Source organism: Melospiza georgiana, chromosome 1 (genome assembly GCF_028018845.1).
Source record: "Melospiza georgiana isolate bMelGeo1 chromosome 1, bMelGeo1.pri, whole genome shotgun sequence".
In the NCBI taxonomy this organism is placed as follows: domain Eukaryota; kingdom Metazoa; phylum Chordata; class Aves; order Passeriformes; family Passerellidae; genus Melospiza; species Melospiza georgiana.
The window spans coordinates 27,567,321-27,811,113 of record NC_080430.1 but is presented as its reverse complement, the minus strand read 5'-3'; the positions used below and the strand labels follow the sequence as shown (position 1 = coordinate 27,811,113).

The 243,793-nt window shown below is 36.5% G+C and overlaps 2 protein-coding genes across 5 annotated transcripts; one reads left to right on the top strand and one right to left on the bottom strand.

The window, feature by feature from the left end:
- Window positions 1–14,525: 14,525 nt before the first annotated feature.
- Window positions 14,526–175,570, bottom strand: PHF14 (PHD finger protein 14). Of its 4 annotated transcripts, XM_058023704.1 has the most exons (19): window positions 175,485–175,570; window positions 174,887–174,997; window positions 162,296–162,942; window positions 157,929–158,073; window positions 148,452–148,611; window positions 142,854–142,965; window positions 140,523–140,660; window positions 138,524–138,670; window positions 135,653–135,923; window positions 134,987–135,093; window positions 133,533–133,628; window positions 131,892–131,995; window positions 130,340–130,471; window positions 121,858–122,026; window positions 106,911–106,961; window positions 106,632–106,753; window positions 67,622–67,739; window positions 45,974–46,087; window positions 14,526–15,350 (listed from the first exon to the last, which is right to left on the bottom strand). In XM_058023704.1, coding segments are annotated over exons 1-19 (2,820 nt in total). In that variant the 5' UTR covers window positions 175,486–175,570; the 3' UTR covers window positions 14,526–15,275. The 4 variants fall into 4 exon arrangements, with proteins under 4 accessions (XP_057879687.1, XP_057879698.1, XP_057879678.1 ...); XM_058023715.1 differs by lacking the exon at window positions 45,974–46,087; XM_058023695.1 differs by lacking the exon at window positions 175,485–175,570 and having other exon boundaries at window positions 174,887–175,034.
- Window positions 175,571–195,342: 19,772 nt separating this feature from the next.
- Window positions 195,343–199,281, top strand: NDUFA4 (NDUFA4 mitochondrial complex associated). The gene is made up of 4 exons (XM_058027434.1): window positions 195,343–195,512; window positions 196,118–196,206; window positions 196,530–196,590; window positions 199,062–199,281. The coding sequence occupies exons 1-4, from the start codon at window positions 195,468–195,470 to the stop codon at window positions 199,116–199,118; spliced, it is 252 nt and encodes an 83-aa protein (XP_057883417.1). The 5' UTR covers window positions 195,343–195,467; the 3' UTR covers window positions 199,119–199,281.
- Window positions 199,282–243,793: the final 44,512 nt, after the last annotated feature.

Sequence of the window (243,793 nt, the reverse complement as noted above, 5' to 3'; positions counted from 1 at the left end):
GACATTGTGTAAGGAGTCTCTTCCCATTGATTCATTCCCTCTTTTCAGGCTCTGGTGCTGCTGAAACAGATTGGCTCTCCAGCACAAGCCCCAGTGACATCTGATTCACACGCTGGCAGCCAGTCAAGCCTATCTGGTCGAGCAGGCTTCCGTGAACTGGGGACTTCAGGTTTGCTCCACAGCCTTTATCAGCAGTTTTCATGCTGCTGAAATGATCTTGGCAGGGCTGCTCACAGTAATCCCTCACCCCTTCGTGCCACTGCTCTTTGCAAATGCTGCTCTCCTGCTTCTAGGTGTGTTATCCCAAAAGACTTCAGCCTAGCAAGGCCGTGCAAATGATCAGTTAAGTTGGGAGTCCTCAGACAATTTGGATGATGTGCAAAATCAATGCCCTGTAAAAACTAATGTAATTTTTTAAAATGCAATTAACTACCTGCCTATTTAACCCTAGCATTTAAATCCATCACCACTTTGGAGCCTGAAAATGGTCAAGCACTTCAAGCATCACCTAAATATATTTCCTCTGGGTGTTAGACATCTCCTAAGGTGCCAGGAGCCTCTTTTGAGGGTTCAGCTGTCAAAGAAAACCCAATATGTTAAATGCTTGGTAAGAAAGATGACCCACATGCTTAAACACCTGTTTGGGGTGATGGTCTGTAGAATAATGGAGCATTTTGTTGAATGGACAATTATAATCGTGTCCAGAAGCTGGATAAGAAAAAAAAAAGATGCCAAATGAAACAAATTGTGGTAACAGCATGCCTCAAAATATCAATGGATTAATGTCTTGCAACTTATTCCCTGAGGGAAGAAAAGGAACCAATCCATATCTATATATAACCATCAGCACATGGTACAGTGTTTTGCATGATTAATTAGATGCTGTCCAATAAGACTCAAAAGAATAAAGTAAATTAAGAGCAAAACCAGAAACTCTGGGGAGTCCTGGAAATAACTGAGGATGAAAGCATAGCCCATTCTAGGCATTTATTAAAGCATTTATCTATTTGATACATAAGCATCAGTTCTACAAAGCCAGTCTGAATCACTGCTACAACCAAGATGTAAGCAACCTTAAACAGGACCAGACAAACTCATTCAAAATTACAAAGGCTGGATGAAAAAAATCCCCATGGGTCAGTGCAATGTCAGAAGAAGAGGAAGGATTTGATGTGACTATGCTGAAAGATGCACATGCTCAACACACATCAAAGAACTTCACAACTCAGCATTTTGTATCAAAATGGCCAGAGCTAAAGAATGAGACCTGCTTGAAAAAGATTTCTACAGCTGTTCCTTGAAATTGCACATTGACAATTTTATGATCTCTTTAATAGCAAAAGAGCTGAAAAAGAGGTAGAATAAGTCCAGCCTTCAAAGTAGAAAATGCTTCCTTGTTAAACAAAAGATAGGCAGTACATACAAAAAGTTTCTTTGAAAAACATCCTTAAAGTCATTAATATTGTGTGTGTCATTTAAAGATCAGTGAAACATGAAAAAGGTGATGGCAATGTTCTACCAGTAAGAGGAATTAGGTAATAAAATTATATTTATTTTTCAATAAGGAATAGTTTATTGCTAAGACTGAAAAGTGAACAGAAAATATCTTTTTTTACCTACCAGTACAATTTTTATAATCTTTCAAACATGATATACTGTTATTGAATGTGGTGTTATTCCAGATATAAGATTCGTCGAACTTGTGCTATTATCAGTCATTAGGGGCAGACCAATTGGTCTTTCCAAACTTTGAGAAAATACAGGAAAAAAAAGCCCAAATATGTATCTTTATGCATAAGATATGCATGATAATGAAGAGAACATTTTGGGAATGAGTTTGAGATCTGATTCAGTAACACTTCGTATCATCTAGTAAATGTAAAAAAATGAGCACCTCTGGGTTACATAAATAGGGGTGTGACTGTGTGATAAGGTGCAGTTCCTTGCCGTGTCAAGAGAACTCTTCAGCAGTTGCAACTACTTGGATTCAGCATTTCTGCACTGAAAAGAGATTCTTTAGATGATGGAGAGATTATGAAAGAAAGTTCACAAAGTCCTTTCATTTTATCTACTGATTTACCAGATTTTTGGCATGGAATTCAACATTTCTTTGCTTTAATAGAAACCTGCACCCTCTTGTCTTTGTAAAAAATTATCTTCTTAATCAAAGTCTTCTTTTACTTGTTGTAGTAGTCATTTAACCAATCACATCTTGTATGAACTCCAGATAGGCTGACTTAAAGACTGCCTCCAGTCTGAAAACAGAACACACTGCTATCCTTCATTTGCATAAATAGTATTAGTTTGACATTTCTGGTTTCTTCTTGCTTCACATAATGTCCTGGTATACTCACCATAGGAAAAAAAAAATCAACATTATGTGATTTTGATGCTATTCAGTATAAAAGGGCTATAAGGCACTATCACAGTCTGAATATGATCTAATTTATTACAACATCCCCATTATGCAAATAGTTTTTTATTTTGTACTAAATGCATGATCCCATGTAAAAGCCCTCAGAAATTAATAATTAATCAATGTGGGGAAATTGCTTGGATTTTTTATATGTTATTCATTTAAAAACATAGCCCTGGAAGGGGTTAAAATACAAGCATACATTTTCACCATTTAATAATCAAAACCTGACTGCAGACCTTGTATATGACCAATGTGGCTCCTCATGCCATGCTCCTAAACAAACACCCAAGTGGCAAATCAGAAGGCACCACTGGACTGACATTCCTATTGCAGTTCCAGGGGTAATTACATTCTGTGTACATGTGAACATATTTACAGGATAACAGGCATTATGAGAAGGTGGACTATAATTTACTAGTTTTTAATGGAAAATATCCTTTATTTGAGAGTTTGTTTCCAGTCAAATTCTCTGTGAGAAACTTAGACCTCAGTGATGATAAGCTTCAGGGAAGTGGTACAGCAATTAGCAAGTACAAGAGCTAGTTCCATGGGGAATTCAGAAATAAGAGCTTTCCTGCTGGGATAAATAGAGGCAGTATTGAAATAAAAATGTTTTGTTATAATACTTGATGCTATTAAAATCAGTCTCTGCTGAATTCTCTCACATGGGAATGAAAATTCTTTTGTGTGTAGTGACTCGCAAAATTAAGAAACATCTAATGTCAAAATAGAAGCCTGAAGTAATTTTATAGAATAAAACTTTAAAAAAAATCAGAATCACATCAAGAAAGAGACACTGCAAATGTTTCACCAACATTGCAAGCAAGCAAATTTCACATCTTTGTGAAATGTATGTGAAATTTAAATGGACATTTGCTATATGCAACAAACAATTTTCTCATTACAGCAGTCCTATTATTGTATGGAGATCTATGGACAGACATAGTAAAAATATGTAAATTTACTATTTACATACCAAAGACAGTATGTTCTCCCTTTAACCATTATGCACCTCTTTGCTTACAGTGTATAATAGCATAAAAAATTGTTGTCAGGTTTATTTACTTGCTTTGATATAAATTTAAATTGAATCAACAGGTTAAATTAGGTTTTAGACAAGAAATGGAAGCAGCAGTTTTTAAATATAGAAGAATTATTCTGTAGCCATTGAACAGCTACTACTATGCAGCAATCTTGAAAAGGCTGATTTGGCAATACAAATGTGCTTTACAGATCCTCTAAGGGACATAAAAACCATTTCCTTCAATTTGCAAAGTTAAGTTGATAAACAGCAGGAATTAGTAATGTCTTTTTATGCCAAATGAAAATAATTTTAGTCTGATTAGAGTTCTGTCATAGTAGAACTTCATTTTATGACATAAATGTCTAAACTGTTTTTAATGGGAATTTTATATAGGTTGGATAGGTTGTCATGAAATATCTACTTTTTCTTACTATTAGAAGTCTACATTATCATCTCTGCAGGAGCAGAACACTAAAATGTTTCCCAAGTTCTATATCCCCCAAAAGACAATTGTATTAATAAACTAAGAACTTTCCTAGGTAAAGCTACGAAAAGACATAAGACCCACACCCTTCTGCCATGGTGAGGTACTTACAAAGACACAGAAAATCAGCTTTTTGCAAAGGACATGGGCATAGAACAATTTAGAAAGGCAAAACGGGACAGCTGGTACAATAATTTGTCATATGAATGGCTTTGTTGCTTGCCATACCAACATAGGTTAACTCACTGGAGTTCTTGGTTTGATCATTCCCCTCTCTTTTTTTTATCACAGCACCTTTCTTGACATCAGCATGTCCATTGTTCTTTACTTCAGTGATTTTTTTTTTACTTACAGTGAATTTTCCCAAATTCACTGCTTCTATTACCTGTGCCCACATAACTTACTTCACTCTGGCAGAAGGGAAAGAATATACAGCCTCTTCCTCATGAGGTAATCAATAGTGCTTCAAAGATAAGCCAGCCAGCAAAGGCTTGTAAATGCATGTCACTTCTGTCTTCAAGAGCCCTCAGTATGTGACATTTGCAATGCTTTTAGTTTCAATTGACCTGGCCCAAGGGAAAGATGTCAAAAAGATTCTGATGAATTGGAGCTCCTGAAGTTACTGCTTCACTGGAGGATTACCACACTTTCCTTGCATAAATACTACACCCTTAGTCTTTATTAACATGTTATATACATCATGGATGAAATCTCTAATAAATGATCTTCTAAAGGTGAAATATTATTTTTTGCTACAAATTTATCCATTTTTGTTAGTTTGTTTTACTTGGCAATAATCAGTTGTTTCATCTATGGTGAGAGATAAAATGAATAGATGAAAAAATAATTACCTTGATGGAAGTAAAACAAGAAAAGAACAATAGAAGAAAAATAAAACTTTAACCCTGTTTTCTTGCACACTAGTCATAAACTCAGAAATATTAATCCCTTCCAAGGTTTATCTTGGAGACTGCCATGTATGTGTATCACCTTCCAAGTTTAAGCTGGTATGGTTTGTGATAAAGTCCAGAGGTCAGTGACTTTTCAAAAATACAGAACTGGTGGTCAGTAGAGCAGGACTCAAGCTCAAAAGCATTGGAAAAAGTTCTTGAAGTCCTTATCACTGTCAGAGCTTAGTGACATTTAACTGTGCCAGCTTGAGCTCCACAAGCTCCACCTAAGTCTGTGTGTGTTTGAGTTGAAAATTTAAGGAGAGGGGGGAAAAAGTTAAAAAACAACCAAATCCAAACCCTCAAATCTATCTCCATTGTCATGTATTTATGAAGGCATAAAAAATGAATCAATAAACTCAAATACTCAAATTGCCAGCACACTCTGAAACAGAGTAATAAAATATGCTATTAATGTTTAGAAGCAGGAAAGTTGCACTCTAAGTCACATTTTAGAAGGCAGTATCTGTCTGAGCCCCAAGAGCTCACCTGGACACAGAGCCCAGGGCAGTGCCTGGATTCTGCCCAAAGCTGGGCAGCTGAATGCACTGTGAAGCTCAGGGAAAGCACTGGAAAGTGACATCTTCTCTCACATTCCCAGAGGGAAAACAAATACACTTGGACTTAAGAATGGAAGTCTTTTATTACCTTCTCTATTTGCACATTCAAGCTGCTAAGTATATAAACATGAAGTACTTATCACAGGATAATTCAGATGGGAAAGCAGATCAGGAGGTCTCTAGTTGAGCCTCCTGCTCAAAGATGGGTCAGCTTGAGATCAGACCAGTTTGTTTAGGGAATTTTCTACTAAGGATGGAGACTGCACAAACTATAAAACTGAAGGAAACAAATACAGATTTTTATATATATAACTAATACTATATTTACTTGATACCTAAAGTTGGAAAAGCAGCTGATCATTTTCAGAAAAGGTTTGAATATCAGGTGTTAGGGCACACATGTGCTAAACAGGTGATGCAAAATTAGAATTCATTGTAAAAGAGGCAAACAAAAGTGATGTTTGTCTCCTTGTGCCATCGATGAAACAGTGCACCTAAAAGAAAAGGAAAAACAATTTCTAAGTGAAATATAATTCACAAATGTTATAATAACTTGACTTCTAATGGCACTTTGCTCCTACTAAGAAAATACCTTTACTTAAAAAAATCAAGATCTTTAAAATGTAGTGGTACAAGTTCAAAGGCACTGATTCCAAAACTGTTGCTTAATTGCTGCAACTCTCTAGCTCTTCCCGACACCTTGGGCAAACAGCAAATTGACTGTTCCATTTTTAGAGAGCATGATCATGAGGTGCTGTGGTATTTGTAGTGGTATATTTGAAGTTTGTTCCTTCTGATTTGCTCCTGTGAGATTTCAAAACAGCACAGCTGCAGTTGTTTTCCTTGTTAAGAGGGTTATATCTTCAGCCTTCTCTCATGCCTGAAAGAAGGAGAGTTTTGTCCTTCTGCAAAACTCTGCTAATCTCTGATAGCTAACAAGCACTGGACAGCAAGAAGGTAGGAAATTATTTCAGCCTCAGTGTCCTTTCAGAAAACACATGGAACTGTCGTCTTTTGCAGTAAGGGAACCTAAATCAAGTGAGCCTGAATGACTCCAGCAATGGCAGCATGCCCAGTCGAGGAAATCTTTGCAAAAAGGACAGTCCCAGGCTACAGTGCAGAAGCAGTGTGGCTGTTCAAAAAACTGCATTTAAATTGATACTGGACACCAACAAGAATGAGAGCTTCGTATGTTTGTCCTTCTTTAGTGAGACTCTACCTTTACTTGGGCTTCAACCAGTTTTGAGGTCTTATGTTACACAGAGTTCTATCCCTGATTAAAAGTGGAAAGATAACAGGTCTGTTTCCATTTCAACAAAATATAACTTCCTAATCAAGTGTGGGCAGCAAAGTCTGACCAGATTGAGAATGGAATGATGAGATGACCAAATTTGGGTCTAAAGACATAGTTGCCAGTTATTAATGGAAAAACTGATAGTTCAGTTTAAAGGACTACTATTACTGCTGCCAAATTCTCTGCTGATGATGCCAGACTTTCACCAGTCTGACATCAGTTCTGCCCTGCTATAGGTAATTCACAGTTATTGATGCTCCAACCACTGCTGGACTCTGGCTGAGGCACTGAGTTACCAGACAGGTCAGCAGGCTGCATTTCATCCTCTACACTCCCTGGCTCAGGATAACAAAGCAGCAGCCACAACAGGGCCACAGCACAGCTCACTGCTCCAGCAGATCCAAGAGGAGTTACTGCCCACAACCACCCAGGAGATGCTCCCAGGGCTGTGAGGAGAAAAGCGGCTGAATTCCAGCCTAGTCCACTCCTCAGAAAACACCTGCAAGGCAGCAGTACCTGCACATGGGTGGTACTGCTGTTACTGAACAGATTTGGTCTGTCTCTGAAGGTTTATTCATTATGAATTACTGTGTGGTGATGACCTACAAAAAACCACAAAAAGATTATTCTAAGAATCTTTCTGCACATCTGCAAGGCTGCAATAAAAGTGTGTTCAATTACTGTATGTAGCCACAAGCAAAACAGTATTTGCAAGCTTCCTCCTGGGAAATAAGCTGGTCAGAAGAAATTTTGTAACTGCTTGGACCCAAGGCCAGTATTGACTGAGAGGAGGTCTGTCTTTTTTTCTCCAGAGTGGCTGTAGCAGGTTGACTCTTGCTGGATGTCAGGCACCCACCAAAGTCTCTCTGTCACTGCCCTCCACAGCTGGACAGGGGAGAGAAAATATAACAGAGAGTTCATGAGCTGAGATAAGGACTGGGAGAGATCACTCACCAAATAGCATAATTGGCAAAACGGGCTAGAATTAGAGATAATCTGTTACTAGCAAAATCAGAACTGGATAATGAGAAGTAAAATAAAACATTAAAAACACCTTTTCCCCACCCCTCCCTCCTTCCCAGCTCTACCTCCTACCCCAGTGGCACAAGGAGACAGGGAATGAGGGTTATGGTCAGTTCATCACTCATGGCTTTGTCCTGATGCTCAGGGAGAAGAGTCATTCCCTTGCTGCACTGTGGGGTCCCTCCCATGGAAGTTCTCCATGAACCTCTCCAACATGAGTTCATCTCACAAGCAGCAGCTCCCTGTGACCTGCTCTAGCATGGGTCACTCTTCCGTGGCATGCAGTCCTTCCAGGTCAGGCTCCTCTCTCAGCAGGTCTCCCACAAGGTCACAGCCTCCTGTCAAGCCTCCACCTGCTCTGGTGGGGGGCTCTTCCATGGGCTGTGGGTGGATCTCTGCATCCCTGTGGACTTCCATGGGCTGCAGGGGCACAGCTGTCTCACCATGGGCTGCACCATAGGCTGCAGGGGAATCCAGCTCTGGTGCCTGGAGCAGCACCTGCCTCTCCTTCTCCACTGATCTTCATGTCAGCCGAGTTGTTCTTCTCACATATTCTCACCCTGCTCTTCTCTGGCTGCAATTACAACTGTACTATATATATTTTTTTTCTTCCTTCTTAAATCTCTTATCACAGAGGCTTTGCCACCATTTCTAATTGGCACAGCCTTGACCAGCAGCACATCCATCTTCAGAGTTGCCAGGGACTGGCTGTGTTTTACATGGAAGAAGCTTCTGGCAGTTTCTCACAGAAGCCACCCCTGTAGCCCCACCACCACCACCAAAGCCTGGCCCTGCAAACCCAGTACAGTGGCCTTCTTAACAACTTAAGCACTCAGCAATGCAGTCCTGTATTCCTTTCTCTCTTAACAAAGGCCAAAATAATACAGTTGAATATGTAGGGATGTGCTACAAGAACATGAGCCAAGCTATATCACTTCTTCAGCCTGGCTTTTCAGGCTGTTGTCTTCTGTGATGAAAACAAAGCTTTGGGGAACAGGAGTCTTTTCTCTGTGCTGCTGTCCCATACTGCTGGCAGGTGCCTCGCCCTGCTTCTCTGAAAGGTGACAATTCCCCTGGCTGGTCTCAAAAAGGTTTTATCTACAAGGAAGAAAAGGTACAAACAAACAGTTTTGTTTTGACTCCAAAGCCTAAAAGTGGGAATCAATGGTGTGATTTCACACAGATTTACATAGGCAAGCTACTTGGCAATTAAAGATAATTCCGTAACATGAACAATGCAGCTTAAAGGGTCGGTTCAGCAATGCCATGTATTTTCTACACTGTGCTTGGATTAAAAAAAGAGTCAAGGTACTTTTATGGAACAAATGTGGGCTGAAAAAGGCATTTTTCACCTAACCACTTGGCATTAAGTTAGTAACTAGAAATGAATATTGTATTCCTTTTCAGGGACAAAACATTTCATAATACTGCAGTCGATTCAATATTTGAAAGGGTTTGATGTATGAAGATATAAAGACATTAAAAATTCAACTGGTCCCTAAAATATTTAAGAAAAAAAGGTTATTTCATAATACATCTTTCACAGCAAGATGTTAAAACAGAAGTTTGGAGTTTGAGTAAAAAATATTCAGATATTGGTGACTGAAACAGTGATCCTTAAAATAAATACTAAAAAACTGTATTTTAACATCTAAAATGAAAACATCCTGAAGTCTTTCTTCTGGGAAACATTATTGCTATACTCTATCTTTTACAAATCCCATCTCCTTAGCTGCTAATTAGTATTTCTTCTTCCACAAGGGTTTTAAGCTCTTGCAGAATATTGTCTCATGTAGCCTTCCCAACTTCTGATGATTCAAATTGTCTTTGTATTTCCAAGCCACTGCTTGGAATTGGCTGCTTTTAACTCAATGCTACAGCCTCAATCTGCAGACTCTCTCTTGCCAGAACTCCCGCAGGCTTCCCTCCCATGTACAGAAATGAAAGCTCTGACACTGATCTGGGGAAAACTTTTCAGATCAAAGTAGTAAGTAATTTGCCACAAGTTATTGGACTTGCTACATTGGTGCTTCTGCAGACTCCTTTTCTCCATTATGAGAATAAAGATGTTTCTCCCAAACTCTTTCCAATTGTTCAGTCACAGGGCGAACAAAGATGATTTCTCTTGGTATCTCTCTCTGCAAATTTCATTTGATACAAATGGTATGATATTCGCTGTAAAACCAGCACTACTTTATGCTGTAAAGAGATATACTATATTTTTCCAACAGAAACTCACGGAATATGTAGCAGGGCAGTGAAACACATTTTTATTTCAGTTGTATTTCCTTTTTTGTGTGACTTCCAACTGCTGGTGCCTTGCTAGAACATGACAGTCTGCCCTGCTTTACCTGAAAGAATACAAGAAATGAGGTGCTAACAGCTTGTTCTGACACACTTCTCTTCTACCATAAGATGGCAGACATAGTACATAAATTTTCAGTAACATACTGAAAATTACAATTATTAGGCCAATATGTATATGATGTTCCCTACTGTCCTTACTGGCATGAGCCAGAAAAAATGTGGTGTCACTGTACCATTATCTGCTACTGCATTCATGGCATGCAATTAGTTCATCACTGCAGCTCTTTCAAAACAATGTGACTTGGCAAGGAATACAAAAAAAATAAAAATTTGATCAGGCATAAAATTACTGTATTTTTGGTTAAAGTGCATAACAGTAGCACAATATAGGTAAGATGCAGCTTTTGCTTTTATTCAGCTGCTTTGTATGCTGTAGGTATAAATGAGACTTAAACCAAGCATCAAAACTGAACCTTTCAGACGTTAATGTGATGATAGCTGTGTTATTATGAGCCTAATGATATCTTCTGCACACAAGAATACATAGGTGTCATGCTGGGAAACCAATGATCTAGCTCTCATTCTGACTGCAGGCAAAGAATATCTCATCAAAGCTATAAATTTCATGACTCTGTTCCCAAATTTAAAACCCTTAAGGAAATGGCTTTCATGGTTCAACAGTTTTAAAGGGTTGCTCTTACTTGGCTTTGTAACAAGGAAATTAATAGTTCTTCCAAACAAATCAGAATTATGCCATAGCTGCGTAGCTGCGTGCATTTTCATGCTGTTGCCTTCAGCATTTCACTTCCTTCCCCAGATAGCATCACTGCAGAATCCACACTGAATTCACCATGGGGAAACATTTATTACCTGCCCTGATTTCACTCTGTAGCCTTAGATAGGTGATAGAAATGGTTTGCTCATTGTAAAAATTGTTTTCATTAGGTCATGTGAAAAAGAGTCAGTTTCTAATCAATCTTCACTTTTCAGAGTAAAACCAGGGTAAAACCCATCCAGACTAATGTCAGGGAGAGTTAGTTTCTGTAGAGTGATGCAGAGCAACCAGCCAAGAGATAGCCTGCTTATGGGACTGCAATAAGAAGCACTGAAGTGAGATACTTCTCTGTCAGCATGGTTTTCTCCCTTCAAAAATTCCTACTGTGCAAATATTGAAGCTTCTCAGAGAGAATAATCATGTTAAATAGTTTTCTTAATTTACAGGTATAGAAATGCTTTCTAATGAGCAGAAAATGGATATTGTATTAGGGTTAGCCACTGTATATGACACTTTGTGCACACAGAGAACACAGTTTGTGCTGTTCAGGAGATAGATCCTAAATGAGCACCAAATGTTCAGTGTAGCAATACATTTCAATGTATCATTAAGACAAAATCAAAATACTGTAGATTCTCATTAAGTCATAAGAAGTTACACATACACTGGGATTAAAATACCAAGATATATTTGCTTTTGTCCAGAATCCTTACGACTACACAACATTTTAGATCCAAGTATTTCAATCCCAGTGAAGCAACAAACAGGGAAGTAAAAGCATCTGCTTTGAAAGTAGCTTTGATTTTTTTAGCTCATGCCAATCATTTGGAGTCCTATGTTTGATGTAGGAATACAGCATTCAGAGTAAGAATCCTTGCATGACAACAATTAGGTAATATACTAAAGAGATTAATTTAGTAACAAACTATTGCACATATATCTACAACACAACACAACCTACACTCTCATAAATCAGAAATATTATCCTAAGTGAAGAACTTCCACACCTTGAAGTTTTGATACTCGCATGAGGGAGTGGAAAGGTTAGACATTAGTTTTTAAGAACAAAAATTATAGTAATAGAGAAATTTGCTCTTCTTTGGGGATGAAGTAATTGTCTGTAATAGAAAACAGGGTTGGAGTCCAAAAAATTCTCCACAGCCCACTGTTCCACAGGAGAGAAAAGAGCAAACATGGAGGATTGAACAAAAACTAACAGCAATCCATCATTAACTGCACAAAAGCAGTGAATTTGCTTTAATATGAGGAAAATGACAGTTTTTCCTCAAGCACAGAAAACATAATTATCCCCTAAGCCACCCTAAAATAGCTATCACTAATGCAATCCAGAAAACTGCAATTCCCAACTGGGGAGCATCATTACTGTCATGCATGAGAGGGATGCAGTGGGAAATAAGTAGTTCTCCATCTAGACTTTCAGAACAGCATGTAACTCTTAGTATTAAATAACAGAATTGAGGGGAAGAGAAATAAAAAGGACATTATAACTGAGTGCTTGGGCACATGTGCAGAGGGGTGTCTGTGTGTATTTGCATACAAAGAACATATCGCTCCACAAAAGTGACTGCAGTCAGCTGAATTAAAGCTGTCTCAATTTTCCTCTTCCCATCTCTAAGCTGAGAGCTTTTTCATCTGAGCTTTTTCAGATAAGCTTTGAACTTCATTCTGCAGGGGCTAAGGTGTTTACAGTATCCAAGCTGGCTTGTGTTTCACTGCAGCCTGGACACACCTTTAATAAAAGTCACAATATTCTGCATCAGGTTTAGACCTTAGTTCTGCTGAAGAGTAACACTCAGAAGCACCATGTCAGAACCATGTAGCAGTGCTGCAGCCATCTGCTTTACCCAGTGTGTTGTATCAAAAAATCCTCTGGACACTGAGGAGAAAAAAAATATAATGAAAATGTAATTCATACTGGTAGCTTGAAAACTCAAGAATACACAAAAAAAATCAATTCAGCTGCAAATTTTAACTAGAACAGAATCAAAATAAACAAAGCTACCCATCTGATATAGCCTTTATCTGATCCATTTGATCTTTATCAGTTAAACACCTCTCCCCTTTTGTTAAGTAAACATGTCTACAAACAAGTTATTAAAATCAGTTTCCAACATTTTTCTGGCAGGGATGAAGGTAGGACTGCATTTCAATTCAGCCAATTTGTCTCAATTTCCACCCCAGGTTTACTTATGGTAAAAGTACTGGTTATTATTTTTCAGTGAAATTTTTCAAAATTCCCATGTTTCCATTTTGAAGTAAATAACTTGACCAAGACACAGATTATCAACACTGACTGTAAACTTCTGCTGATGTACTTTGGAGCTAGCTAAAAGTATGTCTTATGTATTTATACTTTCACATTAAATTTTTGAAGAGCTTAGGAAAGATACGGAAATAGTCCTTTAAAGTTCATCAGAGTTATGCATCAAATGGAAGCAAATAGTATCTTTCAATGTCTGACCTGTTTTTCTCACTTGGGTGTTTGAGAGCCAAGTAATGCATTTTCACACAAAACCTGAACAGCAAATAACCACCCTTGTCTTCTCCCACACCTGTACAGTCCTGGGCTGCCAGAGAGCTTAGACTCACAGCAAATGGACAAATGTGCTACCATGGACTGAAAGAAAATGTGATTATATAAAGATTCAAATATTTTGCACAACTGAGGCCCTATCTCTTAATTTCAGGCCGGATAAATCCAAACATCAAGTGCATCAAGTGCAGGCTGAAAGGCCAAGGCATGTCCAGCCCAATCCATCTCAGTCAGTATCTCCCCCTGTCATTACTGCCCTTTGTGTAACCCCTATGTAAAACTTCATTCTCTTACCTTTTTTTGTAAGTTACTAGTTCTGGCTTTTGAAGTTCAGAGGCCTTTCAGCCTGTTCCACTGGACACCCTGCCCCTTCTTCAGATCCTGATGAGGACTAAGCTCTGAGAACTGTGGTTTTCTGGGTTAGCCTGAAGAAATGATAAACATTCCCTTTGCCTTCACCTACCCTGTGATCCTTCACGCCGCTGCACAGAGAACAGGTCCTGCATGGCAAAACTCTGCTTCTGGCTTCCCTAAATCTGTCTCTTCCACTGCAGTGAAGACAAAATCATATGCCCTCCTCCTCTCTGAGATGGCTACAGTGTTTGATCTGCACCAAATTTATTTAATGCTTATTTACATGATAGCTGCATTCGTTAAAATGAGATCTAGTGTTATTAAACTCTTGTAGAGTAATTGTGATTGAAATCTGTCCATGAGCTACACACATTTGAACCTCATAAACCAGGAAAGAATTCATAAAATATTTGCTTAAGCACAGGCATGCTGTTTTTAAAATATCTGAAAATATAATTTACACAGAGAGGATAAAATTTGGGATGGACACTATTTACAATCTGATTTAGCACTCAATGCAAAAAGTAAAAGTATAGCAGAGTAGGAAAAGAAGTTCATTTTTTCAGCTGAAGATAATTTATTTCTCCCAAGTATGATAAACTTCACTGAAGGGACTTCAGTCAATGTTGTTTTAAACCCAAAAGTGAGATTTTTTTTTTCATTGCAATCTGTGAAGCTATCAGGCTATAAATATACCTCTGAGTTTCTTGTACATTCCCATTCAGTGACCTGCACAGGCTGAAAAGCAAAGGTAAATTGGAAAACAAAATTAGGACTATAGGAAGAAAAGTTATTTTACATGTTTATTACTCACTTAAAGGTCTAATGACACAGAAAGAAGTTATTTTATTTTGTTAGAATGAAAAGAATGGCATGAGGGAATTAGACCTGGGTAAGATGGCCTAATCAAGACAAAAAGTTGACATTCATTAAAAGACAATGATCACATGAGGATGGAAAAGGTTTACATAAGGAAAAGTATAATGCAGCAAGAAACCGATTAAAAATCACAATACAAATGCAAAAGTAATTACTTCTGAAAATGTACCATACATATCAAAAAATTCTTGCCTCTACCTACTCCTCAGAAACATTTAATCACTGATAGGAGAAATTTCAGAACTCCTTTAGTAGAACATATTTATCTAACTTTTAAGAATCAAAGCTCTTGCTCAGAAATACCAAAATATGTCTGAGTTATAACTATCCTTTAAGGATAACACTGTTTTGCAGAGTAAAACATAAAATTGCCCTATTTGCTTAGTAAATGCTACATGTGATGAATAACCCATCAGCTTTCTATAACGTGTTCAAAAAGCTTTCAGAATTTTATTGGTAAAGTACTCAGTTCTAATAATTCAGCTTTTAATGTAATCAAGAATATCACCAGGAGCTACTTAATTAATTCCCCAGTGCACCATGAATTTAATTTTCAATGACTTTATTGAGAACTTTTTTTCTTAATTTTACAATGAGAAACTATAACCACTGTTACACAACTTGCAAATATTTCAAACAAGACAGCAATCTCCTATTTTTTTGATTTCTTCTGCTCCAAATTCAGCTCCTGAGATGGATTTTCTGCTTCAGCTTCATTTTCTTCTTCCTGTAAAAGAAAATGAAAGCCTGAACATTAATCAATTTATTGAAAAAGTGTACTTTTTTTGCTTATGCAGATGTATGGAATTTGGTACAGTCTTTTGCCTGACTAATGAGCACAAAAATAAGCAGAAAGTCCTTTATTCAAGTGATTGATTTTGCTCAAGTGTTGAAATAAAAATGATACAAAATTTAAACAAATCTAATTGCCTACATTTATAGCAGAAAAAAAATTTAGTAATTTAATGAGTAAATATTCTGCTGCCCATTTTACTGTACAGTTACATAAAGAAATTATTAAATCACACACGGGTGACAATATATTCAAACACCTACAGCAGGAAGTATTACACACCTTTCCTTTGTTCTTGACCAGAGGTTCCCACTAAATAAGTTTTGAATGCAAGAACTTTCATCATTGTACTAAAAATTACTTTTGAAAAGCATCTGCCATTGAAAAATGTTTCATTTTTTTGCGACCAGATATGTTTACTTCACCATTTGATAAAAGACAATAAATTTAACTTCAGAGACACTTTATGTGCTGCAGCATCGTATTTTTGTCCCATCTAGCATATTTTCTTGACAGGTCTGCCAATTTTCCAATTACTTGTACCACCATATGTTATCTGAAGATCAGTCAGGTCTAAAATAGGAAACATGAGCATGTCAGGCAGCAGCATGCTTACAATATTCTACAGCTTCAGCCCCAAGAGTAAGGCTCATAATTCACTATGGGTTCCTCTGGATCTCACTGAAAAAATGAAGTGACATCATAATGCCTGTTTCCATAGGAATGGATCCTATTTTGTGTCCAGTACAAAATCATGACCTCCAAAGTATAAATTATGGAAGAGTGAGAAAACTGTTTTGTAAGACAACTTGCAATTCATCACATCATGAACAGTCCTTATCACAATTTCAGAGTATGACCAGTTTTCTAGTCTGCATTTTAATTCCACTTACAGAGAATCTTCCACATTCCAAAAACACCAAAAAGAAATGAACAGACATTTTGGAATGAAGAAGCATCCTGGCTGCTGTAACAGTACTCATCACAAGCCAACAGCAGAGAAAAAGGAAACACCAGGGACATTTAGGTGGGACCCTGTAACCTGAGGTGTATTTTCCTGATTTAAAAGAACATTTTCATTCTTGTAGGAAAATAACTTTATCCTTTTGCATCCTAGCCCTTCTTTCACCATCAAAGCATGCTTTGTAACAATAAGTATAATATTTAGAGGTAGAAAATATATAGGAAGACTACATCGGAAGCACAAAATAGAATGGCAGTAGAAAATCTCATTTAAAAATGTGATCTGTTATGTAATAAAATGGGAAAGCTAGTTGTTCTGTTCAAGTAGCAGATACTCCAAGCCATCCCACCTCTGAATTCTCCCCCTTTAGGAGTCTGCCTAGGCACTGAGAAATCTTTACATAACTGACCTCTAAAAGCTTTTTTTCTTCTCTTTCTGGACTGTCATCTCTTCAGTTACCTTTAAAACAAGTAGTGCTCCCTGTGGCTCTTCTCATTTAGCTGAGAAAACAAGTCTGTGCATGTGTGTGAAAACAAACACTGAAGATTTTTGAAATTAGAAGTGTAGAATATATTAAAGAGAGTGCAATGTATAGTATCCATACAGAGGTCAAACTTCAAATGAAAACACGCAGGGCAGAAACAGAAACAGAAACAGCAAAGGAGTAGAAGGTACCAAGCTTACTGCTTACAGGTTTCAAAGGAGTACTGTGGAATGAAAAAACACTCACAGAAGATTTTGCCTGCTATGGAAAACCAGCCAGGTTATTTAATGAAGAACATGTTACTAAAAGAACAGCAAATCTGCATGTTTCTGAAGGTCCCTAGCTACAGCAGTTGTATTCCAGCTGACCTCAGAGCCAACAAATCCACCTTCCTAGCACTCAACTTGACATTATTCTGATGCCCTGACTTGTGCTCCCTCATACAGGAATATAAACTCTACAATATCATTTTTTCCCAGAACACTCCACATACTGCTTAAGGCTTCCCCTCCTCATGGATGGAGCATGCAGCAATTTCAGAGACAACAGGGCCATACCTTCACTGAGGACTACAAGAGGGTTAAGGCACATTAGGCTCAATACTGAATATTGGCTTCCTGACTTTTTTGATGGCAAAAAAGTTTTTTATCCAATGAATGAGGTTTTTTTTAGAGAATCTTCTGCCTTTGTGTAAATTTGAAATGTTTAATTCTGTGCTCAAAAGGTCAGGCTTGCACTCTGGCAGAATTCCCAGGTTACAGAGCAGCTGCAGTGATCAGTGTATTCTGAGATGCAGAAATGATGGCTCTTGGTGATGGCAGCTCCAGGATTTGCTTAGGTTGAATACTCCAGATGGAAGCATCAACTTTGGAATATTTTGCAGAACTAATACTTTTCCTTTGTTGATTTCCTGTTACTTCAAACAAGTAAAACATATTCAAACAGGTAAAATCTACCAGTAGAACATAAATTTGACTTATGTGGGCAGGTTCCAATGCACATGTCATCCATGCCTGGCTGATTTTTTTAATTTATTGGGTTTTTTTGCATTTTTATGCCTGAAAACTGTCTGACTAGCATTGCACTGAACCAGGCTCCATATAAAACATCATAATTTTGTACAAGGTTTTTCACTCCATCTTGTTTTCCAAGAACAGAAACACACCTCATTTGGAGACAAAAGTTTGGTATCTCTGAACACAGGTGATTGCTGTGCAAAGCTCAGAGTAGTGATGTTTGATCTTTCTCATAACATGAGCTAGTAAGGGGAGAAAACATTTTCTTTGTTAGACATGCCCTGAGCCAGATCAGTTCCCAGGCTGTGCACTGGCACGTGAACAACAGTGCCAGCACAAACAAGATGGCAGAAAGGACTTTTGGGGAACACTGGAAAGTATGAACCACCAGCTTTGGCATTCATGCAGCTTTCTGCCAGAAAAGAAGTGACAGCAGAGGCCTCAGAATGGCAATGTCAGAATAATTTGGGACACGAACCTCTACAAATTATAAGAAGTGTTCTATTACTGCCAGTATGCTTGAGGAAGATCTGAACTGACAATTTAGAGCACATATTAACCATACCACAAGATGTGAAAACCCACTATTATTTCAGTTTGCTGACAATGCAAGATTTCTATGAAATGCTTTATCTATTTTATAGTAGCCCAAGAGGCAGCCTGATGATTGCACAAAGAATAATGAAATGGTTGGAGTTTCCAATGTCATTAATAATGTTTGAATTTTCATCTACATAGCCTATATAGCTTAATTATCAAGAAATTATGCAAAACAGACTGCAGATTAAATATATTTAATATATTTGTTTTAGTAATTACCACCTATCATTATCATTATAATGCTTTTAATTCTGATGAATAGCAAAGGAAAACCTTTTATTTTTATGTTATCTGTTAAAAACCAGTCCATGATGGCAGTGTGCAAAGTTTCTATTACTAGCAGCTACACAGCAGACAAAATACTGAATTCTGGTTTCTGCCCACAGAAATTCAGTTCACATTATTTTTATTAATACCTCTCATCTCTTTTTATATTATTATTTATTTTTCTTCCAGCCACCTATGACTCTTACAGCTAGTGCTTTCTGCTCTAAAAATCCTAAAATCAAAGCAGCTTTTCCTGGCAGATGTCACAAGTCAAACTTTTAAAGTCGTTCTTACCGTCGGATGCCAAAAATCAAACTTATCTCAGTATCCTGTGACTACAGAAAACCATAGACTCAAATATTATATAGTGAATACACTCACCAAAAAGATGCCTCTGCACAGATCTGATGACTGGAATAGCCAAGGGATGTGAATCCCTCAAGACTGTACCACTACTCCTAATGAAAAAGCCCAAAGATTATTTTAATATTGAAATGAACGAAGTTTACTAGTCTGGAATTGATGTTATTACAGACCTATAAAAGCAACAGGGATAAGGAAAAGTACAAAGTGCTGCTAAACCCAACACTTTGCACTGAAATGCCAGCTCAGGAGCTCCTCAAGCCACTGGACACCTCATCTGCATCCTGATGACATTGGTAGAGAGAGGGACGTTCCACATTAGTTTTCTTACATCCTTTGCCCTGGAATCCCATCCTTGTTTTCTCTGATGGAAACAAGGTACTGGATTAAAGAGTCCTTTGGGTGCTCTGTAGGTGTTTTCAAATGTCCTAGGAACATCTCTTCTTTTTTAGTCCATACTTGGTAGCTGAGCATTTAAGAGTCACAGGAACAGAATGGGACCAGGAATTTAGAAACGAGACCCTAAAATCTGCCTCATAATTAAATGTTTGATCTATTGAAGTATTAATCACTCAATAGCTTTGCTGAAGTTAATGAGAGCACTTCGATATTTAGGTATCTTTAGGTGACAAAAACCAAAGGTAAGAGTCTGATTTTTAAATTCTATTTCTAAAGTTTTGAGCTGACAGTTGAGAAAGACTGTGATACAATTGCATCTCCTTTGAAAGCATTTTTAAGGTCAATCACATTATTCTCTGACCAAAGAATAGTGGATCTGAGACAGAAAGTTAATTTTGTAGTAATTATTCCAGAATATTCCCCTGTAGACAAATTCTGGAATGAAAAAAGAAAAGAAAGAAAAAAACCCTAGAAATAGGGGTTTGAGTATCCCTTTTGCTTTTTACCCCCTCCAACCAATTTTCTTCAAAATGTCTGAGAATTTATTTTTCCTCCATTAGTTAACAAAATGAAATCTGGAAAATGACAGTGAATTAGACAATTCTGAACTCTACAGGAAATCTGACACTCTTCTGCAAATAGAACAGATCACACCTTAATTAACTGTGCTTGCATCAATTCCCAGTTCTGTTCATTGCACCACAACTGTAATATCTGGAGTTGCATTACAATATTGACCATTTTTCCAACTGTAATCGATATTCTAAACTTAACAAACACCTATACATTAAGGATTATGTAAAGAATCATCTGAATAATAAGAAAGTATGCAAAACACAAAAATGCCTTGCTATAAGGAGGAATGACTAAAGAGTTGTCTCTGCTAGTACATAATCTAGAAATAGCATCTCAAAAGCACTCAGGGCCAAATTCTGATACCAGTACTTTCTAAAATATCTTAACCCAAAAGACTGTAATATAACTAACAGACTAAATTATTAAGGATCCCCAGCTGGCATTTCATCTCCTGCCTCACAGAATCTAGCTAGGAAAAAACCACTTGGAAGTAGGTAAAAATACTTTAATACTCTTAAAAATAGATCAGGACAGAAAGAAATTTATTAAATACTAGAGCTTTTGTTTGTGTTGTGCTTTGAAAGTCTAGCTTCCAAAGTCACAGGCCAAATTTGGAAGAAAATGAGTGTCAGGGAAAAACTGGGAGCTAAGATAGTGTGTCTGTTAAATCTCCAAAAGGAAAGTATCCAGCAGTAAAATTCAAAAGTTATTTTAATTCCAAAGCCTATGTTATCTTCTTCAATAATATTACTGACAACCCTTGTAATGAACAATGGTGCAAAAAAAGAGTACAAATGGAACAGTTCTTTACTAATGGATATTAGTAGCAAATATAAATTTCTTGTGATAAATGACAGTTTTCTGTAACCACAGCTCTGCAGTGATAAGGCAGCTGTTTGCTTCCCAAGAAAAGGAGACCCTTGCTACATGGATCATTTTCATAGTGACAGCCTTGACAAGTTTGACATTTGCTTCATGAAGAATTCTAAAGCAGCCATCAAGAAAATGCCCCCTTTGGGACCACTGGATATCTGACAGTTGTACCTTTAAATGCGCACTGCCATTAATTCTTACTGTCAGAGCCCACCAAAGTCCTACAGCACAATCTCTGCTGATCAGTACACTATAAAACGGAGGCTATGAAGGGACTAGCCATTACAATGTAAGCAAACACGACATCAATTAACTGGAAGCAGCTCTCCACCCCACTTTGTTGAGTGAAAAGAGCAATGCTGCAGTTTCCTTACCAAGCAGTGCCAGCTGCTGAGCTCTAGGTGGCAATGCAAGACCAGCAGAACTACTTTTACACTAAAGCTCCTCTTTAAGAAGCTACAAGCAGCTGCATGTTTATCACAAACTCTTTCCTTTAACTCACACTGCTAGAAGAACTTTTAAAGTCTTTTGGAAATGTTTGTCAGTGTTTTGTATTTTCTACTTCCTTGTTGCTAATTCTGATTATACAGATAAATGTACCATCGCAAGAGCCCTTACAGTCAAATTTCATTTAACGCTTAGTACAGAAGTGGAATTTCATGCCAGATTTCAAATCTTCCATCTGTTCCTCTCCTTTTTAGAAGGCAACCATTCCACTGAGTGGTCCCTTTGGCTGACTGCCACTACAGTTGGGATCCTCTTCAGGGCAGGTGGTGCTTGAAACCCAACCATTGTTTTACAAGTTCAGCTGGTTCTCCTTGAAGAAAGTACAGGAAAATGTTTCCTCTTTAAGAATTTGAGTCTCTGAAGGTTCAGGTTTATGAACATTCGACTGAACCTATAAATGCTTAGATATCACAAACCTGCAACATCAACTAAGAAAGAGATGAAAAGCAGCTTTAACAGGATTGTACCATGCCCATGTGGGACCAGTCTTCTTAATTTCCACTCCAGAGTGAGAGGGCACTCTAGTTTTTAAATCTGACGCTGTCATGAATAGGATAATTTCTAAGGGAAATTTGTCCTTCAATTATAACAATGGCATCTATGCATATATAAACACATCCACGGACAGCAAAATAGCACTACTTACGTAGCAACATAATAATTATTTTTATATATTGTAAATTTAAAAGAGAAAGATCTACTTTATATATATATATACACTCTCTATATATATGTATAGTAGTATAATATATATTATATAATTTATATAGTATATATAATTATATATACTATATATATAGTGCATATAATATAGACACTATATATACTATATTCTGCAATACTACTACAGAATAATATTTCATAGCCTAGAAATGCATATTATAATGAAGATAATTTTAAATATTTATGGTTATACTCTCACCATATTTACACTATATATTTACTAAATTATAAGAAAAAACCTTATTCATGTTTGTATTCTTTATACTAAGAAATAAAATGGCTTCCTCTTACAATAGTTACATGAGAACAAAAGGTGTTCTAGCCAACAATAAGGAATTAATAGCTCTATTTCTTAGTAGTATTTAATGGAAAAAAAAACAACTAAGAAGCACAAGTTTAATTTGTAAGAGCTCAATTGTTAGGCTATACATGTATACCTTGGTAGGTACTAAATGGCAGCTGAAGATTTTTTCATGCTTTAACTGTTTGCTCAAATAAGTTTGTGAAATATAATCTGCATATTATATATATAAAACTATAGCCCTTTATCAGAAGGTCTGAATGTTCTTTGTTCCAAAAATGATTAACAACATTAAATGGAAAAGTATTAACATACTTCAATATAAAAACTGAATTATACAAAAATGCTTCTGGAAGGTACTGCCAAGCCAGGCTGCCCAAAGTTGAAGGCAGGTGAAAGACATCACTGTAAACATCACTGAAGGACACATTTATAACACAAAAAGACAGCACTACCATATGAAAGGAATAAATTTATCTCAGTAACAGAGAAAATACAGACCCTAATGAAAATGTTTTAGGAAAAATGAGTGCATTGCATGCTTCTGACCAAAATTAATTAGAGTTTTAATGTTTTACATTGCCTCCATAATTCTTTAAATGGTGCATTTATTTCATAGTAATAAACATTCGGTTCATTAAGTAAAGTTCAAAATCTGTGTTACTCGCTACATTTAACAACCTTTGGCCCTCTTCTTCTGTATTTCTTGATTCAGGTTTCCAAAGCATTGAATAAGCAATTGAGGAACACAATTAAATTTCATGACTCTGCATATTTAGGATTCTTATTTCATTGAAGACAAAGGGCAATTAATCTACCATTCTGTACTGAATTTCAACTTTAGTGAGCCATGATAGATATTGAAATGAACTTACAGGAAATGCTTAATTAAATTACTGTAAAAAGCATAACTAAAGTTTTTTCCTTCTTTATGACAAAAAAAAATGCACATTTAACTGGAAAAACATACTTCAGTATTATAAATTTAATAACTTGGGAATTCATGAAAATATTGCTATAATGTGACAGATAAGAATTCAGAAAGCTTTTTTCTTCTTATTTCATCGGAACATTTCACCTGAATTCAGCCATGAAATTCTGTTCAGGTTCAAGGCATAAAAGCTGGAACTTTGAATGGAGTTAATATGATGACATTGCCTTCACTTTGTCATTTATTTTGTAAAATGTGATATAAATAAATGTTGTAGAAATGACTTTATATTTGCTGTAATACTTAACTCCTATATTTAGTCACAATTCATGAAGTTGTCAACAAGACAGATAGAAATGAATACAGCTGTAGAAGTAGATGAAGACTAGACTGTGAGAGCACACAGAATCTGTGCTACTGCTGAAGCATTTAAAAAGACTTTTGCTTAAAAAAAAACAAGCAACAAAAACCCTCAAAATTTCTTTCAGCAGGTCCCCCAAACACATACTGCTATTTAAATTTGGAATTCAACAACTATAACCAAACAAATGTTTCATTTATTTCAACAACTTCAATTAATTAAAATCCCCAAAAGAGCATTTCAGGACCAGATCTATAATACGATCTAGCATCGTATTATCAGTCCCTTCCATCTCTCATGGAAGATCTACTCTTTTCCTACTGTCCTCATTCACTTAATCTGAATTAACACAAGCATTACAGAAGGCAAAATCATTACTTTCCAAGATGTACAAACACAGTTTAATTTGACTATATAGAATCATAGAATGATTCCCTTCATCCATTTGGCCACAGACTTGAAACCTAACAAGACAATAAATCTATGGTTTTAAAGGTTGGACTTCAGTTGGTTTGATGACAAAGGAAGTGTTGTAGGTTTGTTTTTATATTTTGACTTTATTGCTCTATTTGAAGGATCCTGTTCAGAGCCTGTAATCATGCCTAAACAGTCCTGTTTCACACAATAGTTCAGATCAGTTGCCTTAGAAGCATCAAGAGTATATTGGTAAAAAACACATAGTCAACTTGGAAACAAAGTTGTAACATTTCATATACCAAGGTTTTAACAGTTTCAGACGGATGAGTATAAATAAATAAATAATAAACAATAAAATACAATATGAAAATAATTTTATTATAAAATTATATAATCTATATATAATTTAATATATAATAAATTATAAATATTATATATGAATATTAGAATAAATAATATAATATTTAATTATATTATTTATATATAATATATAAATAATAAAAAATAAAAAAAGAAAAGAAAGAAAGAAAAAGTATGAGATTTAACAGCAGATCTCCTTAAACTCCTTTCCTCTTTGCATTTCCAAGTGAGGACTGAAAGCCAAATGATACTTAATTCAGTGGGTATACTGAGGAATGTTTTGGTAATTTGTCATGATAGTGATGTTGCTTCACTGTAATTTTTTGAAGTCAGAATCAAATGAAATTCTTTCAACTACAAATAAGGTGATGTCCAACCACTTAAGGTTTCAAACATCATCAAAAGGAACTTTACCAAAAAAATGCCCTGTAAAAGCAGCATCTGCCTTCAAACATACTCTGAAATCCCTCCAAAACCTTACAACACATGGTTATACCTTAATATCTAACAATATTTATACACTTCATGGAAAAAAACATAACTGCCTTTCAGAAAATTAGAATCAAATTGACAGACCTCATCGTGGTGCTGGTAGTCACTGCAAACAGGGCTTCTTATGTGTTCATTGTGCATTGCTTTCTGATAAATTTGTAAGTCACTGTTTCACTAAACCACATCAAAGTCATCTTTTGGTTTGTCAACAGCTTGCTTTCCATCTCTGCCTACCCTCCAACAAATCACACAAAACACTCTTAGAAGAGGGGGAGAAAAAATACTTTGATGTGATTCAATTACTGAAAAGCTATATTCCAAAAGATTCCCAAAGCTAGGGAAATTTGGCTATAACTAATTAGTGTTTTGCATATTTATGAGAAAAGAGCTCATTACAGAGCTTACATTATAAATTGTTGTTTATGTACTTTTTCCTTGACAGTCTGAAGTCACTTAATATCATTCACTGAAACTCCTTTTGAAGTTCACTAAACTCTATGCCTCAGAAGGCTTTTTGTCTCCCATTACATGATATCACAGTGTTTCCAAGACATAATATTCTTCACCATATATTCTTAAACATTAGGGGCACACCTTGCAATCATACATGCATTGTTACATTTAACCCATCTGATTACTGAGTGGAACACTACCACTGACTGGGGCTACGTATGAGCTACGCTGTAGAAAAATGCTTCTCTGGAGTGGATACCAAGTTTAAACAGCCCCTGAATTAAGCAGAGTAATTTAATTATGGGCATTTAAGAGGAAGTTGAGCTATTTTCAGACGTCTTATGTTTTCCTGATATCCTAGTGTAGCCACTCAACTGTCTCTACAGAGTTTCTGTCACCTTGCAGAGGGTCAGCTACGGCCCCATGGTGATGTTTGGTACTTGCTGCTCTCTACTCTTGCTCAACAGCTGCTCCTGTACCTGTCAGTGTTACCTAACAACATCAAGCAAAAACTTCCATCTGCATTCATTTTACTTAGTTGCAATCTATTTGGTTTCCTTCACTGGTTTTTCTCTTTCTGCATATACAGGAGCTCCAGCAATTGGATATCATTATATCAGTAGCTATTTCCCTATTTTCTGCTTACTCATGATTTAAGATAAACTTACTATGTCTCCTTTACTCACAAAATTTAACAGGTAGTATATTAAAAAAAGGTTATGTAGAAAAACAGACTCATGTTCTTCTTTGGCAAATACCACTTACTATTCAAGACAGCCCATTCTGCTACTTCCTCTCCTCTACGTGTAACTTAGATGACCAACAAATCAAGAACCACAGAAGCCTGTAGCACTGCCATTTAAATCAGCATTTAAATTTAGAAAAAAAAGAGATAACTTTACTACTTATTCTGCCAATGTAACTTTTAAATATGATTATTAACTATATATAAGATGGTGAAGAAAATAGAGCAAATACCATCTGTTTTGGCAGACAACAAATCAGAGGATCTTAGTTTTCCTTCATTAACTCAGGTTTTTCTTTGTCAGTATTCTCCTTAACATCAGTGAAAGTAGCATTAATTACTTGTTACTTGAATTGGACTGATATTTTCAATTCATTTGCACTCAAGGAAATCTTTCAGGACGTATGTTCTCAAAAGTGCAAATAATTAAAAATTTTGTTAGCTGTTGCTTCCCCTATCCACTGAAAATTCCACCAAATGATGCTTTTTAAGACCTAGATATAGGAAGGTCTCTAGGTCTCCTTCGATGGTTTTGCTGTTCAAAATGATAATGCATAGATATGATGGTAATAATATATATAATATTTATTTTGCTATAATATTAATAAACAATCAAAATCTGGCCAAGTCATATCATACTACATGCTATATTAACACATCTGGGGAGTTTGACCATGTAGAGTCTAAAATCAGTTATGAAAACAAAAGGAAAGAAAAACAAGAAGTAAAATATCAGGGAAGCTCAGTAGGTTAGGGTAATGGCCATGTACATTAATCCCATTTTGGTTCCAAGTATGGCTAATAAATGAAAAATGATTAAAAAGTGGCTAGCATCAAAATATATATAAAACTATTTCAAATAGAAATATTTTATAAAACAAATTGATTGTACAGGACAGACAAAAAAACCCCAAACAGTTATTGTAGCTTTTTTATCAAAACAATACTGAGGCTTGAGTCAGTCTGTAGAGAGTCCTTCTGAGTTGAGGTCATGGGGAAAACTCCCTCTGTAGGAAAAGCTGCGGAAACTCCTGGATTTCTGGAAAATGTCAGTGAAGAAGAAGTAGAAATGGAGAAGTGGTACTTAACAGGTCTTCTAATCTAAAGGAGAGTCACTTACAGAAACCAGCATAAAACTAAAGCAAGGTCTGAGACTCAGATGAGGAATTTCTCAGCTGATATCTCTGACATTTGAACCCCTACTATAATACTTGCTGGGCCTGGAGGGTGTGGAAATTGAACTCACTACTAGAATGTTAAAGAACTTATCCATAAAATGTGAATAATAATACTTTCAATGTCAAGACGGAGCTCTATGCATGAAAAGATTTATATAAGTGCTAAGTGCTGTCATTGTTATTACATTCAGTGAGTACAGAAGACTTTAAAAGCATTAACTTTTCTAGCACAGAACATCACCCATTCTTTCTGAAGCCAGAAAAGAAGACATAAAATGTGTAGTTATTGCAAGAAATTGTCTGGTTTTAAGTTCTGATGCTTATTTTTTGTGTCTAGAAAAAGTAAACAACCATCAACAGCAGGAATTTTATGATACATGCCATTTTATAATATGCAGCAACCTATAAAGTATATGAAAAACAGTTTTACTTCATAGAAACTTGTTTTTTGCCAGGAAATTATTTAATTGGAAAGATGCTTTGAGAGCAATCAGAAAGCAATACATAAAAAAGGTGTCTGGTTTGGAACAATGAATAGAGAATGGAGTCAATTTTTAAAATATAATGTAATAAGGAAGTAACTATCAAGTCTGTGCTAGTACATCAGCCAGTAGGATCAAGTGAAACAGATGTGTCTCATTTTCCTTCCCAGAAGGAGAACCACCTGCTCTCCAAGGAGGACCACATTCTAATGGAATTTAACTTGTGGTCTGTCATCTCACTGTGAAAACTGGCCATCTGAAGTTGGGTAAGTATTTTTACAGGAATGTACTTTCATTTTAAGGCCATCTTGCATAATTTGATGCAACATGGCCTAAAAATTGTTAAGACTGATCAAGAATTACATCCTTGGGAATAGAAACTTTTGGATATGCACCTTCTGATTTTTGATTTTTAAAAAGTATCATTTATGTCCTGTCTTGCACCTAGAAGTCAAACTTTACCCAATGGACAGGGGACGTTTCACACACAATATTCCTTTCATCCAAGAACAGCAATCATTCATTTGACCTAACAACATCACATTTTCAGACATGGTCAGCATTATCTCTATATATAACCCATATTTTCTCTTGAAAATCTTTATTTCACTGAGAGAAATAAAAAGCAGAATTTTCTTTCATATATTTAAAACTTTAATTACAGAAGGATCACTACTGATACTGCCCAACACATTAAAGAACTTTCACTGAACAGAACTGTCACTACTACAGTATTTAAATTTACAAAGTGATTTCCACATGAATGGGATTGTTCCAGGCCAAAAACATTTTTAATACCATAAGCAAACAAGAGATGAATGCACAAAATGAACTGTTTAACAGAGGTTTATGTACCCCCTTGTGCATTGTATTTGGAAATGAAGTCCTTAAACTCAGGCAGAGGATTCTCTGTGGATTAGAAGAGAGACACGCAGTCCTTTCAGCAGCATCCTTTTATACAAAATTTGGCACTAACACCCTGTTTGCTTCAGCAAATGACTTCATGCTTTGTCCTTTTAATCCAATTTCCACCATAATATAGACTGAAGTGTTGTGAAAATACTAGAAGAGGATGCCTGGAAATTTATTGCATTAGAAATCTAATCCAGGTGGTAATCCAATCCCACACAGCACATTTCTCATTAACTGAGATGTCTGACCCACAGATGGCTTTATACAAACCAGCATTCTGCACTAGCTGTGACTGGAAATAATTCTCACACATCAAGACATGACTCAACAAGGCAGGTAAGAGGCTAAGTCTGACAAGAAAAGGAACAGTGACTCTACTGAAAGCTACAATAATTGATTGTAACACTCATCCCAAGTTGAATAGCTCAGATTTGCAGGTTATTACAGCATTAGGTACTTTGCTAGTGCAGTCCATGAGAGTATAAGCTCTCCTATTCAGCAAGCGCTTTGTCATTAGGTAATGTCACCTCTCAAGTGAAAGCACCACATGTACCTTAAACAGCCACCCCAGAGCAGGCAGGAGACCACTCAGAAAAAGCTTATTAACAGTTTACCATCACAGAAAACAGTTATCTCCTAGACAATGAACATTGCTACTTTTGTCTTTTATTTCTTGAACCGATTCTTTCCTGAAAATGACAGATGCTTGCAGATGCCAGTAGCTTGCCATGTATGTGTCCTGGCCAGAAAACCAGCATTCCCATGTTCTCCTTGTAGAAAGTCTGGGTCCATTCATGTCTCAAAGGCAGCACAAGGCTGCTGCTCATTGCTTCTGAATATGATGACAGACTTTGATTAACCAGGGATTTAAATAAAAAAATAGAAACCCAACAGTCTTTAAGAAACTTGAACATGATGGAAGCATGTCACTAAGATATTCCTATCACAACAGTGCCACATACCTTTTTATCATAGCCAAGCAAGGATCTGTTCATAGAAGTGTTTGTCTTTAACATGTCTTGGGCAGAAAAAGGAAAAAGAAAATGGTGTATACCCATATTAAAAATTTCTATCATTTGTGAAGCAAACATTTTCTTAATGTAGTTTCTTTCAAATTTGCCAGTGTTACACTCTTCACAGAAAGGTAAATTTGTTCCTTAATAATTTCTGTAACTCTTCACAAAGTATAAGGTTTTGTCTATAAAGGACATTTCAAAGTTATGCTGGTAAAAGGAAAAAAATGTGCAGGGAGGAGGAAGAATACCCAAAACCCACATTCCCAGTAATATTATTTCCAACATGATTCGAACTACATTTGTCCTGCACTGTGTCTCAGTAATAAGCCAGCCTTACTGCTTAATGAAAAGGATTTGCATCCCTGGCCTAAGTAAAAATACAAGCTGTGTCTGTGATTCTCTTTTTCCTGTTGTTTCTCTGAGTAACTAAGGGCGACAGATAAGATTTTTATTTCGTCTGAATAATGCATTAAATGCAACACAGCCCTTCTCTACTCCTTGGGTCGAGTCCCAAACACATTTTTTCATTTCCAAGGTCTTATCCACTGATACAGAAAATAAAAGGGAATTTTCTCCATGCTCAATTGGTTGCTTTCAGCGGACAACTAAACAAAAGCTGATGAAAATAACATGTCTCAATGTTGCTCCACTTTCCACCCACAAACTGCTTTCTTAATAAGTGTAGAACTTCATACTTAGGCTACTTTCACCACCTTCAGGCTTGTTTCCTTCTAGCTTTCACAGCCTACTTCACAAAACTATCATCTTTTAACCAGGAAAGTTCTTGGAGATCCTTAGGATGACACTTAAAATCTTAGTATCATTTCCTTTAGATACAAGCTCTTCTTTCTTTCTTTGTTGCTTTCTTCATCTACTTTCTTGAAAGAACATCTCTGGGTGCAAGAATAAGGTAGACGTAACAGCTTTCCACTTATAGGTATATTCAAGGTAGAGGACTGAATAGATTTCCCTAGAAAGGAAATTTCTGGCAGTTGTTTTGCTTTTTTAAGATTCAGAGTCATAATGTTTCCTCTAATCTTACATTTAAGAGTACTAAAATGAAGAAACTGAAACAGGCACCCGTTTCCCTCTCTCTCTCTATAAACAACTAAAATGTATTCTGTGACTGTGTTCCGCCCACACAACCACCACCCATGTTAACACAGTGACATATTTTTGTTATCACTTTCAGAAGCCAGATATTAAAATATTTTAGAACTCTCATCATATTAATGTTTCATCACTCAGAAAAATTTCTTAGATTCCACAGGAATGAGGCCTAAGCCATGACACATGTCATGAGATATGCAGCAAAGGGATTTCATGAGATGTGCCACACCCAGCCCCTCTGATCGCTGAGGACGAGCTGGAAAGCAAGGGTGTTTATTTGCTGCCAAATTTCTATACTCTTAATGCAACAGATTCTAATAGTAATAACAGCAGCTTTTGTCTCAAGTGGTACACATTTTCTCAGGAGTGCAGCAGGTTGTGATCATATTTATATCAACTGAGATAATTTTTCTAACTAATTTCTATACATAAAATACATCTTGCTTTTACCATGCCAGATGCATGCGCCCCGCTAATCCAAAATATATTAAATGCATAATTGAATTTCATTTCCTTAGGGCATATGATTTCATAACCCATGGCAGGAAAGGATGAGAAGAGTCAATTAACAACAAAATGCCTGTCCAAACAAATGAAAGGCCAGACCTCCTCAAAAGCTTGCCTTGTGCCTTCTACATGAATGTTTATGAAGCAGTGATCTATCAAGCCCTTCAAAATCAAGCAGTAGATACTCTGCAGTTAACAATTTTTTTCATACTCTCTGAGAGGCACTGTCAAGGATATGTTGCTTAAAAAACTTTCACTTCAGAAAGCTGTAGGTGTATCTCTCCTGAAAGTGTCACTGAAATACCATTTTCAAATGCAAGGCTGGCTGACTCGCTGAAATTTCTAAGCCATGCACTTGCAGCTAACTGGAATGCTGGTCATGAGAAGACCAATATGATCTCACTTCTGAAACGTGACAGCCTTCCTTAATGAAGTTATTTGTGCCAGAAGATGTGAAGTGAGCTCCTCTGAAAACATTCTGAAGATGCTGGAAAACAGAAGCCACCATCAAATCAAAGTTTAACAGATTTTATGATTCTGGAGTTTGCTTGCCTCAGAAGGACTGATGTATGTTTGAAAAGAGTGAGGTACCAGGAGTCAGCATGCCTGCTCCATCTGCTATGAAGACATCACAATTGTTCTGCAAAGTAGACAGGACCTCATGGCTCTGCAAGGGATGAAGACAACCAAGGTCTTTCAGGACTTTCATTTCAAAGCACAAAAAGCTGACAAGTAATGAAATAAATGCATCTGATGTCTGAAGATACTGAGTTTACCACAACAAGAAAAGCCTCTGATATGTGCAGCTATACATATTAATAGCCTAATTCAGTTTTTGTCTGATACACTCTTCCTACACTATCTAGAAGGCAATATTTTGAAAGATGCACTGTGAATGTAAATTTGTCAGTAAGGTTCTTCATAGCCAAAAGCCAAATGGATGTGCTGGCCTAAATAAGTGCCTGATTTCCAAGGATAGGATCCCACAATTTAATATCCTCATACAGCACCTCCTTTATTCTGAACCAGAAAGCAGTGGAACCTACCAGTTAAAGCAAGTTCTTATCCTGCATGTAGGCAGCTCTTTGGATTGAAGTACTGTGTTATTTTGAGCCCTCTGACATGGCTGACCAGTGAACATAAAAAATATAATGTTAAAAAAGCTTCCTAAAGACAAAGCATAACCAAAGGTAATCAATTAATTTCAATATACTCAGATAAAGAACCACTGTTAATTTCAATGATTGTGACTCAAATTCTTCTTTGCTTTGACCTCTTGGAAAATTTGGAAATTTGCTTTCACAAGATGCATTTGATGGACAATAGAAGGAATGCGTAGAACATAACTCATCATCCTTATGTTCCATATTGATTTTAGGATGCAACAATGCAAAAATTCCCTAATACATATGCTACAAACATTCTGGCAAGAACAGTTGGCAAGCTGTTCTACAGAGTACCCATCCAAGAGTAAATTGCACTCTGTCTGCAAATAATCACAAAAGGTAAAGATTCAGAGTCTGTAGGAACTGGAAATGTTTACCGAAAGAATTAAAATTGAAATTGCAAGTTGCTTTCAAGCTACTGATCATGAAGTATTAAACAAACTTTACTGCCTTATCATAGCAATTAATTTTTGTTTCACATTAATGACATTCTTATCATGCCTTAGATATTAATGCAAATTGACAGCAGCAAATACCATAAGATCACTTATCCATGTCACATGTGGGGACAAATTCACAGCTTTACATTAATGACCTTTCAAACGTACTAACTTGCTTCTAAAATGGACTGCTTCTGTGATCTTGTCATAGAAAGATTCATTCTCACATTTTCCTTTAATATCTGATTTCTGAAGAAAACAATTATCACATTTCTAGGCAGCAGTTCTAAACCAAAACACTGGGTATACCCTACAAAATTATATTTTGATGCTTCTTATTAAATCCATGACCTTACTAAATCTCCCAGCTTATTTCATCATCAACATGATCTGATACTAATTAGTGATTAAATTTATTGCTGGAAGACAACACTTGGAGTTCAAAGTAAAATTCTCACATACATCAGAAACAATAAGACTTCATTTCAGCTTTCTGCTTGTTTGCAAAAAAGATGGGATAGATGCCTTGGGTCTTTTGTGATGGAACTGGCTCTAAAAGAAGCAATGTCACTTCTGACCAGGTACCTTGGAGAGTGCCTCTCTCAGAAGACTCCAAAGCCACAGCTGGAATTAGGGATATAGTAGCCAAAAGCACAAAACTTAATCACTCACCCTTCAACAGACTAGAAAAACATTGGATATGACATTTTAAAGTACTACAAATCAAATGGGTTTAAAACAATAACAAAGGGACAGCTGCAAATTCCACAAAACAGACGCAGGGTTTCATCACATACAACTTTTCTCTTCTGTTGTTACTTCTTTACAAATAGTACCAACACTTCCCTGCATTTTCATGCTAAAGAAGCTGGAAGCAGAACTGAAAATGTGGTGAGATACCATAGTACTTAAAAGAACTGTAGGATTTGTATATAAAATGCTTCATTACAAGTGTATTTTGGATTCCAATTATTATATTATATTCTTATTAACCAAATTACTTTTCTATGTATTTATTTAAAGATAATTATATACTGTGATATGTACCTCTCCACTACTACATTTACTGCTAAGGCTAATTTCAACTAAAGTAAAAGGTCATTCAAATACACTCAGTATACACATATTTTGTATTTTTTCCCCACACCACAATACTATTGTACAAAAGCAAAGTGCTAGATATATTTTAAGTTTTCTGTAAGAATAAAATGGGCACCTTTAAATTGACACTAAACGTGTATCATAGTTTTCTAATGTCTTCTAAACAAAATATTTGCAGGATTAGTAGGAAGTTTACTGCAAGCTTGGTTTAACTTTGACTTGACCTTCATTTTCTTTTTAAAAAAGGTTTTCGTATTCATACATATATGCCCATTGAAGACGGGGTTAAACTTGTCTGAAGCATTTTAATAAAATACTGAAGACCTCCTTTAATTTATGGCATATATATTTTCAAGAAGGAAAATGCTGATATTATCTTGGTTATAAGCTTGCTGCTGAAATGATTTAGATATTCTTTTCCTTTTGCACAGTATCAGTATAAAGCTTTTCTTTGCATGCAATGAATTATAGTTGACAGTTCAAACCTATTCCATCAGTATCTTCTAGTTCAAAAAAATGAGAAAACATAAATATTTATTCTATGTATACAGAAAAGACACAAGACTCTGATAAAAATGATCCATTATGGAGTGATGAATAATTGTTACATGTGTCACACTTAGAACAGTAAAGGGCAAAAAAATTTGCCACTTTCTAATATGAGGATTTGACGTTATTGTGCAAATAAAAATGCAGTCATTTCATCATAGTGAACTGATAAGTGTTTAGGCCCAGTGATTTTTGATGACATTCACTTCATGACTCTATGGATGATGAAGCTTCTTGATACAGATCCTTGGTCTGATTTGATAAAGCCTATTAATGACGTGCTTTAACAGTGGAAAAATATTTATACAAACAACCTTCCATTTTCCTGGTTCATATGTGCAATATCTCTCCAGTTTAAGCTTAAGTTTACCAATTAATAAGACTAGGAATTAATTTGTTCCATTCTGTGATCACCGTCTTTAATCTTGATTCTATTACTAAATTAAGTTTCTACATTATGTAGAGAAGTAGAGGTTATTACAACCTGCTCAGTAATAAACACTGTAGGAAAAGAATTCCATGTGAAATTTCCAAATGTTTAAAAAAATATTATCAATTTTATGATTGGTCTTTCATTAAAAAAAAAATTAGATTTCTCCTATTAAGTCCAAACTCTAGCCAAAATGGAGTAAAAATAACGAAACAAATTTTATTTTTTGGATCCATAACGTCAGGTTTCACACTAGAAATGAAAGCTCCTTGAGGTAATTATTTTCTTTTTTTTTTCTTCTTTTTGATTCAGTGATTTTAACCATATAGCCCTGACTGCAACACTGAAATGCATTCATGACACAAATTATGGAGCTAAAAACAAATACCCAAAATTACAAGTTATTGGGGTAAGATTGCCACAACGAAAGTATAACATTTAATTGCACAGAATTATTTGCTAATCTGTGTTATGGGAGCTTCACAGACCATAACTCTGAAACCCTGTGCTTATTAAATTCAATACATATTGATCTAAATGAAAAGAAAGTAACATTAATTCAGTAAATAAAAAATAAGGAAGCTGTAAAGTTATAATACTCTGGAGAATTGGCCAAGACATTTTCTCGAAGTGCTACGCTTGTATTAAACAAGAAATCACAATCATAGATGCTAACTAAGCTGAAAAAAAACCAGCCTGGAATCAGCACAGCACATCTGCAATACTGCCTCTGAAAAGTTTTAATTTTTGGCACAATTTCTTGGCTTCATCACTGCACATGAGCATTGGCAGGTTAACTTGTGAGGTAAAGAAATAAGAAGCTACAATGTATAGCAGCAAATATTTCTCTACTCCAGTTTGTTGCCACATACAATGGCCCCACAGAAGACTGCATGAGGAAGGGATAAATAAATCAAATTTACCCATATTTGTTTCCAAAATTAAATATTATATACAAGTACTTCAGAGATAAAGAAATTCCACCTGAAACACTTAGTATCTTATGAAGAATTCAGAAAACATTGGCTTTAGGAACAGTATTTTAAAGAACACACCAAGCTCTTCCACCTTTTGATTTGAGATAAAATAATTGAAATAAATGTCAATTTCAGATTTTCTCTGAGTTCTTAGTGCTTTTGCATGAGATCTTAAGGCAGGGATGGGGGGATCAAATGTATTTCACTCCATGGCATAAGAGAGATCTTGCAGTCATGCATGTTGTGGAGAAGGAAGTTTCCTCTACTTCATCTTTCCTACAGTAACAGGGTAATTGGATTTATTTTTTGGTAAGGTTTTAATGTGCTTCCCCTTTTTGAATATCTTGATGCCTCTGCAGACACTAAAAGCTTTCTCCAGTAATACCATGACTTCAAAATTGGGTTATTTTTACTCTCCGGCTTATCAGGCTACAATATGAAAAATGGTGACTTTAGGATTATCTACACACTGAACAAAACTATCATCTTTGCCTCAATTCCCAATTCAAATATCACCCTTGAAACCACAAAGAGACTGTTAAAACAGGCAACATTTTGCAGAAAAAACATCTAGAAGTTTGCACAGCATGCACACATGCACACAAATTATAGTCTGTGGGTGAGTCTGTTTTTAAATGCTGACTGAGATTTTTTTTTTTCCCAGAGCTAAATATATAAATAAAGACAGTTAGAAAATGAGAATAAAAATAACCATCTAAAATGCCTTCAAAGTCTCTTCTCCTTCCCTTACGTTGTCTTTCTTCATCACTTAGTACCTTGACTCCTATTTTGAGCATTATATCTCCCAGATTCAGAGATATATTAGAACAACTACACCTTTATTTTAACTGATGTTTTACATTTCTGTAATGGGTATTTCCTAAAGGCCTGTCTTTATGCTCCTAAACTCTAGACATTTATTTTCATAATACTCATGTGACAATATTGGATTAACAGAGTTTAGCTATAGCTAGTGCCTATAGGCAGTGGACAAAAAGTCTACTGAAAATTTGGGGGCAACTCTAGGCAAGTATAATCAAAGGATTGGAAAATATACGGGGAATGGTTCTATTGTCAGCTGTACAGATTTAAGGCAACTTTCTCCACTGGCAGCTCACTTTGGAATTTTGATTATAAGTCTCCCAAAGATTAGAAGCTAGTACTAGATTTTTTTTTCTGCTTTCAGATAGAATTCTCAGGTCATAATCCTAGATTTGAACTGTGAACTCATGGAATTATGGAATCATTTAAGTGGAATAAATCCCTTAAGATGCCTAAGCCCAACCATTGCCCTGCCAATGCCAAGTTCACCAGTAAACCATGTCCCTCAATTCAAGAACTACAAGTCTTTTAAATATCTCCAGGGATGGTGACTCAGTTATTTCCCTGAGGAATCTTTCTTTCAGGACATTTTTTTCCTAACATCTTATCTAAACCCCCTCTGGCACAACTTGAGGCCACTTCTGGTTGTGTCTCTTGTCACCTGGGAGAAGAGACCAACCCTGCCTCAGGGCAGTCTCCTTTCAGGTGGTTGTAGAGAGTGTTAGGGTCCCCCCAAGGTTCCTTTTCTCCAGTCTAAATTCCCCCAACTCCTTTGCTGCTCCTCCCAAGACTTGGGCTCCAGACCCTTCCCAATTCCATTGCCTTCTCTGGACACCCTCCAGCACCTCCATGTCTTTCTTGCAGTGAAAGGCCCAAAACTGGACACAGGACCTGAGGTGTGGCCTCAGCAGTGTCAAATACAGGGGGACAGTCATTCTCCTGTCCTGCTGACCACAGTAACCCTGTTAAATCCAGGAGGTCACTGGCCTTCTGGGCCACTCTGTTGGCTCATATTCAACTGCTGTCACCAGCACCCTGAGACTTTTTTTTGCTGGGCAGTTTTCCAGCCTCTCTGCAGACAGCCCGTACCATTGCATTGGGCTGCTGTGACCAAGAGCAGGACACACATGGTTCCCTGTACCTTGATGAATCCAGATCAACATTGGTAGTTTTTCAACAAGCAAAGTGTGGATATGCCTCTGCCCACTAATAGTCTGACAAGATTTCTCCTGATAACTATCACAAAAAACTTCAAAAGGATGCAAGCAGGTACGTCACCGCTTTGCATGAACTCCAGTCCTTGTCGTTCTTGATACCAAATAGGAGTCTAAATTTTGTGTAACTAATCATCTTTGGCAAAAATTGATCCTAATTTGCAGAAAAAAATCAGGATTTCCATTAGTTACATTAGCTCTTAATTTCCGTCAATCTCCTGAGAAACCCAAATATGACAAACCTACTCTTGAGGGGTAATCTGGAATACGGCTGTTAAATGGGAAAAAAGTGTTCCTTTTGAAGGGATAAGTACAGGACAACTGGCTAATAGAATAAATCCAGAAACACTAGTGAGTATTTTGAAGATTATTCTAATTTATTTTTTCCAGAGCACCCAAATGACAACACAATCTCAGTGTCAGCCCTGGACCATGAACTGCAGATGCTGATACTGAAGAGGGAGCTCATGGTCCACAGCTATGCATGTCCTTCACCCCCATGGATATCCCTCCAAGGTCTGCCAGAGCAGCCCACTGACCCAGCTCACTCATCTGCTGCTCCAACAAGAGCAGCAGGGCAGGCAGTCTGTGAACACATCCTGCCCTTTCAGCAGCACCGTGGGCTCAGTCTGGTGGCCACTGAATTGCAGAAACCATCTCAGCCATACCTCTAGGTTAAAGCCTCTTCCAGGTACCCTGGGAATTCCTCTGCAAGTATCTGCCCTGGAAGCACTGGCAGAATCTATGGAGTTTTAGGCAAACAGCTTTAGCCAGCTAAGTCATGCAGTAGGCATATCTCCATCTTTATTGTGCATATGCAGAACTACAGAATAATACAAATCAGTCATTATGAGAGGACACAGAAGTGTCTTTATTGACAGCAGGTATGTGCTATTTTCCTGGGATGATTCCAATCACTTAAACAAGAATCTTACCAGAGTAAAACACCCTAGGACTGGCTAATGGGAAACCAGCTTTCCAAAGACAACACTCCTCATCACAGTCTAAGTCTCTCTGAATTTAACTGAATTTTCAGGAACACCTTCAGTTTCTAAGTAAAACAAAGACCATAGCTACAGCATAGAATATAGAATATGTAGCTCTGAATATTCCAGGTGATCTAGAGATTATGGGAGACTATGATAACTATGCAGACTTACTTAAAAATTAAATATAGGAAACTGTTCACTTAAAAAGGATTTAGCAGGTCAATGACAGCTATTAAAGATAATAGTGCATGTTAACCTACTTGATAGTCTTTAGAAAATAACATAAATTTAGTTTTAAAAGATTTTATATTCTGGTAGATTAATGTATATATGTCTATCACAAAAATACACATTAACAGCAAAAAGATGTACTCTAACAAATAATAAATCACTGATCCTACTGTGCTGAAATATTTAGGCAATATGAACTCTTCAGTGTGTAAATATTCTGTTTAACAGTGAGAGGGATGTAAAGTAACAATAGTTTGGCAAAGCAGCATTGGGACACTATTGGGATTGCACTGCAGTTTGGAGATAACCCCAAAGCAACTGGGTAGAGAAAATCTATATAAGCTACGTTATTAATGACTACTGACTGACCTCTGCTTATCTTCACTACCTTAAGGACATTGGAATCTTTGACTCTGTTCAAGCTTCATTATCTCAAATCTAGCCTGTAATAACTTAAAAGGGTTCTGATGATATTTTCAACCTATCATATTAAATTAGGAAATTTCTGATATTATTTATCATCTACAAAAAGGATCACTGTCTTGTTCATGTAGTGCAGTGTGAGCCCTAATATTTACACTGCATGCAATGACCAAAGAATATATTAGCCTAATTTAAATATTATATTTAAATATTATATTTAAATATTATAATATTTAAATATTATATTTAAATATTACAGGTAAGAGAGAACACAACAAATCCCTCAGGAAGTAAAAAAAAAAAAAAATAGAACATTAAGAGTGTGCACTTCAATATATTGAAGAGAGAAGCTACACTTACTTTCCTCCAGGAAAGAACTCCCATTGTGCAGTACATGGGACACACAGGAAATAACAACAGTGGCTTACGTGACATTGCACCGTGCCATATCATGGATATCTCAAAGCAGCACAGTCAAAGCTGACCAGACAGTGCACACAGGTCATCTGAAGCTCACTGACATCAGTACAACCATCAAAATCCTCAGCAGGTGGGATGCCCTAAACTTGAACTTCTTCCTATTTTCCCACCTAAAGCTCACTTAATTCTCATTTTCCAATCAATTTTCCACTCTCTTCCTCTATAAAAAAAATATATCATGATTTAAAGCATGTTTTGAAGCTGAAAACAAAGCTTTCTTTACTTTTAGAATATAGCAAGTTGTTTAAAGCTCCAATAACATTTTGAAGGGACTAAATGTAACAACATGCTAATTTCAAATTGAATTTTCAAAAAACTAAATTTGAATTTAGTTCAAATTTAAATGTTTCATTGCAGAAGCTGTTAAAGAAAAACAATGTGCCTCATAAAATATACAGTAGCTATCCTATCTTCCTATCCTATCAATTTTTAAATTGTTTCAGATTTTTTTAAATAAGAAAAGAATTAAGCATTATTTAAGGAAAGACTTTTTTTGCTCTTTGTAAGAATGCATATCAAACTTATCTGTCTTTAGAATACGAATACAAATTTGTACACAAGTGATTCTAAATGCCACTGCCTTCCTGCTTTCAATGCTGCTATTTTTCCAGAGAATATATCCACAGATCAATGACCCTTTCATATGATCTGGAAATGCCAAAGAATAATACCTCAGGGAAAATACTGTTTTCACTTGAGTTAAAATATTAATTTTTACAATAGAAAGAAAGCAGAAATCCTAAAATCTTTGAGAATGCCATCTAGAAAATGTATAGACCTGGCAAATAAAAAAATAAAAAGAAGGAATAGAGTAATTGTTCACAGAAAATAATTTCAAAATAAAGCCACTGTAATATTAATGAATCTCACAGATTAATAAACTGCTCATTTGGCAGCAATCACTGCAGCACATTTTTGCATGTTTGGCCATTTTTTCTTACTGTTTATTAATTGCACCTACTTGGAATTGATGATCTCCAGGGTACTTATCAGTGCTTATCAAGACTGATGAATGCATCCCAGATGTTGGAGTCATGTGGAGGGTCTATCCATGCACAGATCTGTGCTGAAACCCTGAATGTTTTCCTGCAGTGAACTTGCAGGCACTCCTGACAACAGAAATGCAGCTGACAGAGTAAATTCCAGGAGTGTCTCTCCTTTCCCCTCCATCACTGCATGAGAAAGACATTCTTATGCTGATGTGTGAGAATGTACAGATGATGGAGTATTGCTTACTGCTCTAGGGGTCTTTAAATTCTTTTCTCTACCCCAAAGGAGGCTTCAGTATCACATTATAACACTTAATGAACTTCGATGTTGTGCTTTTCTCTGGGGTCCATGTGTAGACAGGATTTCTGAATTCAATTTTTTGGGTATTGGGGAAAAAACTCACAACAGTTATTTTCTAAATTTTTAGCACGCTTTTAAAATCTCTTTTAGAAATATGGATGTATGTCAGGCAATAAAGGAGAAAACTGCAGGGATTTCAATGGCATCTGCTTTGCTTATTATACAATAGATATTTTAGTCATCTATATATAAAGCATCTTTGTGAAACCCTTTAAAACATGATTTCAAACCAATGAATGCCATTTTCTATTTGCCTTTAATTTCCTCTCAATAGTAAGTTCATCAGAGTGTAACAATTAACTAACTTAATTAAGCTAACTTAATTATGTTCTTTCATAGGTCAATATGTAGAGCTACTCAGATTAATAGCAGAGCTTGTAAAGTTAATCTTCTTGTATAATGCAAATGATGCCCACTCATGTATTAAATACCTTCCTGAGTAACAGATGATATAGGACTGAATGTACTTTAAAGAAGGGCAGAGACTGTGAAAAGGTTAAATAAAAAAATGTCTTGGATTTGTGGAAATTTTGAACAGATCTAATTCATTTTTTAAATTAATAATGTTCTTCTAAGAAGAACCCTCATTTCATAAGGCCATTTAACACTTAAATATACATAAATAAATTTTTACTTCAAAAGCAGAACTGCATGACAGCATTTTCCAGCCATCTTGCGACCTTTATACTTAGTTATTAAGAAGATTACATAAAACAGTCATGTGAAGAGATTAGCAGGAAAATATGAATTCCTAACTCCAGAGCATTTACATGCTTAACTGTATTTCCCAGTTTATTTTATGGAAGAACCACTTCAGTAGTCAAAGGTATTATGTTCCTTTTCTCAATTCATTATTAATTCACTTTTAATACAGTTAGACTCTAAGGCTCTTTAAGCAAGTGGCTTACAACTTCTGTTCTGAAATATTAATGGGAACTACAGTAACAATAATAATTACTTGTAGAAGCATGAAAAGTAAAATCAAACAAATCTCTTGAGTGCCAAATGATCTGCAAATGTGACTCAACTCCCCTGTTTTGATAAATGAGTCTGATGACTGGGAGACACACACACTATGACAAGAAGAGTTGGATTATGGGCCAAATCACCCATAAGTAATTCTACAAGGAACCAAATATCAGCCTTTTCTACAATGAATCTGACTTAGATCCAAAAAATATTCAAAATGCATTCCAATCCCAGGTCTGTAATCTGCTGCAACTCTTCTGTCACTCAGAGAAAACAAAGAGGAGGAGTGCAATAAACATTATGTAATAAACACCTTCAGAATGTTTACTGTGAAGGAGCATAAAGGAAAAGAACCCAGAAGTATGAAAACCACCACTGCTCAGAAGCTTTAAAACCAGAAAGAAGTACTAAGAAATGCACTGGAAGGATCCATCCTATGTCTACCATGATATGGATGGTGCAGATGATCCAATATGTTTCCTTCTCTTTGTTAAAATATGCCATGTTTTTTTTGGATTTTTCTTTGTGGTGTTTTGTCTGTTTGCAGATCTCAGTATAGTAGCAGGTTCAGAGTACAAAATCACATTCCAGTATCACTACTGATATAAATGGGAATTATTTACTTATGATACAAAATAAGGAGTAAGTTATCACTTATGATTTTTCATGAGGAAACAGACTTTTAGGTGCACACAGCATGGACATTTACAATTATTTTTCTTAGTGGGGAAGCTCCTCAGAAGTTAAACAAAAAAAAAATAGTGGTCAAGATTAAATATGAGTCCAACTCACCCTATGTCTGTCACTAGTTTTTTTTATTTTTTAATTAGCAATGGGTCAGAAAGAATGCATTTATAGCAACAACTGTCTGACACAAATTTTGTATTAAATGCATTCAAGCCAGCAGCTACACAGAATAGAGGGAATATATGGTTAGGCCTATGAAATCTAGAAAAGAATGCACAGGCTTTTCACAAGTGCAAGCATAACAGCTGTGCATTTATACATACAGATAGAAACACAAATATATTTTATCTAATACATTCTTGTGTTCTTTAATAGTGCAAATAATCTCTCTACTTCTTGATGGTGCTTATTCTTCATGATGATTATTTTTTGAAATTAATTATGCCAGTGATGGAAATTCAGTTATTCAATAGTCTAATAATACCAGATGGAAAAAATTATCACATGATGATTATTACAAACTTTCCCATGGAATTACTTTCAATTCAGTCATTTCAGAACATGTTAGATCATACTTTGTTTAAAAAGTAAAAACCTCAGTGTAACAAAATACTGTAAGGATGGACTGGACACACTGCTGATGAAATTCATAGCTTTGGGTTAAAAAAAAATTCTTTTTGTACTAACTTGAAATGCAAAAGGGAATGTTTGGGAAAGGTTTCAGCCCAAGATCAAGGAAGGAGGATAAATCAGGAAACAAAAGACAATATCAGCAGTCAATTGTATTAACAGAAATCATGCAATATTTCCTTCTCTCGTATAGGAAATAATGCAGTTAAAACTGAATTATACAATCCTTTTAGGATGCTTGTACCATACTTACAACTAATGGCAGATGACTTTAGTGTGTGACACGTCTTTTTCTATCAAACAAATCACTATACCTTAGCTGTACATTACTTATGGAAAAGTGTCTGTGCTCTATCCAGATAAACTGGAAGCACTGAATGTCTAATAGTTCAGAACCAGGTTAGAGGGTACCTATCTTAATCCTTCCTTAGCTAAGAACCACAACAATTTGCACAGCTTTTATAGTTTGAATCCAGCATCCAAAAAGCACCACAGACGCATCAACTATTCCGGTTCATATGCTATGAAAATATAATTTATATTTTACTCTAAAGTGCTCCATGCTTTATATGTGCCTTTTAAATTTTTTTTTGGTAGGGGCTTGTTGGTTGTTGAATTCACTTTTCTATACAAGAGAAAGCATAGGACAGCTTTTCCTCTGTATCTGTACTGTTCTGCAATGCAGACATGCAGATTCAGAAAGATCAGCTGTTAGCCTCTAGGCTTACACTATTAAAACATGATTAATTAATTTGCCACAGGACTGGCAAAGGAAATTAATACACATAACTCATGTACTTCTATTTTACTTCTAATTAAACAAGAGAATATGCCTCTTATGAGACTCACATTTAAGGGAACTGTCAAAATCAGTATTTTCTTACTTAGATAACAAACCACTGACACCATCATCCCCCATGGACTAAAGGGCTGCTTATGAGAAATGGTATCAAGAAGACAAAGCCCACCCATCTTGCTCTTTAGACACATGAAAAAGGCAAAATAAAACTACTTCAGCAACAAATCTCCACTTTCGTCAGCATCTCTGTATATCCATCAGAAACCAATATAAATATATGTACCAATACAACTGCCAGATGCAAAGTGAAGCTGACCACAGAAAACAGAATAAGGGTTTCCTATGACTAGCACTTCATACTCTCCTTTCCTGCAAAAATTACAGTCAAAAGAAATCTCAGAAAAAAAACCAGCAAAGACTAGTCCTTATATACCTGGTACTTGATGTATTTTGAAGAGTTATAATACCAACTAAACTGTTTGAATAAGCCAAGATTAAGTGTTAAGGCTACTACAAAGGAAGGACTTACATCTCACAGGAAAGGTTAATTTAGGGATAATGGTTCTCTGGGAAGATGATTGCCATCATGAAATGAAGTTATGAGTCTGAATTCCACAGACAACATCTCCTGCAGCTATAGTGTACTATGAGTGGGATGCACAGCAGGGTCAGAAAACACCCTGAGTCATTGGCTGCCCTACCTTACAAGCACCTTTGCTTACAAAACCAGGAAGTATGAACTTATGACTACATTACTACTACTACTATGACATCACTTTTTGAAACCAAGAGAACAAAGAAAGGCCCAATCTCAGGAAGAGTCTTTCCTTTGCACAAACCAGAAGTAAGACATACTGAAATTTTGTGAAGGATGATAAAGGTTTATATCTACCTACATACCAATGCACAGATTCTATTTCTGACTCTCCAATGCAATGAAGTTCATTTTGCCAGAATCTAACAGGGCTCCTGTTACTGTCATGGTGTGACAGATAGGAAGGATTTAAAAAAATCCTAATTACTGACAGTAAGAAACAGTATTTAAAAAGTAGTACATATTATGGAATATACTTGTAGGTACCATTAATAATAGTTCTGAGTTTTACCTTGGTCTTGCATGCTGTTTATATGGGAGTATAAGGCAGAGCTGCAGCTTTAAAAAGTCTCTGTTATTAGTAGTACAACACTAGGCATGAAAAACAGAGGCAAATGTGTATTCCCCACCAGTTAATCTTGGAAAAAAACAGACACAGAATGTCCTACCTCTTCTGGACGTTTCTGTGCCACCGATATCAGCTCTTCAGAGCTACTTCTTGAGGTAGAGGGTACCACGTTACCTGGGGCCTCTGAGACCACCTCATTTGACGGCTCGGAGTCCTGAGGGCAACAGACACAAACAGACCCCTCAGCAGCGTGTTGATGTGGCACGCCAAAAAAATGAGACTTCCCAGAGGAACTGTGCTTTAAGCACAGCGAGAGAAATAAAAAATACTTGAGGTCTGAAATTCTATTCTTTTTATTCTGGGCAACTTCTTACGCCCGAATCAAAAGCACCTGTCATATAATTCCTTTTGAGATAATATTTTCTTCATTAGAGAATTTTAAGACTATTAATTAGTTACAGCATTTCAGAATTGCAAAGTTCTGAATAAACATGTTTTTTTACCCATACCTACCCCTGCTCCTGAACTGCAAGGAAGGGAATATTACATTTTGTCCACTTATGGCAGATGGATGCTTCTGCAAAACAGCTGGAGCCATGCTAGAAATGCCCCCAACAAATGTATTTTACCAGTCACTGCAAACCACAACCTGGTAAAGCTGAAGATGTTAGTAGAGTTTGCTATCTTTTAGTAAATTTAACGTTACAGTAAAATAAATAAAATTCTTAAGTAATTTACATTCTGTTTTCCAAATTGCCTCGATTTTGCCACACAACATGACTGAATCATTCAAAATAAAAAATTCAAAAAACCCCCACTTTAATACCTTCACTGCTTCACAAAGAGGTTTTGATAACAGCATAGTTTGAGATATTTTAATGCAGAGAAAAAAATACATTAGTCAGTACAATCTCTACTGTGCTTGTAATGCTCATTACAGAAAGTATTTCAGATGTCATCGCTTAGCAAGCAGAGTATCTGCTTTTGATATATCACCTTCTTTCTACATTCACTAATTGCAAGAAAATCAAGATTATACTTTTGGAAACTGCAAGCTGCAGAGCTCATTATTAAGTTTTCAAACATAACAACCTGTAAGAAGTAAATTAAAATTTCATAATGATAATATTCAGCAATTGCAGTTTTGCCCATTGCATAGAAAGGGAAAAAGTGAGCACTGGTCCAACAACCATTACTGAATCACACAGAGAATCACATCTGGTGAGACTAGACACTGTAAAAGAATTAACACATGGAGGGAGTTCCCAAAGACTATAATGTGGAAAAACTACTTCTGTGCTTAAATATTTCTAATAAAGATTTTTTTTACACCTTTCTCATTGTATCACCTGAGACTTAGAAAAAGGATGCTCTGGACCATTTTGTGCCATGACATTTTAAAATTCAGGTTTGGTATGAGGAAGATATTTTAGGAAAAAAATAGCTTTTAGTGAAGACTAAAGAATGCCATCAATTAAAATGTTAACAGTGAAGTCCAATTGCCATTGCACTGAACTGTTTTATGGGCATAATGCTGGATCTGTGGAACAAAAGAAAAGAGGAGGTATCTTGGAAGAATATCTGCCAAACAGAGTGAGCTGCAAGAAGAAACATCTCTAGCATTCAGATAATAAAAGTCTGATTTTCCCCATGCTATATATGCAATCAAAAGGAAATTTACAGCATGTTTATCTTGACAGCTCACTGGTTTCCCTGGACTTGTACAGGCAAGCATCTTCTCTCTCAAAGGCCACCTCAGTTTGGTCCCAGTGAACTATGATGTTGAGGATATTTTTTCTTGTTTACCCAATTAGCCATGAGCTCACTCTGAGTATAGAACAGTACTGTTTTCTCCTTGAGAAAGTTAAATCAATGCCACTTATCAGCTCAATATGTTTCCAGAAGCTCTTCTGTGCTTCTTACAAAAACAAAAGTAACAAACACATCTGCAGGAAGAAAATTATACACTTGTCTGAATCCGTTGGTTCAGTGATTTTTCTCCTTGAATTCTGCTTGTATTTTGTGCCTGAACAAGCTTTTGTTATGCTGCTATTACCTGTGGCCAGATAATGGTGGCAACCATTTTCAGTTACTTGCTTTTTTAAAGTTATAAACAGTACTTTTCAAAAATTATCTGAGCAACTGCAATTCGGTAAGCTTACATTCCTGTTACATTTCTTTGTCTCAAGAAGTCCATGGATTCTTTTTTACATCAAATCTTGAACATCTTCCTCTCCAGCAGCTTGGCTATCCTTCTCCTAAGAACCAGCTGGCTAATTTAATACTTCTATTTTTAGAAAGATGGATGGAAACCTAATTTGCTTTATTATTCAGAAACCATTCCAAGCAAATATGCCTCCCTTCCCAATTGCTCTGGTTTTATTCTCTCTTTTCACATTGTTTGTTGGTCAGAGTATGGTGCTAATGATGCCAAGGTCCTGGGCTTGATCCCAGTATGGGCCATTCACTTAAAGAGCTGAACTTGATGATCCTTGTGGATCCCTTCCAATCCAGACTATTCTGCAATCTAAATATGCAACACAGGCAATCTGTGTTGCTGTGAACTAGTCTGACAACATGTGAAAAGCAGCTTTCAGAAAGAGACATAATCAGTAAGTGGAATGAGATCCTTTCTCGGATCCATGATACCAATGGTACCAATAAAAATGCTGCAAGGTGCAAATGAGAACTTTTACAGAGCTGCTCCCAGGTGTGTTATGAATATGTGGCCAAGTGAGCAACAGTTTTGGTTAGAAATCCTGGTACTTGTATTCTGGCAAGAATACTGCTCTGAAAGAGTATTAGGATCATTTACACTTGGAAAGTTGAGAAACCACTACCACTGACCTGAATCAATATTTTTACCACAGAAGTGTTAAAAGGAAAAATATACTTCAAAAATAATTAAAATTTACTCTCCTGAAATCACTTTATTATTTTTTCAAGGTCCTGCATGATGAAAACAATGACAATGACACTATCATTGATCTATCAGCCTCCGCTGTAGTAGTGATGGACGTGGTGGTTTATGGACATTTAATCACAGTAACTATTTTGGTACATGTCTTTTCTGGTGCTTAAGCTCTTCCCACTTCATTAACTCATTATTATATGTTCTAAACTACACAGGAAAAATCACAAATCTGTATTTTCATGTCAGACAGATCAATACATAGCTTTATAATGGATCAGAGTATTTAGTTACATTAATTAATAAACTATGGGGGAAAGCCATTAAATGGTACTTTCAGCTTCCTTAAAACGTAGAAACACTTTGTGAAAATACAAGTGCATTATAAAAAAAATAAATTCCAAATTCTCAGTAATAAGTTTTTTCCTGAAAAATGCAGATTTTGATCAAAGCTTCTCAGAATAAGAACCTTCTTGGACTTACAAAACCTTGAAGAGGAAATGAAATGTGTAGACATTTTGCTATGTTTATGCAAGAAAGATATCCCTGCTTTTAACAATGACTCTTTTTCCTGTGACCTAAATGCTCACGCAGTCTAAGATAACACAACTGCATAGGCTTGATCAATCTCTTTTCTGCAAAAAATCATATTTTAATTACATGTTGACAGAAATACATAACAAATCAGATAGTCTAGTCCTGGGATGGAATCTGCTTACTAGTTTTTTCAGTATTCAGTTCTCTTCTTCCCTTCAGTCCAATTGGTGTATTTACTCTTTGCCTCTACCATACAGGAGCACACATTGTGCCTTCAGTTTTGTGCTTCTCTGTGCAGAAGGAACACTGACACAGTATGCTGAAAAATCAATAATGCATACAGAACAGATGTGGATTTCATCTGCAAGCCACATGAAAGTGATAGATTTCAAAGGGAGATGTTTATGTTTTATGCTATGCTGATGTTGTGGCTTAATTTAACAATTTCACTATTCTCACATTTTGCTTTTCAAAAACCAGACCTTTAATTCCAGATTGAGACACATATACAGGTATGCATGGTATATGAAAATAGGATACAGATATGTATATACAAACGTGTAGTCTGTATATACATATACAGTCAAAACACACAGTGAACATCATGGTAGCAAAATGCTGTATTTACCAATCCATGTTACTGTCAGCACAGATACTGACTTAACAAAATAGAAACCAACATTGCTTCTTATTGTAAAGAAAATGAAAAGCCAGTGTATATTTTTATATTTTTAAACTATGCATAAAATACTTTCCTAAAAAGCTCAAGAATTTCCATTTAAAATACGATGATGGAAAAATAGTGTCTTAAACAGTGATCACACCAGCCTAACAGCCACTACCTTTTCTGCTAATGCTTCTTTAGAACAAAACTAAAATAGGATTGAAACAAATCCCTTATAGATGATTTCAAGCTGACAGGTTTGAATACATTATGTTAACTCTGCATCGTTTTTCATCTATCATCCTTTACCTTGGTCCAGTTGAGAATTACACAAGTCATAAATTAGCTTTAAACAAGTTTTGAATCAGCCTGGAACTAGTTTTCAAATTAAAGAGCCGTCAGTATATTACATCGTACTGTCATTTTATTACCCCAATCAATTCTGTGTGGCCTGAGGTAGAAAGAAAATGGATGCTGTCTTCATTTGCAGAGGGTTTATCTCTCACACCAGGCTGTGAAAACATGACTGCAGTAATGAATTGGACGCCAAAGTTACTAACAAAGACTTCCAACAGCAACAAAGCAGAAATACTTGTCCCCCTTTCGACTTACAGAAGTGAGGGGGGAAAAAAGGCCTTTCTGAAACATGAAGACAGCTTCTTACAGTTGAAGCACTATGGGATGAAATTAGCACGTTTTTTATTGAAGTGCTAAAGTGCTCACAGAGTGTCATTTCCAGCACTGCACAGAAAAAGCCTTCCTGGGTCAGACTCACAGCATCTCTCCAGCCCAGACCATGGAACATCATTCCAGCAGCAGAGCAACCACTCCTCCTGTTCTTATTCTCACACCCCGGGGGCATACTTTGAAAGTATTTGCAACATCTTAGCCAGAATTTCAGAAGATCTGCTGCAGACAAGATATCTGCTCCAGAGTTCACAGGTGGCCAAAGCAAATCCCCAGGGAGAAACACAGAGTTTATCTCAATCTCCTCACATGCAAGATCAATCACTTTGCTGTTCCTCAGATTTTACCCTGTGTTAGTTAATGAAGCAAGAATATGGGCTTTAAACTTTTAAGTCAAGCTCCACAGTTGTAAAATTTCCCTTTGTCTTTTATTATGCCTTTGTCATTCTCTTCATGCTGCTTTTATTCAACATCTGACAATATCCTCTCTTCTTCTGCCCTCTCCAAAGATAGGAAATTACAAATGCAACCTCTAACATTCGTGTGCTAACCTCCTACGCTGCCCAGTCACAGAGACAACACTGTTGTTATGTCCTTGGCTATTTTCTCTCTCTGGAGAAGGGGATGATGACTTCTATGTTTATACACTGTTAACACAACAAGGTCTCTTTCTCAGCTCACTGTGAAACCACCTCAGTTCAAGCAATAAACCTTAAGCTGTCTCTAAAACTTCTGCCTTCTTTTAGAAACAGAAACAAAAGAAAAACCTTTTATAATTATCTGTTTTCCAAATATAGAAATTAAATTACATTCTTTAGCCTCACACTAGTTTTGTTTTTTTCTTCAAACTCCTTTTGCAATATGAAGGACTTAATAAAGGTAAAGGTTTCCATTAAATACCCACCTGTTCCAATTTATTATCCCTTTATCTTCCAATAAACTACAGCACTGACAAAGTATACTTACATCTTTGAAATCTACCCAGCTTTCCAAGTGCAAAAGGTGAATTCCCACTTTAACTTTTGTTTTAAAATAAGCATGCTACTACTGTTAGTATTTTACTAGAAGTGTTTGATTAAACTATCAAAGGAAACAGGGTCTTCTGTTTTCTCTGGATGCCTTCTTCAAATAGAAAAAAATTACATATATTTAAAGCTAAAAAGAGCACTCTCAAAAAGTTTTTTTTATCTATTCTTCTAACTTTATCACATGCAAATAGAAACAGAAAACAGAAGAACATTTTACTGTTTGAAGGTATTATCATTCACTGACCTCTGGAACCTGAATTAGTTTCCCCTTTCTAGCTCACATATTTTCTACATTTCCATTACTCAGTGTACTAATCCTACCTCTCGTGGGACTGAATTCTCCACCTTCTCAATCAAAGTCTCCTGGATTATTGTATTTCCTTTTTACTTTCTCACCATTCACTATTTCCCAACATTCAAAAGTTATTCTTTTCAATAGTTGCCTTTTCTGATCCCTGAAGTCTTTGAACTGTATTAAAAATTATCTCTTAAAATGCTGTAATTAATAAAACCACATTAGAACACAAAAAAGGGAATTAAACTTCTAATTATAGCCACTCAAAACACTAAACTCATCCTGTGTGTATAAAATAAGGAATACAACTTCTCTGTTATTGCCATGGATTAAAACTACTGACCACAGATATAGCACAGCTTAAACTATTGCCAGAAATTTCTGTATGAACATGTATGTCATCATCAGGAATTTTTAGAATTTCTGTTCTAAAGGAAAAAACTAAATATCTATCTTTTTGTGTGTATGTGTGTTAAATGTCCTATATCCTGCATAGTTTGGTAATTATCTGGTGCACCAGAGTAACAGATTTTATACTAATATCTTTTGCAGGATATTAATATATGGCAAGACTGCTGTACTATGCTATTATCAGTGCATGTAAGAGTAATTCAGTACTTTCTCCCTTTCTTTGTCCACACCTCTTCCTTCTTATGCATTGTTCTGCTATATTATTTGTATTGTGAATTAGGTTACAGGCAGATGCTATAGCCTAAAAAGTTATTTTTGTCCTCATTTTATACTTGACGGAGTTTATAGATATTATTTTATTTAGTTCAAAAAGCTTTTAATGACAGTGCACACTTAATTTATTACAGCTGGATCAGGATATTTCATTTTACCTGTGCCTGTTTGGTACACCTCTGACCTCTGCAATCTTTTTTTCCCCCATCCAAAAAAAAAAACCTCCCAAACCCAAACCTCAGGAGCTGCAAAATTAATTCTCAAGCACAGCCCAAGCATCTAGAGCCACAGTAAACGTGGACTCTTGATTTTTCTACTGCTCTCACACAGGTGATGTGCAGTTCACACACTATAAGTGTATGTAATATTCATCTGGTACATGTTTACTGGGGTATAACTCTGGGTACATGTTTACTGTGTGGTTGTATGTATGTTAGACAGCATTGCAATTACTGACTTGGACATATTTACAAAATTACATGGGCATTTTACACCCAACATTTTAAACAAGACTTTCTAAACAGCAGATGTACAAGATCATCTGGTCACTCCCAGTGAGCAGTGCTGCAGCTACAATAACTCCATTAGTAAGGCTACATTTGGGGTTGCAATTGTCTCCTTCCTTAAAATAGGGAATTTTATTTTATTTATTTATTTATTTATTTATTTAATTTTATTCCTTCAGAAATGGTCAGGGGCAGATCATACCTTCCATGCATATAGTCTCTCTAGAAGAAAGTTTTACCCAGCTGTATTTCTTTTCAAGCCATTTTTAAAATGCTCCAAACTTTCTGTGCTTTTGTATTACTTGAGGCAGTGACAACTTGGGAGTAAGGTACAGAAGAAAACTTACTTTCATCTCTTTGGGTCAAGCTGCACATTTGCACTATTTATGGTCGGAATAGTTTGCTTTAGTCTACTTCAGCAGCTTGGAAGAAAGCATACACAAAATTTGCTCACAATATTTGGCTAATTCTTAACTTGAATGAGAAGATTGAACACTTGAGAAGATCTCTGCTCCAAAAAGCAGCTGCTTTATTCTAACAAAAATAGAATGTAGCTCAAAAAAGGCTTTCTTTCAAGCACACAATCTTCAGATATTATGCATCAGCATGCAGAGTGTGTCTGTCAGATGTTGGAACAAAGCTTTAAATTGTACCATCTAACTTAATTCTCAAGACAGGGTCAGCACATTCATAGGGTTGTGGGTTTTTTTTTCATCTTAGAGAAGTCTTTTAAGTAATATTTATTTAGCTCCTTACATCTTCATCAGCACTGATTCTTGCTTTTCGACTCCTTGAAGTCCAGATTTTCCCAACATAATGCAAAACAGGGTTATATTAAAATGTGTGATCACCAAAAGAATCACAAAATTGACAAAGGCTACTTTTTAAATCAAGACTCATTTTCATCTCTCCCCACTTCCAGAATTTTCTTCCTGTAGCAAGATGAAATAGAAAAATAAAGGGAACAGAATAAAAACTAATAGAAAAGAAAGAGATTGCTCAGTATTGCTCAGATTGATCCTTTTTTGCAGTTTAAGTTTATTACATAAGTTTTATAGCTCTCTAAATTAACTCTACATGGGACCCACCTGTTTTTTCAGAGGTTTTCTATAAGCACTCTACACTTCTCCAGGGGAAAGTTCTCAGTGTGTCCTCAAAATCCTCCTTTCCCCTTTGCTGCAATCCTATTTCTTAATTCATCCCATTCTCCCCTGTAAGGGTTTCTGTGCATTTTCCAAGTGGAATTTTCTCATTCTTGAATGTGTGTGTGCTTACAGCTCTCCTTTTATGCCAAGGGCACTTCTTGTAGTCCCATTGTTTTTGCCTTCATGCTTTTCTCACTCCTGCTCTTTCTGTCCCTCTCTCTTAAAAACTACCATCATTTATTGTCAACTGATAAAGCAGAAAAGCATAACATTAATTCAAAGCTATATTAACATCTTTAAAAGGATGAATTAAGTATAAAAAGCTTTCTATAAAAATATTTCCTACACAATATTAGAGATCTCTCTAATATCTGAATGTTATGTTATGTCATATATATATCATATATAATATATATGATAATGAAAATATATGATATATATAATATAATAATATAATATCCTTTACATCCTTTGAGAAGCTTCAAACATATGTCAGCAACACCATTTTGTGGGTGCCCTTGATTTTTTCATTCATGCTAGTCACTAGAATAATGAAAGAAAATTTCCATTTAACTTTATACTAGTAAACAGAGATACATACACTTATTAATTAAAGTAGCCAGCTAAAACACTAGGATATTTTATGCTGGCACACTGAGCTGCCCTGACAACAGGGTGTTTATTAAAAAAGGGAATGAACAGCCCAGTTGACACAGTTTAAGATGTGACATTAATCAGGCATCTTTTGCTGAGCTCATAGGAATTGAAAGGTTACAACTATTGCTGCAGCTTTAAAGTACCCTCATAAAGGCCTGGAAACTCCTCATTCCTCCCTAATTAAGAACACTGCAAATGATACATGGAATGATGAGGCTAAATTCACACAAAATGTCAACTTTACTGCCTCATTCCTAGAAGCATATTTATATTTTCCCAGTGGTGTTTTTTTCCTAGAGATAACTCCTACCAGACAAAACCTCTTTTTTTTTCTCATCTGTACTAGAAAACATACAGCAAGTCCCTTACTCCTAAATATGGTTTCCTTATCACTGTAGATCAGATGCTTTCAGTTAAAAGCATACAGTGCTTATACAAATGGACAAATGATGAAATTTGATATTCTAGCAATATAGATCTGTGCGTTAATTTTTAGGCTTTTGATCTTGAGACTACTAATACAGATTTCCACAAAATTATCTTATCAAAATAGGAATAAAACCACAATTTTAATAGATGAAACTGAAACACAAATATACCTTTAATACTAGGAAACTGTGGTGTGACAGGAACAGCTCTTTAGAGCAAAGCAGTTGGTGTTGAGGACCAGCCAGATGCAGAACACATTTCAAAGATACAGCTGGTTTGGTCATGAAGACAGCATGCCCATTAGCAGTCAGAATAGATCCTAGGCTTTAGTGCCCCTTGACAGAAACTCACTTTGCACACTCCTAAAACTACTCCATAATATGAAACAAAGCAGAATCACTGGTGGCAACTTGGTAATTCTTTTCAAAAATGCATTTCTGACCTTAACCAAAATAAAATCCATCAAAATCAGCATACCAGAATGTAGGACCATTTAAGCCAGTAATAGGATTTTCCAAAATAACAGGGTATTTTAAATACTAGCTTTATTCAGAGTACAGCAGTGTAACCCTGGATCATCAACAGTCCCTCTTCCTCCTCCTCAGATTCACTGGAAACTCTCTGTCCCCACTTTTGACCATTTTAATTTTTCCCAAATTAAAAGAGAAAACAAAAGAGAGACAGATATATTTTATGCCTTATTTTCAGACAATGGTTTGACTACTGCCCTGAATTAACTGGTGAACACATCCCATATCACAGGGAATATTTCAGCTCACTTCCCTCTTCCTCTTCTTAAAAGGGTTCAAAATAATATCCCCAAGGGAGTGCCTAAACCATTTTACTGTTCTTTAGCTGAAGCAGGTTGTTTTGCATGGAGGGATGACTCAGTGGGTAAAATGATTCATTGTCTATTAGCCAGCATATCTATTGTCTTCTGACTATTTTACTATTTTTATTTACAGAAGCTTTTCAATTGCTGTCTATGCTATACCCAGAAAGCACATGAACAATCACAGGTCAATAGCTCATTCAGTGAGAGAACTATTAACAGATTAATAGACTACAGCTCCCAAATCTCAATCTTTTTGTATTTTCTCATAATTACCTTTAAATGTTAAGATTCTTGAAGTTATCATTACATGAAAACAAAGATTTTAAAGACATTCAAGAAGTTTCTTACCACCAGCAAGTTACAAAACAAAGTATTTAGAACATCACTGTGTTCTGCAATTCCTGTCTTGTGCAATACATTTAACTAAACAAGCAGTGGAAATATCATGCAGTAGGAAAATGTGGTAGGGCAAATGCATATTCATGTGATACAAAATGTGCTTGTAAATATTAGTACCTCGTATGTATCCTTATTTATTGCATTGGACTGGTTAAAGATTTAATATTCATTATGCCAATGACTGTATCACTCTGCTGACACCCTTCTATTTCCAAAAATAAGTATGTGATGTGATTACCTCACTCGAAGTACACTTGTGGGTACCTTCCATAGATATGGAGTTATCCTGCTATTTTATCTTCTTTTTGACACTTTTCTTTGGCTATTTATATCACATCTGAAAGGATACTATCTGCCCTTCCCTCTTCATGAAATTAGTAGCTAGAAAAAATTTTTATATCTACAGATTCCAAGGTTTTCCACATATAAAATCTTTTGGTAATGTTTGTCACAGCTGAAATATACTTAAGACTTTTCAAACACGCACAAAGATGTTTCAAATCACTGAACCAGATAATAATTTTCAACAGTTACCAAAGCCACATTTACTAAAATATCTAAGATAAACTTAATTGCTACTAGAATTTAACAATGCTCTATACATTTTAAATGTTTTGTGAAAATCTTTTCAAAAGCCATCTTAAAATTCCATATAATTATTGTGCATTTTCTTGGTAGAACTGATTGTAATGCTCTTGCAGTTATATTCCCACACAAGCTATCTGCTGAGCCAATTTTAAGAGGATGGAACTTTTCTGCTACAGAATGCTAAAATCCAAGTGATGAGACACTCCTTTGCAGAGAAAGTGGCTGACACAGCACGAATTGGCAATATCCAGCTGTCTTCTGGGAAATGTGATTAAATGTGGCTACCACTAAGAGAATTTCTGTTTGAGAATGGCAACTGAACCTCACTTCCACTATCTAACACAATGACAAAAAGCAAATCTTGGCTGTACTAAAATCCACTACTTACCTAGCACTTAATAAAATGGCACTGTTTTTGGTTTTTCCCTCTCACTTTTCTCTTTCCTTGTTCAATATGATTAGATTTGGCCCAGGCAGCTTTAGCAATTTATACTGATGAGTGACACATTACTTAAAGTGACATATATGGCTACATTTCTTTGAAAGACTTGAAAATAAAATCAACCTTGAGAGTAAACATGAGCACTTAATTGGGTAACTATGATAATGTGTTCAAATCTTATACATAGACCAACAATTAAAGATCTAATTCTTCTTCTGTCATACAGAATATGATTACAGGTGATGTGCTAAAATAATTTGCAAGGTAATAAAGCTGGACTAATGAGGAATTAAAATATATAATTCTTCTTTAATTACATACCTTCTAGTTCTGTGTAAAACATAAGACAAGAAATATATTCCTAGGTTAAGAAATTTATCTCAGAAATCTGTAAGAAACAGAACAGCACTTTGCAACATTAGGGTGCAACAGGATGCCACCAGCCTCCAGACATACCTTTGCACATCAGGAGTCCCTGTTTATGTCATTGCAAAGCACACACCTTGCAATCTCCTGTTGACTGCTTGATTCTTGATGAATATTCAAGAATTACTCACAATGGAAATGTAGGATTTTTTAATGCTGCTGTCGTGGAAGCCTATCTCATCTAACTCAAGAATTTAATCAGGATCCAAAAGGTTTAAAAATTCAAGTCAGTTACAAGCTTTTTATTCATACCTTTTTTCCAGACATTACCAAATTCAACACATTCTACTAACTAAGTATAACAATTAAATTTCCAAACTGAGTATTAACTGGAAGTAGAGATGATCAATTACAATTTATTGCTAAATTTGTTTATGGCTCCACTGTCAGCATGAAGTCCCTAATTATCAATACCCAAAGAGCTCCTTATTTTAGGAACTCTAGAGGTAGGAAGAGAACTGGATTGACAAAGTAAATCTGAATGTACATCAGTGCTGTAAGCTATGATTCTTGGGAAGCTACCATGAAGCAATTGTGACACATATATATCTTCCTTTTGTGACTTCACTTGAAAAGGAATGTAAAATGGAGAAAATTTGCATTAAAACCCATATTTCCTGTCTTTTACATTTCAATATAGCACCTTCAATATGAAAAATTCATTGTCACAATACTTCCCAATATTGTACGTATCTAGAAATCAAATTTCAAAAGCAAGAAAGAGAAAGCCTACAGTTCTGTAAGGTGCAAGTAACCTTGTTTATTTTGCCCTTCCTATACACTACTCCTCTTTCAGCCTTCTCACATTCTTTGAGAATATGCATAGGTGCACACCAAAGAGGATGTATAAAATCTTCCTGTTGTGCTGTGCTGCTCAGAGCTCAAAAACTGCTTTTGTTTTTTATTCTCTCACGCTGTGTTAGCATAAAACCACATTTGGTGGCTTTATTTCAATCATGACACTAGGTGATTTCTGGATTTTTGTCAACTGCAGCTAGCTCCCAGCAGAAATTTCTCACAACTCTGTACTACAGCAACAGGCCACGTAGGCTGTAATTTCATTTTGTCATGGCTTAGGAAGAGTAAGTCACGATTCAGCAGCAGAGCTATTACCCAGATAAACCATAACTGTAAGCAGATTTTCTTAGAAGCATAACTTAAAGAAGGTACAGAGTAGCAGCAGCATTTTGAACAGCTGCCCATGAAGAGATTTTGCTTCCTTATTCACTGCCTTAGAGTAAGTAATATTTGTTATACATAAACTAGAGCTTTAGTAAATTAAATATTAGATTGTGTATGTTTAGATTACATGCATTAAAAATGTACAACCTCTATACTGTTTATGATTTGTTTCCAGTATTATATTAATCATGTACCTCTTAAATGTTCCACTGGCAATTGGACTTGGGTGTGTATTTACCCAAAGCAATAATTAATAAATGAGTTTGTTTCTAATTTAAGCCATCCAGCTTTTTACTTCAGTAACGTATTTTTCATCACAACAAAGCAAAATGATCAAGACAACTTTTGAAAGGTAGGATTACTTCAGTCATAATTTGATTTATGTAATACAAAGCCTCATAAAAATAATAAATCTGCTTCATTTTTGTATTGTGTTTGTGTGACAAGGTTTTGGCAGCAGGGCAGGGGGCTGCAGGAGTGGCTTCTGTGAGAAGCTGCCAGAAGCTTCTCCTTCATCTGATGGAGCCAACGCCACCTGGTTCCAAGAGGGACCCACTGCTGGGCAAGGCTGGGCCCATCAGCAACATGGATAATGTACTCAAGGATAATGTACTTCAGAAGCAGGAAAAACCTGCACAACAGCACCTGGAGAAAGGAGTGAGAAGAACAGCTCTGCAGACACCAAAGTCAGAGTAGAACGAGGGGCAGGATGTGCTCCAGGTGCCAGAGCTGGATTCTCCTGCAGTCCATGGTGCAGCCCATGGTGAGGCAGCTGTGTCCCTGCAGCCCAGGGAGGGTCACGGGGATGCAGAGATCCGCCCACAGCTCATGGAGGGTCACAGGGATGCAGAGATCCACCCACAGCCCAGGGAGGGTCACAGGGATGCAGAGATCCACCCACAGCCCATGGAGGGTCACAGGGATGCAGAGATCCACCCACAGCCCATGGAGGGTCACAGGGATGCAGAGATCCACCCACAGCCCATGGAGGGTCACAGGGATGCAGAGATCCACCCACAGCCCATGGAGGGTCATGGGGATGCAGAGATCCACCCACAGCCCATGGAGGATCACGGGGATGCAGAGATCCACCCACAGCTCATGGAGGGTCACAGGGATGCAGAGATCCACCCACAGCCCATGGAGGGTCACAGGGATGCAGAGATCCACCCACAGCCCATGGAGGGTCACAGGGATGCAGAGATCCACCCACAGCCCATGGAGGGTCACAGGGATGCAGAGATCCACCCACAGCCCAGGGAGGGTCACAGGGATGCAGAGATCCACCCACAGCCCATGGAGGATCATGGGGATGCAGAGATCCACCCACAGCCCATGGAGGATCACGGGGATGCAGAGATCCACCCACAGCCCATGGAGGATCATGGGGATGCAGAGATCCGCCCACAGCCCATGGAGGGTCACGGGGATGCAGAGATCCACCCACAGCCCAGGGAGGGTCACAGGGATGCAGAGATCCACCCACAGCCCATGGAGGATCACGGGGATGCAGAGATCCACCCACAGCCCAGAGAGGAGCCCCACACCAGAGCAGGTGGATGCCCAAGGAAGGCTGTGATCCTGTGGGAAGCCTGGGCTGGATCAGGCTCCTGGCAGGAGCTGTGTCCCCATGGAGAGAGGAGCCCACTCTGGAGCAGGTGTGCTGGTGCTGGCAGGACTTAGGAACCCACTGGAACAGTCTGATCCTGAAGGACTGCATCCTTGGAGAGGGACACAAGCTGGATGGAGCAGCTTGTGAAGAACTACTGCTCTCACACTAAGACGAAGAACACTGTGCAAATGTTCAGCTTTGGAGAAAACTCTGTATTGCTGGGTTGTTTATGAAAAAGAGCAAATAAAGGTAAGCAGCAAGGGATTTGTTCCTTCTTCTGCATAACAAAAAATAGAGGGAAGAAAACAAACTTGTAAACGAAAAAAAAATTTTGGAGCAAGTCCCATTAAAATGGCTCTTTTCTTTTTCTTTTTTTTGTTGTTGTTTTTTACAAAAAAGTGTAATTTAAAACTGCAGTGCATATTTAAATCTCAATTTTCTACAAACATACCACAGGGAAAAGAGACTCTTAGCAGGTTTATTTTAACTGCTGTTTTTTTGTCAAAGTTTAATGCAAAAAAAAATTATGTATTCTACTTTGCACTCCTAATTGGCAATTTATTTTTAGATTACTTTTTTGATCTATCCCAGTGTTATCTTTCAGAATCAGAAATTTGGTATTGCATTTGAAACAACAATAATACATTTTTAAAAATAGCCCTATATTACAATTTCTTCATTCTTTAAACATCAGGCTGGTATTAGCTGCACTATCATCTTTCAAAGAGAGACTTTTTCAGACAATGTTTTTTCATGTGAAAGACAATGCTATATTGTGTTTTTCATTTTCTGGCCATCTTTTTAATACAGTTAAGCTGCACCCAAAAAGTACAAGCACTAGAAGTCCATTATGGGCTGGCAGTCAGCACCAGGAAATATTTGAACTGGTAAAATTGATTTTGATGCAGAGAAGAATTAAAATACTAACCATCTGTTCCACAAATTCTTTCCAGTGCTTAACCTTTTTTTTTTTTTTTTAATTATTATTATTATTAAAACCTAAGCCTCCCACCTAGACTATGGGAATCTTCTGCCAACTCAGTGCATCTGAGTTTTTGGATTAATTTGGGGATTTACTACCAATGAACTTATTCACTATTCATAAATCAAGTTCCAACTTAAGTTAATTTCAAGGCTGATTATTTTTGGAACATTTTTTTGGAACATTTTATGGTATAAATTATTCATTACATAGATGCATGGTACCTGTGTGCCAGAAAATAACAGAGGCTGTGCCAACTCATTTTTTTAAAATATGATACCTGGGAAGCAAATATTATAACACATTTGGCAATACTTCAGCCAGGTGATATTGCAATACACTAAAAGTCCACCTTTTTTTTTTTTTTTTTACCATCTTGGTAGTGAAACCCATTTCTGTCCTGTTCTTAAAACAGGGCATGAGTGGTGTAAGGACTTGTTAAATTTTCATATGGCCTTACAGATTTGATTTATTTTCTCTTGCTCAATTTTAAGGAAATCACTCCAGTGACAATGTTTTACTGCTCCTCACAAACCTAGGAAGACAACAATGACTTCAAAATAATCAAATATTATCCAGTTGTTGTATTAAAAAACATCTTTCTTTCTACGTCACAGAGGAAACCAAAGTGCTAATTAAACTCTCGTCAAGAAAACTCAAAATACATAAATAAACACAAAAATGTCTGACTCTATCATTCTTTATGCCCATATCATAACATAGATCATAATAGTCACATCTGTAGAAGACAAATACAGCTAGTGAATTCCACTATGTAATTTTTTCTGTAAACTACCTTAAAATACTCCTAAGTTCTGGCTGAAAAATGTTGCATAGAAACTGAACATTTTTTCCCATTATATTATGTTCTGCTTGAAGCAGCAAGCAGATTTATTAGGAGTATTCTTTTATCATTTCTCAGCTGCAATGCTGGGTTCCATGATGACAGTACATTTGCTTCTATGTTCTGTCCTCAAAAGAAGGTGCAACAATCTCTGTGATTTAAGGTGAAAAAATGAGGGCCATCCTTTGTCACAATACGTAACTGAAGCAAGTCTGAATTAATTCAAAAGACCTGTACAGATTTCTTTTCATAGTTTTAAAATGTATTTTAGATACAACTGTGTAAAATTGCATTGTATTGAATGATAAAATAAGCACATGTAAAACATATTTAGGGCAAGATTAAGCACTATATTACTACTGCATGCCAACCTCATCTGTTACATTCAAATAGGGCTTTCATGTGTATATATACACACTGCCTCCCACTTCAGCTCAGAAAATTCAGCTTTTTTACACACTGGGCTAAGGGATACAAGTTGGGCAAGAGAAAACAAGGAGAAGAAATTACCAAACATTTGAAAATGTTAATTTTGCCTAGCACTCCTGCAGCTCTGAGGTGAGATGAAGATAAAATTCAATTTGTTTGTAACAACTCAACTACTTCAAACGTAAGGTCAAACTCCTTTTTTTCCCAAGTTCTGAAATGACTGCTTTAGTTCTCTTGCCTTGCAAACTTTAAAGACAGACTTTCTCCTAATTCTCAACCCAAATTAATCCCTTTTAGTGACCCCCAACAGCTAAATCAGAAAAGGCAGGGGTCTTATGAAAGAAAATTAAAAAATCATAGCATGAAGTGATTAAAGGCTGCAAAGTCACACATAGCCAAAAAAGCACTTAAAGCACTGCATGCCACCTCAAACTTTGGTATTTCCTACATTTTGGGAGGTTAACATTACGTCTTTGGGTTCATTGTTTAATTTTCAACACACTTGAGTGAAACTACATATGTGAAGAAATGCTTCTCATGTTTGGAGAAAAGTCATAGTGAAAAAGATAAAATTCCATAAACCATAATGAGATTGTCACCTGCACAATGCAGGAGTAGATCAGACACTTCTGCACTCCTCACAGACTTTCTTAATCACCAACCTTGATTCTGATAAGAATAAAATTCCATGGGCTACAGGAATTGAATTGTGCACTTTTTCTTTTCATCTGATCAAATTTAAAGGTTTGAAATACATTTTGCATATTAAAAATTTTTTAAACTTTAATAATGTAATATTACAGTGTCCAAATACATTTGCATATTCACTGTGTGAAAGTAAAATATACCCAAAGAAATACTTCTACCTGGCTAAAAAGCAAAATCATCCATGATTTCTTTTGAACACAAAATGTGTACAAAAATATATTACTTGCCAGGGTTAGTGTGTTGTGTATTTGCAGTTCCAGAAAATATTTCCTGAGGGGTTTAGATGAGAATTCCTTGCTGACATGTATACTGACAATTTATTTCCACTGAAAAAATGCAGTACAGTAAAGAAATGAAATAAAAGGAAGCTAAACAGAAGTCTAGAGATGAGGCAGCTGATCCTGCAGCACTCAAATAATGACCTGACACAAAACACTCTGCAGTGTTTTGCAAAACAGATTACATGCAAAGGTGAGCAGATAGAAACTTAGCTAGGATGGTCAGTGTAACCACCATGATAACATGTTTAAACTGCTTACTGTTTTGCTCCTTCCTAAAGATTAAAATTGGAGGACATATGTCAAACAGTATTTTTTCACTGGAAGGCAATAGAAAGAAGCCCACATCTAATAATAATGACACCTCATAGTAAGATCTTATTGTACATAATTGAAAAAATGGTCACACCACATTTATTCTTACCAAATATTACCATGTCATGATACTGAATTATTTGGTTTACATTCTATTTATCTTAAATTCAACTAAAACAAGTTGAAACAAGTGTCTATATTAAGCCTGAATACCACTAATAAAAACTACCAGGAAAATAATGATTTACAGTGCTGAAAGTGCACTGTAATCCCTTCACAGGGTGAATGGACAGTGTTATAGAAATGGAGACCCTATAAGTTTATTTCAGCTTTCATGTGATATAACAAAATCTACAATGTTTTTGAGATGAGAGAGCTTGTCAGACCTTAGTAGTGAGCATCACCCATTCCAAAGAAGTGACAGCAAGTATTACCAGCAGAGAAGCTGCTGCCCTCATGCCCTACAGCAAAGTCACTGTCTGTCTATTATTTGACAGGCAGGGTAATATGGGAATATGCTATGCTGGTGGAAAAACTGACACAATTGCAGGAGAGTCCTGCAACTAGGATGAGCAAAATGGAAGTAAGCAGGTCCAATGTCTGTGCTAGATAACAATTTAAATCACATGTTTGTTACTGCTAAATTACATGCCTTGTACTGCTGACACCTGCAAGTGCTTGGCAAAATCTGAAAATAAAATAGCATTATTTGCTGTCAGCAGAATGCAACTTTTCCTAAACATCTAAAATTGAATTTCATAATTAGAAGTAAAAACTAACAGCCATTATAAGCTCAGCACTATGACCTCTCTTGTCATTGAAACAGTGTCATTTACCTACCAATTCTTTTCAAGGCCCTATAGTGCTAATGAAGGGATTATTATTATTATAAGGGATTTAAACTGAACCAAAATAGATGAACAAAGTCAAAAGAATGAAAACTAAACAATAGTCTCCTTGGCCAAAGCAGGAAATTCAATCCCATTTTGCCGCTATAATCTATACTAGTAACCTCCCTGTGACACATCAAAAATTGGATGCAGTGAGTGACTGAGAGACTGAAATCATCAGTAGCTCAGGCTTGCAATTCATCCACAGGTCAGGCAGAGTGCAGGAAATGACCCAACTTTCTCTACACTTCTTCACTTCTGAGCTCCAAGCAGACATTTGAGGGAATACTCCCTCTGAGGAGGGGTAGAAAAAGCCTTATCACATCAGCTCCTCCTGGCTGTGAAAAATCACAGATATACAAAACACAATCCTAAAACCATGCAGAACAAAGAATTTGAAAATTAAGAAGTGCTGACAAGACAAAGCCCTAATCCTTTAAAAATAGGCTCACATTATGGCTGAAAGGAGTTTAATTTGCTATCATATTTTTTGAATTTATTACACTGCATAATATAAAACAGAAAAAAGCTAGCAAAAAAGGCTTTGGGGAACATATAGGGCAATACAGCTTTATCAGAGTAATTTCCCTGCACAGCTTTCTAGAAAAGCTACATGAAAGTGACTAAACAAAACCACAAGGAGTCCCCATAAGACAATTTTTTCAGTATCTTTCATATTCATCACATATTCCCTCAAATGCAATTCCACTTGCCTGTACTTGAAAGTGCAAGAGACTTTATTTAGATTTACTCATTAAAAATCTTTATGAATGAAAATCAGACACAAGAACATTTTTGAAATTTGTAATAATCACTGATTAACACAAAATGTATAACCATTCTACTGAAAAAAATTAGTTTACTCTTTAAAACATTCTATTTTTCAACACACCTTAGAATTAACACACATCCTGCAGGAAGTGAAGTCCAGCATAATTAATTTAACTCATAAAGTAGCTAAAAAATCGTACCTGATACACAATGTACTAATCTCCAGAAAAACACAACTAGAAACTACAAACCTTTGGATTTTTCTGTTTACTTGTAAGTCAAGAACACAAGAGACACAAGATTTTAACTCATGTTATCAGGACCCCATTTTACTTAAAGCAGGTGACAGAAATTCAATAACAGTTTTAATTCACTCTTGGAATGTCTCTTGCATGTAAGTGGTACTCAAGAAAGATTGCTTGATGTCCAAACTGTGGTGGACAGCTAATTTCCTGTCTCTGTCTCCCTACCTCCTTACAAAAGAACAATTTGATTAATCCCCCAGGGGGAAACTGAATAACATATTTTTGCAATTGGAAAGGGACACTAGCAAGCCAAAAAATGATACCACTCCCTGAACATTCTGTATGTGCCAATCTTAAAAGTAAATGCATGACAGAGTTTAGGTATCCAAGAATGCTGACAAGTAACATATGAGAATATCTCATCACAGCTGTGTCCCTGTGTATCCAAATACTGAGGCACTTACTAGGCAAAAGATTCTGTGAAATACAAACAAAGTGGCAGCAACATAAAAATCTTGAAGACATTTAGAATACTCTTGTTTTTACATTGAGGTATCAGATACATTTATACGCTTAGGAGATGCATAAATACACTTATGAAATAAATTGGAAAGTGTCTCTTCAGAGATTATGGTGATGACAGAAAAGAATGCCAGTGCTAAAGAAGCTTCTGTGCAGACAAAGAAAGAATCAAAATCTTGATTCTTTGAAAAGTCAGTACCATAAAAGAATACTATTACTTTCAGTATTATTAAAGAGCTAATCCATGTCAAAAATCTAGTTTGACAATGTTATATTTGAACAAGGCATGCCAATCAATATAAGGTATTGATAACCTTCATATGAATTTTCAGTGAAAGAAAAAGATTTAGTAATTCAAATCACCTTCCTTTGTTTAGAGAACACATGCATTTTCTCTGTCCCTAGAGGTTTGTACTCTGTAGTACTCCTGAAACACTTTTTCTTGTCAATATTACCAATGCTGATACAGTATCTGTACTCACACATTTCTCACAGAGAGCACATCAAAAACAAGCATTTAACTAGCATAGTAAAATTTTCTTTACTGATTAAGAAGATTTCCATTTTGCACACACTCTGGGTTTCTTAATACTGATTTTGAAGACAATCAGAAATCTTTGTTTTATGACCTTCTACAAGAACAAACCTATGCACATCATTTCATAAAAAACTCCATACACTACGTAAAACTTTGAAAACCAGGATACTTCAACAATTTTTAGGGTGCATTAACTTACTTTGGAGGATGTAGAGTCACATTCCTGACAAATCCATCCATAGCCAGTCTGTTTAGGGGACTTTTTCAAGGGAGGGTCGAGACAGCCAAAATGGTAGCAAAGCCTGCATTCATCACACCTGCAAGAGAAAAACAAAATACATATTTATATTAAATGGTACTTCTGTACTATTTTAGACTGAGCTTCCCTGCAATCCTCAGCAGAAGATTTCCTGATCCATTACCATAATAAAGAAAATCTCTTTTCTATCAGGGGCAATTTTAAACAGCCACTTCAAGTAGATTCTGCTTAATCTGGAATATCCTGATGCAGACATTCACATATCACCTTTATCATCATCTTATATAAATGACAACATTTCAAAGACTTGCAAATCAATTTAAAAAAATTGCTTACATTTTTAGATAATTCAGTGTCATTCACTGCCTTTTTCCCCCAGAGATTTTAACTTTTTTTAGACAGTGACAATATTTATTTTTCATAGTTTTAAGACACTGTTCTGCACATGTTGTTTTTCAAGAAAAGCTTTGTGAAAAATTCACCAACATATTAACTAACTCAAGTATAATTTACAGTGATGAATTACATTTTTTTACACCAGGATTATGTGGTTGATAAACAAATGTACAAAATATTTTCTCATTCACACTGAATTTTCTGGGAAGGGCATTAACTTAAATGGATTTCACTGTAATCTCTCACTTATGAATAAAAGTGCTTTGTGTACACACAACAAATTTATATTCTTTTTTAATAAACTCTTCCTTAGTGTTTTGTACTATGCATACTAGTCCACACAAAAAGCTCAAAACATACAGCATAGCTATTGTTAACCTACTTTTAATGTACCATAAATAGAAAAAATACTACAGTAGAACAAGTGTTTCATGAAGGGATTTTTAAATCAGAATAATAGGCTCAAAATGAGAAAGAGATTTTTTTAAAGCAAATTATAGAGTTTTTCATACACCCTACTGAATTTCTCTTTATTTGCATATCCCCCTGTATTCCTTTGTATGAAAAGGAAAGCTTTTTTCAAATTTACTTTGCAACAGTCTCTTCATTACACAGCCTCAGTCTGAATTAAAGCCAATATAAATGATTGAAAAATAGGAAAGAGTATATGTTTAAAAATCAAAATTTTAAAAGAAATTCCCCCCCCCCCCCCCCCTCTTTCTCTGCTTTCCTGGCCACTCAATTTTTCCTCTATGGTATGTGCAAACACAAAAATGTCCAAAAATTGCAGTAATAGCATGGCACAGGCATCATCAGATCAAAGACAGAGGGACATAACACTCTGTTTATCAACACCACAGGAAGAGGATTCAACTAACAGCACATACTGCTGCATTAATAGAACAAAATGTTCATGTGGCTGCTCCAAGGATTAGTCTCCCAATAAAAACAAATAACTGTTTTCAATAAAAACAAGTAACTGTTTTTCAATGATGATTGCTTAACTTCAGTAAATACTTTGTCCTTGCTGCCAAGGCTGGGCTTGCTAGCAGTCACAGGTAACACACGAGCACTGGTAAGGGTATGGCATGTAACAGAAATTAAAAGCAATAATCTGACTAGCCACAGGATTCAACACTGGACTGACAAGGTTTTGATCATTTTTTAAAAAGGAGATATACCATATTGCAATATATATCCTTAGGATTGCTTAGCAGTGACTCAATCTAACTCCAGCACAAAGCAAACACTTAAAATAGAAAACCATCCTCAGTTTTTAAAGACAGAGGAGTTTTAATGTTGAAATATATTACATAAAATCAGGAATATGTGTAGCTTTATTTCATGTGAAAGGTCTATTAAAATAATAAAAAGGTTGAGAATGGGAGATGAGATAGGTCACACTCCTAAATCCCAACAGTGTATGTGACCTTCAGCAAAAGATTAAGCCTCCTCTGGGCCTCAATGTTCTCATCTGTAAAGGAGTATATTTTTACTAACCTATTTCTATATCTGGAATCTTATGCATGTAAGGGCTTGCACTTGAGCAGTGCTTATCAGAACTCCCTTCATATAAACTTAAGGATTCTCTTAAATATCTGAAAATAAAGAAACATACTATTTCTGACTGACTTAGGGTATTTTCAGAGTTTAATCCTCAAATCTACATAATTTAAACAGTGTCAATTTAGATTTTTTTTAATGAAGTAATTGCTTTCTATGTTTCTATGTTCAAAAGAAAACGTTTCCTCTTTAAAATTACACTTTGGCATCTCTTACATTTTTACCATTTTTAATGTAGAATGTGGTACTTCCTGACTGCACTTTCATCCATGTTTCCTCAGAGTATGCTGAGGGAGTTTGCAAAGCGGGGTTGAAATAACCATGACATTGTGAAATTAAATATCATTCTAAAATGCAATGTTTTTAATATTTATTGTCATCAATTTTTATCACTTCAGAGTGTTTAGTTCGGTAAAAGAAAAATTGCATTTTCCTAGAATGAGTTAAAAATATCCATTTGAAGGTTTTCAGATACTAGTAACTTCTATCCTCATCTGCACAGCTGAAGAAATGCAAATGAGTATTTTCAGATACCAAAACATAAAAAGCTGCATGGTGATAAAAGACTAAGTATACCAAATATTTTTAAATGCTTGCTTCCTACTGCTTTTTACTGGAATATGAATTCTGTACTGGAAAACAGAAATGCACTGATTCTGAAGTTCCCAGAGCATGATGGTGGGAAAATGGATGAATACCACTGTACCTTGGTTAAAGATGATGCTCTAGCTGTCTGGCAATCATTGTCTGCTGAGACTGACTGGGGACAAAATGTGAAGCTTACACACATCACAGTAAAAAAAAAAAATTCTAAATTCCTAATTCCAAAAGCAAACATTGAATCTAAGTTAAAATGGCACTAATAAAACAAGATTAATCCCTCAAGTGTATACTATTAGCTGTGTTCTTTTGTCTAGCAACATAAAAATGACAGAAACGCCACTGTCACATTCAGAAAATGAGAAAGTGACACAAAATACAGTGTATTTTTGACTTAGTTATGAGTGAGAGAATGAAATTGCTGGGTCACAAAAGATGTCATGCTGCCAGTCTCACAGCCTGTCAGTAAATGCACTCACAGACCCATCACATTCCAGGCACCTACAGATCAAAGAAGTCATGTGGCACCATCATTTACAAGAATCATCCTCCCATCCTGAACTTGGCTTAATAGGGCAAACAAAACTGTTGGGATGGACAGGGGGGAAAGGGAAAGAAGCCAATTCCTCCATATTACAGGCTGTTGAAATTTTTATCCTTGTGCATTCAAGGTCACACATTCAAATTTAAACTAGCAAATATTTTATCTTGCTGCTATTTGTGGATAACTATTTCTGTGGTGAAGCACATGATTTACAAAAGGCATTAAGTGGTGAACCATCTTCAGCAGCCTGGTTAGCAGCTGTACTGAAAACTTTGTGGAAATAAAAGCAGAGCTCCACACAAAGACAACCTAACCTAACCTCCTAAATTACCTCTAGCTGACAGGTAATTGCTTACTATCACTGTTATAACAAGCCTGAAATTACTTTATGCATCAAAATTAAAAATCACTGTGTTCCTCATTCCAGCAATTAATGAGGATAGATACATGCCCACTAAATAAGGAGAAAATGGAGTGTGAAGAAGAAAGGTGAATTCTGAAGTAGTTATGATAAGAAAAAAGTTTAAAAAAACTCAAACAAACATGCTTTGCTTAAAGAAGTATGGAATGGTCAGCTGCATCTTCAGAGCAAGAAAGCTTGATTAGGGATTTCCATACCTGAAATACTTTTGCTTTGTTCTTTAATAGAGTGATCTCCATCTGCTCTTGCCCTTGGATTGTTTTTATAGTTTTTTTCAGTACAGCTAGCTGTGCTCAAGCCCTATCGTGTTCATAATTAACTAATTATGCTCTAATCAATAGTGCAGATACTGATTTTGCAATGTAAATGAGATAAATGAGATAATGGCTGGGGTCAATCTCATTTTATTTACAAAGCTCAGCACACACATCCAATTTCATTACATTGCATCTACCTGCACAGGAGGGAGTCTTATCAGTTGGCCTGCAGAAATCTTCCTGCAAGCACTGGGGAAAAAGACCTGTGCTTTTACAGAGGAGCAGTGAATGCAAAACCCGCCCGTCACTGGCACATTTGTAAGCCACTGGTTAATAGCATCCAAAACCACAAAGAGCTGATTCAGCCAGAGCGAGGAAACCTATTTTGCATTCACGAGACAGCATCACCCATCTATAGCTGTAAAAGTAATTACCTACATGTCCCTGAAACACAACATTAATAAGCTAATCTTTAAATACAACTTTCCAAATATGCTTCAGAGACTACAGAAAAATCTCACTTATGTACGCATCATTGCACACCGCCTGCAGTGTCGTGCCAAGAGGTACCGTGGTGAACAAAATACAAAATTGCAAGATATATATATGTTCTGTTCCCCATTTGTCACAACAGCTTGGAAAGATTTACTTTAATGGAAAAAAAAAAAGAAAACATTGATACATATCTCACCATTAGAAGCAGAGAATTTGTCATATAAGCCTTACTCGATAAACTCAGAATTAGTCAGAAAAAAATTAGAAGGAAGCCAATCCAGAATTTTAAACTCCAACGGAACTGCAGTGGGATGCATGTGCACATACCCACTTGCTGAAGGTATATCACATAATGGCTACTCCAGCACCCGTGTAGATTTAACTACTGATAAGCATCATCCTTTGCTGGAATGTTTTGGACCCCATTTCTGACTAAAGGCTCTTAGCACCTTAGGAAGAGACATCTGAGGAACAGAGGTTTCTTCTCAGACACTGATCTCTCTCCCCTTTAATCCCTCAATGTCCAAGTGCTGAGTCACTCTGGAACTGCAAACAGACATAGACATGATTTGGGGTTCATTTTAAATTGCAGGACATTCTTGATTTCAGATGAGCAACTTAAAACCAGTCATGACAGTGTAAGTCACTGTCAACACTTGGTTTCGCATTAGCAACTGTACAATACACAACAGAAAGAAGCACATAAGCATTCCCAAAAACCCAGAGTAAATCAACGTAGCTCAAGTGAATCCAAACTCTAGAAATAAAATTAATTACTTCAGCCTGTAGCAGCTGAGGAGTGCTCTCTGTAACACCTCACTGCAACCAGACCACAGGAGTGATAAATTCTGGATGGCAAGAATGAACACTGTGTGGTGGGTTGCAGCAGCAAACTCTTACATGCTACATCAATGAAGTCACTTTCCTGTGCCCTTATTTAAACAGTAAAATTCAAGATCTAATAGTGAAATAAATGTATAGTCCTCTATTTAGTGCACTGTTATTAATGCTGTCCAAAAAGTACATTTATTCTAGTTACTGAGGGAGGAGCCCAAAAATGTAGCATGTTTTCATTATAGAATATAAGGATAACACTCATCTTTTACCTGACATTTCTTTAAACAAAGTGAAAATAAGCAAAGGTATGACTTTGTGTCTTACTTTACCATTCTACACCAAAACTCTTCAATTCTGCCCAATTAATTCCAAAACATATTACTTTCATTTTGCTGTGATATGTCCCAGTCAAACACAAACCAGAAGTGATACAGTTTTATATTTAGACTCTGGATTATAAGACCTAGATTCTTATCTACTCCTTTGTTTTTAGACAAAAAAAAAAAGACAAAATAATAATATTCTATTAGGTATAAAACAGAAAAAGTTTGTTCTCCTTTTCCTGATTGCTACACTTTTCCCCTTGCCTATAAATGGCCTAACAACTAAAAATCAGTGGTCATTTTGCAGGTTCTGTTCTACAGAACAGTTTTAAGAAGCCTTCTCACATAGGCCAGTCAAGCTTTAGGTGACTTTACTACCAGGAGTGTGACACATTTCTGCACTAAAATTCTTATGTGACTGTATACGCATAAATGGTTGATTAGCAGACCAGGATATAGCCCAAGTATGTCACTTCACCCAGGTACACAGGTACTTGTAATCTTGAAGGGTACTCAAGTACACAGGTATCTGTTATTCTGAAAGGCTCGCTATCTTCATGGATGCTAAAAGTTCACCCACATTAAACTGTAAGAAACCTCACCCAATTTCAAAGTTAGATCTAACTTTGCAGTCAGGCATGCACTGAGTGGCTGTAACAAATGTCCTTCAGAGACTTCTGTATTCTAATATTTTCACAATTTTCATAATTTTGATTCAGGTAAATGAAATACTCTTTTCTGGGAAGGATAATGCTATGGTTTTACACTAAGTAATCGAGTCACTTTCTAATTTTTATTATGCCAGGTACAATGCAAGTATACAAAAGGAGATCTCTTATTTACATAGTTTATAATGGGAGATGACAGAGTAGACTATCACTCTCTTCTGTTATGCCTGGAAGAGGGAGGCCATGGCTATTGCTGAAAGGTGAGAGATTATACCAGATGAGGAGTGACTATTGCATTTTGTTTTTTATATCTACCTACTGCTGATGAAGGCCATGTATGGCAAGATGGACACAAAGCCTGTCAAAGCATGATGAGGTCACTGATCTTCAACGAGGAGTAGTTTCATGATAAGGTATCTAAGTGCTTTTGGACATAGGAAATTGTCTGATCTCCTGTTTACTTAAACTTCTGTCCAATCTCAAGGGCATTAATAAAAACAAATAATAATTTAAAAAAAGTCAATTATACCACAAAACAGCAAAAGAAAGCAAGCATTAATCTGGGCAGACATATGTGTAGCTTAATTTATTATGCTAAACCCAAAATTGCCACTTAACTAATTTAACTGATTAAAATTATTATTTTAATACTAAATCAAATCCCCCCCCCTTATATCCAAAAACCTAACACTGATTATTCATGGGTGAGGAAGAATCTGCAAGGGCTATCATTGTATGTCATTCTTATGTAACCAAGATTTTTTCTGAACTGTCTGCAAAAAATTTGGTTTATGAAACTTAAGTTTCCATGAACAAAATGAATTCTAAGAATGTTGAAAAAAATGTGTATTTACTATACCTGTATGAGAACAGCTTTCTTTCAGAAAGAAATTAATTTTCTCTCTCTCAGTACTGCAAAACCACACAACACATGGCTTTGTGAAATTAGTTTGCAAAATTCATTAATAGCCCACTTATACAAGTGGAATAGAATGTTATGAATACTACTTCAGATGTGTTTGCTTTTGTTAATATACAGCTACAGTACAGAACTCCTATTTACAGAATTTTAATGTTTAAACTAAGAATTTCTGTGAAGACAATGACTCAAAGATAAATAACAATGCATTAAAGGAATGCTACACCAATTACAGACACTGAAACAGTCCTTTGACAAACTGAAAAGTGTAAAATTTAAGAAGCTATAACCAAATGCTGCATTTGTTATATTCTAGTAATACATGATTGCATCTATAGTGCCACTCTCAGGTGTTCAGACTATTTACTCTACTGAATGTGTACTGTTTATGAACTACTAGAAAAGTCCATTATAGTTTTGAATATTGCCATGAAACATCTTCCAAAAGGTGAAACATCAAGTGTTAGCATCTGGCTTTCGACCTAATGATATGGAGGAGAGAGAGAGAGAGAGAGAGAGAAAGGGAGAGAGAGAGAGACAGAACAAAACTCTACAAGGAATCTGTACTGGGGAAAAACATAAAAAATACATCAGGAATTCAACTAAGGTTTTCAAACATGCCCAGGAAAATATCAACCACCCCTGAAATAGTATTTAACATGCATTAATCTGTCCTTAAAATCCTCCAATAGCAGAGATTACAGAAGTTCCCTAACAAGAATCTCTAGTACAAGTATTCTTATTATTAGAAAAAACCTTTCTATTGGTTAAATCCTCTTGCTACAATGTAGTTTATTTTTGGTCTATTCAACTCTGAAGAATATTTTTTTCCTTCTTTGTACCAACTTCCTTTTTTAAAATTTTTGTATTAATTTAGGCTTTTTTAACAGATTTCCTACCTTCACTAAATTAAAGAAATATTACTATTTTAAGCTATTTTTGTTCTTGTCTCCTGTGGTCTTCTTATCATCCACTTCAGTTTGCTTTGGACCTTCCCTGTTTTTTACCAAAGTGGAAAGGATGCTAGCTGAGACTTTTCAAAGGGTGAGATACTGGTCTTCTGAATATTCAGGAGTACCTCAATGTGTTAAATGCAACATCCCTCTCTGTATGTATCAGGTCTGATCAGTTTGATCAATGTTCTGTGATCTGTGATCCAGAATCCCCCATGATTTTTTTTTTAAGTCACTCCTGATACCATAATCACAGTGATCTGCCTTTTCCTTTCTGCACTGCATGCTTTTCTGAATACTTTCTTAAAATTTTCTTTTAAATTCTAACACTGTACTTCCTCACATCTTACTGTCATCACCTGCAAATGTAACCAAACACTTTATTTCATGCCTAATATTTTAAAGTAAAAATTAACAAAAATATTGTAATACTGAATCCAGGAGAGCTTGACTGGAACCCAGAGAGCTGAGTATCATCTGACAGTGAGTCCATGGTAGCTGGTTTACTTTCCTAATCAGATACATATTTTATTGCAGCTTAATTAACAGAGTCTCTAACTTATTTAAAGGACTGTCACACAAAGAATTATTTTGAAAGTCCTACTAATGCCAAGATAAGCCACATTTATCATTCTCTCCTATCCACAATACCTAGACTGTTTTTGTTTAATAAATGATCATTAATCCAAGTGAACATTACTTTTTCTTTTTTTTTTCCATAAACTCAGCATGATGTATGGGCAAACATTTTTTCCCCCTTTGCTTACACAGCATTTGGACACAACCTTTTACTTTCAGAATACTGCACAAATGGTCAATAAATCTGGGTCTTTTCTTCCTAGAAAGGATTCACAAATCCTCAAAGGTCAAATTCCTGCATTAGCATCTACTTCCTAGTGCAAATTTCTTTATTTTTAAGCCTAGTGCAAATCTCTTTATTTTTAAGGTGTCTTTGTATTTTTTGCCAAAACAGAATGATAAGCATTTCCGATAGTTCCAACAAAAATCTTAACTCTGAGATTCTCCCATCCCCTTTTTAAAATGAAACGACGTGTTAGACATCAGGGTACTTTTATTTAATATAATATTCAAACATGAAATGCCCTGGTAAGATAAGACTTGTAGATAAGTACACATAAATTTGGATATTCTCCTATTACTTATTACAGCATTTAATTTTTAATTTTTAAAAAATACTTTCAAATGGAAACGTGCCTCAATAGATGACAAATCCCACCATATCTCAAGAAATTCAAAGATTATAGGTCATAAAGTTACAAGTGTGATTGCATTTGAGCAGAGTTTTTCCGAGCAAGTTCAAGATGAAAACGATGAAGATGTCAACACTCTGAGACTGCAGATTAAAGAACTGGATCTGTACCACTTGAAGATCAAAATACTATGTGTGCATCTACCAGGATATATACGGACGGAGACGAAGATCTCAGCTGTCACGCTGTGTGAGCAATTCTTCATTCCTTCCCCAACTTACAAAACAATTTCATGTTTGTATTGGGAGGACATAAGCTTGTACTGAACACTGCCAGAGAAGTAAGCCAAATGAAACAAATGCCTGCACATACTCAATTTTTCCTTATTTTTAAAAAATTTTTCAGCAGGAAGTATAGGTATAGTTCTCTTCACTCAAATGTCTGGAGTCAGAAACAATTAGTTCATACTAATAAGCATAAAATCAATTTTTCCATGGCAAATCTATTCTTCAGAATAGTAAGTCTCAAGTGTTTTACAGGTCTCATTATCACTGAACATTTATTTTTTTTTAGGAAACAATCCTTTTTACAGTAAGGTCTATGTACAACACAGTGTTCTATATAGAAATGTTCTTATTAAACTGAAAATAAGTAGAGTGGCAGGCAGACGGCAAACCATTGCTTATTTCTTTCAGTATCACCATAGAGGAACACACAATATTTAAGTCCCACAGGCTTCTGTCACTCTTCAATGAATCCAAGCATTGTATAACATCATTTGCCAACGAAGCACAGGGGAAAGAGACATTACTTAATAGGACAATCCTGACAAGACATTTATCCGGGATTTTTCAACGATGCACATACAAAATGTTCCTGAATAGTGCAAAAAATGCAGGCAAATTAACTACCTTGTCAGTCCAAATAACAAACCAATCAATTACATTCTATCCAAGCCTGACAAGCAAACTCAATGTTTTGTCATAATAAGCTTATAGTTGAGACAAGGTAGCTGTTCTCCTTTACTTTAGGTATTCTATTGAGAGCTTTATCCACATTTAAAAATCCTATTATAAAAGGTTTCCACGATTGCCTCCGAGGATGAGTTGTGGCAGAGTTGTGTCTCATGAAGGGTATCTACACAGTAAAGTGATAAGAAAAAAATATTAACATTGAAAGATCATAGCAGCTCTCCTCTGTCTTATGAAACATTTTAACATCACACTAAATTTAAGCAATGTTTATGCTCAAATACTTAGACACCCACACCAAATTTTCAAGTCTCCGAGTGTCAAAACATTAAACTGAGTTTAGTATAGCATCCTTATAACTCTTATAACTTTTTCTCAATACAGCTCAAAGAACAAAGGCAGTCCACCACAAGACAGAGAATTTTCTTTTTTTTTTATCACGAAAGCAACAATTTAATAGAAGTAGGCTTGATTGTGAAGCTAGCATTTTACTCAGAGTTGCAACCCACAGAAATGCAGCTATGAGAATGACTGCAAGCACAAACATGGGTACTATGTTACAATCTTAAAAAATGCTTGCTTCATAGAATAGCATTTGAAAGAAAACAAGTCTTAGGATTTAGGAAGGACTAAGTAAGGGACGGTTTCTTTCAAAATGCATTGTAATAATTCAGCACATAAAAGGCTTTAGTCACTTCTGAAAAAATGTCTTTGAGCCAATAATTCCAAATCCTTCACAACTTTTTCTTTTCCTACTCGTACTTCCTGTCTTTTGACACTCATGACATACATACTTGTCAAGAACACTTTTTAAAAAATCAAGACAATTTAAAGTGCTGGTTCTATAAATTTAAACTCTTTAAAGTACTTGCCATACAGCAAATGAATGTCTCTTAGAGCATTGTGAGATTTTAATTAGGAAAACATCTATGTTGTCTTTAAGCTGAGCAGATACATTTTGAACGAAAGATCAATAAAAAGTCTCCATCACTACATTTGGTGGTTTATTGTTTGGTTGTTTTTTTAAAATTTGAAATGTATTTAATTATAATTGTAAATAAAAAAGAAACTGCTGTTATATTTTGATAAAATATAACAGTCTGATGAACAGGAGACATCTTGTTGCCCCATGTTCAAACAAAAAATCTTTTGCAACTTAATTTTAGTTTGAGTATAAGGATTTTGAGTCTAAGAATTAGAGAGTACTTTTTCTAAGAAGAAGTACCATATGAAAATCCACTCCCGATTCTCACTTCATTTCTTATTTGAGACATGATTGAAATTTTAAATTGGGTGTCTTGAACTGCAATCTACAGTGCAATTTTAAACTTTTTAAGAAAACTGAAGAAAAGCTTAGCTGCAAGACAGAAATACTCTTCATATTCATCTCATTACAATCACCTTCCCTTACTGAGTGCAACTAGTGCAACAGTGGGTGAGGCTGACATGGGTGCACACTGAAATGCAGAAGCTTAAAGGGTAGCAGAAAAAATCAAGATAAACTGAAGGTCTCTGTGCCACCTCCAGCCCCTCACAGCAATGTCAGTAGCGACAACTGCACCATTTCAGTCAGGTCATCAGACTGTGACAGGCTGCCCCAACTGGGCTAGTAGGGTTTGGGCAGGAGTACAGCAACCCATACTTCAAATACTAGGGGTTTTATTTTGGTTTCTCAAAATGAGTCAGTGAGCATGTAAATATGTGTATACACACACATATACATATATGTATGACTACATATAAATGTACTTACATACAAATTTATATTTATTAATTATTTTTATATAAAAATTTTATCCACTTAAACATGTTTTTATATAAAAAACAGCTTCACAGTTGGACCAATAAAATAATCAGTTACATTTTAATAAGCTCACAAATAAAAGTAATTAAGTACAAACAAGGATCTCAGAGGAAACCTGTAACTACTGAGAAAAGATCCTAATATTTTGTAGCACTTCAGGTAAGGCTGTAAGAACACAGACATCAAGTAGGAAGTGTAAGTAACCTACACCTGCACTAGTTATTCCTATTACATTTTTATTGGTAAAAACATATCAAGAAATTTAAAAGGATATTAGAATATTTACTCATATATTATAGGAAAATTAATTTTTTAATAGTTGGACAATTTTTCCATTTCTACACTATTGAAAATTTAACTTGACATAATTTATTTCACATGTTCTAGGGTTATCTTCACCCCTCTCATGTTTGAAGCATTATTAATTAAGAAATCACTACTGGCTTTATTTAAAGATTTTTTTTGTTTTGTTCTAGCAAGTGAAATATTGATAAAAGACAAAGGAATATGAATGTATAAATACAATAGCTTGCAACTATTGTAGTTATTTGTATTACTGTAATACAACGGCAAATTCATCTGATAACTGACTACTGCCCTGAGACCACTCACACTGATGACATTTCTCCTGCTCTAGTCTCTCCTTCTGCTCTTCTCCCATCCCTAAGCACCATCTGCCAGCCCTTCCTCAACAAAGAACTGCTCCCATTCCTGTACATCCATTCAAATTTCTACTGACTGAAGTACCCAGAGTTGTCTGCAATAGCTGAACTTGTATTTACAGCCTCACTTAGGAAAAGGATTTAGTGGGCACAAAAATCTGAAATAAGGATGGTGAGCAAAACTGAACAGCCTTCTTCTCTTACCAGCAGATGCAACAAATATTAAGAAAGAAAAAAGCATCACAGATAATGCCATAATAGATGCTTTGAACAGGAAGGTTCTCAATTGCATATCTGGTCCTTTAGAAGAGTTGTTCTCTCCCAGCTCTCCTTCAATCCAAGACAAAAAGTAATTATAAAAGCACTTTCCTTCAAATTTTGGTACAAGGAGGAAGAAACATACCAACCTCTCTCCTCCCTAACCACACGTCATCTGTTTCCTCACTTAAGTAAATATTATGTAAAGGGCAGGTGTCTAAGATCTATGTGCAGATTTCCTTTTCAAAAGACTATAGGACAAGAAACCCCACAGGTTATTTCAATACTTCGTAGTCTTCATTTATGTAACAGACACAGAAAATTGCAAATCATAGACAAACTTCATGCTTATGTCAGCAGTTTTGATCCTGATTCTTTTTTAGCCATTTTAATACTTGCCTTCATCAGGCTCAATGGCTATTGCAAGGGCAATGTTTCTGGCTGCTAACAGGGCACAAGTAAAAATACATTTTCAACTACAATGTAAAATCAGTATATCTTCAAGGGTCTGAAGGCAAGAAGCTGCATTAGTGTACCTTAGCAACTCTGAAAAATTAGGAATCTCCCACCAGGTTAAGTCTGCTAAGACTAAAGAGGAATTTGGGGTATTTGCGAATGGCTTTCACAAGGTAAAGATGCTAAGTAATATGCATTTTTAAAATTCAGTCTATCTCATCTCAGAAATTAATCTGTACCCAGCAGCTCTATTAAGCGAATGACTGAGCTCTTTAGAGGGGAAAAAAACCCCAAATCAGACCCCGAAAACAATGATGAGCAATGATTCTAGACATTGCTAATCACTTCCGTTTTCTCAGTATTGATCATGTTATAAATACTAATAAATGCTTCCTGAACAGTTACAGATTTATATCTGTTAATATACACACTGATTAGCTTGTAAAAAAGTTATCTCCAGGGCAAAAGACCACAGTATCTGAGGTACCAATGGAACAGAAGAGCCCTGCTTTGTCTTAGTAACTTAGTATTTATGGTAACGTAAATAACAACATTTAGTGCTGCTCACTGTATATACATGTTGACTGTCATGACTGACAGAATTCTGTTCTCCAAGTACTTCCATGCCCACTTCAAAACAAGAAAAGATTTTCAAACTACTTCAGAGGAAAGCTGAAACCATTTCACATATATGATACCAATATTTTATTTAATCTTTTGTACAGGATATGTCATTTTCCTTCATTCTGTACTTTCTTTGTAAATACAAGCTTCTGAGAACGCATGAAAAATACACAATCAATACGCTCAATACCCTACATGAAACCCAGCTTTCTCTTTTAAATGACTGCATTTACAGACCTTGTCACAACAAGGTCCCTGATGTTATCGAAGCAATTTCAAGATACTTTAATCATTGGCAAAACTCAGTGACTTGACAAGAGAAATGTGGGCCAGAAGACTTCAATGGCTTGAAAGGAAGGTTATTGAGTGATGTAATTTCGTTTGGATGAGACTGATTCCAATTGATCTGTTTTTGCAATGCATATCTTGCCTCTGCAGCTGTCTCTATCTGATTCAGTGCTTAAACTGCAAGGAGTGACTATCCCTTTCCACTTAAAGCGAAACCCTTCCTTCCTCCTGCTATTATTTTGAATGAGCATGAGGAGCCCATTTTCGAGTTTAATCTCTGTACTCACTGCAAAAAAAAAAATACATTCAACTGAATGCCAACCCATGAATTCAACTGAGTCTTTTGATTGCCAGCATATGTGTTATGTAAGTAGAAAAACAGATCACAGAGCATTATGTTTATCATCATTATTATGAACTGAAAATATTGAGTTAGGGTCTGTATAACACAATCCCAACTGCACACTATCATGTAATCTACACTGCATTAGACTGTACTTATTTTCAGTTGAGCACTTACATTTAAAAGAAAAAACACCTGCTTGGTATGCAATAAGTATAATAATTAATAACTGGTTACGTTATATATTAAATCAAGTACACTTTTCCACAGTTTTAACAGAAAATAAGTGTACCATTAGGAACCTCACAATTTAAGTTAATTTTAAACTGCATAAAACCTGGGGGAGGGGGGCGGGGGGAAGCCATATATAGGGAGCTACAAAGCTTTGAGAGGAGTATTGAAAAATAATGTAATCATCATTATATGCTAATGAAACTGAATCAGGATGTGGCCCTAGATGTTGCCAGCAATATGTAGCTGACAGGTGAGCTAAGCTGCCCTTTATTCACCCAGCTTTAGTTTTATATTGTCTGCGCACACAAAATATGCTTGGCTAACAAAATGTGATTTGCTGGATTAGACATAAATGCGAGCTTTCTTCTGATAATTTAATGAGCAACGAAAATGGAGTTAAAGATCAGCTGCCAGTCCTGCACGGCCTTCCCAACATCTCGTATCACAGGAGATGATAGTTCTGCTCAGCTTCACTTTTTATGTCTAGTCTATATAATTCCAGAGTTTAAGTCTATATAATTCCAGAGTTTAAGAGCTTTCGGGTGTCTATAGCAGCAGCAACATTCAGGCCACCCTGAATGCACACCAGACATGCCTGCAGAAACATTTTCAGAGAAAACAAACTGACCCTCAGTACCAGTCACTTTCAGTTCTGTTGACAGTAACTGATACAGAGTATCTTCTCTGTAAAATTACATGTTCCAAAAATGGTAAGTAATTATGACTTCATCTATCAGTAAACTCAAAAGCATAAGCTCAATAAAGATATGTACATTTTATATATTACACAGCTTTGTATTATGAGTACTGTCACTCAGTGTAACTGTTTCTGTTAATATGAAGACCCTGTACCCCTTCTTAAGTATTGTATAAATATATACTAGCATACCATTATTCTTACAGATCAAATATTTTATTGGAAATAAAAATCTAAACTTCCTTTGAATGCAGAACTTGCTTATTATTTACAGACCATACTTTGAGAAACATTTTAACTAGCAGAGCCGTATAAATAAATTAGATTATAATATTCATTTGAAATAAAAAACCTGAATAGATTCTTTTAAAATAAAAGAAATGGTGGAAATGATATTTTCCCCATTTCAGTATCTAAATCAAAGTCTTAAGTTGTTATTATTATATAATAATATTATAATTGTTTTCTTTATTTTTACAGAGAAGTAGATTAAGTAATTTATTGGGTTGCCTCTTTATCAGTGGGTAGGGATGACTTTTGTCAGATAAATCTAAACTTTACTTAACTTCACTGTTTCAGTTTCAAGACTGGACAGTCAACACCGAAGTCACTGGACTGTACAGTTTTCATACTGTTTTCTGTGAAAATACAGGCCTATGCCTTTAAGTTAGCCATCAGTTATCAGATAGTTTATTGATATCTGTGAACCATTTAGAAACTTCTGTATGACTTCAATATGCTAAAATCTAAGCATGACTATCACAAATGCTACAAAGCAAGTCAAGGTAGAAATTCCGGTTTCTTGCTCTGCTCCTCTACCAAGCACAAATATAAAACACAGATTCAGGGCTAGGAGATGGGCATTTTTTTCCTCCTTTCAAAGTAAATCATTCTTCAACATATTTATAAGGGTTTTTTCCTCTCAAAACTCCCACTCCCAGAAGCCTTAGAACTGTAACAGTTCTATTGTGAGACATTCAAAAGTCTCTACAGGATCACAGGGAATCTCTTCATCAAGTTCTGCATATCATAGTCCACGTCAAAACCTGTGCTTCTATGCTTAAGAAATCAATTATGATCCACTTTTATTTATAAATTTGATTGAAAATATTAATGACACTAATGATACTTTATGGCTTATTGGAACATTGAGTCTAGAAACAAAATGAGGTGTAAGTACAATCTCTTACCACTGCTATGGGTTAAAATTACAGAAGAATTCACCACTTCTGCATAAGGAAGACCACAGAAAGCTGTATCATGGTTTTGGAAGAGGAAGTATTGGCTTATCAAAGGCACTGCTAGGCTGAATCTTGCAGGAAGTTGTCATGAAAGGGAAGGCTGCCCAGTGAAAGGGGCATTTTTAGAAGAAAATTTACTCAGAGCTCAGAGAAATAAAGCAGAAGGGGCTATATGTATGTGATGCCTTTGAGCTCAATCCACCAACAAGCACAGTGAAAATTTGGCCTGAGACCTCCATGCCTACCAGTGTGACATGGGACAGAGAAGGACAGCCCACAGCAGGAAAGCAAGGGTCTAGATCATTTGGATATATTCCAGTCCACAGGAATTATTCAGTGTTTCTGAAATGGATGTTTGTTATGTCTGTCAGATTCCAGTGTAAGATCTAAGAAACACCATTGCAGCCAAGGCAGGACTCTGAAAACCCCTAAGATGAGCCCATCTTAAAGAGGTGAGATATGCACAATAAAAAATTATAGTAAGCAGTACCTAGGAAATCATGGGTTGGTCAGCCCTGTCCCTGTACTGGGAAAGATCAAGGGATCCATTGCCAAATACATGAAAGTAACTGAGAGCACTCAGCAAAAATTTAAGAAGGGCAGAGGGGTTGCTCATATTTGAAATGACGAATGACATGCTCTGTGAAAGAGGGAAGAGCAATGGTTGCAACACACCCAAAGGTGTCCAGTATAAGGCTTTTCTATCAGTCTGGTACAGCACTTTCCTGTACCAGAAAACAAGGCAGGCTGAATATGTTGAAAGCCAGCTGGAGTCAACAGAAGGCAATGGCTGGAGCTGTAGATGCTGTCCAGTAACTAAGTACCCCAGGGAGCCAAGGGGAGAGAACTGGTGCATCAGACACAGCATTGCCAGCCAGGCAAGGCGGGAATGGTCCCGCTCTGTCCTGCACTCACCTTGAGTGCTGGGGGCAGTTTTGGGTGCCACAATTCATAAGAAAGACATTAAGTTATTAGACAGTGCCCAAAGGAAGTCAATGAAGATGGTGAAGAGCCCTCAGGGGAAGGTGTATGTGGAGGAGCTGAGGTCACTTGGTCTGTTCAGCCTGGAGAAGAGGAGACTGACGTGAGACCTCACTGCAGCTACAACTTCCTTGTCAGGGGAAGACGAGGGGCAGGCACCGATCTCCCCCCTGGTGACCAGTAACAGAACCAAGGAAACGGCCTGGAGTTCTGTCAGGGGACGTTTAAGTTACATATTAGAAAAACATTCTTCACCCAGAGGGTGGTTGGGCACAGGGACAGGCTCCCCAGGGAAGTGGTCACAGCACCAAACCTGGCAGAGTTCAAGAAGTGTGGACAATATGATCAGGCCCCTGGTGTGATTCTTGGGAATGGTCATGTGCAGGGCTGGGATTGGACTTGATGATCCTTAAGAGTCCCTTCCAACTCAGCATACTCTGTGATTCTGTGATTTTGTGGCTCACAGTGCTACCAAACTCTCATTAGTTGAGAGAGGGAGGGCTCTCACCACAAGGGCTCACAGCCACAACCTGCAGCTTAGGAAGTTTAGAGGGGACATCAGCAGATGCCTTTTCAGCACAAAGAATTGTGCAGTGAGGTTGGGGTACTTATGTCTCAGCTCTGTGGGAACAAACACATAAGAAGCTATGATAATTTGTCCTTGATATTCTAAAAGCCTTCATTTCCAGTACTAGAAAGCATTTCCAGTTCCTGTAGTCAGGATGGGAAGCCACGATGCTGGATAAAATCCTGTGATGCCCAGTGCATGGGTAAGCAGTGGATTTCTGTCAGTTATAAGCGATAAGAAATTTCCTTTCCAACCCTCTTACAGATAGTATCTGGCTCTATGTAAGACAATAGTGCACTATAAGAGGCACTGGAAACTGATTTATAATCAGTTCTGTTGTGCACAAATAGTAAAATATTGTGTCCTTGATGCCATCTTAAAATTCAATGGCACTAGTCATATTAAAGGCCCTTAAGACTGACAGATGATTTCATATTCTACTGAAACCTAGACACTATAAACATTTCACCAAATAAAAGCCAGAAGAGGTTATACGCATAAGTTTAACTGGAAGCATATCTAAAGCATTTTGATAGCCATCCAAAAAAACCCAACCAAACAAGGAAAACAAAAAAAAAAAAAAGCAAAAAACCCAATCAAACAAAAAGCCAAAAACCCCACAGAAAACTATTATTATTAATTTATATTTACAAGTCCACAATAAAACCTTTACACATAAAGTGGCCTAAGGAAAAATTTCACAGATGTGTTTACAAACAAAATAAAGAGTAAGAAAACAAAAGCAGGGGAAATTTAGTGCATTCACTAGAAAAGTTCATACAAATACCTGTATTTTAAAATAAGCACCTTAACACTGGACCTTTTCTAATGGCCATAAAATTTCTCAAGTTGACTGACAGATGTAGAAAAGCTTAACTTACAAAGCAAACATTTCATATATTCCATCATAATTTCATAGTTAATTTTCAGTCTTCAGTATTAAAACTTTCTATAAAGATAACAGTCTCTAAGTGGAAATGAACTATTTCTGAAAATGCACAAAAAATGAATTATGATTTTCTTTCACACTAGTCCTTAAGCATGCAAAATTTAGTAATAGGTTTTTTTCCAAAAGAAGCCAGAAGTTAACCAATAGGTATAAAGAATGGATGCATTTGTGTTATATCATAATCAAGCTAAAAGCTTGATTAAAAATCCCTAAAAGCATTCCTGAAAAGGACTATTTCAACAATATACTTAGAACAACATTTGTTTTAACACAGTTTGTCTATACCGTGGCTGAATGCATGCAAATAAATTTCAGACATAATACATACATATTAAAAACAATGACAAAGATAAATTGTATTATATACAAAAACCTATTAATTAATAGCATTTAACACCATGCCAGAAGTTTGGGAACAGTGTACCAATAAGATGTTCTGTTTGTGAAACTCAGTGCTAAGTATTAACGAAATCACTTTCAAAAGAACTAAAAAAGTTCAGTGAAATCAAATACCACGATGTCCCTAGTGACAAGCTTACTTAAAATTTTTCTTAAATAATACAATAAAGGACCCTTAAGAAAATTATTTCATCATGACAAAAAATGAAAGTCAAGTAAAATATTATGCAGATTTTTTGCAATGTCATTACAACATACACAACTGTATTCATGAATATTACTTTCAGCACGTCCACCAATAACCTAGTCTAGATAAAGCATGAAGTTTGTTTCAACTGAATCAAAAGAGAAAACTACCTTTGTAGATAGGAAAATAATAATTTGTTTGGATATACATATTCTTATTATATTATGTCTTGGAAGTAAAATCTATATGTAACAAACCTAAACCAAATGAAACCAGTAGGAAGAAGGAATGTCTCACCCTGTAACATGCTGGGCATAAGGTGAATCAAATTATTCCATTTGCTATTTAATTTCACCATTTTCCTAAACTTTTGTTAGTGCTGTTGTAGGGCACTTTCAGTCAGATCAGTAACACTGGTTCCCTCTAAAAAATGTCAGATCTTTAATCCAGGCAGAAATTAAACAACATTTAAAAGCAATCAAAAGGAGGCTTAGGCTTAAATGAATTTCAAACAATGCATCTATAAAAATTTCTATCTTTAAAACTTTAATTTGTGAGAAAAAAATGAAATAAAAATAATATTATCTATCATCCTCCATGACTTTGGAACTACAGGGTAGATTTAGCATTTTGTCTTATTAGTGGTCATAGTCACTGTGAAATGTCCTTGCTCCTCCATATTCCTTTTCAGTATTTTTTCCTCTCTAGAAGAAAATAACACAGAATGTGACTCTATCAACCCATTAGAATGACGGGCAGACAAAAGGTAAAAATGATGGAAACAAAGAAGTTGAAGAACTCAATTTCAAAAACTACATTAGTTTTAAAGTGCTTGAATCTGTGACTAGACTTTACTAATTTCTGAAATATCTCCTTTCGTACTCATTTTTGGAGAACAGAGGATAATGGAAAAAATGAAAATATCCCAAACTACTCAGCTACTTTATTTTTTAATTATTAGGTCAAGATAGATGAACAACAGCATGCAGCATCAAGGAAAATGTCTAACAAAACATGGAACTTCAGAAAAAAACCCCTTTTTAATGAGGGGTGGGGATTAATTAATTAATGAATGAAGTTGTATATCAACATTGGTCTGCATTTAGAATAAAGAGCTTTAAAGTATACAAAATAAATACATTGGAACTGTAACTATATAAGTAATGTTAATTATGCTTTAGCACAGTTTTTTTCATTAAGGCTTGCTATTCATACTTTTTTCTTTTTGATAAATATTTCTTTGCTACTTTTGTAAATGTTTTATTATAATTTTGCAATCATAATAAATATCTTCGGCTACCTGTAACAGTGAAGTAGTGAAAAAAAATTTACTAAGATATCATTTTCCAGTCACCCATTCCCCATTTCAGTGTCACTGACTTGTATTTACCATAGCAAACTTCTTATTTTCACAGAGGATGCCTCTCCACAACTATCCCTCACTGGTTCTTTAAACAGTTTCAGTATCCTCCCTCCTTTGACTATGTGGTTTTCTTGTTTCAGTGTCTTTCTCTAATCAGTCCAACTCTGCACAAGTACTGAAGCTTGAATAGCCTGGATTTTGCTGCCTCTGCACACTATTTAAATTCTATTTTTTTACATTTACCATCCACATTCAGGTCCTTCTCTAGTCCTAGTCCCACCATGATCTCCATACTGGGCTGTACCAGACAAACACAGCTCTAAGGTTTGTCTGTCTGCAACCCAAGGCCCTGTTTCATGCAGCACATCTGCAAGAGTTTGGCTTAGCTTTACTGAAGAAACAAGTATAGTGCAAATGCTAAACTCTGGTAGGTGAGTAAAAAATTTCACCATGCCTGTTGATATGAAATGATACAGAGTAGTGACTCAAGAGGAAAAATAAACAAAACAAAAAAAACCCATGAACATTAAACCCTGTAAGAATACAGTGGAGAATCTGAGGATGGCAATTCAGCTAGATAAGGATCAGCCTGGTCCAAGGAGCAGCAGGGGCTGAAATATCTTCACCTTACCAAACACTGCCTGACCAGCAAAGCTACATCACACATCAGCACTGGGTGAGATATTCATACTGATGCTTAGCCTAGCAAAATGCTACTCCTCACCACAAACGACTGCTGTGGATTCTTGAGTTCTGCACATCCTGCTCACATCTCTCATCAATGACAAAAGATGACCCAAAAGAAGGGAAGTGACACACGTCTCAACATTCACTGCCCCACTTTACTCTTATCACCTAGTGCAGCATTACCAGTCATTGATACTGTCCTTAACATCTTTCTTCTCAATCTACATTTCTGTTCTCTGCAAGTCTTGTAGCAACTCCAACTGTAGGGATAAGTACACTCAAACATCCCACAGCACACCAAGCACAACGACAAATGATCTAAAACCTGCCATACCAGGACTCTGAAACTATTTCTATCACAACATCCTTCAAAGCTTCCTTTTTCTCAGATTTCATGAATAAATTTCTCCTCTGTCCTTGGGAAAGAAAGGGAGGTCTTCACCAAAATTCAATTTACTGATCAAAGACTTCAATTCACTTTTCTTCTTAAAGGTATGGGGAGAGGGACACCTGGGCAGACAAGACATTTACTCAAATCTCACCTTAAAAATTTTGCCTGAAAACATCCAGCCTAAAAGATACATAAGAGACATGAAGAATTCTTAGTCCAAATGATTTAAGTTTTACAAGTTTTTCCAAGTTTTAAAATAAGAAACTGAAAATGGGGTCTGGTACCACAATTATTACCACTGCCCAGTGTAGCTAACTTTCATCTGTATCAAGACTAGTTAAAAAATTCCAGAGAGTGGAACTTTGCTAAGTTCCAGTCATGGACATTTTGCTTGATCATTTCCCCATTTCTACTTTTGCTGGCTGTGAGTCAGTATTTCCTAACATTGTCATTGTATAGAATACTGTCTAGAATACACATAATCCATCATTCTTGATGGAACTGAGTGGTTAGATTTCCCTAATTCAGAAACAGAAATCAAAGCATGAATTTGAAACAAATGAATTGAAGCTAACATTCTAAAAGAAGAACCAAACTTTCATTAAAATGTCCTCCTGAAAAAAACCCAAACCTTTTTTAGCTCATTCAACAATGACTTCTCTAATTAATTCCAGATTTTTTCCCTTGTTGACAAAGACACAAAGTCTCAAATACAAAGGCCAACATAACCTGAAGCACTGCCTTCCCCAAAGGTCTGGTGGCCAAGACTGAAGGAATTCTTTTGCCTGTTTTGCCATTTGTATAAACAATGACAATGGTGCTATGTCTCACAAAATAGCGAAATTAAAAATAACACATAAGACTGTATTAACATTCACAATTCTGGGGCTGGCAGAAAACATAAATACACTCAAGCTACTGAAAAAGACAACTACAGCAATATTAAATATTTTTCATTTTCTTCAACTTACTCATTAAAGGTATGTATTAAGCTCATTGTCAACTCATTAATTTTGTTTATGGCGACTAAAATTATGTTTTGAACCTTAGCAATTTAACTTATAAAACCTACCGGGCTTCACATGAACTTTTCTACATGTAACTGTCAAAGGAAACCTACTTCAAAAATCTGGAACATGGATTAATCTACACTGAAAATACTGCGCTGCTTAATTTCAGAGTTATATCAATCTTTACAACAAAAAAATTAACCACCCATAGATACGCTTTATACAAACTGAAATACAAAAATGGAGGAAGCATGGCAATTTTTTGAGGCATCTTGTCAAACAGTGAAACTAGATTTGAATGAAATATTAAAGTATTTTTAAAATGGGGATGAGACAATAAGAACTTAATAGTTCTTATTCAATTTAAATAGAATTAAGTACATATAATATTACATGAAGTTTCAAAATAAAAGTCTTTTAAAGTTTTCAACATAAAAGTATTTCAAGCTAAAACTTTTTGTTTTCTATAGTAAGCAGACCAACAGCTTAAATAATAATTATGATATACTACATAAAAAAGCTTATACAGAGATATAAGCTTCTACCTACAATGTGAAAAAGAGGCCATAATAGTTTTGGGGTACTTTAGGAATTCACGGCACAAACTGTTCAGATCAGGTCTCCGAGGAACTAGAAGAAAAAACCTTGCTGTTAGTACTCTTCCATCACTCCACAGAAAGCCAGCTGCTGTATTCCCAGCTTTGCTTGGAATTAAGAGAGTAGAAAGTTTAATGCTTAGCGTGTGTAAAAACTGCACCTACTACCCTACTTTGTGGGCTACTCCAGAACCCACAACAAGGGCTGCAAAGGATATTAAAGGCTGACAATCCTCCTGCCCTCATGTTCTCCATGCCCCATGAGGGACCTTATCCTTCTAGTGCACCACCACCAGATCTTCCCTCCTCGTACTTCACGCTTCTTTTTTAGCTAAGTGTGGAATTTTAGCTGCGACATTATTTATGATTTTCCGGGGTTGGCAGAATTGGCAAAGAGCCCGTTGAGTTTTTTGAGTTTGGTGTCTCAGCGTGCTGCCAGGTTAGGTGATACAGCTTTTTTTAATACAATTTGACAGGTGACCCCTCAAAGCTGTTGCTAGGGTGATATTCTAATATAATGAATTTAGAAGTGCATTTAAAAAATTGACTTTTCAAAGAGAGCAGAGGAAGGGAGTGAAACTGTGGATGTCTTACCTGAACCTACATAGTGGAACCTCAAAATAAAATGCAACTTCCAGTGGAAAACCATAAACATTAGCATTGATAATTCTCCAGAATATTGCTCAATGAATTCAGTTTTTAAACTACAACTAAAAACTACAGCTGTGACATGACTTTCCCAAGACATGCATTTAATAAGCAAAATTACTTTCTCGTTCTTCAGTAGTGTTCTGAATGCTTCCTATATTGACTACAGGAAGATGTTTCTTTCATAACGAACTAAATTTTACCTTTTATATATAACAGATTTTTTTAAAATGGTTTACTTTTAAGGACAATAAATATACTTTTTCTTTTGACTTAGCACTGGTGGAATCACACCAAGCAACACTGCATCCAATTTCAGGGTCCCCAGTACAAAAAACATAATGGAGTTACTGGAGTAAGTCCAGCAAAGGGACTATGAAGATGACTGGCTGGAGTAAATGTCACACAAGAATAGGCTAAGACTGGAAATTATTTAGTCTGGAGAAGGGAAGGCTCAGCAAGAATCTCCTCAGTGTTTAAAATACCTGTCAGGGGAAGGAAAGACAGCCACACTTCTTAGGGGTGCCCAGTGATAGGACAAGAGACACAGGCAAAAAACTGAAATAAAGGAGATTATTAAATATAAGAATGCTTTGGGGTTTTTTTTTTCACTCTGAGGAGGAACAAGCAACAGAACAAGTTGTCTAGAGAGGTTGCAGAGACTCCATCCTTGGAGATATTCAAAATCCCACCAGATCCTGCCCTGAGGAACCTGCTATCTGACTTGTTTTGATCTGGGGGGCTCAGACAAGACCAGCTCCAGAGGTCTTTTCCAATCTCAAGCATTCTGTGACTCTGTTCTTAATAAAAGTAAAAATTACTTAGAAAACCTTTCAAATTTAAAGAAAATTGAAGTCCTGCAGTTTACTTATTGTTCTTTAATGTGAAAAACTAAGATTACCACTAGAGTTTTAAAAGCCCACTGGTTTTCTTATCTCTTTTTCACAGCAAGTGTTATTAAAAGAACTGTCAGTAGATACTAGCAGACAGGCTGTTTTTATGTAAATTTAAACAATTTTTACTATGACAAAATAGCACTTTTATTTTTCCTCTTTTCATCTGCTCTGCTTTTTTAGACATTAAACTGCTGCTTTTGCAGTTTTTACATACCCATAGTTGCACATTCTCTCCAAAATGCAGAGACACTTCAAATAAATATTACTGTTCTCATCACTCAATAAAACTACTAAAGCTACCAGTACTGATTTTACTCAAGCAACCTTAATTTCTTAACAGATATTACATTTTTCTTTCAAAAGAGGACATTTAAGTACTTTTTCCCCAAGTGATTTTTTTAAACATCCCTCTACAAACTCACATACACTATGGCAGTTAAAAGCTTCATCAAGGGGAAAAAATCTAAAACTTCCTTTCTCCTCCTGTCATTTATTAAAAAATGGTCTTCAATCCTGAAGCAAACAGCTAAACAACTAAGGTTATCCTTGTCACTATTTCTTATGCTGTTACTGAATCCTGTTTGTTGCTCTTTCTGAACATGTACAAAAATCAACTGTTCTTTTTCAAGGCTGATCTTTTTTGTCCCATTTTGTACCATTCTCAAATAACTTAACTTTTCCTTTTCTCAATTCCTGCGTTGTGCAGTGTTAACACAGAATATGCACTGCCAGGAAGCTGTCCTCAGCAGGGTCTAGACTGGATCTCTTCTAGCTTTCATGTGAAATTTTTGCATTTTCAGATCTTTGTTCATGATTTCAAGGTTTACAGGATTTGAAAACTCGTTTCTCCTCCATTCAATAATCATTTACTCTCTGCCCTTCTTTTGTCTTATTTGCTTTTCTCAGTTTCCCAGAAGCTCTGTCTTGGGCAGCATTTCTATATTTTCCCATTTTTCTAAAAATACTTCAAGAAATACAAATAATTTAAATAGAAATATAATTTAAATATCCTAAATGTCTCAAAACCAGTTGAGGTTCTAAGTAAAAATTTCCATGGACTTGCACAGACTCCTGCCAATTAAGTCAGCAGATGGAATATTCTATTCCATCAACTTAGTGCCAAGTTCAATAAGCACTTATAAAGCACATTTTACTTCCAGAAAATTCTTCCACAAATCTCCTCATGTAGTCAGAGTTTCTATACAAGTTCCAAGACAGACAATTCAGAAATGCATATAGATTCTGTTCCCTCAGAAATAGCCCTAAAAAGGAAATGAGAATCAAATTCACAATTACAATGGACCTCACAATTTCATAAAGACAGAGTTAAGAGATGAATTTTTTTGTTTCTTTAATTTGCCTTTCTCCAGGCACAAGCCACAAGTCTGGGTCAAGTCTGAGACAAGTCTCAGACTTGGTTGTGCTAATGAGCATGTTTTCAGTGGGATGCAAAAATGCAGGCATGAGTCCCATCCATTAGCTGTTATGTTTTATTCACCTGGAACACTGAACAGAGATGGGAATGCCTAACTAAGAAGTCCATATAAAAAGGTCCAAAGAGACTTCCATTTTGATTCCTGGGAAGGCTTAATACAGGCATACTTATAGAATAAAAGATTTAACTCCTCTCCTCTATTTCCCTAGGCAGCAACATCAGCACAAGGCATAATTTGTCTCTGACTTTTACTAACAAGAACACTTTAAAAAGCTATTCAAATTTATGAGATTTTTAAACCCAAGGATAAACTCTGGCCACAGTTTACACTGAAGTGAGCATTTAAATCCATACAATATTTTCCTACCAAATTATAATCAAGTTTCTGCTATGCAATTTTGGTGCTGCTATGCTAGCTTTTATTGCTGTATTAAATTGTTAGCAAACAGCTAGAGGCTGCCAGAACAATTTCATAACATCTATTTCATTTTTAATAGTCCTTTGCACGAAACAGCTCTGAAATTATTGTTTACATATTATGGTCAAATAAATGCCAACAAATTCTATTGTGTAGCTTACTGCCATTGGGATTTTTGCAATTATTTTAGTCTTTATTACAACAATACTTTTTAGAATTTAATAATTTAACTATCAGTCCACTAATATCACTGAATTATATTTGTTTTTACTTCTCATGCTAAAACTGAGTGATTCTTCAACTTTTAAGTATTGGTACCACTTTCACCTTTGGCTATCACTACCATTTCAGCTTCCTCTCAAAAACAAAAACAAACTCCTCAAAACTGGTTTAGCATATGTAGGATGCTGAAGCTTTTAGAAAGTCCTGAAGTCTTACCAGATGCCATGCAGTTTTTCCAAGACACATTCTACTTTTAAAATCCAAATGTATACATTAGTTTTCAGGAAAAGGAGAGAGCTAGTTGCTTGTGTTTCACTTCTAGTTACAAATATTTAAATTACAATGAACTGAGGTTCTCTTCCCAGAAGTTAGGACTATTTTGAATTTGTCAAAGTCAGCATGCTTTTTTGGTCAACGATTAAATAATGTGACAAATATATTCCAACATACACATTTTCTTTCAAGTAAGTTAACTGTATATACAAAATTCTGTTTATTTTCAATGACTTTGCAGTCACTGAAAATAAACACAGATGCCCCCTCATGGAAACCGATTAACTTTCAATGACAAGAACCATCATCCAACACACTGAAATTGGATGGGAGAAGGACAAAATAAATGAGGTGCCAAGAAAACTTCACACATCCTTAAGAAAACAAAAGCAAAAGCTGTGTTTTTCAAAGATAAAATTGTATACTGTGCTAGAAACAAGCAAGGCTTTTCATCAGCTCTGAAACATGAAACAGAAAGCTGCCAAAGGATGCATGAACCACACTTTAGACAAGTAATTCTTTTGTCCGAGTATTCTTACATGTATTACTTTAGATGCAGACAAGCTCCTGTACAGCATGAATGGAGAGCAGCTCTCTGCTTCCTCAGTCAATAAAATTTTATCCTTTTCCAAATGACAAGTGTTGACCCTTCATTGTATCATGTCTGCCCATGGTTTGCTCCCTTCTACAATCACTTCTAGCAATATACATCAAAAATGACAGGCAGAAATAACAGTGCTGCATGTGCTGTGTTATATAGCTGATGTGTAAGATTTCTGTGACTGTTAATTAGAAAGGATACTTTACTGAATTAGCATACTTGGTGTGTAATAACTGCAAAGCAGTAACATAAATTAATCTTACAGATCAAGGTGTTCAATATTGATGCCAGAGATAAGTGTATTTCTTTTCCCCCCACAATTTGTACAATCCAACGTCAGAAACAATGTATATTTAGAGGGCTTTGGTTTTGACTTTAAAGCAGAGATTTCTGTATTAGAATTCAAATGCTTGGCCACCCTCCCACTACTTTCCTAACCCAACTTTTGTTTCGTTTTAATAAGAAAGGAAAAAGTCAGCAAAACAAAATGTCAACATTAAATCATTTCACAGCATTTTGTGTCAGAAATGTAATGGAAAATGTGCACATCATGGGAAAGGTTACTGTTCTTCCAGAATATCTTTTCATTTGGTTCAGGGCTCATCCTTCTACATAACTGTGCAGGCACTACCGATGGTTGTTCTCCCTGGGCTTAATTTGGCAGTTGAAGGATTGTGGCATTTTCAGGAAACCACAGTGCAGTGATTTTAGTGGTTATCCATCTGAAAGTGATGCTATGATTTAGAATAATTACTCTGTTTATGTGCAATGGTAAAAGTCAGTTACTACACCATATTCCAATGTCAGCTTACACTTTACCTACTGTTTCCCTAATACAACATCACATCATATGTCCAAGGGATCTGTCCAAGTCAGAATTAGAGGGATTCAATGCTCCTGTTCCTCAGCAGTAAGTGCAGGTACAGTGCAGTAACACTGATGTACTTTAACTGACAATTGGGTAAGGAAAGGAGCAGGAAGGAATGGGATGAACTCAGCTAGTTAATCAAAGCACTGCACATTAATTTACACTTGACCTTTGCATTGTTACAACCACTGATATGAAAAACAGAAACATATTAGTCTTCGCTAAGAGCTTTTTCATATTCTTGAAGAAAATGTGAGCCTTACTTCTTTTTTCTTGCATATCCTTTCCATATCCTTTCTTCTCAGAATTAAATGAATTTTTAGGCCTTTTTCAAGATGAAATCTGTGATAGGCTTAAATATTTATCTGTAACTTTGTAACTTTACGCAAGACAGCGTGGCAAAATTCTTAAACTGCATGTTTCTCATTTCCACAAGACAATATTCAAAAAACACTTATTCAAATGACAACATATGAAAAAATCTATTCAAGGGTAGATATTTAGGAAAAAAAATCTCAAGAAGACTGAGATTGTTACGAGGTAATGAAGTACTACTTGGAATATTCAGTGATACTGAATTCCTATCTTAATACAGAATCTTGTCTTTGGCATTTTAAATGGTTTGAAGCAAATCAGATGCAAAAATTTAATTTCATTGAGACAAGAATGTTAAGGAATGCCACAGTGTAAGTAATAGTAATAGTCTCAGCTGTTGTAAACGAGATTCAGTTTTACTAATTGAAAGCAAAGCAAAATCTGAATCCAACCTTGTATATGGCACAGATGAAAGAAATTAAAATCAATTTTTTAAAATCCACAAAAATTACAAATTATGCAAAAGAAAGGAACAAAACTAATAATGAGGCAGAAAAAGAAATGAAAAATATATAACTCTATTTTACCAAATCCTAAATTTTGCGTACAGAAAAAGTATTACTTTAGTAATAGCCATTAGTCTAGATTATTCCATCTGTAACTTCAATGACCACACTAGCAGGGAACTATGGTAAGACAAGTAGACCAAATCTAGTGGACATCAAATTCATGCTGAAGTACAGGAAATAAACCCTACAATTCTATTCCTTTTCCCAAAAAACCAGACATTTTATAAGAACATTGATATTAATGTCACATTTCTCAAATTATCTATTTAGATGCTTTTATAGGTAAATTATTTCAGCTATTTCAAAAAGTTCAATATTAAAACCAGATTTTTTTCTTGTTATTTACACTGCCAAAAAACCAATGTTTACCAAATATATTCTAACACTGAAGAAGCTTTACAGCTAAATGGGGTTTTTATTGTTCTTTTTAGTTTTTTTAACTGTTTAAAACTATTTTCTCCAGTAAGAAGCTTTGCAATACCTCAGCCTATAGCACACTTAAGCGAAAAACAACAATAATATCCCAAATACATGCAGATTATCTACAGCCTCTCAGGGAATAGTACTATATGTAAGATTCTTAATTTACGCCCAAATTAGCAAAAAATTGTATGCAACTGTGCTGCATTGATTTATTAATGAAATTATTGCCTCTAATGAAATTAAAACCATATAATGGTATTATATGCCATATTAATTATGTGAAGAATAGCTCTGGTCAATGCTGAGAAAAGTGACTCAATACCCTTAAGCTCACTGTACTCTAGCTGCTTTTCACATATGGGCTTCTTGGGTAAAGCAAAAAACCCCAAAACACACAAACCCCCCACCCTCACACTGTTCCAAGACAAAATTAATTTTGAATACTGTAGATGAAGTTTTGCACCCAAACTGCAGGTCACCTACTATCAAAACCCCACACAGAGTAACTAACCACAGATCAAACACTTGGAGAAGTACTGGGTAGCAGTAACAAAAATGGTAAAAAACACAAGTGGAACAGAAAACATTATTCTTTTGCATATTAAGATTTCCTTCTCAGATAGCCCATAATTTACACTACAGTTCTGTGAAGAGATATTTAATTCAGAGAACTGACTGCACAGATGCTCACTTGACACTAATTGTGACAAGTCAAAACTGATGCTGCAACACAGCATTTAAATGGTTATTGTCTCCTGCCACAGTCTTCTACCACATCATTTTATTACCTGGACATGAAAATTCTCATGTCATAAATTTCCTAACTATAAATTTCAGTCTTGTGGCTTATGAAGCAATGGCTCAGTTTAACAATGCAAAACAACTGAATTGGTAATGAATTTGACATTTGCTTTCTGAGCATGCTGTACTATGAAATTTCTGATGTGGATAAGCTCGCTGCACTGAAAGTGACTGAAACAGGTTGGCCAGAACAAAAAAGTAAGTGACACATTCAAATCCCAACAGAACTGAATTATTTGATGCAATGTGATGTAACAAAAAAAATCATAAGAATACCCACAAAAATAAGAAGCTACTGACCCCATCCAGGGAGGTATTTGTGCAGTCATAACCTACTACTGGTAACCAGACTGGGAAACAATTTGATAAGTCATCAGTCTGTCCTCTTCCATCACAAACTGCAATTTCAAAATTTGCATCCTTCTTCATTAAATTATTTTAATTTTCTGAAAAAACAGCTCATTCAGTGACTGCTTCATCTAAAGCATTCACTCATTACTTATAGCCAGGAACTTCTATATTGTATTTTTTAATTTTATAAATTATTATAAATCCTAGTAGTTATAGAATACAAGAAAAGGAGCAAAGGTCTCTGATACGTGCATTTCCTAGGGCAAGCAGAAAAATAATAAATTTAATCTTGAGATATATAGCTGTCTGGGGAACAGATTACAACTGCGAAATAGAGTTTCAAGCTGTAATTTACAAACCCATGATTGCAGTAAAGACTTGGTCAAGCAGCTGTAACTGAAGGGAAAAAAAGGATAATCATATATTAAAAGTTCAATAATGAAAAAATGGTAAAATATTATTTACTAATGGAAAACAAAGTAAACTTGTAGAAAGATTCTCTTATTTACAAGTGGTTATCTTGTTGCATATTTCTGAAGCTCATGACACTGGTACAGAAGCTTTCTGTATCAACATACTTCCAGTATCAATACTAAGAACTACAATTACAATTACACTAATACCTGAGGAGAATAAACCTCTACTGGTCACTAAGTTTCAACTGACTAAAGCCCAGTATTAACTGCAAGAAGGTCTGACTGACAGATCAGTAAACAGCCCAGAAAAAAATAGGGAGAAAAACCATTGGGAATGCTCACATTGCTCTCTCCTACTCACTTCTAAGAGGAACACCAACAAATCTCATCAAATATCACAATAATGCCCCAACAGGGTTTTAGAACTTTCCTAACACTGAAGAAAGACAAATATTCATTTTTCCTCTGTTCTTCCCAGCATATTAATAGGGAATGTCACTAAATAACCCCCCCAAAAATAAATTTAAAAACCTCTTTTGTGGAGCGTGCAGGGGAATCACTTTCTAATTTTACAGCAGCCTTTGCTGTACCTGCATTTGATCAGAAAGCATGGCAGGCCAGTATCAAGAAACAAACCAGAGATGGAATATATATCAAACACCAAAAGATAATCAATAACAAAAGACCTGAACTTCTATTCTTTAGATTGTTTAAATTTCCCTAAGAGTTAAGCAGCAAAACAATCAAGGGAAAATAGTAACCTGGGCTTCAATTCAGATTTTGCTGTCTCATTTCAGGAAAACAACATACAAGCATAGTGAAGAAATCCAGCAGGTACCAGGTAAATGGACTGATGCCTAATCAACAGAAAACCCAAGGGTCTGCCATGCACTTTTTGCAAATGTTCCAGGCATGAGCAGCTTCAGGCAGCTGCACAGCCCAAATCCAAATGCACCCAGCAGTCTGCTTCTAGAGAAGCCCTGAATGACAGCAGTACAAGTTTTATTTCCAGACCTATGACTGACTTGTAGGCACTGGGCAAGAGAGTTTCAGAATGCCTACAGGGTTTTTTTTAATGTCTGCCCTAGCATATGAATTTATGGAAAGTGCAATGCAATGCAAATTTGGTTTGAATGAAGTCCTCTGTGAAGAAAATGCACATTTGTCATTGTATGTACTACCCTGTTATCTAGAATAAAAAAGAAACACTTTTCAGAAGGCAATACAATGACAAATTACGCAAAAAATGATCTAACAGGTAAGTCAAGCAATTAGAAAAGTTAACTCACAGAATTAATCCCAGTAAATGATATAGCAGAAATAAACTATACAACTGAATGTTACATTTTCTTTCATTCCCTTAGATTATTCCAATAAAATAATGCATTTCTAATCCTCTGTAACACATAAGATTGCTGCAAACTGTGCCTTAACTAACCTTTGCCTTGTGATTAATCCCTACATTAGTGGTCCTGAACTTCTGCTGTAAATAATAGGCTTTCAATCACTATGATGGACTGTGAATTGCGTTGCAATGCATTTAAAGTCATGAATAATTAATGTACTTGTTCTGGAATAAACTTTGGCGCACGAAGAGATTCAAAACTAACAGCTGAACAAATAAGGAAGAAATCCCTAACTTGAAGTTTGGCATGCTCCTTTGCATGGAAATGTAAGAAATAAAAATGGGAAGACAAACCTATACAAGACAAATACAATTAAGGAAATCTGGTGAGAGACATTTTTGGACAGAATACCTCCAGAGGATTCAAAACTGACTGTCTAGAACAGACTTTCTGTCAAAGCAGAATTAAAGCTGACCACTGTGTGCAGCTAAGCATGCAATCCTTTGCACAGTATAAATTATCATCCTAAACTTGTGATACATACATTTGTAGCACCAGAATTACAGAGGTCACACACCTTTACAAGATTTTTCAGTTATAGTATGATTGGATAACTCATACTGCAGTCAACCTTAATTTTCCTCCGTAATTTTTTATTTAGTAAATATGAAACTGCATATATTTTCTTTTTTCCTTTCCTTCTTCTCACTTTCTCTGTCTGCCTTGATACAGTGACTATATGTGCAGCACATTAGACTGCTTGAAAAGTAAGAGTATATTGCAAAAAATAAGTACTTTTACATTTAGCTTATTTCCTAGTAAATATATGCATTAAAAATAAGTACTACATACATTCTTGATAATTTCCTTTGCAGATTTATGTTTTTTGAATACTTTATAACCAGCATTCAAATCTATGTTTTCAACAAATTCTATTTTCTATTCTTTCAAATACATGACCTTCATCTTTTGTACTCTCCCTATAATGCTGAAGTCAATTCTGCCTCAGTTACTGCAAATCAAATGAAATAGAAAATTCTAACTTAATTGACAATACCGCAGAAAAACTCAATACAAAAACGACAAAAGAATGTACTACAATATGCTTGCTCTAAATTTTTGGATGAAGAAATTGAATATTTCTCAGAGATTTCCTTAACCTGATTTTGGCCCATACAAGAATCATTCTGCTTCTCTCACATCTACTATTGAGATGTCAATTTTATCTAATGCACTACATTCCAAAATATCACTCAAGCATATCTTAAAGCAAACAACAGATACTGTATGTAATTTTTTTTAATAGGAGCAATTGAAAACTGGATTATTTTTTGAGAAGAGGCCACTTCTTTAGAAGTGAAATCATTCAGAAGTCCTCCCTTGAAAATTTTTTAACTGGATTAGCTTGTGGATTCTTCTTTACAAAACTATTCTACACATTAAAATTAGAGAAGTTCATCTTAATTTTTCATTTTACCAAAGCAGATTATACAGTAATACTGTGCTAGAAGCACTTTGTCTGTACAATGCAACCATATGGAGGGCAGGTTTTCCCTATCACATACTGAGCCACCTGAAAGACACTTATTTATCCATGTTGCTACTAAATATGGTGACATTCTAAAGAGAACTATTGGAGAGCTATTTTTAAAGTTTTGCATCAGTGAATTACAGCCTCATTAAGAAAAAGAAAAAAAAAAACCCACAAAAAAACCCCCAAAAAAAACTAAACGGGAGGTACTTACAAATAAAGCAATTCCTCTGCAAGATCTATCATTCTAAGCAATTCAAGCAAGACTGTAATTAAGCACTCAGGAAACCTTTTAAATGTCTAAATCATATATATGACTTCAAATAGTCACAAAATGAAAATAGGAGCATCATATCTAAATGCCTTCTGAAACAAACAGCAAAGGTCAGCTCTAAAAACAAACAATCTTTAAAATTATTTTCTGAGTTTCTCAGAAAATTTACTTCTTTTCTCTTTTTATTAAGTGCTGCATCTTCATGCCTGCCCCATATCAAACCTATGTGTGTCAAATATAAAGTATTTTAAAACCTCCATCTTTTACTACTCTTTCTCTCAAAACTCAGTGACAGGTCATTTGAGTAAAAAGATAGTCAAAATCCACGCTTTCCTCTAATTACAGCTATAGCTTTCTCACTTATTTATAATGACAGTTACAGATTCAACTTTGCCTCATTTAAGTATGTGGTTTCAATTAACTTTTCACTGTTAGATCTGTAAATCTTGACACTAATTATTCTTGTAAAAGATAAAAATTGCAGGTTTACTTAGTTCAACGGAATTTACACAGACACATATAGAAGAATTTATAAAATAAATTCACTGTAATTTCTTAAAAAAAAAAAAGCCATCACCTAAGTATCACAAGACTGATCCTTTCTAGTGGACAAAACCACAAAATCTAATCTTTCAGTTCTAGTGCATGCTACTATACTGAAAGAGCCTATCTATACTATCTGATACCCTTGATTAAATAGGCACTATCTTGACATGTCTATAATACATATATATGCTAAACTATTAGCATAAATAAAAGCAACATGTCAATCAATAAGTTTTAGACAAAAGCTTATAATTAAAGATATCCTAATTTTTATCACTATAATCACTAAGGCATAATTTAGTCAGTTAATAAAGCATGATGCATCAGAATGAAATGCACTTTTTAAGGATAAATCCTTTCATATTTATTGGTTTTAAACCATATGAACAACAGGTTAAATAAAGCCACTGAACATATAGCAAATAATCCCTTAACCACCCAATGCTACTCAGAAGCACTTGAAATTGTGACTAAAAAACAATTCCAACAGTCATACAGTAAGAACTAGTTAGATTATATTTTTTACCCCAAATTCATTGGTAAATAAATTATTATTATAAATTATAAATTTCTGCTGCATTATTTGAAATATGAAAAAAATCCCTTATCTTCCTCTAATTGTTACTCAGCAAATCTGGAGTGAGGGTCAAATAAACTTTAGAAGAACCTACAATTTTTAAAAGCAGACTGCCCGAGTGTCAAGTAACCAGCCCTGTTTGTGGTAACAGACAGCAGAAAAAGACAGGAGGCTCTTCAAGACTATTCCCTAAATGTGCAGTTTCACCAGTTGCATACTTGTGCTTAAGTTAGTGAGGAACTTTTATATTCAGAAAAATCTCTTGTAAAATATAACCACAACCCCCCTTTTCTTAGTTATAGATGGGTTAGAAAGAGGGAAAATTAAATCCAGTAATTTAAGTGAAGACCAAAGATAATAATAAAGATCTATGAAATTTTGGGCTTTACTAACAGATAGTGCCAAACAAACAGATATTGAAAAAATACTTTGTTTTCCCTCCTCAACATTTCTTGCTTGCAAGGAGTCCTAAAACCTTGCATTTAAAACACTATTTCTACCACCACAAAGGAGTCCTGCATGATGGAACAGGGAAGAAAAAGCACCAGTGCAGGCACAGCGTCACTCAGATCACTTTGTGATGATGCAATAGAAAAGAAGCTTCTGAAAACTTTCTCTGACATAGCAACACTGTGGGTCACTCCCCTACATCTTAGACTGCAGAGTTAACATAATTTAGAAATTATCAAAAGTAAGTCTCCAGAGTTCTTTAGAAGCAGTGGTAACCTAAACTGGACAAAGTTCAAGCTATTTATAGATATTATCTGAAGAAAAGGAAGTTTTAATTTAAATATTTTTAAAAATTAATAGAGAAAATAGTAAGACTTAAGGAAATATTTTTCAGAGAATTATGAACAAAGGATTAGAACATGAACTCCTTCTCCTATGCAGGAGTACTGTTCAGTACTTAGTAATTACTTGGCCTAATTATGAGGGTGATTTTTAAGAGAACCTGTTGAGTTTTGGTATGTAATATGTTCATTTCTGGCCCATCTAAATGACTCCTAAAATCTTTTCCTGTAGTAAGGAAAACACAGCAGTTCTTTCTACCATTATTTTTTAATCACAACTTAAACATACAGCTCCTCATGCCATTTTGTCGTCTTATCATTTATGTCCTGCAGTGTGGTATTTTTAACATTTCTTTAAAAAGCTTGAAAAAAAAAAAAACTAATTCACTGCCTTTTTCACAGTAAAACACAGCACATGCTTTACCAAGATTCCTTCCCACAACAAAACAGTCTTCCTGTCTCTTTTATTTCTTGTAAACCATAGGGCTTAAGAAAGCCCTTTATCTTGTCATGGGCAGATAAAAACCTGCTGCCACCAGTCCTCATCAGTGGAACTGCATGAGCAATCCCTGTAACACCCCCCTCTCTTTCACAGTCTGGTTCTGAGCAGGATCTAAGATTACCCAGCAGCAGTGGCTTGTCTGTATATGAGAGTCACAGTTACTGATGAGCTTGTACACAGGCACTCTGCCTCCAATTTGGAAATACAAATACACTCTGGCACACAACCTTGGAATTTTATCAACTGCTATGGTAAATCATATGTTGTGGTTGATACTAAAACCAGCTATTCTGAGTATGTACAAGGCATCTGTACCTGTGACACATCCTGATTATAAAGCTGTGTCTTGCTTGCTTATGTCATTAGTGACTCTGACCTTTCTCATAACTGTGACTCCCAGAAATAAACTAAAGTGCTTATTTTGGAGTACTCCTTCCAGTTAAAAGCAACAATTATATCTGACCTAAAGAGAAGAACTTGTCCAGAAAAATCTCATTGAAGCATACAGTACCTAAGTACAATACACTTCTTTAAATTTGAACTTATAAGATCATCCTAATGAAATCTCTGTAGATGCATTTTAAACCCACTTTCTCATTGATAAGGTCCACGATTCTTCTTTCAAGAATTGTGAACAGTTTTTATAGCTTTCCAAAGATACTACAATGTGAGCTATAAAAAATCTGCAGAAGTTGTGGTCAATGGTAGCTATTTAACAGCAGCTATTCTATACTTTAATTAGATTTCTGCACCTACTAAAACATCATTCAATGGACTTTTTTCATTTCTTTTTCAGATAAGAAACATGATTATCAAACCCTTTCATGATCTGCATTAATGGAGGTAGCATTAATACCTTTTTAAAAATATAAATTCTTCACAATCCACATTTCAGCTCATAAAATTGTTGATTATTTTAATTTAATTACTTTTAAGATGCTCATGTAGCTTTAGTATCATTAAAATGTTGGTTTATCTTTCTGACCTGCTCTAAAACATTGACAATTCACCCTGACGAGAGCAAATTCATTCTCCTGTGTTAGAAAACCAGATTATCTTAGTTATTTAAAATATAAATGTTTTTGGCAGATCAATAAGTGAATCAAGTCAGTATTTGTAATGTAACGTTACTCCTAAATAAGGGGAGGAAATGTATCGTGTTTTCAAAAAGTACATTTTCTTCATCTTAATCATGACAAAGTGTTAAAGATGGGACTTTAACTCCCCATAAGGTCAGAGTATCAAACCTACCTGACTAGATTTTCATTGTCTCCAGTGCCTTTGCAGGTAGCACACTCAGTCCTTAAATCCTCTGACTTGGGCTTCTTTTGCATCACAGACTGTCGTTGCCGTCTTTCTCTGGGAATACGTTCCTGTCACAGCAGAAGGCAAAAAGAAAGGAATAGAGGGGAAAGGAGGGAAGGAAAGCAAATATTTTCAATTATGGCATGGAAAGTAACACTTCAGCCCCAAGTTTAATTTTTTGTGAAATTGTTAAAAAAACAAAGAAACAAAGCACTATATTCCAACCTCAGCTTTTTCTTCTTCAGGCACAAAGCTTCGTTTTCGTCCTCTAGTTCTCTAGAAGAGAATATATTTAAAATGCAATGTTAGGTAACAGAATGTTTTTGTTATTTATCTATTATTCCTAACAACAAAAACGTATCACAGGAAATAATTTAAAGCATTAGCTACAGAACCACTGCCAGACAACTACACTAATCAGTTTTAGGACAATAGTTTCACATTTTGAATATAAATCTATAGAATGAGCCAAAAAGTAAATATAAACACTTGAGTATGGTTAAGTCTTATTTTTAAAAAGACTGTCACTAGAATTACAAATCTCTTACAGACTTTGCACAAACTTCCCAAAACTAGTAATTTGAATATTGATACGAACAGTGTATTAAAATCACTCACTGAGCACTAAAATGTGCTCTATTTAGAAGCCAAGTGATAAAACTAAAAAAAAAAATAAAGAACTTTACCAAAACAGGAAGGCAAAATACCTTACAGATTCTGAGGAGCAACAAGAATTAAAACTTCAAGCTTAGTATAATGGGTATATGGCAAACGCTCATAAAGCTGTAGCATATACCAACATATGACTGGTACACAACAGATCTTTCTTGTGATTCTACACAAGAACCAGAATTTTTTTCAGTATTGCAGTTGGCAAAAAAAGTATTAATACCACCAACGTGGAGGACAAGGGACACCCATGGACTGTACCAGTAAGCACCAAAGGTTTACAAGCACCTTTGAAGTTACTACATACAATGTGCATGAGTTCAGGTTCAGTCACTACATTTTATCTTTGAAACAGCAGCATTACTAACCTGCCAGTGTTATATAACTGCCACAAGCTGACAATATCACTCTTTCCTTCTTGTACAAAAAGGGAAGTAAATTAGAAGGAATGTGGAAGGAAATCAGAGACTCTTCCAGTAACCCAAAATTTGTGTCTGACACACAGACACAAATAACATAAATACATAAAAAACCATGAAAATTCTTGTTTTTATGTGAAAAAATCACCACATTAGGAAGTAATTTATCATATGATAAAGAAAAGCACTGTCTACTTTATGGTTTCTTAAAACTTTTTCTGAAGCAGCTGGTGTTCACTTCCGAAGAAGTAAAAAAGAACTCATCAAAAAAATCTTAGACCAGTTTAGAAGCACAAGCAATCATAAATTCAATTCCAAAGAAGCTAACAGTATAATGCTTCTCCTGTTGGGTCCTCCTTAAAGGTGATTTGTACTAGCTTCAAATTGAAGACAGTTCTCTATTTTTAACTGTTTTACAGATTTAAATACTGCTACACTGCAAATAAAGCTGCCACTTCAACACATCTATACCTTTATACTCCTGCAGATTTTGATCTGTGTATGTTAGTAACATTCTATTTGTGAAGATTTTTAGACAAGATTTAACACTGTAGTAGCAATAAATGTAGTGGAATGGAAAATTCTAGTCTATTTCATGGCTCTTTAGAATACTTTAATTGCCATTAGGATTCTCTTTGACATTTCCCTAAGGGTGATTTATAAAAAAATGTAAACCCTTATCTATTTAATACATATATTTACTATGCATCTAGTAATTGAGGTGTTCTACATTCCACAAGCCATAAGCAGCGCCAAAATTTGGAAAAAAACATTTGCTACAGAAAACTGAATTTATCAATGTAATATTAGAGATATTAATGTAACATGGGCTATGTGTCAGCTACATGTTACACAATTCAAGGTCACTGCAAGTTAAAACTAGCCAAAAAAGGAGTTTGATCAGACAGCAGCACACTAACTGCCAATTTTACTCCTTTCAGCCTCTGGAATTAGTCCTAAGAACATTTACAAACTTGGATAATTTTAAGCTATGGATGCCCTCCTGAATGCAGCTGTGTAAAGATTATAAAGAAGTCGGTATAACGGTGCATGCCAATGAAGGCAGTATTAAGGTCCTCACTCTTCATGTTTAAGCAGCAAGAGACAAGGAGTGCATGCCCTGCACCATCAGAGTAATGCTGTCTTGAAAACTTACACAAAATTTGGAAATCTAGGTAATAAGCACATTACTTTTGTCTCTAAATAGAAAGTATTACAAGTTAATAAGTCAATTTTAAGGAATAATGAAACACATTTAAACTTCAGTAAAATGGAAACATAAGGTTTATAATCAATTTAGTCACATTTGCCAAGACAATGTTGGTTTTCACCTGTTTACCCTATAATGCATGATGCACATGACACGGAATGTCACATTAAATTATATTTTCATTGTGCTTTCATCAGCTTTCTAAACCTTCAAACATACTTGAGTTTGTTCAGTAATCACTAGGAAACAAACATTAAAATCAACACCTTAGTACACATATTTGCAGGATATTTTACATGCTTTTAAAATAGCAATTTTATGCTTTTTTTCCAAATGGGCCTCCATAGTTAAAAATATTTTCAATGCTTCTACTCAGATAATTACTACGTTTTTTTACTATTTTACTATAGCCAGCATTCAAGATGAAAAATAAGATCAAATTAACAACTGAAAATTTAATATTCTTTGATTTTCAGCAACAGCCCTCCAGTAACTTGATGTTTGTAATTTTAAATATGTTGTCATTAAAGTTAACTTACAGGTCAGCAGGAAAGAAAAATTTAAATCTGGATTACTTTATTCAGAATTATTCAGTGCTGTTTGCCTCAAGTATTGTGTTTTAACTTGCTCTTAATAATTTCTGTCATTAGCAGACTCAGAACAAAAGCATTAGAGATTACAAATATAAAATATTAGTGCTGCATGTACTTGCCATAAACAATTTAAGTTTTGTTATTTAAAAGCAGCTAAGGGAACTTTGCTATTAAATGGCATATATTACAACTGAGATAAACTTGTTCATATTCAAAACTTGTGATGTTAATCCAGAAAAAGATGCCCATAAAGACAGTGATTTTTTAAAAATCACAATACCTGGCAATTCAATACCACAGAGATACCTTCAATTGAGGATTTCCCTATACCATAAAATGGAGCAAGACAGTTTTGTGAAATTTGTCCTGGCATTTCCAAAGTGTTCAAACAGTAAGTTGGGGAAGCAAAGTCATGTTATCAGCACTCAAGCAAAATCTCAATTAATGCCAGTGCTATCCCAGCAGCTTTTTTATTTTACTGTAGAAGGTAGAAAAGCTGTAAAACTTCCACCATTTGGGACAGACAACTCAGTCCAGATCAAAACAGAGCAAGGTGTGGATTAGAGAGATACAACCCACACAAGGCAACTGTGACAAGATGACACTTCAAAACAAGAATACTAATTTCAAAAAAAGTACCAAACAATGTAAAGTGGCTCAAAATATGTACCTATAATGTTTGCTTCATGTAGAAATAAAAGATTTCTGTGAAAAATTCTTTCAAATGTTGATATTTAATGACTGCTGACTGGCAAGTCTTTGGTTGTGTCTCATCCAAAATTCTGTACTGACACAGCTTTGGAATTCATTCAGTGGGCACTCCAGTAAGGGCAAAGTGTGTGATGTGCTCAGACACTTCCCTTACTGTAGAAGTCCATCCGAAAATCCTTCATTTTTTGCCTCACAACTGTCATGAGAAAAGACTACTGAAGAGTTAAAAGTGCTGAGCCGGTTGGGAAAGAAAGTCTCCTGCTTATCTAGTGTGTTCACAAGTGATGCTTGCAGAACACGCCATGCTGTACTCGAAGGGGGCATGCTGCCCTTTACTGGACAATTGAACTGGACTTTCTTCCAAACTCCTGAGCTGGCTGGACTGAGCTCTGGGGTGGCTCCCCCCCGCTCCATGAGAAGACCCCTCTTGCCTGTCTTCAACCACCGTGACAGACCAACAGAGATGCGAATCTCCTCATCAAGGAACCAAGAACCCCTCTGGCACCCTACTGACACCCCCATGGCACCCCCATGGCACCCCCCTGGCAACCTCCTTCCAGAGACTGGGACTGTACTCCCTCCCAACTCAGGGAGGGGGAAAACTTAATGTACCTGTGAGCATTCAGCCATGAAAACAATGGACTTCTCCCCTCCATGGAAACCTAATTTCAGTTACCTTCCCCCAACCAAGAACAGTATATATATTGGGGTTCGGCCCGACTGTCCTTGGAGTACTCCCCAAGACGTGCACCAGCGAGTTTCGGCGGCGGGACCCCGAAGACATCACGTTTTGGTAGCTATACCCCATTCCCTGACCTTCTTTCCTCCCTTTTTCCTTGTCTTACCTTTCTCTTCCCCAGATCCCTTAACCAAATGCATATTTAGCTGTGGTTATAATCAATAAACTATACCTTGTTGATTTGTTACTGCAAAACCCCTGTGCGTCTTGTGTTGGTTATTTTGCACCCAAAAATCATTCGTCACCCGTTTATTTCGGGCGGACCTTCACACTTACCAGTAACACTGAGACTCCAGCCACTGAGATCTGGAGTCCACAGCATCAGAATGCAATCACCATCCAGTTCTGCTTACCACACAGGCAACTGAGGATTTAAAATTAGATGCCTATAGCTAAGGGCTGATTCTATATAATCTTAACTGCCCCAAAAACTCAGAAAAACATGCCAAAGTCATAACAAGTGCAGACTAAATTTTTCATTTAATTTCTTTCACAATTATGGTAGTGAAATAATTCAAATAAAGGAATGAATTGACACTAAAACCAGTTGAATTAATAAAATTTGACCTCCTGAAACAATATTTCTATTCCTCCCCTTCTCTAGTGGCTTGACTTCTTCTCTAGTGCATCCAAACTGTACCTCCCAATGTATCCCAAAGTTCTCCATGTGTTCCACAACTAAAGTGAGAACCTTTTCCACACTCAGACCTCATCCTTCCCATTCAGCTGCTCCAAAAAACACTCCAACACTTAATAACCTTAGCATACACAACTCTCAATCAAATATTGCAATAATGGGTCTATCAATTAATAAAGGCAATGCTACTATAGTAGTAGACAAATGACTAACTTATTTTCCTTAGGAAATCAAGTTAAAACTTGCAATTATTTTAAATAAACAGATTTAGCTGTTGCATCACAAAGAACATATCTTACAGTGAATTGAAAGGGAAAAATTGTACCTTATTTCATTAGCAATACAACCCAAAGTAATCTGAGCAGACCAAGAAAGGTCAAGGAATTAAAATTAAGATGCCAGTAAAAAACAGAATTATTTTTAAACAAGAACAAAAGAAACACTTTGATAAAAAAAGTTTAAAATTGCTAAAGATAAAGTAGATTAAATTCTTCTTATTAGTCTCTTTTAGCATAACATTTTGAGGGGAAAAACACACCTGATCAAATAAACTGCTAATTAAACTCTTTAAAATCCTGTAAGATTATTTTCCTTGGGTAAAGAAATTGAACTGTTTGATTCAATGAAATCATCAAGATGAAAGCAAGCCATCTTTTCCAAGAATATCTTACCAAAGGTTTACCCTTCATAGCAATTTTAATGCTTGTCCTCTGAAAAGAGCAATGTTCTGAATAAATGAAACTTAAAAATTGGCAATGTCCTTTTTTGTCTTTTAGTTCAAGGCTTACAATCTGTGGAAGCTAGAGAACAATCCCACAGTATTAAGGCATTCCCCATTTCACTTATTTCAGTTATTTCATTAACTCCTGATTTTTCATTTAATAGTTGGAGCAGATAAAATCCTACCTCTCTTGCTTATTGTTTTAAAAATTCACACAAACGTTACAAGAGTCCCTAGAGAGAAGCAGTGGTGGGCATCACATGCAAACAGCTATCAAATCTGGAAAGAAAGAACAGTAGGAAAAGATCCAACATTGGATCATTCTGTCTAATCTAATTTGTAATGATCTAAGTTGACAGTTTCTACAATACTCCATAAAATATGTATCTTTCTACAATATAGAATGCAAGAAACAAAACACAATTAAGAAAGAAGGTTAGAGAAAGCCTTGGAAAAACAAAGACAAAATAGGAGAATTAGAGCATACACTTCCACAGCCAAGGGAAAGATAAATAAAAAATTGGTTTCTTTCAGCCATTGTGTTTTGTGTCACAAAAGTATCCATATAAGCTGTGCAGCATTCTGCTGTTACAGAGTGGAAACTTGCATGTTGGCATAGGGAATTAAAAGAATCATGACTTAAATGGCTAAAAAGCAGAATACAATACCAACACAATAAATTAATAATGAATTATGAAGTCATAAACGATACAATGTGACAAAAATCAAATGAATGACGGACACGGGGTAATGCATGGGAGGAAATGGTGAACTCAAGACACTTCAAAAATAACAACATTAAAGAACACGGTCCAAAATGGAATGAAAATATGCTGAGGGAAAGTGTGATCAACAATGGGTTCAAACCTAAAAGTAGGAGAAGAAGAAAGACTGAAGTGACAGTCTCCATTTTGAACTTGGAAAAGCTGGAAGTGAGGGCTTACATTTTGTATTTTTGTTTATAAGCAACAATATGAAACGCATAAAATGAAGAAGATTAGATAATGCATTGACTAAAAGATTTTGAATATTCTCAGAAAAATAAATTCTATACAGGAGACAAATGAAAGACATCTGTAAACAAAAATAAAGCCTAAGATGAACCCTACAGTTGTTGAAAGTAAACAGAATGTTTGTAAAAGGAAACAAAGCAGCAAAGCAAAGCTGCAAAGGAAACAGTCTGTTTGGCATCACTAAGAGATGCCACAAGCTGACATGTTAGCTTCCAGGTGGGAAAGCACAGTGGTGAACAGGACAGAATAGGTGCCCACATGACCCAAGACCACTATGGCTGTCACCAAACCTCATTGTTATGTTTCACTGTTTGTGCCTTAAACCAGTTAATCCAAAGACAGCAATAGAAGGCAGGATGTTCCCCTGGAGCACTTTTGCTTTGCCATTTGGAAGGAAAAGCCCAACATGATTGATCCAGAACTTGTAAACCAACCAAAATAGGAGAGGTGACTCCCGAAAGTCAGAAGTATTTGCTCCTCATGAGCTTTTTTTTGAAGTGATCCTAGAGGATAAAAGTTCATACCGTCACCTATTTAATTTCTTGTTTTTCACAAGACGATATAGAGGAGTTAACAATGTTAACAATACATGGAAAAGAATATGAAATACTGAAAACAACTGTGGTCAGTGGCAAAGGTTCAAGTCCACATAAATTGAACTAGTATGGTTCTGTATTTGATCTCATGTGTCACAGTTTTTCAGAAGATCAATGGTGATTTCTGAGTTTTTTCAAAACATTCCTTGAGAAAGAAAATATAAATGTAGCAGGTATTGGACTACAATGATATTTAAGATACATCTGACTTTCAAAACTATTACTACAGTATTTCCTTATTCTGCAGAAAGTCTGCAGGAGTTGTTTTGTGTTTTAAGAGGGCAAAATGTGAAGCACTTTAGGTGCTTTGATTTTTGGAGATCTATAAACGTCACATTTCTTGTCAGAAACAACAGCACATATTGACTTATATTTCCCTGCCAGACCTGTGGCTACAGTGACTACTTGAAAAAGACACACAGCTGTCTTTTACACATGCTGACAAGCACAGCAAAGAGGATCAGTACAAGATTACAGCCATGGTTTAACTCTGGATCCTATCTGAATTCTTCAGACATTTGCATTTCTATCTTATGTCAAGTTGTAGCTGACACACTAACATTAATGATGTACTTCCACAGTTTGTTTTTTTACCTTTTATCAAACTATGGTTCATAGATAGATATAACACATATCAAAAGCCTCCAAAACTCAACCTTCTCACTTATGCAGCCTTTATCATGTACTGCTAAGGATAATCCAAAAACAAACAAACAAAAAAAAAATCAGTAAACATTAGAATGCTATATAATCATTCCAAACAAAGAGGTCAACGCAGGGGAATTACACCACTACTGAACAGAAGATAACTCTGATATGAAACACAAGCCAAACAGAACACTCTCAGAAAATGGAAGTGGGGAAACTTTCACTCTACTAAAAAAGTGACTTAATGAAATCAGTGCACTATCAATAGCGTGCACAAAACAAATCACAAAAGCCTGTGAAAAAAGTCACACAGGTAGAAACTGCACAGATAATGTATTCTCTATCCTGTTACACATTGACCACGATCATTTTGCCAAGATAGCAATTATTAATTCATGATGTCATCTATTCCTTATGAAAAATTAGAAATTGCAAATTTCCTTTGCCAATGAAAAGGTTATGATGAATCCAGTTGCAGAAAAAATCCTTTTGACTACCCTTGCTTTGTTAGAAGGCAGAAGAAATGTTCAACTGATGGCAGCCCATAGGCATAAAACAATTTCAAAGAGAGGTAAGGACTGCCATGTAGACACCAGATGGCACACTTGTTCAGTACAGATCAGTGAGTATCTTAAATGGTATATATCGCTCCTATTCAAAAAATATCTTTGAAATAATTATTAAATTTTCCAGGAAAATGACAGTAATAAAAAGGAACTGTCAGATGAAAAGAAACAACAGTTAATCAAAATATGATTATAAAAAGAAACAAGTCAACCATGAAGCTTAATTACATAGAATTACAATTTTTCTGTATTTTTTTTAAGTTTCCATTGTCTTCAGAACTTTTTTCCTAGAAAATCAAAAATTTTGCAACATTCCTGCTTTCAAGCAAAACTATCACTGAGTCTATCAAATAATTTGTAACTACTGTTTCTCAGGCTGAAATAAGTGACAGAACTTGAGAAAGAGCAGGATTGACTTCTATCCTTTTTAACACTAATTTTCTCCAAAGTACATGTTTAGAGAACTGAAACACAAGCAGAAAGACAAGGAGGCCAGAAAAGCTCAGTTTTCAGGCGTTGATAAAACAAGTGATTCTTTCCTGGAAAACTCAACTTACGAGAACTTATTTGCAGAATTGACAGATACACTGGTTACCTTTACTTAGAGAGATACCAGTATTGACACCACTGGAATACCATTTGGAATACATTTATTTCTCCATGCCTTTGCTGCATGAAAAGCAAGTGATTTTTCATCTGCAGGTCTTTTTTATCTTTCTTGCTTTCTTAAAAATCAAACCAACCAACTAAAACAATCCCCAAACTCCAAACAAAGCAAAACAAAACAAAGAAGGGGGAAAAAAAAGTCAAACTGATACACTCCATTTGCTTCAAGCATCGTGGAAGAGCTAGATCTTACTTCACTCTATTCTGAATTTGACCTGAAGCCAAAAGAGAGTCCTATATTTTCATGTGTCCATGTATTCGGCAAGCTGAAATAATTAGTTTATATATTTGTGACGTTTATGATGTTATGGTGTCATAGCCTCAGTTGAGCTTTTCTATTAATTGATAAAGAAAACAAAGTTATTTTACAACTTTCATTGTAATGAAAACTTTAAGTTTCAGAAAGTTGACTGAATATCGATTTTTTTCTAGAGTACTTATGTTCAGTTGACAGCAATTAATCTTTACATTCTGTATGTCACAATCATAACTAACATAGATTTTTTACTGTTAAACAGAAAAATTACTGTGTGTTTCTCTGGATTATATATAATGCAATTACAGAAAAGAGATTTTCAGGTTTCAAACAGCAAAAATAAGTTTGGTATCAGAGCATCAGAATACTTCATTTACAGGCTTCAACAATTAAGTTCCCAAAATTCTTTTATTTCACCTTTGTAACACTAGGTGGATAGATGCTTCTCAATAAAAAGGAATTCAAAATGGAATTTCCACAAAAACAAGCCACACAAAAAACCCCTCTAATATCCTCATTAAGAGTACCAGGATCTGACAGCATTTATTGGAAGATGGAATATTCAACAACACAAACACTACTTCCAAGGACACACCAAGTGTCCCTTCCACTCTTAGAGCACACAGCCAGCCCCAGCAGCACAAAATTTCTACAGAAGATGTTGTATGTGTATGACATACAGGAACTGAATCATACTTCCAGACAACTGCATACATTGTAGGGAAAGCATGGGTGATGAAACCTTAAAAATATACTTAAGTTCATTTTTTCAAAAGGACAGAGGGAAAACTCTTATTTCACAAAAGCAAGACCTCAGACTAACAAAACTATTTTAGCAATGACATGTTTGATAAAAAAATAATCTGTGTATTCTTTTTTATTCTAGGATAGCAAATGAAGTCAAGATATTTTTAAAAGCTGTGTTTTTATAATATAGATCACCTCAAATAGACTCTGAAAATCTGTACATACACAGCTGAGTAAAACCATAGAGTAAAAGCATAGAGTAAAACCATTAACCTCTCAATTTACTCCTGAGAATGCTATTTGCATCTCTTTAGAGTATTTTCCAAAGAAACAATCTATTCTATAATCTTTATGAGGAAAAAAAAGTGAAAGAAATGGTACAGCTTAGAAAAGCAAATGTTAAAAAACATATTCAGATATATAAGAAATATAGAAATATAAGGAAGGTGTTAATAGATATCTGGTTTATGCAATTAGCTATTGATTTCTATTAGCTATATGGTAATCATTAGCTATTAATTTCTGTGAAATTATTTAGCAGCAGAAATAATGATTTGTGATGCTTATAAGAGTGTGAAATTGGAATGATAAAGATAAAATTATAACGATTTTAAATAAACCTGGCTTTAAAAGCTATGCACTGAAATGCAAAAAATCTTTAAAAGGTCTCTACATATGGCTTGAAATGTATAAAGCATAAACAATTCATTAAATTCTGTCTGCAAATGCAGCCATTACAAAAAAGAATTAAGTATAAAGCTTAACGTCTTGTTTATTTACATTCATTTGTCATTTGTAGAGAGTAAAAGTATGGTTTGTTTAAATTTACCCTTGTATATTCACTTATATGGTCAAGGGAAGTTCAAAATCAGAATAACAATGGAGTGCAAATGGCTGGGCTTTCTCTCTGTCTTCCCACAAAGAGAAACACAGACAAGGCAGAGAAGTTTAATGCTTTTTTTGCCTCTGTCTTCATCAGCAACAACAGGCTAAGGGAGTCCCAGTGCCCTCAGCTGAAGACCATGGTTGTGAGAATGCTGAATTCCCAGTCAACCCAGAATTTGTGTGGGATTCACTGCTCCAGCTGGATCCCTGTAAGTCTGTGGGGCCTGATGGGGCCTTATTAGAGAATACTTAACTGTCTGATGTCATTACAAAACTTCTTTTGATGATTTTTGAGTAGTCCTGGGAATCCAAGGGGTCCCAGTTGAATGGAAGCTGGCAAATATCCCAGTCTTCAAGGGCAAGGAGGACCCTGGAAACTACAGGCCTGTCAGTCTCACTTCAATGACTGGTAAAATTATGGAGATTTTTCTGGGAGATACTGAAAAACCCTCGAAGGACAAGAAAATCATCACTCAGAACCATCATAGCTTAATGAGGGGAAAGTTCATCTTGTCCAACTTGATTTCCTTAGGTTATAGTGAAGGGGGTGACATCAGACTGGTGACCTGTCACTAGTGAGGCTCCAGAGCACTTCATATTAGGCCCAATTCTTCTCTGCATCTTCAAAAACCACTCGGACACAGGACTTGAAGATATACTAAGTAGGCTTGCCAATTATACTAAATTGGGAGGAGCTGCTGACTCCCTCAAAATCAGAGACCCTGCAGAGGGTCCTAAATGAGAGATCTGGGCAATTGCCAACTGTATCAAGCTTAACAAGGGCCAGAATCTGCACCTGGGACAAGGCAACCCTCAATGTATGGACAGACTGGGGAAGGAGAGGCTGGAGAGCAGTGCCACAGAAAGGGCCCTGGGAGTTCTGGTCAATGGCAAGCGGAACATGATTCAGCAGTGCCCTGGCAGCCAGGAGGGCCTCCCGTGTCCTGGGGGGCATCAGGCACAGCACAGCCAGGCAATGGAGGGCATTGTCCCACCCTGGTCAGCACTGGGGCAGCCCCACCTCAAGTGCTGTGTGCAGTTTTGAGCACTGTGATATAAAAAAGATAAAGCTATTACAGCTATCAGAAAAAGTTCAAAGGAGGACTACAAAGATGGCAAAAGCCTAGAGGGGAAGACATTAAAGGAGTGGCATGTTTAGCCTGGGGAGGGGGAGACCTCATTGAAGTCTCCAGCTTCCTCACATGGGGAAGAGAAGAGGCAGGCAGTGATCTCTTCTCTCTGGTGACCAGGGACAAGATTCAAGGGAATGGCCTAAAATTGGGTCAGGGGAAGTTTAGTTTGGATATTAGGAAAAGGTTTTTTCACCCAGAGGGTGGTTGGGCTCCTCAGGGAAGTGGTCACAGCACCAAGCCTGACAGAGCTCAGGAAGTGTTTGGACTGTGCTGTCAGGCACACGGTATGGTTCTTGGAGGTGACCCATGCAGGGCCTGGACTTCAGTGATCCTTGTGAGCCCCTTCCAACTCAGAACATTCTGTGAATCTATGAGTCTATATAAATATGCTGTGAAATATTTGAAAGGTAAGAGATAGAAATACATAGAGCACTCACGGGGTTCTTTAGAAAGCTTATCTAGCATTAGGATACAAAACACTGTTCTGGCACACAATTAATGTAGAGAACTGTACAAGGGAGAAGCACTGTCCTGACTCTGAATAACTCTGCTTCAGTATTAGTCCTCTCACACTTCCAAATTACAGAAGGAAACTAAGTCTCTAATGTCATGCAGAAGCTGTGAACGCTAGTGTGCTCCAATTGTCACAGGTCTCTGGCCAGATGGTCTGGTTTTGGCTGGGATAGAGTTAATTTTCTTATGAGTAGCTGGTATAGTGCTCTGGGGTTTGGATTTAGCATGAGAATCCCAGAATATTCTATGTTGGAAGGGATCCATGAGGATCATACAAGCCCAGCTGTTAAGTGAATTGCCCATACAGGGATCAAACCCACAACTTTGGCATTATTAGCACCATGCTCTGACCAGCTGAGCTAACCTGGTATCAGCAATGCTGACAAAATAATGCTGATAACACATGGATGTTCTGGCTGTTGCTAAATTATGTATACCTCAAATCAAGGACTTTTCTGTGTTTCATGCTCTGCCAGGGAGGAGCTGCACAAACAGCTGGAAGGGAGAACAGCCATGACAGCCTGACTGAACTGACCAAAGGGATATTCTACACCACAGAACATCATGCTCAGTATATAAACTGGGGGAGTTACCCAGAAGGAGGCCAATCATTGGAGGGGGGAACAGTCAGTGGTCACTGTTTCTCTTTTACAGAGAAACCCTGCTGACAGGGCAGCAAAGATGTTATCTTGCAAACTGTGTGTTGAAGAGAAGCAAAGAACTGGAGAGAACTGAAACAAAGACCAAAAATTCAAGCAGAGTAACAAAATCTTTCTTAGACTGATAGCAGTGTTTTTCCACAGTGCAACACCATACAGTGACAACACAGTATGCCACTGAAAGTCAATTAATCTCTTTATTACATACTACAATGTGTGTAGATATATTATGTAACACACCACAGCATGAGGGAAACACTTCAGAGCAATCAGACTTGTCTCCATTTTGCACAGAAGAACTTTGGCAGTTATTACATAGGCTTTAGAACAAACAATCTTGTATTTCTATGGATTTCTGAACAATGCCTTATATTACTCCTTTTTTTATTACATGAATGAACTATGAATGTCTTTCCTGCAATAATTTTAGTTCTCTTTAGTCCCAGAATCATGATTCTCCACACCCTAAGAGCACTACATCAGGTATAAAAAGAGAGAAGAGAAAGAAAGAAGAAAAATGGGATATGAGATACAAAGGGTTCAGTAAGCAGAACAGCAGACAAGTCTTCTTTCTGTGTGAACATAAGCATAACAACACTAAGTTCAACCTACCCAGGCAGCTGTAAGATTCTATGAGATCTTATGCTTTAGGAGAAAGGGTACTTTGCCTCAATGAGGAAAATAAAGAAGTTTCTCAAAATTTAATTTTGGATTACTCACACTCCTAACAGTCTGAGTTAAATTAATCAAGCTTGGCTTGAGTCATTCCTAAAGTTCTGAGTCACAGACAAGGAAAGAGAAGCCATTAGGTAAATCAAAGCTGTGGCCCAAAATTAAAACAAACATTTAAGACTGGGTCAGGAAAATACTTGCTTAATCCTATCAGTGTACATTAAGTAAGGTATCTGCTAGTATAATCATAAAATGCCTAGAAAACTTTATGAAGAAAATAAAGTTGTGCTGCATGAAAGATGAAGTTTATCTAACTCTAATGTGAGAGGTTGCAATATTTCCTGATATTAAGAAATATACTGGAAGATGAACCACTTATGTCTGAAGGGATGTGGGAACACTACTCATCCCATAACCTGGACCTAAATGCCCTTTGATATTTTTATGTTCTTTTTATAGGTGGTATGACACATCACACATGAAAAGCCTTGTTTTCTGAACAAGTAGGAGAGAAAAACTTAAGGAAAAATGTACAGTGATCAATAATAAAGCACTGCTTTCAAAGGAAGGAAAGATGCTAAATATTTCATCAGTACAGGAAGCAAGAGGTTTTGCTTGTCTTCTCAAAATTCTATCCACCATGAAAGTTTAACAAAATATACAGTGACTAGTAAGACTAGGAAGCCAAACAAACTGAAATAACAGGGTCTTGTGACAGTCATAAAATGTGCAGTCAATCAGCAGGCTGCCTGTAGATAAGGAAATTACCAATTATTTAATTATTTTACAGCTATAATTCAATATATTTAAATCTACCCTAACAAGTGTCCTTACTACTACAGTGAAGAACAGCTATTAAAGCTAAGTTTAAGGGCAAACTGGATTTTTTTCTTAAGCCTGTACAGCTCTTCAGTTAAGTACCGTTTATCCCAGCTTCCTATTTTAGCAAAACAATATTTACCATAACTAAAAAAGAACTAAAATGAGAAAATGGAATACATAACAAAAAGAGAACATCAATCTAATTGAAATCCCTCAATTCAAAATGTCCACAATGTAGGTCATGTGAAACAATATTATGAATATGAGCCTCAACACATCACCTCCACCATCATTTACCGTGTTTCTGATTGGAATTTTCTTCGGTTCTGTTGGCACATCCTGAGGAACAAATTTCACCGGTTCCTTAATTTGCCTCCTTGATCTTTTGGTCCCATCTGGTAAGGTTTCCATGGCAATATCAGCCTCCATATCGCTGCTACCTGCCTGGTCACACTCTGAGCATTGCCTGCAAAGCGGAAGATTTTCTTTTTAAGACTGCAGTCACAAGAGCAGAAAAAGAAACATGATGAAGTTTTGTGTTTAAGATAAATTCAAAAGTCAAAGTCAAGACATCAAATGGACATCTAAAATGTACATTTTAAGCAATCAAGCAAAACACAAGTAAGATGTTCTTATTTTCCTGACAGTACTTAACTTTGAAAACCAAGATTCTGAAAGTAGAAATTAATCTTCAGGAAAAATGCCCCCTATTTCATTATTTTCATTCTACCACATCTTCATTTTTAAAGCTGCCCACTGATCTCTACTCTATTAATTACTGCAGCTGCTGCTGCAGTTTAATTATAGAATCATACAGAGGTTTGGATTGGAAGAGATCTTAAAGATCATCTAGTTCCCACCCCCCTGCCATGGGCAGGGGCACCCTCCACCAGACCAGGTTGTTAACCTTTACAATGACACGGTGCTCAATTCATTCCAATGAGAGTATGCTTTAGTGGCAGAGATTTGGGGTGCTCAATTCATTCCAATGAGAGTATGCTTTAGTGGCAGAGATTTGGAGGACATGTTTCTTATGAAAATAAACTTTAATATGCATTCCCTAAGGGAGTGTGTTTTAAATCTGAAAAAAAATTGTTAGGAGAAAATTACAAATAAAGAAGCTAAACACATATATTAACAAACTTGGAACGCTAAATTGAAAAAAATAAAGTCTACTGAGTTTCTGAAAAAAATACAAAATCACCATCAGAACTTCAAAAATTAAGGGATTCTAAAGTAATTCTATTAACAAGACAGGAATTCATCAGGATTTGGTTTTATTTGCAAAAAATCATTTTATGCAAGTCATAAATGTGGATGTTCAGTAAAAGCATTATACTCACTGGAATAGCCAGTTTTAATTACTTCTCACACTACACTTCCAATTCAAAAAATTACAAGTCCATTCAAATAAAGTCCAATTCATCCCTGTTCTTCTATTAAACATTTTTTTTAATAATACCAACCAAAAAAAAAATCAACATAATCTTGTGCTATTATTTGGCATTAACAGGGATTAGCACATTAAAATTATCTAAATGATAGAGCAAATTTGCTTTGGAAGAAGACAGAACAAAAACCCCATGTATTTAATTATTTGAAGTTAAATTTTAATACACACTTCCAACAAGAAGGCATATCCATCCTATATACACAAAAGCACAAAGTCAGATACACATGTTGTATTTGAGTCTATTTGTTGCAATTTACACATTCAACAGGAACAGTTCTCCTGTGAGCTTCAAGTGAGGGCTAACACAATATCACGTCCATCAACTTTCTATGTTTTTTAGTTCTTTCAAAGTAATCCAAGCAGTACAGTCTCAGATCTCTCCTAACTATACCAAAGGACACCAGGAATCATCATGGTTTGCTACACAGACCAGTGGCTACCAAGTCAGAACAGAGGGAATCTAGTCATGGACTGGGTAACAGATCAGTGCAACCCTGACTAACTCAAGAACTTTCTCCTTTAACTTTTCCATATGTAAATTTTATATAATTGTGGCTACATTGCAATGTTAAAAACATTTATTACCTCTTATCTCAAAAGAACTTAAGACAGGGTGAATAAGACCAATGAAAGTACTTGAAATATTTGCTGGTCTAGAAAAGCAGAACAGGGTAGATTGCAGGAAAGATAACCGTTTCTCCCCTCTCTCATGTAAGTATGGAGTCTTTATGAAAAGCCAAAGCACAAGGAAGACAGTTTATATCCTTTTCAAACAGTCTGGGGCCAGCATACGAGAATATGGTCCTGTATTCTTCCTCCTTGCTCTGGTTACAGAGCAAAGGGGGATGGAGTTTTCAGCACTGTTTAATTCCCCACCATGCACATCATCACTGGGGGCGTGGGTTTGGCAGCAAGAGTCGAGCACCAAAAAGAGAAAATTTGCCATCTTGCTTGGATCTCTCCGGAGAGAAGGTGCTGGCATGAGCAGGCCCCAGCCCTCTCTCCATCGTTGCTGGTCCCCTTTTGCATCCCAAACCCCCCCGAGCTGGTGCTGCAGCAACAGCCGGACAGAAACCACGGCCAGAGCTGGCAGTGCCAGTGGTGCCAGTGCCGGGCGCGCGGCACCGAGTCAAGCTGGGCAAACGCTGCTGAACACAGCCCAGCACAGCGCTCTGGGAAAACCAGTGGGAAGCACAATACCTGGGATCTGGCTTCTGAGTTTCAGCCTGGCTCTTTGCTACTTTCTTCACACTGGGGAAGGGGAAGGCTAAGCTGCAAGGGCTTTGTCCAGCTTAAAGCCTTTGTCCAGCAGCACTGTTTTTGGGAAACATTGTTTTTGCACCCAGAGGTGAATACCCTTTTGTGTGAAAAACCCTCTCTCTCTCATATACCTTTTGCATTTAATATTGCTGTGGTTATTATTTGCTTTAGTAAAACTCTCCCTATTGCTCCTACATTATCAGAAGGGGTGGGACAAAAGGGAGTAGTTTACTTGGAGTTTTGTTCTCTGTGCTTGATAAAATGAGCACACTCCTCTTTACAAGTCTCAGTTTGCTACACACACAGTACTTGTAAACTCCTCCAGGCCTTAAGACACTAGAATATAGAAAAATATAAGGTACAACAGCTTTCACAATGCCACTTTTTACAGTTATATGTTTGCATAAATTTGTGTGAATATACACACACAAATATGCATCCACATACACTAAAGTCAATAAGGGCACATATAGACCAAACTCCTATTATTTAAAGATTTTATGGAGAAAGGCACTCCAATGATGAAGGAGAGAGAAGCTTTAAGTAACAATATTCTCTCCAAATATTTCATGTCTGCTTACCTATAAGTTACTTTGAATTTCTTTATTTTCATAAGATGGATGCATTGTTCTTAAAGCTGTCCAACCCACAGCTTTAAGGTGAATTTATATTTAGCAAGCATCAGAGAGCACGGCCCTCCATAACACTGCAGAATCAGTCACGTCATTAATTTATGTACTGGAAAGCACAACTGAAAGCAATTACTATGATCTGCTTATGCAGATGTAAGCAATTTCTATGAAAATGCTCAAAAATTCTATGAGCTGTTCTTAAAAAGCATTTATTTTGGTAAAAATATGTGCCATGTATAAATTAAAGAAAAAGCCTCCATAACTTAAGAGCTGCACTAAAAATGACCCTGTTAAAAGAGAAACAAATAGTCATAGGGTTTTACAACAGTATTTGGAGTGGAGAATCCAGTTTCTTGGATCTACCACTCTGCCTGTATGATTTAAATAACTCCTCTTCTTTATCTCTGTTATTACAAGGGAAAGACACCATTTTTCTGCTACCTGGGTTCAGACAGTTCTATAGAAAATACCCATGCAGATCACTAAAATCCTGAAGCTGCACTATTATCCTATTTAAATATGTTTGTGAAGCATTGTAACTTTTATGTTACTGAGGAAGACATAAAACATCTTGACCAAAAGATGAGGTACTGCATTCAAGTTACTTAAATTCTGTTTTTATGAACAAGCTTGCTCTGAAACAGGTTGTGCAAGTGTGAAAGCAGTCAAAAATGAAAAGCAATCAAAATTACAAAAAGCCTTGATCTAGAAAAGAAAAGCAAAATCATACTATGATGGAAGTGAGAGTGTTGTGTGAATCACATAACAAAACTTTATATAACAAATATATCAAAGGTAAAGGGGGAAAGGAGTTATAAACATCAACTTACAAGCAACCTCCTGATTTACCAGAATAGGCTCTACTGTTACAGTCAACTATGTCCCACCATCCCTCTTACAAAACAGACAAAGGAGTTTGTCTGTTAGCTCCCACAGAGCCACAGAAATGCTACTACAGATACACACTCCTCTGACTTGGAAACAATCTCTTTTCAGCTCTTCTTATAGTTTATTCCAAAACGGTTCTTGAATTTGAAGTACTCTTCCCATTCTGCTGTTTAATCCCAATATAGTAATAGGAAACAGCCACATGACTTCTTTTTGGCTGTGCCACAGTCATGCTTACTTAATTTCAGCTCTTCAATGACAAGCAGTGAACAGAGAACCTGTCACAGCAGGTCACCTTTAGAGCTACTGCAACAATCTTTGCCTACCTCTAAATTAGCAAGCATTGCTATGCAGCATAAACAAAACAGCAGGAGAAATGGTGCCAAAGACTCAACTTTCAGTACACAGGTTTTGTTTTGCTTTTAGTCTGGACTTGCCTAATCTAGACCCACAGGGAAAATCAGTAGCAGGCAACAATATGCCTACTTCTAAAATGTGCCCGCTGCTAAATTACTGGAAGTTTGTTCCATCAAGAACTCTCAGTACTGATTTGAAATCTCTTAATCATACAGAATGTCTGATTAAGCACTAACAACCTACAGAAGAAAAAAGAAATTGGGTGATTTTATTGTTTCTTCAATCTAACTTGGTATAAGAATGAGAGATAACTTCCCACTTCACACACATCTTAAGTCAGTAGCAGTGAGCTGGGAAAGAGTATATTCAAATTGCTTAGCAAATACCACTACAGTGCTTCCAGAAAACAGTACTGGACCTGGTGTTTGGTGTTTAAAAAGGAAAATAAGCAGAGCTTGTTTTCAAAAGGAAGACACAGGTCTCCCAGACACACACTGACAAATCACTTCTCACAGTGTTTACAAAGAATTAAGTCACTTTGAACACAAGAAACACAGACCACAGCTTCAAGATGACACCTATAAATTACACATGTAAATGACAGTGGTGGAGGTGGAAAAAAGATAGGGCTGCTTTTATTCTGGAGATAAAAGCAGTTTACATGAACCTAATACAGCTGTCAAAAAGCTTCAAAGAGCACCTTACAGAGTGTAAAGTTACAAAGTTTTTAAAACAAAAGAAAATCTGCCATTTGCAACAACCTAAACATCCCTCAATTCAGACAAGTGACAATACATAAATATGTAAATTACATTAAATGCATGTAAAAATGTATATTATATTAAATGTATGTTAAAATGCAAAAAAATTATGATATAAAATTATTAACTTTATACAAGTTAATAATTTTATATCATTATCCAGTGACTCAGGATGAAGAGGTGCTGGATCAGTACTGAATGAACAAGGTCAGGAATATGAATGAATGTCCAGATAACACTGAGTGCTCATGGAACTACTGGCCAGGAACTCTACAGCTCATTCTGTCCTGTGGCCAATATTCCCCACAGCAGTCACCACTAAAATAACTTGGCCTTCTAGAGCAAAAATAAAACCAACCAGCCTTAATACAACCATTAGTCCTTGTTTTGTCCATCTCAGTCCCCAATATTGCATATGCTACCAGAAGTTATCACCTTTTTTCAGCAATCTCATTCCAATAGAAGAAGCTAATCCTTGTTAGTAGCTGCCAAGTATTTTCTTAATGAAAATGCCAATATTTTACAATTAGATTTTGATTCATTATATTGTCTGCCAACACTTGTGCATTGCATTAGTACCAGTTAAGAACATTCTCTACCAGGAAAATAGATCCAGAATGGTCAGGAGTATAAAAACACACAAGTTGTCAGCAAGAATGATAAGACTTCGCATTATGATAACATGCTAATCAAAAAAATATTTAATTGTTTAAGGAACAGAATTTCTAAGAAACTGAAAATCACAAATTTTTAAATGGAAGGAAACTACACCCTTTCATTGTATGGTTAAAAAATCTGATCTAGGAACTGGACTCAATCCTTCCAACTCAGGATATTCTATGATTCTACTTTAAAAGCACAGCATCAAAACAGGCATAAATTAATGCTTTAATGTACTATTATATAAAATAGTTTCTGTGTTCCTCATCTCAAATCTATCTGAAATGAGGACAGGCTTTGAACTTACTATGGTACAAACTAGTGCAGGGTGTTCTGTTACCCTGAATAAAACTGTTACACTTCCAAACATGGAAAATTCTTAGTGTGAAGTGTTTTAAACCAGTTAAACCAGTAAGCCATGAAACACTGGTGCTCACCAGGTCGAAATTCTTACTATGATTTCACTAAGACTAAAACCATTAACTCATTTTAAATTTAACACTGAGGTAACAAAATATAATTTGTGCTTTCTTCAACAAATTAGCTTTTAAATACATAATATGCTCAAAGTTTTTTCTCTTATATACTATTGGGTTTAATTTAACAATTTCAAAACCCTTTTTGGTAAACTGTAATTTAAACTATTAAATGCTGAGCCTGAAGTGGATAAAAATTATAACTACAAATTACTCTATGTAACATCACACACATAACCTGTATCGCCTGGCATCCTCAAACAAAATATAAAAGGTGAAGCTGATGGAATAAACTCATGTTAAAGTACTCATTGTTTAAATAAACATAAATTAGTAAAGTACATGACTGTAATCATAAAAACTTTTACAAGGGCTCAAGTTAGGTATTCTCAGTAAATTATCATCAGTGATAATGGAATAGAAAGAAAAATACAAAGAAACAATTGATTCTTGATTACTATTTTAAAAAAGAACTAAACTCAATGTTTTTAACCACTCTTAAAGTCTTTCAACCTGCCTAGTGTTTCACGGAATTTCCCATACACCAATTTTATTTTTCTGCTATGTTCCTATTACATCCTATATAAATATCTGAAAATACATGGCCCTCATCTAAAAAATATATGTCCTTTTCTTCGTATTTTAATCAAAAAGATAAAAATTGTATTCAAAACAGCAGGGGAGGAAAAACCTGCTGAACTCAAACTTGGATTAAGGGTTTGTTCTATGTGCTCTCCACTGATCCTGAAAAGAATACATAAAGGAATGTTCAATGATGAAAAGAATGCAATCAATGCAGCTCAATTTGTCTGCTATCATCTCACACTCCAGAATATGCCTGAGCTAATTAGAAGTAAAAGCCAAGTTTGTGATCTGAGATATAACTGAAGCATGAAATTTACAACAAAGCTAAGTTATAGCTTTGAAATGAAAGAGCTTTACTACCTAACCTGACCTATCCTTCCTTTAACACCTACTGAGAATTAGTCTTATATCTTTTGTACTGATAGCTTTTAGTGAGCTTTTTCAACTTTGTTAAAAAGCAGAATAAAAATCAAATCTCCTGTGTAAATGAAGAAGCTATCTAAAAATTTAAAATATAAAAAAAGCTTCCACATAAAATAACTACTGGGCAAATTTGACTAAAGAGATCAAAAGTCTAACAATACAATACATTAAATAATTAAAAGAAAATTAGGTTCAGGAAAGTATTGGTGATGGTGAAAACCTTTTTGAGATTTTCATCTTTTAAATTTACTGAGGCAAATTTACTGAGGTAAATCCAGGTTTTGTAACAATAAGATACAAAAAAGAGAGGCCTCCCATGTCATATACTGGCCATCTTGTTCTCCACACAATCTTCAAAACTAGCCAAAAAGATGGCTGAAGTAAATATTTTATGCAAGTTCTTTAATAGAAAATTCAGAGACACATGAAGAAAAACAGAAACTACTCTTTTTCTGTTAAAATAGTTTTACTGTTTTAGAAGAAATTCTTATACTTTTCTGACTTTGTACCTTAACATTCAGACAAGGTGGTGAATGACTCCTCGAGATGCTGTACTCTAACTTCTTGCCAGCTACAAACTGTTTCTGAGTTTGCTGTATGTAACACATTTCAGAGCAGTTAAAACATGCAGACTGCTAACACTATAGAGCAGAGCAATCTAATTTTATGACAGTTTGGAAATCAGATTCTCCTCCACCTTATCATTTCTCCACTGCACAACTTAGCTTTTGTTCTGCTCCACAAGCATGAAAGAAAGAACTTTAATTTGTGGAACTGTAACTGCAGTAAGTACAGTTATGAACATCTGTCATTGTACATTTGAGTCCTAAGACAGCAGTAAACCCAATACTTCCCATAGTGCAATAAACAGAGCTACTTACAAGTTTATTTAAAAATATTACAAGTATTTGCCTGAAGATCTCAACAGAGAGTTGCTTATCTCAGTCCTACCATAAACAGAAAACCAAGTCTTTCATTTCCCAAAAGTATTAGCCTATAATTTCCTACTGCTATTATACTGCAGTAATAACAATCACAGATGAATTCAAAACCCAAGAAAATTACAGCTATAACCTATTTTTACACTGTGGCTAATAATGAGAAAATCTTTATAACTTCTTTTTTTTAACCTTGAAACATCACTGCTAATAACCTGAAAATAAAAAACTCCTCAAACTGCATTAAAACAATGTGTAATCCACTCAGAATTTGCAAGTGTGTTCACATTTACATCCTACTTTAAGTACAGAGACAGCACAGGACAGCACATTAATGTGTTCTTACCAGTAACTGTTCTTGGTCTTCCTTGGCATCCTTGTAAGAGGTGGATCCAGGCAACCAAGATGATAATGAAGTTTGCAAGTGTCACACAGTAGCAGCAGGTGTTGATCATGGTTCTTCTTGCAAATTCCACAACTTTTCATGCACGCAGCAGAAAAACGTTATAATTACATACTCATAAAGAACAAACTATACACCCCAGCACATTCCCCAGTTTTAATACAAACACTTGGCAACTTCAATTTGAATTTATCATGCATTTAATTGCATAATTATATTTTGGATTAATTTTGGAGGAGTTTTTTTAAGGAGCTTCTACCTATGTACAGTAAAAGCATAAAAGGCTACTAGTCAGTGTTAGCAAAAAATGGCTTTCAATTAAATTTTGGAGGACTTCTAATAAGTTAGTAATCACTCAATACTTCAGCAAAATATACCAGTGGCAAGTGAAAAAAAAAATACAACAAATGCTTAAACAGAAAATTATGCTGCTAGTACCAGTCTTGATAATCAATCACACACTTACTTATTCAGGTAACCACCTTGAAACAGGTCTGCGCTGCTGGTATGCTGGGCAATGTTATTCATTAGAAATTACGCTTCCTTTTTGTTATTATTTTAGTGTAACTGAAACTTTAGTTATTCTGAAAAGACAGGTGTTCACTGATTGCACTACAACATGGGAGGAACTGAGTGCATTCGAATGAAACAGAATTGGTGAAGCAAGACTCCAATTATTTGTGTACATCAAAACTGCCAAATCCTCAGCCCACTGCCACATTTTCAAGATTTCTATCTCTGGCAGCACTAAAATTAACTTTTGCTTGTGTAAAAATCATCCTCTTCCCCTTAGCCTTCTAGCTGGGCAAGACACTACTTGCTGTGGCTGGATGTCTTGCTGCTGCTCTCTAGATAAGCAATAGGCCATGTCACTCCCCAGCTGTGGTGAGAAAAGAACAACCTAGATGACATGTGTGTATTTTGCACAGTCACAGTCTGGGATCCTATTACATTTAATAAAAACCCAGTCAGTAGCTTCACCGCTTATGGAAGAGGAAAAAAGCTACAGCAGAGTAAGTCAATACATTTCATAACCTTGGGAATTAATAAAAAAATAGAAGTAGCGAAATTTAGCACAAGCAAAAAGTGAGAATTCTTATATGGACAAGTGTTTTATCCACCCAGGAATCGTGACTGAACAGTATCGTCACTGTTCTCAAAATCATCCACTCAGATGACTGCATTCAAAGAACAAAGTGCAGGTAGTTTTCACATCAAAAAAAGCAAAGGACTCTTCTACTTCAGATGCAAGGAGACAGTTTTGTCCTTAAAGCACTGCTATCAAATTAGCAAAAACATCCAAACTTTACTCATGTGTGATAGGGTGAAGAATCGACTACTATCCAACTTAGCCTTCAAAAATAAGTAAAAATGTGTCAACAACTTTAAAGCATTTTTTAATTAAAACCTGAAATAAACAATTTCCTCAGAACACTTTTCTGAAACTATAAATTACTAGATATTGTATCTATGCCGTTAAAATCTAATTACTTGCCTATAAAGTACTGCCGGAAGTGTAGATGCCTTTTGTGCTCCTCCTTCCTTTTTACTCGGTTTCCTTTCCTTAGGAGCCCGTAAAATTGCTGGTATGTTCAATTTCTATTGGATTTGAAGAAATGCAATACACATGAGTCTTGACACTTTTAAAGAATATTCTTCTCATCTCAATGTATGAAGAACAAGACACATAACAAGTGGGAGATTGCTTAGCTAACTATTTTACAGGCTACACATTTATCCCACTATGATTCTGTAAAATAAAGCAAAGTAGTCTTACAGTAATTTTTTCAAGTCAGTAAGAAACACACAGAAGACTAGCTTTTAAAATTTTTCTTCAAGCTTCCAATATAGGAATGGACAAGGATGCATTTCTCTAGGAAGCTGAAACAAGCAATGGCAGATTCATGAAAGTGGCAGAACACTGAGGCAGTTTATTTTCCCCAGCATTGCAGCTACACTGGTGCTCGACAGGTTAATTAGAAAAATTATCTTATTGGACCAAGCTCTTCACAAAGCAGACGAGACCCTCGTTGGGTTTCTACTATCTGCAGTGTGCTGGCTTCTCAGACAGTAACCATCTATCAAAGTCATTTCTCAGCAGCCCCATGGGTCTGCATCTGTTCAACCAACTGGAAAAAAATGTCATGCAAGCTGTGTAAATGAATTCTGCTCAGCTTTTCTTTCCTTTTTTTTCAAATTGAGTAACATTTGCATCAGGAACTGTATTTGCGAATACTTACTCAAAGGAAGGAAAAATAATCTTGGTTTAAAAGATATGTTATACAAGAATTCTTCTTTGCAAGCAGGAGAGGTAGGCAGACAAATGGAACTAGGAAAAGGCTGCATATCTTAGGAACTATTACTGCATAAAGGAAGTGTAAGGTTCATTTTTGGAACAGCAGCACAAACTCAACAGCAATAAAGGGTGTACCAAAATTGTGAGTAATTCTATGTCTGCATTTCCACAGTGAACAGTTTCTTCAATCTTAAATCATAACTGGAAACCATTGCAATCTCCCTCTCAAATCCAAAATGTCCATTGACATTTAATATCTCTGACATAAACATGTATGAAAATACTGCAAAAATCTTCACTTCTCTTTTTTCCCGTATCAATGGGAACAAAGATAATTGCTGTCAAAAGGAAGTAACCCACACCTTCTGTTGTCCTAGATATTTATATTCATTTGATCAAAACATTCTCCTCTGCCTAGTTACACATCATTACATATTGCACTTAAAAGGATTTTTATCTCATAAAAGCCATAAAGAGTTAACTTATCATTTGAAGCCGACAGTAAATAAAGACAACTGGAGATAAAAATCAGTAGGATTAACTCATGCTTCATGCTAAGGTTCATCACAAATGACAGGTCAATCACTTGCACCAAAATGAAAGAAATTTTGCAAACAAGCACACTATTACAACAACAAAATCAGGTTACATGTTCCTAGTAGGTGGTTTGCAGAAGTCTAAGTACTTCAATCGGGAAGCATTATCCACTGAGTAAAACCTGGGTCTGATCAAATCAAATAAATTTATTTGGCCGTAGAAGTGGCAGAAACTAAAAGGTCTATTCTTGGAAAACCTGTTCTACTGTTTTTTTCTGTAAAGTGGGGCAAAAAACTAACCAACCTGTCCAATGATTCTACCCAGCAGAGCCCAAATTCCTTGCCCTTCATTTCGCAGTTTTCCATTCATATTTTGTAGCTCTTCCAAGGACTCACATAGCTGAAAAATTAAAAGAAAAAAAATAGGCAACAGGAAGGAAAATCCATTAAGAGTTATTAAATAAAATTTACTCAGCCTCTTACTTACCAAGGGTGCATTAATTTATTGTGGGATTAGAAAAACAATGAAACTCATATCAATATAGCTGAGATTAGTAGAACCATTCATTAATTTAACAGAAATGAAACAAGAATCCAGAGCAACCACTTGCTTTGTAAAGTATTGAGGTATTTCAGCATGGAAATAAGGTTTCATGAAGTCAAATGGAAAGCAAAACAAAAATCAGGAACATCTTATATGTGAAGTCCACACTACTTAGGCAGCAAGATTGTAACAAGTGAACATATAAATAAATCAAAACTTTCTTTTGCCACACTCACAGAAAAAGAAAATTTAAAAGTAAAGGCTGTAAGCAAAAAAAAAAAGTTTCTTTGTCTTCTGGAAGTAACTGTTAGGTTGTATATTTTGGGAGGTAACTGTTAATTTGTTTAATATCCCCAGACACAATTTTGTTTCCCTTTATCATCCCTGGGCAGTTCACAAGGATCTCCTGCTCCATTTTCCATATGTTCTCACTTAAAACACACACCAAACAGCTTAAGAATTAATAGGAACACCATAGTAACATTATTAACTATCACTTAATAGGCTGTTGAATTCAGCAAGAACTGCAGCATGTCATCTGTCACAAAAGGCACAGTAAATCTATGTTTCAAAATAACTTTATAATAAAATATTTGGTAAAAATGCAAAAAGTTATTTTTTAATCATAAGGATGAGTTCATAAAAAAATTACATTAGCAACACTATGGGAGAGCATAGCCGTAATTTATGGGCTTCAAATTTGTTATAACCTAAAAAGCATGCAGAGGACACTGTGGAGGTGTGAATACTGATTATTTCTGTCTGAAAAATTAGTCAAGTCATTAAACCTAAGCCCAACTGGAGTTGTAGTTGACATAAATAAATAAATAAATAAATAAATAAATAAATAAATAAATAACACTTTTGAGTATCACAGATTACCGGTGATCAAGTGGAGCTACAAACAGAGAATCATGCAGGTTCAAACAGGTCCATGTGCAATTTGTTAGTGGAGCTCTCAGTAGGGTCATTTAAAGAACTTGGGTCCAGTCAACATATCACATTTCAGAAACTGGTATTATTTGCATGGGAGAAGACAGACTACTGAATATTTTTAAAAGAAAAAATAAGTTTTTAAATATTACTTTGAAAATATCAATAGTTTGCATCTTATGTTTTTCTCCGAATTTTTTTCCATGGAAAGAAAAATTCTATCTAAGTTAATAGCAGCAATACTAAAATGGCACAAGGGTTTATCAGCTCTTTTTCTTTACCTTATTATACTCCACATGAAGCTTTTCTTGCTCATTTTCTAACTTATCTTTGATGTTCTTTTGTTCAGCCATATTCTCCTGGATTTGAATCATGCGCATATTTCTCTCTATTTAAAAGAAAAAGGCATTATTTCCTACTCTTGAATATACATTTTCAAGTCTTATGCACTAAAAAAAAGTGATGCAATCTAAAGTAAAAAACTATAGCAATACCAAGACACAAAGCTATGGCCTAGAGGTTTAATACAAGACTGAGTAGAATGAACAGTATTTTGCTGCATGAATACTGTAGCTCTTTAAATTATGAACTTTGATCAGCATCTAGCAAAGAGTCAAAAAGTCATGCTATTCCACATAAAAATGGAGAAGAATTTAAGGAAAAAATATTATAACAGAAGTTACCTACTTCCTTCTTAAGATAGTTTGGTCTTCTGTTTATATTTGAAAGATTTTACTCTTTTCTAAAATGTCTTTAAAAAAAAAGGTTTCTGTGTAAACAGACACCACAAGCAATAATATACCTGACCTAAAATGAAGTCATAATTCACATTTATCTGCTATAAACAATTAAGTACAGGGAAAATAAAAAAGCCAATGAAATAGCATAGCACAATGTAGCAAAGTGGTACCTTTTTACTGAGAACAATAAGCTATTTTCACCCTTACCAAGGTAATAATTCACAAAGTCAGCAGTGAGAGCTGGTTGTTTATGTTTTCTTCTTCCATCAACGCTGGAACTTGTATCTGAAGTGTCCACTGGGAAAATGTCTGTGCTGATTCCCATCAGCTCGGCCTTGCGCATGAGTTTCCGTATGGCCGAAGCGCTGCTGGTCAGCGGCCGCGGCAGCTTCTCCCGGGGCACCCAGGCCTGGGGCCGCGTGGTGCGCGCCAGCTCCGCCTTGGCACGGTACTGCTGCAGCCTGGCATTGATTCGAGCCTGCAAGGAAGAATTCCACCCATTAAAAACATCAAGGAACGATTCAAAATTAGTTTTGAGCTATAATTTGGAACACATCTGCATTTTATTTTCATTTTAAGTGTTGTGCAATCTAATCAATGCCATTTTCACTCCGGAGCTCTAGAACTCAAGAAACAGACGTCGATACAGACATTCCATTTTACTTCAATGTGCGCACACAAACAACATTCTACTTTCACTAGAGTTTTGGAGCTATGTACACACTTCTGGACGAGATTTCCCCATTGATGAGAGCAACAGATGACTGCTGGCTATGAGACAACCCCTTCAAATAATGATAATTTGATAGGACTGTGAAAACTCATAACTGGTAGAAGCTTTGGTTGACCTACCACATATGCATATAGATACACATTAAATTGATGTTTATGTGAGCAACAAAAGTTGATGACGAGCATTTGTACCATATTTGACATACTTTTGTAGGAATTCCTTTCTCAATGCCACTTCTCTTTATAAATGTTAAACGTACTGATTATAATTTGTCAAGAACACAACCCAACAGAAGTGAAGCAGACAAGAGAAGCTCACAATATATATTGTCGATGACATCTGTATATTTGTGACCATCTGGGAGATCTACCCCAGAAGATCAAGCTGTTACTGACAGTTGGAAAATGCTGTCTTGAGGGAACTCTATGAAGTGGCAATTCTGGCAGAAACTGACATCAACATACAAACCTTCAGAGGCAAGACTCCAGCTGACTATCAGTTAGAAGCTGTTTACTTTCCTGCACAAAGAAGAAACTAAACTAATGTGACTGCCCCACCATATGGTGTAAGATACTCCTGAGACAAAAGCAAAGGTGCACATATACATACACACTATTGTTAAGGAACATCTCTTGATTTCAAAAAGAATCAATGAAGGTAGCACTGCAGACAGTTGAACATATTACCTTAACTAGGTCTTGAACATTAATGACCAAGAAACAAACCAAATACAGCTTACAGGCCAGCTCTGACACCAGTGGCTTTTTTCTTGGATCCACACGTGCAGATCCACCTACAGCCACTGCTGTACAACACCAAAGCCACCAAGAGTGAAAACATGTGGTTGTACAAAACATATGCAAGTGGTCATACTTGTATGCCTATGACACCATGTGCCTATGACACCATGTCAAGTAACTGCACCTGCAGTTTTCAGCAGTCATTCTTCAGTTTCAAAAAATTTAATCTAAATAATTAATCTTTAAAAATTGCAAAGTTTTGGTGTGGGGAAAAGAGGAGAGAGAAAGGGAAATGCCGGGAACTTATCAGCATTATCAGCACTGCTTAATACATGCCTGAAAACAGAGCTAATATGCCCTGCTGGATCCAAACAGATATTGCACAACCAGCACTTACCATTATACTGGGCAGTGTTCATATTATTGCAATGTCTCTACTACACAAGTGCATTTCACATAACTGAGAGCTGAGTATATTCAGCAAGCATTATGAAACCAGTTTTAAAACAAGCTACATGAAGTTCAATATTCCAAAAAATATTTTATTCACAATTCTTCTACAGTACGAATATGCTCATGCTCATTTTCAACAGCACAGATAATTTTAAATTAATATTCTGCTATTCAAAGATCTCTGAAGAACTGGAAAGGCAAGATTTTTTTATATAAAAAGTTTGATACTATGAAACAATATTTTCTTATCATTACGCTAAAATTCTCACTTCAGAAAAAAAGCAGACAGCCCTCTCCCATAAATTATTTCCATTATTTACAGCATCTGCTACTTTCTACAAATAAATCAGGCAGGTTTTGTTTAGGTAACAAGCTGCTTTTCTACACAGGTGTGATTTTTCCACAGAATGGAGTTCAGTCTAAGCAGTGAAGCAAACTATGCTAGAAATTCCTCAGAATCAGAAAAAATAAATAAAAGACACACATTGAAACATGAAAGTATGCAGATTCCCTCAGAGGAATTGAAACCTTTGTATCAACAGGACTTTTATCAGTTGAGCTTCTGCAGTAACTAAACAGTTTTAAATGGATCTGTCACTAGACAGGGATATAGACTTGCCTAAGGCTTTCAGACAACTCCAACGCAGTGGCACAGACTCACTTCTTTGCATACATTATTTCTTTTCCTAGGGAAGTCATTACTATGAAAACACCTGGCACACAGAATTCCATTTAGACCTACAAAATTGGAAATTTAGATAGAAATAGAAATGCCTAATTTTTTCTGGCCTTTTTTCTTCAGAATCTTGAAGAAAATATTAAACAAAATCTATGAATTACAATGAAAAAGTAATTACCAACTTTTTACCTCAAAAGCAAAGTAATATTTTTAAATTCAGACAAGCACAGATATTTGATATTTATTGAAACAGATATATAATATATATGATATATAACTATATCAAATATAGAGATAATTGTTCTTAGAGACCAAACCCTACAAACAGTTCAGTGTGCTGTTAAATGACCATGCATTATCAATATATTCCACATTTAATTTTCTACTATAATAACACTTTTACCTTCTCTTAATTTCTGTCTTGTTTAACATGGATGATTAATACAGAGGCATTTTTGCCACAAATACAATACCTGAGCTTCTGGTGAAAGCTGCTTTTCTCTTTCCTGCAAGGACATTTTACAGTAAGACTGTAAAGCCAAGTAGTTCTTCCGCTTCCATTTTCTGTCTAACCTGTCCGCATGCTGTTTACAATAAGCAAAAAAAGGGTCAGCTATATCCTGTTTCAGAAAAAACAAAGGGGAAGGAATGAAAATAGAGTGAGACAAAGTAAGGCCAAAGGGCTCTGAACAGCAAAAACATTCTGGCAATCAGTTCACTTGTTCAAATGGGCATGTTTTTAAAAACAACTAAAAAATATGTTTCTAAATCAATTTTGTCATGTATATGTAATTTACAATATAAGGTGTTTTTCCACTGTTTTCATTGCATGATCCTAAACGTTTCTAAATGCATTAATGATTTAACTCTCTCCTAGTCAATCTCTGTACTACAATTGCATTGCCAGGAAAAAAATCCCAGCAAAATAAATTCTTAAATACAAATTCCTTCAACATATAACATGTATTAATTTCCTGTTGATTCACTGTGCCTTTTAAATGAAATCCTACAAGTGCTTAATAATTCTGAATAACATCAAAGGCAATATATTTGGTTTCTCTAATGTTTTTCCAACCATTTTGGTGGCTATACCCTCCGATTTTTCATTCCATCATATCTGCACACTGTCATGGCTAGGTTTATAGCAACTTCAGCATCTGCAAACCCTGCAAGCAGACTACAAATATCTGAGCCATGAGGAGACATGGTCTGAGAAACCCATTTAATTGCCTTAGTAATTTCAATAGTGTACAAACAACATCATAAATCTACAGACTAACAAAAACTCAAAGCAGTTTTCCTTCATAAAGTAATACAAATATTAATAAATTACCTATCAAATTTTCCTTTATTCCACTTATAAAACATAGAGTAATAAAATTTACTCTGACTTTCCTTACAAGCACATTTTATTTTAATTTAAGATTTTCACAGTATGAGACAGCTTACTTCAAAAATTAGCTGTGTCCCAAAATGAGATTGTGTGAGACCTTGATTAAAAATTTGACTGCAGACAACATGTAGCAAAATTTTAAGGTGGAAAGGCAAGCAGATACATATATCCAGAAGGAATTCACATAAGGAATTTAAAGACTCAACCTTACACATAATCTAATAAGGACAACAACAATGAGGCTATCTTCCTATTTAGCAGTCCAACAGAAGAATGTATTTTGTGATTCCTTCATGAATTCCTTAGTGGTCCACTGTTTTCAGAAACAAAAGTGTCAATATTAACAGTGAAAGTAATGCTTGTTTTTGTGTTACCTGTGCCACTTCCTAAGGTAAAAAAGGAAATTGTGATGCTATGAACATGACAGGCTTAATCCAAATGATACATATCAGGATGAAACTGGACAACCTAAAAGTACTTATACCATAAAAATGAATGAGGAAGTAGGAACTTCTAATCTGAATTGCTTTAGATCATATTACAGGGAAAAAACCGTTAAGAAAAGACATTAGGAAGTTATCAGGAGGTTATAAATACTTGCTTTTTATTCTGATTCCAAAGATTAATGTTACAACAAGGAAAGTCATATCTATGTACTAAAATTGAAGTAAATACTAAAAAACATGCATGAAAAAGTGGCATCAGAAATGTTTTTAATTTCTTAAGTTTCCTATTTGGTATGAAACAGAGATTACTATAGTACACAAACAGCTAGGTAAGTATGTCACCTGATGTGAAGTCCAGGAAATAGAATGCCTGTCTGTATTGACTGACAGTCTCTTAAGCCAACCTCTGTGTTAACTTTCTCTGTCCTTTTTTTCCAGTCTGTTTCAAAAAATGCTCAGAGTGGACAAGTTGGTGGAGGGCTCTCCCTGAGCAGTTCCCTTACTCCCTCACTTGTTACCTACTTAAAAACTTTGTTCAAAGTTTTTAAGACCTGTGAACAAAACAGTTACCATTTCAGGTCATCTCCATAAGCTTTCAATAGAGATCTTTTATTCTATCTTTTCCATACCTACCTCTTCTGCTGCTGCTTCTGAGAGGAGGCCTTCCTTCTGAGCACAGGTCACATGGAAATAAGCTCTGCACATCCCAGCATCACAACTAATGCAAACACCAGTTCTGGCAAAACGAGGATCTTCACAAAAGCTGCACTCCTTCATAAAGAAGAATGGAAAAGGCCACAGTAAAATTTTCAGGTGCACTTTGCCTAATATTTGATCATTTACATCATATATAGAAAAAAACTAAACTGGTAGGCGACTCCTGTGTGGTACAAAAACCAAGACTGCTCCCAACAGCTGACACTACTTAAAGCTTTCTGCTTTCTCAACTCCCACTATTAATTTCATTCTCAACAATGCTTAAATAATCTAAACAGCATGTTGGATGAATTTTTATATTAACCTGCATGTATTGCATGCCCCTTCAACAAACCAACAAAATACCATCAAAGCAATTCAAGCACAATTAGTTGTATAACCACGGTATAAAAAAACCACCACTCCTCAGCAAATGTTCAACGAGTTCTGAGGACAAACAAAAATAAAAGAGCAGTGCTCTGAATGACTGGAAACCACAGATAATTATGTACATGTCCCTTGATAAGCAATGACAGAGACGTAAACAAGTGACAGTGCAGAAACAAACACTCAAAAATCATAAATATCAGTACGGATGGATGTGATTCACTTAATTAAGAAACCGTGGCTTCAGATATGTGCATTCTAGGCACAGTCACTTGAAAAACAACCAACTGACGTCCCCAAATGCAACGCGGAAAAAAAACAATTAACTTGTTTTTCAGTCAGATCAATTCCTCGGTGTCTTTCTCCACAATTTCAGACCAAATCCCTGTGCCAGCAATCTAGAGAAATGAGCAGATAAGCAGGAAATGGGAACATGCCCTGCTTAAGCACGGCTGCTATCCAGTGCATAAAGATGATCTAAAATTATACAGGCATGCATTTCCTAGACTTCTACTTGCTGAATAGAGAGCAAAGCTGTCTATCACCTAGAGAAAATATCTCCATGCAGAAAGTTAAACAATAGAACGGAATGGTAAGGAAAACTCAGTGATTGAAGAATCTCAAAACATCACATATGCTACACTAGAAAGGCACCCTTTAGCTGTGTAGCTGCAACACTTAACAGATAAGAAATTAAATGAAAAAACCTCATATATTAAGCTGGTTTTGAAGGGGGAATGTAACAAAATAAGCTGTAACTTCCACACTTAATATAGCAAACAAGATTTACAGCTTTCCAACAGCAATGAGTCTTCTTCACCTGTACAGGTCACTCTCACCTTATTCACAGCAAGAAAAGATGCCCAAATTCTTTTCCCTGATCCTATACATCACTTATTAAAAAAAAAAAAGTATCATTCATTTCAACAACAATTGGCAGAGTCTGACATGCTTGCCCCAACCTTTTACAAACATTTCTAAACAAGGCTAAATGCCTCAGCAGGCCCAGGCTCCTGATACAGATGTATTGTACACGGGCTATCCAAAGTGTTTTAGTCTATTTTATATATTGTATCCATTTTTAAAACTGCACTACATATTTTCATTTAGTATTCTATTTAACAAGTAGAAAAAAATCAAGAAAACAAAAGTGACTTGGCAGAAATGAAGCTTTAGAGCTGCAGACTCAGAACCAACCACATTTCCTCACGTTGGCCTGATAGACATGGCTTCTCCACACTGTCTCCATTAGCCAAACAGTATTTAGCAAACTAATGAGTGATATCCTCTGCCCACCACAATGATTTTCTGTATGGTTGGTTCATTACTTCTTTTGATCTGGACTGAAAACATTTACATGTAAAACAATTTTAACTTTAGAAACATGTATCAGTTCAAGTTGAGGGCCCTGTGCTGCTGTGGATTTTGGTAAACACTGCTTTGGAACAGCCTGTTGTACGCATACTGGCTTACATATAAACTCTAAAGTCATTCTTACTGAAGTACATCTGCCCTTTTCTTAACCAACTTAACCTCCCACTTCTCATCTTATGAATCCTCCTCGCTTTCCATTCACACTTTGTCAATCTGCCACTGACTTCAAAAGAAATTAGTACCTCTGTAAAAAATCAGGGAATCTGAGCAAAAACAGTGACAGAAATTATGGAGAATGGAACAGATAGAAAGATGGGAGGGAAGAGCAGGTGGGCTGTAGGTATAACAACCATTTAATAAACTTTATCTCATTTTTAGTCCTTAACCACACTACAAAATTGCTACAAAAAAAAAGAAAAATAAAGTTGGGAAGATGCATTTTATTCTATTACATGCAAAAACATAAAATATAGCTACTTGTTGCCACTACATCTCTTCTAAACTTACCTTTGCACCATACTTGGAATAATTCATTTCTGTTAGTGTTACTGGCCTCAGCTTGTCAATATCTCCAAATGCCACTCCTGGAACATAGAGGGCACAAACAATGTGGACCCACCTAAAACAGCAGACAAAATTAGGTTACTGTTACCAACATTTTGATCCTATATTATACTCACCATTTTCAGATTTCAAAGTGCCTTGTAAATGTTGCAGATGCTAGCTGAAACACTTGAAGGAAAGTAGATTAAAAGCAGGGATGGAGGGCCTATTTGGAATTCAGGAGCTCAGACACTGAACCATGGAGTAAGGCCTTTCAAAGGCACTGGGATTGCTCTGCCTGTCTGGATCAAGGGCTGGGCTACCACCACCTTTACATTCTGATGGTTCTCCCAAGGGCTCCACACACTTTTCAAGGAACATGAAAGGTGTATTAAGATTTTGATATTACTTATAAAGCTAAGGCAGACAGATATTTTCATAATGTGGCAGGGGGTAGAAAGGGAACAAACAAAATTATACAGGTAGTCACAGCAACACTGAGCTATGAGCATACAGCCAGGAAGCACTTAGAATACAGACTTTCCACTGTTTGTTGCACTTGTTAGTTTCACCAAAACAAGCTAGTTTTAAGCAACATCAAGAAGACTTGCATTCAGGAATAAACACATCTGAGATATACAGAATAACAGAAATATAACAGAATAACAGAATAACAGTATAACAGAAAGGCCTATCTGAAACTCAGATAAACAGACTTAGTTTACTTAGTTGTTCCCTTCTTCACTGGCCATAAAAAACTAGGGAGTAGGAGGTCTAAATCTTCAGCCCTGAGTGGCAGAAAATGAATCTGGACCTCAGAGTATAGTAATCAAATGCCACACAATGGTAAAGACTTAGCCTCAAGACTGCTCTTGACAGGCATCTTCTTTACCTCCTGAAGCTCTCAGCTACTCAAAAATAGCCTTGCAGCAGAAGACACATTTTCCTCTTAGTCTTCTTCTTCCATTGTTTTTGTAATGAACACTTTCTAAAAGATGCAGTTCTCACTGTCACAAACCATCAGTTAGCAACAAACTCAAAATCTGTTCTGCACAGCATGCATGACTCAAATTAACTGAGACAAACTACTGCAAATAATCTTACTGTTTTATCAAAATTCAGGAAGCATTTGCTACTCATTGCATCAGGTGGGAAAAAACTAATACACAGAGGGTCAAGATTGCTATTTTTTTGTTATTTTAAGATATGCAAGAAAATGGCCTTTCAATTGCAGACATTGTAGCTAACACTCTGAACCTATAAAGTCTCACATGATATATAATACAACTAGAGACTTCAGACATAACTGAGCTGAAATAGCCTCAGCAAGTGTGTTAATTCAGCACTTTACAATCTTCCCAGTCATTACTGTTTAACAGTAAATGTAACACTAGTGAAGACTAAAACTCTCTTTTGTTCTAATCAAATAATAGAATCTACTCCCTGTATTCAAGAAGACTCATGATGATGTGAGAAACACTTCTTCCCTTGTCTCTCTTACAGGGATTCAGTACAGACCTGTTACTACCTGCTAAAATCTGCGCCCATGCTGCTGTGCTCTTTTTCCCAATCTTCTACTACTGTTTAGCCTATGTCTTCTCCCTCCTCCTTCCTCTGTATGTCAATTTAAAAAATTCAGTTATACTGAATTATTCAGCAATAACATCCTGGGTTCAAGTGCATGTAAAACAGCTGCTGTTATTAACTAGATGCTTACAGAGGAGAGAAATACTGAAGTTTATGGTTATACAATTCAGGAGCTCCATGCAGCTCTAAGCAGCACACTTCTCATCAATGATCCTTAGACCTACAATGCTGGTCTTTATCACACTCAGATTTATTCATTTTCATGTTATTTATGAATCACATATCCCGTCAGAAATTCCAAAAAAAGCAAAATGTGAAAGGTTCTGTAGCAAGCTCAAAAATACATTTATATTTCAGTCTTTACAAAAGAAAACTGTGATCTTTCAATGTACAAAACTGGTGAATAGACTTTACTTACCATTTTCCCCCAAAACAGTCCAAGATATTAACTGGATAACAGAAAAATCCCAGTAACAGTAAGAAACTACTTAAAAGCCATTAAATTGCTTCACTCTGTAAGAAATTCCCCAGTAAATCTAACAAGCCTCAACATTGACTCATCCCTTGTGTCATATCTGACAAGATTCTTCTCACTTGAGTATTTAAAAACAAGTATTTATCCTGTGGTTAAATCACTCACATTTGGGATGCTAAGTAGTAAACTGCCTTAAAACATATAAACTTAAAACAATTAGAATGATGTATATCCCAAATACACATTTATATGCAAGAACTGCATTGTTTTGCCTCCACGAATTTTACCAGTGTTCTTCACATCCACAAAATTATTTGGTCACAGCACTGTTACCATAGGAAGAAGCAAAGAAAACTTAAAGATGAGTTACAACCTTGTGTTTAAACAATCTAGTACAACTATGGCAGCCTGCTAGCTGCCAGAGAACAAGCTGAGACACTCAAGTGTTCTGCCAAACTTCTTGCTGCTCAGAAAGGGAGAAAACCTCATCAGTGGTTTTATTACAGAAGAAAGACTCCAGCATGCCCCCACAAATCTCTAACTTAATACAATGTTACATGTAAAATATCAGATTCTTCTCATTAGGATATAAAAAGTACATCTTCTGTCTGACTCCCCAGAAAACCAGTGGAGACACAACCTATCCCTGCAGGGGAGCAATGGAGCACCAGGTACCACCTCTGTCCTTCCATGCTGTATCCAGGAGTGGCAGCAGCTTGGCCTAAATCACCGCCATACTTTTATGAAATGTTCCTCTACTAAAAAATGCATATGTCCGTGCTTAAATGCACATTTTGGTAAACATTATGATTTACTAAAATAAGTAATTCATTGGCATGAGCATATTGTACTTGCTTTTAAAAGGAAATTTTTAAAAAAAGCAAAATATAACACACAAACTGAGACATGCAACCTTGAGATAAATAGACTTCTTGTTTGTAAATAAAAACATCTGAATTCTGTACAGCTTCTTTTCTATACTCTTCCTTTAAATTAAGGTGTGTAATACAGAACAAATCTTTATAAACAGAAGTTCTGTATCTCCCACAATTATTATTCTTAACAAAAATCCAAGGTTCTGGTTGGAGATTTTTGATAGTAAGTTTTAATACAGTCTACTAAACATACTCTCTGAAGTTCAATATAAAGATACACATCTACAAGCAGCTGCTTTCTCAATTTAATTTGCACAGTTTTTTCATGCTCCACTGGTGTATTTAATGCTGCTGCACTCTGTAGGAGTTTATCTATGATAAACCCAACAGCTGGCTGCTTGCTTCATACTGACCTTCTCAAAATGTTTTAGTACATGTCACCCAAGTATTGCAGCACTACAGATTTAAACTGCCATTTCTGTGTGATTGGCACACAAGTGCCTCATTTCTTTAACCACCTATATGTGAACTCAGACCTGAATCTTTATTAAAAAACATACACAAGTCAGTCAAGTTCACAGCTGAGGCAGCTTCAGCTGCTTTTAATACCAGTTCTAAATATTTTCCTGCTCATTTATTTAGCTGCACATGTTTTAGAAGCTTGTAATTAAGACAAATTGGGTAATCAAAGAAGAATAATCTTCCTTGTTACTTTACCATCCATTTAGCTTGGAGCAATGATGACAGATGTTGATTAGGAAGGAAGAAAAACTCCACACTGAAACAAGGACAGAATTTATATTTTTGGATAATAGCATTTTGAGAAGTAAAATTTCATAAATTCACATTTATACTTGTGAAACTGAGAGATTAATGTGAAAAGACTTCCGCTGAGAAATTAAGCACCTCATTATTCTAATTATTCACCTTTCATGTAAAAAGACAGAAATTATTCCAATTCAATTATGAAGAGAAACTGACTAGGTTTGGTTTGTGTTATTTTGAGCACTGATGCTTATGGAGAATTTATTTTTAAAAGGTGGTAAGGGGATGAAGAGCAATGGTGAGGTAAAGGAATCTGTTACTCAGCAGTGCCTTCCTAGCACATCAAGAATAGCACTGAATTGGATTACAGTTAACTGAATATAATGGAAGCATAATAGACACTGCCCCAAGACTCTACCCCTAGTCTATGGTGCTCCCCTACCCTTGAGAATCCAAATTTATAAATAAATAATAAAAAGAGAGCACAGGAATTTTCACATTTCAACTAGTAAATAGCAAATTATATTTGTTTTTTTCTAATATATAACCTTTTCATCTGGGAGAATAAACTTATCCAGGATAGCAATACCATTATTATCCAGCAAATAAAGATACAATAACAATAATAAAATACTGTGATAATGTCCACTGTCACCAAGGCAGGCATGTGCTTCTGTACAGACAACCAATGTAACAAAGAAAATACTTCCAGGTTAACTAAAAGAATACTACCCCTTCACAAGAAAAAAATTTAAGTAATTGTTAAAACGCTGACTTATAATTTCTACTAGGATAGCATGGAAAGCTATATTTATAGGGCTTAAACTGTTTGTAGAACACAGGAATAAAAAGGTTGAAATAAAATTTGCCAGTTGATATCAAGTCTCACATTTCCTGTTACACAATTGACTTATAGGCTTTAAGAGTAATGTTCTTGCCTATAGAAGCATTATTATCAAAACAGAAAACAACTGGAAAAGCACAACTTGCTTAGTTGTGTAAAGGCTTTATAAGGAAGATGCACATACATTCTTAAACCTACTACAGACCAGAAACAAGGATCTGAACCCTAAAAGCTTTTTTATTGCTTTTTTAAAAGCATTAAAAAAGCACTAATACCTCCAAGGTTCAAAATTTTTCTCTACAAACCTTGACTCATTCGTGTAACTTTTTTTTTTAAGCTTATGAAAAGCTCAGCACCTGAAAACTTTGCTTTTTACCACACACAAGCAATTTACACAACCATAAAGTGTATGGAAAAAAAACTTAATTTTCATGGTCTATTGAAAAAAACCAACCAAAGCAAACCAAAAACAAAAAAGAAAAAACAACAAAAAAAAACCCCTTAAAAAAACCACACCCATGAAACCATGCAGCAAAACCTAGCAACACTAAGCATAAATCAGCCAGCACTGATAATGCAGCTTTTGCCTTTAGTACAGATAATTAGTTATCATTAATATGTATATCTTATTTTCAAATGTGACAGCAACTGAAGATATCATGAGAATTAATCTGCTTATTCTCAAATTAGACATGGATTCAATCCTAAAAAGAAGTAAAGAATATTCTCAAAAATCAAGAATAAAATCTTCATAATTCTAAATAATCATAATATACAAGATCTGTCTGAATACCTGTAGCACATTCTCAATATAATTTTGTTATGCTACTTTTTCTCATTGCCTGGCATTACTCATCCAGTCCTTTGCTCTACTAAAATAAAAACATGCAGTTTTTCTCCCACTTAGAACCTCCTTGAAAGTAGGATGAGCAGAGTCTCTACAAGGTATAGGAAAAAACCCAATCTTTTAAGGGTTAGATGACACCAAATTCAAAACATTATTTATTCAGTCTTACCTGCCTGCATCAGTCTCCTTGAAGATGCCATCCTGGTTGGGACACAATTCACAGCTAGGTGTGACACCACATTTGCACGCATCACAAAACCAAGGCTCTGTGGAATTTTCTGAAGCTGAACTCATGATAGAGTCACTCTCTCCATCAACCCCATAGCAACCTACACACAGGACAAATGGAAGATCAATACAAGAAGAGACAATTGCAGAAGAGTTATAACTTCAGAGGGAAACATACACATACACAGATTTGGGGGAACAATTCAAGAGAAATGCTGAGATACTCAAGAAAGTTTACAATTACTTTTGAAATTATTATGGTTAGAGCAAAATTTACATTTTAAAGTGATTTTCCATTTTACTTTACATTAAAAATTTTACATTTTCCTTTACATTAAAAAGACACCTGTTTTATATGATTTTATTAGATTACAACTAAAAATCAAGAAGAAAGAAGACTGTTTCCCTTTATTCTTCTAGCTACACTTTGTGTTCTTACAGAATATCCATTAGGAAGAAAAGTAAGAAAACAAGCCTTCAAGCAACTAAATATTTTTTAAAAACTCAATGCATTTCTTGAGTAAAGAAATATATTTCAAGAAAAAAGCAACAAGCTCTTCTCCCTGAAAATGAACATTTTTTGGAGGGAAGGAAGAGTGCTTGGATTTTCTTCTAGAGGTTCATTATGTCAGTAGAATCCAGTCAAAAATATGCATTCCACTTTTCCACTTTGCATTCAGCGCACAAATCAACTACAAAAGAATATACACATGAAATAAAGACTATTTACCTACTTTATGAATTGTAGAACTGACCTTAAGAACACTTGTGCAATTTCAAAACCAGAGTACAGTTTGTGGAGTACAAACTTACAATTCTGAGACACCACAATGGTGATTGATGAAATATATATATTTTTTTAAGCACTCTCATTTATACCTGGTTTTAAATTATAGCTAGGCTCAATCATTCACTTCCTCCATTCCTCTTCAGTACAACTAGGGTATTCTTTATGACTGCTTAGGCACCTCTGCATGCTCAATTACCACAAATTTAGGAAAACAGATTGTTTAAAGTGATTTGTTACTTAAATTTTGCACAAGTGCAAAAGTTGTATTAGTACTACTACAAATGACAAAAAGATACTAAAGCTAATCACCACAAAACTGTTTTTTCATATCCCACATTTTGAACATTTAGCTGCTATTCAATAAGAGAAAAAATACCTAATTGTCAACACTTAAAACACAGTGAAGACTTTACTAAAAAATTACATTCAGCTATTTATCAAATGCAGCAATCAAGACAAAATTTGTGCTTTCAAAGCAGTAAAATTACTCAATTGTGCAATTAAATAGCAACATGATTTTTTACTTTGTTTCATTACCCACTGGCTGTAATAAAATAGCAACAGTGCTCCAGCTCCCCTTGGGACAGAAACAGAGGTCTGCATAATATACTGCAACCACACTCAGAAATAAGCAACACTGCAGGAACCACTTAAGAAACATAGTCCTCCATTACAGGATGAGCCTCATCAATAAGAATTAAAATAAGATGACAGAATGTTTCTTTTCATGATAAAAAGTGTCCTAGAATGAAAGGACAAGTCATGTGCAGAAGTGCATTCACAGACAAATTTCATTAGGGATATACAACATCATATAGCTCATGCATAGAGTCACTCCATCTTCCTTATAATGTGGTATCAGCTTAAAGCAACATTCCACAAAGTATTTATTTAATTCTAATAACACAATTTGGAATAGATGCCAGCAAATTTCCTTTTCAGCAATAACACTAATGTACAAACACATGGTCCATTGATATCATAGAGCTAATGAACCTACTAGTAATTCCTTTAGACTTCAAAACATGTTAACATTTTCTTAAAAGTACTCACTAAAAATTTCTTAACATTACCAATGAAGCAATTCTGTCCTCAATCCACATGGCAAAATAAAATCAGTTTCTTTCAAATGCTGATGCTTCTTCACCAATTGAAAGTAGTTAGATTTGCTTTTCTAGCCTAAGCGCCATCAGTCTACTAAAATTAGAATGATGACCTCCCCAAACTGTCTTACCTTCATTCTGAAATGGTTGCTTTATAATACTTATCAGTCATTTATACCTGATCGCTTTTATCCTTCCTCCTAGAAAATGACACAAATGTGCTGCAATTATTTAGATCCTTATCACATGTGCTGGCATTAAACATTATTTCTATAACAATATAAACATATTTCATTTCTTAAAGTGGGGGGGAAAAAAAGTCCATCTTTTTAACCCATTTTTTTTGCCCCAATTTGTATATAAATCTTAGTGTCAGCTTTAAAGAGTTTAAGATCTCTGACAGATAAGGAGACATTTACTCTTTTACCTACCTGGCATTTAGTAAAAGCTAAACACCACATTCTTACAACTAAAAGGAGTGGTCTTTAGCTGGAGAAAACAAACTAAATTGCCATTAACCATTGCTGATAAAAACGTCAAAACAATCTGGTCCAACCACAAAGCTGAAGGAAAGGAAATCTAGCATGTAAGACTGTTGCTGACCTGGTGTATGCTGCCATATAAAGCTGCTGAATCAAACAATATAAAACCTTGTTGGCTCTGAAGCTAGGTTTCACAGAAGATACTATGTAATTGTTCTTGAGTGACTTCTGGTAAGAGCCAATTTCAGTATACTCTAAAGTCTAAATAAATCATTAATATAAATATAAATTAAATTTAGCATTTTAGAACCCTTAAAATGCTGAGTACAACAAAGGTTCAACTTACTACTACCTGCCTTATTTTGCCATGCTGGAAAAATTATTTTGTTCCTAGTAACAAAAATTTTAAAAAGTATTATTTTCATGACTTCAAAATGCATAGATATGCAAATACAAAGCTGCTACTTGGTAAATCATTCCATCCTATACTGAAGATCAATTTAAAGTTGATCATTCCAATGATTCTGAATGAATTATTGGGAATTGCTGGTGTTGGAACAGAAAGCAACCTAAGGGCTTGCTTAGTAAAAGCATCAGGAGGTAATCTTTAGGCTCCCTCTAAAAGTAACCCAATTGTACAGACAGTGTGACTACTTCAGGCCTGAAAGGACAACAGGGGGAAGGATACAGAACCTGTAAAGGACATTTTTGGTTTCAAGTATTATCACTGCACCTCTGACCTATTTGGCATTAAGTCAACCAGCTGCCCCTTTGACTGGAAAATATGCTGAAGAAAATGAAGTAGCTTTTAAAAACTTTGCTTAAAATGCATGCTGCCTTTCCTTAACATTCACAAATTTCTGAAGTCTGGATCTGCAGAACACCCCTAGAGGCTCCTTTTGAACTTAAGTTCGTTAAATCCTCATGCCTGCATACTCTTAGATTTCTGTATCATAAATCCATTTCTGACACGTCTTTGAACACCATTAACACTAAACAATAAAACCAGTTCAGCGTAATACAAACCTATGAATTCAAATACATGAAATTCAAGAAGGTAAAATTTTCACACCACTTACTACAGTTCCATTAATGCCATCTATATATTACAATTACAGCCAAGTTGTCTGTTGAATGTATGTCATTAGATACAGAAAACAGACCTTTCTATTCCCTAATTTTGATGTCATTTTACTCTGCCAATAGCTTATATTTTCATGTGATTGTCAATAAAAAGAAATTGCACACACTCCAAAATAATACCATTAAATAAAACAATTGTTCTGAAATTTATACCACTGAGAGAAACAGAAATAGAGACCTAGTTCTTTTTGTGGCTGCAGCTGGTCCTCTGTTTCTCTGGGAAGGTAATTTTTTTGCCAAGGAGGATATGCACCAACTACATCCAGATATACTCTGAAACACAAACTCTATGGTAAACCCTACGTTTGCAGAATTAAATGTTGTGAGATCACAGTATTCAAAATATGTTTCATTCAAATTTTAACTGGACCAACAGTACAAAATAAATACATTAATAATTTCACACATCATAAATTCAGAACAATATTTTTATTTAGTAAATGGAGAGTACTAAAGTATGTGATTTTGAAAAATGGATTTTTATACCAGACAGCAGCAGACCACAGTAAGGGGCAAAATTAAAATGCAAAAACGTTTTACTACACTGTAGAGCATATGGCAACTACACTCACTTTTAGCAAGAGAATTTTTAGTCTCTGACATACACATCAAAGTACAGTAAGAAACAAAGATAGGAGATGGAAAAGAAAGTGCTCAAAAAATGTAGAACTTTTCTCATTTAACTCACAGCAACTAACCCAAGGACAACAACTGGCAGGCATGCTACCTACACTTGTGGCACATGCTACGATGTGTGCCAGACATCTTCAGACACACTGCAATCAAGATGTCAAAAAAACTGACAACACAGTTGGAGGTGTCCTGTTATTACAAGATCTTCGCATAAATGCGTTTATCCAAAATGACAGACTGGTGTCTAAAGAAGACTTTTATAAAAAGAAATGACAATTATCTTCATACAGAAGTAAAAATTCTGAAAAGCAACTATACAAATTCAGTAAGAATGATTTTTTTTCTTGTTTTTGTGTGGGGGGAGAGGGAAGATGTGACAGCAATAGGCTGATATGTGAAATGAGAACACATTTTTAATTGATGGACTTATTAATTAATTACAGGCTTTTAAAACTAACAGATGAATGCATTGTGTAAGAGTGGGTATGAAATTCGTATTACACATATGCTACTTATGTAGTTTTAAAGGCAGTTACAATTCAAACCAGTTATTTACTCCACTAACCACAGATTTTTGGACACATGTCTGCAGTGCAAAGACAGCTTTTGGACAAGTGATGGAGGCCATGCAAGTGATATGAAGCTCACAGAGTAAACAGTTGTACTAGAAAGTAAACTGAATTTCTCACAATCTCAGAACTATTCAATCAGCAAGTCAAGTAAAGGTTTATTAAAGGTCCATGACTTTAGGTCTGAATGAAAACTCCCCTCTAACTCTTGGCCATGTTGCTCCCTCCATGTAAGCTCTGACACATGCTCCCAGAGGAGCTATCATCCCTCTTTTTCCATGGAAGACCTTATGTAACAGCTCATTAATGCAAGCAAGCAATCCAACAGGAATACAAGTCACAACTCAACAGGGAGCTGCTGCACCAGGCCCTCAAAAGGAAAAGGTGGTAGCATCAAATACCCAGAAGGGAGCCCTGGTGTCCAGAAGAAGTAGGTTTGACTCAGAGGAGTATTTTCTCAGCTAATGAATAACTTCACTTTAAAACTGAGGTGGCTCTCTCAGACACCAGAAAGGTTATGTGGACAGAAATTTTCACTTGAACAGAGCACCAAGGCATAAGTCAAGCGTGTAGGACCCCCCTCCCAGTGAAGAAAACAGTAGTCAACAAGGAGAAGGAGAAAATAAGGTTTTCAGGGGAAGAACAACAAATTGTCAATATCATCATTATGTGGGACCCTGGGGGGGACAGCAGTAGGGTGTGAAAGGACATAATTATTTACCATGCTATAGAGAAGAAGAGAAAACAGGCTCATTCATACCACAACTTGAAATTGCACATAAAAACTATGAAGAAAACCCCGGTGGTATTCCATCAGCTTACTTTGGGCATTTTGGAATAAATCAGATTGCAGGAAATTGGCATATTTCTCTTCCTAAACACAGGTAAACATCACTACATTGATTTCTATCCAACTCATAAATAGGAGGTTCTTCCTTCAATACTGTGCCCTGAAAAATTCAAAAGCTCAAATATTTTAACAAATTTCTGGACACAGCATGATACCTGCAGCCACAGCAATACATCTACCAAAGGAAAAAATAAAACCAAATTCTTGGATTTCAATGTGTTTACAAAACACACTCGCTCATTTCTGGAACTTATTTTTCAAACTACCAAGCAGCTGCACATGAGAATACAAAGGACTATAAATACAGTCTATGTCTGTGATCTGGGTATGCATTTCCAAAGTACAGATCAAAGCCAATGCTATTAAGAGTAAACCTTGCTTCTATTAACATTAAAAAAAAATAATTCTCAAAGTTGCAAGCCATGTTTATAGGATTAGATAGTAATTACCTTTTCCACTACTTTTCAGTTTATTTTGGAAATCAGCAGAATTGAATGATTAGGCAAACAGGACCAAAAAGTAACTGTTGCACTGCATTTTAATTTTGACCCCAACTTCTTAATGACAGGCTGCCTTCATGTATTACTCGTGCACTCAGAAGTAAATAGTCAGTCAGTGACCACTGGGCAGGAGTGCAGAAATCTCCAAGTCATTGAACGTATGTGTATATATAAGGTCACTGGATCAAACTAAAGCTTCAAAGGTTCCATTTTTTTAAATAACTGTTCTGCTTTTGGCTGGAGTGAAATTAATCTTCTTCACAGCGGCAAACATGCAGCTATGTTTTGGATTTGTGCTGAACACAGTGATGATAATGCAGAGATGCTTTTGTTATTGCTGAGCAGGATGTGCACAGAGCCAAAGCCTCTTCTGTTTCCCCTACTGCCACACCAGCAAAGACGTTGGGGGTCCATGACAGGATGGGAGGAACCACAGCCAGGTCAGGTAACCCCAAGTGACCACAGTGATACCCCAGACCATGTGACATCATGCTCAGTACATACAAAGTGAGGGGAAAAAGGAGGAAAGGAGGAATGTTTAGGGTGATGGAGTTCGTCTTCCCAGGTAATCGTTACATGTGATGGAGCCCTGCTCTCCTGGAGATGGCTGAACACCTGCCTGCCCATGGGATGCAGTGAATTAATTCCCTGTTTTGCATTGCTTGTGTGCATGGTTTTTGCTTCCTCTATTAAACGGTCTTTAACTCAACTCACAAATTTTCCACCTTTTACCCTTCACATTATCTTCTGATCTGCCAGCAGGGAAATGAGGAAGTGGCTGTATTGGGCTTGGTGGTTGAGAGGGGTTTAAACACAACAGGAATATTTTTATTTGCTGCAAGCAAATATTTTTAAAAATTACTGAAAAAAAGCTCAGATTTAAAATAGCACTTGCCCTTACTTATCATTATAAAATATTCAAGTACAGAAAAACACAGCAAAATAACTGTCCATTTCTATTGACACTACAGTCATACATATGTAGCAATGAAACACACACAAAGTGTCAAGTAAAACTCCAAATTGCTCAGCTTCAAATTGTTGCTGTGGAAATTTACATTTATATCACAGTCATCATTTACTTTCACATATACAGCTCGCTTATTTTTCTCTAAGACTTCACCTATTCAAACAGAACTTCACAACTGCTTCATATACACTTTCAAGTATTCATTGTTAAAATTAATTGCAAAGAGCTAACTAAACATTTGACCACAAATGTGAAAAATTAACCAACATGTATAGCCAATTACCTGGTACACACTGTAGAACTTATCAGAACAAACTAAAATTAAATATTTTTAATTAATCGATTTTACTTTGTTGCAATGACAACAAAAGAAACACACACATTGCACTCTCTGTATCAGTGGGACTACAGGGAATCTTTGCCTGGAACACTGGAAAAAGAAGAGCAGCAATTACTTTTAATCAGATTTTGAACTACTAAAATTCTAATGACTTTTGAACTATGGGACTATTTTCCTCTAGAGGAAAGCCAGCTATAATCTTACTTTTGTAGGGACAGAAGTTTAGTAAACTAAGTAAAATGAGGACGTGATCTTTTGGAGATTTTTAAAGTACTCCTCTTGAATAAAAACAAAAAAATGCCATCATTTCATTCTAAAGTGGCAAAGGATCATTTTTCTATCACAATCATTCTTTACTTTAGTAATTATTACAATCTTTTAATAAATCTTATGGAAAAATTTTCAGGGAGCTCCAGAGCTTTAGAGTTTGGATGTATTGACTGGATATAATGTTTGGGGAACTCTCAAGGATGCATTTATAACTATCAGCAAAAGATCCTCTTTTTGTTCCTTGTGAGTTATTATTAGACTATGCTAGGGGAAAAATAAGATCTATCAAGATTCTATAAAACTGATTTTAGATATTTACTGTATCTCAGATCAAATATATTCTACACATTACTTTCCAAAAAACTTCATGGATACAGAAGAAGGAATTCTGTACAACACATAAATTTAGGAGTCCAACACTTCTAGAAGGCAGTAAGACCTGACTAATGCCCTCAAAGGCACTTGGAGTGTGACCCAGCTCATCATAAAGTAGGTGTCAACTGCTCTCTAAGTAACACTGGCAGTATGGATTAGCTCTTCAAAAGACCACAACAGGTTCAAGAGCTAGAAGCACACATGGACACACAATGTAGGGCATGTGAACAACAGGACAGGAATTCCATCCTTGGTTTCCTAAGTGACATCAAGCAAAGAACTGAAATACATCCCAATGCATGACAGCTACTGTTCTCAAACAGTTTTCTATCTTGTATGAGAAAACTGGAAGTGTGAGTATGGGATTTATAAAACCACTTCCTACCTAGAAAGACATTCTAAAAAGGTAAAAAAACCCATGAATTAAGGGAGTCACATTAAATGAATGCTTTGTGTGCTTCAGAAAAATAAAAGCCTATTTTCTTTTTATTTCTAGAATTGAAGTAGTTTAATCTCATTTTCCTGGGAAAAGTTAAAAAAAGGGGTGAAGACCTGAAATGTACAGGATATGAGGAAAAAAGCCCCAACCTGATTAATGGAAAAAAAAGATTTTGCTTTTTAACAAAAAAGGTGTGCCTCTCTGTGTTAGTATCTCCCCTAGTGTCCAACCTCAAGAGAAAGAGCAATAACACACAATACAGTCTTATCTTCCACATAAAGCTGTTAAAATTCCATACATTCACCTAAATTATCATTCTAGAGTAGTTCTGTAAAACCAGATCACCTACATTTATTACACACACAGTCCGGATATTGAAGGAATTAGCAAAACAACACCTTGAATATGTTCTAACTTCAAAATTCTCCTCTTTTATAATGTCAGTGGAAATTATGAGGAAGTTGAAGACTAGCTGTTTTCACTTATAAATGCATGCCATGGAGAATACCCTTCTTCTTCCCTTCCTCTATGACATTTTGGTATAGCACAAATATAGGTGAAACAACCTTTCCATTAAGAAGGCCTCCTATTCTCCTATCTCCTATTTGATAGCATAATTACCTTTTGTAATTATGCTATCAAATTCATATACTGAAACAGGTAAGACAAAACACATTAATAGAATATCCTAAAGAGAAAATACAGTGTATAGCTCCAATATTTGCACTCTGTCATTCACTGTGTCAGTATCTGTAGACTACGTCCCATCCCACAGGTTCTTATATTTGCATTGCCAAGTAGAAGATGGGTGTTATAACACTAAAAAAATCAACACAGTATTACAAAAAAATACCCCCCAGTATTGAAAGGTGTTGTTTGAAGAAAGTGAGAAAAATTTTATTAAAAGCAAAGCATATGCTTTCCTTCTGCAACAAGAATGAAGGGTTGTATTACCTTCATGCACTGTAATTCCACAGTTGTCACACTGGATTATTTCATCAGCATCTTCACTGTTATCTCCAAGACAAACGCAACAAATCAAAATATGGTCCATTTTCTGGGAACTCCAATTTTGAGACTTCTCAAGGATCAATGAGTCCTGATATTGAAAAATGGAGACACATGGGTTATGTCACGAATTTCAATTTTATTTAAAGCAAGCAGAAGAGCTGTTATTTGCTCAATTTTTGAACAACAATCAAAAAACCATGGAACATCATTTTCAAAGGCTAGAAGCTTCTTTGTTGTCAAAATGCTCAAACAGTTCCTCCACGAATACAAGAGCTGGGATGCATGGATGTCAATGCAACCTATAGACTGTTAAGATCCAGAGCTCAGAGGAGAGTCAAGACAGAAACCTCAATACAAAATCCTCAAGACAGAAATGTATGTCCTTGAACCATTTATAGTCTACAAAATGGAATATCTAAGAAGCCATTTAAAAAGCAAAATTTTAAAAAGGCCAAAGTTCCAACATTCAGAAAAGTTGCTTCATCTTCTTTAAATTTAAAAAAATCACATGGCTCTGAAAAATCCAAGAATACACAGCTAATGCAAACCTGCCAAGTTTTCACTTACAAAATATAACAAATTATTGACTCTGTATGGTTTTGTTCTAATGCAAATTTATGCATATCTGTGCAAAACCATACAATAATTTGTTAAAACTATACATTCTTCTGATTACATTACATTCTGATTAGGAGTAAGGATTTGCCCTGTTCTGGCAACCTACAATATGAACCACAGCTCTTAAATAGATTGTGGGTTTTCATGGGGAATTTTTCTAAAAAAATGTGGAGAAGTGCTTCATAAACCAAAGTTTTATGTAAAATTAGTTTTCTTAATAAACATTGCCTTCTTACTATTACCATTGTGAGACAGGGCCACTGTCTCTACTGCAGTTTCATGGCCTCCATACATATTCATTTATTTTTATACTTGAGCTTGAACTACCTTTATTGCTAATATGAAGGCATATAAGGAAGTAAGAAAATAAGCACAATAGTGAAAAATAACCACTGTGGTACAAAGAAACAGTAATAGTTTCAAAGCAGAGGCTGAGAGTTTGAATGAGTTTTCACACATTCAAAATGTGTGAAAATATTCCACAACTGCTGTGGCATCTAAAAAAAAAAATCAGGGTGAAAGATGCCCTCTCAAACATTTTTTTCTGTTTCCACCTCACCATTTATAAAATACAGCACCAACACTATGCCTAAGGGAACAGGAGCTCATGTATAAGTAGAAAAGAACATCCACAGAGTCACATTGCTTACAGGAAGGCAACTAATTGTGAAAAACAGAAGAGTCCCTGATATGGAGCTCAGACTTATGGAGCATCTCTCCCAACATCCTCCTTTTAGGACAAAGCATTTTGAGGAAAGAAATAAACCTGGACATTACTGCAGCCCATCATTACCCAAAATACCCATGCTTAGCTTACCACCCACATTACAGATGGCAAAATGGCAGTGCATGTCCCTAACTTTGGCAGATTAACTGTGCCATGGCACAGATTTCTCTGACCCATGTCACAACTCAGATCAGCTTTTTCTGAGAGTAACTTTGATTTAAACTGTTATTTGGCTTCACTGAGAGAAGTTTAAAAGACACTGGTAATCTCTACTGCTATAGAAGCTCCAGGTCTGGTAATTAAAAAAAAAAAAAAAAAGAAAACCAAAGTATTACTTTAAATTAAGAAACAGCAATGCATTGTAAAAACACTGAAAGAACACCAGCTGTATAGGCAGTGAGAACATGGGCCAAAAAACATGGACCAAAAAACCTAAACAAAAAAGCAATGATGAAAGGGCATCAAATTTTTGTTCTAATGTTAGGATCCCCAGCCATTAAGGTTCACCTCATGGGAAGACAGCTACCAGGTCAAACAAACCAGCTGAGCAGCTTATTTTTTCATGCAGGCATGGAGAGGGAGTGATCTGCAAAGTGTGCCGCTCTCCTCTGCTTTTAGTCAATATAACCACCTGAGACTCATCCAAAACATGGAAACTTTTACATGTAACAGTACCTGCTGCAACTTCTGAGCAAGTCCTGTTCCCTACTGAAGTGGGAGAAATTATTTCAGCTGGATCACTAAGTAACTCCCATTTCTGTGATATTAATGAAGAAAGTGAGCCTTTCAAGCTATATGCCCACAGACTTTTAACTTTAAAGGGGAAAAAATTAAAAATACAACCACCACCTCGCTGAAAATAGAAGAGTCCTATTTTTATATGAAGTGGTCCTATAATTATGAAGTGGTCATAATTATAAAAACAGAAAAGCACCATTTACCTACTAATGATGCTTGACCTCATTAGGAAAGAAAGCTAAGTTTATATTCTGTGCATAATACAATAGAGAAGTGTGTAGTATTTAATTACAGCACATTAAAATCAAAATATTCTTGTAATATGCAAACAAATAAAAACATCAGGAAAACAAGAACAACCCCTCCCCAACACCCTCCCTGGTTTCCATCCTCCAAAAATAAGCCAAGGAAAGAAAGGAAGAATGCATATACAGGACACTACAATATGTTCAGAACTAATTACCTGGACATTCTTTCCTAAATTTATTATGGATTTGACTAAGAACTCAGTTTTCTAAGAACTCAGTTTCTGCAGTGTGATGAGACTTCCATAGATATATCTGCTAGACAAGGTGTTTTTTACTCTTTTCCATTTTTACTGCTTTAAAATATTGTAGCAGTGGAGAGTATACTGTTGCAATACAGTATATTGAGTATCAGAAATCTGAACCTTCCAGTCTATAATTCAGTCTACAGATACTTTTGCAAAACTTCTTGATAAAGATCTAGACATACACAGTACAGCACTTAACATGCAAAAAAGATAAATTATCAGTTACAAAACTATAATCTGAACTTCAAAATTTCAACTTTGATTTTATGTTCTGATTACTGTTCTAAATCTAAGACATGAACAGAATATGATATCCATGCATCTACTAAGAAGCCTCAAAGAAGATACATCAGAGACAACTCTGGGTTTCTGAAACAGGTCTGCTTTTCCAAGCCAATGGAAATTAAACTGAAGAATATATCACTAAAAATGTAGTTGCACATCTCCACTTTGATATGGGAAGCAACTCTACAAGAAAACTGCCTCTCTCTGTTACAAGTTCTGATCATTAGTATTGGTAGAGTACTTTCAGCTCCTGAGCCAAGAAAATGGAGGAAATAGTAAGAGAATTACAGAGCCCAAGGAAAGAAGGAAAGAAGATAAGGAAAGAAGATGCCTATACAAAAAGTTTAAAAAAGAAAAAAAATCAAACAAATCATGCTTTTTTTTTCAATCCCAATTACTACTAATAGCTAAAACAGCATAGCTCACTTGCAATAATATATAAATATAAATATATATAATACCTATCAAATTATCTAAAATGGACCAAATCCAAATACTGTTTAGTTCCCTGTCATTTTACACATTAAAATAAAGTTTAAAGGGAACTGCAGAACCTTTAATAATATCATATCACTATCATTTCTCAAAGGTTATGTTGACATTGTGATTATATCCCAAAAACTGAATATAGATTTTATAGCAATTCTTTTTATTTTGTTCAGAATTTTGCTATTGCAAAACATGAAGTCAGCCACAGTGACAACTTGGTATCTTAATTTTTCCACAGGCACAATCTTCAGGGCAACTGTAATTGTGCATAGGGAAAAAAAGGTTACTTTATTAAACATATATATAATATTCACATTCTGCAATCAGAAAATATTTAATATAATAATCCTAGTACTCAAATGCTTTAGTATGGTAAGAAATTAGTTCATTTGTGACTATTATGAGCAAATCCAACATAAATTATCATAATTATTCCATTTGATTTTAAACCTAGTGTGCATTTTTCCATAAGTGAACTTTGTTCAGACTTTGATTGTTGCAAAGAATAATGCCTCATTCATCTATTTTATGATTATGTCACAGATGCTTTTAACTTTCATATACAACACTTATACTAAAACAGAACTAGAATACTTGCTAACATATGTTGGTTTGCATACTGGACCTCCTGTTTGTTTTAGTACTAGTCCAATTGCTGCAAACCCAAGAGAAGTCCCACTACTGACTTTAGTGGCATTAGATTGGTCAAATGGTCCAAGCAAGGTTATTTAATATGCAGTGCCTATTTAGCATAATCTTTCCTGCTTCATTTATTATTCACTTATTATTGTGTGAACACAAGTCCAGCTAATCAGTTTAACTTCCAATATTAACAGCATAGCTACTGGAGAGTAGTTTCCATTTGTCAACAGATATATTATAGAAAGTTGGTTGCACTACCTCATTACTCTTGCTTTGTGAAAGAGCCAGGCTATCATTTGTCAATTCCTCATCATCTGCATTATTCCTGTTAAGAACTTTACTCTTCTTCTTCTTGGATCCGCCATCACTAGCCGTGCTGCTATTATCTTCCTCATTAGCTTCCTCATCATTGTCATCCTCATCACTTCCACTCCCGTCATCTTCATCATCTTCGTTATCTCCATCACTCCCCTCTTTTTTCAGCGCGTTCTTTCCTTTTCTTTTCCCAGCAGTAGGCCGCCAGTCATTGTCATCTTCGCTGTCGTAGTCATCCATATCATTCAGCTCTTCCATCGATACAAAATCCAGCAGCGGTCGGTTCCTGCGCAAATTCCATTTTTTTGGTTCATTTGTTTGCTCATCAGCCACAGGATCGGGTTCAGCTGCTTTCTCCTTCTCTTTCTTCTTTTTTGGCTTTTCTTCTTCATCTTCCTGCTCTTTCTTTTCAGTTTTAATTACCTCTTTGTCTGTTGTTGGCACTTCTTCAGTGGAGGCTTTCGGCTGTTGCTCTTCTACTTTCTCTTCGGCCGGTTCCTCCTCCAAGATATTTTCTTCTGATTCAGTACAGGAACCTTCACCACTGTCCTTAGATGCATCTTCACTCCCATGACCACTTCCTTCAGAATCTGTTGAGCATATGAAAATTTAAAAAAAGTTCCGACACAAATGAACCCCCAAAAATAAAATCTCTTGAAGCAAGTTGTTAAACAAAAGAATGATGCATGTTCCTCCCTCATAAGGTATTCCACCTATTTTTTCAGCTGATGTCCAAATATTGCTATTTCGAGTGCTATGTTGAGAATCTGTTAAACATGTGTGCACTTTAAGATGCAAAAAAAAAAAAAGATGGTAGAACTTATTAAATGAGCACTGTATGTTCCTTTGAACTGTAGCTCATATTAACAAAAAGCAGTAGCAGTAATTTCCATGTGAAGTCACATCTTAAAGAAAGAACATTCCAGTTTTTAATTTCTGGAGGTGTTTTCTACATCTTCAAAATAAAAGAGCTATCCAATAGAAGAGGTTTGAAATTACAAAATGAAGAGATTATATAGCTAGTTCTAATAATAATACGGATAATCCCATACCTTAATTTTTAATACATCTTTGCTTTTCTGGGTTTGAGGGCTCTTTTAATTTTTAAGGTTAGTTCACTTATTAATCCCACATAAACTATGCCTCACTCAACATTGCAGCTGCACTACAATGCACTAACCTTACACTACCCATATGGTACTATTCTGCGTGTACTCACTATTTCATTAATTAACACATGCCAACATGAGCAACAGAAAAGAACAGAGAAAATTATTTCTATAAAAAAGAGACATTTTTACTATAAAGCATATGTAAAAAATATTGAAAAATTACATGTCAACTTGTTAAACCTTATAAACAGCATCCACCTTGCTATCTCTCATCTTATATGAATCTACTGTTTTTCATTCATAGTATTGTTTTAATGAAGGAAAACTCAAAATATATATTTTTTTTAATTTTAAAAAGAAAATATAGTTTCTTGATCCAATGCAGAGATCAATTAGGCAGTGGCTACAGTTTCCAGTTTGCTCAAAGCCAGCACTGTTCTTGATCCACTGTCATGCAGATGCAAAGATGGAACATGTCGATACTCACAAATTTAAAAAAAAACCAAACAAACTTAATTTCTATAGTTGCAACCCAAAAAATCTCCACCGCTCAGGATCACCTTACACAGAGAATTTCTCTGTACACTCAGCTCTGTATAAATCCAAATAAACAGACACTGAGGTAGGTGTGCACAGTGTGTCATTTCCTATGGCATTTTTTTCCACCCCAAAGAACATTGCCAATGATTAGCCAGTTGTTACTTCAATATAATGGTCAGTTTTGCCTTCTTCTGCATATACCTGAATGTGGAAGCATTCAGTGAGGAGATTATATAACTACTGACAAAAAAAAAAAAAAAAGCCCTAAGTGCTACTATTACTGATCAGGACAACAAAACTATCCATCCCCTTACAATCTAATAAAAACTAGAAGTTTCCAACATATGTTCTAACATTTAGAGATCCAGAAAACACACAAGTTTTTTCCACAGTCTTTGACAAAAACATAACTCAGTCATTTCTTCATACCTATTAGCCTCAATTGTAGTAATCAAAGTACAAGATAATTAAGTGAAGTTTTCAAAGAGTAGAACATGAATCAGGCATACATAAGAAATAAAACCAGTATTAACTAACAGGCAATCCAAAATAATTGCTTTCAAGTTTCAATAATTTATTTGGCTACAGAATCAGAGGATGAATAAGGCTGGAAGGGACCACAGTGGGTCATCCCAGAGCACACTGGCCAGGATGGCATGCAGACAGTTCTTGAGTATCTCCAGTGAGGAAGGCTACACATCTCCGGACAATCTGCCCAGTGCTCAGCCACCTGCACACTAAAGAAGTTTTTCTTCAGATTCAAGTGGAACTTCCTGAGGATCAGTTTCTGCCCATTGGCTCTTGTCCTATTGCTTGGCACTCCAAAGAGCCTGGCCAATCCTCAACCCCCTCCATTCAGACACTGACAGACATGGATGAGGTTCCCCCTCAGTCCTCTCTTCTTAAGGATGAGCCGAACTAGCTCTCTCAGCCTTTCCTCATTAAGAGAGAGTACCTCCACAGAAACACAACAAAAATGGTGAGAAGGCTACAACACACCATGAAGACATAAATTTAGGAGTCTAACTGCTCAAAGAGTTGGGGTGGTTGAGCTTGGAGAAGAGAAGGCTCCAGGGAGACCAGAGCTTATGAGAGAGATTTTTTACTAAGGCCTGTGGTGACAGTAAAAGGGGAACCAGTTTTAAACTGAAAGAGGGTAGGGTTTAGATTGGACACAATAAACATTTCAATGTGCATGGTGAGACACTGTGACAGGTTGTCCAAGGAAGTTGTAGGTGTCCCATCATTGAAAATATTCAAGGCCACATGGGATGGGGCTTTAAACAATCTGGTCAGTGAAGTAAATTTCTGACCAAGGCAGGGGGTTGACTCAGTTCATCTTTAATGGTTTTTTGATCATGGGTTAGTTTATAGGATACCAAGCTTGCTGGCAACAGACAGGGCACACCAGATACAAAGAGGGGGAAAAGGATCCTTGCATAGTTAGCAGGGCTCACTGAAAGGCTGCATTAGACTTGAAGGGGGAAAGGAGTAAATCCAAGTTCCCTAGAGATATGCCTGGGGACAGCACACCACTGTTTGGGGAACAACATGCTAGAAAGGTCTAGCATGGTCTGTCACCTCAGTGGAGGTAGGGAATGGAGATCCCTTCAGCAGTAAAGACACAAGGGTTATTACATGTTAGAAAATATCATAGATTGAAAATTACTGAAAATGATCATGGTAAGACTTAGAGCTTGCTCCCCCAAAAAGCTGGAGAGATCAGTAGCCCAGCTGAAGCGCCTCTACGCCAACATACTCAGCATAGGTAACAAACAGGAGGAGCAGAAAGCCACTGAGCACCAGTAAACCTATGACACAGCTGCCACGCAGTAGACATGAGATAACATGGACAGCCAGAGTGCTGCACTGGGTGACTATAAACCCTTCAGAGGAAACAGGCAAGGAAGGAGAGGTGGTGGGGTAGCCCCATATGTTAGGGAGTGTTTTGATTGTCTAGGGTGTAAGAACAATATGGCTGTTTAAGGGCAAGACTCAGGAAAGTCCAACAAGGCAATACTGGCGAGAGTCTGTTAAATACACCCCAACCAGGATGAAGAGGAAAGCAAAATAGTCTAAAAGCAGTCCATAGTCTCACAACCACTAACCCTCATTCTCCCAGTGGACTTCAAGTTACCAGATGTCTGCTGAAAACACAACCCAGCAGAGAGGAACTGGTCCAGAACATTCCTGGAGCATGTGGAAGGTAACTGCCCGACACAGACAATGAGGGAGCCTACTAGCAAAGACTGCCCACAGGACCCGTTACTTGTGCTCAGAGAAGGCCTTGTGGGTGATGTGATGACTAGAAGGTGTTCTGGGCAGAGTGAACTTGAAATGGTAATTTTCAGTTCTCAGAGAAGCAAGCAAGGGGTCAGCAGAACTTCTATCCTGGACTTTCAGAGAGATGATGCCCTGTTGAGAGGCTTGGTCAGCACACAGTCTCTTGGGAGGCAGTCCAGGAAGGCTGGACATTCTTCAAGGAAATCTTGAAAGCACATGAGCAAGCCATTCCTATGCACTGAAATATAAGCCAGCAGTGAGGAAGACTGAACAGAGAGCTGAGAGCTTTGACTGGAACTCAGAAGAACAAGGAGAATTTGGCTCTTTTGGAAGAAGGGGCAGGCAACACAAGAGGACTACAGGAATGATGTGAGAAACATTATTTTCAGTGAAAAAATTAGAAAGGCCAAAGACCAATTAGAACTTAATCTGACTACCGCTATAAAAGATAATAAATACATAATCAACAAAATGAAGACTAAAGACAATATCCACCTTTTACTGAATGAGGAAGGAAGCAGCGTCAATGGATGAGGAAAAGGCTGAGGTACTTAATGCCTTCTTTGCCTCAGTCTTTAACAGCAAGACCCATTGTTCTCTGCATATGCATCCCCCTAAACTAGAAGACTGACACTGGGAGCACAATGAAGCACACAACCTAAGGGGAAATGGTCAGTGATCTGCTACATCTCTCAGATGCACACACATCTGTGGGCCCACATGAGCAACATTCAATGATTTACCAGCAATCCTGGCTAACCAGGGAGGTTACACATGATTAGAAGTTTAAAAAAAATTATGATACCCATTGCAAGAAGGAGTATCCAGGGAACTCCAGTCAGTCTGCCAGCCTGACCCTGGAAAGTCATGGAAGCACATCATCTTGAATGCCATGAAGATTACAGAGCACAACAGACTGGGGCAGAGGGGCTGGAAAGCTGCTCAGTGGAAAAGCGTGGGGGATGCTGGTTGACATTTGGCTGAACAAGACCCAGCATGTGCACAAGTGGCCAAGGCCAGTGGCATCCTAGCCTGTACCAGCAATAGTGAAGCAAGTTGGACCAGGGCAGCTGCTGTCTCCTTTACTCAGACTGGTGAGACTACACCCCAAATCCAGTTGTGTGTCCAGTTCTGAGCTCCTCAATTTAAGAAAGACACTGACATGCTGGAGTGTGTCCAGAGAAGGACAGTGGAGCTGGTGAAAGGTCTGGAGCAGAAGTCTTGCAAAAAGGAGGATTTTTGAAAGACCTTATCATACTCTACAACCGCCTGAACAGAAGGCATAGCAAGGGATGGGTCAGTCTCTCCTCCCATGTAACAAATGATGAAACAATATGAAACAGCTTCAAGTTGCAACAGGGGTGGATTAGGTTGGTTATTAGGAAAAACTTCACAAAAAAGGCTGCTCCTGAGGGAAACAGCTGAGTCACCACCCTGGAAATATTTAAAAGATGTGTAGATGTGGCACTTAAGGACATGATTTAGTTGTGGCAGTGCTAGGATAATGGTTGGACTCTACCTCAAAAAGTCTTTTCCAGAGTACGCAATTCTAAAATTTTATGATACTCGTCAGTTCCCATAAACATTTTACAAGTAACTCCTAAAGCTATACTCTCATACTAGACATATCACAGATTGTATGCTCAAAGCACAGTGTATTTTGTATCTCATTTCACAGGTGCCAAGTGCCTATGTGCACTATTTGCCTTACTGCAAATAAGGTAATACAAAATTTTGTCACGTTAAATTTAACTGAAATTTTTAACTTAGCTTTCATTATTTCCCCACTGTAAATCTATGACAGACGTTTGTTTTGATGCTTTAACTGTGCTGATGCATTTCTAAATAGTCTTAGATTTCTTGTCAATTTAAGCTTTCATTTTGTTTCGGAGGGAATAGCTTGGTATAGTTCGACCTCTAACAGCCCTCTAATTTACTAACATTGATTCATGTACATCAACAATACACAATGCAATAATTTAAAGCAGAGAGCAAATAAGCACTATTTCACTCCTCTCCTTCAATTTCTCTTGCCTTCTGCCTGCACATTTTGCTTTCTACTCTCCTTTATACATTCATAGACACACCAGAGATATCTATAGTAAGAGATATCTCTCCTTGATCTGAATGCATCCACTGTGATAGGTGCTTTTCTAGAAAGAGCTATTCTGTGATAACAGCAATTTTTGCAGGTCTTCTTCTGTCAGCTGCACTTTTACTGAGGAAGAGGCTGCAGTATACAATTTTCTCCTTGAAAGAAATGCTTAAAGAATGGCTCTTTCAAATTGGCAACCATATCATGTCATTCCCTATAGGAGAGAAGTAAAGCTACTCTAAGTGAAAGATGGGGCTAGATACACCATCAAATAGTGAAGAATACAGAGTTCCACCGAGGACAAATAGGAGAGATAACATTTGGGAGAAAGACATCATTTATTCCTCTATACTTCGTATCTTTGGCTGTACTAAGCACAACAGCAGGTGGCACTCAAATCTAAAGAGGATAATCCTAAAAAGAACAGAACATTATGCTACAGAACTAACATGCAAAAAAAGAAGTGTAATAAAGAAACACTCTGCTCTGCTGTGGAGTCTTGTATATAACATGCATGAGGCACAAGACTTCAGGGTAAACCTACTGAAATCATTACACAACTCAACAAAAAAAATCCTCCCAGGGTTTTTTGCAGGATCATTTTACAATTTTAAATATGACACCCCACAATTTCCAGGTATTTTTTCAACATTCTAAGAAAATTAATGCATGCAGAAAGCAAGAGCTGCACTCCAAAAGTCCCTGCCCAACCACTCACAGGAGACAGTCTGGTTCTTCAATGCAGTATTTAGCTTAATAAGCAGCTCTTTGAAAAACAGCTTTATTGATTGTTTTAAGTGAACTCTAAAGGATAAGCTGGTTAAAGGCAATCATGGACTCAATTTTGGACTTGGCTCTTCCACTAACAAAGCTTAACAAATTCCAAATAGTAGACAAGAAGCATTTGGAATCATTTTAGGAAGTTCTTTTATTGGCACCAAATCCTATGTGGCTGAGTCTTTCCGAAGTGCTCAAAGCTACCTACAACAAATATAAGCAAGGATCCTGGAACATTGAAAAGTTCATCATGCAACACAGAAAGCAACTACCAAGTTATCGCTGCTAAATAATATTATTCAATAATAATCCAGCTACCATGTGACAAATAGCCTACAGTGGCCTTACACCCCCTTTTTGAGAGCAGTGACAAAAACCAGGATTCAGGTGAGGTTAATGTCACACCACCACCACCACCATCTTATCTATTGGTCCTTTACCCTCTTTTTCCCCCACCACAAGGCAAACAAGTAGCCTTTGACAAGATATGTGAAATTACCTGGTGATCTCTGCTAAAACACTATGTCAAGCATCACGTACAAACCCCCACCCAGGTGCATCCTGATGGATGGGAAATGTGGAAAGCACTACTGAAGTGTTTATCAACAGCCTATGGCCATAAATTTCCTTACAGAAAAACAGCTCCAGTACCACAAAATATCTTTGGCACAGGTGCCATACCAAACATGCAAAAGTAGCTATACTTCCCACACATCTGATCTAGATATCACAAATAAAGACTCCATAATACCTTAAGGAAATGCTTAAACTAACTAGAAAGCTACAATATAATTGGGAAAAAAGGAGGCAGGAAAACCTAGGTGAAGTATGGAAAATAAGAATTTTTAAATTACCAAAGGCAGAGTTGTGTAACTGGTAAAATTGTGACTACATCTGACTATTAAACACAGAGGTCCATTACACTACAATCAATAAAACTATAAGCAAGAACTAAAGGCTTAATACCTCACTTGCAACATAATTCCAAGAAAGAGAATCTAACACAACAGTTAGATACATGCCCCTGGCTTTCTATGCTATTTTGCTGTATATGATGATTAAACACTGGCAGACTACCAGCAATTCAACATCAGTGGTGCTGGCAGCTAAAAAAATTGAACTGTCCAAAATAACATGATTAAAAACACACAAAACCAAACCATTATAGATTAAGATGCTACAGCCCTACAGAGAGAAACTTTCTTCTCAAATAATGTTTTGAAAAGAAGTATCTAATATTTATTAACTGCAGATGGAGACTGGGCAGAGCAGGATCCACAACTACACATCCCAGAAAACAAGTATTTAGTTTTATAGAAAAAATGATGGAAAGAGAACAAAGGAAAGTTATTTAGTAAGCAGCTTCCTCACTTTTACAGTAGCAATAATTATGTCACATGGCATTTCAGTAGACGTACTGAAAACCACTCAAAACTAAAGATTGCCAATTTTGACTTAAGTCATTAGGAAGTGCCTCATTTACAAGGTCAGAACACTGATGAAATTGGGTTCCCTACCAATTGCTTGTCAGCAAGCACCTGGAATAACAGAAATCTCAGTGTTTACAATGAAAATGGAGGCTGAAAATCTTGTCAGTGACTCCAAAGTTTTACTTAAGAGTGGCAGACATAGGTACAGACAAAAGTTTTACCTGGAATGAAGATACTCCAAAAGAACATATATGCTGATATTTTCCATTTTCTCAATTAGAAAAAACTCTTGTGAATTCCAGTCTCAGGAACTACACATTAATATGGAAATACATCATCACTTACTAACAATTAACTAGCCAATATCTTCTTCTACCTTCACTGTCTATTAAACACCTTGCAACTTTACTCTTGCCTAACATTTTAGTTTAGTCTAAAAAAATAAATATATTTGTTTTTTCATCAAGACTTCAGTACTGTTAAACACTACAGTATTTTGATCATTCACAATCATTTCTTTATATTACAATATTCTGCATAGGAAAGTAAAAGTGTAATCTCCACTGTGCTAAAAGGAAACAAGTTACATAAAGATAATGATATTTGCAACTTTTTATTTCTAGATCAAGACACAGGTTTTTTTAAATAGATAATATATGCATTTATGTAGATCATTTCTTGTTTTAAAAACAGATCTTCCACTGACTTCAACTGCAAGAAAAGTACATAAGTACATAATATATATGCATATCAGGCTTCACACTCAACACCAAAAAAATAAAAAATTGAGTCAACAAGAGTAGTAGCAGAAGTAGTGACAGGATTGAGTTCTTCACAGGCAACATTCAGTTCTTTTTTTCTCAGCTACACTGCAATAGGAACCAGTCCTTAAACTCACACATGATTGTTGCTCAGGGACCACTACATTCCTCTGTATGATTTCAATTTCAGTAAATGCACTGAGAAAACGGACTGAATTTACTGATGAGAGAGAAGAAAAGTGGTAAATTTTTGCTTTGGAATCCTGCTGGGAATTATTCTAAACCGGTACTCTGATTTCTGACATCAGTGTATCTCCAGCTGCTCCCAATTCAGGAAAAAAAAAGAAAAAAGGACTCCCCAAAGCATGCTGTAGTTAACTTACAAGAAAAAACTTCAAATAACTGACATGTATTGTAAAAGATACTATTAAAAGCTTTAGGTTGAGTATATTTCAGCACCACCATTTCAAGTTACATGTTTGTACACTCTGACTCCAAAAGGACAATTCTTTTGATTGATCCCACATTAAGATTACATAGGACAGTTTTTCTAATGGAACAATTTTTTCAAAATGTTTACAGAAACCAGAAGAATACAGTACTTCAGAATATGGCATCACTTATGGAAACAGAGAAGCCATTAAAAATTACTTTGTTCAGTATAAACATAATGAAAATCCCAGAGGCTTGAAAACTATTTACATTAAGTAAATTTACAAGAATGTAACAGTTCTAAATCAATTTCTCTAAAGAGATGTCAGAATGTTGAAATCTTTTAAGCAGAAAAGGCCAACTGATTGCTGGTATGACCTAAATCCAAAAGAAAAGAAATTAATTACACTCAAACCAAAAGTCCATGTTGCCTGTGGAATTTTTGGTGGAAATATGGGTTAGGTGATTTGATATATTTTTTATAATGAAAAAATGTACCAAGGTGCCAGGACTCTGAAACAAAAAAATCAGAAATGCCTGCTGCTTCCTAAAAGTACTTAACAGCAACTTCTCCAAACCTTACTGCATTGCATATTGCCAGAAATCTGGCAGAACAATGAAGGTGTGTAAAAGTTGAGATCTTCTGGGTTCAGTCCTCACATATTTGCATAGTATCATCTCCTAGTACATATCACTGGAGATCCTAAAGCTCACACATACAGACACAACACAGACATCAGGGAGAAAACAACTTCAGAATTCTTTTAACTCCATAATTAAATAATTATTTAACCTAATTTTCAAAATTTTTTTGTTATTTTAAACACCTATACGTGCATTTGTGAATGAAATAAACATAAACCTATGTCATGGACCTGTGGAATTACCAGAGTATAATTAATGCTCATACTCAATGCAGACTGTTTCTTACTTCTGACACACTTCCTTTTGCAAGCAAACTATATACAATGTCATTTTGAACTCAAACAAATACTAAACACTGATTTGCAACAGACTGCTCATGGAGAGTCCTATATTTGTATGTGTGTGTGTATATATGTATGTGTGTGTGTGTAAGAAAATCCCTTTATTTAATCACTTCCTCCAGCCAAATTGAAATTGACTAAGTGTAAACAAATTTAAAAGTATGTTATACCAGCTTCATTTTAAACCAGTACAGATGTTCTGATTCAGATTTCCTGCAAGCATTCATTTAAACTTGTATTACATGTAAGAAACTTTTATTTGTAGTAACTTTCTATCCCCCAACTTCTCCAAGCCCTCACAAATTTCCTTTTCCACACTGATAATCTTCATATAAAGTATAAGATGTCAAATTCTCTTGCCGTTTCAAAGTGTTATTAGACAGAACATTAAGTTCTCCTACAAATGACAGATATATGTTTGGAAATGCTAAAACAATACTTCATGAGATAAAGCAACACAAAACAGCAATTAGAAAAAACGTTTTTAGTAGAACTTGGTTTTTCCTCATATGCTTGTTTCAATTCAGTGTTGCATATTTAAAGGAAAATCCATTCAATTTCCTCAAAATGAAATTGATTTTGAAATACACTCAAGGCTAGATACTGACCAGCCCCCTCTGTATATATACAATATCCTAAAAGTCAAAAAGGATATCAATTACAAATGAATCTTCTGCACTCACAAAATGCACTCACTCAGAAAGCTGTACACATTACTTTTAATAAATTACTGTCTTTGACCAACTAATATACTGCTCTGAATCATGTGTTCATCACCCATACTCCCTTTCCAATCCTCATCTTACCTTAAATCCTGCCTACATTATTGTTCCAAAAGACAGAGATTTTCTTTAGTAATTGAAAATCATTTTCTTTCATGGCAAATTATATCCTAATTCAAAAGAAAAGATCAAAAAGCCTCAGAACAGAATTAAAAGAGTAGATGAAACAAGCCCCCAAAAGTCTGAAAATGAAATTGTAAGATGACATCAGTTTTACTCTCTTAAGCCACTGCAGCCTGCTTACTAGAACAACCAAGGGAAATATGTCTAAGTCTAGGGGAAAAGGGGCTGAGAAGAACAAAACCAACCACCCAAACCAAAACAAACAAGGAGCACTAGGGCATACTTTAAACCTGACATTGGGTGAATTATTATTAAGAATTTTTAACTTCATCAGAGGAATGCAGAGGAACCTGCCAAATGCTCAAGAATAAGCCTTTAAATGGGAATATTTTTGCACTATACATTCACACAAAAGATACACCAGCATCCCCAATGCAGAAATAACAAAGTCAAGTTATCTGATAAGCTGTCATAATGCTTCCCTCACATCTTATACATCCTGCATCTTCTTGTTAATTTCCCTCAGCATACACCACAGAACATCTAATGTGCAGTTTATTGACCATCATGGTCCTATCCCTTCTTCCCCTTTCCTTCAATATACTTGAGTTTACTGATTTTATTTTGGCCATCTTGTCTATTTTCAGTTTTTGTGAATGCTCACTGCAGATATAGGAATCTGCACATATAGAGAAGACTGCAAAGCAACAACTCTCTGTGATAAGGACTTCCTTCTAGTATGAAATGTGTACACTTTTCTGCATATTTCTATCTGAATGGACATCTTAAGTTTGTCTATTGTAAAAAACAATAAAAACCAGAACAGATTATCTTTTTGCTTTAGGTTCTTACTCACCGAATAGAATTAACCTTGAGAAAAAGTCAAGTTCATAAGTCCAAAACAAACTATTATCCAGACTTGTTCAAAACAAAATGGCTTTAGGTTCTTATTTCAATACTAAATACAGTGACTATTCCAAAAACTTCCCTACACTAAAGAACCCAAAAGCAGCAAATACAGTTAAGGCAGTCTGCACAAAAGCTACTCAAATGTTTCTACCAAAACTTGCTTCACAATCATGAGGTTTCTGTTGTAAAAAAATAATCACGACTGAAGTATTGATTCCCAGTTACCCAGTCAAGTCACTCCCTTCAAGGGGCTCCAAGTCCCAGCAGACTCACTACAATTCTGCCTCTTAAATGATATTAAATGAGCAACCATAAACCAAAAATGAGATAATTCTGAAGAGAGGAGATGAGAAAACATATTTACCTGAAGCATCTCCAACTTTAAAATCACTGTCATCAGAGCTATCATAATCTAAAGCTTCCAGCAGCGAAGCTGCCAAAGGCTTCACCTGTCTCCTCTTCGAACTGCGGTCCACTGCAGGGAAAAAAACAGTGTTGTTACTGGCTGGCATAGGGAGCGCTCAGCACCGCTGAGGGCATTTAAATTACAGGCAGCACGGGCGTGCCAGGCAGGGGCAGTCCCAGAGCCGGCGGCAGATGCAGCCGCAGGGTGCGGGGACCGCCGCCGCCACAGGTGAGGCCGGGCAGGGTCGGCCCCGCCGGCGGAGCGCGGCTGCTCCCTGCAGGCGCCCCGCACCGCCCGGCTCCGCGCACCGCGGGCTGCCGCGGCCCCGGCAGGGCTGCGCGGGCGCTGGGGAACATGGTAGAAGCACGGTAGTAGCATCCCCCGGGAACCAGCCGCGGCGGGATCCGCCGGGCACCAGACGCAGCGAGACGCGCACCGGGACCGTGGGACGCCCAAGGGACGGCGATGCGCCCGCTCCCCCGGGGGCGGGGGCGCTCCGCGGGCACGGCGGCGCCCCCGCGGGGCGCGGCCGGCAGAACCGCTGCGGATCACTTACTAAAGCCTGCGCGGGTGGGCGGCGGGCGGGCAGGGGCCCTCGGGTGCAGCGCCGCCGAGCCCCGGGCCCCTTCCCCAGACAATGGGCACGGCGGCGACCCGGATGCAGACCCGCGCCCGCCCCGCCGCCCGCCCCGCCGCGCAGGCGCCGCCCGGGCGCGTGCGCACAGCGGGGGGAAGCCGGGGAGCGGCGGTGCCCGCGGGCCTGCCCGGCCTGGCGGGGTGGCGGCGGCGGGGCCGCCCGGACCGGCGCTGATCGCACACGCTCAGCGCGGAACCGCTCAGTGTCAGGGCACTGCCTGTCAAAAACAGCTCTAAAAACCACCCCGGCACCGCTCCATTTCCCCGTGTGGAAACGAGAAAGCGTTACAACAGCTGTTCTCATTTATCCCCTGCTCGAGGAGCTGAGTTTCTCGTGGGCTCTGTTGCATTGGCAAGCTCATTCCTGAACTTTTGAAGAACAGCAATCCAGTGCATTGGGAAGAGAAAAAAAAAAAAATTGGGAAGAGATGTTCCAGGATATTTTGGATGGGGCACTGAGCAACCTGGTCTATTTGAAGGTGTCCTAGCCCGCGGTTGGAACTAGGTGACCTTCAGTGTGCCTTCAACCCCAAATCGTTCTGTGATTCTATGACAATACAAATTGTTTGACCACATCACATGAGTCTGGGAACTCAAAAGCACAAAACAGTTATAGGTGGACAGCAAAGCCAGCAATGCTGGGCCATTGCCTTTGCAAGAGTCCCAGCTTTGCCTCGGTTGCCAGGGCTGTCTCTGGCCCCTGTGTGCACACTTTCCAGAGTCCCCTTTGCCTCTCCCAGCACACCACCAAAATGAGCCACCTGCACAAAAGTTTTAAAGGAACTGATGCTCTGGCTCACAGGTATTTTTAAGAGCTTGAGAATTGGGAATAGTACTAAACAGGAAAGCTTCCAATAGGATTGTAATAGCTTTAAAATTGGAAAATGTGTGTCTGAGAAACGACTGCCCACTTTTTAAAATTTTAAAGGTTTTTTAAAACCTTAACAAAAAATATAATAAAAAGACTAAATAAGGAAAAATTACAATGCGGGGAGCCCCTCCGACTCTCAGCCACATGCTCTTCAAAATGGATGTTTCGCCTTTTATACCTCTAGCCCCTCCTAAAGTCTTGCCAATTGACTCCTTCCTTGCTGTCTAGTGGTGGAGATCACTTTCTTACATCATGATTGGAGGTCAGATATTACTATAGTAACAAGCCAACCCTCCCCAGATGCCCTACCACCAAAGCCATCCCATGATAACAATGCAAGGGGGAAGGACATATTACATTAACATAACTATGCATCTACAAAACTTCTCTTTAAATACATATAATGTTCACCCTTAATTATGAGAGCAAACTGCCTCATTACTCATCTATAACATGTTTAATGATGGATAAATGTAGGGCCAAACTCATTCTGTGGCTGTACGGAAAATCATGCTATGAAAAGCCAGTATCCATAAAGGAGACACAGGAATCCTGTAACTTTATTCAAATAAAGAGAGACAGTCCACTGGGGCACACAAGCCCGCAGGATTTTCTCTCTCAGGGTTTCAGAGAGCACAGCGTCCTCTTATCCTAAACTCCCAGCTGTGTGTTGCTCTGTTCCTTTCTCCATTGGCTGAGGTACTAGGGAGGTACAACTGCCTACCACACATTTTCCCCCTTGAACCAGTCATTTCGCCCCAAAGTTCAGAAGTTCAGGTGTGTGCAGACCGACTTCTCTGTTTCAGGAGTCAAACTGGGCTCTGTAGCAAATCTGCTGCCCAAAATTCAGAAACTCCCACTTGTTCCAGGAGCCAAGCTGCCCAAAATTCAGAAACTCCCACTTGTTCCAGGAGCCAAGCTGGATGGGCTTTGTAACAAAACTGTGCTTGAAGTTAGTGGAGACATTAAGACCCATTTCAAAGATGTTAATTCATATTGCTAATTCAAGTGAACTCCAAAAATCTCTAATTCACCCATACCTTCACCCATGGAATTGTTTGTAAAGACATTAGCACACATCTTCCCTATCATGGTGAAGAGTGGAGGGGACATAAAGTTTGGCAAGTATATGTTCTGTGGCCAGAGCTTGGGCTACATTTAGCATAGTGCTGCATGTACCAGAGCCAAAACTCCTCCTGGCATTGCAAAGATGAGTAAGCTTGTTGGTGGTGTATAAGTTTTTAAATATAGCACAGAGATGGCTGGTTAGTATATGATATAATTATGCAGCTGAAATACTTTCAACAATAATTTTCTGTGTTTCTGACTTTGAGTATTTTGGAAGGACAGAAAATTCCAAAGGTAAGTGTGAATTCTGTTTTAATTCTGTGCTTGAGTTTCTTGGGGTTTTTGTAGCATATTACTACATCCACGGCTGATGTGTTCACACTGCTCCTGCTCCCTCCATCAATTCTTTGGCTACATAGGAGGTGTGGCTGCAAAGTGAATTCTTTTCCTGAATCTGGTTTTGCCAGCCCTACCCAAATATGCTATTGGCCCATGAACTCTAGTATTTTCTTCCAAACTGGCCAGCCTTCCTGTTCAATGAGGAGTTGTGTATGTCAGCTTTTCACTCCTTGTGTATTTTTTTTTCCCTTTTGACTGGCAATCCCTATCCTACTATTTCCCTTCACACACCATTTCAGTCTTCAGAGACAAGTAGCAGGGCTCAATCCTTTTGTTGAGACTCTTCAGATCCATGATAATGGAACGTACTGTGCAGCAGCACGTTCTGCTGAATCTCCTCCCTGCCAATGGACAAGCCTCTGCTTTTGTCCCATGCACACTGATTGGCACGACAGCCCAAATCACATATAACAGGAAGGAACAGTAAAAAGAACTGCCTCCAAATTTGGCCCAGAGAGAAGCTCAGGCTGAGCAGTGCAGACAGCTTCAATGAATGAGAGCTTTCAGCACAGACAGTGGGAGAGGAGCACCCTGTAGAACAATGGAGGAATTTATGAATCCTTTAAATAAGAATGTCAAAGCAGATGTATGGACTTTCAGTTCAGCCCTCTGGGACAGGCTGCAATGCTAGGATTATTCCAGACTCTAAGGATATAGTTCTGGCAGGAATAGGTGATCAAACAGAAGTTAATTAATGGCTGCCTGCCTCTGTTCCTCATTAGCACCTCACATGCCTAAACTGCTCCTTCCTCCTTTTCTCTTTTGTACTCTGTCCCATGACTCAAGCCCTCTTAGCCCGTCTTACTTTTTCTTGTCCCAAATATTTTTCCCTCTCCTTTTTTCCCTCTGCAAAGGCATATTCACACTTTCATTTCTGAAAATAACATGCACACACTCTTTGTTATCTTCTGTTGTCAGCTTGCATGCTTGCCCTCATTCCTCAACAGGAAAAAAACCCACATCAATAAAATGAAAAGAACTGTGAAGTGCCTAAAATTTATTCACTGTTTCTCTAACCTTCTGAGCACTGCAAAGACAGGGCTTACCAACAAATCATCCAAATGTAGTAATTAGAAGTAAATAAAACATACAGCACAGAAATTAAGTAGAACTACCAGTTTGTATTTTATTCATCATTCTTTGGAAGTTTCTGGCTATTAAAACAACTATTAGAAGGTAATTCCCCCTTTGTAGATGCTAGTAGAGTCAGATTATTTCAAGTAAGGGAAAAAGAAGGGAAAATTCATGCTCCAAATAAAAGAAACATTCAGAATGTCTGATCTTATTTCTGCAAGGCCTTTGCCATTCTCAGCAGAAACCCTGGGATGTTGAAATGTTCAGTTGCCTTTTTGGTAGAAGAAATGTGGTATTACTGGCAAACTGCTGGGAGCTGACATTGCTATATATATCCATTAAATAGATTCTAAGTGTTGCCAGTTTAGCACCTTCAAGTACTACCCTCATGCACATACAAAAATTCATCTCAAAAGATAATTTTTAGCGGAATATTGTAAAGATCTTAAATAGTATATCTAGTATGAAAATGTCATGGGAGCTCCATCACTAACATAATGCCTAAAAAATGCCTAGGAATAATTCAGTATTTCAGGTCATGTCAAACACATCAAGTCTTTGAATTATCTCAGCATTCCAGTGGTTGTCTTCAGGCTGAGCCTTCAGTGTCCAGCCTGTTGCAAGAGTAGGTATCTGAATTTTCATTTCAGTGCTGCTGTTCAACTGCTGGAGAAGGAGAGAAAACAGTATCTTCTGCATGTACTTTTGCCTTAAGAAAAAAGGAATCTTTGTTGTGGCTCAATAAAGACTATTTTAGAAGGACTTACACAATAGCAAGTCAGCAGAAAATACAGTCACACTCAAATAAATTATTCTTAGTTTAATGAAATTGGTGAGTTTTCAAAGGAAAAAGTTCAATATTTCCACAAGTAGGGGATAAACTCAAGAGTAAGTCTGTTTTTAACTTATCTGCCAACTGTAAATGGAGAATAATAGTATGAAATCTTGTATCTGTTTTTTTTCCTTTCAGTGAGCAGACAGTTAAAGCCATGACCTACCTGTCTGAATCCAAATGGCAAACTCTTTTTTTTGTCTATCCAAACATCACCATGCTTAGCATGGAGACTGACCTCTTCAAATATCTTTCCAAAGAGAAATCTTACAGCTTTTACACTTTAACTGTGCCATTACAGCAAACTCTTTCAGTGATCTCTTTTGTCTAGTATTATATGGTAAAATATAAAAAGACTGAATCAGATGTTCTTGCTTTTTAAATTACAAAGGGGAGAAAATTCAGTATGAACAGTCTCTGAACAATAAGACTTTGAAATAAAGTGCAGACAAGGTCTACTTCAGTCAAACACTACCAGGAAAAGTTCCCATAGGACATTGAGAGATTTCTTGCATTCCTAAGGAATGCTCAGCCTCAGTCAATTAATTATGAGGGGGTTTTGATTACATGGTACGCATGTAAAAGAGTCCAGGAAAAGTGAAAAAACCCAGTAATACCCAACAGTATGCATCTTCAGTAGAAAAGCTTTCTGAACAATATAGATATATTTGCATACATATTACCCTGGCTGTATGCCTACCTACTTAGCCACTATGAGACTGTCACTGTCACTCATACCCATACAGAGGACATCATCCTCAACTCAAACCTCACTGCAGATTCTGCCACTGAAGTCATGCCTGAAACATTCCATGTAAAACATACCTCACATGCAGCTTTCCTATCTCCCATTCAGCTAAAATTCTTGTCTAGGCTCATCTCCCTTCTTGTTTCCATCAATCTTCTCTTTCTCTGGTTTTCAAAAATGCAGCTCTGATATTGCCATATCTATTGTAATGATTCTCCTCAGCTTCTACCATGTTCCTTTTCCATTTTTATCTTTCTGGTGAATCTGCCTCTGCTACATCAGTCATAAACTTTTTGAGTTTGATTTCAGTACATTTCACAGATTACTCCTTCTTACATCTGCCATTTCTTTACAGCAGATGAAATTTGCCATACAAATGTGTTTAACACAATATATTAGACTCTAGTTTGCTGTTGAAATTTGTGGGCTCTTTTCTAATCATTCATCATATTTAAAATGTATTCAATGTGTAAATACCTGCAAACTGGTATTCATTTTTCCTCACAAATACCCTTCTACCACCATGCTCCCTAACAATTTTGTACAACCAAATGAATATTGTGTCTCATGTTGTCCCATCGTTTATTTGTAAAGCTGTTATACAAATGTAGCAGTGTAGCAAGTATATGCTGCTATAGTGCCTCAGTTTCTGATTCTTGTTCTGTGTGTGTATTACCAAACCATTTGGGGCAGACTTAGTATTTCAATTATTGTATCTATGATTTATATCAGATGTGGCAGAATTTTGAGTCATGATTAAAGTTCCCAGACATAAAAGCTATAAGAGGAATATTAATAATTTTATCATGTGACTTTCAGACAATGAGCTCATCCAATAAGCCATGTTCTTCTTATTTTAAAAATATAAATATGTCCCAAAATATTGGGACACTGTATAAAGATACTAGAATACTAAATAACAACAACAAAACAAAGTATTATGAAAATTTGAAATTATACAGGTGTTTTTCTTGTTCAGATTATAAGGTATATCTATCCTAAGTGGACAGCCAGAGGGAAGTAGGAACAGAGCAAGTATATATGATATTATACAGTAATTTCTCAACTTCTAGTTATTTTCTATGTTGTGTCTTTTTTCTTTTGTAGGTTGTCCATTTAGTGGCCTGTAATGGGTCTTTCTTTTAAAACTTGTCCATTCTCCCTTGTAACCCATGTAGAGTTCTTTAATACCTCAATATTATTACACAGAATCTACTATTTTCTGTATGAAATCATTGTTTTGTTTGCTTTGAACCTGGCTCATGTTATACTATACCTCTCAAGTCATCTCTTTCCCAAGCTAAAGAATCCCAGCCAACACAGTCAATTCTGTGTCTGAGATAGACTTCAATTCCTCCAATGCCTTGAAGTTCCTTCAATGAACTCTTCCCATCTATATAGACAGCCTTTTGGTAGGGAGAGGAGAGCACTGGAATGCAGGCAAATAGTGCATTTATTCAGTTTAATAATAATGTTTTCTCTTTTGTTATCTGGTTTTTGTTCTCTGTTTCTTCCATGTGATTTTTTTTAGATTCTTTTTTCTTGGGGCATTAAGGGAACATTGACTGCACAGAAATGACACTTCCATAAAACCATAATGATCCCAAGGTCTTGTTCCTAAGCCAAAGCAGTCAATTCAGAGATCATCATTTTATGTGCAAAGCTAGGATTTCTTGTCTTCAGAAGCATAGGTTTCTTCACATTATCTATACTGCACTTTATTTCCTTTGCCTTTTTCTCTATTGAATTTCGTCTTCTATTTTATTTACTGTCCAGTCAAGTAAGAATTTACATCACTAGTAGATGAACCACTTTATTCCTGAACTCTTTTAGAGTTTTTGTGGTTGTGCTGGTTTCTATGCATTTTATGAGACCATTTTATATTTTTTTTAATATTTTATCTGTAGCTGCTTTCACAATAACTTCAAATTCAGACAGATTGTCCACTGAGCCCTCTCCACCCAGAGGACTGCACTTTAGCATGGGAACATCTTCATTTCTTTTTCATGAAAAATACTGATGGACAAAATTAATCTCTCTGAGTACATTTCATACAAACTATCTGCTGGGGCAATGAATGCTGCCTCTTTTTTTCCTGTTTCAAATATATCTTATGACTAAATCTGATGGTTTTATCTTGTTGATTCTCAAATTGTTTTTCCATTTTGACAAATTAATCATATTTTGACATTTAATAAATTAAACCTTATATTCTTTTAATTTTCTTGTTTTAAATACAATTTGAAAGATTCCTTCCTGCTCACAGTAGTCTCCCTAACTTTGCTGAAAAGGGATTTCGGCTTCCTTTTATATTTCCTCTTTCATTTCCATAGGTGGTAAACACTAATGCTGTGATTCCAGTATAGTGTCATCCAGTAGCTTACATGCCCGTCAGAATTTTATTCCTTGCACTATCCTTGGAAAGGGGAATTGGAGGCACAAGAATAGAGATCATGGGCTGAGATAAGAACAATTTACTGGAAACAACAATGAAACAAGAAAATAAACAGTAACAGCAACAATATTAATCAAAAAATGCACAGGAGAGAGATGAGTGATTCACGTGCAAAACATTCACTACAGGGCCCAAGCCGACCACACCATACTCCCCCAACCTGGAAGTGAGACCCTTCCTCAGTCTCCAGAAAATAATGTGAGGTGTTACAGAATAACCTTCAGGTGCTAGCCATCCCTCTTCCTGGCTACTTCAAAAACTAACCCTGGCCTGGCCAAAATGCTGTCATAGAAACCTGAGTCTTTAGCTTCCTTGTTTGCTTAAATGTTCTTCCCTTTTGTCAGTAGTACTGGTACACCACAGGCAGTGGTGTAATATTAATTAACACCTTCCCAGCAGGTCTTAGGAGCCTTTGCAGACTCCCCAAGGGTGTTTGCCAGCTGGTAGTCACTGTGCAAACCTGAAAGTCTCATGGGGATCCCAAGCCTAGCTGTCCATAAGTGCCATGACAGATTCTTCTGCCAATACAACCTTTATCTTCCTCACTGCTGGAGAAAGAACTTATGTGCAATACAAGTAAAGAATGTCATTCCATTATTTTTTAATAATCAAGACTTACTGCCTCTTAACAAGATATGAAAAATGTGAACATAAGCCAGCGATTCCCACTGATTTCAGTGGGCTCTGGCTCAGGCTTTTAATGACGCTGACGGATACACTTTTTCCAGATGTAGTCTTTCATCCATCAAACCATTCTGTTGTTCTGAGGAAATCTGGGATGTAAAGAACATCTGCCACAATGAACATAAAAAGCACAGACCTGCTGTTACTAATGGGAAGTATTCTAAGGGTTTGGATTAAAAAAAAAAGTTAATTAATTTTACAAGAATAATTACTTTGAATGTGAGTGCCAATGGCCCTTCTCACATAAAGCTTTTCCAATACAATCTTGTTTTGGTCTTGCTGAGGACAAAAAAATGGTTCACTTGTTCTGACAAAAATCTTTGTGAATAGCTGTAAAATAAATTCTACTGAAGGGGTTACTATAGCTTCCTTTTAAATTCTATTTACTTATTATCTGTAAACAAAGAAGCTGATTGGCTTGGATTTGTATGATAAATTATAATGAAATAAAACCTCTAAGCAATCAAGAAAGGAAATAACTGCTTTTAATGTCCTCTGTTAAAATGTAATTGTGACATTTAGGAATCAATTTGCTGTTTTTTCTAATATTCATTATATCACTCATTAGCGCAATGTTTAGCAAACACAGAAGATGTCTTTTACTATAACATTTTATAGCATCTAATCTCTTTTTAATCTGGTTTTGCCAAATTGTGCAGGTTTTTTTCTTGGAAATTTGTATTTTAAGAATTTGAGCTGATTTAAGATCCAATTTATTGCAGAAGAAAAGACAATCAGTTATGCTAGAGCTCCCCTTCATCTAGACATATATACAGTTTCCTTTGTCTTTTAAAAGGGAAAAGCAATCGCCAAGACATGTCTTTGTTAAGGTTCCCTGCTGGCAGCATATGGCAAAGTTACTGGCACCTTGCCTGGAAAACACAGCAAGAACTGATAGATCTGAGCTCATTCTGGGGCTGGGGAGAAAACAGATTACCGTGAAGGCCACTCTTACAGCCTGTGACCATCCGTGGCTTGGCAAGAAGCACAAGTTCCTGAAACAGATCTGGGAAGGTGAAAGAGAAAGAGATTTTACCCTCCTGAGTGATGGCACAGCCCCTAGAAGAGTCCATGCTAGAGCAGGACCTTCAGAGGTCTTGATGTAATTCTGGTTTACGTGCTACTGTGAAATAAAACTCTCAAGGTGTAAATCTTTAAGAAATAATAGCATTTCAATGCGTACAAGTGTTTGAGAAATAATACTCTAATAATAGCAACAATTTTATTATAAATAATATTATGATAATATTTTTACAGGTCGGTCTCAAGTTTTTATTGAGAACTGTGATGAAATCCTGCAGCTGCAGAACTTCTGAAAAGAACTGCTAATTTTCTTCCATACTGTCATATTGCTTGAACCAGACATTAAGAGTGATGATCCATTTGATGTAAAAAATATACTTATTTTTTCTTATTTGAAATTAGCTTGGCAGTATGCCGTTTTGAAGAGTTTAGTGGTCTTGAATGGACAGGGAATCTGCTGCAATTGTGATGTTTATTGTGACAGTGGTCACAGGGGTTCTTGGATGAGGGAAGAGATGAGAATGTCGACTCCATGTTTCAGAAGGCTTGATTTATTATTTTATTATATATATATATTACATTATAACTATACTAAAGAATAGAAAGAAGAGTTCCCTCTCAGAAGGCTAGCTGAGCTAAGAATAGAAGAGAAAAGAAGGATAGCAAAAGGCAGCTCTCTCGGACTCTGTCCGAGATAGCACAGCCTTGATTGGCCATTAATTATAAACATCCAAGATGGGCCAATCAAAAAATCCACCTGTTGCATTCCTCAGCAGCAGATAACCATTGTTTACATTTTGTTTCTGAGGCCTCAGCTTCTCAGAAGGGAAAAAAATCCTAAGAAAGGATTTTCACAAAAAGATGTCGGTGACAGTTTATTACGCAGAAATCCTGAAGAGACATGAACATCTCCAGTCCCAAACTTGGACAAGACTTATAGCAATAAGAATCTATTCCATTCTTCCATGAAGATACTTTCATGCTAAATAACATCCTATAGCAAAGATAATTTTTATGCTTTTACAGATTTAGTAACCATGACAATTATAGGGAATTGATTTCCAGATTGCTTTAATTATTTTTAGACTTTAAAAATTCTGTAAAAATTAAAATAGAAAGATTCTTTTCACTTACACGGGCATGATTTTTTTTTTCTTTTTAATGAGAATGTCCAGCCACAAAGATGTCTTCTTAGTCCCAATGATGGCAGGGTGCAGTTTCATATGAAGTCTGGCATCTTCCATTCTCACAACGTGACCCATGGCCTCCTCCCATTCACTGATACCAAATTTTGCAATTATCAAACCATACACTGAGCCAGTTTCAGATCTGACCCTACCAAGGAGCCCTGTGGGTCTAAGACCAAGTGATCCAGTGCAAGGCACGGGCAGGGACACAGGGTCAGGAACATGAGAGGGAAGCAGCCAGGAGTGCCCAGGTCGAGAGCAGCCCATTCAGATCAGGTGACAGAGCTGCTGGCAGCTCCACGGGCAGACCAGTCAGGCCTGCAGTGAGACAACACAACCCCATCACCCCCTCCCATTCACTTCTCCTGCATGTTTCCTGCAATTATATCCTTTACATTTGCAATCAGCACTGACCTGGAACTGGTCCAGATAAAACCTTTTTGTTCATCTCTTTTGCACAGCCTTATGTGAACTGGTGCTGAAACATGAGCATCCAAGGTCAAAGGATAGATAAAACTACCTCCAAGTAGCACTTTCAGCTTACTGTGAATTAAAATGACTGTGTCACTTTGGCCTAAGCAATTCATTGCATCCTTTACTGTTCCATTTAATAAAAGCATACCTGTCCGTGTTCTCACTATTATTTATTTGTATTCTGTGACTCAAGGTGGCTCTAAAGAAAAATGATTTGTAAAACTCACAATGCAGTCTTTTCTGCTGCTCCTCAAATGATTCTTCTTTCTCTTCCAGATTCTGCAGTCATGAAACTGTATACCAGCAAATCAATCTAAAAAAATACAACTGTGAAAACCATTCTACTTCCCCTTCCAAATCAAATAGGAGAGCAGAGACGTAGAGACATGGAGCAAAAATTCCCACTGTACTGATTTGTTTATTCAAAAATGCAATGTGGATTACTTCTTTTAAGACTCATTGCACTGGAATGTCCTGATTTGAAAATCACAAGTTATTTCAATTTGGCCAACTTTTAATGAAAGCTTGTTTTGCACAACAAACAAATATACTGAATTCAAGTTTGATTAGACAGATTGTTCTTGTAAGGACTTATTTATTTTAGTTTTAAAAAAATAGTTCATCTCCAGACTGGCCTCTTGCAGTTTTTTTTTTTTTTTTTAATTAGTTAATGTTTCTGCTGAGAAGAGGTTGTGTAAATATATCCCTATATTTTTGACAAGTTTATTACTTTTTAGAGCTCCAGCATTTTTAAATTATGCTTGCAGAAGATACCAGGTTTTAAAATTTATTAATTTCATCTGCATCTGTTCTGCATTTCACTGAGAAAAGTCAAGAGTATTGGGTGCTTGGATACTTCAGGGGTATTACATGTGTTTGTTAAGACAGTTCTTTCACACAGTGTTACTATTCTGTTTATGTCTCCTTAAGTAGGATGGCAGCCTGAAAGAGGTGTTTCTTCAGGGCAAGTCCCAAAGTGGAAAAACAGATGGGCAAAGACAGCACCAATGGAGTAACATCTCAAAGTATACAAGCTTGTAAGTTTGTCAGGTTACAAATAAATAGGTTAGTGAAAGACAGGAGTCAACTGTTTTGGACCACATATGTTCTGAAACCAGCAATAAACAAACAAAATATTCTGTTGTCTTTAATCTGATTTCTTGTGTAATGTAAGGAGAAAACAGCTTTTTACAGAAAAAAAAAAAAAAAGAAAGTGTGCTATGAAACTCCTTTGTAGTTAAATATGCTAACTCTTGTGTTCTGCCCGTTCCCAAAGAAAAATTTTGATGGCTTAGTACACACAAGAAGAAATATCAAGACATGCTGTAGTTTTCCCCTTCACATAATTTTCATTTCAGTCAGCAGTCTGCTGTTCAAATAAAATAAATTCCTGCTCAGAAGTCTGATTACAGTTATATATTTCATGCAATCACACAATGTGAATCTTACAGATATGCTGTATACATTATTCAAAGGAGAAGGATGAGCTCATTCCGACATCAAAGCACATTATTATCCTTTTCCCATAAATATAATAACACAATTTCCTACATTGAAATGAAGCTGTATTTAAAGAAAGGATAGTATGGAAATACTACTTCTCAATAAGTGGTACATCACACATTTTTAACCAAGTAGGAGTTTCAAAAAAGAGTAAGTAAAACTGAAGAATAACCAGAACAATTACTTTCATGCACTTTTTTGATATTTTTATTAAGGAGAGATATTGGGATACTTTGTATTCTTAAGATTAGAACATTAAGTTTTATACTAATCTAGACAAAAGCATAGACAAAAAATGTCATTCTTCAAAATATGTGGATGCAGCACTTGAATTTGCATCCAGGCTGAAACATGGTCTATCTTCCTTCTCCCAAATAGAGAGAGTACAGCATATTTATTTTTTTATTTATTATTTACCCAGAAAGGAGACAAGCTGGATTTCATGTTCCACTATGCTAGAAATTATCTGCATAAAGTACTAATCATTCAAAAAAAATGTAATAATTTGAGATATTGAAAAAGGACAATGGCTTAGAGCTTCTTTACAAGAACTTGTCACTGCCCTCCCATGCCAATTTTGTTTATGCCCAAATTATACTTCATCTGGCAAAGCCACAGAAAGGTTTAAACCATTGCTAACATTGCTAACCAATTGCTTCTCCCCAGTTATATGCCATGTCTGTAAAATCAGGCCTCTTACAAAACTCATCAGCCACTGCAGTGTCTGATGTCATAGCCCTCACAGCAGGAACCCCAAAACCAATGTTTTTGCACAGCACAAACCATGTGAAAATAGCAAGAAACAGATATTATTAGATGTTCTGCACAAGCACTCCAAGTCTCCCCAGGTTCATATCAGGATACTGCAGATATCTTGGGTTTGCTCTGAAGCGTAATGTAAGCATGAGATTTACCCAGAAACATCTTCTCAAATGCAACTGAAGTCCATCCCTGTGCATCAGCTTTTATCTCCAGTGATTTTGGCAAAGGACAAATATGACTTCCTGAAAGAGTGATTTATCCTGATTCTACCTTGGATTGCCTCTGGGAACCACCCATATCTTTCTACTGATTTAAGAAGCAAACTTGCTTAAACTAAACTCCTAACTTTTGCATTTCTAATAGAATGCATTACCCCCAGGGCATTGTCACTCACTGAAACACATGCAAAACACACTCCACACCCATCCTTTTCAGATGGCTCTGTGCTACCCAACAGTGCCAGGATCTGCAACATGATCCAAAGACTCCTAAAGTAATCAATAATAATTCTGTCATCTGGTATTAGCAGCTGGAATTATGTATCTCTTCTTGCTGCAATGCATAAAACATACTGGATTTCTCAACTACCTGAAAAACATTCTATAGTAATATTTATTCAGTAATCCTGTCTAGTTTGTAAATACTAACCTCCTTCTAAACATACAGCAAAAAAGAGTGGCAAATAATGTATATGAATAACATCTTTACTTCCAAAATAGCAGTATCTGTCCTGTTCTTAAATTGCAAGAATCCCTTGTTACCCTGTCCATAGAGAAACCAAAAGCATGCAGCTCTTGTTAGTGGAAGACAGATGAGATTTTTCTCCAGCCTAGGTTTGTGGAAAATAGCTTGATCAGAATTATGTCTCATCCTGTCCTCTAAAGGCTCTATCACTGTCGTAAATGAGAACAAGTTTTGGCTTATTGAAACTGTTAGATTTGGAAGCCTTATTCTTTCTACAAAATGTGGTTCCATTAAAAGTACTGGCTTTCTCCATGGCATTAAAAAATACAGGAAAATAAATTAGAATACAAAATCTATTTATTCTTTTCTAACTGCATAATCCTTTGTTGGCACAGCTTTTGCAGATAGTCCCACAGCAATAAGACTATACTTTATAAACATGCACAGTTTTCATGTTTCTTTGTTAATACTATATTGTTCTCTTTAATATTTGGAATGTATAGTGAATTTGTGACCTCATGTATCATTCCTGCTGCACAGTTATACTTTCTGTATCTGTGTGTGTGTGTGTGTATTTCTACATTTCAGAGGCTGCCTGTAAGCAGTTTGCTCTGTTCCCAGATTGTCTGAGTCACTCCTGTGGCATCTGCAGCAGTTTCTCCTCAGCAGCACTACGTCCTGGAAAGGGCTGTCAAGACCAAACTATTATTTTCTGGCAAAGGAGAACAGCTTTAATCAAAGAGCTAACCCTGATCAAAGTTTTAGAAATCATTAGCCAATAGCTGATGAAATATGATAGTTTTTATTAGTGTCACTCACACTGTCATGCCAGACCTGGAAATCCATGACTTGTCTCAGTTGGATAGATTCCCAGCATTTAACAAAACAAAACAAAAAACCACCAAAAAACTACCAAAAAAACCCAACCAGCTGAGATGAGAGTACATTTTGCTAAAACTATGTGCAAACAAAAGATGAACCAAAGGCCAGCTTAAGTTTTGAAAATGAGAGCAGAGGACTCATAAGAACTATCTACTTCTTCTCCAGCATATGTAGAAGAAATTACCCAGAATGGTCCTGAACTATTACTCAAGCATGTTGCTCCTTACTCCATAGCAGAAACTAAAAAGCATACTTTAACTTTCTGTATTAAGATGAAAGATCAAAAGCCTTGAGACAATGACAGGAACTAGAAGCACCTTTAATTTACCTCCAGTAAGCTGTTGCTGAATAGCTGAAGCAGCATCTAGTTAAGAGTTTCAGGTACCAGTCCTGCTTACATTTTTAGTGAAGATTTGGAATTTCTATTGATCCATTAAACTCATCTTTTATTTTTAGAGTCCAGATAGTGTTTAAATCAAACACAAGAGAAGCTTACAGGGAAATACCATTTATGGATGCAATTCCATGAAAGAGATTATCTGTAAAAGGGTACTGGATCAGTGTAGTTTTTAGGGGGACCATTCCAGTAATTTTTTGCAGTCTTCTGGTCACATTCAAGCCATCCAGTTGGGTGAAAGCTGTGTGAGGCCTGTATTTCTGCATCCTAAATTTTGGCAGATTATATAACTTAAAACAAAGTATATTTTAAATATAAACATCAGCTGTTTTCACTTGCTATTTTGAACCTAGAAAGTAAGCAACAACAAGGACCACAATTAATTTAAGTATTTGATTATTGGCTATTATTCTTTTGCCCTGTCCTTTATTTTGTGTACTTTTAATGGATATATGGAGACAGGAACCTTTATCAATACATATTTTTGACACACATAAATGAGAGAAGTAGAATATTTCCATACTATATCTCAGTACCAATAATTTTTAATTTCTTCTTTGTTATATCCCTTGTGCTGTTAGTTTTCAAATTTCCAGTAGTTTACTTCCTTTCACCATAGTTTCTTAAATGCTAGACATATTTTTGTTGCAGTGTAAAAAAAAATCTTGTTTCTAATCTTAATTTTTTTCTTTCTACTTTTTCTTTCCTATAAGCATAGCATTTCAATTAACTAACATTATGAAATTCTTAAGCCTTTTTTTTTCAGAACAATTGCAATGTTTACACTTAATGGAAGATTTTATCACAAACTGCTATATTCAAATGTTAGTGCCTTTATCCATCCATCCATGTCCCCCATGTCTCCTTATGGCCTCTAGACCAAGCATGCAAGAACAGAATATGCAGCCATTCCATTTCACAGAGTTAGAACCCAAATATGAGTCAGATGTTAAGGAAGATGTCACCCCAATGGGCTTGGCAGAGGTCTGCACACATAGATCCTGTTCTGCTGTTGCCTCCTGCTAAGTACAGAGAAAGGAATATAAGTATGTACAACAGAGGGAACAGACAGTAAAAATAAAATAGAAACAGTAAAATAAAATAAAATCACAAAATCCCTGTGTATTTATCACAGGTAAGCTACGCTTTACATTTTTACATATTTTTTGAGGGTTTTTAATATATTTTGTTCTCCTATAATTCCTTTTCTCTGCTAAGAACATTAGAAGTCTTTGCCTTTTTAAAAAATCTGGTGAGGCCTACAGAAATCCTCAGTTTATTGTTCAGATTAACAGAGAAAAATGTCCTGATGCTATAGGACAATTCACAATGAATTTAGTTTCTTGAGCACTAACCAGTTGGAACATTTCCAAATCTACTAATCTTTCCTTCCTATTTTCCTCCAAGTAAAATAAGTAATTTCAAATTGACTATAATTTTGTCTTTTTTTTTAATGAACTGACTTTGTCAAACCTTAAGAGTGCAATTCTTAAGTAACCTGATTTTATTATCTGATTCTTGTTCTTCGGGAGATCAGACTTGATTACATTTGTGGCTAAAATCAGTTGCCTTAAACTAAGAAAAATGAGACATACCATACTTGTTGAACAGATTAGAAATCTGCAGGTTTCTATGAATCAATTCATATTGGCAGGTAAGGTTTGAGGAATTAAGACTTTAGAAACAGGAAGGCCACCAAAAACTAAAACAAAGCATCTGGAATAGAAGAAAAGTTTCCGAAGTCAAAAGCTCAAATGAGCCTAAGCACAGGAACAAGGTACAGTGACAATCAAGGAGGGACAGTGGGAGACAGAAGCCATGACATGAGGCTGTACAGGAGAACAACAGACAAGAGGAAAAAATAAATGACAAAGCATCAGAATAACCTGAGGACTTGATTTTTGAGCAGTGCTGAGCACTACTGCACATTTAGCCCCTAGTTCTTAATGGGCTGGTTCATCACAAAATCCTGCCAAAATACCTGAAACATTTATGCATCCACTTATTTAAAAAGCAAAAATCTACACAAAAATAACTTTACTTAGATTAAAGGAAGCAACATGTCTAACTAAAGGATAATAAATTTAATTGTCAGGTGTGAACATAAAGGTACAAAACCTTAAGAAGGAATAAATGTGTTTACTTTCAGCTTGTGTAGCTAAGTGACAGATACGAGAGTGGCAAAATTATCCACCTTTATCCAGTGTTTCACTGTCTTTCTGGGAAAGGGTTGATAAGTTACAGAAAATTGCTAATCTTCAAGTATGGCTAATCTATTGACAGCATTACTATAAATTAACCCATACAATTTATATAACCATAGCATAGTACAAGCACTCAAACTTGGCAGCTGAGTAGGTATTTCTCAGAACCATGGATCCATCATCAAGATGCCATGAGGTACTTTGAGTTTATACTGTGTATTTTGCCAAGTGATGCAAGTGAGGGGTTGCATTTTTAGCACTGCCGCATTGTGTGAAATTTAAAAATATTAACTTGCAATTTTCAAAATTAGAATGAAAATATCTGATTTCTGATTGTTTTTAAACTGTAATTTTTTATGTCTGCAAAATGCATTCCCATACCCAAAATTCCAGGTGTTATAAATAATAAGGCATGTATATGAACAACAAAACAGCTGAGCCATACAGGCCTAGGCAATAAAAGCTGACATACAAAATGACAAAAATTTATGAAAGCCCATGAAATGCATGACAAATGTTGCAAATTGATCAGGTACTACACCACTTTAAATTCATAAAAGCATAGGACAGCAAAAACTATAAATCACTGTGAAAAAAATTATACTGAAAAGCATATAAAAATCATAATGTCTTTCCTAAAAATATGTGTTCAAGACATAGCCTAGTGGAAATAATGCACCTCTGATGCTCTTCCCTTAGTAGTGTAGAAACAGGATACTTGTAGTCTCCAAATTTTCCCACTTAGCCATATGTTGGCTGTGCATAAGGAAGCAGACTCTTGCAGTCTGAGCAGAGCTTTGCTAAACAGCCCCAGTTTCTGGTTATCCATCTACCCTTTGGTTGCTCCCTGGTTTTCCTGCAGCAACTGGCATCTCCTGCAATCCAGGTATATGGTGAAAAGTTCAACTACTCTGCTAGAAGGGGAGCACTGTAACCTTCCAAGTTACTCTTTCATGCATTTCTCTTTTATAGAAGAATAGCAGCAATAGTATTATTTTCATAGTTTTAACATAGGCAAAATATTCTTTCCATTAAAAAAAAATGGAAAAGTACTGTTGTCATGACATAATGAAGACTGGAACAGAGTAACAGACTCCTGGAGCACACCAACTATACATTTTTTCTGTTTATGAACTCTGAAACAAAAGAAGGAGACAAGCAAAAGAATCGCATTGCTCCAAAGATAACATTGTTAAAACTATTTTTTTTTTCTTGTGACACACAATGACTTGTCAAATCCATTTGTACAAGTTCCTGAACTTAGCTGTGATCCAGGTTAAACTGGCAATCTGAAAAAAAAAAACAAAAAACAACAAAAAAAACCTCACTGTTTTGCCTCACCTTTAAACCACCCTTTCGAGTTTTAACCCAGGTTGGTGAGTGCTCAGGCCCTGTGAAGGGAGCCCAGCAGCTGAGGGCACAGGCGTGCAGGTACCCATGGCTGCAGAGAAGGGAGCAGGCAGGCGCCTCACAAGGCCATGGCAGGCTCTGCCCCATGGGGCAGCAGCTCTTGGGCGGTGTGAGGGCAGCACCAACAAAGTCCTGGCGGACAACGAGCTGTCCATGAGGCAGCAGCGTGCCCGCGCGGCCAAGGAGACCTGCGGTATCCCGGCGGGCATTAGGAACAGCACTGCCAGCAGGCTGAGGGAGAGGATCCCGCCCCTCTGTTCAGCCCTGGCGAGGGCTGCACCTGGAATGCTGTGTCCAGTTCTGGGCTCCTCAGTAGAAGACAGGTCGCTCCTGGAAAGAGTCTTGTGGAGGGTTATTGAGGACAATTAGGGGAGCACGTCTCTTTAGAGGAAAGGTTGGGAGAGCTGGGCCTGTTCAGCCTCAAAACAGAATGACTGAAAGGGAATTTAATTGACGTCTATAAGGGATATCTAGAGGATGGAGCCAGGCGCTCCTTGGTAGTGCCAAGCAATGGGATGTAAAGTAACGGGAAGAAACCGATGCACAGGAAGTTCCACCTGAATACGAGGAAAAACTTCTTTACTGTGCAGTTGACCACACACTGGAACAGACTGTCCAGAGCAGTTGTGGAATCTCTTTCACGAGAGATATTCCAGACCCGTCGAGATGCAATCTTGTGCCATGTGCTCTAGGATGACCCTGCTCGGGCAGGGAGGACCAGATGACCCACTGAGGTCCCTTCCAACCTGGCCCGTTCTGTGACAGGGGCAGCAGGCGGGTGACCCTCCGCGCCGGGCGGCCGCGGCTCCCGGGCCCTGCCTGCCGCGGGCATCCCGGGCGCAGGCGCTACCCGGGCGCAGGCGCTGCCCGCGCGGCAGGGGCCGGCGTGGGGCGGCGCTGCCCGGCTGCCCCGGGGTGCCCGGGTCAGTGCCTGCCGCCGCCCGCGGTGCCCGCGCTGCCGGCGAGACGGGGCCGCGCTAACGCGGGAGTCACGCGGGCCGGGGAGCGCGCCGGGGCCGGCGCGGGGCTCCGCTGCGCGCGGCGGCCGGTGCGAGTCGGCGGAGGGCGCGCAGGCGAACGCCAGAGCTGCTACATCCGGGCTGCGGCGGCGGCACCTGCCGCGGCGGGGGCCTCGGTGACATTGGGGCTCGGCGGCTGAAGGGGGAGGCAGCGCTGCGGAGCCCGCAGAGAGCGAGACCTTCGCCCGCACCCACCAAACCACCACCACCACCCCGACACCGCCGCCATGGTGCTGGGCACCATCCTCACCCACGCGAAGAAGCACCCGGCCGTGAGTACCTGAACCCGATACCCGGCCCCGCGCCCTGCCGTGGCTCGGTGTCCCCGGCCGCGCCGGTCGCCTCCTCCTGGCCCATCCGTCTCTGGCATTCCTGTGCGTGCCGAACCCCTGGACTGCCCGGAGCTGGCCGAGCAGACACGGCCAGGTCCCTTTGATCCACCGGTTTCTGCGGCCTTGCTCGTGCTGCAAGGCTTGAGGTGGCCCTTTCCGATCTTCTTGCCCACCATTTCCCCCCACTCTCGCCCTCTCGTGTTTTTGGTTTTGTTATCCGAGCGCAGACGGTAGGGGCCATTTTGGCGTTAAGGGACGGTTGTCTGTTGCAGAAACGCGATGTAACAGAATTTTTGGTTTGGTTTTGGTCTCTCTGTTGTAGGACTGTTTTTCTCATCCCTGCCTCTTCATAGCTGCTAGTTCTTCAATGACCCCAGGGATACCTTGCGAAAAGGGAACTTATCCCCGGGGTTTAGAGGGCCACGTATTTGTAAAATCCGTAAGATTGTTCTTTGGCCTGCCATAGCTGATGCTATGCTATTTTGCTGATGCTATTTTGCTATATTGCAGGATGAAACTTAATTTTTTTTGTGTTGTTATTCCAGTTGATCCCTCTGTTTGTGATCATTGGATCTGGAGGTGTTGGTGCAAGCCTATATCTGATGCGTTTGGCAATGTTCAACCCTGACGTTAGGTATGTATTCAGTAATTCCCAGTGCCAGTCGTCTTGCTGCATATGTCACACTCCACTGCCTTGGGTTTTGTGTTTCTGGACAACTTAATGTCTTGGTCCAGTATCACCTGGCATTAGGTGTGTGGAGCTTTCCTTGATTTGGAGATCTCTTTGTTTACCATGATACCTAGAGACTGCTGACAAAGGACAGTGCCTTTTTCTGTGGAAACTTGCTTGGATGGGTGATTCGATGACCTAATAACCACAGTACATACTTTTTTTTTTTTTTTTGCAATTTGAAGATAGTGTTAATATTCTCTCACATCTTGCATTTCTCTCAATAGCTGGGACAAGAAAAATAACCCAGAACCTTGGAACAAAATGGCTCCCAATGACCAGTACAAGGTAAAATGCGAAATACAGATTTGCAGGAAGCATCATATTAGAGGTGTAGCCTACTGCTATAGGATGTTTGATTATATGGGAAAGTAGTTGGATGATTGATGCATTCCTTTTGTGCAGCATTTGTTTGTCTCTAGAACTCTGGACAGAGATGGCTGAGTTTGAGGTTTAAAACTCTCCTAATGGTGGTTGATAATGGGGTGAAAGAAGAATGTATGAAAATAGTCATATTTATTGCACTGTAAGGAAAAGAGAAACTATAAGTGAGAGAAAGAATTTACTGGCTCTTAATGCTCAGAAATAAACCACAGGGAGAAGGACAAAACCCCAGAAGAACTGAACTAGAGTTTTCTAAGCTGTTGGCCTTTACTCATGAGAAGCAGTGCAGGAAAATGTCAGTGTTTAATGTAACCATGAGTTCAGGTCTGCAGGTCTTGATTTTTTGAAAACAAAACAGTGTTAACAAAATTAATATCCAGTAAGTAATTGGATGCAATAGAAATGTTCCTTAGCTGATATTCAGCTAATTTCATTGAACTAATGAGGAAGCGTGCAAAGATGTCTGACACTTTTGGTAGTTTACACGTGTTCTGAAATCATAGACTCATTTATGTTGGAAAAGACCATCAAGGTTATTGAGTTGAACCTTTGACTGAACACCATGTTGTCAACTAGACCATAGCACTAAGTGCCATGTCCAGTCATTTCTTCCACACTTGCAGAGATGGTTACTCTACCCCCACCCAGGGCAATCTGTTTCAATGTATGACAATCCTTCCAGTGCAGAAATTCTTCCTGAGGTCCAACATGAACCTCCTCTTGTCCTGTTGCTGGTTGCCTGGGAGAAGAGGCCAGCCCCTACCTGGCTACATCCTCTTTTCAGGGAGCTGTAGAGAGTGACAGCCTCCCCTGAGCTTCCTGTTCTCCAGGCTAAACAACAGCAGCTCTCTCAGATAACCCCTCATTTGATTTATTCTCTATACCTTTCACCAGCTTTATTGTCCTTCTCTGCACATGAATCGTGTTTTAATCATGCTTTACAGAAGTGCTATGTTACTTGATTGCTGTTAAAAATATTTTAAGATTATTTTCAAGCTTCAAAAAAAGCAAACCTACTGTGTTTTCTAAGCTAGTGTCTTGTTTGGTACCATATACTACTGTGCCAATCATTGAAATAAGTAGAAAAATCCCACACTTACAAAATAAGACAGGTTGCAGTTCCCTTAAAAGTCCAAAAAGAAAATTTCATTCTTTGTTTTCATTGCCAGTTCTGGAATGTTGCTGGTTTGTAAATATCTAAACTTGGCAAATCCTGCATAGTGCACAGCACAAATTCTTTAAAAGAGTGCATGACTTGTGTGGCATTCCCCTTCTGCCTTAACATACAAACACAGCCTCAGTGTTTGCCATATTTGGATGTGAGAATCATTGGGGACATTTTTTCCAAATCTGCCTTGTGGGAGATGAAAAGGACATATATTCTAATTTGAGGATGACTTTAGTAAAAAGTTCTTGCAATACAAGTCTTGCTTTTTATGGGATTTTTTTTCTATTGTAAACTTCTCTTTGTCATATTAACTTCCTCACTCTTCTTCCAAAGAAAAGAGTTGATGACCTGAGCATTACTGTAGGAGTTGCAGACAAAGCAGTAATTTGAATGTGCTGTAGGCTGTTGTGTTTTCTTTAAGAAAATTTAAAAGAATTAAAAATTGGGTGTAACTAAAAATAATCAAAATTATAGTTATGTGCTTTTCATATTTTTGGTTTTTTTTTAGAAAAACTGTGCTATCACATGCTTGCTGTCAAGTCAGGCTGGGATGCCAAAATAGGCAATTTGTCTGCAGTTAGTCTCTCATGCATATGAGTTAGTAAAGTCATTGTCCTCCATCACTTTTTGGGTTGTTCTGGATTGCTTGTAACAGGATCCAATTATAATAGTATAAACTGAGCATGTGAGAGGATCCATTCTGACTTTAATTCCTCCTTGTCATCCTTTGCCGTTCTAGATGCAGCTACCTAAACCAAACTTGGCTTTTGTAGCAATGCTCTAAATGCTCCTTTGTGCCACTGTCTGTTCACAGATACTGTGCTTTGCACCTCATGGCAAGCTGGCTTTTGCCTTCAGTATACAGGAGCCATAGATTTTGAGCAAAATGGATAAACTCATCAGTACTGTAAGAAGTTCCTCTGAATGGGCTTCTAATTCTGGGGGTTAAGAGGAGACACTGTTGGTTTCTTCTAGTGGAAGAGACCACTCATTTTAAGTGCAGAGCTTCTAATACTGGGTATAGAATAAATAGTAAAAAGTTACTGTTTATCAAAGGTTTTTGTTTGTTTATTAGTGCCCGGTTCACAGACTCAAAAAATGTTTTCAGTTTCCTGGTGTAAGTTCAATGATGTATATTTTTAGTAAATACCAGGGAAAATGTGCAATCAAACTTCTTAATTAATATTCTTTCCCTTCTCTTTCCTAGTTTGTCGCGGTCAATATGGATTACAGTCGCCTCAAAAAGGACCGTCCTGACTTCTAAAAACACAACAATGTCCATAAGCTGCACAGAAAGGTCTTCCGGAAGCTGTTCGCACAAGTGTCATGTTTAATCATCCAGGAAATAAGTAAATTTGCCTCACACAGCACCAGGTCATGCGTTTTAAAGTGTTTTGATGAGGCTTAATAAATGTTTAAAACTTGAAGTGTCTGCTCTTTCATTTTGCAAAATGACAATATCCTCCTGTTAACAGGTTCTGCTGTATGGTTTGTCAATAAGCAAAAGCCAATTCATATTTCCTCTACAAGAAATCAAAGTTGGTGTGAAGTTATGCTCAGTGTGTTGATCTCAGAAAAATAACTGCATGCTCATGCAGCTATACCAAACTTCAAGAACTTGAAAGCATGTATTTATATGTATGCATATATATTTTTTCAATATACCTGAATTTATGTACTTGCCCCTTTAAGAAGTTGTGATTGCAGAAAAGGCAATGCCAACAAGTCGTTATCCATCAGGGAGGGAGCAGATGTTGCCATATGTTGCTGGAGGGAAGAAAAAAAACCACACTGAACTTTCCAAAAGGTTGTGTTTCTTTTCTTTCTTTTTTCTCTTCAAGTTAAGCAGCTTTTTTTAATAAACAGAAAGACAATTTTCAATATTTAAAAAAAAATTTCTACAAACTTTGTCATGGTTTCCTGGATCAGGAAATGGAGGGGAAGCATTCATTTCCTGTAGATCAGGAAATGAATGCTTCCCCTTAATGAAGGGAAGCACGTAGCAGAAGAGGGTACAGGTTTTGGGAAATAATTAGCTATTTATGTAAGAACAAAAAACACCTTTTAGAAAGGGCAGAATCTTATACTTTAGTACTTGGCTGAGTCTTGCTATAGGAAGACTAAAAATATCTTTTCAAGTCTGTAACTTATGGGGGGTTCTTTGTGCTTTACTGTGAGCATCTGGCACTTCCTTGGATAAGGGGTATTAATTCTGGACTATCTGTCAGAATACAGCTGTTCTTGATACTCTCTGCTTAAAGTTGACTCCAAGAATATAGATAACTATAGCAACTATTGCAAGTAATAAAGTCAAGTCAAGCAGCAAGAACTTGAAGAAGCAAGACTATGCTGTGGTAATTGCAAAATAACAGATATTTGCAAAACTTCATATTTTATATGGAACGACCTTGTAGGTAAAATGATGTGGTTTATTTGGTAGCAGTTCATATTATCCTTTTGTTATGAACTGAACCACTGGATTCACTCCCAGTTTTCATTTGCTTGAAAGGCTCTCATGAAGTCTGAATAAGAAAATGTGTGTCAAGACAAGAGGCATGGTTACAGTGGTGGGCAAAGCCTGTAGGAGTCATTGGGGAATGGTTCCTCTCTGGATCCAAATAAAACTGTTGCAACACTTGATCAATTTTAAAAGTATGTTGTAAAAACAGAAAGTGTATTTTATAACTTGATAGCTGGCAGTTCATTTGAATTTTATCCCTTCAAATACAGATTCTCTGAACATTTAGAAAGACCAATATTCAGGAAGTAAATCTGATTCTTGGGTGAGAAAAGGTTATTCCTTTTGTACACAGCTGATGAAAGCAGAGGTTCATGTCTTTCTTAATAAAGGCACTTCAATGCTTATTTAAAATATATTTTAACAAGTGCTTAAGGTATTTAAGTCTTTAAATACAGATAGACTAAAAAACAAAAAGCAATTAATTCAGTGTTACTTGTCTTTGCCTATTACAGCATGCTTGCTCCTAAAAATGCACAAAACTTAAAGTCTTCAAAGTTTAATTATTCTAGAAGTTATTATCCTGAGGGGACACTTCCTCCTTTTTCTTGTAGGGATATACTTCTCTTCTATGTTAAATATAGTGGATAATAGTTGCCATTATTTGCCAAACTTAAAAGTAATAAATATCATAATAACCTTTCCTTCCTTCCTTTCCTTCCTTCCCTCCCCCCCTCCCTTTCTTTTGTAGCGTGCTGTTAAAAGAGAGCCAGCTTGGCAATATTTTGTCTGCATTAAAATACTCAAGGATCTTTAGAACTGCTTCTTTAAAACCATCACCTAGCTCTTTCTTCATGAAGCCAAAGATGGAATTCCCTGAAAACAGCATGAAGAAGTGACTGCAGTTTGGAATCTTAGGGTTACATCTTACATTTACCTTTGGCTATTAACTTTTATGAAACAATGAAATCCCATAATTAGTAGGAAAAATGAAATCCTTCATTAACGTCATGGCTTGTAATTTTGTTGAGCAGATGTGTTATCTGAAAGAGGCTGATATTCTGCTGTCTTAGATTTCAACTGAGATGGATACAGCCACTTGATTTCGTTTGTGGCACATTTTTTTTGGAATGGTGAGTGTAGATTTGGTCTTCATGTCCTTTTCATGAGTCACATACAGAAGAGTCATCTCTTATTTTTGCATTAAAGCATTGTGCATGCTACAGCATTGTGCTTGTATCAGATTTCTGTTAACGGAGTCATTCTGTGCCTCCTTATCAGTGATCATGATTATGCAGCAGGGTGATAAAATCTGAAATTAATTCTGCCCATCTAGGATCTAGGATAGAAAAATTTACAGGGTTCTGTTGTTCTGGCACATGAACACGTATTTTATACAACATCTTCAAAAATTTATTTGCCTGGAGTAAGGAAAGTATAAAATATCTAGCTGCCTCTAAGAAATTAGAAGGGTGTGCCTGATATTAAAAGAATAATTTAATTTTTTTGTGGGATTTATAGGCAAATGTCATCTGAGGAATACATTTCAGATCTGTTTTCAACCTCTGCTTTACCTTTAAAGTTAGTTTGGAGTGTGACAATTGAATGACCTTTAAAATAAGGAAATGTATGTCTAATGCTGACTCGCTTTTAAAACTTTGTCAGGAAGAAAGATTGAGAAGTTATTACAGGAGTTTTAGAAATGTATTTTGAGTGAGCTAATTGAAAAAATTAGAGATGTGCAAGTGCAGACAAAGTTATTGTTTCTACTGACTGGCCAGCCTTAGTATGGATGCAGCTGCATGAGCTGTAGAACTATTTCTTCAGTACAAAGTGAAGCCCAACAAGTCTGTGACCACTACAGAAAAGAGATGTTTATTAACATTGTTGCCACAGTAGGGTTTTTAAATATTACTTAATACATAACTTACTCTTCAGTCCTCTCTTTTGAAATCCAGAAGTTGGTTGACTTGTTGCTCTTGTGTTCCATTCACTTTTCCTTAGAAGTAGTCTTGAAATCAGTATTTAGCCATGAGAAGTTTCTGTGAAGCTCAAGTCATTTCATATCCTTCTCTGATCTTTAGGCTTCTTAAGACTGTCTTTGGACACTGCTATGATGCCATATTTCCCAAATGTGTGCTGGTCCTGGTGCTGTGCAGTTTGGAAGAAATTTGTTGTGTTTGTTTTGGTTTTTTTTTCCCAATAATTTCAAAGTGCTACTATCTGTGATTGGTAAGGCTTAACACTTTCTAAGGATGACATGAACCAGTATAGAGCAAGGAGATACAAACCTCTTCCATTCTTGAGAAGTAAATCCATTTTTAGCATCCAGAATAATGTTTATCTGAACCAGAAAAATAATTTGCTTTTTTTTGGTTTTCTCCTTTTTGAAAGTTTCATTTAATCGAAAATATAAAGTAATGTTTAGACTTTCTAAGCTAACATAATTCTCTCAGAAACAAGGTGAAGAGGCTAGGAGATCACCACTCTTCAATTTTCTATTTTTAGTCAGAATCAGTGGTGCTTTAGGTAATGTGAACATGAGTATGCAAGTAAAGGCAAGAAAAATATATTCAAACTTTTGATGGTTTACTATCAGCATTTACCTGACATTCATTTCCTACTAGAATTGACACAAGACTGGCAAGTGGAAGAGAGAGCAAGAGACAGCAAGTTCTGAAGATGATCGAAAATAGTTTATTAACACATGGCAATGCATACATTGCAAAGAAGAAAAGAAATTCTTCTGGTAATATTCATGGGTATTGTCAATGCTTTATAACAGTCACCTAAAATAATATTTCTAGGGTCATTAATTTGAATTACTTTGGACAAAATAATGCACTACACCATTTACAGTTCATCACTATAATGTAAAGACAACTTTACAAGAGAACTGCACAAGCCATAATCCAATAGACAAATTTATAGACTTGTTTTTTTCACATTGAAAGCAAACTAACTATGAACATGAAATGTTTTCTAATTTTAGTTTCTCTACTGCAGGCAAATGAAACAAACTGCTGAGAAGGTAATGAAAACAGATTACTTAATGGTGAAAAATTTGAGTGCCATTCTTTTTCTACCAGTGGTGCCACTGCTGGAATTTAATGGAGTGGCACCAGTGTGTCTGAATGAAGATTTTGATCCCAGCTGTTTAAAAATAGGGTTGAATCTAATAAGATTTCCTCAGTACTGATAGCTTTTTTTTTCTCCCTACACTGAGAGCAGGAAGATAGAACTTGTTATTAACATGAAGAAAGTGGAATTTCATCCCAGTTTCAAACTTGCTGGTCTAGTTCCATGATGATTTATTTCAGATGTTCTTCATGTTAGGTCAAACAAATTTAACTTCCTAGCTTTTTTTGAAGATTAAGGGAGAAAATTTCAGCCCAGCAATAAAGATAATATGCTTAAAATGACCAAGGATCATTGAAGCCTTTTATAAAAATTTTCATGTGAAAGTCATCTCTCTCCTACCCCCTTATGAAAGGTAGGTAAGTTCAGGAAGTATTCCAGGAGGAAAAAAAAAGAGCAACAGACATGTGATGGGATAGACAGATGAGGCTGCATCAGGTTTTACATCAATTACAGTAAATTCTTGGATTTAGTGCAGGAGCTTTCTTAGTTTATGTCCTTCAATTTCTGCATACATTTGTCAATGCAGAAGTTGTTTATTACACCAGCCATGACTGCTTAGCCTATTAGGATGCAGTGAGAATTAGGCTGAGAGTAAAAACAAAAGCATGATATTCCAATGGGTTTAAATTACTGTGCAAAATAATAAAGCAGTAACAGAATAACTGCAGAACAAGGTCTGGTGAACTGTCTTCTGAATTTAGATTACTAATGACAAGTTTGTATTAGTGCCATAGTGTGAAATAAAAATAAAAAACAATTTTATGGGTCATTTTGAAAATAGCATTCTTTCTTTCTGCATTGCCTCATAGAAGCACAGTTTCTAAAATGTTCCAACAATGTAAAATAAACACATGAACTGTGTCTGAACTGTATGCATTTTAGTTTATGCTTTCTCATAATGACTTAATTCTCAGTAACCATTTATATTAGTTTAAGCTCATAGTATTTTACGTCTCAACCTATGTTATTGTTTCTGGACAAAACTTGTCTTACGCTTTCAAATAGGAAAGGATTTCAGAAGATCTTTCATCTTAAATCTAATTTTATTTTTATGTATGAAAATTAAATCCTGCATCACCAGAAAGAGTTTTTCAGCAGATTGTTACTCAAAGCATTGGAGCAGGGACCCTCTCACTTTTTCTGCAATGAAATGTAGCAAAGGAGGCAGTTGAGTATGACTCTCCCCAAAATAAGGAGAGAGAAAATTTCCCGGAGCTGTTTTATGCTGGTGGCACAACACCTAAATATGAAAGTACTCTTTTGCACAGATGGATGGATGGATTCTGAAGAACCACTACCCGACCTCCTTTTTATCCAGGTCCCTGGCAATTGTTTGCTTTTGTCAATCCCTGGCAGAGGGGAATAAGGTCAGGGGTTGACTGATGGCCCAGACTACAACAGCTGGGTACTTAAAAGTGATCTAGACTGCCAAGCAGTGTTTACAGAGTGAGGATAAAAAAGATGACTCAAACCTTTCCTGTTTCTCATATCAAAGCAAATCTTTCACAGCTGGCCTGGTAGCGGGAGCAAAGAGTTGAGTTTTTACAAATTCTACAATTTATTAACCTGTGTTGGGCTGATAATGCATAGAGAACCATGGGCAAAGGTAAAATGAGATCCTCAAATTTAGAGCATTTTGCCAAATAACTATTTTGACCGCAGAGCACAGTATGCAGTGGTCAGGCAGCAGACATGATTTATATTGTACCTAGCAGTAGGCCTCCTAATCCTGAAGTGTAGGTGCTTGCCCCAGCAGTCAAATAAGTCACGTAGCTGCATTTACTGCCTCATGGAGTTTCAACAGTCTGCTTCAGGAACAGTGGAGCTCTTCTGAATGAAGCTTAATATTCCATTATCTACCTGTGTGCACATCAAATGCAAAATAAACAGTCTGGTATTGTATCTGAAATTCTATTTGGATGTGTTTTACTGTTTCTCTGTCATTACAGAGAGCTTTTATGTGAAAGAAGAATGAGATTTTGGAGGCCCTAGAAAGAGAGATTTGTTACATCCAAAGCAAGGAGAATGGAGAGACAGAAACAAGCAGCCTACTCACTCAGGCATAGGAAAGCGGAGCATGTAAAATGTGCAGTGGAAGCATAATGAATTTCTCCATTACAAATTATTGTCACAGGGAAATGTTTTTGTACATGAATTCTGACATAGAAAATTGGATGGATTTTTTTGTTTGTATGTTGCATTTATTGAAAATGAGAAAAGCTCAGTGACAGCAGTATATGAATGTGTATAGGTATATTGCTTAAGGTCTCCATTTTTCTTGTCTTCAGTCTTTATTCTCTCATCTTCTCCTCAGCTAGATAGCCAGGGTTTCTGCTTACTACCCTGAGAAATCCACTTCACTCATATATCTTCCTCTTGTCAGGAGCTTTCCTTCTGTGAGGCTATGCTATTTCCTGACATGCTGGAATCACTGGCTACTTTTGTGTTAAAAAAAACCAGCACCTTTCCCCATCAACATCTCATTACAGCTGTGTCATGGATTTCTGAGTAAGCAGAAAAGTTAAGTGATCCAAATAAAGCTTTTTAGAATTTGCAATAGAAACCTCTCTAAAATATTTACCAACAAATGGATGATCTGATGGAAGCCTAATCTCTCTGAAAGAGATGAGATCTCATATCCTGGGAAGAACAGTATCACTGTACATTAAACAGATAAAACATTGTCACCTCTTTCAAGATTGTATGAGTGTGCTATTTGGTAGCATAAAACCAAATAAATTTAGTGCCATATACAGAAAGAATATAGTAAATATTCTATTTGAAAATGCAAGAGTAAAGGACACAAAGATATCTGTATTCTGTATTGTTTTGTTTTCTACTGAAAGACTGTTAATACCAAGTAGAAATCTTTGTAGATCCAGAAGGGACACATACGGTGTTTCTTTCTCAAACCAGATTTTGTATTATTGTATGAGGTACCTGTTGAAATTAAAAGACAGTTCCCCATCAGCTGCAGCAGGCTTTGTATTAAGAGTTTGTTGACTGTTTTAGGGTTCTGTGAGGAATGATGACATTTCCATATGTCACTGTGGTACAATGAGATCAGCATTTCCCTTTAGGACTGGATTTTCAGTAGGATTTGGTGATGATACAGTCAAGTTTCTTCATAGTATCTAGTATGAAGCTGTGTGTTGGATCTGTGCTGGAAACAATGTTGAGAAGGATGTTTTAGCTGTGGCAGAGCAGTGCTTGCTCAGTCAAGGCCTTTCCTGCTCCTCATCCCACCAGCGAGCTGGGGATGCACAAGGAATTGGGAGGGGACAGAGCTGGGACAGCTGATCTGACCTGAGCAAAGGGGTATTCCACACCATATGGCATCCTATCCAGCATGTAAAGCTTGGGAAGGAGCAGAAAGAGTGGGATGTTTGGAGTGGTAGTGTTTATCTTCCCAAGTAATGGTTAGGTGGGCTGGAACTCTGCTCTTGTGGCATGGTTGAATACCTACCTGCCCAAGGAGGCAGTGAATGAATTCCTTCTTTGTGACTTCTGTTCTACCTATTAAGCTGTCTGTATCTTAACCCCATGAGTTTTTTTTTTTTTTCAAATCTTCTGATTCTCTCTCCCATCCCACCAAGGGAAAATGAGGGAGATGTGTAGGACTTGGTTGCCACCTGAGGTTAAACCCATGAAAGGTAGAGATGGTTCATAAAAGCTGCTTTACAAATGCAAGGTGTCAGAGAAGACTCTTAGAGCTACTTCATATATTTACTATTTTGTGCATGCACACAAATACATTTAACGTTAGCAAGTTCAGTTGTCACACAATTTTTTGATTCAGTGATTTTAATTCCGTAGAATGCATACTATTTTGCATTTTATCTCTGTTTCCTAAGCCAAATAAACCTTGCATTTTTAAGCAATCCTGACTATATTAATTTTCTTAGGAATAATTAATGCATGCAACTTCCAACAGAGAAGAAAAATTAACTTGGGATTTCTAGTGAGAGGTGTACTTGGATGTTCTGGCTAATGCTGTCAATTAAAAGACCACACAGCTTGCTTTCAAGTACATCCTAAGCCTTAAGGAAACTTGTTCAGCAAAGTCCTGTGCCCCACAGCAGTGTGACTTTGGGCAAACAAGCCTGTTTTTCACACTAGTAGCAGTCCAGCCATGACCGCAGCACACAGCATCTGTTCAAGCCAGCCCAGGCACCTCACACTGCCATAGGGCCACGGCTGCTGTGTCCAGGCTTTCTGAGAGCCATCCCAATTACTGCAGTGCAGCACTGCCCTCTGTCTTGTGAATTTATGTGCTCTGGAATACACTTTATGATTTTAAAGGGCAAGACTGAGGGATTTAGACCCATTCATGAAAAAAGAACCATGGGAATTCTGTGTTTTTATGCTTGCAAACTACAAAATGCAAACAGGATAAAGAACATTCATAACAAGTAAGTGATTTTTTTGTACAGCTGTGAGTATAAATACTTTCTACCAAAGTGTGCACATATATGCACACAGGGCATGTTTTATATATAGATATAGTACACATGTAAAATATTTTTTAATATTTGCCCTTCAGGTGATATGTTCCACATTAATTAATTAACACAGCCACTACAGAGCTTACATACCCTGTGATAATTAAATGGCATATGGTTTTCTCTACTTCATAAGCATGGTGTGTCCTTTTGCAGCTGAATCTCTACTGGGTCATCAGTCCTTAAAGGAGAGTCCCTCATGTTGGGGAAGCAGAAGGCAGGATTTCTCAGATGAGCTCTGTGTTGCTGGGGCTGGAAATGGTCCACCGAGCGCTGCACTGTGCCAGCCCTTCAAGCCCTTCCAGCTGCACCTACATCTGTGCATCATTACAGCAGCAGAGGCTACTGCACTCACCCAGGGGCTGTTTGTGAGCAGCTCTCTTGCCATTTCATTGCCTGGAAAGGAAAATTTCTCTTTATCTCCTCTCCACTGTGCTCCCAGTTGTGTGAGGTGTGTGAGGTGTAATGATTATGCTCATAATGCATTACAGGCAATAAGCCTATTTCTTTGCGTGTTTTAATATTCCATGTTGGTATTCCAGCATACTTGAAAAGTAAATCTTGATGGTGTTTATTAATCTTTCTTCATTCTTGCATGAAGTTCATGAGTTTCTAAGTAAAAGAGGACTGTTTATCAACATTCTTTTAGACACAATTTTGCTATTCTGTGGAAATGTTTTTCATCTTGCTATAAAAGGTGCCTATTGAGAGCTGATCTATTTCACACAAAATTTTAGGGTGTGGTGATGTTATAAATGGCAAAGCTTTATTATGAAACCTTAGTTTCTTGAAGTGAATATTTTCTATGAACAGTCAATGCAGGCGTAAGCATGGATTAATCTATACAAATTTTAAGGAGATTTTACTTAATAGTAAAAAGCCATATATCTAGGTATTTAGGACTAGTTTAACAGTTTTGGCAAAAATAGTTATCAGCATATTCAATGCACTGAGATGAAAAAAATTTAAAAGGGTTTGTATTGTGGCTAAAGAATAGAGGTAAAATTTACTGTTGCTTTAAATGAGACCAAGATTTCTTTCTGAGTTATTTAAAAATCATTAGTGGAAGCTTTTGCAAACTGAACTGTTTGCTTAATCATTGAGTTTTCAGTGGAGAAACATTTATGAAACATGCATGAGATGTCTGATTCTTGGCAGGAAGAAACCAGGCTGCTTTTTTTTCTGCAAAGCATCTCAGCCTTGGCAAAACAGGAGTAACAAGCTTTAAACAGATTAATAGTTTATCTGATTTAGTGATCCTCTTGCTTTAGGATAGAGTTAAAACCATCAGAATCCTTTCTTGATCTTGCTCAGAAAGCATACACTGAGAAGGGAGAAAGCTGCTTTTAGTGCAGATGTGCTATCACTGAAATTAATGCTGTTGGATGTTACTGTGGTTTACTTTACTTACTGGTTGCTCTAGGATAGCCCTATTTTTGCAAATAAGTATCTATATAATATATATAGTATATATACATGTATGTGTGATATTTTTTTCTTGCAACAGCTTTTGAATATAATAAATATTACAAAGGAGAACTTTGAAATCATACTTTTGTGTCATTATTTTTTGTTGTTGTTTCTAGGTTGGTGGGGGTTTGTTTGTTTTTATATTCACAAATAAGACCTATTTAAGAAAAAGTAACACATAGAGGGAAATTTCCAATTCTGTCAATCTCAATCTCAATTTTTGTATGATCTTTTTAGTTGTTAATTTTTCTTTGAATATACTTATGATCCTTGAGATCAAAGAGTTAGAGGGCATGTATTTTTATCAGCAGCTAAATTCTCCTTAATTTCCCTCCTTTTTGTATAGTGTACTATGCAGTTTTAGAAATTCCACATTCTACCAGCAGCTATAAATCTTTATCCCTGTGTTTATTCAATCTATTATTCAAAGACTCAATGTTAAACATTTGCACTATGGCAGCTCCAGGATCCAATGCATAGTCCTAATACTAGACTGACCTTTCCAAAAGAGTATACAGTCTGAATAAATAAGATAGAAAGGAGCTGGAGAAAGAGTGCACGTTAATCTACACATACAAAGATAAAAGTGTCAATTTTGTACAACAGCACACAACCATTCTTTTATTGAATTGATTGCTTCACTTTCATTTGCTTTCATTTATTGGGCCTGCCATATGGCCATGCTTTTTCTTCACAGCCAGTGATACAATCTGCTTTTCTGTGCCAGTGTCCTAGCCCTTGAGGTTGTTTATCCCTGAAAAAAGAGAAGATCAAACTTGTAATCCACTGCAGCAATAGTCTTCCAGACTCAATCAGATTTCTCCTTAATCTCCTTGACAAGCACGAGTGTAGCTTCCTCTGCCTGAAGAAAAGCTTAGAGTTCACCAAATCTCTGGTTCCCAGCATGGATGGTTATAATTCTCACTTTTGAACTCTGACAGCTGAAAACACCAAGTTGGTCCAATTCATTTTAACATCAGAACTGATAAACATTGTAAAATTGCCTCAACCCTAAACTCAGCATTGTGGACATAGTGTGAATAAAAAGAATAGGAAAAGTAAATTAAATAGATTATATACAGAGGCAAGTATAGTGAGTGGAAGGGAGGGGGGGAAAGGAAGAAATGAGTATTTTATTATTTTGTACTTGATTTTAAGCAATTTCTTAATTGCTAGACAGCAAAAATCCAGCTGATAGCATAGATGTTGAAAAGGGTTTCTAGACCTGCAGAGGAATAAAATGAGGTTCTATTTAAGAAACAGGAACTGTGAAGAGCCCTTTTGCATGAAGGTTATGCTCAGCACTACCCCTGCACAGCGTAAAGTCCTCTAAAAAGCTCATATAGATTTCCTTTTCTAGTGCTGCATTATTTCTTATTTCAAGCAACTCATTCTGTGAGGAAAAACTAAAGTATTATATCTAATTAAGTACAAATTGTTCAGGCAATGACCAGAACTGCATTGTTATGTTACAGAGAAACCCAGTTACTCTTGCAGAAACAAAAAAACTCCTAGACCTTGAATATGAAGTTGTAAAAAAGTCTGCTGATTAAGAAAATGTTCAAAACATTTCTTTTAGTGTCTGTGCCAAAGTATAAACTGGAGTACCTAATAAATTGTGGGTAAAGCTGAGAATTATTTGTCAGGGGTCCAACAGACATAGGAAGTTGACTATTTTTCCACTAGCCTTATGCACCTGAAACAAGGCACATAAAAACCAAAGTCACTGTAAGACATCCCAAAATTTGTAATTGCATGTAGATAGTCTTTGCCCTTATCCACTGTGGGAAGAGGGAGCTGAGGAGAAAACTGCACGATAAGCAGAGCTGTTGGATACCTGGCCAGGCTCAAGGGCTTGCTTTCCATCTCCAGGGGCTCTCAAGGTGGGGAAAAGTGCGATAAATTTCTGTTCAATGACTCTTTCTCTTTGTGAGAGAAATGGAAAATCTGAAAGCTTCGTGGTGAGTTTGTACTCCTTTAAGAGAAATCCCAAGGAATTGTATATTGAATTCTAATTAAGCAGTGATTTTAGGTATACTTCTTCCTGATAAATTTAAGGCAATATAAAACTTCAACTTCTGATAATTTGTTGAAGTATTTTAAAGCACTCCACTTTATACCATGCACAAGGGAAAACAGGAAATAGGGTAATATTAGTAAAAAAACTACAAAATTGGTAGAAATGTGTTGTTTTAGCTGTTATTCAAACCAAAATACTTAGATACTAAAAATAAATGTGCTCTTTTTCAATAGTAGTTGCACTAAAATGTAACCAATTAATGGAAGTCAATTTATTAAGGAACTCAATAATTTTGGGGGTTTTTTTGTTTTTTTTGGTTTTTTTTTTTGTTTGTTTGTTTGTTTGTTTCCAGAACTTATTGATATTTGTTACTTGTCTATTTGAGTATCCTGTGAACTGTATCTGTCTGGGTCAGTTTTTGTGTGTATGCCTTAGCACCACTGAGTTCACTATGTGTTTACACAGTTTAGTGTGGCTTAATAAAACATTACACAGCTTAAAATTTTGAAACTTGTGGATCTACTAAATACCTACAAGGTCATTCCAAATCAGTAAAAGGAATTCACTTTATTAATTTCATGTCTGATATTAGGAATTGCATTTGTGAAAATGGTGAATAGATTCTGTTAAAGTTCTCTTTAGAATGATATGTAAAAATATATACACATATATTGCCATCAGTGAATACACTGTGTATACAACATTTCGGGCCCTGGATATGTGCTGTTAGCTGAGGTTCAGGTTAGCCTTGCTTCTAGAAATGGATAGAACAAGTAGAATTTTGTCTGAAGGAAGAGGTTGACATTAAATAAGAAAAGTTGCTAACTCATTTTTTTCTTTTTTATCTTTCATACTTGGGATAACACAACTTTCCATTCTTCTGCATCTTGGTTTTGTCTCAGTGCAACTTCCTTTTCCTGCCAATCACACCAAATGCCCACACTGTCCAGATACACTCAGACCTTTTTTTTGATAAGCCTAACACAGAGCTAGAGAAATACGAATGCTCTGAAGGGTCAGCATTAAAGGTTTGGAGGTACTTTAAAGCCCTAAATGGCTCCTATCTTGTAGTTCAAACCCAAATAGGAGCAGGCACATCCTTCTGACATGAAATAGACTGAGAATGAGTAGCCAAAAAATGGGGTGATGAGCCCAATGGTCTCCAGCGTCTTAGATGTACTTACACTATCAAAAGAAATTTAATAATGATAAGTTCTAAATGGATTTGCTTAACTCAAATTAGCTGACTTGCACTGAAACATTGGGAATTTTACCTAGAAGCTTGTATTAAATTCAACAGTGAAGTTACAGTTTTCACTTAGTTTTCTGGTCAAGTTAAAGCATAGTTGCTTTTTTTCAGTGCAATTTCACCAGTTTGACTTGTTCTGAGAATGTTTTGAATAACCACATAATTAGGCCAAGATGGACAATTTTTAACTTAAAAGCCTAACTTATTTAAAATAAAACATTTCTCTTGCTGTGAGATAAATGCTTAAAAATTACTTCAAGAAATTATTATGGTGGACTAAAAATAGAGCAAATTCATCTGCCTAGCAAAAAGGAATAAAAACAAACACTTCACAGTTTTTGAACCCACTTTAACATAGAAAATTACATGTTTTCAGGTTGTCACATACTGAGGCATGTACTTCTGGGGTAACGCATTTTACTGCATTTAGTATGTAAATTGAACCAAACCAATTTTTTAGTAGTGCTTAACTATAAGAAATGATGAGGAAAAAATAAGGTGATTTGGGAAATAATTTAGTCAGTGAGAAGCAAAAGGAGTACAAATGGAAATAAATGTCAGAATGAAACTAACTCTGGAGGAAACACTACAGTCTATAGATAAACTCCCTTGTTTAGTGATGGCTGTGGAGATAAACTGATGGTTTTGTGGCTATCCATCTGCACCAATTAGAGCATCTTTTTGCCAAAGCTTTTACCAAACTACATAAGCATCCTTGTTAGAAGATGAAAAATTGCAGAAAAATGAAGTCCAGAAGCAATGCTTTCTGTTAGTTTATTTACTTATTTAAATGACAAATACAGAAGTGGGGAAGGGAAGCCAGCTACTTGAAATTTAGCTGAGTTATAGAAATATATGTGGGGAACTTTATTTTGTAAAGTGGCTTTTTCTTTGGTTTGTATAACCAGTAACACTGTTCAAGAATATTAAGTATATTGCATGAAGAGAGAAATAACTGAGACATGAGATCCAAGTTAATATATGCAAAACAACGTGCACAGCTTTGCTTATGTGACTAGCCTGTCTGTAACCAACACATGCACCCTTACATCAATAGGCAAGTTCTTTGCTTGGGTATGTTTCCACAGGATAAAACCCTTGAAGTGTAGCTACTGTGCAGCTGGCTCCAACTACAAATTTCATGTAATTGTTTGACAAAGAATGTCTTTTGCCATGAAGCACAATGTAGCTTGTGCATCCCATCATTCAGTGCATAAATCCCAGCAGCAAATCAGCAGTGCCTCAAATATTTGTAGAGGTTTGTGATGAATTACAGGTTAGGGAGCAGGGTTGTTGAGTATGGAAACATTGAAGTGGTTGAAAATCATTTGTGCTGTTCACCCAAAACTGTCTTCTCTAACTGCCTATCATTGCACCCTCCACAAGAGACTTTCAGCACTTTATCTGTGTCACACACTACAGCAATTTTAAAAATTGGTGTTAATAAGATGTCTTCCTATGAAAGCTCAGAAAATGAAGGATGAAGGATATGTTTGTGTAATAATGTAATGTTCATGGTTTTTTCTGCTTCCCCATGTCTGAGCAATCAACCAAGAGAACTTAGTTTGCAATCTCTTCCAACTACTTTACATGTGAAATTTGCAGTGCAGTTATTTAGTGGCACAGGAAACTCTGCTGGCTTGAATTGCTTTGTTATCCCTGAAAAGTCAATCCTCTTCTGTGCAAGTTGTTGTAGGAGCACTGGAGCTCATGATGCTTTTATCAGAGAGCAGAGCATCTGAGCAAACAACAGCATAGCAGTCATGGTTTCTTCTGTATTTACATTTTCCTCAGTGCCATCCATACACCTCTTCCACTGAGCAATCACAACAGGTTTCCTGTTCTCTACTTCTGAAGACTTCCAGCTGATAGCTACAGATTTCTCAGGAAGTTTCCACAGATAGGCTATTAGAGAGAGGTGTTAGGGACAAGAGCAGGCAGAGATGAGAAGAACAGAAGATAGACACTTGGGCTGTTTTTATTCTTCCCTTGCTAGCTCCATACTGGGATCAACATTATTTCATTCCCTGTTGCAGTCAGATGTGTGCGTCTCACTGCGGAATTCCCATTGCCCTGCATAGAAGATCTCTGATTCCAGACTTCCTGGTGACCATGGTTCTGTCTCCTCTCAGTTATCAGAGTAAAGGCTGGCATTTATTTTTCAAGATTTGTACACTGTGGTTTGTTGCCCCAATTTGGTTTTTTTTTCATTATTTCCTTTCATCAAAAAAATCTGTACTCTCTTCCCACAAATTTTCCCAATCCCGTCCTTATAATCCATTGTAACATTAAGACAAATATTCTTAGAACTAATTCACCAATTTTCATTTTTCCTTCATTATTTTTCTATTTCCTCAAAGTTCAAGACATATGTACGTGTGTATATATATATATATATATATTACACATATGCGTATATATTTTAGAACCAACCACTAACTGTAATACCACAGTAACAAACACTTAAGTAATAGCTTATAAGAGCTCTAAAATACTTGCAAATCTCTATAAAGAGCATGAAACAAAATAACGCCCATTTCTACAGCACCAATGGAGTGAACTGTGGGAAATGTTTGTCATGACTGACAGGTGACAACAAAAAAGAATATTTGAAGGAAAGACAAAATAAAAGTCCTTGAGAAATTACTCTTTATTTTTTAAAAAACTGCCATAGAATTCTGGTGACACTCAATAGTAATATTATTTCAATTGTTTCAATACATTTGAGTCTAACCATTGTAGTCATTAATGTCTAATAAATTAATTAAATTTTCAAAGATTTGCATGTGGTAGTCTCAGTAATCTTGTTAAAAGCAATGAGAGCAGTGTTTCTAAATCCAAAGCAACTCCTTGGAAATTTAGTAATTATGTCAGATAGCCTCATCATGAGAATGATTGTACTGGAACACATTAGGGAGACAGTGGTAGCTTCATCACCAATCTCAGCATTTTGGAAGGAAGGAAGGAAATAAGTCAGAGCTGCAGCCTATAGTCTAATTTCCTAGTCCTATATGAGTAGATAGGTGTTCCATATATATAATGATATTAAAGCTTTTCTCATATTACACATAAAAAAGTGGTGTAATTATTTGGAAAAAAAATCCTGTTTAATAGGGCTTTCTTCCCAGATTTGTTATCTAATTGCTTTGTTATCTATTTAGCTCTTAGCATGAAGCAGCTATAAGAGTAGTATAGTAGTAAAAATAATATTAGTAATAGTCAAGCAAACTTGCCCCTCAAATTTTTCTCCTTTTTTTCTTTAATTCAGTATTTATCTCAAAAGATTTTCGTGTCAAACAAAAGGATCAGCCTGACTCTGTTAAGATTGCTGTAATGAACTAGGGAGAAGGAGGTGTGGGAAAGGTTACAGTCAGAAGCTCTGCAGTGAGGAAAGGAGATGGAGAATTCTCTTTTGGGAAAATAACATCTTCTTTTCTTTTATACAGTCCTCTACTTACTGTTAGGAATTACTTTTTCTGTGAATCGGAAAGTACCCCATTGAAATCCACTTATTCCAGGAACACTTTATTAGTTTGCTATGTACTTGTAACAAATATTCACATTGAAATAAAAAACTCCCTAACATTTTTGAACTTTCAAGGGCATGAATAAACACAATAAAAGCGATTTATTTTGTGGGTCATAGAATTATTAATAACTCCTTTTGTACAGATTTTAATCTTGTCCCCTAACTCTTCCAAGAAAAGTGAACCCAAGTTTTCCATCATCTCATGACATGCACCAGGAGCACGTGCTGTGGCTAGCCAGGGTCCTAGATGTGTGCTTGTGCAGCCATCTGTCAGATTCCAGCCACAGTCAATAACTGTCTCCTCCTGCCTGAATTCCTGTCTCCCTAACCTCAGAGATGTTGGTTGGGTCTCCTCTTTCCAGCAGACAGGTTTCATGAAGTTTGTAGTATTCTAATCATTGTAGAAACTTAAGCTAGTCTTCAGTCTCGTAACAAAGTGGATCAACAGATCTACATTTTAGTGGAGAAGAAGAGATGGGCAGATATAGATACAAGGTGATAATTTGTTTTGTATGAGAAACCTTAATTTTATTTCAGAAGTTGATTAGAAACAAAGCACAATTGATTACCAGACAGATTTTATTTATTTAGGCACTGTTTAAGTTGAATCAAGCAGGGTAGTACTTCTTAAGCACTGGAAGAATAAGAAAGTGCTTCTCAGCAGTGGGGAGAGTCTAATAGATTTGGATTTTAAAGCAGGAATAGTAATAAGAACATATTGCTGTGTGAAATTTGCTGTACTGGAGGATACTTCACAGGGTTTCTGTCCCAATGGACCTTTACCTGGAGGTAAAGGTTTGTCATTCATTCAGCTTTCAGGAACTAGTGCAGCATCATACTGCTCATAATCAATTATGAGTTGTCCTGGAGACCCTTGGTTCTAATTGAATCATGAGGCCGTCCATGGGGCATCAGACCAATATATTTTGGAGAGTTTTGTCAGAGAAAAAGAGTTCCTACATCAGCAAAAATGTTCTTTATTGTATTCTGATGGATCATTGCTACCGAGTGTTCTATTTCATGTCAAAATGGTACTGAAATAACTGATCTTTTGATTATTTTGATTACTTTATGAAAATATCAATGTTTAGTCTGCAATGTTTAAACTGCAAATAGACATTTTTTGTTGTTATTGTTCAGGGAATTCACGGATTAATTTTTTGTACAAAAGTCTCCTCTCTAAGTACAATATAAAATACCCATCTTTCAGGATGAAGGACTCCAGAATGTCATTCTCAAAGCAGCTCAGAGCTTTTGATCCATCTAAACTCCTTCTTCTTTACAGAAATAGTGAGAAACATCAGGGGAAAGTGCAATTCAGATTTGGAATTAGACACCCACATTGGTACAACCTCCTTTCGAGTAGTCAGAGAGAGGACTTAACAAACATGTGGTAATACCATGATCAGGTAGTTTTTAACTCCCTAAGCCCACTCATAAACTTAGCAAGTGCTATTGGGTGAAGTTCAATGCTGGATTGAATTTCAAATGGATTTGAAACAGAATCATTGTACTCCTTCATGCCTTTCATCAAGTATAGAGGTTGTAGAGATTGTGAAACACAAATGTGAAGTCTACTTGACAAAAAATAAATAATATAGAAATGCTTATTTGTATTGAAGCTTCTATGAAAAAATATTATTTTAATAGTCTATAATAAGTTGGAAAGAAACAAGTATTTTCAAGCAAGTGCAGAGCTCAATAGCAGTTAAATATGCTGAAATTCCTCAAGGCTATCATCATTCCCTGCACAAGTTTTAGCTCAGATTCAGGCATCCTACACTGTATGTGCATGTCCAGTCTGACATACCCACCATAACAAAACCATCAGCTCTCAACTTATACTTAAAAAATGTGATGTGCAGAGCACATCCACAGCACCATTCTCACTCTTATCTTTGCCCTACATTTATCCAAATACACAGCTACAACTCTTCACTTTTTTCAGACAGAGGAAGGGTTCATGCCCAGAAGATTTATAACATATATAAAATACATGTGAGGGATAAGAAATTACATTTAACAAGGACAGTAATTTATCCTAGTGCTCACATTATTATTGACATTTAATATGAATGTTGTCATTGTTTTTTAATACTCAGATGATAAGTAGGCTGGTGCTTTTGGTCTTCTAGAGGAAATAATTCTACATATATAGGCAAGGAAGATATTTCACAGATAGAGAAACATAGCTCTGAGACAAGCTAACTCAGCAAGCCTATAAGCATTAAAAGCAAGAGAACTTAATGGAAAAAGAAAAATAAAGATGAAAGTAAAATGAAGAGTTCTACTCAAAGGCTCTCACATATCTTCTAAGTGTTAATTATTGTGAATAGATGTGTGAGTAGTTGCCTTTATTTTCAGTTCTTGTCCATATGGTATTACATATTTGAGCTTTAACAGAAAATTGTGTTTGAAATCACAATCATCAAAAACATATCTGGCAAGAACAAACCTTTGGGACTGCATCCAGCATGTGTTTTCAGTGTCAAAGTAACAAACAACTTAATTCATTTTTGTGGTCCATCTCCAAATATTCATGTCCACTCACTAGCCTGTGGCTTAATGTGGTTTAAACTCCTTTTTTTGTCTGAGTGCATTGTGTGATTTCCCTCATTGCCAAGGTTGCTATAGTAGGACAAATACTGTAAAGCCATAAGGATATCCAAGGTAACTCATAAGTCATATGGGCCAACAAAGCCAAGACTTGGCCTTGCCTTTGTCAGAGGCTGTAAATTTGACAACATTGGCCTACACAAATGGGCACAGCTATTATTTAACTCAAGTACATCTCCTGAATGCTCTGCAAGGGACCACTGGCTAAAGCTGTTCTCTTCTGGCAAAGTTTCTGAAACAAGGCAGAATTGCTATTATTCTTTTAAGGATAGTATAAGGTGCAGCCAGACTGAAATTCACACTGAAGCTTGGAGTTGTGCAGACACAAACCCAGAGAAATTTCTATAATTCTAACATTATGATTGTGTTTATTCTGCACCAGTGAATACTATTACTCTAAATATGCTCCCAAAATCCTGTTTATAGACAAAACCATGGGGTAGTTTCTGCTGAAAATCTCTAATGGAGGAAAAGGAACTTCAGCAGCCAAATAATGAAAAACCCAAGTAGATATCTTGTTTATTCTTGGTATAATTGGTCCCCTGTAGTGCTGCTAATAAAAAAAATGATAGGCAGAAAGCAAGTGAAAAAACAGAACATCCACCCTTTTCTTTGCAGCAGCTTTCAGGAGGCCCTAGGCTTAGATGATGAATGGTTGCTAAGTGAGAAAAGAGATTTTCTTTAAAAGACCAAGCCTTCCTTTAAGCTTTTATCTGATATTCAGGCCGAAACACTATGTGCAAGTTATAAACAAAAAAATTCATGTAAAGCAAGAATATATTTATAGACAAGAGGAAAAAAAAATTGGATAAATATGTAAATAACCTGCCACTAATTAAAATGAGGAATTTACTTTCCTGTCGTGTTTCAGGGCTGCTACTATGTGACAAGACTTATTAATTAATACAATGCATCAAACAGTGGGGATACCAGAAGAATTTTGTCCTACTTGAGAAATACAACATGTAATTTTATCAAGGCTTCTTATATATATATTTACATAAAGCTATTGAATATAGAAATTACTAGAAGTAATACTGAATAAGGGCTAAGTTTTCATGTTATAATTCTGGAAGCAACATAAGAAAGCTTAGGAGTCTTGGATTGCTTCTGATGGCTTAGAAACCTGGTGGTTGCCTCATTATTCTCTTAAGAAAAAGTTACTGAAATAAGGCTTCACACTAAGAAGGGTGTTTTCTAGAAAACTTGTTACAAGCTTAAAGCATTGTTTAGCAAAACGAAAAATGAGTTGCTTAGACCATATATCCAGCAGACATTGACAAGTCTAATCTTTCTGATTATCCCTTCAATAAATCTTAATTTTAGAAGAAAACTGCCATTTCAAAGTATTTTTTTTTAGCTAGCAGAACAATAAAGAGGATGATGGAATTCCTATTCCATAAATCATATTACAGAACATATATCCAGCTCAAAAAGTGCGTCTTCAGCAATATTTTTCTGATCTTGTTTCAGATGGATGAATCCTTTAAAGACTTTCTTATATCTTGTAATAATCTAATGGTTTGCCTGTGTGTTCAATAATTCCTATCAATACTCATACCTCTCAGACCAGGTCTTTTTTGCCTGAACATTTATGATATTTTGTTTTTATGAAAAAGTCCAGGGCATGACTTAACTGTCTGCTACCTACCATAAGTCATGCCAGGAAACCTGTAGATGAGACTGTAGCTGCATCTTAAATGCCTTTATTACTGTTTTCTTGACATTTTCAGCCTAAGATGAAGTCCAGTGTAATCATACTGTTGGAGATATCACTCTTATTTACCTCAGTGTGAGGACAGTTGCCAACGTTATTTCTTCAGCCTCACACATACCACAGTAAAGAAACAGCCTCTTATTTTCTTTCTGCATTAAAAACCACCAAAAGCAAACAAACAAATAATGAAAAATTCATGAAGTAGTTTACACAAAAATACAATCCTTGCAGTACCAGATTTTTCCCAGTATGAATGGGTTTCAGTAGTTTACCTAGTCTGAGTCCTTATCTTACGTGCATCACGTATTTGAGAACTCGTAGGTAAAAATTTAAGATTTGAATATCTTTGAAGTAGCTGTATCTTGTGACCGTTTAGTAAATGAAAAATTACCCAAAAGAATCAAGGTATCTTCACAGCACTCAAAGTGACACCATGACCAGATCTGGTTAGCTAAATGTCAGTACTTAAATAGTGCATTTTCCTTCTTTCATTTCTTGAAATTATTTTAACGCTAATATTCTGCTATACATTAGACTAGATTTCTGATAAATATTGCCTGGATATCAAGACTGGTTGTACACACCCTTTAGTTACCTATTAGACAGTGGACATTTGGGGGGCCTGAATATATGTATTGTTATGGAGAGAGACCCTGTTAAGATCTATGTATTGTAAGATCTATGTATTAAATAAGTGGGTCCTTATGGAGAGAGTCCCTGTAAGATCTATGTGTGGGTCCTAGTTGCTCCAAATGAGCTACAGCTGCAAAGTCCTTAGTTGGGCAGCAGCTGTAGCTCGTGAAGGTAACTGGAATAAATAGGGGTGGGTCGAGAGCCCAGGAGGAGCCCCTGAGAAGACACATGAAGGATGGTGCTGTAGAGAAGAACAGCTTGGTACAGTATGGGACTTGAGAAATATGAATACAACAAGAATACAACAATTGGTGACCCTGACGTGATGAAGAATGTGCAGCCAAACATCGAGAGAAGGTATGGAACCCCTGGACGTCATAGAAGATAGGGCAGCTGAGAGCTGTGGCAGCCAGAGAGCTGGGACTGTATAGGGATATGTATATATTCTATGTACGTATCTAAGACAGCTGAGAGCTGGGACTGTATGTATATTGTAATTGTATAATTATTAAAAGGGGGGAAATGTGGGGGCCTGAATATATGTATCGTTATGGAGAGAGTCCCTGTTAAGACCTATGTATTGTAAGATCTATATATTAAATAAGTGGGTCCTTATGGAGAGAGTCCCTGTAAGATCTGTGTGGGTCCGAGTTGCTCCAAATGAGCTACAGCTGTGAAGTCCTTAGTTGGGCAGCAGCTGTAGCTCGTGAAGGTAACTGGAATAAATAGGGGTGGGTCGAGAGACCAGGAGGAGCCCCTGGGAAGACACATGGAGTGTGCTGCAGAGAAGAACAGCTTGGTACAGTATGGGACTTGAGAAATATCAATACAACAAGAATACAACAGACATTAACCTTGCAGGGAATTTTATGAATACTCTGGGGGAACTGATCCTTTGGAGCAGGACTGATGATGTAAAAAGTATGGTTGTAGCTTAACTGTACTTTTGGATTGCTCCTATATTTGTCTCAAACTGCTGTGTATGAGCTATTCAATTCTAAGATTTAAGACTGGAAAAGAAAATTCCTTAGTCATTAGTAGAAATACACAAATCACCTTTGGCTTGCCTCCAACTTGAAAGGTTAATAAATATTACAGCTAAAGAAAAAAATAATTCTGATTTAATAAATTCTAAATGGCATGGCATCTTTACACCTGGATTTTTTCCTGTGCTTTGAGAAATATTAATATGGCATATTATGTAGATTATTTTGTACTGTCAACTTTTAAATTATACTGGTTTGTTATATATTATGTCCATGGAAAAATATGATAGCTATGAATCAGCGAATTACTTCAGAATATAGTTTGATTCTGATGGTACACCTAGCTTGAATGTTACTATTTTGGATGTAAAATTATTTTAGAAAAATTATTTTTAAAAAGGCACAATTTTGTAACAAATAGATGCAAGAATCATTTCTATTTAGACTTAACTCTAAACTGAAGAGTCAAAGCCAATCTAGCAGCTGATGCACAACCTAAGAAACCCTTAATAATGGAAATGACAATAAATGCCAGCTTGCATACTTAGGAGGGAAGATTGGTAAATTTCAGTGCAAAAACATTCAACTTGGTACTGTACCAAAGAGACTATACCTTTGAGAAGGTATCTGCAACATCACAGTGATACTGTTGCTGTTCTTCAAGAATGCAAATTGTAAGGGAATTTTAAGTGTTCTGGCAGTTTGAAAGCTCTCCTTCAATCTCCTTTAAATAAGCTTATCTGCATTTTCACATTCTATTTCCTGAATATTATTTTTCTGTAATATCTGTTTATATACTGTTTGATTAACCTTTTTATTTGCTTTATAAACATAAAATAAAACACTTTTCATTTCCTCTTTTGTCTTCTGTAATACTCTCTCTATTTCTCATCTGTATGGTACCTATGCATACAATTTGCAACCGGCCTTTTTCTGTACAAACAACTCATGATTAATATAAATGAGCTCAGATTGATTCAGATACAATAGGGGCTGGAGAGTGATGGCTGATGCAAACAGGAAAGGGGATTAGCATTGCTCTTGCTGCATGATGAATTGCACTACATCATCCATTAAAACAATGAATTGTCCTTCAGGATATCAAAGACATTAGCAAACAACATGATGGCAAATATGCAGTCTTTTATCTGATGGGGACAGTATTCCTCACAGAAGATGCCGAGGCTGGAGGAGCATCAGCAGGATTTTTGGAATCTGGCTGCATGGAGGCAGAGCAGCTGCTTGGTCTATGAAACACACTGCCTGATTTGAAGTTTTCACAGTGAGCTCTCTTGCTGCCTTTTTTTGAACAGTTGTGTTTTAATGATGATCATCATCATCACTATCTTCCTCAGAGGAGTGAAGGCCTAGTCAAGGGTGGAGACTGGCACATTACTGCTTTTTTTTTCCAGTCTCACAGATGAAGCCCCTTGAACCTCACTGGCAACGTCACAGCGCTAGCATTTGCTGGTCCATAAGCACCAGGCCTTTGGTTTGTAGACAAAATTTTCCACTGCTATGTCAGTTGTCTTGTCTTAAATAACAATTTCTTCATATGCAAGACAGTATTTAGAAAAATGGGCTATGCTACTACAGCAGCTTGCCTTTAATAAAATAATTCCAAGAAAAAAATACTTTAAATTTCCTTTTTATGAATATATGACACTGCATGAACATTGCAAATTATGTTTGTATTGAAGAATAGCTGATGAGCAAATTTAATTGGCAAAATGCACCTCCAGTACAAATGCAAGAGTAGAATAAAGCAAACAAAGTCTTTCACCTTTAACTACTGTTTCCAGTGATCTGGTGGCCTGTTTACAGAAAAATACTTGTGTTATAACTCACAGTCAGTCAGACCCCTCCTGGGGCATTGCACTGCAGGTCTAATTGCATCTCTCTGACTGTTATGGAGAGTTCAAGCACCTTCATTTTTATTTATACAAGCTATGGTGAACTTGTTCATCAGTGGGTGTTCAGAACTTTGTCAGAAATTTAAGCTCACATGCAAATGTAGGAAATCAGGACTTCACACAATGAGAAATATAAAACATGGTTGTAAGTGCACAGTTTTCACTTTACATAAAAATGGTACCCAACACCCTACAACAATTTTAAACCTCATTCCTTTATTCCTTCTGAGCAGATAATTAACTTTGGTGTTAGGCAATATTTTGCCCAATAAAAAATAAATCCAATCAACTCTAATGACATTATGTTTGAAATGGGAATATTTGGTTGATCAGCTACAGGGTATTAAAAATTATATTTCCTGCTAGGATAGACTGCATTAGTTCTTGTTCACTTGCTTAATTTCAAGGGAAACTAAGGAAACGGGCACTAATTCTTCATTGAATTGGAATGCCAATATTTACAACTTTGTACTATTTAAATATTTAAAATTTCAGCAGTAATTTTCAAATTTTCATTATGATCTCTTTTGTTTAAGACAGATATTGAATATTTTTTCATATTGTTCTGTCACCAACAGAGAGGTTTTTTAGGTGAAAACATACTTTCAGAAATGCTTGAAATGTTTGGAACATTTGTCGTGGTTGTGTGATATTTTAAAAAAACTTCAAAGTTCTCTCTAATAAATCTGATTTGTCATATACATACCAAACCCACAAAGAATGACAAAAATTACCATATTGAATCCCTGTAATGCACAAACTACTCCAGTACTTGTCCTGCAGCTCCAGATGTGGAGTGGTTTTAAAATCCTATGTTTAATACTCAAACCTTCTTCTCCATTATGGATATCTCTCTGGATTGAGGAATCCAGGGTTGGTCCTGACTTTCCTCCTCTGCTTTGAAGTCATTTACTTTTATCTGTCTTGCCTGAGACAGCTGTTCCATTTCACTGATAGATGTTATGTCACCTTACAGCTATCTTGGGCTTCTTTCACTTTATGAAGGCTGTTTTCATCTACACGTTTTCATTTCAACTCTTGTCTTCTTATATAAATGATGAGCTCTTTAAAAACATACTACTGTAATCTGTTGGCACAGATCAAGAAGTGTCTGCAATCCACAAATGAAACTGGTGTGTGGGTTGTGGTTATCTCAACTCTATTCTATTCTAGACATCAGAATCATAAACTTTGACATTTCACAGAGGAAATGAAATGGTCTTGTATTTTATCTGGCATAACTATACCCTCATTTGTTTCAATTGCCTCAAATTACACTGGCAATATATACTGTTTGTAGCAAGGCCAGTTATATCAAAGATAATAATAAAAATATGTTTGCTTCAGACTGAACTGCATTTTCAATTTAGTTGCTTTCCAAAATAGAGCAGCAGTAGATGTAGTATATTAATCTGCACAATTTAAGCTTTAATGGGCTAGGAAACATGCTTTTACATTAATATGATTTAAACCTAAAGTACAGCAGTTCTATTAAAAATACATCAACTTCTGCATGGATGTCTGAATAATGAAAGTTTTTTTTTTTTACAATTAGCATTGCTTTTTCTTTGCTCTAAAAGGCAGAGACAATCCTGAAGAGTCTGACATAGGAATTTCAAGCTGCAGTGAATAATGAAAACCATATATAACAGATGAGGCATAAAGCAAGTGCTCTAAGTTTCCTTAAGATTTTTCTGTTCTCAAAAAATATAAAGCAAACAACATGAATTGGGGGATTTTCTAACACCGTGTTGTTGGTGTTGGTGCTCATGTAGGTGCCCAGCTCATTGTAGGGTCAGCCCACAGCTGCCGTGCTCAGTGTAGGCACATATCTCCTCCTCCGAGCCTGTGCAAATGCCTTCCTACAGGGCCTTTCATTTTCTCTCTTTTCCTCTCTCCTTGCCCAAGATCCAGTTTGAACCTGCTGGTTTTCTCAGTCTGCTGTAGATACAGGTCTTTTCCTTTCTGCAGGGGCATGAAAGCTTTTCCAAGGGCCGTGGCAGAAACCTTAAGAGGGGTGATCCCATTCACCAGGTTGCCAAATGAGTTATGGAGAAGACTGTAAGCAAGAACTACAGGAGGGAGGAGAGCAAATATGAACTGGGCACTGGAGTTTCATTTTGGAAACATCATAAATTTTCATGAATTTTTTTTTTTATATGGCTTTTGTGAAGATACAAATAGGAAAATTACTGTTGTGGTGAATAGTGCAAAGCAGTGAAAGATAACAGTGGGACTTTTTTCCCAGGAATCAATGGGAAAAACCAGGCTGGAAGCTTATCTTAATTTGGCACTGATTGTTAACTGCATGCATCAGAGAAACTAACGAAATATTGAACTCCATTTTATGAACACACATCTACTCTTTATTAACATCACTGCATAGGGAAGTAGAACAGTGAAATGCTGATGTTGATGTAGTAGTATATTTTTGGTGTCTTATTGGAGGGTTATTTTTTCTACTTCAGTAATAAATAAATTTATTATAAAATTAATTTTTTATTTAAATTAAGTTCATAAGAAGAGGTACATATCTTATGAGAGCAGCTTTTACTAATATATGAATTATACTAAATTTTTTTCCTTTCATATGGGCTTCTTAAAAGTGGCAATTTTATAATGCTTTGCCTTTACTGAACCTGAAGTACTTGTCTTCCACTTCTAGAGTGTGATGAATACAGCTGTGGCCTGAAGTATACCTAAGTGTGCTCTAAATGGATATGACAAGCTCTAAATATTCAATAAGAATCTTCATTATAAAACTCTACAGAAAAAAACTAAGATGTTAAGACAACAATGCTGAGATTATAAAGCCAAGTGTTTGCAAGTAAAGACACTCCAGTGTGCAGTGGGATTTATCCCCCTTTCAGCTGTTAGTCACTTATTAAGCAATTGAGTGGTCACCTTTCTAACAGTCATTAGTGATGGTATGATGTATTGCTTTAGCAGTCTCTGGAAATTAAAACAATTAGTAATAAAGGGAACGCAGTTCAGTCATGTACACTGCTAATATTAATTCTAGAAATTTAATCAATTGTTCAACTAAAGTGACAGTGGTTTTGCACCTGAATTAGGTGCCATTTTAACCACAAGAAAGAAAATAGATTGGATTAAGGAGTAGGCAGTAATCAGGAGACTATCCTGGTTCATGGATGACATCTGAATGTGGATTTGAGGCTTTGTACCAAGACCAAGAACACACACCAGGAAAAAAACTGTTCACAAAGTGTTCACTTTTAGCAGCTAATGAAACATCAATGTTATGTTCAGGACAATTGAGAGTGTTCAAAAATTCTTATGAATATGGATTTTTAATATTTAGTCTCTAAATTTAACCATTAGATAATCTTTTCATCTTCAGAAGCATTAAATCATTAGAAGCTCCCTTGCCAGGACCTGGCACTAAAATTCTTCAGAAACTGTTAGTGTGGCAATAATTGTCTCTTTAAGTTCATGAATAAAAGACGGTAAGTCTATGAGAAAATAGGATTTCTAAGTTGTCTTCTGGCTACTCAGATACTGTGACATCTTGAAGAGATGCAAATCCAGTCATCTGATCTCCAGCCCAGGCGGGGTAAGCGCTGGGGAAGGAGTCTACATGGGACATATTTGTTTTTAGGTTGTTAAACAAGAAATGCTAGAGGTGGCCTGTAGTTGTGTTTATTGTTCTTTAAGTCCTCTTCCTTCACTCCTTGCATGGATTAGAGCTTGGCGATAATGGAAGAGTTGAGACTTCTCCTTTCTGCTACTTTCTGCTAATACGTTTATCATGTTTTAGTTATATGACTGCTACCCCTACTCTGGAAATTCTTTATTATAAGAATAATATAATATAATATAATATAATATAATATAATATAATATAATATAATATAATATAATATAATATAATATAATATAATATAATATAATGTCTTTATTATAAGACAAAGAAGATATGGACAAGTAATCCATTTCTTCTTAATGACCCTGTGTGGTAAATGACAGCTATTTTAAGTGTTACATGTAAATAAATGTGCAGAAATAAGTGGGAGGCTTAGGATTTTCATAGGTAAAAATACGGAAAGGACTAGTCTGAAAACCAAAGAAACAGGGTTTATTTTATAATAAATGTGATAAAAGAAATTATTTAGACTGGGACAGGGCGTTTTCTAATGAAGCCTCATTAGCAGTGTATTATATAGCCACATTGAGACTGAGGATCCAGTCCTACGAGTGACTGAGCAGTGATAATTAATCTGCATTTTCTCTGGCTCAGGACAATTGTTTTCTTAGGCAGTAATTAATGAAAGATCTATTTAGGACTCATGAGCTTTTAATATAACAATGAGTAGGTATTCCACCTTAGGGTGTAGCACAGATGACTAAAATTAATTTGCTTTAACAGACAGCACCTAGACTCAATAAAAACATTTCAAATGGAATTACATTTTAGCCTATGCATTTAAAGAGCTTCTTACACTTTCTTAGGAGGCCAGATAACTACAGTGTTTCCAGTGACATCAATCAGCTTTGGATTAGGACTACTGGATCAGCAGCTATTCTCTTTATCTGTGTTCAGGGCATAAAATGATGGTTGAACATAGCACAACATTTTAATTGCTTAAAAGCTCAATGCATGCTTAACATTAGTCACAAAATTTACATGGGAAAATTTTTTGTTTGTTTGTGGCAGGATAATTTCCTGCAGCATAGTTTTCTTTGTCTCTTGGAATATACTAATGCTATCCGGTTAATTTTTGTCATTAAACCCTGAAGCTTTTACTGAAAGGAAAAAATTATAATTCTACCCCTTACACAGAATTGAAAATTTGCAAACCTAAGATTAGGTAGAACACATTAGCATGTGCACAAGTACTTAATTACATTAGTGATGCAAATGTTTTGCAATACTGTGGTTTTGTAAACAAAATAATCTTGTTATTATGGAGAATTTGCAATGTGAAGGAGGCTCAGACGCTATGAGAACTGAAACACACTACCATGCTCAGTCTCTGAAACAAAGGTTTCTTAAAAATCCATTGAATTCCCAAAACAGTATTTTTAAAAAAATCACTGTTTGTTTTTGCATAGTAAATTTTGTAAAAAACCTATTTAATTTTATTCTTGTTTTGTATGGATTACTTCAACTTCAGTTGAATAATTACTTCAACAGTAATAAATTCAACTGTAGCAATTTTTTTTCCCAGCTAAGCTTCAGGATATTCTAAATCCCCAACAATCAAAGCCACGTGCAAATAAAGGAATAATTTCACACCTTCAACACTACAACTAAGGATATGTATTCATACATTTACTTTGCAAAATATTAGAAAATAAATCATGTGACATGAAGTATGCTGCAATGAACAGGTATAATTTTAGGAAATAAGAGATCATTTCACATTTACACCTCGTAGATTATAGTCTGCATCTTGAAAATTGATGCATACCTGTCTAAAATATTGACATTATCTTCTATTAGCATGAAGGTGTTTACTTAGTTTCTTATCCTAGCATTAAAGTGTTGATTACAATTTGTTATTAATAACAATTTTTTCTTTTCCTTTCTTTGGCCATATCTCCTGAAAGTCTCCATATTTTTCATTGAGTTCTATGGGAATCTGAATTAAACAAAGGTAACAGATTTAACAGAAAAGTACTTTTCTTACTCAAATACAAGTAATTTTGCTAGATTATCAAGCGAGAATCTGAATGTAATTCTTCTTTGGTGACCTTTAAAGCTCAGCATGGTATTTGCCAGAGGCATCCATCCCAGTTTCACAGCTATCAATCCCCTTTTGCCAGGGCACAGCGAGGGCCTGCTGCTCCCCGAGCTACAGGGAGCCAGCAGCAAGGCAGGATGTGAGAGGCATTTATGCTGTGCAACATGTAAGGCTGTGGGGAAATCTATTTAAAATTAGTTAGATTGCAAAATCACATTCATGGAAATTGGGGTGCGCTAAGATACTTCAGCTACTTCTGTTAGCCTCATTCCCCTTCCCTGTGTGAACAACTTGGGCGTGGAAGAAAGACAAAGTGTTATGTAAAAAGAATGTAAAATTGATTATGCCATCATTAGATTTTTACATAAAGAAGCAGAAAATGCACATTCAGCATTTTTAAAACATGAAACAGTTTTGAAAATTAGCCCTCCATTGTTTACAGCAGAACTTAAAGCATTATTTCTTTAGTTTTTTTAAAAAGAAAGGCTTCAAACCATTGCACAATCCTATTTTTCCTCATTTAGTTGTGAGCTTGAAAGCTGTGACCCATTTGGGCTGAGTTTCAGTATTCCAACTACGTGCCAAGGGAAAGCTAGTATTTCATTGTATTTTTGCAGGAAATAGGATGACCAGAACCTTAATTGGCACCTTTTATCACTTTAAATCTAAAAAAGGCGTTTTTTTTTTCTGAAGGGATAACAAGCCTGGGTTTGTGTCCAGAAATGCTGTAGACCTTCCAGCATTTCATAGCATCCCTGGTATGGCATGAAATAAGGGGACCAGTTCTGGAACATTTGTTGGGAAGATAGCCCAAAGTTTTATGAGGAATCCAGCCATTGCAAGACGAACCCTGATTTTACCCATGTTCAATAAATAAAGAAATAAATCCAGCTAAGGTTGTTATTTCAAAGCAATCTACTTTTTTTTTTCCTTTTTCCCCTAAGGATTTTCTCTTTGCTTTCTTGGTATTTTCATGTTGCATCAAAGGAGGTAAAAGTTATAAAAAGGCCATAGAATATTTTATAATGGAAAAAGATAACCAAAGGTGCTCTTGCTTCCAGTTTCCTTATACATTTCTGTACAGAAGCACCTTTATCTATATCATCTATATCATCTATATCTATATATAGACATTCATATGTGCCCACATGCAGTGCCAGACCCTTGGCAGATGAAAACAACAGTTGTACCAACCTGATTTGTCACAGGATGCGTATGTGTCTGGTAAGGACATACACGGAGCCATGAGTATAAATAATAAAAGTGAAACAGTACTCTTTTATTTCTGTATTAAAATGTAAATGTAAATGTGCACCTGTATAGATATGCAGACGTATATAAATATGTAGGTGCTCAAATATTCAAGAGACTGCTTTGCAGCTATCTGTCCACTTATCTATGTAATTTCAAACAATCCTGTAATACTGTGATGCTTTACTACCATGAAGCTCATTTCATATTCCATCAGTCCCTCTGAAAATGATGAAGTGAGATCATTTACCCCATTCTTGTTAATGGGCTGGGCTTTTTATTCTTGCTACAACAAAATGAGAGAAGAGCTTGGCAAACTCATATCCATAACAACAACAGATGTACTGCAGTGATATTAGTCAGATCATGTTTAATATTTGTGCTAATAAAGAAAAATATTCTGTCATTTGACAAAGTCTGAAATGAGAAAAGTTGGTGTATTTTCTTTCTGTTCTGCAAAGGCTCAGGTTCTGACTGAAGGTAAGCCTGACCTCCAAATTTCATATATTTTTGTGAATACTGAAAAGTTCAAGAATACTTAGGCACATATGGCCTTACCTGGGACTTGTGTAAGCCTGAAGATACTTGCCTATAGCATGAGATTGTAATTAATGACACTTTGCAGGCATCCAAATACCTCAAAGTCCTCTGCAAAATTTAATTAATACAACAACCTGGAGAAGTAGTCATGGGAGATAAAAGGATTTTTTCACATGAATTGAAATGCAGCTGTCCTTGGCCTGGCATGTAGCAGCTGTTTAACAGGAGGTGGAAGCACAGCTTAAGGCTGAAGATGAGCTAAAATCAAGAGGAAATTTCTGTAATAAAAGTATAGAATTGAAGGTTAGTTGAAGGTGGACATTAGGTCGAATCCTCTGTGACTGTGTTATGATTTCACGTGTGTGGCTTATGATAACTGTATTTTGTTGTAGATTGATTAGAAAAACAGACAACTAATAGATGCCTTCAATCTACTCAGATGGACATATAATTAATTAAATTAATCAAATGCAAATAAAATTTTATTTTTATAAAAATTGTGTACTTAACAGATTCTTCTGATTTCCCTAATGTGAGAAAAGAATCATAAATCAGAATAAATCTATACCACTAGTATTGCAAAAGTCTCTTAAGGATGCGTGGAGAGGCAGAATCAATATGTATTTAAAATAAAGCAGTCATCTTAGTGCTCAGGTAATAAGATGTCAATAGAGAAGATAAGGTAATTTCCTATCATAAGTTCACTATTGGTAGGGGTATCTTAAACATTTTGGAGGTCTTGTTTGCAGTAGTGACTGGAGGTCTCTGGGCAGGTAAATGTGTTCACAGAACAATTCTCCATAATATGCAATTAGGAATGATGAGCATGTGAGTAGGAGTTCCCAGAATCATCTCTCTATATAGAATAGTCCCTTTCCAGAGTTTCTAGCAGTGAAAGATGGCTTGTCATTATGAAAAGACTGTGGAGAACCACAGTTTTCTCAGTATTAGACACCCTTCTCCCACAGCACTGGGGAACCTTTGGAGGTTTACCAGAGATCCAGGCCCATAGCCTGCACCTTTGGATGACTCTGCCTGGGAGCTGCCTTTATTAAAGCATCCACTGTAATTCACTTTCATTACTGCCAAATTAAAGACTTAAAAGCTAAAACAAACACCATAGCTCTTCATTTTATGCTGTTGCAGTTCATACAGTATTAATATATTAAATATAATTTCTTCAAATTACTTGTGATAAAGGCATTCAGTGATACTCCCTCCTCTGGGTTAGTTTATTCTTTAAAGAGACATGCTGCTGCAGAGCCTAAGTGGCAATAGTATTTTGACAAACTGCTATAAAACAAGAAAAAGTCTTGCTTTCCAGTATTAATCCATCAGGAATCTGTTAGGGATTCATCTTGTCTGAAATATTCATAGGCAGCAAAATGTCCTGAATGCCCTACAGAATTTGTGCAGAGTCAGGCAGGTGATTGATAGTGAAGTTCTGTTCCGAGTCACTCACAGTGTGTAACTCTATTTGTCTTGCCAAACACTAAAGAGCAACCAGCTCATAAAATGTAAAGGTAACAGGGCTCATATTTTCCCCAATTTAAGAAAGAATCTGGTGTCTCCACTTCACTGTACGTCACTGAAACTAATTTCCATTAAATCAAAGGGGAAAGGCACAGTGTTCCTAGCAGAGAACATAGAACATGAATTAGGCTGGCGTCATTTACTGTGTTGTATATATTTGTTTATATGATTTTTAGAAAAATTCTTCACAATTTTGTATTTTAAACAGCTGAATTACAGCTGAGTTGTTGAACTTTTGCCCCAGTTCACCAAACTGAGAAATTAATTAAATACCAGTGAAAGTCCTCATGGGCTTCCAGAGGAATTCACAGTATTCTTCAAGAAAGTGGACCAGGTAACATGTTGCTTTTGCTAGTACTTTAACAAGGTACTGGATATTTGTGCTGGATATTACTGGGTAAAGTCCACAGTAGCAAAAAAATGTTTTCTGATTCTGGTTAGCAGTCTGCCTGTCATGGATGAAATTTGGGAGATCCAGAGCTCAAACTGATTGAAAATGGTGACCTTTTTAGTAGGAACATTATGCATTTCTCCATGAAAAATGTGTCCCACATTTTCTAAGCATGGGTGCTGTAGGTTGTGGGGAGGGAAATATGCATGCTCAGGACCTTGTTTTCATACCAACTGAGTAAATTCAGCTATTTCACCTATTCTGAGGGCAACAGATCCTGTGAAAGTCTGCAGGATTTCCTGTCTTCCTCTTAGGACTTGTCATCTTCAGTTTCCTACTTCTGACTATAACCAGGTCGTGCAAATGCAACCTCATTTGTTCGAGAGTGAAAATGCCACTATACAGAAACAACGGCAGCATTAAAAAAGTGCTTACACTTGAAAACTGGTCATGTAATAAAGATAAATCAAGATATATACTCAGTTTTGATGGAAGAAAAGGAAAAGTAGGGAAAAAACAAAAGAAGCAACATGGGGTTTATCCACTGTATACAGAGGGAACGTCAGATTAGAGGCAGAAAGGAAAAAGGGCAGAATTAAGGTCAGGGTGCTGCAGAACAATGCAGAGTACAATTCTATCCATAAACCAACTATTTTTTACCCAGCAGCATCTTTCTGTTGTTCTACAATACTTGTGCTTAGATAATGTTCCTTTGTTAATTTGTTTGTTGAATAATAACCTGTTTGGCTTTTTTTTTTTAATATTACACTTGGTTTTTTTCTCCATTTGCTTACTGTTGCCTGTTAAATAAGTGGAGAAGAGTGTGAGGCTTTCTAACTTTGTAAAGAACAATTCTATCTGATGGTAAAATTATGCATGGCACAAGTGGCTCACAGAATTATCCCAAATTACGGACAAATTCACCCTCCCAAATGTAGTTGAGATGAACCAACAAATCTACTATAAATTCAGAAGCATGTCCACATGTGAACCTCTTTTGTTGCATCCTTATTCCTTTAAGCCTTATTGAAATCACTAATGCAAATATCCTCTTCCAATCAGCAGCAAAGACAATTGAAAAAAATTACAAAAACAATAAACTGTAAAAGAAGGTTTAATGCCTTCTGGCAAGATATTAATGGCACTGATTACACTCATGTCTCAATAAAGAATCAAAGGCCAGATTCTCAGCTGACATAAGTGGTATCAGCAGAACTGTGCTGCTTTAATATCCCATGTGAAGATCACACTCTATTTAGGGAAAGCCACGTTGCATCCTTAGTTCCAGAATCTATTTAGGTAGAAATATGGGGAAGAGCAGAAAAGCATGTTACTTAATAGGTTTGTGTCTGAGCAGATGAAGGGTTTATTGTCTGCTTTAAACTGCACTGTAGTTAAACAGAAAGATACCTGTGGAAGGTACAGCTGGCCAAAAATTACTCAGCTGCTTCTCTGCTTAAAATTTGAAAATAGAAAGAGGGATAAAACTCACACTTGGCATTGCCTGGATTCTGGGTGCCTCGTGAAGCCCGTGTAACCTCTGCTCTGTGATCAGGCTGATGGATCAAACTTTGGTTTATTCCAGTGTGGCTAGTATCATGTTGTGAGAAGGTTAGCGGAGAGATCCAGGCTCTGATTTCTGTGCTCTGGGTAAGTGCAAAAGGAAGGAGAGTAAATGCTTTCTGAAGCTGCTTTTGTGGGCAAAACTGAGTGGCAAAAGGTTAATTATGTACACAGTCTGCCAACGGTGTAAGAACAGCATGTGTTCAGGACAGGAGTCAGACTCCTGCTGATGAATATGATCAAGATAAAACAAATGCCAGGAGACTGATAGAACAATGCAAACGACAGCACTTGCCTAGCTCAGTAAAGCAGGTGGAGCAGGAACCCCAATAATGTAAGGTCATTCTACAGGGAAGTCACTGAATGGAGGCAAGACTATCTAAAATAAAAAAGCTTGATAAAGGACTAAAATATAATTATCACATGAATAGAATACATGTTAACACAAAATGCTGTGGTGTGGTATGTTGACAAGTGCTCTAATGAAGAGCTCAATAAGGGTGAACAACCATTGGGTGAGCTCTGTGTTGAGGAACCGAATTTTGACAAATTCCAAAAGGCATCAGGAATGTTCAAACAAAAAAGCTTCTGGTATCAATCCACTGAATTCCACTAAAGTATTAAACACACAAAGGGAGAATTCAAACAAAATCTCTACACATTGATTTTATGCCTTTTGGAGGTTTGAAAATAAACATGAGTACCCTTCAAAAAGAAGTGGCTATATACCTAGTTTTGAAAAAGGGAAGAAAAAAGGGAAGAAGTGGGAAGGTATTCCATTCCTGTTTATGCTCAATAACAGCCATTCTCTGAGGTCCTTTTATAATGAGTGGTTCATCCTAGAAAGCCAATATGTTATATCACTGTAAAATTAACCTGAATTCCAGCAGAAGATGCTCAAATTCAGTAGCTACCTGAGAACAGTAAGTATAACCAGAATATGCACATATTATTATATCATTTTCAAAGGTAGTAAGGTTCCATGCAGTAATTTGTGACATGTAAAAAAAATTTATAAGCATGTATTAAAGGGATTGAATTTCCAGGGTTGTGTATTTTCAGCTCAAAAAAAGGCTGCAAAAGCAAAGAAAAACATTTCTCTTTTGTTTGATGGCTGGTTGTCAAATTATGGACAAGCCTTAATGTGTGATCATACCACCCATTTTCAATACTGAGATAGCTTGCTATCAATTACTATTAATTACTTATAAAAATTGGTGAGGAAGGAAGTTTAAGCATGGATAAAGAGGTAGAATTCTTCTCATTCTCTGCTAGTGGAGAATTATAGCTCTATTTAAATACTAAAAAAAGGCACTATTTCAATTATGCTGGGCCAGGACTTGGTCATTTTACTAAGGAAAAGAAATACAGGCAAGTACATGAAAATAAAAGGGACTTGATTTTTTTGTCTGCTTAGTCAATATGGGAAGACACAGTTCTTATAAGAAGTGATAGGAAATCTGTGCAAATCCACACATAGCAAAAAAACCAGAACCCAGCTTAGCTGGAATATTGAAGAGAGTTAAGATTAGTGCCATTGGATAGGGTTTTCTGATGGTAATTGAACTAATTGAACTGATTGTTCATTGAAGAGCAGGATGGAGAACAGGACAGTATCTAAAAGCAGTGAATGTGAATGACTAACCATAAGAAAGGTAAGGCTGATGAGGGAGAGGGCTGCAGCAAATGCTCAGATTCTATGGGGAGTCTTCTCTAGTAAAGGACCTTCCTTGAGACTGGAAATGAATGTGAGTGTAGCAGCCAAAAACAGAAGCATTTATCTTAGCAAAAATTTAGCCACTAAGTGCCTTAATTATTGCTAACTGCTTAGCAAAATACCCATGGTGTTTTATCCTCAGATGTAATTTCTAAGTATTTTTTTGGTGCTGTCTGATCAACTGACACTGATGTGTGTATCCATGAGCAATATTCTGCCTTTGTTCTATCACCATAACCATCCTCATCCCTGTTCCCTGCCTCTGTTACACTACCTTTTTCACTGCAGATGTACATATCACATATACACCTCTGTAGACCTTATTGTCCTTTATATTTAAAAGGAAAAAGTAACCCCTCATTTCTCATTTTGAACATCTTCTTCTCTATTCTGGCAATGGCTGATGCAGAACAAAGATTCCCTTCTCAGGGAGATTTTTTTTGGCTTACCACGTTATCCACAGATTCCCTGTTTTTCACCTTTGGTATTTCAAAAGGCAGAAACTGAACTGGATTTGACACATTTCACTTCATCTGAGGGGGAAAAAAAAGAATTAGAAGGTTGAAAGCTTAAAGATGGACAAAGGGTTATGGGAATCTATATCTTCTCTTGCAGCTTTGTCTTTTGTAAGGTTTTCCTCAAGAATTAAGAGCTGTTGATTCAGTATAGCAGAAAAAAAATGGAAAGTCTCTATTGCTACATTTAAGAAATACTATACAATGTGCTATCATTTTACAGACCTATGTGGAGGACTATTTTGACTGCTTTGATATATACAATTTGACAAATCGATGTGTTTATAACACTGTGTGTTCAAATGGGTTACCAAGTATAATGTAAAAAAGAAATATACTCACTCCCCAGATACGGGGTTTTCTTCTCCCATTCAAAAGTTGCTGCTTTTCTTAACCCTGTGGAGCTATTTGCTTTGAAATTGTAACAAATAGAAATAAAACTTTTTCTTATCCTGATACCTTGAATTTTGTGTTTGGTATCTGACAAGTCCCTTTCCAACAGTTTTTCTTGATGTTATTCTGCCTTCAAATACTGAGAATGTTGCAATTTTGGTCTGACTTACAAGAGTTTAGGAATGTGTTTTCCCTTCCTTCCCAGGGGGCATTGTTAACGTTTAGCAACTCCATTGTCTGGTGCAGCAGAAGGAAGCTTACCACTTTGATGTGGATTCCTATTAAAGCAGTGCAGAGTATTAAACTAGTGATCCAGAGCTGCAGAGAGTTGAAAACAAACAACAGTGCTGGTTTCAGAAAGCATTCATGAATTCAACTTCAGGAAAAAAATACCCAAAACCCAACCCATGGCCAAAGCATAGAATAGCAGTACTAAATTTGACGTTTTGATGGGTAACTTCAAAATTAGTGATATGTATGGCAGCATTACTGAGTCCATAGTATCCTTATAATTCTACTGTTATTCACCTGGTGAAAAAAAAAAATCATATTTTCTTAAATGTCACCTAAATTATCTACTTCAGTTTAAATTCGAAAGAGAAAGATAAGTTCTTTGGAGATACAACAACCCTTTGGTTGAGTCTTAGTTAGTGGGAGCCATCAGAAATTTCATTTTGCATATAATTAATCTTTTTCTACTGAAATTGTTTTAGCAAATCACATTTCACAATTTTCCACTTGTGTTTGGCAGCTGAATCCAAATTCTCTGGGATGAAACTGTTTGCTCTAGTTTACTCTCATGTATGGATGGAAAGTTAAATTGCACCCAGTTACCACCTACTTTGGCACAATTGTATATGAAGAAAGAAAACAGAATTAGAATAACTACAAACTAGGAATTAAATGAATTATTTCTATAAAGATACATCTTGGCACAATCATGTTATTATGCATTGCTTGGACTCAGTAGTAAGGCTTAAATTCTGAAGATGCGTATACTGCAGCCAGAAAAAACCCCGACTATACAAATTTCTATGTAGAGTGTAGGACCCTGCTTCTAAAAACCTTCACTGGAAACAAGCAGATGTTAGATATGGAACCTGGCTGAACGAGGTCAGGCCCAGGGAGGCCAGGCACTAGTGGTGTACCACAGGGGTTGGGACTGGGACCAGTGATGTGTGACATTTCCCTCAGTAATGTGGAGCATGGGACAGCATGTGCCTCAGCAAGTTAGTACAGAAAACAAATCTGGGATGGGTGGATGCCACCTCAGGTCCCCAATCTGGTATGAATTAGCATTGACTCCATGATTCTCAGAAGGCTGATCAATCCCCTCATTATACTTATTAAGAAACCCATTGCCCTTACAGACAGTCATGACATGGGTGGACCTAATTGATCCCTCAATCTAAACACCATCACCATTGGCCAATCAAGAAATCACCCTTTGGCACACAAATCTCCTTAACACATTCCATGTGTTCACAACAACAGGAGCAGCAAGTGAAGATAAGAATTGTTTATCATTCTTTTCTCTGATCTTCTCACAACCTTCCCCAGGACAATGCCTGGGAAGATGTGCATGGCTCTCTGTGGCCAGAGAGCTGCTGCCACAGGTGGATGATGCAGCTGAGAGTTGTGCTGTGATCTGGAGGAACCTCAACAGGTTGGAGATTGGGGCTGACAGGAACCTTTTGAAGTTCAACAGAAAGAACTGCAAACTTCTGCATCTGTGGAAGAATGTGTGCCATTGTGTGCTGGCGCCACCAGCTCGAGAGCAGCTCTGCAGAGAAGGGATTTGGGATCATGGTGGATGAACAAGCTGTGAGCCAGCACTGCACAGTCATGGCAAAGAAAACCAGCAGCATCCTGGGCTGCATCAGTAGGAATGTTGTCAGCTGGTCAATGGAGGTGATCCTTCCCTTCTACTCAGCCCTGGTGAGGAAGCAGGCTAAGCTCTGGTTCCTGTTCTGGTCTCCTTGGTACACAAGAGACATGGATATGCTGGAGAGAATCCAGCAAAGTGCCACAGAGATGATGACAGGGTTGGAGCATCTCTACTGTGAGGAAAAGCTTAGGAAGCTGGAATTGCTTAACCTAGAGAAGGGAAGGCTCAAGGGCATTATCCATGTGCAAAATAACAGATATAAGACAATGTAGAAGAGAAAGCCAGGCTCTTCTCAGTAACAGGACAAGAATCAATGGACAAAATGAAGAAATATGAAATTCCAGCTGAACACAAGAAATGAGTGATTCTGGTCAAACACTGGAGCAGTTTGCCCAGACATGATGTGAAGACAGTCAGAAACTGTCTGGACATGGTTCTGGCCTACCTTCTTTACTTAACTCTGCTCAAGCGGGGGGGGGGGGGGGGTTGAACTGAATGATCTCCAGAGGTCCATCCAATCCTAACAGGCTCTCTGTGATTCCTTGTGATTTGATGGCATATTAAGGATTTTGCATCACACTATTCATTCAGAGCTTTGCTTCAAAGCTCGATTTTATGTTAGTATTTCTGGACACCTTTCTTCACATTCTCAGTTGATGTACTATAGGTTTTACCAGACAGTTCAATGGAAGCCATTGATAGAGACTCAAAGACCAAGCCAACACTAGATCTCTGAAATGTGTCTCATGCCAGGGGCAACAGACATTAGTTTTCTGAATGAATATACCTCAGAGCTGAGCTGGTGCTGGTTTATGCCCTTAGCCATAGGCATAAACCCTGTGAACAAGATGCAGATATGATATTCCTGGCTGGGAAAGCAGCAATTGAAATGAACATTAGAGATCATACCCCATCTTTTGGCTGCTTAAGCTCATACACATCTGTCAGTGTGGCAGTATGCCTGTTAGCAGTGCTGTATGCCAATTCTTTGGGTCTTGGGATAAACTGGAGATACATGTGGGTGGGCAGCTTGAGCATGGCACTAAAATACAGTCTCTTCTGCAGGGGTCATTGCTTGAATGATGTCATGAAGGTGTCAATGCCTACCTCTTGGGATTTTTACTTACTGACATAAATGCCAAAGATGTTATAGACAAGTAGTAAAAACTAAGAAATATTTTAGGAGCAGTAGGAAGGACAGCTTGTATTTTGTGGACAGTGTGAAACATTTTACAAGAAATGCAAAACACAAGCTTTGGGGTCCGGGAATATTCATAATATTTTCTTCTGAAGCTAAATGCATAGGCTGTACTTTTATGAAAGGAATTCAATACATGATTTCAGCTACATGTATTCCACACCATCTCCCAATGCTATTTTGTGCTGAGAATTTGGCTGCAGTGCATTGAGTCATATCAAGCTGTGATTGTTAAAAAAATATTTTGCTGGTTAACTTTTTAAAATCTCTTTATGCAGATACATTTCAATCTGCTCATAAATGCTTGCTGTCAATAGTATTCCTGTAGTGTGGATGTCCTTTAAAAGAGGGAGTTTTGCTTTTACTTCTTGGTATCAGCTCTGCCACAGGAAGGAAATAAGGTTCCTAAGATGTTTTACTGGAGATGAATTTGAAGTTTGGCATGAGTTTAAGTGTTTTGTTGAACTGAACGCTGTGAGTGTAATCTTCATAAATTGCTTGCATTAATCAAAAAGTGCTAATTAGTAGCTAAGCTTCATTTTTGGAAAAGACTGCGTTTATTTATTAAGTTAAATGAAAAACCTCTTCCGTCTGAGTAGCCCATGTAAAGAGGGATGCAGATCACAGCGCAAATATTGAGAGGAGCTAAAAGCTTCTTAATAACAGTTTCCAACAAGTAGATCCCACTAGGAGGAGGTGGAGCTGCCTAATGCTCTGTTATGTGTTGAGTGTTGGATATCTGTGGAGAAGCAGGACAAAGCAGCTTTTGAATCAGCAGCGTAAATCTTGAACTTCATGCAGCACTGCTTCTTCTTTTTTTCTTCTTTTTCACATTATGGGCCATGTGAAACACCATGAGCTGAGTGCCTCAGTCCTTGTGCATCATGATTAAATGGATCATATCTATTTGAGCCGATGGTCAAACCTGTTGTCTGGGACCACTGGAAAGAGCAGACCTTATTTTGCTTTGATCTGTGGGCATGCAAGCTCCATGGAAGCAGCTATCAGCATGTTCTGCAAGGCTGGGACTATGGCATGCATGCTCTTCCCTGCATAAAACAGCCCTGCATACTGCTGGAGCTGGAACTGGAGGGACAATAAGAAAGCGCTAGAGGTGCTTCCAGCGTTTGAATGGAGTTGCATAAAAGGTTCAATGTAGAGGACTGACAGTGAACTGTAACCATGGAGATGCCTACTGGTTTTTAAATTTAAAACAAAAAGTAAAAAAGGAAAAAAAGTATTTCTCTTTTAGGAAAATTGCTGAAGTGACTGTCTGTTGGAACTAATCCATCTTCCTCTCCTGTGCATGTGTGCATTCCTGTGTTCTCCATGTGTGGTGCAAGAGCAGCTTGCATACACACCCCTGACACCTTGTTTAGTTGGGCCCTTGTCAGTGTGGCTGACTTCCACAGTGATCACTGAAAAACAGGAGCACAGATATTTCCATGTGTGAATGGTGACATGTTACAGGATTTCAGCTGAGGAGTGGGTTTAGTCCTACTTCTTCAGTAATCCCTGACTCCTCATCTCCTGTTTACATAGATCCAAGTGGTTGCAGCTTCACTCTGATTGATGAGTTTTGTCAGGGGACATCTGGGAATTGGAGAGAAGCTGCAATACTGTAATGAGAATTCAGGTATTGTCATGAGAGGCACCTTCAGGCCACCCTGGGAAAACTGTGTCTGACAAAGAACAAAATATTATTTAATTTTCATTGCAAGAGGACGTGCATGTCTGCTTGTCCATCTACCTGCAGGTTGCTCTTCCACTGTCCTGGTGAACAGTGGGACAAATTCTTTGTATATCCAATACTTGAACTCTCACATCCACCCTCCCTACTCTCCAGTGCAAAAATACTCCTATTCCCCTTTTATAGATATGAAAGTCGCCCTTCAGAGTGGAAAGCAAAGTTTGCAGTAAGGATTTTATTTTTGCACAATTTAATCTCTACAGGGAGTCCAGCATTCATGATCTAAGCTGAGCAGCCCACTCAGCTAAGTACTGATCTCCTAGAAATATTTGTAATGAAATGAGCAGAGAGAGAAATAGGATTTCTGTCTGCATTGTTCATGACATTGCCACTCAAACAATTATTGAACTGTTCAGCTTGAGACTCACCAACTGATTTAGCAGGAAAAAATCTCCCAGAAATTTTATGATATCTTTATTCTTCCTGCCAGAATGTGAATATTGAGTACATAAAAGTAATCTTCTGCCTGTAGTTTTAGATAACTTTAAGTTTTATTTTTTGTCTTTTATAACTCTTTGAGATGCAAATTTACTTCCTATGACCAAACTTCTACTGCCTTTGATAGTAGTTTTCCCAAAATAAAACTGTATTTCCCCAATGACCTTGACCAACACAAATTTTCATTAGAAACAGTTGAGGATGTTCTTTTAATATTAAAAAAATCTAAGAAGGACAGTGTTTGAACATATGACATCTGAAACAGTTTTATGAATAGCAAACAGAATCAATCAAAAAGAAAAAAAAATATTTCAAAACCACTAATGATGATAAAGGAGATAAAGTTTTAATCATGAGGTTAAAAGTTATTTGTTTTATTTATGCTCTGTGTTTAGAAAGTTAAAACATTCTAAACACTGAGATAGCAATAATTTAACAAGGCAAATATGTTGGGTCTTTTTGTTTATGATTTTATCATAAAGACTGATTTTTTTACATCAATGACTGATCACTTGCTGGTTTCTTTAGTGCAGTTTTCTGCTTAGTGTCTTTTGAGGATGGGTTTTAAAATACTGTAAAATTTAAGTTAGACTAGGTGAGCCTTCAGCTGTTGTACACGTCAGTGGCACAAATAGAACAAAAATTAAAAAATCAAACCACATTTCCAAGGGAATGCTGGAGAGCTTTCTGTGGCAGTTGGCAGATACATAAAGGCATTATTCTGCAGATATTATTGTTGATAGGTTTGATATACAGCATGGTTTGTCTGAGCCAATGGGATATTGTCCTCTTAACAAATCTCATCATGCCAGCAGTGTTGCTT

Excerpts from the sequence above, each read along its gene's own strand:
- PHF14 (XM_058023695.1), bottom strand. The coding sequence starts at position 175,034 with ATGCCAGCCAGTAACAACACTGTTTTTTTCCCTGCAGTGGACCGCAGT. Across the intron at positions 142,966-148,451 it reads AAGGAGACTGATGCAGGCAG|GTGGGTCCACATTGTTTGTG; the intron begins GTAAGACTGAAT and ends CTGCTGTTTTAG. Across the intron at positions 131,996-133,532 it reads TGGGTAGAATCATTGGACAG|AAATTGAACATACCAGCAAT; the intron begins GTTGGTTAGTTT and ends CAAATCCAATAG.
- NDUFA4 (XM_058027434.1), top strand. The coding sequence starts at position 195,468 with ATGGTGCTGGGCACCATCCTCACCCACGCGAAGAAGCACCCGGCC. Across the intron at positions 195,513-196,117 it reads ACGCGAAGAAGCACCCGGCC|TTGATCCCTCTGTTTGTGAT; the intron begins GTGAGTACCTGA and ends TTGTTATTCCAG. Across the intron at positions 196,207-196,529 it reads ATGTTCAACCCTGACGTTAG|CTGGGACAAGAAAAATAACC; the intron begins GTATGTATTCAG and ends TTCTCTCAATAG.